General features: G+C 39.1%; 1 protein-coding gene and 2 long non-coding RNA genes across 10 annotated transcripts; 2 read left to right on the forward strand and 1 right to left on the reverse strand.

Annotated features, from left to right (window-relative positions):
- The first annotated feature begins 29,428 nt into the window (after positions 1-29,428).
- On the forward strand, positions 29,429-84,175 carry LOC116421863. Of its 7 annotated transcripts, none has more exons than XR_004232442.1 (8): positions 29,429-29,863; positions 42,883-43,143; positions 51,085-51,149; positions 52,354-52,608; positions 63,200-63,324; positions 66,486-66,589; positions 80,380-80,481; positions 83,742-84,175. It is a non-coding gene; the product is annotated as an uncharacterized LOC116421863 (long non-coding RNA). The 7 variants fall into 7 exon arrangements; XR_004232441.1 differs by lacking the exon at positions 29,429-29,863 and adding an exon at positions 36,818-40,717; XR_004232443.1 differs by lacking the exon at positions 42,883-43,143 and having other exon boundaries at positions 29,456-29,863.
- Positions 84,176-85,298: 1,123 nt separating this feature from the next.
- Positions 85,299-145,201, forward strand: LOC116421864. Of its 2 annotated transcripts, XR_004232448.1 has the most exons (3): positions 85,299-86,392; positions 130,101-130,198; positions 144,516-145,201. It is a non-coding gene; the product is annotated as an uncharacterized LOC116421864 (long non-coding RNA). The 2 variants fall into 2 exon arrangements; XR_004232447.1 differs by lacking the exon at positions 130,101-130,198 and having other exon boundaries at positions 85,320-86,392.
- Positions 145,202-196,495: 51,294 nt separating this feature from the next.
- Positions 196,496-225,014, reverse strand: RHCG (Rh family C glycoprotein). The gene is made up of 11 exons (XM_003755550.2): positions 224,731-225,014; positions 210,111-210,297; positions 207,981-208,131; positions 207,431-207,578; positions 206,851-207,017; positions 204,042-204,179; positions 203,723-203,859; positions 203,216-203,340; positions 200,896-200,969; positions 198,346-198,442; positions 196,496-197,066 (listed from the first exon to the last, which is right to left on the reverse strand). Exons 1-10 carry the CDS (start codon positions 224,915-224,917, stop codon positions 198,377-198,379), a joined length of 1,380 nt encoding a protein of 459 aa, XP_003755598.1. The 5' UTR covers positions 224,918-225,014; the 3' UTR covers positions 196,496-197,066; positions 198,346-198,376.
- Positions 225,015-273,804: the final 48,790 nt, after the last annotated feature.

Below are 273,804 nucleotides of genomic sequence, written 5' to 3' on the forward strand. Positions count from 1 at the left end.
AACACTGCAAAAGCGAGGGGTAAGGATGAGTCACATAAGAATGAAAGCTGTTTGTATTTTTTTCTTTGTTTCATGGATTGTCAAGACTAAGAATCCATTACCTTGTGTACAATCTGCAAGTGATCAACCGCTTTGGACTAAGCTCGGATGGTCTTTGGACAGTATGCAATCTGGCTGGGGAGGTCTTTCCAGCTTAGTAAACCTTCCTAAGAATAGCTTCTGTTAGCTCAGTCTTAGGCAATTCAGAGTTACTTTTATTTCACAGTAGACATCAAAGCAGGACTTTTGTGGAGTCCTCCCTACTATGGGGGAAATACTTTTTTTTCTATTTCTTTATATAATTTCCAAGTGACTCATCCCCACAAACTAATCTTTAGAAACAGAAAAACGAGTGTCAAAATGCTTCCTTTCCTTCAAAGCCCAACTTGAGTACTACCTCATCTTTCCAGATTTCTTCTTTATTGCCCAACTTGTTCCTACCTACAAAAGATTGCTCCCAGAAACCTCTGGCCAAGATAGTTCCTGGAACAAAGACAGATAGCTCAAGTCTCTTTCTCCTTCTCCTACTCCAGCAAAAACCTAAAAATAGCACAAAATTTAAAGATGATCAAAAAATACAAGGAGAAACTATAGTATGTAATTTAATCCAACCCCAGAACTATACAAAATCAGACAGAAGCCCACAAACAACAGGAAAGTAGTTCTAACAAAAAACCCAGTGCCAGGGTACACAAACAAGATGGAAGTCTCCTAATATGATTAGAATGGACTACAGATAGTTATAGCTTGCAACATTAATCCAAAGTCAGCAAGAGGAGAGAGCTCCCATGAGAAAGTCCCACAATAGTAAAAAAATAAATAACATGGACCTTGGAAGAAACTGGGAGTGACTACAAGTTATAGCACTCAGACCAGGAAATCTATGGCCTCTAATGGTCCTAGAAGATCCTAAAGATTAGTGCATTGAATGTCAGAGTTATAAGTGAGCCTAAATCCTACCTGTACCCTTTCAGGTTAAGGTCAGTAGGTCAAGAAAAAGCAAGGATAACTGCTCCAATCAAAAGGGCAGCAAGAGGTGGAACCAAGTCCTGGCACAAAGGTCCAAATCAGTTACTCAGAATAGAGATATAAGTTAAAAAAAAAAAAAGACAATGGCCACTATATAAAATTATTATAGATCCAAAGATACCTCAAAATCTAAGCTAAAAGAAGAGAGTATAATTCCATGGCAACTGTAAGAAAACACTCAAAAGGAAAAAATTAGCTTTTTTGACAAGCATTATATGAAGATCTAGGGGAAAAAATGAAGAAATTTTAAAAATAGAACAAAAACTCTAGAGGAAAGAATTAAAATAAAACAAATATCTTGGAAAACAAAGTGATAAACATTACTCAAGAATTCAGTTCCCTAAAAATTAGAATAAATCATGTAGAATAAAACATTAAAAAAAAGCATTCTTTTATCATGTGGTTAGTTCAGTGGAGTTATTTATAGAATGTCTACAAATTCTCCAACTAGGAACACAAAGCATTTTCATGAGACAAAAAATATTAGAATCAAATCAAAATATTGTTTACAAAAGAATAAAATGTAAGGTATCTGAAATCAAAAATAAATATCTTGGAAAACACAGTAAGGAGAGATAATTTAAGAATCCACTAAGCTCCCTAAAAGCCAAGATTCTTTTTTCTTTAACGCCTAGATACTACATTTCAAAATTTAATTTTAAAAATTACCCATATCTGTGTAACTGAAAAAAAGTAAAGATAAATATAGAAAAGACCCATAAATCACCTGCTAAAAGGAACCTCAAAAGGCAATGTCCTGGAAGAGTTAGAGCCACAATCCAGAATTTCCACATCAAAGAAAAATATTGCAATAATTGAATAAGGAACATTTCAAGTACCAGATACAATCAGTATCACATAAGATCCAGCAGCGTCTAGTATAAACAAGAAGAGATCTTGAAATATAATATGCCAAAAGGCAAAAAATTTAAACTAGTAACACAAATAATATCCTACAAAATTGAGTATATTCTTATGGGAGGGAAGATATATACAATGGAAGTGAGATGAAGATGAAAAGAGAAGCCTGGAACTGAATAGAAAGCTTAAAATGTAAACAAAAAGAATCAAGAGATTCAAACTTTAAAAAGGGAAATTTATTTAAACAATTGGAAAGGATTCTATAACTGTGAAATACCTTCATTCTAATAAAGAAGAAATGACTTCCCTTTAGAATCTTAATGTCTTCAAAGAATATTGAGACAAACAAAGAACTTGGGAGTGGATTGTTATTGCAATATAGGAGCCATCTGCCTGTGGCTGCTGGAGGTCTCACTCAGACCTGTAGAATGGATCTCTTCATGTGAGAGGATGATGATGATGATGATGATGATGATGATGATGATGATGATGATGATGATGATGATGATGATGATACAAGGAGACTGAGAGGCAGTTGCTTTGTCTGACTTCTCTCTTCTTCCCTCTGCCTCCAACTTATTTCATTCCCAATCCACAAGGAACACCTTCAAAGGCTGCTTTGCAACTCCTTCAAATGTTATGATTCACAGCTGTGGAGGTTCTTAGAGAATTGACCTGTCCCTTCACCTACATATAGTCCTTAACAGATTGTGTCTGTTCTGAAGATTTTAAAAGAGAAAGGGAAAAAAAGAGGAGCAGAACTCATTATTTCTCAGACTTGAGGTCCATGAGAAGACAATACAATCAGAGAGGAAGGGATAAGGAGAGTAAGCACAAGATGAATCCTACTCTAACTTGCAACCAACAAAGAAAGATTGAAAACACACAGAATTTGGCATAGAAATATATTAAACCAAAGAATTAATAGGCAGGAATTAATAGGAAAAGAAGTGAGGTCAAGAGAGAAATAACATGGGAAAGGAAATTGTCATAAGCAGGACAAATTTCACTTTCAGAGGTTGGAAAATTAAAAGGAAAAAAAAAGAAAAGATTGGAAACTAATAGGCTGTTGTTCATACCTTTGTTCTTGAAGAGGACCAATGACATTATGAGGGTGATACTGTGCCTTGCTTGTGAACTGGATTTAAGTGAGGCAGAGCTTCAAAAATTTATCAACCTCATTCTCTCCTCCAGAGTTATCAAGATCTAATGACAAGATAGTCATTAAGATAATTGTCCCTGGCTGAAATGGACGCCTTGACCTTTCTAAATTAAGATCTTTCCCAGGTCTCAGTTTGTTTGAAGCAATTCCATTAGAAAGGGCTAGATAAGAACTAAGACAAAAGATGGTGTAATTTATTTTCACAAAATTATCATTCTGGGCGGGGAAACATTTTAGAATTTCTGGCCAGAATAGAAAACAATTGCTATTTACTCTCATTTTTAGCTATCAAAATCTAAACAATCAACTAAGGGGGTGCCCATCAATTGAGAAATGGCTGAACAGATTGTACCACAGTACAAGAATATAATGTAATATCATTGCACATAAGAAATGACAAAAGAAATGACTTCAGAAAAGAATTCTAAAAAGTGATACAGAGTAAAGGGAAAAGAACCAGAAGAATAACTTATATAACAATAACAAAAATTGTAAAGAAAAACAACTTTGAAAAATTTTAAAACTATGATGAAAGCAGTAACTAAACACATTTCCAGAAGACCAATAATTAAATCAACTATCTCCTAAGAAGTGCATAAGGTATATTTTTAGGGATGATCATTGTGTGGAATACACATGTGATAAGAAATGGAGAGTAGTTCAGAAAAACCTGGGAAGACATGAATGGATGCAAAGTGAAATGAGCAGAGACCAAAAAACATTGTGCACAATAATAGCAATATTGGAATGATAATCATCAGTGAAAAATTTATTGTTTCTGATCAATACAATGATCTATGACAATTCCAAAAATCTTAAGATAAAAAATGCCACCCATCTCCAAGGGAAAACTGATGAATTCAGTGTAGATGGAAACATATTTTTTTATTTTTCTTGATTTTTTCCAATATTGCTAATATGGAAATACATTTTATATGACTTCTCATATAATAAATATTACATTGCTTACCTTCTTAATGAGTGAAGGGGGCACTGGAAGAAAAGAGAAAATTTAGACTCAAATTTTCTCTCTCTTTTTTTTTTATCAAATAGTATTTATTTTTTCCAATCACATGTAAAGGTAGTTGTCAGCATCCATTTTTGTTAAGATTTTGAGTTCCAGGTTTTTTTCTTTCTCTCTCCGGTCCCACCCTCCTTCCTAAGACAGCAAGCAATCTGATATAGCTTATACATGTACAATCATTTTAAATACATTTCCATATTAGTCATGTTGTGAAAGAAAAACCAAAACAAGCATCAGTTCATATAAGTCTTTCCAGATTTTTCTGAAATCAGCCTGTTCATCATTTCTTATAGAACAAAAATATTCCATATGATATTGAACTTGTGCTGTTGTTATACACATCCTTCTGTTAGCCCTCCTATTCGATAAGCTCCTTGAAGTTTTATATCTTTATATCTTCTTCAATGATTAACATTGCACAAAGTAGACACCTAGTAAATACTTGTTGCACAGAATTAAATGGTTACATCAGAAATCATTATTTGTGCTCTGGATTGATATTTAGCACCTGTTTACTTGAAATACTGTTTGGGGTGAGGGCAGGGTAAGGTGGGGTCGGGTAGGGGGTGATATTGCTTTGGGTTACTGTTTCTAATATTATATTCACGCTGCCTAATGGCTGCCAAAAGTTAAGAACATCTTTCAAGAGATTTCATATTTCTTCTTTTCCCAGTGGGATATTAGGGGGAAAACCACAGAAAATATTGTAATGAGAGATACAGTATATTTTTAACCAAAACATGAACTGCTTCCTCAGATCTTTGTGATGTATATCAGATCTACAAGAAAAAGCTGTGAATAATGTTATTGGTGCTTCCCAAGGATTTCTGCCCACTAGACACAAGAGTCACTGCAATGTGGACACATTTCTATTTCAGTAGTACGGTGCCTGATCAGTTATTTATTATCAAAACATGGCAAGTGAAAGAATATTTTAAAGAGGGTCAGCTCCTGTGTCTTTACCCCCTCTTCCAGTATGGATCTTTTCTGTTTATATCTCATCTAGTATTCCCCACCTTTGTTGTCTCTGGTGTACCTTTTGTTGCATGTGGAAGGGCCATTAATTTTAGACATCAAATGTAGTGGCTTTATTGTTATTGATGGTGAAAATCTATTTTCTAAGTAAAAATTTTGACAGATCTTTACTATTTGTTGTCCTCTAGTCAAGGTCATCCTTAATTTCTCCTCTGTGTTCTAGTAGCATCTCTTACTAAGCTTTTTTAAAAACTTGTTTGTCCCCTTATACTTTTGTTTCTTGTTTTATCAAATTATGCTTCCTGTAAGTTTCCACCATTTTTTGTTTTTTTTTTAAAAAAAAAGGGTTTAGGGCCAACTCCATCCAGAATAAAGACTATGGGACTGAACGTGGGATCACAACATAGTATTTGCATGGTTTTTGTGGTTGTTCCCTTGCTTTTTTTTTCTCTATCATTTATTTCCTTTTTGATGCAATTTTTTCTTGTGCAGCATGATAAATGTGGAAACAGGTTTAGAAGAATTGCATATGTTTAACATATATTGGATTGCTTGCAGTCTAAGGGAGGGATGGGGGGGGAAGAGAAGAAAAAAACTTAGAACACAGAGTTTTGCAAGGGTGAATGTTGAAAACTATTTTTACATGTATTTTAAAAATTAAAAGTTATTATTTTTTTTTAAAAAAAGGTTTATATTTTATACCAGTATTAATTCTGGATAACCTATCTCTGTGTTTAGCAATGAAATAGAGTATATATTTATTGACCATAACAGTCTCTAGGCTTTTTTTGCAATCGGTTTATAGGGCTTTAACTGCTTGAGAAAATGGTTATATTCAATATTGTGGTCCTTTCCCTCTATCCATTTCTCTTTTCTTAGCATCAATAATTTTATTAGTAAAAGAGGTAGCAGTTATTTAAAATTTCATTCCACATCTTTTTTATGGTTTTTATTCTTCTGGTTTTATATTGTTTTTAGTTGTTACCCTAACAAATAAATAGTTTGACTCTACAAATACCTGATTTAGGAGTGATTCCCAGATCATTACTCATTTCCTATTTGTAAAAATGTACAGAGTATTATTTTTGTATCTTGGTATTTGCCAAGTCCAATGTTTCCCATTTTTACTCTAGGACCAGAGCCTTCAATACTAGGACTTATAAACTTAGTCTCATATAAATCACAAACTCAGGTGGCAAATCTCTTGTTGCTAGGACCTCATCTACACTAATTCCATGTCCAATCTTTCTTCCTTGTTGGTATATGAAAGGGAACTGTTGCAGACCTCTGTCTTTTGGAGATCACTCTATGAGAATGGACACTACATTTTAAAAGTTCAATATCCAGGGGGCACCTAGATGGTGCAATGGATAGAGCACAAGCCCTGGCATCAGGAAGAACTGGGTTTAAATCTGACCTTAGACACAGACTAGCATACTTATTTCTTACTCTCACAATTAGTGTGTTTCTTTATCACTGATAAAGGAACTAGTTATGAGGCAGCTAGATGGTGTAGTGGATAGAGCACCAGCCCTGAAGTCAGGAGGACCTGAGTTTGAATCCAGCCTTAGACACTTAATGCTTCCTAGCTGTGTGACCCTGGGCAAGTCACTTAAAACCCCAATTGCCTCAGCAAAAGGAGAGAAAAAAAGACACCAATTAGCTAGAGCCAATCATTTGATCAGACTTATGCTGAGAGAAGAGGAAAAATGCTGTAAAGGGAGAGTCCTCATGTTCTCTCCATCCAAATTTGACATGGTTGTCAGGCAAAAACTGCCTTCTCCCTTGCCACCATTTTTACCTTTCATATTCATGCAATTCATCTCTACTCAAGTCCCAATCTCAGGGACCCTGAGCCTTCTGCTGTATTTTCTGAGGCCATTCGATTAACAAACTTTCCTTCTTACTCTGCCTACAGTCATGGAGACTTGGAGTCTCCTTGAAGATACTGTATGCTTATTGATCTTCTTAGCACTGAATGCGTGTATTTTCAAGCTCACTGGACTAGGAGGAGTAGAGGGCATAAAACTTGTGCTCAATAAACTCCTCCAGACCCTCCATGAGTTGCCATCACTCAAGATCCTCTTCTCTTCCAACATTCAATCCATTCAGATATTTCACTCTAACCAGAACTTCATGACAGCTATTTATCAGTGGCCAGGTCATTCTCCCTTCTTTCACAAAGAATCCATTACCCAGTTCTTCTTTTCCTCAACTTCTGCACTAATATAAATGGCTTTCTCCCCAAGAAAAGAGCTCTCTGGTCTTACTCACACAGAGCTAGGTTAGTGACTATTTTCTTCTCAGAGTTCTCAGGGCATCTCCTGGATGAGGTTAAGAAATGGCTTTCTACAGTGTTATCTTCCTAAACTTCATTCCTGTGTGCTTCTGTTCATCTCCAAGGATTAGCCCCCCACTTAGGTTTATCCAATCAACATTGATTAGCTTTTGTGGTTGATCAGTCATACCCAACACCTCATCACCCCATTTGGGGTTTTCCTAGCAAAGATATTAGAGTGGTTTAACATTCCCTTCTCCGGCTCATTTTACAAAGGAGGAAACTGAGCTAAACAGGATTAAGTGACTTGCTAAATCAGTGTCTGAGGTCAGAGTTAAACTCAGGATATCTTGACTTCAGGGTAGACACTCTATGCACTATCCATGTAACTGCCTGATTAGCTTTTATAAAGGGATATTAGATTTGCAATAAAGAAAGAAGCACAGCTCTCACATCTGAGAGTTTTCTGAGCATAAGGCTCAGATTTAACAGTCACTAAATAGAATTAGTCCCACAAAGTTTATGTCCAGATGCAGCTAGACAAGTGCACATCTCAACTGTGACTGAGGCTGGCTCCCAAAAATCATTCCTCAGGCCAATGGTACTAAACTGGTTTGCACTAAATCTGTCATAAACTCTGTTTCCTGACCGTTTTAAGATTATGGGGTCATAGTAATTTCCAGATAATAAATTCAGAGGCAAAGAATAGAACCATGTCAAATTTGGATGGAGAGAACATGAGGACTCTCCCTTTACAGCATTTTTCCTCTTCTCTCAGCATAAGTCTGACCAAATGATTGGCTCTAGCTAATTGGTGTCTTTTTTTCTCTCCTTTTGCTGAGGCAATTGGGTTTTAAGTGACTTGCCCAGGGTCACACAGCTAGGAAGCATTAAGCGTCTAAGGCTGGATTCAAACTCAGGTCCTCCTGACTTCAGGGCTGGTGTTCTATTCACTACACCATCTAGCTGCCCCATAACTAGTGTCTTTTGAATGCGCCTCAGTTCCAACTCTCCAGTCATTAAAAAGGCAGTCATAAAAAATGTGGTGAATAGTCTGGAACAATTCACAAAAGCATTCACAGAAGAATTGTACATTCTTCCACTACAGAAGCAAAGCACTTCCATAATAAGTTACCATGTCTTTCCAGAAAAAGGACCCTCCCCCAACTCTTTTCCACTTAAGCAGTTGCATTAATTAGTCTCCTGTACCCCAGTTATCCCTCAAATACCCTGACTTTCCACTTTAACAGCCTCCTTACTTTCCATGATCTATACCAGGGATTTCCAACCTAAGGTATGAATGTATACACCCAGGAAGTATAAAAAGCTCCTCAAGGAAGTACAAAGAATTTTTTTAAACAATGTAATTCCAATGATTTTGGTGTACCCTTAGAAAAATTAAATCATGTCAAGTCAAGCCAATAAGTCAACAATCATTTATTAAGTAGCTACTATGTACTGGTCATTCATTACTCAAGATGGAAAGCACAAGTGCTAGGAATGCAACAAAAAAAAAAAAAAAAAAAAGCAAAAATAATACCTGTCCTTAAGAACCTTATAATTTATTGGAGAAGAAAAGGTAATCTCTTTATTTTATTTCTTATGTGCATGGAAACTCCAGGATTAATTTCTTTTTCTAATTAATTAATTTCTGGAGGGCATTTAGTAACAGGACAGGGTAACAGAATGTTTTCTAAAAAGCCAAGAGATGCAAGGACCAAAACAAGGTGGGCATCCTGACCTATACCTTCTTTTATCTCAGTCTCACAGAGATGGTTACACTTTTGATCTCATCATCATCCACTATGTTCTATTTCCATGATCAATAATTACAATCTCAATTGGGCCTTTGTTGACATAAAACAATCCATTTGCTATTCCTTAATTGAATGTCAACTGAATTACCCTCAAAATTCTTTAATATTATCATTTATTCTCTTCTGATGAAGAGGTGACTTTTAACCTTGTCAAATCTAACCCTTCTACTTCTACCCCTAATCCCATCCCATTTCAATTCCCCAAGTAGATTGCTGCCTTAATTATCCTTCCTTTTCCCCCCCTAATTTCCAGTCTCTCCCCATCTCTTGGCTTCTTTCTTGCTGCCTATATGCGTATCTATGTCTCTGCTATCCTCAAAGAAATAAAAAGTCCAAATGCTTCCCTTGACCCTCCTATCCCTCCTATCCCCTCTCCTTTTCCCAGAGGAACAATTTTTCTCCATTCAATGCCTCCATTCCCTCTTCTTTTGTTTACTTCTTAAATGTTTGCTGCCTGGCTTCTGACCTCATCACTCAACTGAAACTGTTTTCCCCAAAGGTGACAGTGATCTCTTAATTATCAAATCCTTTGATCTTAAAATTACTGATCCTTTATGACTTTTCTGCAGAATTTGACATTGTTGATCACTCTCTCCTTTCTTGGTTTTCATAACACTATAATTATGCTTTCCACATTGAGACTTTCCCCATTGAGGTTTTGATATATCGCAGGGCAACATAAGAAATAGGAATTTGGGGGGAGTTTTTCAGAAACCATAGATGATACAAAGGTCAGTAGACAATAGAGAAAATACTTAGAAACTCTGAAATGCATAAAATATACGTATTGTATTGCCTGTTAACATATTTTATACCATAATATTGACCAATATATTAGCATCTTTTAATACCAAAATAATTCAGACTTCTCTGGTACAAAGGGAAAGCCAAAAAATTTTATGTGGATTTCCCATATGTTGAGAGTGCCTCAACCTAACCTCTGAGATGTGGAAGAGATAATTGTATTCTGTCTTGGTTTTCTACAATCTCTTTGACAGCTCCTCAGTATCCTTTGCTTGTCCTGTGATAAAGTTCATGAGGCTTTTCTTGATTCTCTCTATCTGTGCCTTCCACCATTAAATTATCTCATGTTAATTTGTATCTGGTTTATATATACATACATATTTGTATGTATATGTATATATGTATAAATATACACCCTTATATACATCCATGTATATATATATATGTGTATATATATATATATATATATATATATACACACATCTGTGTATGCATAGATATGTAGTTTCCCCTGGAAAGAACATTAGCTCCTGAAGAGCAGAAAATGTTTTGTTTGTTTCCCTCGTGCATGGCATTTAAGAATATAAGCTGACTGAATTCCTTAAAGAAAGCAATCCTGCTTTATAGGTATAAGACTTTCATATATTGTATAAGCTTTGGCTTATGTCATTCCTTACTCCTGAAGCCTATTTCTGAAAGATTTTAGTTGCCCCTTCCCTTTGCATTGGACTCCTTAAGGAAGGAGAAATTGATTTTATTTTAAATTTATAACACCAAAGTTAATCTGCCTCAACAAGTTGATTTTCAGTATCAATCAAGACATAAAACAGAGAGAACTGGGTTTGCCAAAAATATTTTCCATTATCATAGAGGAAGTTCAGAGCAGATTCCAAATTGAAGCATTCCCTAAGCTTGATGAGGTCCCTGTAAGTGCTCCTATTTATGGATGATCTTGCACTGACCAAGTCTTAAGGAGTACTGCAGAATTTTCTAAATGGGATCCAGAGTTGTTCAAAGGAATTCTGCCTAACTATAGACCCCAGAAAAATCAAATGGATAAAGAATAACTGTTGTCCAGAAAGTGACCTTGCATTTGGATGTCCAACCTATACAGTGCCTCCACTTGGTAGAGACACTATGCAAATATAAGATGAATTAGGCCTAAGCTTGATAATGGAAAGAGGAGAGGCTAAATTACTTTTAGATAATTTCCATTTCTTTTGATGACCCTTAAGTTTCTTTTGGGAGGCTTGGTGACATATACATAGCAATTGTTTCTTCCCCTCTCAGACTTTTTTGTAATAGCTTTTTATTTTTTCAAAATAAATGTAAAGATAGTTTTTAACATTTACCTTTGCAAAATCTTGTTTTCTAAAATTTTCTCTCTCCCTCCCCTATGCCTTTCTTAGACAGCAAGTAATTCAATATAGGTTAAACTTGTGCAATTCTCCTAAACATATTTCCACATTTATCATGCTGCACAAGAAAAATCAGATTAAAAAAGGGGGGGAGGAATGAAAAAGAAAAAAAGAAGCAAGCAAGCAACAACAACAAAGGTTATACTATGTTATGATCTACATCCAATCCCTATTGTCTTCTCTCTAGATGCAGATATCTCTCTCCATCACAAATCTATTGGAACTGGCCCAAATCACCTCATTGCAGAAAAAATCCAACAGACTACTTTTATTAGGTAAAAGAGGCCACTTTTTTGCCTTATTTCTTACCTAGCCTTAAACACTGACTGGATGTTTCCTCAGACAAAATGAGACTTGGGAAAGACAGTTTAAAAAGACCAAAGTCTCCCACTGCATCCAGGACCATTTCCACTTGTCCTAATCTTGTCCTGGCTAGTAGACTCAGATGACTCCAGAGGAGAAAGTGAGACTGGTGATTTGAATAGCCCTCCCTCACTTAAATCCAGTTGTTAAATCCAATTCACTTATCACTCCCTGAAGTCATGATCCTTTTTGAAAATAAAGTGTATAGAATACTGGACCTGGAGTCAGGAAGACTTATCTCTGAAAGTTCAAATATGGCTTTAGACAATTACTAGTTGTGTGGCCTTAGGCAAATTATTTAACCTTGTTTGTTTTCTCATCTATAAAATGAGCTGAAGAAAAAAATGTCAAACTATTCCAGTATCCAGAAAACCCCAATGGAGTCGTGAAAAGTTGGACATGATGAAAAAAATGGCCAAAAAATGTTTCTTCCTGAAACAGAGATTTATCTTTTTTATACCAACTTTTCTTTATATGATTTTGAATGACTATGAGTCATAGAATGTCATAGTATCTAAAGAATTGAATTTGAGGATCATACAAAGAAAAATGGAGAAGCACAAGACATAACTTTCCCGATTAAATGTTAATTGCTGACCGCCACTTTCTTAAATTTCTTTCCTTATCAGAAAGTTAAGTTCCTTGAGAAGAAGCTTTCTCATTTTTTATTTATATCCTCAACAGTCAGTACAATGTCTTATAATCACAGCTTAATAAATTATTTTTCCATTCATTTATCAGTATTTATTTTGAACTAAGTAAAATTGTATGTCTTACAGAAAAAAAGTTCAAAAGCTCTGACTGGCTACAGCAAAAATATTCAAATCTTTCCTATGGATATTAATGGTGCCATGAGAAATGATGAAATGGATCTTCTCAGAGGAAACCGAGAAGACTTTTATGAAGTGATATAGAATGAAGTGATCAAAACTAGGAGAATAATTCAGACAGTGACAACAACAGTATAAAGGAAAAAAAACAACTTTGAAAGACTCTAGAGCTCTGAACAATGTAATGATAAACCCTGGGTCCATAGGACTGAAAATGAAATATACTACCCATCTCCTAGCATAGAGGTAATAGATTTAAAAGGTAGAATGAGACAAACATTTTTGGGCATGGCTAACATGGGGATCCAGATTTTTGGATTATGCATGTTTGTTATAAGGATTTTATTTTTAATTTTGTAAAATGTTCATTGGAGCTGAAGCAATGAGAAAAAAATGCTCATAAAAATAAATGAAACATTTTTAGAAGGGGAAAAAACCTTGTCTAAGAAGTACAAATTGCTTTGTCTCATCTCTGCTTACCCCTGACAGCACAGGTGGACCCACAAGACACCATGTGATGAAGTAATCCTTCTCTGGTTGAAATGTAAATTGTCTGTGTTATTGCAGCATGCATAATTGTAGGGGGTTGAGCAGGGGATACTCATCAGCCTGATGTGGTTTCCTGGGGGTGAGCCTTTGTTTGGGACTTTGATTGCATTTCCCTATGAAGAGTGTGGGGATGCCCATTAAAACCTTGTTGAAATGGTTGAAGACATCTCCTGGGCTTGGGTGCTTGTCAACCTATTCATAACTCATTAAGGGTGAGTGATTAAGTGAGTCTCCGTGATTGTGGATAATTTGATCTATTATGGATTGGTACCACCCCCTTCGTCCTGGGCCTATAAAAGGGAGTCTTGGGGGTTCTCAGAGAGCGGAACACAGAGAGGAGGAGGATAGCAGAGCCAGAGCAGACCTGGATCCCAGAAATGGAGGGGGAGACTGTGCATCTGCACAGCCCAGAAATTGTGTAACTTTTCGTTCTGAGATGGCTGCTATGGAGAAGGAAGGAAGGAAACAAATATTTATCAAACACCTACTACGTGCCAGGCACGGTGCTAAGCACTTTATACGTATTTCATTTGATCATCACAATAATGCTGCAAAGTCGGTGCTAGTTTTATCACTATTTTACTAAATCAGAAAGAATTTAAGTTGTAAGTGACACAGCTACTAAGTGTCTGGGGCTGAATATGAAGTCTTTGAACTAAAGACACACATCCCAAAGTCCATAAAGGAACCTGAAATGAAACAGTTCAAAACACCAATTAAAAGCATTTATCATCTGAGAAAAGATGTTTAAGGGAGAGAAGATTCTGCAAAGGAGCAGAGCAAAAGAATTCTCAGCTTCTCAAAGAAAAGTGGAAAAAGGGTGAAATACTATAGTTTCCAGAGGCTTTCAGGCAGGGAGCAGGGGTTAAGGAAGGGGATATTTAAAAGGCAGAATGAGACAAACATTTTTGCACATAGCTATGTGGTGATCTGTTTTTCTGAATTACAGATGTTTGTTATGAGGATTTTGTTTTTTATTCTGTAAAATTTTCATTGAGAGTGGGACGGTGGGAGAGAGAAAATAAATGCTTGTAAAAATCAACATTTTTAAAAGAAAGAGAGAAACATCCTTATCTAAGAAGCACAAATTGTTTTGTAGGCACAATAAGCCAGACAACAGAGTTTTCTAAACATCCCCACTCTCAATGAAAGCTGAAATTTTAATGACTCCAGGTCCACTGCTCTACCCACTGTGCCACCTACCAACCTCTAGGAAGTGGAATATGTGTCTGAGTAATGGAATCTACTAAATCCCGGTCTTCTGAAGGAATTCTAAAGGTTCTTAGAATAAGGAACCAGTATGTGAGTCTGGGACAGCAAGAGATTGAGCCACAATATGAAAGAGCAAAAACTACTACTACTATTAGTTATTCATATATATAGGAGAGACCCATTAAATAAATGAATTAAAAAGCATTTATTAAACATTCGTTGATCTATTATGGACTGGGCCCACCTACTTTGTACTGGGCTATAAAAGGGAGTTTTGAGGATTCTCAAAGAGCCAAGCTCAGAAAAGAGGATGATAGCAGAGCTAAGAGAATCTTAGCTAAGTGCTGGAAATATGAGTAAAAGAGCAGAAAGTCCCTGTTCTTAAGGCACTTACATTCTAATGGGCAAGGCAACCCATATAAGAAGTGTCTTATCAAAAGGTCTTATGCTCCTCAGGGTGCAGCAGCAATGTATCTTCTTTAATATTGTTTCCATGGATAAAATCATATCTGTTTCTAGTTTTGAACTAGTTGACTTTACCAGCTTCTCTGGGTCTTCAGTAGCTGGGGCTGCTGTGAAGGTGAAGGCTCCAGTACCTGTAGGAAACAGTTGGCAGATCAGATTTCCAGAGACAGATTCCTGAGATGATGATTTGGGGGCTGAGCTGAAAGCAGAATTAGTCAGTGTTCAGCCCAGGGGAGGAAGGAAGAGCCTTGGTATTCTGTGGCTCTTGGGCTTCCTTGCCTTAAAGTAGCTGCTGGTTAGGCATTAGTAGCAGATCTCTTCACAAGAATGATAGTTCTCAATGATGACTATAAGAGCCAAACTGGATGCAGGGCTGGTATTCAGGGGGAACAGAGCAGTGACAGAACTGCTATTCCAAAGGACTTAGACTTCTGAGTCTTGAGCTATCTCCATTGGGATCTCAGGAGAATGGTTTGGCATGGCACTTCCTGTCTGTCAGAGTATCTGGCTGTTTCTAACAACTCCATGTTCATTTACTTTCTTGGAGGAGTCCAATCCCTTAGACTAGTATTATAAAATTAAGGAGAGACTTGTATGTCCTGGTGAAGAAATTAGGATTTACTGGAATGGGGAGAATTGCATCAATTGTCCATTATGAATGACATCTGTGGGATGAAATAAAAGCTGCCCTGTACCTCATGTATATGCTGCTATGTTGGGTTACATGGGAGCCAAGATCATTTTACTGACATCAGGATAGATCTATACAAGAGATATAATTTGAAGTTGCCAGAGGAAACTGAGTGGTGGAAAAATTAGTCAACAATGTGACTGGGAGTGAAGAAGACATCCAGGTTGAACTAAGTCTGGATAAATTCAGAATATGGGATTTCAGGTTAACCACTACATAAAGTATTGCATAAGTGTAACAATTCCATTCAAGAATTTGTTTCCCTTGTGGAGAAAGATTGAAAAGCAACTCAAAAATGAGTTATCAGTTAATAGCATAATGAAATAGGTGAAGTATTAACAACTAGACCAAAGCCAGATCTCAAATCTTAATTGGATCCATCAGTCTCATCAGCACAAAGTTCTGCCAGAAGCTCCCTATAGCTGTCACTTGATAGGAGGTAATAGAGGAATCCCATTTTTTTTCTTTTCTTAATTAATTTTTAATACAAATTGCTTTATGAATCATATTGGGAGATAAAAATCAGAACAAAAGGGAAAAACCCTGAGAAAGGAAAAAAACAAACAGAAAAAAGACGTGAACATAGCATATACTGATTTACATTCACTCTCCATAGCTCTTTTTCTGGATGCAGATAGCATTTTCTGTCCAAAGTCTATTGGGATTGCTTTGGATTATTGAACCACTGAGAAGAACCATGTCTTTCATAATTGATCATCACACATTCTTGCTGTTATTGTATACAATATATTCCTGGTTCTGCTTGTTTTATTCTGCATCAGTTCATATAAATCTTTCCAGGTTTTTCTAAAATCAGCTTTTTCCTCATTTTTTATAGAACAATATTATTCCTTTCATATAATACAACTTATTCAGTCATTCCCCAATTGATGAGCATTTACTCATTTTCCAATTCATTGCTACCACAGAAAAGAGCTGCTACAAATATTTTTGCAGATGTGGGGTTTTTTTTCTCCTTTATAATTTCCTTGGGATACAGATGCTTTAGGCATAGTTCAGGGACATCCATTTTCAAAAAGGAAACAGCCCCTAAAAGGACCTTAAAGATAGTATCAATAATACAGTCATTTAGACTCACAAAAAGTAGGCCTAGATTACATTATGATACCATTTAAAAAGCTGCAGAACTGAGCTTTACCTTAGAGAGAGAATCCTCCTTATCCACACTGAGACAGTGCTGGGCTTTAAGGAAAGGCAGATTAGAAAAAGAACATAACTCTAGAGACAATTAAATTGAAAAATATCAGTATGTCTTTGTAATTTGGAAATTGTAAACTTGTGATATTTATTTTGCTTCCTTTTGCTTTAATATATCAGTAAAGGAGTGTGGGAGTATGGGAGTGTGTGTGATGTGTGTGTGTGTGTGTGTGTGTGTGAAACCCTAACCTTGATTCAGGTGAATTAAGTGGAGAAAAGGATCAGCAGTATTCAATCCAGACTCACAACAAACAAGCACATTTCTTCAAAAGTAAAGTTTTGCTTGGCAGCTATGGGAAAGAGGAAGGGAAATAACCTCCAGGAGCAGACTAGTTTCAGTGGTGGGAAATATTTCTGACTTCTTCACAAATATGCTGTAGTATAGAAGAAGGAACACTGAATATGGAACTGGATGGTCTACATATAAATATCTAATATTTTCTATTTCTGTGATATTTTCTATCTCATTGACTAGGCAAATTATGTAGTTGATCTGAGTTTCAGTTTCTTCGTCTATAAATGGAGTCAATAATACTCGCAAGGTTGTCATGAGTTTTGTGACACATTAAAAAAAAAACACTTTACATCATAAATCATTGAGTACCCTGTTAAAAAAAAAAATCTGTTCTATGATCCAGTGATACTGGTCTCCTTGCTCTTTGTGGAATAAGACTCTCCATGTTCTGACTACAGGCATCTTCATTGGTTTCTCCCCTGCTTGGAATGCTTTCCCTCTATGTCTCTGCATGCTGGCTTCCTAGCTTCCTTCAAATCTTAAATAAAATTTCACCTTCTGCAAGAAGCCTTTCTTACTTCCCATTAATACTAATGCTTTCTCTCTGTGGTTATCCTGTACATATGTTGTTTTTGTATAGTTGATGGAATGTCATCTCCCCATTAGATTGTGAATTCCTTGATTGTAAAGATTGTTTTTGTCTTTTTTTAAGTCCCCAACAATTAGCACAATGCCTGGTATTTATTAAGCACTTAATAAATGCTTGTTGGCTTGATTTGAAATAGAAACATCTTGGCAGAATAGATAGTACACTATATTAGAAATGAATAAAAACTGAATTTAAATTCTAACTCACATTTTCACCAGCTGAGTAAGCCTTGGCAAGCTACTTACTTTTCTCAGCCTCACTTTTCTCATCTACAAAATGGGGATAATGATAACATCTACCTTATAGTGTTGTTGTGAGAATCAAATGAGATAACATTTATAAAGTGCTTTGTAAATCTTAGTGTTATATAAGTGCTAGATAGTATTAATATGAATATGATATATTATTATTATTAACTCAACTCATAATACTTCATCTGTCTAAGGAGATATGGACAAGACAACTCTATCTTTAACCACTGGCTGAAAATTGTGACTCCGAGTTAGATGCTCACACAATGAGCAGCAGGTCACCACAGCTAGCTGCAGGGTGTTCTTCATTATCTGTAGTCCTGGCAACCAAATTATAGTGCAAATGTAGACAGCCTCAGTAACAAAAAATGAGCTAATGACAATTTGCAAAGAATGGAATATTTTTTATTGATCCTTTTAGTATCTATTACCAGGTAAGCAGGCAGATGTTCTAAATTCTGCTAGGAGAGGGGAATCTCCTCGCCTCCAAGACAATACATGCCAGTAGCTATAGTAGGACTAGTGATTTCTCGCTCCTAAAATGACCAGATGCTGCTATTGTCACAAAAATCTAAAAAATTCTAATTCAATTTTTTCTAAACTTCCAACTCTCTCATATTCTCAGGGCTCCAAATATCTATGGATGGAGTTTTATAATTGCATACATTACAGGAATATTATCATATCATCAATCTCTCATTGGCATTTTGGGGCAACCCGAACCAGATGTTGAAGACAACATGCTCTCACTAAAGCATTGATGGGGATCTGGGTTGTACTTTGTGGATACAAGCCTGCCAATCCTCAATCCATTAAGACATTAATTTTTCCCAAATACCATTATTTTCATCATAAAGGGACAAAAATCTTTTCTCCCATATCATCCAAAAGACTGCCCAATCTAAAACTCAGAATCCAGGTCCCATTCTGAGATGTATTCATTTACAGGCTTCTCAGTGAAGAAAACACTAAATAAAATTTGAAGACAACCTAAAATGGATTTTGTCTCATAGGAAATGCACAAATTTTTCTTATTTAAAAAAATACAGCATAGCCTTTGTGTTAAAGACAGAGGAATAAACCAAGTCAAAATGAATTTTTAAAATGTAAGATTGGGGAAGAGGGCCTTTATTACATTCATTTTAAAAGTGAGATTAATCTTCATTGAATCAATCATGCAGAAGTCAATGTGAACAAGGACTGACCGCCTCTGAATATATCACAGACACTTTAATAGGGTGTGACTGAAAGCTTGCTTATTTACTTGAGGAATCTGACAATATACTAAGAAGCTAGTTCAGAACCCAAGAGATCTGAGTGGCTGAAATACAGCGAGAAGAAAGTGTTCAGCCAAACCACTGAAAAGGAACCACTTTGCAAGCAGAACAGCAATTAGGCTCCTTACCACCACTCTACCTTTAGACAAAAGAAGTCTCCAGATCTTGTTTGCACTTTGTTCTGAGTGATTTATTAATTCAAGTTCTCACTAGACAGTGGGGTGTAGCAATCAATGGCTTCTGTTGCAAAGAGATGTGCTTAACAAAATCTTGCCTGTTTTCCTGGATAAAACAATGTAATAAATTCATCTGCTAAAGTGCTTTCTCCCTTGTTGCTATAAGCAACTTTTTGATAAGCTGCTGCTATTAGTTGCTATTTCCCTGAATTGCAATTACTAGGTAGACTGTTTCTTACAAGGGAGTTTTAACAGCTCTTAAGTTACTGCATAGCCATAGGGTTATTTCAGTTCTTTTGTGAGTCAGATTCATAGCTACTTCCAGTCAGCACTGAAGTCATCCTTTGAGTCAAATATTTTTTGTCTCACTTTTCTTTCTCCACAGTAGGACTTTTCCCAAACTCATTTTAATTTGAGTGAGTATTTTTTATTCCTTTTGATTCCCATCTTGCCTCCAGAAGCCAGAATCAGAGCCATTCAGATTGTTCAGAAAATTTATTTAGCAATGCTCAGTGACTGAGGTAACACTAGAGAGCTTTATACAATATTCTTTCAATTGCACACAAGTGTCCTGCAATTACCTTTTTAATAATAATTTCTCTATACAATACACTTCGATAGCTTCAAACAATAAATAATCCCACTTTGTAGCCTTGTGCTCAATGTATTTAGTTCAAATATTCTAAATAGAAATCAAGCATTTTCCAAGGATTAGGAATACTGCCCTTTGTAGGCATCCTTATTATTCCTACTACACTGTTAGTAGGGCCATTTATTGATTCAATAATTCTGAGAAAGTTATAATTATGTGAAAAAAATCTAAATTTAATACCACTGTGAAGAATTTACACAAGGAGAGCAAAGACAGAGGGGAAGATTCCAAAATATTTATAGCAGAATTTTTTGCATGACATATAAAGACATGAAACACAAGATGCTTTGATATTGTATAATTTTTTTTTAATGTACACTTTTACCTTATTTAATTACGTATTTCATTTTATATCATTTTAATTTCTGAACATATCCCAAAGGATTCTTTTACATATCTTAAAAAGAGGGGAGGGGGAGTTTACAAAATCAAATAATACATATATATCAAGAAATATAGTCAGTCATTTCTGATAGTATATGCAATATTCTGTACTCCTAGACAACAATCTCATAAACACCTCTTTAAAGAAAAGGGGCAAGTCCATTATAAATTCACTTATTTTTCATGTCAGAAAACTCCATTTTTAGGACATATAAATATTTACCTTTTGTTAAGGTTATGGAGCAGTTAGTGGTGTAGTGAATAGAGACTAACTCTAAAGTCAGAAGGTTCTGAGTTCTAATCCAGCCTCAGACATCAATATTGTGTGACCCTAGGCAAGTCATTTAATCCTGTTTGTCTCAGTTTCCTCACTGGAGAAGGAAGTGGCAAACTACTTTAGTATCTTTGCCAAATTATCCTAGAACGGGTTACAGAGAATTGGACATAATGGAAAAAATGACTCTTCAACAAGTCAGGTTTTATAGGCTACTAAAAATTCTTACTGGGAAGAGTAACTTGTAGGGAGCACAATTTTTATATTTCACCTAGGGTTCACAGGAATCTTTTGGAGACTGTTTTTTTTTTTTTTTTTTTCTTCCAAAGGAAGTAGTTAGTGACTGAATAAAAACCAGACAATACAGTAGGAAAAGTCAGTGATAAGTGGAAGATGAATAGAAATAACTCTCATCTAGCCCATTAATTGGTGAAACAAGCAAAAGAAAGGCACTTGAAAGTTTGAGAAAGGAGAAAAGTTTTGCCTGCTTAGAAACAGTGGCTGCTACAGACAATTCCAATTCTTGACCCCCACATATGCAGACATTGTTCATTTGCCTCTGTCTTGTAACCTTCTCTTTACACCTTTCAACTACTATTTATGACAAAAACAGCTAATCTTGAAGTGAAGAAGATCTATTTTTAATATTTCTGAAGTCTTAAGAGCTAACTTGAAGCAGAGAAAGAATGACTGACTGTAAAGTCCCAAAAAGGAGAGAAGCAAAGCTGGTTCCATATTATGAAAACAATAATTAATCACATTAATTAATCATATTAAAAATTTCAAAACCCCAAATCACATGATTATATATCAAAAGATACAGAAAATGCTTAAGTAAAATCCAAAACTCATGTATGCTAAAAACATTACAAAGCATTAACACAGAAGGACAAATTTTAATATGATAAAAACATATTCAAAGCAAAACTATATTATTTACAATGAGGAAACACTAGAATCTTTCCTATTGAACAAAAGAATAAAATAAGCTTACCCTTCCCCCATGTTGCTATCTGACATAGTCTTAGAAATTCTAGTAATTGTAATAAGATTATAGAAAGAAATAAAATAGAAAGGAAGATATAAACAATAGTAAATAATCCCCCTTTACCGACTATATGATGATTTACTTAGAAAACCCCAAAGAATCTGCAAATGAACAATGCATAGCTTCAATAAAGTAAAAGTATACAAAACAAATTCACAAAAATTATCAGCATTTTAATGTAACAGGAGAAAATAATTAAGAAATTCCATAAAAATATAGCTTTAAAAATCCTTTTTAAATAAAGAAAGGCCTAAGTATTTAGAAAGTAATTTCTTATTGTGGGGCTGCTCCAATATAATAAGAGATTTACAGATTTAGTGTTATGTTGATCAAACCATCAAAAAATCACTTTACACAATAAAAAAATAGCAAAAATGATTTATGGAATAAAAATCCAGATTCTCAAGGGGAATAATGAAAAAATAGGAATGCAGAATAAAGAGATCTTAGAGACTTCAAATTATATTCTAAAACAGTAATCATCAAAATTACCTGCAATTGTTTAAAAATTGAAAGATATATAAAAGGTGACAAATTAGAAAGACAAAGAAATAGTTTCCTTTTCATTCTACAGATAGTGGAATAATTCATGACCAAACAAGAGCCAGAGAGAACAAAAGAAAATAAAATGAACAATTTTGATTACATAAAATCAAAGTTTTTGCACAAAAAACTAGAAAGAAATTAGATACCAAAGCAGGGGGAGAAGATATGTAGCAAATTTCTCTAATAAGTTACATTTCTAAAATGCACCAAGAAATTATTCAAATTTGTAAGAATAAGCGCCATTCCCCAACTGATAAATGCTCAAAGAGTACATAGGCAGACAGATGACTTCAAAGTTTCAATTCAAAGTCAGCAAAATTGGCAATGACAAAATATGGAAATGGTCATCATTGAAGTGGCTACAGGAACACAAGTGCACCAATACTTTGTTGATGATATTGTAAATTGGTCCAACAATGCCAAAAAACATTTTGCAACCAGACAAAAAAACTATTCGTAGCCTTTGACCCAAAGATCTTAGTGTCTTGCATATACTACAAGAAGATCAGAAACATAAAGTTCTCACACACTAAAATATTCATAGCAGCATTTTTTTTTTGTGATAACACAGAACTGCAAATCAAAAAAACACTCTTCTATTGGGAATAATTAACAAACAATAATTTCTGAATGTAATGGAATGTAATTTTACTCTAACAAATGGTAAATGCAAAAATTCAGGAAAATATGGGAAGATTTGTGTAAACTAATATAGAATGAAAGTTGCAGAACCTGAAAGAAAAACTGAACAATTACTATTACTATTAAACAAAATAATAATTTGAATAATTGAAAAATATGTGATTGTGACTAACTTTACTTCTGAGGGGGAAAACAATGAAGAAATGTCAGTCAGTTATTCAATTAACATTTATCAAATGCCAGGCTATGTACTAAACACTAAGAATACAAAAAAAGGTAAAAGATAGCCCTGCTCTCAGAGACTTCACTGTCTAATAAGGAGACAACATATAAACAGGTTCATATAAACAAGTTATATGTAAAATAAAGTGGAAATATTCAATAGAGAAAAAGAATCAAAATTAAGAAATTGAGATTTGAAGAAAATGAAGGAAAACATAAAGGTTTGATGGAGGCAGAGATGAAGAGGGAGAACATTCTAGGCATAAGATAAAGCTAGTAAAAATGCTTACAGTTAGCAGGAGAGTGTTTTGTTCCAGAAAGAGCCAAGGGAACAAACAATGTCATTGCATTGAAGAGTACTTGAGGGTGTGAAGATAGAAAAAAGACTAGGAAGGTAAATAGGGCAGGTTATTATGGGCTTGGAAGGCCAAACAGAGGATTTTATATTTGATCCTAGAGGTGATGTGAAGCCACTGAAGTCTCAGTTTCCTTATCTGCAAAATGTGGATAATACCGGTAATACCTAACAGTATAGATGTGAAAATCAAATATGTTAATGTATGTAAAGTTTTGTCACCTTTAAAGTGCCATAGAAATGCTAGATATCATGAAGGTTTGCAAATTCTCTTCAACAATAATCCTTAGGGATTGTAATTTTTCAAACCTTGCCTAAAATGCACAAATAGTTTAGCCTGACTCTATCCTTCTATATGGGATTGGAGTGACAGAGTTTAGTGGATAGTGGACTTTAATATTCCTTTGTGAAGAGTATTTTATTTTGCCCTAGTCCTCCATTTCTGCCCAGCCTAATTTCTTTCTGGAGCTGAGCTCATTTGTTTGGAAATCTTAGTCTTCTTCATTTTTTTTTTTTTTTCAGGAAATGCTTCTCAAGAAATTCTCCTGATAGTTTCCTGAGTTATGTTTCATTTCAGAATCACATCTATATTTGCTTCTATTCAGAAATAGTGAAAGCATAAATAAGAGATCACATTTACTTATAAGGCAGCATGTTTTATGGGGCTTCTAACTATTATTGGAACCCAAGTATTATGAATATTCTGTAAACAGTAGGGAAACTTTTAAGTAACTTTTTTCATTCATTTAATAAACTGGATTCCCAAAGTCTTTCATTTTTTGAAATTCCCAAGAACCTATTATAAAGTCTTTGGGTTGTGTTGAGGTGTTAGTGGAACAGTCACTGACCAGAACTGAGTTTCTTGTCTTAGCTGTGCCACTAATTAACTCTGATTTGTGGCAAATCATTTAATCTCTTTAACCTCATTCACTTCTAAAATAAGAGAGTCTTATGCAATCTACAAAATCCCCTCCAGGTCTACCATTCTTTGAATCTAATACTTGCTCCCTCATTCCTGCTCCTCCAATTAAGATACTGTTTTGGGATGAAGGACCTCTCTCTCCATTTGTTCCATGGGGCCTGAGTGGAAAATTCAACTGAAAATATTCTCATGATGCCAAACCATTCCTGCACAGATGAAGCTATTTCAGAGGTCAGGTAATAATAATAATAGCTAACATTTATATAACATTATTGGTACTGTTAGTTTCCCTATTTTACAAATGAAGAAATTGAGGCAGATGGAGTTAAATGACTTGTCCTGGGTCACAAAGCTACCAACTGAAAACATATTTAAACTTATATCTTCTTGATTCCAGGCTGGGCACTCTACCACACCACTTAGTTGTCTTAAATGGCCAATGACCAACAATTCTCTTAGGTCAATCTACTTTGCTTGCTGTTCTAGGAAGACAGACAAGATGGAGCTAGAAATAGCATTTAAACTTAGAGAGGAAGGTCGAACTGAAGAGACTTTAGTTAGTTGGTGGGAGAGGGTAATGGAAGTGGTATAGAAAAAAGGTGATTGAAATCAAAGGATCATTCAAGAAGCATAAAGGAAACCTTGGTGTTGAAGCTTCCTCTTCTAACTGGATCTCAATCTATTTGTTGTGATTCTCCAGTCTTATTTGAAAACCAGACTCCCCGCCTCACTCCATCCCCTTCTGCTAGCAACCTCTCTGCTCCTTTTATACTTAAGAAGTTATATGTTGCTGGCTAGTAATTTCTCCAGCCCTTCCTTCAGTCCAACACCTAGGAATCGCGTCCTATTGTAGAGTGTTTGGTGGTTAACTCTTGAGTCGCCCAGGGTTCTTCCAGGCTTAACCTTCAACCAAACCCCACCTATTTCCTCCACCTACCAAGGCAGGGAAGTTTTCCAAGCTCCACCTACCAAGGCAGGACTTGAAGGCTCGTTTGCAAGAAAAGGTGCTTGCTGGCTTGTTTTCCAAGAGTCTGATGTGTCCAGGACTAGAAAGTCCAAAAATAACAAGATTTGGAAGCTCAAATTTCTGATCTTGTCCCCAGTAAATAGGACACTCATCACCACTCTGTGAATCATTTCTTCCTGATGCTCCTAATTACTTAGCTTCCTAAAACACTTTCTGCCCTTTCAGCTCCCATTCCCCCCCCCACCCCGCCCCCAATCTCTAATTGTCTTGCCTGAGTTAAAACTGTGCTTTAATCATTTGTCAGGGAGGAGTGGGAAGTGGGGGGGGGGGGGGGAGGAGGCCAAGATTGGCTTTGATTTGGTTCAAAGGAATAGTTAGCTATTCCTAACATCTCCCCTCAGTATTTCCCCTAAATTTCCAGCAGTAGATTCAGTCCGAGGAGTAAAGGAAGTCACTTGCTGATGGGCACTGATGTCTCTGTGCCTGAAAAGGGGGACTCAGAGGTTTCTCCTGATCAAAAGTCAAGAAATTCAACTCAAATAGTCATCTGCTGGGGCAGAGAGGCCTTGGAATAAGTGGACTGACTAAACACAGTTCCCATACTCCTCTTTGGGAAGTGAGCTGCACTACACCAGGGAAGTAAGGCCCCAAAGGCCTTCTCAGGAAGAAGAAATGAAGGACTCTCCAAACAGCAGCTCTTGCTCCTTTAAGAATGAAATCTCTGACTAAAAGATGAAAATGCAGTTGCAGGGAGTAGACCTGACCATGTGAGCCTAGGCTAGATCTCCCCCTCCCCCCTGCCAAAAAAAATTCTTTGTTTTTAAAGCCATTGTCTCCAAATACTCTTTAATTCCAGGATCTTGGCCTTAAGTTCTATTTATTAACATCGGAGCTTATAAAGATAGAGAAAATATGAAGACCATGATGTTGTGTAAGTCCTAGAAATAGGGAGCCCTATATCTTGATTCTTCAGACATAACCTTTTCTAGCCAGGCCAAAAAAATTAAAAAGCCAATAACCAACGACAATGACAATAAATAAATAATTCAGCTGGCAAAAGCAGGAACCTCTAAGCTTGAATTTACTTAGAAGATGAGTTCACAATCATACGGCCCTTACCAGATCTCCCTCTCTTTCCCCAATCCTAGAGAAGATACTGTGGAATTGATGCCATTTCTGTTTTTCTCCCGCTTCTTCCACCACTATGCGCTACCAGATCTCTCCTGGGCTGTCCACTAGAGGTTGCTGTTTGCCAGCCTGATCTCAAAGGGGGGAAAAAAGGAAAGAAAGAAAAGAAAAATGTAGTCGGGTGGTGAATCTGCAGTTAGCAAGAGCAAAAGAAAGAAAAAAGAAATAGAGATAGAAACACAGAGAGATAGAGTGATTTAGAGAAAGAAAAAGACAGGATAGAAGGAAAAGACTTTAAAAACATGCTTTTGTGTTGTGACTATTATTGTCTTGGAAATATCTTAAGAAAATAACAAATTATTCTTTTACCCTACTCTAATCTTTCCTAAATTCTAGGATTGGGTCTTCTTCCACTTAAATTTCAGCGTTTACCCTTCTTTCTTACAGAAAAATATAATTGAAAGCAACTCAAATCCAGAGCACAAAGTACCAAGGGACTTATCTGAAATTTCTTCCCCATGTCTTCCTTCCCCGATTCAACTCAACCATGTCCTCAGAGCCAGGGATACCTAAGCTTCCCTATATCCTGACACCAGCCCAGGAATTAATCCCCGATACAGCTAAATTGAAAAATCTGATTTTTGTTTTTCCTTCTGGAAGCTGGATTGGATTTAGGAAGCTAAGAGGGAAGGGACAGTAAGAATAATAGTAAAAAATGGATCTGTCTTTCTGTAGTTTTCTGTTTTAGCTGAGACTTTTCTTTTTTCCGTGATCCCACTGGACTGGAGGCAACACAAAGATCTGGGGTCCTAGCGTACCGGTTTTCGCGGGTGGCAAACTGATTTCCATTTTGGTAATTTTGTTTGATAGGTAGTATTTACTTTTTCTTTTGAAACACATTATTTCCCAGCCTTCGATAGTCTTACTAAATCTTTGTGACACAAGAAAGAAGGGGGGGAGGAATCTATTCTTGGTCTTCTTTGATTGCAATGAGGTCGGAGAGGGGGCAGCGGGGAATGAGAAAGAAGCTGACTTTGGAAAGACGAAACCAGTCTGACCTTCCAAAGTAGCCTAGGCCCCGGGCCAGTTGGTCCCGAGGGACTGCTCTAGGTGGAGAAAAAAAAAATTAACAAGGTAACCGGAAATTCTAGATCCGTTTCATGAAAAAAGGGACATTAGCTCCCAGAACTTGTTGGCCTTCAAAGACTAGACGAGGGGGATCTTACTCGACTCCTACAGCCCTGATCTTGCCGCAGCCAGGGGAAGAAGGCACGCCCCAGCAGCCAGAGGGTCCGAAGCATTTCCTTTCACAGCTCTCTGATCCTGTCGGCTTTTCCCCTCAAAGGGTCAGGGATGGGTGTCCGTTGTCCTTTCCTGGACACGGGCAGGTGAAAGTTGTATGGTGCGGGGACTAGGAGAGGATGATTCAGACGAAGGAGGGGAGGAAGGAAAAGCTCACACTCCAAGTCCTCTCTTTCCCTTGCTGATCGAATCATAGCTGGAGGCAAAATGTCGTTGTTGTTAGGGCGGTCATATTTGGTCTAATTTTTCTGGGAGGGGGAGAGGATGCGGTTCACCCGAGATTGCCCGGGTTCCCGTGTCGGGAGGAAAGCAATCGGCCCGGGATTAGAAGCCAAAATGGCTTGATGGAAACAACAGTAAATTCCACTAATGGAAGGCTATTTTCTGACTCTTTCCTGCAAGACCCTTCTCAAGGACCCAGTGGTGGCAAGGACCGTGGAAACTAGCTCAAAGAGTCCAGCACCGCGCCACCAAGCACCATTTATTAATCCCGAGTTTATTTTAGCGTATGGCTGCTTGAACGGTTTAAGGGGGGCAGGGAGTCAAGAGAAAACGATAACACCCCCAAGTTGGCTCCTAGATTTTTCTTTGGGATAGAACTGGAAGGAGGGGAGGAGCTGGTATGAAGCGAGGGCAAAGATCTGGAGTTGCGGGTTCTGGAATGTAATACCACGAGCGGTTGAAGTACCCACTCAGAGCCGGCAAGGTGTAGGGCGCCGAAGTTCAGCAACCGCAGAGGAACCACTCGGTTCCAGCGGGTAGGAATGGACTTGGGAGAAGACTAGGGTTCGGACGGAGAGCACAGCTCAGGACTAGCTTAGGAAGAGCACGCGGAAATATCTCCAGGGCAAGGAAGAAGTTGGCAGCAGCCGGGTAGCTGGCCATGCCCTCCTACAGGAACAAAGGAGACTCTAAGCTCTGGGTACTGGCGCGCGCAAGCGGAAAACGGTCCCATATCAGCTATAGGCAGAAAACTCGAAGGAAAAGAGAATGTCAGCGGCCAGAGAGAACAGTCTACGCTTTGGTCGATTTGCCACAGCAGCTGGGGGTTAAGAGGGGGTGGGGAAGGATAAAAGAACGTAGATTGGGCAGGAAAGAGGCCAGCGGAACTAGAGAAGTCTGGGAGATTTGCTATCTGCCTTCCGTACACTGAACGGGCATCGCCGGCCCTGGCATTGGGAAGCATAGTCATCATTAACATTATTAGCATCATTAATGATGTATTCTTACTATAACGAATAATTACAATAGCTGGAAGGGGTGATGGGGTCGAGACTGGGCCTATATTCTGCAAAAAGAAATGGTGATACCTCTTTCCATGGAAGGAGCTGCCCTTGGCCTAAAAACCTTGAATAGGTTTTCCAATAGGTTGAATAAGAAAACGACCGGGAGAAGAGTGGGTGTTCGATTGGGGCCTAGGAAACTGGAGCTAGAAAAACTGGCTTCCCAGAGGAACCGGAACCCTCAGCCCTGTGGCAGCGGAGGGAGCTTAAATCGAAGAGATTCAAGGCTCTACTGTTACTATGTTGGGTAGATTTTCCAAACTTGCCACCATTCACAAGATTCATTCACTGCTTTTGGACCTTCCCTTAGTTTGGAAGAGGCCGAAGCTGCGGCACTAGAAGCAACAAACTAGATCTGAGGAGCTGGGGCCACCAGAGTTCCTATCTTTACCGTATTTAACAAGGAGTTACCCAAGAAGAACCCCCGCAAACCCAAAATCTCCACCTGAATTGCACTCAACACTCCAGCTCAGAAATTCCTCTGGAAAAGAGGCTAAAGGAAGGTCCCCAATTCACCCCCAACCTCAGATATTTTCTCCACTCTGCGGGAGCAGCCCCCAGGAGAGAGGCCCCAGCCCTTTTTATAGGTGACGTAGGGCGCTACGTGGCCAGCTCGGGCCCCAGCCCCACGTTCATAGGCTTCTACCCCTGAAGTGACACTTCGGCGCTTGCTCCCCCTTCCCCCGCCCCTGCCCTCGGGGGGACGCCGCCTTTTTCTAATCGGGACGCAGCTCTGCCTCGCCACAAACTCCCGCGCCCACCGAAGAGAGAGTGCTCTGGAGACCCAGGGACAGAGTACTTCAAATCCCACCCTAAGACTGGCCGGGGAAAAAAAGAACAGTCCTGCTTGGCTCCTCTCAGGTCAACTTTCAGAGGTGAGTGAGTCCCCGAGTTCCATTTGGAAACAACGGAGATTGTCGAGAGACTGTAGGAAAGACAGTGGAACTGTAAGAATGGGGATGGATTGAATGGATGAAAAGCAGAAGCGGGAGCTGTGGGGGAGCGGGTCGGAGAAGAAAGTCTCAACCCCGACTCTCTAGAGGAGATGAGGGTACTATGGAGGCCAACAACCTTAAAGCCTTCCTAGCTATAGTCACTACAGGTTTGAGGGAACTGTGAGCTGGTTTGGGTCTGCACCTGCATCGGGTGAAGCGCAAGAGGCCTCAGCGTAAGGGAAGCAGGGAAGGTGAGTGGAGCGAAATTCAGAGCAGAAATGGTGGTGGTGGTGGTGTGGTGGTGATGATTGTGGTAAATACTATCATTATAGTCAAGAGAAAGACAAACAATATTAATAACAGTACTGTGTGGTCATCACAACCCAAATAAATCCGAAGCTTTCTCAGTTTGGGGCCGATGGAAGAATAGTGAAAAAGATTTTTTTCACTGTTCTTCTCTCTCCACACTCCATCCCTAAGAGCCCTCGGCTAGAGGCGAATCAATGGTGCTCAGACCCGGGGACTTGGAGCGGTATGTCCCTAAATTGATTCAAGCTTCGCTTAGCAATAAAGCTCTCTCAATAGGGGCACAATGGAGTCCCAGTGTGACCCGAACAAAGAATTTGGAAGTAGTTAAACTGCAGGACACGTCCACAGCCTGGGTGCCTGAATTAAAAAGAAGGGGGGAGAACGAACTTTGGGAAGGGGGAGGTTTAGAGAACATGCACAGGGGAAAAGTTGATCGGTCGTCTTTGCTTCAGTGGCAATGGAGCAAATATAATTCAATAGGAAATGTAGGGATTTCGGTAATGAAAAGGTGGCCCGGGTTACACACAAGTTGAGCTCTTGGGAATCTAATGAAAATAAACTTCACAGGGAGAGGGCTTCTGGATTCCCAGCAGTGAAGGAGTCTTCTTGGTTTGGGACCAGGGAAACACACGATCACACTTCCAGAGCGAAGTGAGTAGAGATAATGAGATAGTATTGGGTTACAGACAAAAAAAAAAAAAAAAAAGAAGAAGAAGAAGAAGAAGAAGATAAAGAGGACTTTAATGTTGGATGGATCCAGGAATAGAAAGATAAAGATTTGTACAGGACCTGAGAAAACTGGGAACTTTATTTACCAAACAGGGGGAATTCTCAAAGGTCAAGTAACATATACAGATATTTTCCCTCTTTTTAAAAAATTCTATCTCCATAGTGAGATGATTATCATATTTTCCTCCATTTCTAGAAATGCTTTTAGCTATTCATTTCTCTCTTACCTTACACTATGTCTTCAACACCATGTAGTGAGGGTTGGTAATGTGCAACATATGTTTTTATGTGAAATTTTCTTTAAAGAAGACAGCAAAATTCTTGAAAAGAGAAAAATTTAAATTGTAGAGAAAATAGCCTAGATGTGGGGAGGCAAAGGTTCTTCTAGGGGAAAAAAGACAAACAAAGATTAATTATGATATGGAGAATGAGAAGAGGGAGTTAAAAGAAAGAAAAAAAGAAAAAGAAAACCTTCCCTAAAAATATCTAAAATGGGAAGCGCAAGGTGAGAATACTGGAAAAGAATCGGAAGAAAAAGAAGAAAAGGAGATTGGGGGGAAAGACTTTGACTTGTATCTGGACTGAAATTGAGACACTGCCTTAAGAATTAAAATGGGAAACAAGGTCCCTCTAATTAGGCAGCTGCCAGCTCCTACTGGGGGAGGCGGGCTGGAAAGGGTTAACCCTATTGCTCATGAACTTGGCCTGTCTGTCTGGGTTTTGATGGATGGTAAGACCCCGCTGACAAGTTCAGCTGGCGGGACCTCCCCTGCTGTTGCCGTTGAGAGAGACAGAGACATATACCCACAGACCTAGATATAGTGTACAGAGACAGAGACAAGGGGTGTGGAGGGGGAGAGAGAGGGAGAAAGGGAGAGCGGTCTTTCAGATGCTTTAACCCACAGTTCCCTCTCATTCCAAAAGAGACTAGCTCCTCCCTCTCCACTACCCCTCATCCACTACCCAGTACCCCTTTACAAAAATAATGAAAGATGATCCACGTTTCCAGGAGGTTCGGATTCCGTAGCTCTATTCCCATCTCCTCTTCTACTATATATGAGGGAAACCTCACCGGATAATCAAATAATAGGATCACAGAAAGGAATTCGCTCTGTGATTAGGGTCGGGACTGATTCCAGACACGAGGGCAAAAAGGTTTGTGAGGGGTTCAGCGGAGTCCTAGTTCAGCATTTGGACAGCAGCTTGGCAGGTGGAAAGAACTGGCGGGGCACTTAGTTTCCCCAGGTTCTCTAGAAAGGGAGCAAGGGTTAGTAATAATGGCAAAAAGTTGAGATCTGCCTTAAAGGAGGAAGGGAGGAATGTATCCACGAAGTCCTCAGCAACTATAAGACAAGGTTACTCAGTCGATGAAGCTTCGCTGAACTCATATTAGGGGTACCCATCCTCCCCCTTTCCCTGCATCCGCTACTTCCCCTGCATTCAAGCAAAAGATCGCTAGGCTACGGCTAGATCTATATGGAAGGCACTTTAGCTCCGCGTTGAGACGCCTGGGGAAATTTCAACCTCCCCATTCTCATGCTAAACCCATTTCTTCCTCATACCCCAAAGCTGTGAACAAGGCCTCCATCCTGGGTCACCCTGTGCTTCTTCACCGCCACTCCCCCTCCATTGCCCCCAGTGGTGTAGGGGGTTTTAAGTGAGAAGAGCAGCTCTCGAGGAGTGGGTGGCGGGTCTTAAGAATGGGGGAGCCTATAGTTGGAGTGACTATCGTCAGGCACTGCTGGTTTGGGAATGGCGCCGATATGGCACAAGCTATGCTGAGAACCCGGATTAAAGGGCAAAGGGCCGGAGGGCCGGGGCTCCTGAAGCCCCCTCTCTCCAAGCCTCCTCTCTGCTCTTGCCCTTTCTCCAGCTCTCCCCCCCTCTCCCCTCTGCAATGGTTGGAGTGAGGGGGGAGAGAGGGGAGGGGAGGGGGAGGAGGAGCTGACGTCACTGCGGGCCGAGCCTGCCCGAAGAGGCGGCGCTGGGAGCAGCTCCAGAGACAGGAGAAGCTGCGAGAGGCAAGGAGCCCCCAGAGCTGGCCGCCGCCCCCCTCCTCTTCCTTGGGCCGAGGAGAGGCAAGGACTGCCGAAAGGGCGGCAGCAAGGGGCAGGAATCTGCGCTCCCCATTACCACGGGGACTGAAGAGACCTTCCGTACCATTCCCAGTTCGCTGCCCAGCCCCCGCCGCTGCCTCCCCGGGCCCCTGAGCTCGGTCTCCGAGAACCCCCACCCCTTCCCCCGTCCGTAAGTGCTACTGTCTGGTGCGTCTAAGCTGAGCTTTGTGGGGAGAGGATGGGGGATTGCGACGCCCTGAGGAGCTGTGAGGGGGAGGGGGACTGGGGCAGATTGGGCAACTGAGCGGGAGGTGGGGGTGGTGAAGCTTTGGGAGTATGGGGTTTAACTTGTTTCCTGGAGCTTAGCTTATTCTGGGGGAGGCGTCCGGGTCATATTCTCCTTCACCCCTCTGTTTTTGAGGGTCATCAGTAGCTCTGCTTGGTGGGTAGCCCAGGGAAAGGGAGAAAGGGACTGGAGGAAGCCAGAGGTCTCTGCCCTGGCCCTAACCCACTGACCCTTGGAAATCTACAAGGCCAAGGTCAGGGGTCATATGGTAGAGGGAAACTGGAGGGTTAAGGCATTTGACTGGATCCCTTGGAGAAAGGGAGTGGAAGTTATATGACTTGGATTGAACAAGAGAGAATAAACGGTAAATCTTTCAGATGTTAAGATAGTAAGGAGCCCATATCCCAGGTCCCAATCTCCAACCCCAGCTTCTGAGTTCATTTTCTCTTCCTTCACAAACTACCCACATACATATCCATTCCTACAATACTTAACCATACCAGGATAGATGTTATCATGAGAGACATTTCAGGTGATAATTATACATTTGCATACAAGTAAAACCACCACTCCTTTAAAAATCCATAAAATATTTTTCTCATTTAAAACACAAGATTGTTGGAAAATATTTTCTGGGTATATTTTATTTTACATACATATCTGCACATAAGAACTTTAGGTCAATTAGTTGTGTTTCGGTTCTAGTCCTCCTTACCTACTTCTCCCACCTCCCAGAGAGCAGAAGGATGAGGATAGTTGGGTGAAGCTCTAATAGGAGGGGGAGGGGAAGAATATAGCTGAAAATGCTCAGGGTTTCTGGCTTCTCAGTACAGCCAGAGCTGAGACTCTGATGGAGGGCCAAGGCCGTCCAACCTGGAAGATTGGGCACAGCAAATAGGCATAGAAAAGGCCCTGCATCTAGGGTGAGGGCATTTTCGTTAGAGTTTCAGATTTAAAGAATAATCAGTGTTTATTAATTTGTGTGTGTTTTTGTGTGTCTCTGTGTGTATGTGTGTGCAGGTAGCTGTGTATTTCTATCGAGAAATATGAGTGGGGAAGAAATAATAGTGGGGGGTTGAAAGGGAGTTCTCTTTACCACACAACCCTCATTCTGATAGGAAGACTGGAACCTATTGAATCTTCTGACCTATAGAGCTAAGAAAAAGAGAAGGGATAAAGGACTGGGGGAGGCTCCCTTCAAAAGCTGAATCATATATAAGATACTTAGGGATAGAGAAAAAGCATTTATAGTTTGTGATTGGGGGTGGAATGAGGGAGGGATAGAGCACTGGTTTTTATCTCAAGTCAAATTTTGAAGGTAGGAGCAGCCAGCAGCCAGCTCAGTGAATAAGAAAGGGGTGCAAATAGCCTGATTCAGCCAGGGCTGTTGTTATGGCAGTTTATTTTTGTTCTCCACTGTATCTCTTTGCTGTATCTCTCCCCTTGCCCTTGTCCTCTCTTCATTCTGTTTCCACCCACCTCCCTAATTCCTTATACTTAGGGCAGTATAGGCCCAAGCTTCTTTGCCTGGAGCAAAGGGAGGAGAGCAGTAAGCCCAGGCATATCTACTACAGCATTGATAATGTCTGAGAACCAAGACCCCAAGTAACCTGACCAAGTGAGAGGGGAGAGCTTTTATGAAGGGGTATATCAAGAAGTCAATTCCTTATTCTTAAAGAGTAAAGAGATAAGAGTGGGGAATGACAATGCTAATTGTCTTTCCATCACATAAGAAAATGATGAGATCTGATTAATAAAGGTTTGGGAGATGAGAATAAAGGAACTGGAGGGAAAAAGAAAGGTGGGGATAATAGACAATTAAGAAGGGAGGCACTTGAGACCATGAGAAACTAGGGTTACTCCAGGTTATGACTAAAATACCCATGATGTAAAGATGAGAGATGAAGGAAGCAGTTAGGATTCCTACCTTGACCCCTTCTGGGCCTACTTTGATAAGAGCATCCACCCAAACTGATTAAAACTGTGTTCAAGAGAAGGTTGGGTTTATTTCTTTACAGGGTCTGATATCTTGACCTTCCCCCTACATTCACCAGCCACTCCCCAAAAGGATAGATCTAGAGAACTCTAGTTAATGATAAAGATTCCTTTCTGTTTCCAAAGTATCGGAGAGCAGAATATGGCACCTACATAAAAGCACCAGTGTTCAGTCTTTCTCTTCCTCTATCTTTCCCTTTCTTCTTCCACCAAAACACAGCCAAAGGCCTAGTTCTCCCATCTCTATCTTGACACAGATTTTGGTGCTCCTACATGTGACCATCAATATCCTCAATATCAGATCTGAAGTATGGCAATAACTAAAGTTCTTTGGGGTATTGAGGTGATTGTACTGGGTTTCTGAGGGCAGATGAAAGGAAAGAATCACAGAAAAAGCAAATTCAGAAAGAGATTTTCCTATGAATCTGTCTATAGGTGAATGTATGTTATCATTGTGCTTTATATGTGTGCAGTGTTTATATACATATACACATACATACATGCTGAACACATGTAACATGATCATTTTATACATAGGAGATTGTATTATTTTGTATGATTCTATGTACATGTGTGTGTACATTGTGTATGTGGGTGCATGCACACGTGTATGATGATGCCTAAGAAGCTTGCACATGGCATTCCTGTCCTGTTCTCCATGAAGAAACCTTATAAGGCCTGAGTTTCTAGGAGCCGAATACCAAACCTACTGGCTCTGTGCTCCATTCGGAAGGCCGTAAGCTGATTAAGCTGGCTTTCTGACTCTTAGCTGGTTCTGTGGTAGATGGAATGAAGGATGGGAGGGAAGAGGATAAAGGGAACAGCTTTCTAGGGCTTGAATCCTTAGGTTGTAGTGAAGAGGTTATGACTGCTTTTCAGGCCCAAGTGGAGAGGAACTCGGAAGGCGGGAGTCACGCTCAGCACCATGGTCAGGGACCCCGCTTATTACAGAGTTTGGGTTTTCTGCAGGATTTGGGGGCTAAAAAATCAAAGCAAGAAAAAGGAGGGAGAAATGCAGTGGGTGCCTGGACAGGGTGGAGTAATCGAGAGGCAAAATCTTTAGTGGTTCTTTAATATAAGGTTTATGGGAACAAGGTCTTAGGTCTAGTTCAGCAGAAGGAGCTAAATCTTCCAAGAGATTACTGTATTGGGATGAAGATGAACTGGAGGGTGGGGGTCAGTTTGAAATAGGAAATACTCAAAGAGGATACTAAACAGGAAAAGAAACAAACATTCATTCCATTGAGTGAAGTAAATGGATCCTAGGCCTATCAAGTTTCTGATCTTAAATTTGACCAGTTTTTAAAATCATCAGAATTCCATATCATCTACATGTATGTATTTACATTTGTTTTTAGAGAACATGCACATAATCACACATTTGTTCTGTTCATGTGTGTGTGCTTAATTATATGTAAGTGTCGCATATCTTTGATATATTGTCTCGTATTACCTTCTGAGGCACATGAAAAAAAAGTACAATATACTAGTCCATATCTTTTTTTTCAGCTTAAAAAAATAAAAGAAAAGAAGAGACACCGTCTTTCTTTGAAATACAGAATGAGAAAACTGAATTGCCAATAGAGACGATGGGTTGGGGTAGGAGACTAGGGTAATAGTTCATCTTGAATCATCTCCAGAACTGAATTCGAAATAAGCCTCCTCTGCCAGTTAAACCAACCCACCTTGGGAATTTGAGGTGTGCAGACTGGTACAGCCTGGCTCAGTCCAGGATTAGGGGCCTGGCGTGAGCTTGCATTCTCCCAGAACCAGGTCGACTCTGTGATAGCTCAAGGGGACTAAGGCTTTTACCTCGATTCTGTGAAGGGAGAGACCGCCCTAAGAAAGTCCTGGAGCCTGCAGATTGACGGGGCGGAGGAGGAAGGAAGACAGGGGCCAGGGCGGGGAAGAGGTCTCTGTTTTTAAGACTGTCTAATAGCTTGTTTGTTCTCTCAGGGGAAAGTGAGGGAGGGATTGGCCATTTTAGCTCCATCCCCAGTGGGTCTGTCCTGGGCTCAGTGCGTCCAACTTCTGGACCTGGGTTTCCCTAAAAGGGAAATCAAGGGTAGAGGATACTAATAAATAATCTCTGCCCGAATGGAATCCAAATTGGTGCTTTAATCATTTATTTTCTCATAGCAACAACTCGGTGCCTCCCCCACTCCTGGGGGCGCCTCATATACACCGTTAACATTAGCTTTGCCGAGAAGCCATTTTGTGCGCATCGTGCTTAAATTATACTAAAAGCGATTCTGTCTCTCTCTTTGTCTGTCTCCGTCTCTGGTTCTGTCTCTGAGTCTCTTTCTCTTGTGCTCTTGCCTTACTCTCTTTGCCTACCTTTTCACCGTCTCTCAGTCTCCCTCTCGCAATTGCTAAGACTTTGCTCTTAGGGAATGGTCTTTGAAGGACAATGATTCTGCCCCCACTCTCATCTCCCACCAAACACCCCAATAGTCCATCCGCTGCAAAGACTGTCTACTCCAGAAAACGGGAAAGGAGCCGGGGGCCGGGGCACTTGGGGCAAGCCGCCTCTAAGTGACTGAGAATTTCCTCCCAAATATTGCCATATTTTTTCATTTAAACACCTTGGATTCAAATCCAGGTGCTATTCTTTCATGAGACCTTTTCTGGTCCCTTTTCTTCCCCACTGTCTCCTTCCTCAGTTTCTTAGGTTCTTGCAGTGGGAAATTCTGAAGTAGGACTCAGAGAAAAATGTTTTAGGTTCTAGGCCTCTAGGGACAGGGGAAAGAACTAGATCTGCTAAGCTGCTTTCTTTTCTAGGAATCAGAAAAAGAAAGCAGACGATGTTTGAATGTGCTTTTGTTCTTTTAATTTTTTAGGTAGAGAGGGGAACACGGGGTGGTTATTTTTCAGTTGGCGTAGTGGAGGAAATTTACTGTTTTTAAAATAATTGTCCATACAGATAGAACTGTATTAGAAGGGAAAGTAGATTTCCCTTCTAATCTAGTGTTCTGGCAAAGAAATGTCCAAGTCTACCCATTCTTCAAAAATATTGCTGCTCTCACTAGTAGATCTCTCTAGATTTTCCTCTAGCCAACTGTGGTGTGGGCCTAGAAAACCATTGGAGAAGAGATTGGGGAAGAATAGAAGGGAGACTATGCAATCATCCATCTAGTCCAAACTCTACATCTAAATCTATAGACTAATTTGATGATATCTACAATAACTATGAACCTTTGGCTTCCCAAGCCATCAACCTTGGGTCAAAGAATCAGCAACAATAGGAGAGGGGAAGATACAGGAAATGTCTTTAAGAGTTGGCAGAGAAAAATTATTTTTTCCATACTAAAATCCTCTTCTTTGTAATATACCCACAGAGAACTAATAAAAAAAAAAAATTAAGGAGATATCTAGGTGTTCAAAGCAGCTGAGATGAAAATTCAGGGATATGGTTTCAAGATCCAAAACTCCTCTTCTTCAAACATCCTCCCAATTAAACTTTCAAATTTTAATGGGCTAAGTTCTGCCTAAGTAAGACTACCTTGAGAAAACAAGTCTAGCTATCCATATTATAGGAAAAAAGAAAGCACTGGAATAGAGGAGAAGCAATTCAAACTGGGAGTGACTGATGTGAAAAGACTGAGGAAGGGAGCAATCTTCCCCCACTACTGGAGTTTTCAATTCCTTAATTGAATTCAAGGGGCAATGACTGAATTGTCCCTGATTTTACCTATCATCTCTACAAAGATGACTTTAAAAAAAAAAAAAAAAAAAAGATGGGTTAGAGGAGGCACTGGGAAAAACCTATTAGAGCCCTAAAAGTCTTGAAATTCGTTTTCCATCAGTAATGAGATTTATGAAATAATTGATTTAGGTCACTGGATGTATAATTAGTCCTAGGGCCACACTTGCAAGGTTTAACGATTAAAAGTGGGAAAACCGAACTCTTGGAGAGGGAAGGGTGAACGTGCTTTAGTGTGTTTTTTTCTGGTCTAGGTACCTAAACAAAATCTACATTCCCTTCATTATTTTTGCCAAATGGAAAGGTACACTGATTGATGTGACAGGATGAGAAAATATTTACTTGATTGGAGCTTTAAAAATAGAGAACCCACGTACTGATGTTTTCTGTGAAACACTCTAGAGTGGGGTGAGACAGGAGTTTTAAACGTTTTTCCACTTACGACTCCCCAAGCCTGGGAAAAGTGAGAGAGGAAGGAGATAAACTGCATCAGCATTTTGTATTCTCTAGGGAGAAGCTTTCCATTCTGCAGCCTGACTCACAGACACACGTGCCAACCTGGGCAGATACATATATTTGCACACCTACAAGCCTCATGCAGTTGTTCTGACACACACATAAGCATTGGATGCATATATAAAAATCCTGACACATTCGTGCATATACATTCATAACCCACACTCCACCACCACCACCACCACCACACACAACACGCACACTCGCATTCATACTTTCCTGAGGCTTCTCGCTCCTTTTCTCGTGACTCCATATATCAAATTGGTTCTGTTGTATGGAAATCTCAGTCTGCATAGAGAAGAATGTGGATCCTGAGGGGAAGGGGAGCGAAATTAACTGGAATGGGACTTAGCATCATGTCCCTCACAAGAGACAAGCGTGAATCTTTCCTCTGCAGCTGAAGACCTCCTCTTACCCCGGGGGGCCAGTGAACGCCAAATCCATTGTAAAGTCTGGGTCCGGCTGAGCGCGGGAAGGGGACCTAGATTTGAATGCTGGGCCCCTGATTGGTCTGGGTCAGGTTGACGTCACTTCCCCGCGGGGTGATTACCATCAGAAAAGAGGGCTAGTTGGATAGTGGGCGGGGGTGGGGGGTGCTCCCTGTGTGCGCGGCGCCTCGGGACCTCAGAGCATGACCTGCATGCAAACCGACCGCTTCCTCCTAGTGGTCGGAGCCCCCCCACTGGGCAACTCGGGAGGCCCAGAAAGCAACTCCAGGCAGCCCCCCGGGAACTGCCCGGGCTCCAGGAGGGAGATGCAGGGCGCTCAACTGATGTCCTCTCTCTCTCTTTCTCTCTTTTTCTCCTTTTGCTCTTTTCCTTGCTTTCCTGGGGGCAGGAGCAGCCCAAGAGGTCGCCTTTCCTTACCAACCAGCCCTCTCCCAACCCAACACGTCGGGCGGGCTCCGGAGGCGGCGGCCAGGGGGCCTACGGGATCGAGGCCCGTTTCTCTCTTTGGTTATCTAGCTGTATGAGTGTTATTGAGCTATCATAAAGCTAGATAACCGAAAGTAGAAATGACTTTCACAACTTCTCCGAGCTGGGAGAGCCCCCCCTCCCAACCTACCACCATCGTCTTCACGTCCCCACAATCCCCGCCTTGTCCCAGGCGGAGAGGAGGCGGCGGTTGCAACGGAGCCTAAGGACCCAGGAACACGACTTACCAAGTAGAGGCCCCGGGCGGCCCCTACCCAGAACCAGGTACCCAAGCTCTCTATCTTTCTGTTCTCAGATTTCTGTGCCAGATCCCAGCTCCTCGACTAGGGGAAGGAAACTTTTCCCTTGCCTGGGACTTGGCTTCTTTCTTTGCTAGTCAATCCTTTGGTAAAGGAACCCGAGGAACTGGGTGGGAAAGGGGGGTGGGGGGAGTCTGGAAAGAGAAAGGGGAATGTAAGTGGGGAGGGAGGAGATGAGGTTGAAGAGGGGTCGCTGATGGGAGGGAGACAAACCCTTTTTCTTCACCCCATAAATCAGGTTGGAACAATCTGTTCCACATAGCTCAGGACTGGGATTTTCGGATGCAAATAGGGCGGGAGGGAGACGGCGGCCGAGGCTGGGCGGAGGGGGGTGGGGGAGGGCGGGGAGTGTGGAGGGGTGTGAAGGGGCGCCGAGGGCTCCACTCGGTTCTAACAATGCGGCCTTTATCGAATTATTCTGCGAGTCAAACCTGGAGCCGCATTAGCATGCGGCTTCGGTTTTTGATCGGGCTGGGGGCTCAGCCCTCCCTAAGCTTCGCCCCTCGGTGAGGTCAAGTTCTTGATAATTTGATCACTTTTCATGGGCTTTGGCAGCTGCCTTTGTGTGCGGTTGGGGGGTCTCTGTGCAGCGTGAACCGGAGCAGAAATGAAGGGGAGTCTGCTCAATAGAAAGGGACTGGGATCCTGGGGGCAGCCCTCACTGCGGAGACTTTCCCTGCATACAAACTATCTGTTTGAGCCGGACTCCGGACATCGCCCCGCGCCCCTCCCCTCCCCCTCCCCTGCTTCCCAAGTTGCCTGAATGGTTAACATGCATAAAGACTGCTTCGCTCGCCTCCCCCTGCAAAACCGAGAAGTCGCAACATAAGATGTATTACAATGTCTAGCAAATAAAAAAGCAATTGGGGGAAAATCTGCATTCCGTTCCCATGGTAACGCAAAGCAGCGAGCGTTCTGCCACGCAATCTCCTGGCACATTTTAGCAACACATTGGGAGAAAGGCGAGCTCCTGCCTGGACGGCTTTGGTCGAAACGACCCCCTGGCCCCCTATATCTCTCCCAGCTCAGGAGGGGTGTGGGGTAGCATTGTAGGTTGGGGGGGGGGGGCGGGCGGGAAGTTTTTTCAGGGCAAGGAAAAGAAATTCTAGTCCTGGTCTCTGAGTGCAGGATTGAAAAGACAGGTTGGGGGGCGGAGGAGGGCAGGGACTCCAAGCAGGTCAGGTCCGGAAGGTCCCACGATCCTCCTTCTCTTGGAGCTGAGGGTTTGAACTTTCCTCCAGGTCGCTTTCTAATATCCTTGGGCCGCAGGGAACTCCAGGTTTATTTTTGAAACTAAATGATTGAATTCTTACTGTAGCATACCTGGTTGTCTCGCTGGTAGAGAATAGTTTGTCCAAGTCCCTCTGGAAAGAAAAGATCTGGCTAGATACTCAACTCTGGACCCTGGAGTGTCCCCTAAGGTATATCTGACCTCTGGCAGACAGGCAGGCAGGCAATCGCATAGATAAGTCCAACCTAGATGTCTGCAGGTGTGTCTTATTAGTGGAGGAAAGAGGGGAGGGGGGAAGGGAGAAGATTCTGATGCTTTACATATCAGTGCTTCTGTATATTGGTGTATGATTTATATGGGTGTATTTACTCATTTGCTTGCAACTCACACCTTTTTAGTGGACCCCAAAACTTATTCACTCTTTCTTAGTAAAATATTTCCACTTCTCCCCTCCCCCCAAGCTTCCAAATCCAACTTCTTTTTTTTTTTAAAGACTACTGTCTTTTCCTGACCTTTCTCTTGTGAGAGGGATAAATAAAAAGAGTTACTACTCTTAAGTCCTTCATGTAGTCATAACTTTCTTTTCTACAGTTAAATGGAAAAGAGAAGAAATATCGGTAAAAAACTGATCTTTGTTTTTAATTTCACTTCTTTTCCCAAAGTATCTTGAAGTTAGGAGAGAACTGTTGACTCATTTTTCAAAAGAAAAACTGGATCACTTGCAAAAAGCTGATCTGGGATCATAGTCAGGCGTAGAGGGCATTGGATTCCCTGAGATGCCCTGACTTTCATTTTTCTCTTTTCCACCCATCCTTTATACACATATTTTTCAGGGTTTGATACCAAAGTAATTTAGTGCCTTCATTTGTCTACACTGCTCAAGTTTTTTTTTGTTACAGAAGCTGAAAAACAATTCTGAATGGCACGATTTGGGAGGACAATGGAAGGGATCCTGTGCAAATAAGAAAGTGGCTCAACGGCTTTCATTCAAAAAAGCTGTTGCTACCAAGATGCACTTGAGAAATGAACCCATCTTCAGGGCCAACAATATGGGCCACTTGGGTTGTTGAAAGCGCTTTGGAAAGATTTGCTGTGTAATCAGAGCATGCTTCTAATCGAATCTTCCGGTGTAGACCCTCTGCACGTTGTGATCATAAATGGTGAGGGAAGAGGAAAACAAAGCAACTTTTCATTCTAAAAAATCTTATCAGGAAGGGTGTGAGTGTATGTCTGTCTTCTTGTCTATATGTGTCTTTGTGTCCGTGTGTGTCTGTGTGCCCACGTGTACTAAGGACACTGATGTCCGGTACTTTTGGTAGTTGGGTACTTCTAATCAGGAATTGACAGCAATCCTCAGCCTGGTTCAACTTAAGTTATTTGCTCGATCTACATTTGTTAGGTCCAGATCCTTTTTAGTGACCCTCTCCCCATTATCATCCAGGAACTCTTTCCATACTGTCTTTGTAGAGGAAGTTTTGGATAGAATCTTGGAACTCCAACCTGTTTTAATCCTGAAACACTCTACGCGCCTGGAAGGAGCGAAGGATTGACTAATTAAATCTGAATTCAGCTCTAGAGTCGAGTCCCTTTACTCAGAGATTTTTTGGAGGGAGTATAACTCCCATAGGTTTCTGAACGCCATAGGTTGCAGGGCTCAAGAGAGTTTCCTGCCCAGCTATCCAAAGGTGAAGGGAGTTCACAATTGACAGGAGCCATTGAAAAGGTTGAAAGAAACTGAGGACCTGGATCTCGTACGGAATGGAGCCACCCCACGATTATCTCTAGGCTATGCCGCTTCTCTGTCCCTCTCCCCGCCCAGCAAAACACTTGCCTGGGCTCAGAGCGAGCTTTCGCACTAATTGCTAGGGCTCCTGGTTCCTGGTGGGTCAGCAAGTTACACCACTGAGCTTCCCCAGTGCCAGGGGGACACTACGGGAAAATGAAACCTGGGCCGCGGAGACGGTAGCTGCCTGAGCTAATGCCAGCGAGGCCTCCCAGGGCCAGGCCAGGACGCTGAAAAGCATGAAGGGTCGGAATTAGACTCTCATTTAGCGAGCGTTACTAATCCGAAGTTACAGCGCTAATTCCCTGATCCGCCAGGTCCCACACGCAGCGCCCGGATTAGAGGCGCAGAGCTCGCCCTCACACCTCCCCCTCCACCCCAAACGGAGCTCAACTGGGGCACCCGAGTCTGCAGGATCAGGGTTAATCCTTCTATCCGCACCGGGCGAGAACGTGCCACGGGGCTGTCCCCGAACCAGCTGGAGTTTACATGCTTGAGGCGCTCGGGGAAAATTCGGAAAGGAGGCGGAGGCGGAGGCCAGTTTTCACCCTGGAAGCACCGATTTCAAGTCCTCTATTACTGAAACTAAATCACCTTTCCTATATAGAGCCCAGTCGAGGAATACACTGCTGAATAATATGCAAAAGAATTACGCGGGGTTTTGATGTTGTTTTAAGTTTTTTCACTTCTCAGCCACCACGACCCGTGGCCTGGGCTAACACAAAATTCAGAAAGTTGGCAAGGATCCTGTGTGATTTCAGTTTTCTCTCCAGATATCTTCCTTTTCTATTTTGGGACTTGGTCTTGATCGTCTTAGCCCCTCTCCTCCATTCTTCCCCTAAAGTCTGTAGAAAGAATGACCAATCAGCTCAGGGGAACTGGGTGGGATGCTCGTTACTATGGTGATGATGAGGGGTCTAAATTCCATCCCAAGATTCGTGAATGGGAATCTCACCTATTCACAAAGCAATCCTTATTCTCCGCCTGGTTAGTGTGGCAGAGAGGTGCATAGAGGTGGAGAAAGCTAGGACTAAGTGACCTCATCATCGGAGCTGCTCAGGTTCCCGGAGGTATGGGATTCATTCTATGAGATTCCAAGTCAAATAGTTATGGGGCAGATCAGAGTCTTAATGACTTGGCAAAGGACAGGACCAAACTGGTTAACAAGGGAGAAGCTTAAGTTATTTCTACTCAGTGTAAACCATACATCTTACTCATAAAGAAAATAGTGTGGAGGGTTAGAGAAGAACTTTTGACTCATGTCATTTCTAAGGTTCCTCCATCCCACTTCTTACCCACTTCCTCTTTCCTGACATCTTCCCTCCCAAGAGCCAAATTCCTTCAAGTTCTGGAAATTAGTCTCTTGGATTCATCTTCAAATGAAACTTCCATTGTCATTTCAAACCCATTCCAAACACTACTCTTTCTTAGGGAGATAAGTAAGAGCAGGAAGTGTAGAGCTGTTGGGGATGCAAGAATATTCATACTGTGGAGACAGAAGAACCAAGTCCCAGAGGACTTTCTTGAACCCAGATTTTCATCTCTCCCACAGACAGCTGCAGTGTATAGAACTCCTCTCTCTGTGTCTGTGTCTCTTGTCTCTCTCTCTGTCTCTCTGTCTGTCTCCCTGACTCTCTGTCTCTCTCTCTCTCTCTCTCTCTCTCTCTCTCTCTCTCTCTCTCTCTCTCTTTCTCGGGATGGGGGTGGAATTTGAACAAAATCCTGGTCAGTTGTCTCTTAGAATGGGCGGTTGCCTGTTCCTATAGAGATTTACTCTTTCCCTCCACCCGGGTCCAGGCTTAAGCACCACTTTAAGTGGGCTCCGCTCATTCACTGCCAGGCCCCTCACAGCAATTGAGCCGGCAGGGGTTTGAAAAGAGGGCCAGGGCCTCAATGACAGGACCTTGGGCCAGGCTAATTGGTTTTGGTTCAAGGGGATATTGGATTTGTGAAAAGCCCCAACCTGCTTTTCCCACGCCAGAAACCAAGGCATTAAGGAAAGAGTCAAAGTGGGTGTGGCCAGAGGAGAGAAGGGATACCAATGTGGCTTCAGCAGGTGATATCCCAATGGAGACTTAAAGAACCTACCTATTTCTTATAGGTTAGTGGACCATGTTTGTGTGAGTGTGTGTATGTCTGTATGTACATACAGGATTAAAAACTACAGAGAATCAATTACACATATATAGTAATAACTAACCTGGATCTGAGACCTTCTAGAATTATTTTAGGAGAGAGCACTTTTATAGGGACCTTGACACAATATTCCTTGTTGAGACTGATCCCTCTGAATCAATGATGTTCAATATTGACCAGAATGTATAATGGGGAGATAACTCTATTCTCTTAATAGAAGAACCTTTATTCTAACAAGGCAATAAACACTAAGTTTCTCCTGTGGGATATGGGTAAATCCCTGACCTCCATACCAAGGTTGCTAGTAAAGCTCAATCATACGATTATCTGAAGATTCCCACACATAGATTTTCTGGGTTAAGGAAACAAAAGATTCATGTTGTCTCTTTGCTCAATTGTAATTGGTTATTACAATGGAATCCTCTATATGTTCATATTCTAAAGGGTAAAATGTTTTGGTATGGTTTTAAACCATCATTATTGCTAACAATAATAATAATCTAAACATGGTAGGGCATGCATCTGGAGTTACTGGGGCTATATAAGTGTCTACAAAATGAATGTGCATACATGTAGAATACCTATTCTCATAAAGACAGAATCTTAATAAAGAGCTGTGCTCTCATAATTAAAATCTGTGATTATGATGTTAGGCATGACAGTGGACCATTAGAAACTATTTCCATTTAAAGTCACCTATTGAATTAGATCTATTTTTCATGGTTCATATTGTGAATGTTGGTATCAGACTTTATATATAATTCTCAGCTTAAAAAAGTTTTTTAGTCCACAAATGCCATTATCTTCCCACTCCATGTATATGATAGCGAGAAGCATAAGTAGTCTTTTAAAAGGTATAGAACAAATTGTATACCAGAGCCACATATATACATGATTACAGCACTACATATGTGTGTCTAATCTGTGGAACCTGATTAATTCTCACTTCACCAATCCTCAAGTATATTAAGTTTCCTTTTTAAAAATGACAAGAACTATGGTATGCTAGTAGTCTCAACCCACTTCTCTAGCATCAAGATTTCCTAGCAGGGTGCTAGAGTGAAGTCTTCTATTAGGCAGACTTCATTAATGTTACCAAATATACTCCAGCACATTTACTAGTCTACTATGAAGTATTATCATAAATAATTAAAATTAAACTGCACTTGTCAAAATAAATGAACAAAGTACAGTTAGTGATGTCTTTGCCTTGATTTGATCGCCTTGGGTTTGCTTATTCTCTAATTTGCAAGGGGAAAAAAGAAAAGGCTGGGGAGGAAAAGGAAGAGTGTGATAGAGAGTAAAGAAAGAGATTCAATAATCTGCAATTGAGTTTCTAGTCATTAGTGTGACTTAGTGAGGTTGGAATGCATGCTCTAATGACAACTTATAATGAATATAGAGGTGTGGATGCTGAAGGAGGGATTTCTTTGTTTACTGAGAAATGGCCATGGAGAAGGAAAGAGTATTGCTTTGGGGGGATTAAGATTTGGGATTTTTTAATGGAAAACTGTTCTCCTTTTCTGAAGTTAGCTAATTTATTCAATTCATACAAGCCCTCCTTTACATCCACATAAGATTAACCAGGACTCTGTGATGGGATGGGATGTGTGTGTGTGTGTGTGTGTGTGTGTGTGTGAGAGAGAGAGAGAGAGACTTTCTTATAACCATTCCCACATGTGCCCTGGAAAATTATGCCCACCCAGCAATAAAGAATGCTCACATTCTTGATACAGTAGGCTAGTAAAAATATCATAATACATTAGTAGACAGTAGATTTTTGCATTTATCTATAAGGTTGTATTGTGATACCTTAAAATGTCATGTCTGAATGTGTATGTCTGCCTAAGCCAAGGGTATTTGTGTATATATGATGTGGTGGGGCTTGTGTTTAAATATTTTACCTTCCAATGGGTACAGAAGTCAGTTTGGTAATTAGATGGGAGAAAGGGCCTCAGCCTCTGTCTGGGCTACAGCTAAGAAAGGTCTGTTCTCACCCTGAGTTCTGTTAATGAGCTAGGGACAGGTAAGCATCACACATTCCAACTTTTCTGCCTTCAGCAACATCAAGGAAACAGTGATGAGCTATTAATGGAAGGTGATGGTCCTTGTGCTAATTAGTGCTCCCTTTCAGCTTTTACCTGCATATGCACAAGGTTGACTTGCTTTTCTAAATCTAGTCCAAATCCAATATCAGTCCAATTCTAAATCCAAAAAAGCCCAAATATTGTTTTCTTTAACCAGGATCATTTTGGGAGAAGGATGAATGAAATTATTTTCCCCATTTCAAAGTATTTGGGGTGGGATGCTTTTTTTTTTTTCACATGCCAAGTCCCTGGGCCAGGAAATAGTAGGAGAGGTGAGCTGCTTTGAAGGAGTGGGCCCCAAATAGCTTTCCTTGTCCTTCCCTAGCATCCTCTCTGGGTTAGGTTAGGTAAAAGTTCACAGTCCCTCACACCTTATGCTTTTAAAAAATGGTTTAAAGACCTACTCTATAGGGAAAAGGCAAAGAAGGAGATAACAGCCTTGGGTAGTGAATAAAAAGCTTAACTCTATTCCTGTCATTCTCTCTCTCTCTCTCTCTCTCTCTCTCTCTCTCTCTCTCTCTCTGTCTTTCTCTTTTTCTTTCTCTCTCTCTTTTTCTGCCTATCTCTCTCTTTCTCTCTCTCTGTCTCTCTGTCTGTCTCTCTGTCTTTCTCTCTTTTTCCGTCTCTATCTCTTTTTTTCTCTCTATCTCTGTTTCTCTGTCTCTGTCTCTATCTCTCTCTGCTTTTTTTTTTTTTTTTTTTGGTGGGGAAGTGTCAGCTGCTCTTTTTGGGGACCTAATACTTTCCCAGGTTCCTCACTTCCTTGGGGGTCTCAGACTTTCTGAACTTCAAGGAATTCCCAGACCTCAATCTTCCTCCTATTCTTTGTCACTGATTCCTAGAAATTCCTACCCTGATTTTTTCCCCATTTACATATGGCATTTTAAGGCTCTTGAGAAATTTTACATGAAGCTTATGCCTCCCCAGTGCCCAGATGAATCTAGGCAATATCCACTTAACCATCAGACAGACTTGAAGTTAAAACCTTTGTATTCTTTTGAGTTTGTTTGTTTCTAAAGAATTTTGTATTGTATGTTTTTTCTTCGATCTTGGACATTAAGGGTACTATCTAAAAAAGATCAAACTAACTTGCTTTGTATTCTTTGAAATAACATTTCACAAGCTTTCACTTCCTCTTCACTTCTCTTGGGATACTTAGTTTCCTTCAAGGCTCATCTCAGACACCACCTCTAAGAAGCCTTTCCTGATTGCCCTAGTCATTTGAGCTCTGTCTTTTCTCCAATTAATAGCATTTCATTATCTATGTAAGTATTGATTCTCTGGTAAAAGGAATACTATTTAAGGGTAGAGACTGTTTTTCCTTGTATATATAGTTCATACTTAATAAACATTTAATCATTTAGGCTGTTTAAACTCCAAAGAGAAATGGGAAGGATCATCATTTCCTTATGGAGATTATAATTGGTGTAGACAGTATTGGGGAAGTTGGAGTTTAGAAAGAGAGTAATTTCTTTACTCAATATCTCTTTCTTTGTAGTTGTTTTTCCATAAAAAATGTTTTCGGTTTTAATTCTGTTGTGTAAAGAGAGACAGAGTGAGGAAAGTTCTGAACTTCTCCCATTCACTTCTGCTTGAATTATTATAACTCTGAATTCCCCACTTAATTGTGCTGTGTGGATTTGGATTTTTAAAAGAGAGAGAGGTAGAGAGATTAATCTCTGCATTGGAACTCCACTGGGCCTGTCTTCTCTTCTCAAGGTCCTTGATTCCTCAAGCAGTTTGCTCTAGGGCATCCAGTGGGTGAAAATTAGACTGGCCCTGCTGGGAGATTGTTGGAAAAAAACACAGCAGATTCTAATGCTGACCTAGCATTTTCCCTGGCAGAGTGACTATATTCTCTGCTTCTGGGAAGCCTCCTGATTTCCAGATTTTTAAGCCCAGTCTCTGGTTAGACTTGTCCTATTATCTCATATTCTGCATCCTCATTGATTCCGACGGCTGGACCTCTGGACTGTTGTCATTTCTGTTCTTCCATGGGAATGATGATGGAGGTATGCTTGTTTCTATTGAATACTCTTTTAAACGATTAAAAATAATTGTTTGGAAATCCATCTAAGCTAGGGAAGGCAAGCTCTTTTATATCAGCTTAAAGAGGAAGGGCAAGCCTAGAAGTAGGAATGGTTCAAGACACCGGTTCTTCCCAAGCTCCCAACTTGATTTATAAACTATCCCGAACCCCAGATTGGATACTTACTGGTCTCCTGTTCCAGAATTCAGTAGGCTCTGCACCCTTGCCAAGTCACGTGGAAGCTAGTGAATGAAAACCATCCTCCCTGTGTTTGAGACTTTCCCAGCGGTGGCTTCCGACTAGAGATGGCAATCATAAAGGCATTGAAGTCCACCCTTTGGTGAGCTCTAGAAGGGCAGATTTTAGCCCTAGGAAAGATATTAAGTTATTCCCTCTATTAATCGCGCCGGGAATTCCCTTTAAAATGTCTCGGTCTTGCCTCCTGAGGTCGGAAGAGATCCGAGCAGAGGTGAAAAAGAGGTCGGCGCTGCTTTCTCGGCTCTGAAGAATCAATTCTGATTTCAACTCCTTTTCCCGCTGGTTCGGGCTGAGCTGGGAGAGGACTCGTTTATCTTTGCTTCTCTCGGTGGCTTATCCGTCATTTCTCCGGATAGCAGAAACTGTAGGAATGACGACCCCTGCATATATCTATCAAAAAGATCAAGCGCCTCAAGGAACCTTGGAAATCACCTAATCCAAGTCTCTCGTTTTACAAAGAAACTGAGGTCTGTCCAAGATCGCCAAGGTAAGAAGGAGCAGAATCAAGATTCAAACCCACGCCTCTTAAATTCAAAGCCGGTGCTCTTTCCATTAAACCAGGACAAAAGTGGAACTGAGTTTCTTAGGCAGAAGAGCCTTAGGGCGATATGTTTACGCACCATATTATACGTGTGTACAGATGTGTACGTGTTGTGCGTTTGGGGGTGAGGAGGGGGGAGGGGTGTGCCTCATTTCTCAGACATATTTTGCAGCTATTTCCTACGAAGGGCCCCGGGGTCATTATTAACTGTGTTCCCGCCTGCTGAGCGTCCCTTCATTCAGATAAATTCCCCTTCTCTCCAATCAGACATGGCTGAGAAGGCTCAGGACGGAACGTGGCTTGTACTCCCAGAAGATGGACCCTAGAGAGGGGTGAGTTGATGGCCCTAGGGCTAGGTGTCTGCCTCCATTGTCTTTCCGTACTCAGATTCAAGAGCGTGTGTTCTGGCAGATGTGGAATTGGGTGAGCCCCGTCCAGAATCTGCTCTTAAACCTTTTCCCGGAGCCCATAGGTAGGGATAGCCGGAAGAATTCTGCCTCTAGAATTCAGATTACTTATACTTTACACATGCTTGTGGAGAGTGATGGAGCAGGATTAAGGGGGTTGAAGATATATTCCTCCTTCCCCTCAGTTTTTCTGGTTTAAAAAAAAAAAAAGCTTTCCTTTTTAGTTCCTTTTCCCTTTGGCTCTCTCAAGTAGGGACTTTATTTCCAAAGGAGTTGTAGCTAGAACAGATGTTAAGAGAGGTGAGACAGGCCTAAACATATCTAGAGAAAAAGCAAATGTGTTCTTACATGCACTCCCCATACCCTCTGCTTCTTTATTCTAGCCTATGCCCCAATCCTTTCTGCCTTGTTCTCAAAGCACCCCATCTTTTCTTAGCTGCAGAGATGAACAGACTTTCTTTCTTTCTGAAATGTGGGGCTTGTTTAATGCTAGGAAAATCTTAATAGCTTTTGGCTCTTTCATAAGGTGAAAGTTGGTGCAAGGTTCACAACATTTTACAGATGCCAGAAGTGAACCTCTGATTTTAGGGGTCTGAAATAGACTCCTGGATCAATGATACATGTCATGTGATTTAGTCTAATTCAGAGAATCTCTGTTTTCTCACCTAAATATAATAACTCTCATTCATAAGCAATTATGTTATTCATATTTTAGGCTAGAGAAAGAAAAAAGAACACCTTTGAATTGAAATTCTTCTTGCCTATATGGCTTTTTGTGATTAGGCCGAGGCCCAAAGTTTCAGTAAGCCTATTGCCTTCTAATAGCAACCAAAGTTTGACCCCCTCCCCTCCAGATATCTGTGGGCCATCAAATATAGACTAAATCTGGCTGGAAAGAAGTCCCTTTTACTTGGGCTTGGTAGACGCCAAGATTGGTGGTTAGGGTTTAATAAGGGGTATCCTGAACTTAAAACACTACAGGAAAAAGGTTAGGAATCAAGGGGAAATGTTTGGTAGCTCTTATAGTGCCTGACACAGTACTTTCCACACAAGAAAGGCATACAATAAATGTTTACATGGAGACAGCTCTAAGACCAACATCTAGACACTTACTTCTCATTATTTCTAGCTCACTTCTGGGGAGGAAAGTCTCCCAGGTTAGAGGTCACGGGAAGAGAGGATGGTGAAGAAAAAATCCTGTCTTTTTGATACCCAGAAAGTGTTCAAGAAGAGCAGAAAGAAGGAAGACCTCGGAGAGTTCTGCTGCCCTACCCACCCTAGTAGTGCCACAGGCGCAGCAGCTCCCAAGCTGCTCGGTGCCAGGAGGCCATTTTGATGGAAGCAAAGAGCCTTCTGCAAGATAAGATGGCTGCATGGGCACGAGGTAGGTTGCAGCGCGCTAGGTCTGATGAGCCACCTCCTTCACGCCCCCTCTCCGCCGACCCTCCCCTCAGTGCCCACGGAAGCGTAACAATGAAATCGAGCTGGCACAGCCCAGTTTTGTCTCTGCCACCTCTTCCTCCTCAGGCTGCCTCTCCCTCCCCACCCCCATGCCCCATCCTCCCAACATCAGAAATTAATTGAATTAACACAGACCTTGCTAATTTTCCATATGCGCCTGCGTGGTCCCCTGCCTCCTGTTCCAAACCCATCCAAATGACTAGGGAAAGGGTTCGTGTGTCATGTTGGCTCCAGTAGGGACTTTTAAGATTACCTAATCCAACCCCAATCTTCACGAACCCTTACTCTACAAATTAAGAAATTCAGATGAAAAAAGAGGGGCCAAATTACCTTCCCAGGGTAATGTGGTAAATTTAGTGACTGAACTAGGATGAAAAGATAATTCCTCAGACTCTCGCTGGGTCCGAATTAGCTTTCTACTATAGCACGATGCCCTTTGAACTGCTTCTTGGCAGTGAACCTAATTACCCGTGGGCTCCTTCCCTCACAGGTTTGTTTTGGGAGACATTAAAGAACTTTATGAATGTGAATTTCTTCTCTTACCAAACATCTTTAGCTCTATCTTTCCCAACTCGGGGAGCTGGCATAGAGACCATGGAGAGTATTCTTTTCAATTGAAGACCAAATTGAACCATTCTTTTCCATGATCCATATCTCTCAACATCTATTCTTCTGCTTTTTGGAAGACTTGACTAGAGACCCAGGAAACATTCTAAAGCACATATTTGCACTTTGTGGGTTGGTTGTGTGTGTGTGTGTGTGAGTGTGTGTGTGTGTATTTTACCATAATCGTTTAGTAATCATTCCTTCCTAGATAGATGTGGGTACCCCTTTTTAAAAAAGAGAGAAGAAGAGAGAAGGAAGGGGGAGATGGAGGCAGAGACACAGAGATAGCAACAGAAAGAGACAGAGAAGAGGAAGAGACAGTTAAACCTTCTTGAATGTAAAATGTTTGATTTGGGTAGAGGTCCTCTGAAAGAAGCTTGAGTTTATTGGGTGCGAAGTCCTTCCCATCCTCAGTCCAGTTCGCTGGAGTCAAAGTGCACGAAGTAAATATGTAGGGTTAAAACAATTGACCCCTTTGTTTCGTATACAATTGGGACTTAAACAGTCTCCTTTCTTTCGGAGTAATAGAATCTTGTATCCCTTTGCCCTAGGGGTAGTAGTTTGGAGGGAAAAAAATTCTTGCCTTCTTCTAAATCCAGGAAACTTGAATCTCAAAATTAAGCTCTCTGTCTTCCTCCATCCAGCCAAAGGCAGTGGCTGTGCCCTGAGCTTGGTTGGAGGATGTAGTGGGGAGTGGGGAGGATGGGGAGAGAACTGGGAGACAAATGCCTGGTTTCCTCCCACCCTCTAGACTAGTGCATTTGCATATACGTGTGTGAGTTTTGTGGATGAGGAGGATGGGTTTGGAACGAATGGGGGAAAGATTTGGGTAGAAGGGATCCGACCTAGCGTTAAGATCAAGGTGTCTAAACCCAAGAGCTTCTTCTGCCATCACGTCCTAGGTGCCCAAAGGTGGAAATCTTTGCTTTCTTCCCCTCTGGGCCTTGTGGTTTGTCTTCCAACTCTGGCTGTCTGAGTCTGAAGCCAGCCAGCCCTCAGGCTCTTGGGGGGTCTTCTCCCCACTCTGCACCACAGACCCGCCAGCGGCGCCCATTATGTCTGGAGCCAGGAGGCCTGAGCAGATGGTGAGCCGTTGTGCAAGGTCGTAGTCTACGGGCTACTCCAGCAAAGAGTGTCGAGACACGGTTCAGGACCAGACCAACCATATCCTTAGCTCCTTGTTCGACCTTTGGAAGCCTGGTCTACACAGCATCTGAATTGCCAAAATATTTAATCCCACACCCACACTCTTACATTTCCCAGTTTATCAATGCAATTAAGATATGAGTAATGTGGCAGTTTGGTTTCCTGAATGATCAGTCTTATTATTCCAGCTTTCCCTTAAATTTGACCCAGAGATGTGTGGCTAATGAAAAATTTACAGCTGGCAACTTTTCCCTTTAACTGTGTTTCCATGATTTTACTGGGTAATATATAGGATATAAACCTTATAGAGATAGAGATAAGGATTGTATCTATGATTTCAATGATTTAGGGACCTCCCAGATGAAGAAACTCCTACCAGTGCTGATCAGCACCTTCACTTGGAATTTATAGTCTTAGAGAGCTGGCTAAAACTTTGTGATGGTAAACCTTAGTTCAAATCCTACCTCTGACCTAAATATCCTATGCTATATCTAGATAGCCATTTATATTAGTGTATACAAGCCCTCTACAGGATATGTTTGTATATGTTTTTATGCTTTTGTGTGTGTGTGTGTGTGTGTGATTTTCTCAGAGAATCTGAGAATTGGAAAGACTCTTGGAGATGATCTAGTCCAGAATCTCCTTTTGCAACCGAGGAAACTGATACCCAGAAAAGTGAAGTTTCTGGGCCACGGCACCACAGTTATGAATTCAGTTATTACTAGAACTTAGATCTTCTGACTCCTATACCTTTTCTATTACACAATATCTCTCTTAATGTGAAGAACATCTATGATGTACCCAGGTTAATGCAAAAATTTGCCACTATGCTAGAAAAGGGCTCATCCCCAGCCTCGATCTTAGGTCTCATAGATTCTTTCACTTAGTTTGGCATAGGAATACACTCCTGGAAGAGTGCTGTACCTGAAATGGAGACTTTGGGTTCAAATCCCAGCTTCACCACTTACTATCTGCATGACCTTAGGAAAGTTATCTCATTTTTCTGGGCCTCAGTTTCCTTTTATGAAAAAAAGAAGGTGGGGGGTAGTGAACTAGATAACCCTTGAGATCCCTTCAGCTGTAAGTCTTTGATCCTAAGATTCTAAGGCAGTTGGTTGGAGTATGGTTTGAATGTTGTTCTCCTTAGTGTGGAATAATTAACAAAGGAAATACTATTGAAACTTTGTGCTGAGCACCTCCTACAAAGCTCAGGAGTGCTTCCAGATTCTGACTTCAGGACCTTGGACACCATTAAAAGCTAAGCCAAACAGCAGAGTATTAATGAACAACTAAATAGAGATAGGAACTCTGGCAAGATAACAAGACCATTGAGGAAAGGAGGGCTGGGCTGCAAAGCCAAACGAGCTTTTCTGCAGACCACAAAGTGTAGCCAGACAGAGTTTGAGACCAACTCCAAAAAGAATGTTGGGGAGCAGTGTTATCCACAGCTTCATGGCTAGCAAGTTAGGACTAGCTGAGGTAGGGTAAGGATCAAGACAGGGACTGGGGTCTTTGAGCTCTCTTTTTCCTCTCTCTTCAGGTCCAGTGAGCAAGCCTCCTGCTGGCATGGAGTGTGGAACTTAGTGGGCACTGAGGTGCAAACTGAGCTAGAAATGGATGAAAGATGCTCTCTTAGAAATGCATTTTATGTACCAGTTTGCACATGGGTATTTGGTTTCCCTAAAATGACAAAATAGGTGGTACATTAGCTTCACTCTCTTCCCCAAGTACCATTTTCTCTTTTTTTCTTTTGTTGCTAAGAAAGAAAGATTTGTCTTTCAGACCACTCTTTGCTAAAGCTTCTCTATCTCCTCTTCATTCTTACAACAGAAATCCTCTGTTCATTGCTTAGTTAGGGAATTTCTTGGTTATAGTCAAAGCCATCCTAGGAAGAAGGAAGAGTACACGAGTTATTTAACAGAAGGCTAAGAATTTGGACCTTCTGAGGGCATCAAATTATCTATAAGAAAGAGGTGGTGGAAAATTGCAGAAATAGGACAATAGGTTTTAGAGAATTCTTCTGATTATCATCTGGGGAATAACTTATAACTGCTATGAAGACAAGGATCATTTTAAAATTTTTAAATGTTTTCTCTACATTTAAAAAGCTTAGTAAAATGCTATGCACCTAGTATGTGTTTTAAAATGATAGACTAAACTGAACATGGTATAGTGGAAGACAGTTGAGCTCTGGAGTCAGAGGACAAGAGTTCAAATCCTGAATTATCTTGGAGAAGTTACTGAACTTTCCTAGACCTCAGTTTCTTCATTTGGAAAATGAGGAGGTTTGACTAGATGACCTCTAAGACCCTTTCCAGCTCTAGAGGTATGATTCTATGAGCTAACCAAGAGGAGAATCACAGAAAGCATTGGTAACTACATTCTTCAGATTCTTATCTGAGCGATTTGCTTCTTGTGATACTAATCGCATTTTGTCAATTGTTCTAGCTCAAACTACAGAGCAAAGAGCGTCCACATGCTTTTTTGTGGTTTTCTGCATCTGAATTTCCCCTAATACTCTCTGTTGGATCTGTCACATTGTTTGACCTGGTGGAGAATGGATCATTTCTCTCTTCTGATGACCATGTTACTAATTATTTTCAAACCACATTAGGTGAATTAATGAGGAATATCTGACCTGGCACAGTCATCATTTGATAAAATTGACCAGTTCTCTGGGGCTCTTTGGGTAGATAGCTTGAGTTTCCTTTCCTGTGAGGTTGATTTCTCAATATATCAGTTTTAAAGCATGTCACCTTCACAGAGTGTGACTCTGGTTAGAATTAATAGCTCTTATGGTCAAAAGACCATGTCTTTTGAAGCCCTACCAAGATTCTAGTAAGTGCTTAAGGAATTATCAGATCACCTTATCATCTGATCACCTCAAAATTTGCTTTGAAATGCACCCATCTTCAGGATTAGGGGTAGACCTACCAGCTACTTAAAAGTTAGTGGTTATGCTCATTTGCAGAACAGAAAGAAAAGAAAATTAAAGGGTACAGCTGATCTGGTAGTTTGAAAAGTAGTTGTATAAATTTATAAGTTGTATGAGTTTAGCTAAAGCTTCTTCAGTGGTTAGTCCATGTGCTAGATGGAAGAAAATAAATAATAAGCTGGGTGCAGCTAAACTTGAAACAAATAAAAGAGATTTGCGGTGGAACTCCTTTGGGTAACCTAGATATCCAAATTCTCTCCACATCCCAAGAAGGGCAAATCTTGCCTTTCATAGCTGAGGGCAGAGTGAGATATGACACCTCGTAGCATAGCAAGAATAACATCTGTTATATTGTGTCCCAATCCCCTTAAATAAAAAATTAACCCCAGACTTGACTATAACTGGCTGCTTTTAGGTAGTGCCTACACTGACAAAAAGAAGAGGAGAATTAGTAGTAGTTATTGAGATAATTCATGGAAAATCCTGAAGTAGAAGAAGATTTAGTGACCCAGATTAGATTTCTTTAAAGACTGAAGTCACCTACTAAGAACTGACCTTTTCATTTCATTTTGCCAGAGTAATGCATGTAAATAGAGCTACATATTCTCTTCATGCAGTGGTTTATGTTCCTGAAAAGTAGCATGTAAATCAAATTTAGTAAATTAAATCATAATTTAAACTACTTAAAGGAAATTTGCCATGATTCCTTTTTATAAAACATTTGTTTTGTATGTTAATAACCAGCCTTTAATTTATTTAGTGGGTTCTGATTTTTACATGTTGGATTTTCTTAAATCAAGCTACATCTGTGCAACATTCATTTTTGGCTTCTTTTACGGCTTCATTTTTTTAGTTACTTTGCAGCTGGCCATAAGGTCTAGCTCAGAGAATTGTACCTTGCCCTAAACCAAAGAATCTATTTACAACTTATTTTCTGTTTCCCACTAAAGGCTGAATTCAGTCTAGTTATCTCTTCTACTGTAATAGTTCTATACTAGTTCACCCATACTTCCCTGTCTCCTTCTTTAATGTTCTGTAATATGTCAATATTCCAACCTATTGTTCCTTTGACTTCAGAGTCCTAGACATCTCTTGACAGTGACTGGGAATGGCTTTTCTGTTACTGGGATTTTTACATCAGAAAATACCTTTTGTTCCAGAAAACTAATGAAGGTCTGATATATATGGGATTAATAATTCAGAAGAGATTAGGACTTTAACATCTATCATACTCTGAATTTGAAGGGAAAATTAAAGGTAAGCACCCAATTATTAAAAAGGCAACTCCAGAGAATAGTTCTCTCACTAAAATTTGCTATTGTGTTGCAAAAATCTGAAGCAGAGGACCACTATTCAAAGACCCTAAGATTTATTGTCATGAAAAGTTATTTTAGCTGCTTCACTATAGTTAAGTCCCAGCTAAAATCTTACATTCCATAGTGTTGGAATCCTAGTGTCAACTCAACTTGAAACAAGGTGAAAACTCAAGGGTGATGTCAGAATCTGGGCAACTGTCATCAGATTGTCTATTAGGGGTATGTAGTAGTAAGCCTGACACTACTACTTCCCCTGGTTGATAAATCACAAGTTGTCTACCTGTATTAGTGAATGGGATATTAGCTACAGATTCCCCAGTTTCCCACATCAGTGTGTGGATGGCCACTGGTTTGTAAGCACTCTCTGGAGGTGAAATGGTCAAGCCTAATGTGCCTGGAGGCAAGGGATCCATAGGCTGGACAGGAACAGATTTCACTTCTCCAGGGGATATCTCAGTAGTCTCTACTGCATACAACTCTGTTTTTCCTAATTGCAATCCTCTTTTACCCTTCGATTGTCTTTTTGCGGATTGATTGTGTAATCTCCTTCTTCCATCCGATTGCTTTTTGACTGATTGATCATATCTCACTATCGAATCTCATACTAGATCTCATACTAGCCCTGAACTCTCCCAAAGGTGTGAACCCCATTGAGTACTTAGATATTTATGAGCTCTCTAGAGGTGTGAACACAAGCATTGTTCTATCAGTATTAGCAACTTATCACCTTGTAAGGATTCACTCTAAGGTGTGAACCAATAGGCACTGTATCAATTCTATTGAGTTAACACCAGGATTCTGACATCACCCTAGAGTTTTCACCTTGTTTCAAGTTGAGTTGACACTAGGATTCCAACACCATAGGAAGTCTTTCCCAATCCTTCTTAATTCTTGTGCTTTCTCTCTGTTGATTTTTTCCAATCTATTTCATATATACCTTATTTGCCCATAGGTTTTTACTTGTTCTCTCTCCCATTCAACTGTAAGCTCCTTGAGAACAGGAGCTGTCCTTTGCCTCTTTTTGTAGTCCCAGAATCTAGCTTAGTGCAATGCACATAGTAAGCACTTAAAAGTGTTGATTGGTTGATTGAAAGGATAAGCTTTAGCTGAATATGGGAAGTGGATAAGAAAATCAAAGATTAGATATTTACTTCAAAGATTAGTAGCAAAGTATTGCTATCTTGACAACAAGGTAGTAGACAACAAGTTCTGAAAGAAGCATATTACTTAACAAGATGAACATGTTGGTTTGTTTTAATTAACTACACATCTTTGTTACAAGGGAAAAATCTATTGAGGGTATTTCACTGTGATATTTTAAAAATAAATGACAGGAATATTTCTTTAAATAAACATTTGCTTGTTTGTTTAAGCTGGGACAATTAGAAGCCTGTCCTTGCTCAGCTCACAGACCATGATGCCTCCTTTGTTAATGCAGCAACTCTTGACTAGTTCCTTAGTAATTATGATAGTGTGTTGGCATGGAGACTCCAAAGTAAGTAGAATATAAAGGCACTTTTCATTCCTCCCATCTAAAGCTTAGATGAGCTTGTATGGTTAATCTTCATAGGATGTACAAGGGGAGAATCACCAGAAATAGGTAATATGGTACAGGCATTAATAAACTGCAAAAATCAGGTGATCCAATCAAGAATTTCTCCTTAAAAATATAGATACGCCTCATATGCTAAGGACTTCTAGCTTCTTCCACCTGACTCCTAATATTTTCCTTTGTTCCTTCCACCCTTTCTATGGCAAGTCCTAGTCATTTTCACTTTCTGGTAACCATTACAAATGGTTCGTGTGATCATACCTCTGTGTATGGTTTATTGTGAAAAATATTTTTCACAATATTTTTATTGTGAAATAAATAAATAAAATATTAATAATATTTTGTTTCCTAAATCAAGTGAGTCAGCTTTGGGGAAAAAAGGGCAAGAAGCTCAGATGAAAGCGAAATATAGTTAGGGACATTTCCTGGTGCCCCACATTCCTGCTATACCTCTGTCTAACCGATGAGCAGCTATTACTAAGTCTGCAAATGTATATGCTAATTAATAAGTCTAAAACCAACCAGATCCATTGGCCTTGTGAGCAAAGTGGGGATTTAGCTTTCATAGTCTTGGGATGAACTGGGTTTCCAATCTTCTGGGGTTGGCATTTGGTAAGTGGGATAAAAGAAGAGCTAACCCTCCACACTTAGATCCTAAGAGTCTCTCAAGGCAGTGTGGAAGCAGTTCACCAGAAGCTTAATACAACTTTCATGTTCCTACTTGTAATGAATTAGATGGACAGGAAGAGGGACATAAAGGAAGAGAGGAAAGTCCCAGATAATTTACTAATCATTTGCTTTGATAGGATCATCTAACAGGAAACAGATAAAATGGACTTGTCATATCCAAGTTGTTCTACAATGTCAGGATAAGTCCCTTAATTTGCTTCACTTTGCTATTATAGAATACAGATTTCCTTAATAGTATAATAACCATTATTGTCATTCAATTATTTTTCTCAAAGTGTTTGGCACTGGGTGTTTTGTACCTGGTTTCCTTGGGCTTTGGAGAGTTTCTCTCAAATTTCCCCATGAGTTTGATGTGGGGAATTCCATTCTATCTAAATCATCATCTCCCTTATCACCCAATATCTAATATTGAGGATAAATATGTAACTTCTGAAACCTCATTCTTTAGTCAGTGTTGATATTCCCAGACAGGTGAATATATAGGGACCCAAAGTAATGATAGCAATGAACCTCTCATCTCTGAGGGCCCCAGGCTTGTTTCTGAAGCTGAAACGAAATTTCTACCAAGTAGGTTTGTTTCCATCAAAAAATTTTACATGTTTTTTCCTTCTTCTTTCTTCTCCAGTCCCCCAACTTCAGTTACCAAGATTTTTGTATGTGTGTAAAAAGCTTCTGAAATGTACCTTGGCTCAAAGCCAGTTTCTTCTTGGATAGTCCTTTTGCTCTGGCTTCCATCCAAGTATTCATATCTTCCAGAAAGATTCTTTGGTGAGGAATGGGCTTATCGTGTCCTGAAGTGTCAGATTTGTTCTTCTTAGACAGGGAATCCAGCTTTTCATCCAAGGAGAACTGGTCTCTAGTTTTAGCTCTGCTGCTAACTAGCTATGTGACCGAGCACAGAGTCACATCACCTCTTTGGGGCTCAATTTCTTTTTCTGTAAAAAGAAAGGTTGGACGAGATAATCTCACAAATATTTTTAAATTTAATATTCTAAAATATAATCTATAAAACATTCTTTTTTTGTGTTTTATGGAGGGAGGAAGTGTTCAATAGGGAAATGACTCTCTCTTAGGAACAGGTAAGAATGAAAATTTTGGTCTAAGTCTCTTTTTAAGGACAGGAATCTTGAGGATTTTAGCCTTGGGATTGGACACCAGACTTTATTCTCTCTGGTCATCAAATTCAAGAGTTCCTGGACTGTTCTTCCACTCCTATCCAATACTTCAACAAATATTTGTAAGAATTTATTATTTGTCTACCAGGGACAACTCGGTGATGCAATGTATATAACATCAGTCAGGTAGAGTCAGAAAGACTTAAGTTCCAATATAACCTCAGACTCCCACTAGCTTTGTAACACTGGAATAATCTGACTCCTTGTACAATGATTGCTTACATTTATATCATTCCTTATGTACATTTTAATACTTTTGATAACTCTATGAAACAGGTAATGCAAATAGTCTACCACCACTTTAGAGATGAAGAAACTCAAGCTTGGGGGATTTAAGTGATCTGCTCAGAGATCCACAACTAATAAATGGCAAAATCCAAGACTTGACCCCAAGTCTTATGACTCATCTTTGGTATTCTTTGCACTTCTGTTGTTCAATTCTTTAGTCATGTCTGACTTTTTTTGACCCCATGGAACAGAGCACATCAAGCCCTTCCATCTTCCATTGTCTCCTGAAATCTGTCCAAGATCATCTTAATTGTCTCCATGGAGTTTTCTTGGCAAAGACCCTGGAATGGTTCGCCATTTCCTTCCCTCTGACCTTTTTTCAGAACTCTCTACTATGATCTGTCCATTTTGCGTAACCCTGCAAGGCATAACTCATAATTTCATTAAGTTATGAAAGTCTCTCCACCAAGACAAGGCTGTGATTCAGGACTGGATTTTCTATACTATATCACACTAAATCATAAGTAGATCTATTCTTTTCCGTATTTCACTGTCCCATGATGTTGTCCTTTAATCCAACCATTTTTTACTTGGTATAGAACATTTTAATGAGACAATTTGTTTTCTCCTTAGGCAGATAGTGGAAAATGGGAAAGATATTTGCCTTTTAGATGGATTCACTTGGTGCTTTGGTGTTACTAATTCAATTAGTGGCAGAGATGGTTTGGGTGGGGGAGGTGGTGAAGAAAAAATATATAGTTCTACCATAGGCCCAAGAAAATGAGCAAAGATTAAGTCTACCTAAGTTGCATTTGAATGATTTCTAGCTCCCTAGAGTAAAATGAGGATGTTTTACCTTTTCCCAGCAGTATATTACCCATGAGGCAGAGCTGCCCTTCTTTGAAGCCCTTCAATTGGTTCTCAAATTCCCACACAGGGACTCCACTTTACAAAGGAATCAAGAAGAAGAAACTTCAGGATAGAAGTTTAAGTGAGTATTAAGGATACTATGTGTGGGATTGTGAGCTTTAGCTCAGGTGGGGTGGATGGGAGGGGAGACTATTTTGTATGAGAGGGAGAGACAGACAGAGAAGGGAATGTTAGCAGTCATGATTACACCTCAGTTTTTATCAACCTTCTTTAATCTCATTGTTTTCTCTTCTTTCTTCTCTCAGACTTCTCTTTGTGTGAGACCTAAGAACTTAGTGTGATATCTGACATTTCATGGAAATACCTTCCCTTTCCTATACTGGATTTATACTCCATGAGCTGATTCTAGAATTAGCAGGCTCAAGGAAGACATGCTTTCATCAGTTCTCTGATCACTCAATAAATACTGTATTTATTGAACAGCTACTATAGACACAAAAGAAGTTTGACATGGAGTTATTTAGTTGGGAAGGCAGGATGAATATATATACAATATTTAGAGCATAATGTGATCTTGTATAGAATTAGGCATAAACTTGTGTTGCACACAAGGGTAACAAGTAAGAAGGGAGAGAATAATATGATTTGAAGTAGTCGGGGAAGATTTCATAGAGGAAAAGTCTTTAAAACTGGGCCTTGTTTAAATGGATTTGCTAAACTAGACAGAGAGGTGAGGGAAAGACTGAGCAAACATTGGGTGGTGAGAATTAGTATGTAGACTGGCTTACTAGAGTAGAAAGGATGTACAAGGGAGTATGAGAAATAAGGTTGAATAGGTAGAGTTGGGTCAAATAATGAAAGATCTTGAAAGACAAATAGAGTTAAACTATATGTAGTAAATGAAATGGAATCATTGTACATTCTTAAGCAGGGGATGGATGTGAAACAAGATTAATCTGATAAAGATGTGCTGGATGGATGGGAGAGAGGGAAGAAAGAAAGGAGAGACAGATAGAGATAGAGATAACTAGACAAAAAGAGAAAATAGAGTCAGAATTGCTTCTATGATGACCAGCCTATTCCACAAACAAGACTAGAACATAGTCTCTTTATGCTTTATGCTCCTACAAATCCCAAGTGTTATAAATATCCCCATAAATAGCTCTATTTTTATGAGGTTTGTTTTTCCCTTGTCCACTTTTTACATAGTGAATTTTCTTATTCAGCATATGTAATGATGGGTTTCTATGGATTTTCTATATCCCAATTAGAATGAAAAGTATTATCAAGTTTGGGAATAGCTAGACCTTTAAGATGCAGTGGCTTATATAATAAATGATGGGCACAAAATAAAAGTGGTTGGTATCCACCTGTGGTTTCATGCTTTACCCAGTTCCTCTATAATTTTCTTATATACCTAACTGATTACCTTTAGTTATAATTTAGACATCCTATATCTTAACAGAGTTCTTAGTTCAAACTGCCTGAAACAAATAGAATTACAAACCTTGATTTTCATATTGTCTAGACACCTCTCCCATAAATTAAAAGCCAAAATAAAAACAACTGATTTTATAGTTTATGGTGTCCTATGAAGTTTAATTAGTTTAATAAATTACATATTATGAATGTCTTTGTAGAAGATTCCCTTCATCTTCTGAAGTAAATTAAAAAGTATTTGGCTCAAAATGCTTAAAATTCTATTTAGTGATTAATGCCATACTACCAAAGAATCCTAAATTCAATAGGTTAGTGAAGAAAGCACTGACTTGGACTAGTTCAGAACATGTATTCATGTACACACCTGTGCACCCATACACCCACGCCACATCCACTCTGAAAATAACCTAGCACCTATATATAAACCAATGGTGGTAGATTATGCACTGGCTTTAAAAAAAATACAAATATTAAATTTTAAAATATTAATCATGTACTTTTGAAGTCTGTAGCCCAAACCTGGAAATACCTTTCTCTCATTTACCCAGAAGAGGGTAACAACTATGTGCTGAAATTAAGAGCATTGGCTTTTTTTAAGTTTCTTTTTACCTCTCATGTGATACCTTATTACAATGTAAAAAAAAAAAAAGGTAGACTACTGAATTTTCTGTATTTCTTAGTCAGGGGATTCTAACTCCTCCTCTTCTACCTTCCCAAGGTGTTAAGAGTTTTATAAGAAGTTCCTTAAAATAATCCTGTGAGGTGTAGGGGATAGATAAGCCCATGCTCCCTTCACAGATGTTCCCTGTAAAGCATAGAAAAAAGTGGGGGGGGGAGGGGAAGGTTGAATACAGTTTGTACAGGGTCCTACAGAAAGTAACAGTTGGTATCCTGACTATGGCCATTGCTTGAGCATGTTTAGTCATTTTCAGTCATGACTGACTCTTTGAGACACCATTTGGGGTTTTCTTGGCAAAGATATTGGAGTGATTTACCATTTCTTTCTCCAGTTGATTTTTACAGATGAGGAAACTGAGGCAAAAGGGAATAAGTGATTTGCTTGGGGTCACACAGCTAGCGTCTGAGGGCAGATTTGAACTCAGAAATAAAAGTCTTCCTGAATCTAGGCCTAGAGTTCTCTGGAGGAAAGCAAAAAGCTTCAGTAAGCCAGCAATAGTTGATTCCGAGGATAGGTACTGGAAGTTTTTCTCTTCACACAAATGGGAAGCAAGAAGTAGCATGATTAGGGAAGGAATTCTCTAGAGTTTCCCTCCATATCTTGATGACCTCTCTTCCCCGGAGAAACTCTACTGGGACATGTACTAGGGTGATTTTTTCAAAGCAATCTGTGAGTTCTGTATTTTCTAATAAGTGTGCCATAACCAGTGCCCTATATAATAAATGTATGTCCTTGATACCTTATCCTGAAGTTGAGTTCTGACTTTATCAAGCTTCCCAGGAGAGGTTTTGGTTAACATTTTTTTGGTAGGCTGGATTAAGTCTTTTTGTATGTCTAAGCAAAGCTGCTTCAATTCTTATAATTTCTGACATTTTCCTTTTCTTTGGTGATTATCAGCTTTCTTTTCTACACAGTTTGATTCCTCCTATTGAATCTTATTGTTGTTTACTGGGTTTTCTACTACATATACAGCCTTGCTTTGAGTATAAATAAGTAATTAATTGACAACATCCATCAATTATAAGAAAAACAATGTAAATATTACTTTTAGGCTTAAAAGTAAACACACAAAGATCAGACTGTGTCCTCCCCTTTACCTAAGGCCCTGTTGTAATTTTCTTATTCTGTTCTACTCTTTTATTTTCATCTCTTTCATCTTCTAGGGCCCTTTGAAGTCTGAAGGATGGTGAAGAAAAAAAGGAGAATCTGGTCCACTGAGTCAAAAGGCAGACTGATTTTAGGTCTGGTTCAGAAGCCCAAGTGCTAAGTGAGTTAATGCTTCAGTGAGAAGTTAAATACTTCACTACAGGTTGCTATTCTGACCTCTCTATATTTATTGTGTTTGTGATTTTTAATGGTTTAAATTTGGTTCTTGATTATCCCAGAGATTTTTTTCCCTTACTGGAAAAAAAAATGTCTTTTCAACTTAGGTACATATAAAATTATTTTTTCCCATGGTACATCTATATACATTAATGTACATATACATATATGTATGTCTGAAAAGATAATATATATGTATATATTATTTCTCCTACCCCATTCTACTATTAGCCAGCTTCCTAACCATTTCTGTTCCTCTGCAGATTAGAAGGTAGACCCTTTCTTATTTAAAATGCCCTTTATTTTAACCCTTTATGTTCTTTATTTAAACTTTTTCATCACATGATCTTTCATCTCATCAGAATTTTCAGGTTTGTCTGTTTCTGTTTCTTCTAAAGAGGAGAGGAGGTGGTCTATATCTAAATTATTCTCATAGTTAAAACCCACCCCAACACATTAAGCTCTATTGTTCTTTATTGGGAGAGACTAGTGGATTCAGCCCTGAGGGAAAACACTCTTCACCTCTAAATTACAGTTTTCCTTAACTAGGATGACCCCTTTTAAAACATTCAAAACGTGGTAGAATGAAGGCTATTTTTAAAGAAGAAAATATAGAAAGTGTACCCTACTCCTTCCCCCTTTTCATATACAATAACTTCCAAATAACTCTGACTTTTCATTTTGGTCCTAGCCTGAGTCTAGAGGGGAGACTTTTCAGTCACGTTTTATTATTATTATTATTATTATTTTGCTTCGGTTTTAGCCAGATCTGAGGGGAGGTTACCCATGGAAATTGTCTCGCAGCCTTTAACCTTTCAACTCTCAGGTCGTGGGCAAGCCTGGATGTGATCTGGGCTGAATGAATATACAGTCCTGCATTCATCACACCATTGTCCGCGTGTGTGTGTGTCTGGTTCGGCCTCTATGTGTATGTGTTTCTTTTTGTGTCTGCGTGTCAGTGTCAGTCTCTGTGTGTGTCTGTTTATGTCTGCTTGTCTAGGAGCTTGTAGCCCAGAAAAGGGGGGGGGGGGGGTTTTAAAGGCCCAGATTTTCCTCTCTGTGCTCTCGGGAGATTTATAATTTTTGTACTCTCATTGTCTGGGTAACGTGCGACTCTCCGGCCAGGTGTGGTCTGACTAGAGCCCGGGCGAAACCCATCTGCTGCGAGCTCGCAGGCTCGACTCGTCCGTGGGGAACCGGGTCCCTTCGCTCTCAGTCTCTTCTCTAATTTATTAGCTGGGAAGGAGGAGAAAATGAAACGATGCCAGAAGACAATGGCAGGGATTGTGCTCGCCTCACGGCGGCTGCGGAGTGAGTCACAGCCGCGCGCACCTCATCCTCGCAGCCAGTCGCCCCCCTCTCCTCCTCCTCCTCCTCCTCCTCTTCCTCCTCCCTCTTCTCCTCTCCTCCTCCTCCTCCTGCTTCTTCTCCTCCTCCTCCTCCTTCCTCTTCTCTCGTCCTCCTCTTCCTCCTCCTCTTCCTCCTCTCCTCCTCCTCTTTCTCCTTTTCCTGGTTGCAGATTACACATCAAAGCAGGAGTTTAAAATGAAGACCCACCCCACCTTAGTGGTGTTTATTGGGATTTGGGAGGCGGGGATTGGCCAAGATTGGGTTAAGTCAGTGTTTTTATCTGAGCGATTCTCCATCCCGCCGCCTGAATCTGCAGCCCTCCGGTGCCTCCTACCTACTCATCCAGAAACCCTTTTCGTCCCAGTCCCTAGCCTCGTCCCTCCTTCCATGTCCCACTCCCTGAACCTGAAGCCTTCCTTGCCTCCTACCTACCCATCCAGACACCCCTTTCGCCCCAGTCTCTGGCCTCCTCCCTCCTAGCGCCTTTGATTCCCACCCCCCCAACCAAGTGGAGGAGGGGGAAGGGAGCTCAAGGCAGCTGCAAAGATCGTGTTAGTAAACACTTTGCTAGGTTCCCATTTTCTTTCTCCTTCGTTCCCCTTCCCCCTCTTACCCACCCCGGCTGGGTCCCCCCTCCCTCCCCTCCTAGCCCCTTTTCTGTAGGCGGCACAATGAGGCCATTGTCCAGGGTGTGATTTGAATAAGGGATCGGCGGGCATGTTCCCAGCATTGTCGGAGGGGCTGGGAAAAAAAACCGAGCCCAGGCAGGAGGACCAGACCAGACAGAGACAGATGCCTAAATTAGCAACAAAGCCTTTTGAATGTCCCCTCTAGACAAGGGGTTGCCTTGTTTGCGTGTGTGTTTGAGGGTGTGTAGCTGGACGGCTGCTCGCATGTCTCCCCATGTTAATTAGTTTTGCATGCATGTCTGATAAGGTGCCAGTGTATATGTTTGTCTTTCCTCTGGTGAGGGCTGCTTCAATAGTGGTGGGAGGGCGAAGGAGGGAGGAGGCGGTCAGGCAATTCCTGAGAATGGAGCCCAGCCTGGAGAGGGGGATGGGGGCTGGAAGGCCAAGGGAGTCAGTCTCTGTTTGAGTTGGGGGTTGGGGGGATAGGGTTGGAACTAGGGGTGGGAAAGGAGAACCTAAATTCAGAAATCCGGTAAGATTTCTCAAACAATTGAAAATAAAAAGGAGTGGGGATGGGACAATTTTCTAATTCCTAAATACTCTTCCTCTCCTTTCCCTTTCTTTTTCTTCGCTGTCACTTTCCTCCCTTCTCTCCATTACTTATTTCCCCTTTTCGTCTGCACTAGTATCTTTTGTATTTCTCCCTCTTTTTTCACTCTCTTTCTTCCTCTTTTTCTCCCCTCCTCCCCTCCCTTGCTACTGCAATATTAGGAATTGATTAGTGTTCCACCAGGGGAATGCTGTTCTGTCCATCTGTCCAAATTCTCTTTTCTCAGGGCCACTGGATTCCTCTTTCTCCTAAGTGCATGTCCTTTTGCCCCGAGGGGCGATGGGAGCCTTGACCTCTCTTCTCCTTTCAGTCCCTGTTGACTAGTGGGGTCACAGTGACTTCCCAGATAAAGCATCACATCCATGAACTGTGAGGAATTCTTTGCTTTGGGGAGGAGACACTTTGCAGCAAAGGGACCAGAGAGGCCCTCTCTGATCTCTGATGACAATGGAGCAATCCACTGGTGAAACCTGGCAGTGACTGGTGGTTCTGCTTGGGGTTTTGAGGCTTCAGACTTCATGGAACTGGCTAGACTTGGAACAATGGTGGTTGGTCCTTTTTGGGTGGAGGCAGGTCCCAATAATGAAAAGTCAGGGGCCTTACATTTGGGGATAAGGGAGGGCAAGTACTGGCAGGTAAATTCAGTCAATGAGAATTTGGTTTGCTGGCCTCCATAGTCCTGCTGGATAACTAGTGGTAGGGTTCCTCACTTTGCCCGAGGATCATTTTTAATGACTATTGCTGCAAAGGCCGCTGCCTTTGGCATGCATATAGCCCCAATTTCTCTTGTCTGTGATGAAAAAAAATAGACTTTTAGGGTTGGAGGGGAGGTCATTTTTTTTTTTTTTTAATGCTTCAAAATATAAATGAATTTTTGAAGAACTATGTAGAGGAGATTTTAGTTGAAATCCAAGTGGGCTGGAGAAGTGGGGACATCGAAGTCAGATCCCCTCTATTTCAGGATCTGGCCTAGATTCTATTTCCCATTAAGACCTATCTAGTTCTCCTTGTAGTATCTGTGTGACCTTGGTTTGAGATTCCATATCTGTAAAATAGAGATGGTAATACTTGCACAGGATTTCTGACAGGGTCAAATAAGATAATGTATGTAAAACACTTCATGAATGCTATATAAATGAATTGTTGTTATTTTTTACTTTTCCTCCGAATGGACTCAGAAGGTGTAAGCCTTCAGAGATAAAGTGAGATTGTAGTATGGGTCAAACCTGATGTTTTGGGACCCAAGGCTTCAGCAACAAGGTAAATGTCTCTCAAGTAAGCATTGAGAGACTAAGTAGGAGAACACTCCTATTTTTTGGCAACCCTTCCATAGGTAGCCCTACTTGCCCCTCAACAACGGTTTTTTATGTTCTCCTCATTCCAGTCCCCCTCAGAGCTGCTGGAAGCTTGACCCACTCTTATACTCAAAAAGACCAGAATCCCCAGGAAACCTCTAAATTGGGGACTGGGGGATGGGAGGAGTCTAGCCAGAAATGTGGCTCAGAAGGAGTCATAACCTCAAGAAGGGGGGAAGGGAGAAGGAGGAAAGATGGATGAAAGTATTGAGGAACCCAGATATTGTAGGTGACAGGGATAGTGGCCCAAAGAAGTGAAAAGGCTTTAGATGGGTTTGGCAGTGTGAGAGTATGGAAAGGTAATGTAACCAGACTCAAGAGTTGGTAATCTTGGATTGAAGTTCTCTGAGAGGTTTCCCTCCAGGCCATCAGTACCTCAACTGGATGCTACTCCTTGGTTTTGATATCCCCAGGAAAGTGAACCCACCAGTCCAATGTTTATGCACTTGCCCTGAAAGAAAAAGAATCGATTAATTTCTAGGTAGAAATGGATCTTGTAAGTCCAAATTAACCCAGCTAAGCCTTCTTCTGGGGAAGATTTTGTCCATTCGTTTTGCCATTCTGTCTTTGAACAGCCTGAGATATCAGATGCCCTGCCCTCCCTATTCCACCACCACCTCTGCACACGTGTTCGCATTCCCTGCAGAACACCAGGCTTTTCTTTGTATTTCCTTTCCCTTCCCTATGTTTTCTTTCATTTCCCACTGCTCTTCGATCTCTTCTCTGGAGCTTCCAGCTCTTGGTTCCACCGGTGTGTCACCACGTCAGGCCGCTTTTGGGAATCCTAGCTAGGCCACCCTAGCCTCTCAATGCCCTAGCGCAGGGGTTGGGATTCGAGCCAGGCCCTCCCGAGAAAGGCAGCTGGGCTCGGAGGAGTCACAGGGAAAGCGCCCCCGGGAGCCTCCTGAGCTGCTAGAGTTAACACTGGAGGCTTGTTTCAATCCGGGCCTCGGAAACTCAGCGCATCTCTCCATCTTGCTTGTCTCCCTGCCTCGGCTTTCACCTCTTCAGGCTTGTCTCTTCACTCTCTAGCTCTACCTCCATCCCATTACCTGTCCCTCCCTCTGCTCCCCAATTCAGTGATCTTCAATTAGTCACTTATTCCCTCCTTTCTTTTTCTTTTTCTCTCCTTCCTCTCCCCTCCCTCCCTCCCTCCTTCCCTTCCTCCCTCCCTCCATCCCTCCCTTCCTCCCTTCCTTCCTTCCTTCCTTCCTTCCTTCCTTCCTTCCTTCCTTCTTTCCTTCCTTCCTTCCTTCCTTCCTTTTTTTTCCTCTTCTGTTATCCACCCGCTCCCGATCTCTCAGCCTTTATTTTTAGATATTTCTCACTTTCAGTCTCTTCTCCCCCACCCCCGCCCCCATATTCTCCTTTGGCCAGAAATTCTCATAGCCAACTGAAGCGTAGGAAAGTGGGAGGCTAGGAGGGGGAAGGGGAGGCAGAGGGTTGCTTATAGATGGAAGACTCGGGGAGGCGCTAAGAGTGGGAGGCTAGAGGGGGCGCTGAGAATTGGAGGCTGGGGGGTTGAGTGCAGAGTGATGAGGCTGTTGGGGATTGAAGGGTTGAGTAGTTAGGCGAGAAGAGTTCGTGGGAGGGGCTACGGGCCGAATCTTAGGAGACTTTCCCCTCCTGGGTGAGCCGTCTCAGCTGCCGCTTTGGGTTCCTTAATCTAGAGATCAGCGCGGTTATCCGGGGGCGGGCCGGTAGCAGCTTGACTGAGGGTGACAGGGGAGCTTTAGAGTCGCACTCGGCTGGCGGAGCAGCGCGCAAAGCCGGGGAATCATATTCCGAGCGCGGTTCCCCCACCTCCCTGGGCGGCCGGGTCGGACCAGCAGCCGAGGCTCAGTGCTAGAGCCGGAGCCAAAGCGCTGGGGCATAGGCTGATGGGGTGCAGCCTCTCATCCCCTCGTTCTTTGTGTGATTTGGACCCGGATGGGGGAAGGCAGGGAAAGGGGAGAATTACCGAGATTAGGGATCTAGTGTCAAGTCTCTTTCTGCTTCGCTGAGGTTTCTTGCTTGACAGCTGAGACTTGGAGGACTAAAGCAGTTCCTCCCCGTCGCTAGCCCACAATCTGCTGAGCTCATGGCCCGAGTTATAATAAGCCTGAGTTATGAAGCTTCCAGATTATCCTGAATTTAGCTATTTTCACAAGGAACCGATGAAAGACCTAGTAGCCACTGCCTGGATCTGGGAGGTTGGTTACCTGACTTCTGCACTTTGTTTCTGATAATGGGCTACTTCTCCCAGCCTCAGTTTTCCCAATGTAAGAGGGGAAATACTTCTGACAGGATCTGGGTTCCAGAACAACAAATATAATTTGGTGAGAACTGACAGAAACTGAGGGTACTGGGATATGATGAGCTATGTTGCAGATGATGAGCTATGTTGCAGATCCAGGTGCTTTTAAGGAACCAGGAAACAGGGAAGAATTTAAGAGTGGGATGGATCACAAAGCTAGACTAAAATACATAATTAGAAGATTAAAAACTGGGACCAGAGTTCAAGAGAAGGATGTTGAAAAGAGCTTGGACTCAATACCCTGGGAGGGTAGGAGAAAGAAGAGAGGCTAGAAATTTTTCAGAAGGATTTTCAGAGGGGCCAGGTGGCTGATTTGTTTGCAGAATGATAACTACCCAATAGAGGAGGCCTCGGGGAGTTAAAGGGGGGAGGGAGAAGAGGGGAAAATCATTCCCAAAGTCAAATGTGGAGCCTTTGGGCATGGTGCAGATGGTTCTTCCGTGGGCTATGACAGCAGGCATTTAAGAGACCACAGCTCTTACAATTCTGACCCATAAGCTGCCTCTGTTACCACCCTATTGCCATCCATGGATCTACTATTCAGGTTCTGAAAAAGAGGTGAAGATACAATAGAGTGTATTTCTTTCTTTACAAAGAAGTATTCCTCAACTTGTTTCCCCTCTCCTTCCCTCCTCTCTTCACTACCACCCCCAAGTCTATCCTCCCTACAACAGTCCTGTGGGGAAGTAATCCAGAGAAACTCAGAAACTTAAGGTCATAGTGGGATGCAGTTTGAAACTCACAGTCTCACCATTTCCTCATGTTTTACACACTGTATGGCCCAGCTGTCTCTTTTGTCTTTTTATTTCTAAGCATCTTCTCCAGAAAACCACACTTCAAGTAGCTCTTTGTAGAGCTACAGAGTAGAGATACAGAATTATGAGAAACTCTGCTACTGATGCTCTGTCATTGAGTTGCTCAAAGGAGATATTAAACTGGTCTCTTTGGCCTGCTATAGATCAACTATCAGGATTCCACAAGTTTGTCCCTAAAAAGGGGGAGCATAGGATCGTTTTCAATCCAATCATTTAGAAAATGAGTTTGTCGGTTTGGATTACCTCAAAGGTCCCTTCAAACTTGAACTCTTTAATGATCCTACTGTGGCAGAGATACAGAGACGTTAGGACATAGGTGGGAGAAGATGTTTTAGGGTTACTTGGAAAGATATAGCTTAGGGGAAAGTGTGTCCTCAGAGCAGTAAAGCTCTGGTTTAAAGGTCAAATGATATAGGTTAAAACTGTCAAAGCCTGAGAGGATTCACAATATTTTTCAAAAGTAAAAGCAAACAATTTGAGAAACTCCAAAAGTCTTTGTATAGAATTCAAGTGTGTGTGTGTGTGTGTGTGTGTGTGTGGTGAGGGGTTGGAGGAGGTGGAGACAGAGAAACAGAGACAAAGACAAAGAGAGCAGGGTTTGAAGTTACAATTATTCTGTTATTTAATTTTTGGGGGCTTATTAGAGATCATTCATTTTCACCAACATATGACTTTCTTAACAGACTTATAGAATTCGAGAGCTGGAGGTATAGAAAGTATTTAGTCCAAACTTGTTTAGTCAAAGAAGATAAAGTGGTAATGTTGCTTCAGTGTATACCAAGTGCCAGTGGTATCTAGAAGCATCCCTTACATATGCCTTCCACAGGGGTTCTTAATCTGGGATCTGTGAACTTGTTTAAAGATGATAGACAGACACATAGATAATTGTATTTCATTATAATTGATTTCTTCTTCAGTCCTATATACTTTATTTTATGTGTTAAAAAAGAAAATGATTCTGAGAAGAAACTTATATCCTTCACAGACTGCCAAAGGGATTCAATGCACAAAAGCTGAGAACTCCTGTTGTAGATAGCCAGTTGGCCCTGACTGTGACTATCCTAACTGTCAGACAGGCTCCTTCTTGTCTGAGGGAAACCCCTGATCTGGAGTATTCAGCCCTTTTTCTCTCTTTGTCTATCACTAGTGGCTTTTAAATTCTTACCCTAATAAATAATGCTAATGACAAAGGGAATGAACCAGGCATTGAGGAACTCTCTTCTTCATCCATCTCCCATCTTTGGATTATTATTATATGCTTAAATTACTTTGCTTTTTCACTGTCTTAGTTTATTAGCAAAATGAACTTAATGATATCTATACTCTATTAGAGATAGCAGGTGAATGAATAGAATACTATAATTTGTGAGAAGGGCTTTGAGATCCTAAGGAATAACACTTTTCTATTACAACCTTGCTTGACAAGTAAGATGTTAGTTCCTCCTCAGTCATTATTATTCTCTCAGAAGCATTTTCTCTATCCAGAGTTATCTATAGTTGTAGTTGTTTCATTTAGCTTGATTTTCTCATTCAATGGTATGAGATATTCCTTCCCTTTGTGACTAAAGCAATAGAACATAGACATAGTTGAAAAATAAAACTAAAATGGACATCTGGAGTCTTGGATTCTAGTTTCAGCTATATCAATAATTTCCCATATGACTTCAAAAAAAATTACTTGTTTCTCTGGACTTCTGTTGCTTCATGTGTTAAATAAGAGTTAGATTTCTAAAATTCTAAAATGATCTGAGAGCCACATCTATTCCTTTTTCCCTATGTATCCTTCTTCTAGCCTCCTTGAAATTGGATATTGGTAAAGAGTCTTTTCCCAAAGCCTTCTGACTCATTTAAATCACTTTTATCTTTGTCATCTTTTTTTTTTCTTTCCTAAAAAGGCCCATGTAGACACTTGACTGGTAGCTCAACAGATACAGGTCTCCATTTTTCCTTGCTCCTGGATAAAGCTATGATCTTTGATCAGGCAAAGAGTAGAGATTCCCCAGAGTCTTGAATAATGTTTTAGCCAAGTTCAGCTTCTTTGACCTTTTTGGGTCAAAGTCTTTCTGGATTATAAATATCCTATAAAAATGCTGAATAGATTAAGCCCTGGGAGAGATCATGGTTTAGTAAAACAAACTATTTTACAAGGAGTACCTCACATCCAGATGCCTTCCTTTCTTCTTTTGGCTGAGATGGTGTTTGCCCTTTGTCCCTCCATTTGTAGTTTTAGGATAAGCCCAATAGCTCTTTTCCAAACCACTTTTTTTTTTTTAATGGGAGTTGTGCCACACTCTGGGAAAGGGTAATTGCTGGCCATAATCTCTTGGCTTTTTAGAGCTGGAGCAGACCTTTATTCCAGGGATTCAAAGCTTTACACTCAGAATACTAAACTCTGTTATAAACATAGGGGAATAATTCTTACTTCCCAACAAGGATATGAAAAACTTACTATGTTTCACACATTCAGAAGAGTTTAAGTATTGGGCTTTGATTCTCAATTGGTGAAGGTCAACCTGGGAAGTTGATTCAACAGAACATAGAATACATTATTACTGATTTTTCTGAAGGTGGAAAACATTATTTAGGTGTATGTGATGGGGGGGGGGAGGATTAAACCACTTCTGGAGAATTTGGGGCTACCTAGATTTCAATGCTATTTTGCTAGAGAGGTCACAGTACAATCTGAGAAGAGTTGTCAGGTCCTTTCTCTACCTCCCTCCCCCCTCCATTCTCCAGAGAGCAGTAATACTTAGTTTTAGCCCTGATAACACCTGAATCGGATTTATAGGACATCTTTCTTCCCAAGAGCTCAAAGCTCTTTCACATATATTATTTCTGTTTCTTCAAATTGTCCCCATGAAGTATTATGGAACAGCTTTCTTCTCCCCCCCCCCCCCATTTTACTGGGGGAAAAATGAAGCAGAAAGGTATGAAGTGGCTTGCCAAGGTCACAATTTGTGACTATAACAAAGCCAAGCTAGAAGCTAAGTGCTTTCCCCTGTTAGAGCCACCAGACCATGATGTATTGAAAGGGGAATAATGATAATTAGTAAATAAAATACAGGTCCTTATCATTATGAAATGCCTTCCATGCAAAGTCTTGTTGGATCCTCACAGCAAATACTGTAAACTAAGGGAAACATTCCCTGCTTTAAAGGTGAGGAAACTGAGGCTATTTAGAGACCAAATTCCCTGATCAAAGTCACATATTCAGCTAATAAGTGTTTTGGATGGGATTTGGAATATGAATTTCCTTATTTGGAGGCTAGTATTCTTTCCATTGCTGCAGAAACCTCCTCTGCCAGTGTGTGTGCCCATGGTCAGTGCCCAGATTGCTATACTTGGTTTGGGACCAAAGTGTTATTATTTCCTAGTTATTTGTCCTAGTGCATCAGACTGGGAATCCCTGGTCTAATTATGGCCCAAGTCCTGATGGGATCAGGGAATATGACCAGGGATTCATTTCCCAGAATATATCATAATTCAGCAAAAGGCACCATGAAGAAGGAATGTTGAACTCATGCCAGAGCTAAAGATGAAAACAAAAACAAAAGAAAGTCACCAAGGGCTTAAGTTGCCATCAATAAATGATGAAAATGTTAACCATCTTTGATCAGGATCATCTTGAATATAAAACACCTAGAAATAATATGGATGCATAATTCGCATAGAGGGGTATACAAATGACATTTCTTACAACCCATCATTCACACCTATTTTTTTAGTGTTTTCTAAGAGACAAGCACCTGACTGGGGAAGTTACCCTAAGGTTCAATTCCACAAAATCTTCAGGTGTCCACTCAGCCTCTGACCTGAGGTTGACTTTTATTTCTTCTCTCCATGTTTCTGGCCATGTCTGTATGTTTGTTCCTGAATTACTCAGAAGCACAAGGCTATGCTTTGGCTAAGTCTGTGTCTTAGGGATGCAAAACTAAAGAGATCTCTGGAGAACTGACTGACTGACTGACTGCTCACAGAAGCATCAGCAGAAAAACCCTGGGAGGTCTCTAACGAAAAGGACTCTGGATTTCAAGGGTTCATAGCCTCTAGTTCATGTATAGCACCTCCTCCCCAGCTGTCCTCCTCTTCTTCCTCTTCTTCTTCTGCCTCCTCCCCCTCCTCACTTCTGTATGCAGCAGGCAAGGCTTGGACCCTAGCTGCACCACTGTGCTGTTGCCAGGGGAGCCGTTAGGCAGATCTGAGCTATGCAGGGAAAAGACCCAGCCTGTCAAAGTGTCTGAGATGAACCATAGCCCAGTCCCCCTGCAGCTGGGCTCAGACACGTCTCGGCTCTTGTTCTGAGCCTGGGAATGGCAAAGCCCAGTGAGGTTCAAGGGCAAACTCGCTATTCATTAGTCAGGGGTCCTTGACGTCCTGTCTCTCCTGTATTTTTTTTTTCTTTCTCTCCCCCTTGTGACACATTCCTGGGTGCCTTTGGTGAAAGCTGCCCACCCCCTCTCCACATCCCTCTGCATAAACTCCCCCACACCCTCCTAAGAAGACAAGGCAGTTGGGAAACAATGGCTGCAGGGATTTATTCAACCAAGAGACCCAGCCAGGCTGACCACTGTCTCCCTCAGATCCCAAGACCCTCTTCAGCCTCTTGATTGACTCCAGCCCTCAGGATATCATCCTCTCAGGACATCCCAGTGCCATCTGCCTACAGAGACCCTCAGAAAAAAAAAAAAAACTCCCAGGGATAATTCCCTGGAAAGTCACCCAGTCTCAAATCCTCTCCAGGAAGAGTACTTTTTGCAAGATGTGATTATTTCCTGGGATGTCTTTGTGTCTATTCCTTAAATATTTATCTTTTCCTCTATTGTTTATCTAGGATGATAAATCTTTAAAGGTGTGCTAACCCTTTTCATCTAGCATCATAACAAAGAGCATCCAAACACTCTCTGATGATCATTTATTCAATAACCGAATCTATTGTTAGGAAGACCCAAAATGCTGAATATAAGGCCACCTACACTAAAGTTCCCCACATCCCCCATGGCAACATGAAGATCACCTTATGTTCTCTAAGGCCACACCAGTGGAAGATGAGCACTGACAAGTCCTACCAAATGACTGTGGGTCTCTGTCCCAGAACAGCCTAACTCCAGGGGGTTGGAGGTGGGAGTGGGGTCATCATCAGGAGGATTTTTTAATATTGTTTTAGAGGAAGGTAGATGGCACAGTTGATGGAATGAGTTGAAGTTCAATAAACTAGCTGTGTCACTCTGGACAAGTCACTTAACCTCTTTCAGCCTCCCTTTCCTTATCTGTAAAATGGGGATAAAAATAGCATCTGCTTTACAGGGTGTTGTGAGAATTAAATGAGATGATAATATATGTAAAGTGCTTTGGAAACCTTGAAGAACTGTATAAATGCTACCTATTATTATTATTCCTAGAGGGATCCATAGCAACTCATAAAACTGTCTTATAAAACTTGTGATCTTCATTGGTGGAGTGAATATTCACAGCCACAAACTTGTACCTTTTCAAGTATTGTGTAGTAATTTAAAGACCCGGTGTTAGCCTTTGTGGTGGTGGTAAAGGTCAGCAAAGCACGATCGATGCCCTCAAGCAGAAAACAATTCGGCATTTACTTAGTGGTCTATGGGATGAGCTGTGCATTTTGAAATTTCCCTAAGTACTTATGGGCTGAGTAGACTACACAGCGAACATTGGAAATTCCCTAGTGAGGGGACATTATAAGCAATGGCCTCGACATAATTTGCAGGGGTTCTCACTTTGCCAGGTCCAAGTTTTCCAGGTTCATTGAGTTCTTTTTTCTTTCTTATTAGACGTTTATCTGGGGAGATCCAATTCCTCCATGTACAGAGTCCCCAGAGTCCAAATGAAGCCCCACTAACTTGCAGGGGAATGTCGTGCTCTTTGGGTACAGATAGGCGAATCCTGCTCCCATTGCCAACAGCACGTACATTTAAAATCTCCACTCCCTCCGACCCAATTGAGGTGTCCCTATTGGGGAGGGGGGAAAAGTGTGTGAGAGAGCCCAGCTTTGGGGCCGAATTCGAGGCCGAATAGGAAACTGTGAAAGCCGTTATTTGCATAAGCAGCATGTGTCTAATCTGAGAAAAAGAGAGATATCAGAGAATTCAAAGGAGACTGTCTAGGAGAAAGGGTGGAAAGGAAAGGAGGGGAGAACGAAGGCGGCCACGCATGGCCCTGTAACACCCCAGAGGGATTAAATTGTCCAGAAAGTTGCTCCCGGGGCCTGGCGTTGTGCTGGGATGCTCGGCGTAGCGAGAGGGCAGGACTTGGCCACTCCCCTGCCCCCTCACCCCCAAGAGCATGAATAGGCGCAGGCCGGCAGAGCTCTCTATTAGGCTGGACCGCCCCCCCGGTGAAAGCCCAGTCCGTCCGCCGCTGGACCCGCGGGCAGTGCGCTGTGCTGTCAGATTCCAGGCCCGGGACCGCTCAATGTGCATCGAAGAAAGACTAGGGGAGAGGGAAGGAAGAAGGCGAGAAGGTGGGCTCTAGGTGCGCAGGGTCTCACTTAACCCTGGTACTTCTGGAAGCCGCCAGGGGGAGTCGCGAGGAGGTGGTTGTCTTTAGCCTTCAGAACCCAGATAGCAGAGCTAGTGATGTTTGAACAGCATGGGTTTTTCAGTTAAAGCTGAAAGGAAGGTTAGTAATCAGTCCTTCTAACTTCTTTCTTTTACAGATAAGAAAACTGAGGTTTCAGAGATTCCCGAAAGATCTTGTCCATCCAGAAAAGAGCTAGGAGTAAGAAGAACTGAATCCTTCCAATTCTGTTATTAACCAAGTAAGTTAACTAGATTGTAAACTGCTTAAAAGGAAATTCCTTTACCTAACTAAACTTTGGATCTTTTCTAGTGTCTAAAGACAGTTTTTTTTCTTTGCAGTAAGACAAAATTAAAATTGGAGTTGGGACATTATATTGTACTTAACCTTATCTGGAACTCTGTTTCCTCCGCTGCAGAATAAGAGAGTTGGATTAGATCGTCTATAATGTCTCTTCCAAGTTCTAAAACGATGACCCTGTGACAAGGACTCAAGTTTAGATCAGTGCTGCTTTTATAACTGGGTGTCTATTACTACTTTAATGGGTAACTTAACCTACATTTTTTGGTTTGATTATCTAAGAAAACGTCCAAGGGTTGTAGAAATGAGGAAACTGGAAAAACAGGAAATGTTGAAAAAGTACCTCAGTTCTAATTGCAGCCCTATCCAGCAGAGATGGTCCTCTTGCCTGTCAATCCCAATTTTCTACAATTGCTCTCTGAAGGGAATGATGTAACTCCCCAAATCCAAAGGATTATTGGGTATGAGGGGGAGAGATGGGAAAATTTAGGATTTATTCCCAGTTTGGCAATTAACTAGCTATATGACCATGGAAAACTCATTTTATCTCTCTAGGCCTTTTCCCTTATCTGCAAAATTAGGAAGATTGGATGATTTCTCTGAGATAATCACTCAGGTTCTTTCCAGCTGTGCGAGTCTGATTATTTAGAATCATGGAGTTTGGGAGCTAAGTAATCCTGAAGAATTGTCTAATCCAACACCCTTATTCTTTACATGAGGAAACTAAAGCCCAGAGCAGAAATGAATTTGCCCAAGAAGACACAGTTAAGAATTGAAACTAGTTCCCAAGGAGGACTTACCTGATCCTAGTCCCAAATTCTTTTTCAGTGCCTCAGTTTCTCATCTTTCTTGCATACACATGAAATCTTAAAATTCTACTCTTTTCTTTATTATTTGCATTTTATTTGCTAAGACCCACATATAAGCCACAATGACCAGCAAGAGGAAAGAAAGTCTTGATTTGAAACACACACACACACACACACACACACACACACATATGAAACAAAATTGTTGACTTCCAAAAAATTTAAGAGCTAATTTTTAAAAAGCCATTATAAGAATCCCATTCCAAGGTCACATTCTTAACTATTTTACACTTTCAAACTATTATGATAGCTTTTTAACATCAAATTTTATTCTTTCAATTATCAAGTCTTTTTTTCTTTCTTATACCTTTGCCCCCATTGAAGAAAACTCCAAATCTATGTAACACATAAGCTTAAGTGAGTAATAATATTCCCATATTTGCCATGTCCAAAAATGTGTATTTAATTCTATATATTGGTTAGTTTATTTTTTACAATTTAAGATTCTTTCTACCCTTCATATCATATGCAGTTTAATTCTTCTGTTCTAAATGAACTACTGCAAAATTCACTCGAATTGGAGACTGATGGGGCAGTGAAGATAGGGCCATCACCTTTTTGTCGGAACAACAAAGTGAGCCCATAACAATAGATGGACATTCCAAGGCCTTTATTGATATCCCCAAGAAATTAAAAGACCCAAAAGAAGGTCCCCAGCATATTAGATGGATTCCCTAAGGAGAATTTTTGTTGAAAATGATATTAGTCCACTGGACTTACACTTTAATTCAATTATATCTAGTAAGTCTTCAATGAGTACCTACTATTCACCCTATACTGGGCTGGATGTTGGAGGTGATTAAAAAGAAAGCATAAGACTGATTCCCTGGCTGAGTCATTTGAAGTCTTTTATAGGAAAATTCCAGTAGAGCAGAAAGAGTGCTGGCTTTGGAATCCAAGGATCTGGGTTAAATGCTTTATCACTTATGTGACTTTGAGCAAATCACTTAGCTTCTCTAGCCTTCAGTTTCCTCAGTTTTAAATTGAGAGGTCCTCAATGACCTCATTGGTCCCTGCTAAACCTAGGCTTTTAAGTCTAGTTGACATTTTAAAAAAGCTTATAAAAGTGCACTAAATTGAACCAATCCAAATGATAAGGGAAGATGATTCAGGAAATACTACTATGGGTGGGTAAGAAAAGAATTCCAAAATATTGTCTAGAGTTATGAGAAGGCACCATGAAGGGAGTTAAACTTGAGATGTACCCTAAAGGAATGTGGAGAAGTATTGGGAGAGGCAGATGAATTAAGATGGAACCAAGCTTTAGAAGACTTGGCAAGGATGATTAGGTAGATTTTGGCTTCATAGGTTTTGGGGAAGTTCTGCAAATAGAAAAGTATTTATCTGATATTTCTTCCCTCAGGTGGGAAAGAAGATTGGATAGTTCAAGATTTCTTATCAGACCAGTGATTCATAAAAACACACTGTTCAACACATATTTTTCACACAGACACACACCCAAACTAAATTAGCAGTATCCTGTGAACTCATAAGTTGGGACTTGGCTTTCCCAAAGTCACATTCAAGGATCCATTCCAATGGAAGAAAATCTGTTCCAAAATTGTATTATTTCACTCTGGCTTTAACTCTCTCACTAATAGATTGAATCATGACTAATCTAAAGCTCAGTGTTCTATCCTGCTCTCTCTTAATTATTCTTGCATTTTAAAGCTTCTGAAACTATATTAGATGTTCTGACACTAGCCCTATCTTCCCTGCCCCATCAGTCCCTAATTCAAATGAATTTTGCAATGGTTCTTTTGGAACAGAAGAATTAAACTGCATATGATATGAAGGGTAGAAGGAATCTTAAATTGTAAAAAACTAATCTGACCAATAGAGTCACTGGCTAACTTTAAAATTCCTGATCTAATTTATCTAGTTCTTTTCAGAGGTTAGCTGACACATCTCAAGGTGTGCCATCATCTTGAGCATGGATCCATACTAATTTCCTGCCAAAATGGCTATTTCTTTTTTCCCTCAATGCTTCAATGATTCTGTATTTGAATCTCTCCTATTGATATTTCCTTCCCCTCTTCTCAATGGTCTTACTCGATCAGGCTGCCACTCAGATACTGATCTGGTTCTTGGTGCATGCATTTTTGTATACACATACACACATTCACTCACTCACTAACTACTTATTTAAATTATGTGTCACTCAGTGGTTGATATACCTATCCTATTACCTACTTCACTAAGAATCCCATTTCTTCACAATTCCTGATGCTAAGTTGAGGTGGAAGTCAGAATTTCATATAGAAGGATTTATATAGGGGCTTGAAGCTACTCATGTGGTTAATGTAACTCACTTGATGGCCCTTCTTCACAGATTTTTAAAGGAGCAAGTCCCCAGCAATGGAACAAAGAATTAACTTTCACTGAGCAACTGATACTGGGAAGAAGACAAGATCTTGGGAGTAATTCCCATTGGAGCTACACACGTGCATTTTCTGAAGTTGCCCAGAATATGAAAGCCAGTAAAGTTTGGAAAAGGAAGAGAATGAGGAAGTCAAGATTACCCAGAAATGCCACTGAAGTTTGCACAAGAGCTGAGACCTTAGAGCTGTTTTGGGACATTGAGGACCCTCTGTGAAAACTATTCTTTTTCAGCCTTTGAGATACTCCTATCCCTAGTTAGGGAAAAGGATGCAGTCAGAGTAGCTTTCACGCTAGTTTTGCTTCTTCCAATACTAATTTTCACTCCCTCCCATCTTCTTTCAAATATATCCTCTGATTTAAATAAACATTTATTTGCCAAATAAATATTCCTGGTGTTTCTGGTCAGCTCTATCAAAAAATGGATAAATACTCATTTGAACAAGAAATGGGAAATTGGTTATAAATGGGAGGATGTAGCTGTAGGTAGATAACTAAAATGTCTACAGTAGGGATTTGAAAGATTTAATGAGGAAGAAGAAGAGGTGGGGGGAGGGTGGTATAGGACCACCCCAGATGCCATCATGAATCTTTCTGAGACCTTGGAGGAATGCTATGAAGAACCATTGGCATTCAGCTACCCGTGGTAGAAGGAAAAGGAACGAAAGATCCAAGAAAGCACAAAGGAAATACTGTTTTTATTTTATAGGCCTTCTGGGGCAGATGATCCAAGGGATGAAGATGGGTTGGAGGTGGGTTGGGATGGCATCAGACAAGATTCCAGAGGAGACCAAATGGGCACATGGAGGCTGTTAAATGTTTTTTTTTTTCCTATATAAGGGCTCCCTGAACCCCCTCCTTCATAAAGCGTTCTCAGACAAGGAGGAAAGTCAAAGAAGAAAAATTTGAATTCTGGCAGATACTCAAACCACATGCACTCTTAAGCTAGGCTCCCTACTTCCTACAGTTTGGAGAATAGGGAGAATTTGTGGAGTTTTATTCTCTGTAAGGGGAGGCGGCGGATAGGCGACAAAGGGGAGATAGATATAGGGGGAAAACTGTAGCAAAGTAAAACTCGTCTCTCCTGCCACAAATTCCCAGTGGCCTGTATCTTCAGCTCTTAGCTTTCTCTGCAATTAGAGATCCGGGATGGACAGCGGTCCCATTCCCAGACGACGTAGGAACGGGGGCCACTGGAGCCTCAGGCATTGTTCCAGAACAAGATCTGGGCTGATAAAACTGTCATGGTTTCAAGGGACGCGGTGACCGAGGGAAGGGAGACAGCAAGGGAAAAAAAACCCGCCAGACTAGCGGAGGCTGTAGGGGTCGGGGAGAATCCCTCTCCGCCAGAGGTAACCTACTCCGCCCCGTCAGCTTCGGTGCACTTCCCCCCTTCCCCGACCCACACCCGCCTGCAGGGCCCGGGGCTAGGGCTCCAGACCCTGAGCCCGCCGGGCCCCATCTCTCAGGAAGAAAGAGACAGAAACTCCGGCGGGAGAGGGATTGGAGGTGGGGGCGGATGGCACAAAGGGGTTTTTATTCAAATTTGTTTAGAGTTTCGTGGATTTGCATGAAAAATGTGTGAGAAAAGCCAGCTCCAGTGACCTCATCTGCACCTGCCATTAACGTTCAATTAGCGGCTGAATAGCGTCGAGCCAGGCGCAGACGCGACGTGCGGAGAATCTGGCCGGGAGCGAGCTTCGGCAGAAGCCGGTGCACCCGGAGGGGCGGTCGGTCTGCGAACTGCCTTCGCGGCCCCTCCCCCCCGTACCTCTACCCTCGCACCGCCACTACCCAGTCCTCCCAACGGGCCCAACCTTTCCTCCTATTTACCAACCCCGACAATCCCCTCCCCATCTAATTGCCAAAGCCTCCCTTCCAGTTCCTAACTCCGTAACCCACACACACAAACATACGCCCCTAGCCACACACACACATGCCATCAGAGAGATAGAACCGTGACCTCCGAAAATCCCGGGCTCCAGTGCCGGGGGTTCCAGGGAAAGGGGAGGGGGAGGAACTGAAAAGTGAAAAGGGACAGCACTGGACTTCTGATAGTGGACAAGGGAGGACCCAGTGCCGTTTTGAGATCCTCAACTCCACTGGGAAGGGGAGGGGCAGAATCTTTCGTCCAACCCTGAATCAAATCCCTCTTGGAGAGAGATCTGGGACCTACAGCTCCTTAGCCCTAGTCCCTAGACCGAGCTCCGGAGTCAGTCCGCCCCTCGCCGCCTCCCGGACAAAATGTCAAGTACAAGTTCAAGTTCAGGGCCGTGCCCCGGGGGGCGCAACTCTTCCGTCACCGCCTTTTGTTCTTCCTCTGACAATCGCTCTTTATTCCCCCTCCAGGGCTGGGCCCGGCTTCTAGCAGCCGCCGGCAAATTCTCTCTGCCCCACAGGGGCTAGTGTTGAGATGTGCTTGCAGTCTGGGCTCCTCAGTCGCAGGGGAACCCAGACTTTGCGGGACTAGGCGTGGCTATCCGAAGCCCCTGGGAGAGTTTTATTCTCTTTTCCCTTTTCCTCCTCCCAGTTCAATTCGGGGCAAACTTTCTATTCAGTCTTCGAGTTGCTTCCAACAAACTGGCTGCTTGAGTTCGTTTTCAGGTAAGTTCAGTTTTCAGTGAATTCTTGTTTATAGGATTCCTTCTCAATTCTTCTTCCTCGAAACATAGGGATCTGGAATTTCTTCCTTGGAGGGGCTGCTGCTGCTGCTGCTGCTGCTGGTGGTAGTGGTGTGTGTGTGTGTGTGTGTGTAGGAGGGGGAGAGGATTCTTTAGAAGGGGACGTGTCTTCTAATCTCTCAGAGGTGGAAGGCTACCATCTCCCTTTGGAGTTTTCAGGTAGGACTGAGCCTTGGATATTATCACTTGATAATATCATGCTAAGGAGAGGGACAAAGAAAGAAAGGTCAGGCAATTGGAGCCCTAATCCAGATGCCTAGGGTGTAAGGATAATGGGAAGGGGCAGGGGGTAAGACACTTTTGCATGCTTTTACCCACTCTTTCTCCTCCCTTGCAGCACTTTTCATTCACTCTCTATTCCTTTCACCAGCTTCCCACTCCAGGTTACTTCCTAAGAAACTTTATTGGGGTGGCAAACCCTGAGGCAGCCCTAAGGAACTGCAGCCATGTGGGGTTGAGGTTGGCTGACTGAAGGCCTGCTGTATCTGAACCCGAAGCCTTTTGGTGGAGGGGGAGTGAGCTAAGGCTTCTTAACAATCGGTGCCCTTTTATTCACAGCCCTTGGGGAGGGGGGGAGCGTTTAACCTAGCAAACCAGGACCAATGTGTCAGTATGATTAGTGTGGTGGAGCAGGGAGAAAACTAGCTTGGCCTAAGAATCCAGGGAGGATAGGCTATAAAGGGAAATGGCATTATATTGAGAATCAGGATTCTAAGAAGAATCGGGTTCAAGATCATTTGTCTACAATATGAGAATTTGGCACAAGGTCAGCCAGAAGTTCAAGAATCTAACAACTACGGTCCCTTTTCACCTTGCTGGGACTCCGTTTCTTTATCTGGAAAAAGAAGGCTTTCTCCTAGCTACTATTGGAAGTTCTTTTCAGTTCTTAGAGTTCCAAAAATCTTCTCCTTGTTCCTCCCTACTCCATAGACATTTAAGAATCATAATCAGTTGTGGGATTAGCTTTTAGAGAATCTTAGTCTACCCATCCCCCTCTGCTCCTAACCATCCTGAGTCCTTGGAGAATAAAGCCTCTTGGAGAAGTAGGATTTATTTAAGCCAGGTTTCAGAAGATTTCCAAGTACATTCCGCAGCTCAAATCATTTATCACTGGGGATCATTTAGAGCTGAGGATGTGCCCTACCTGACTAGGGGCAAAGATAACTGACTTCATCTCCTGGGCAGGATAGTGCCTAAGGCTCTAGGATTTTATATCTTGTTGTGATTTAGTTTTGGAGAGGTCAGTGCTGAACACTAAACTTGAGAGTGAACAAATCTGGGTCTTAATCCTACTTTGTCACTAACCAGTCAGTGACTTTGGGGATGTTCTTGACCTCTCTGTACAAAAAGAAGGTTTAATCTTTGTTTTCTTGTAACTCTAAAGTTGTGTGATTCTATCCCCATCTCCTCCTCTGCCCCCTCCCCAATTTAATGCTTCAAGGATCAGAATTTTGTCAATAACCAAAAGATGCAATATATCAGAAATCAATATTCCCCACAAACTCTTTCCCTTCATTCTTCAGGATTAAGTGAATTTTATCCAACCAGGAAAAAAAAAATACTAATTTAAATCTAATTAGGTTTTTCTATGAAGAATAAATACCCTTACAAGTAGGAGCCCCTTAGTGTACATCAGCTGTTCTAATGTTTAAAATAGAATGGATAGCTTCAAAATATGATGGGAAGAAACTTTATCCCTTTAATAAAAAAGTCCAGTTTCTCTGTTTTGTTTTTTTTAATTAAAGTTTTTTATTTTCAAAATATATGCATGAATAATTTTCAACATTCACCCTTACAAAACCTTGTGTTCCAATCCCCTCTTTCCCTCCCCCCTCCCCTATATGGCAAGTAATTCAATACATGTTAAACATGTGCACTTATTCTATACATATTTCCACGATTGTTGTGCTGCACAAGAAATATCAGATAAAAAAAGAAAAAATGAAAAAAGAAAACAAAATGCAAGCACACAACAAAAACAAAAAATGAAAATATGTTATGCTCCACACTCAATCTCCACAGTCCTCACTCTGGGTGCAAATGGTTCTCTTCATCATAAGATCATTGGAACTGGCATGAATCATCTCCTTGTTGAGAAGAGCCATGTTTATGAGAATTGATCATCCTATAATCTTCTTGTTGTGTACAATGATCTCCTGGTTCTGCTCACTTCACTTAGCACAGTCTCTATATTTTGGAGGTAGAACTTTAAAGTTGGAAGTTATCTCTAATCCCTTTGTTTTATAAGTGAAGACATTTATTCTGAGACAAGTGACATAACCAAAGTCATACAGCTAACAAATGAAAAGATTTGAACCCAGGTCTTCTGACTTGCCTTTCTTATAGTCTATGAAGTTAGATATAAAAACTTGGGCTTTTTTTTTTCTTGTTGGGCACCAAAGCAAGAGGGTGATCAAAAAGACAGCTTTGTCAGACCTAACTTGCTCAGGATGTAGTTTGATCTTTACTCTCTGGGTTGATAGGATTTCCTTTCCTAGTTATTAACACAGCTAGATCTACTTTATGTAACTTAAGAGGCTTGAACTTCAAACTATCCTTGTGCCAAGTTCTCGTATTGCAGCAAATGACCCTGTATCTGAGTCTTCTCAGAATTCTGATTGGATAGAATAATTTTTTCCCTTTATCATGTCTTCCCTAAATCTTCAATGGTTCTGATTAAGTTGAATCAATTTATTAAAAAATTTATCAAGTTCTAATCCTGAGCCCACTATTAGGAGTTGTGGAAGACTGAGGAAAGAGGGGCAAAGGATGGTATTTGTTCTCAAGGAATTTACAGTGGAGTTGGGAAGACAAGAATGGAAATAGTTCACAAACATGAAGGCAGCTCATAATCTAGTGCTGAAATCCATGGTGCAATTAATTTTAAATATTTTGCTTAGTAGGAAAATGGAGAAAAGGAAAACCATTGTGGATTGTAATTGTTAGAAAAGACTTTGTGGATGAAGTATGGTATGATACAAATCTTGAAGGAAGTGTAGTATTTGGATTGCTGACAAGGGGGAGACTACAATGATGTCCAGAGCAACATGAACAGGAGGAATAATAACCCTACATTTATATTGAAATGTAGGGTTTATAAAATACTTTCCTTATAAGTAGCTAGTACAACTTTTAATATTCCTACTGTACAGATGAGGAAATTGAAGGTGAGAAGCTAAGAGATCTATGTTACCATAGATAATTTAGCCAAAATAAGCAAATCTGTCACGTATTTCAGACTGGGTCTGTTTGGACCTTGACAAATTTGTCCCTCTCCAAATCTGAACCCCTAGGGCTTATCAGAATTAGATTGTCTCTGCTTATGAGAATTCAAAAGACAAAGCATGGAGGAAATTGGAACCATAAACACTGTTCTAGCAAACCCAACTAGTAAGTGTTAGAGCACAAGTTGATGTCTTTCTGAAACTAAACCCAATGTACTTTCCAGTCCCCCTTCTTCCCAGTAGAATTGCACATAATATATGTGTGATATTTGATGTCACATTTAGGAAATAGGCCTTCATTGGGTTGAGGTTTTGGTAGGTAGGGAAAGGTCAGGGAAAGGGAAAGGAACACTCTTTTACCAAACGTCTGTGTGTTTAACAGTGATCCTAACCCTGTAAGATAAATAGTATTATCTCTTTTTTACAGTTGAGGAAACTGAGGCACAGAGATGTTGAGTGACTTGTAGGGATATAGTTTGGATGGGATGAGCTGTATAAAACCACAATGAGATAATTTGACTTGATAAACAATCGAATCATAAAATTATTTGAGTTGAAAGGGACCTTAGTTCAGCACTCTCAACAGAGAACCATTTTCTAAGTAAAGATTTCTCCAAAGTTTGAACCTGGGAGACCAGAATGAGTACCATTGATAGAAACGGAACACATCCAGGAGTATTAGAAAAAAATTAGAGAAGACTCAGTGTTAGAAGGTGTGGCAGGGATGGAATTCTATTTAGTCCCAGAATGGCCTTGAAAACTTTGGTCAGTCTAATGCACAAATGACTTCAAGTTTATTATACTTGTCGAGAATAACTCATTGATACTGAACTTGAGCCAAAATAAGTAAGTTTGTCTTAAGTATTTCAGAGTGGGCCTGTTTGGATCCTGATAACTATTGGCACTTTCTCCCCTCTCCAAATCTGAATCCTTAGGACTTATTAGAATTAGATTGTCTTCTGCTTATGAGGAGACAAAAGGCAAGATGTGGAGGAAATTTGAGCCATAAATACTGTTTATATCAATTCACAAATATTTACTGAGCTACCACTACTTTGTGCTCAGCACTGTGCTGGATGCTATAGGGAATACAAAGCAAAGCATCAGACATGTTTTCTATTCTCTTTTCTTTTGTGTAAAATGATATGTCTCCGTTTATTCAAGAAAGTATTTAGAATTTTTAGAATCTTGTGTGTATAAGTCAAGAGTAATATGGAATCAAGGATTTGGCACTTGGAAAGAGCATTAAAGATAATTCTATTCAACTTATTCATTTTACAAATGTTGGTGGTACAGAACTATTGTTCCCCCATGTGTAGATGAGAGAATTGACGCTTACGGAGGCTAGTGACGTGCCATGGCTACAGAGCAAGCTTAATGTCAGGACCAAGACTAGAATTCAAGTCTCTGATATATAGTGCAGTGCACTTTCCACCATGCCTCACTGCTTTATTACCATAATTGGGTAATACCTACTAATAGGTAATGCCATTCTGATAGAGATAGAGAGATGGGCAAGTCATTTAACCTCTCTGTCTTCTAGGCAACTTCCTCAGATTATAGGTTGAAATAAAGATGCCATCCAGTATTGACAGGAGTAATTTTCTCACCTGGGAATTCCCTAAACCCAATGAACTCTCAGGTTTAGTCCCTATCCAACAAAATAGAGTAGTGGATAGATCTCTGAGCCTGGAGTCAGAAAAACCTGAATTCAAATATTATTTCAGTCATTTACTAGCTGTGTGACCTGTTCAAGTGACCATCTCTGCCTGCCTCAGTTTCCTCAACTTTAAAATGGGGGTTGTTGTAAGGATTAAAATGAGATCATATTTGTAAAGCTTCCAACACATAGTACAGTCTTAAAAATTGCTTATTTTCTTCCTTCCTTCCTATACCTATTCTATGGTTATTGTCATAGTATGCTGACAGATAATAGAGCTTTTGATGATCTCTTTTTTATGGCATCAGTCATCAACTTTTGATAAATTATACAGTAATAATTATGAATGACATATAAGCCTATAAAGCTTATAAATCATTTTATATACATTATTTCATCTGAATCTCATACAAATACTGTAAAATAAGCATCACAGAAATTATCTCCATTTTAGAGATTAGGAAACTGAAGCTCAGAGAGATTAAATAAATTGCTCATACTCACACAGCTGGGACAACTAGATGGGGAAATGGATAGAGCGCTGGGTCTGGAGTCAGGAAGGTTCATCTTAATTCAAATTCAAATCTAACCTCAGACACTTAATGGCTGGTTGACCCTGGACAGGTCACTTCATTCTGTTTGCCTCAATTTCTTCACTTGTAAAATGGGCTGGAGAGGGAAATGGCAAATCTCTCCAGTATCTTTGCCAACAAAATTCCAAAAACAAAACTCCAAATGGGATTACCAAGAGTCCATTGTGACTGAAAACTGAAAACGAAACATCACGAAGCTAAAGTGTCAGAGGCACAGCATTCCTTTTCAGTTCCTCCTCCCTTTCCACTACATCACACTGCTTCTTGATGGCTAAATGATTATGAAATCATAAAAATGAAGACAAATGTCAGTCGAATGGGATGGAAATATGATCTAGCTACCACCATCTGTAACTAAGTATAAATATAATGTAGAGTAACAACTCATTCGTCTGGAACTAAGTAATCTGTAACACAGCTGGGAACTAAGGAGTAAGGAAAGGGGGCCTGTGAGCAGCCAAATAGTTGTCACAAAGTCCATGCATTAAAGCTCATGAATCTTAGTTATAGGAGAGCTCTTAGGGCCCTCATTCAGAGTCTATTTATTTTTAATTTACAAATAGTTCCAGTTGTCCTGGTTATCTGATTTCTAAGCTTCCAGTAGATTTGGAACAGTTGATCAGAATGAGGGAGGATCAGGGTTACTAGAGGAAGAACAGCTGACAAGAGGAAACAGGAAGGGAAACTGTATAAAGAAGATGAGAACTAAAGAGGTCCAGCAATCTTGGGGCTTTTTAATGTTATAGTAAATAGACCAATATATTTAAATAGCCCCTGAAGACTTTCCGATTTCACAGCATAATAAAACAATTGATGTTCATAGTGATGACCCTAAATCGTCAAGCAAAGGATAAGTTATATTCAGTATTCTCTGTTTTAAAAGATGGGGAGATATATAGTACATTTTAGGAAGATTAAAATCCAAGATAGTTAAATTAAAAATAAAAAATGTGTTTAAGGAGGGGGGAACAAATCCTTAGCTGTCCCGAAAATTCAATGAATTCCAATGATGTTCACTGAGGTTAAAGAGAGCTAGTTCTATTGTAATTGTTTCAAATCCTTGACCCTTTCTCCAAAGAAACTAGATACTAAAGAAGTAAGAATATTAATCAAGATTGAAAACATGGTCCACAAGTATGAATGAAGTATTTCTATTATTGAGAACAAATCCCTAATTAGCTCATGTTTACATAATGTTTTTAATTTTGCAAAGCATCCTCTTACAATAACCTTTCGAGATAAGTTGTAACAAGTGTATTATCCATATTTTACAGATGAGGAAATAAAGGTTTAGGGATGTGGTGACTTGCCAAACATCACTTTGTTATTGTTATTGGCTGTGATTATCAGTCATGATTTGAATTCAGGTCTTTTGACTCCAAATTCAGAATTTTTACCACTCTACTACATTGTCTTTCTTGCAATAGATAGGTCATCACTTTGATAAGATCTTGGGAAAGCATTATTGTTGAAAGCAATAATAGTGTAGTCATCAAGTTGGAAAGTTCTGAGTCAAGGCTAGCGAGGCTAGATCTCTTCTTTCCAAAGCTCTTCAGATAAGGTCCAAAGCTTCAGTATACCCTTCAGTACCTGAGTGATCCTGAATCTCAGTTTCCTCATTCATTAAATGGAAAGAAAATTTACAATTAAGCTCAGGAGGTCTTGATGATTTTATCTCCATTTATTTATCTCCATTTATCAAGGAATGAGCTTTGTGGACAAAGATTAAAGCTAAGGAAAGAGTTATCTGTGTGGTGTGAATACAACAAGATTCAGTGGAGCTTTCAAAAAAAATTTTTTTTTAATTGGGTTGTTTGATTTTTAGTTTACAAATAGTTCCAACCGTCCTGGTTATCTGATTTCTAAGCTTCTAAGTTGGGTGGTTGAATGGTTGTTACATGTGGTTGATGTGATTTCATTGTAGGAGGGAATTTCCAGAAAGAAAAGACAATTGACTTTCATGGTAGATAATGGCTAACTTCGAAGATGGCTCTGAAATTAACTGGCTTAAAAAATTGGGGATGGGAGACCTTAAGAGGTTAAGTGACTTTCTCAGGGTAACAGTCAATATGTTTCCACCGTAGGATTTGAATCCATGCCTTCTTGCCTCTGAGGCTTGTCTCTCTTCATGGCCTTCTTTATTATATAGCTTCTTTCTAGCCATAATTATAATTTATAGTCATAGAATTACCTGAGACTTAGAGAAATTACATAAAGTTGCTCATTGTCACAAAGCTAGTGTCAGAAACAGGATTTGAAATGAGCTCTTCTAGCACTAGCCACAATGCCACATTACTTTTCTATCTGGTATTATGGTGCCATCACTCAAAAAAAAAAAAAAAAAGGCATCCTTTCTAGCCTAGTCTATGAAAGCCCCTCAGGAAGGCACATTTCCGCCTCCTTCAGTAATTACCCAAGGAAGGAAATGAGGACAATTATTATAATGATCACTGGATCACTGTTATTAATAACAATGACAATGTCACTGATACTTTGTATTTTCAAAATATATCAAACGAGAACAGTTCTACCAATGATCGTCGAGTTCTTTAACCATGTTGATGTGGTGGCATGTTGGTGGGTGCTGTAGTAGGATAGCATCTCCAGACTGTAAATAGATCAATTAGAAGCACATTTTAAAGCCCAAAGAGTCCCAGAGATCCATTCCTTCAGCCTTTGAGAGAAAAAGCTGATTACTGAACCCAGAACCCATCAGGTACCTCTGCTGGGGATTCATTATGAACAAATTGCATTAGCATTAGTATATAGTCTGTGACATCTATTTTGGTTGCATATGGAGCCTCTTTTTTTTTTTTTTTTTTAATTGTTTTCTGGTTCTCAGTTGTGTTCTGGATTACAGAAGTTCAAATACATAAGATGTTCCTTTTTGTTCTTAGTTATGGAAGGGTAACTGAGTATTATTTCCATCCCATCCAATTGATATTTACCTCCATTTTTATGATTACATACACATTTAGATACCACTAGGTAATCTGGCAGAATAGAAGGAGTGCTGGGGTTGGAGATAGCAGAGACCTGCCTCTGATATTTAGTAGTTGTTTAACCCAGAAAGAAGACTGAGACATATGCTGATAGGTGGTCAAAACCATATTACTGTGAGAAACTGAAAGTAAGTTCTCATCTCTCAAATATTACAATCATCTATTGATTGGGGGAAAAACAATTAAGTGCGAAGAGAGAAACCAAATGGCTTCTTGGGGCCCAAGAGAGAAAAAAAACGATGATTCAAAGGGAGATTTCATCTCAAATGAACCTAACCCCCTAATTTGTGGATGGGCAATGTCACTCCCTTTGTTGCCTCTACAAGTTACAGAGCACCTTAGATATTCTTAACGGTTCTCATTCCATTTCCTGAGCAATACTAAATATTGGCAGGATTTCTCAGTACATCAACCATAAAGGAGGAAAGAGGAAGAGAAATTTCTCCCCTCTTTAGGGGGAATGAAAAGGGAGCATGTGGAGGAGATGGGAAAGAAAACAGAAAAATTCGCTGGGAAAAGAAAAATGGGTGAAACCAGATAACACCAGGATCCCAGTAACAAGCCATTTCCCAATTTCAAAGTTGAGTTTCTTTTTTGTCTCAGTAGTTAAACTCATTCCTCAAACAGCACCAGCAAGAATTTCATTCCCTCCATCTTCCTTCAATAATGCTTCCTCAGGGACTTTCCTCAAGAAAGCAATCTGAGTATTCCCATTGAACCAGAGACTTAAAACTCCAATGCTGTGTGTTCATATTCAGCTCCTCTACTCCTATTTATTGCTTTGGAGAATTCATGTATCCTCTCTATGTAAGAACACAAAGGACTTTGCTAACATAAACAGGGAGGAGGGAGTAAGAGAAAGTCCTTTCATATCTAATGCACATGGCACACCCAATCCCCGGATTTAAGATTCAGGATAAGAGGATGCATAGACATCAATGGAAATGATCATTAAATGATCTCTTCCATCCTCTCTTCTTTCCTACCCTAGGGTCACAGAGCTTATACTACATCTGGACTTGTAGGATGTTTCTCAACACCCAGCCCCTACTTAAGGTACTTCCTTCAGGAGTACAGTAGATTCCAAAGGAGTCCCAAGTTACTTTTATCTCTGTATACACATCTCTCCTTGAGACAAGACTATTCTGCTCTGAAAGAAACTGGATTTTTCCACTCTTGAGAAGAACCTGGTCCTTCAAAAATAGAAAAATATGATCTCTTTTTTTCTCAGATCCTCTTGGCTGGACTAGGGACAGGAACAGGAAGGGACAGAAATTAATTGATTTCTTTTAAGGGAACAACAGTGTTTCTCAGTGTCTTGATCTGTACAAAATCAATAACTATTTAGTAAATGTCCATGATCTGCTTGGGCAGTGTAATGTAGTTAGGAGGATATTTCTTATACTCCCCAAAGGCCTTTCATTGTCAACTCCCTTGCTCCTTCTGGATCACTGAAATTTATCTATCCTGTTTCAGGGCACTTTAGGGGTATGGTCTCCGTGCCTTCCAGGCTGACACCTGAGAAAACAATCCATATTGGGGTGCTAATGGAAGAGGTGGTAGAAGGCCTCCCCTGCCTTCCTACCTCCATCAGCTATCATAGTTTCATATTTACAGACAATCCCCCCTTCACTCCTTGGTAACTTAACCTAGTGGCAGCTTTCATAGCGTGAATTTTGAGTCATGTAAGAGGGGACGGAGGCACCTAGGTGTGATCTCTTTGGGGCAGGTGGAAAAGTCTTGCAGTATGTGACCCTCAAAGCTTATGGTTGCTTCGGATACACTTAAAGTTGGCTTTGAGGAAAGTGATAGAAAGTTGCTGCTGAAGCTTTCCTGTGATAGTACTGAGAAGATTGGTTGAGGGAAGGGAACCTCCATCTCTTTTGAGTGTCTCAACCTTTTCCTCTCCAGAACTTTAAAAAGGAAGGATTACCCGACAAGGCGTTGTTCCAGGGAGGTGGACCGAGAGAAGGAGCTCTCTTCCTCCCCTCCTTGAGAAACGGTCCCTCTCTTTTCACGAGCAGCCAGCCATCTTGTGACACGGTTTTGCACTGGGTGCTGAGGAGGAGGCTCAAAGTTAAGCGCTCGTACCGCACAATTCTGCCTCCGGGAGGTGCGGCATCAGTCTGGGAGCGCTGTTCTCGGGGAAGAAGTCCGAGCGCCCGCCCCAGTAGCAACCACCAATCTTTCTCTCACTCCCTAACATCCCTTTAACATTTACTCAAGATCAACATGCAAATGAGGCTATTTGCATGACATTAGCATCCTGGAGGCTCAGGCTCGGCGTGGGGACCTACAGGGCCCCGGGGTATCCCTGCTGCCAGGGAAAGCGCAAAAGGATCTTTGCAAGCGCTCAATGTATCCTTCTTTACTTTTTTTTTTTTTTTTTTAAACAAAACAAAACAAAACAAAAAAACCAAAACAAAAAACTTCTCTTTAAAAAACCACAACTGTCGTTATTTTAAAAGAGTCCTTGACTCAGAGCTTCACCCTAAAAAGATGACAAATAATAAAAACAGCAATAATAATAGCTGATATTTATATAGTCCTTGAAGTTTGTTTCTATAACCTAGGATCAAGCGAAAGAATGCGCACACCCCGCTATTTTCGCCCCAGTCAGCCACCTCTAAGCTGATCTCTGGCGCTTCAAACTAAGGGGTTTCTTGACTTCCAAGTTTACGGGACTAATATAGCACGCGTTCCCAAAAAGCACTCTCTGGGGAACGGTCCACAGGGGCTTCGGAACTAACCAGGTCAGAGTCTGGCAGTCTCCACAAGCTCCTGGCCCCAGTCTGTCTCCCTCGCTTTAGACTACTGTCTAACCTCTTCTGCTCTCACTGTAAACTTCCCATCCCCTCAATCTAAAAGGGCGCACATCTTTAAATTGTTCTTTAAATCCGGATATTTCAGATTTGCTTCCAAGTTAGATAAGCTAATTTTATAGTTTATTTCATCTCAGTGGCTGCAAGTAAAATCGATGACGGACATTGATTTTTTTTTTTAATCATCTCTTCTGGGCGTCAGTTTTGTCTTATATATGGAAAAAGGTCTTGTTAAACAAATACTGGCGTGGCTCGAAGAAACATTTCCATTATCTTTCTCTATTAAACTTCTTCCTCTCTTCTCCCTTAACCTCACCCCCTCCTTTTTTTTTTTTTCTTTTTCTTTTTAATGTATTCGAAAGGATATTCCTCTTCCTATAGACAATCCGATCTGTCTGGACTCCTAGGCACGACTCTTTGCATACTGAACAAGAGACATTACTCGGATATATATGGTTCGAAAGGATTAAGAACAGGAAAATCTGTGGAGATTGGAGTGAGTGGCCAACCAATCAGCCCTGGAGATTAAGAGGATGGAATACTGTGCATGGCATGGTTCCTTCGGAGAATTTTTCTGGGCCTGGGAAATCCTTGGTAGGGCAGGACCAAGGTCAGAGAACCTCTGATGCCGGGAAAAGCCGGGCCTGACGAGAGGGAACCAACTGTATCCACATAATATTCCAAATAACAAAATGGGTGAACAAGGCACCAAAATAAGATTAGATTGTGTATGCCTAAAATCCTCAATAGCCGAAGGACACAAATCAAATTAATTAATCGCCTCACCTATTCAGCTCATATTGACTCATAGTCAAAATCCACAAGTTAATACACAGTGAAAAGACAAAGCAAGATCCTAAAATCAAGAATGCAGAGTCCAGGTAATGCTCAGTTACAGCCCTCACTGCACATGGTAGGTGAGAAAGGCTGCAACTCCGGAGTCAGACCAATAGCTTTTAGCCCTACTTTAAAAGGCCCGTCCAACTTGGGACCACTAGACCCTTTGCCTCCCTATACTTTTGGTTTCCCCAAGCACCTTGAAGTCTTTCTGAGAAGCAGGTAATAATTCTCTTGTCCTAAAGTCTGGTTTGCCAGTGGAGCCAAAGGAGGTGCTATCAACGAGCACCAAGGGAACCTCTTAGTCTCTTTCTTCTTGTTCTCGATTGTATTTATTTCTTTAGCCAATTACATAGTTAGGAGTGTTTGTCTAAAAGCCTGAATCTAAGCTCAAGGGAAGTCCCCTTTTTCTAGCCAAGTGGAAGTAGACTAGGAGTGGGTAGATGGGGGAGGGGGTGATTCTTGGTAATTAACAGCGAGGTTTTCGTGACCTGGGCCTCTCGGTTAAGTAGGTTTGGACCCTGGCGAAGAACAAAGGGCCGAGGTATCTAAGCGCCTGGAGCCCCCCCAGTGCTCCCTCCCTTCCCTCTCATTCACACCCCCTCCCCGCGCAGCCTCGGGCTTTGTGCTTTCGCTTGCTGCACCTGCCGAGGTTTAAGTACCTTGGCGAGGCGGAGCGGGCCGGCTATTTTAAACGCCATCTCCAAAGTACCTGCTCATGAATAAACACCAGCCCTATTTATCAGGTACTTAGCGCTCATTGTGCGGGGGAAATTGGTCCTTTTCTGAAAGTCTCTTTTCCTCAACCCATCTGCACAATTCTGGTTGGAGAATCTCCCTAACTAGAGTAGTCGCCCCCCCCCCCCATCCCACCCTCTACACACATACATATACACACACTGCTTCAGGGGTAAGATAAACTCGCTTTTCTTCGCGTAAGTGTGTGATTGAGCTGCGACAATAGAAGGAGAATGGAAGGGCGCTGGGTCAATAGTTATCGTTTATTTATCAGACAGGACTTAGAAAAACAGAGCAGGTTCAGGAAATCGAAGTGTCCGTTTCATCTTTATCTGAGCATTCGCTCCTCTCCCCCCACCCCCATTGATTCACAGAAACACAGAATCAAGCACATGTGTAGAAATACACAAATAAACTCACTGGCACAGTGATTTAACCCAAGTGGGTCTCGCCACAGACTAGCTAGGGAGATTCCCCAACCAAGAGCTTTTCAGAAATGGCGATCCACTTCTCCCTGGCGAACTCAGTCCTTCTCTCGTCTTACCAGCCCAAATGGCCCTTACTGTTTGCCTTTTCCTTACTTCCACCAACATCGGATTCTCTCTCATCCTCATTGACATTTCGAGGCGGGAAATCCTATATCTCAGGCTCCTATTAGTCAACTTACTGTTCCCATCTAAAGCTCCTCTGACTTTACCCAGATCACTGCAGGATTCAAGGATCAGGTAAAAATCAATTAACAACAGTCCCTGGGACAAGTCCGTGGTGGTGGAGGAAAGCTTGGGTTATCTCTGACACCTGGTTGTCCGAATCCCATTTTCCAAGTGAGTGCAATTAATGCGAAATTAATGCAAGCAGGGCATTTATTCAAGGCACACGGGAAAAAAGCAGTCAGCTTGTTGATATAAAAACATAATGATAAACATATATAAATGTGTAAATATTCACGAGGGCACATATGTGCCCATATAAATGCACATGCATAGATTTCTTTATACACTTATATTTTCCTCCTACTACATACACCATGTGGGCGATATAGATATAGATATATAAATACATTTCATCGAGATTTTCTTGCTACATGTGTCTAATTCAATAATGAATACAATCGATTTCGGAGAACTATTGGTATTCAAATATATGCAGATGTGTAAATGGAAGCCATACTATGAATGCCTGAATTTCTGAAATCAGACATTTAAAAATGTCTTTTATTCCCCGCTTTCTCCCATGTCTTTATTTTGAAAAAGAAAACTAAGAGCTGTTCCTGAGAGCTAGCTGAACATATCTCCGCTCCCCTTTTCCTTCTCTCCTCACCAAAAAAGAAAGCCAGACAGTCATCCAGTATTCTCTTCTCTCAATGGACCCTACACAGAGAGAGCACAAGGACTTAGAGTGAAATTCTTTTAAAATTATTTTTAGGATCTTGTCATCAAGAGGGTTTATTCTGGTTCCCCCCCCCCCCCCAATTATGTCTTCTCCTGGGGTCTAGAAGCCGTAGCAGTAACCCGGCCGAGCAAGATCGCAGTCTAATCGTTTCCAAACGACTTCGTAGGATGCCTCTAGGCCACTACATTCGGCAGTGATTCCGCTCAGCCTAGGGGAAGGGAGGGGTGAGAACTGGTGGGTTTGTTTGTTTAAAAAGAAGGGCCAAGGGCAATGAGGGGCCACCGAGGAGTCGGCTGTGGTGAGTTCAGAGAAGACAAAACAATAACAATTGCCCCTCTGGTAGTAACGGCTTGTGGCAGAAGAAGACTGAGATTTGCCGAGGCTTCTCTGGAGAACCCACTTGTGACAACTGGGAGAGAAAATATAGGATGCATGCAGAGGAAACTCATTGGGTCTGAGTCCGAGGGAAGTCCCAGGTCCTGGGATCTCTAGACCCTGACTCACAAACTAACGTTTGAGAGCAATTATCCAGACCGACGCCCAACACATACGAAAGCGTCTTATGTATACGGAAGCCATCAGCGCGTTATTGCAATTTTGACAAAAAATGGACTCTGTTTTCTCGTACTTAGCTTAAAATATAGCCCCCCTCCCATTCTTCTAAGAACAGACTAGTAATTAGACTAGTAATTAAGTTCCTCTTTTAGAACAAAGAGATGTGAGGAAGCAGAAATTAGAGATGTTGGTGTGGAACTTTTGCTTTTCCGCAAAGCTAGGGAAGGATAGCCGTGTCGCTGACCTATGAGGCTGATTGCGAATTCATGAGTTTTTAGGTGGTTTAAAGAAATAGTTACTAAAATGTAACGCATCCACGACCTTTATACCATCGTTTCTTTGGAGTGAATTTTATTTCTTGAGCCTATGACCTTTCCTGGTCTAGAATTCTCGGACCCCTTCACACATTTTTTTTTTTTCTGGGTAGCAAAAAACCTAGCCTTCGTCTCTCGAAACCTTCCGTTTAGGGAACAATAGGGAGAAGAAACTCGGACACAGCACTCCTGGGCAACTGGGTGGGTGACTGACCGAACGGAAAAAAATATTCCGATTGATCACCCTTTAGGAGATAAATTCTCCGGCTTTGGCTTCCTTTTCTGGACCTTTCCCTCTTTCCAAATCAACATTTTATGGCTGAGAATCACCACGTGCAGGCTGCTTTATATTTCTGGAGAAAATACTGAAAACCATTTTTTCCCCCTCTTTGGAATAACTGTAATTAAATTTATACACACGCGTTATGTATATAGAGTCACTTATTTGGGAATGTATGTAACACGTTTTTGCTTGGCTCTGTGTATGTGTGTGTGTATCTGTGCTCTCTCACATGCACGCTTCAGATTTCACATTCTGTGGGTTTGTGTCCGCCCCCCCCATCCCCCGCCCCCACATAAAACTGTCCTATCCTTCACATCACGATTTCCCTGCGTCTTAGCCAACACCTCGTGCCTATTTTTAGTGGTGACTGCTCCTGCTGCAGGCTGTTCCCTTCTCCTGTCTCTGGCTCTAGGCCCCTCCCGATGGAAAGCTCTGGGGACCCTGCAACTAAGGGCTCAGGACCCTTCAAGGGCAATGTGCCCACTTCTGCACTTCCTGCTTTGCTGCTCTCTTTACTCCCCAGGTCCTACACTTTTTATAGGGACCCGAGGTTCAAGTGCCAGCTTTACCAGCAAAGCTCAGGTACAAGAAAATATCCCAACTTCAGGTGTGCAGTAAAACCAACTATACTGTGAGGAAATTGATTTTACTAGGGAAAATTGAGATGTCCACAGAGGAATGTGAGGTTATTTACCCTTCATCTTTTTCCACTAACATTGCCCCAACTATTTTTGTCTCAATAAAGATTTTTCCTATTAGTCCAAATAATAATGACCTAATATTTAACACTTATATAGTGCTTTAAGGTTATCAAAGTTCTTTGCATACACTAATTCATTTGAATCCTCCCAATGGACTTAAACTACATCCACATCCCCAGTCTTCCATGGTGTCCTCAGGTCTTAGTTCTGGCCCTGAAGGGTGAATTGAAGTGTTGCTACAGTTAGACAGCCTATTTACAACTGAGCAGCCAATGAAGGCCTAACCCTTCTGGGGCACTGTTAATGCCAGAGCAGATGTGACAAAGATAGATAAATGTGCTAATCATCCCCTCCCCTTATTATCAGTTGCAAAAAAGAAGAAAGTGAGTACTGGCCTTCCTTCAGTAGGTGCAGGAGAAGGTCTTAATGACTAGGGAGATAGAAGAGTAGACCTGACTAAAAACCCTAGGGAGCATCTGTAGATTCAGGAGATGTCAGCTCCCTAAAATTCACCTTGATAAAAATACAAAATTCAATGCCACCAATGATTATCAGTTTGGAGATACCTGCTAGAGGGCAGGTTAAATCTGGAAGTATCTCACCTGATTCACTACTTTGAGTAGTAAGAAAGCTTCTCTCTACGGAAGCTTTCCTCTCTTTGTGTAAATAAGGAAAAAATTGAGGGGAGATCAGTCAATGGTGCTATTATTTTATTTACTCTAAAGCCACATTTGTTGGGAAGGTCTGTCTTCCAGCAGGAGATATGACCAGAATCATAAAATGTTAGAACTGAAAAAGGTTCTTGAAAGTATCTTGCCTAATTCCCTCTCCATTTTATGGATGAGAAAACAGAAATTAAGAGCTGAAGAAACATGTCTAAAGTGGGTTAAAAAGCTAACTAATCACTTCTTTCTTATCCTTTTATTTCTCTATCTGCCTTACCTTTTGTTGATAGGGAACAATCTCACTAAAACTCATTTTTGCCAGTAACCTCACCATGGACTTAGCTGGGATAGATTTTCCTGTGTTGAGTCTTGGTGGGGTGAGAAGGGAGTCAGGGGAAGAGAACTGTATTATAAATCAATGGATCTCAGAGAGAGGCCAGGGTTTCTGTAACCCCAAACACCATCAGCCCTTTTAGGTAAGTCATTTCCTGTTGAATCTTTTGCCTTTTTACAAGGTGAGGAAATATATCACCTATGGTTGGGCAGACCCTGGAACTAGGACCCAGGAGTCCTCTCTTCCAGTTCCCTCTCCCAGGTCACTGTTTACTTCCCAGGGAAAGCTCTATCAGGTCTGAAATTCTGTTACTTGGGAGGGGGGTGAACTGGGGGAGTCATCTGGCGATAAAACACAAAGAAAAGAACTTTGTCTTATTCGCGGTTGCAGAATTAGGGCTGTCAATACTCTGAAATTGTTTGATATACTTCTTTGCTGAACAACCTCTGCTCTTCCTGCCCCTCTTGGGAATGTTTAAAAAAATCATTTTGATCTTGATTCATCATAAGGGTCTCCATTTTCTGCTATACCCTGATTAAGGAAGGAAATTGAGGAGAAGAAACTGTATCAAATTGGGATATATTGATAAAAGGAACTCTTTGGGGGTCTACTTCCTCTACTAGAACAAGTCTACATTGTCTTGGAGATCTATAATTTTAGAGAATTGCCAAGAATACTGGCAAGGATTGCTCTGGGTGAGTGAGCTGTGTCAGAAGCCAGACTTGAACCCAGTATCCCTGACTTTGAGGTGGATTTCTAAAATGACGCCTTCAGTCTCGGGAAAAGAATAATGAAATGGATGGCAGATTCTTGAGATAAAATTGAGAGCCTAGAGCTTAGGCTCAGTTTGCCTTCTTCCCAATTTGAAGTAATATACAAACAGTAACACTCTAACCCAGAACTTGAACCAGGGATAGGTGAGGTACACATCCTTCTAGTGTTAATGGAGGTTGAGGATCATATAAAAAAGTGTACCTAGCCAGGAAATTATGTTCTCCATGACTCATAGCTATCGGTGAGTCACATCACAGGCGTCAAAGTGAAGGCAGGAGGTTTCCTATAGACATAAGGAACAGCTTTCAAATGCAGGGAGTGCAATTTTCCAGCCTTGCTTAGGGAACGTAAATGCTTTATCTGGGCTTCTCCCTGCTCTCTTTCTTCCTGACACCAAGGATGGGAAGCTAGTTTCCTCAAAGGTAGAAAACATGTGTCTGACCACTGGAAGGAGACCGGTTTTCTATACTCTCTCTGCCTCTTTTGTTCTGATGATCACCCCTCACTCGTTTCTTGCAGTTCTCTGTCACTGGTTGTTTTTCCTCTCAGTATTCTGACTCTGAAGACCAAGAGCGGGTCATAGATGTATCAGGCCCCCAGATGTGTGAGTGTGACCTTGAGGGTGGAGGATAGGGGAGAAAGCTGATAGGACTGAGTGGAGTCTCCTCTGTCTCTAAGTCGTAGCTTTTTCTCCCAGCAGAGGGTGGCCTTGTCCTTGGTGAAGTGGGTGTTTTCTCCGTTTAGATGCTGGTTTGTTGGCCTTTGTTGTTCAAATCCACTGCTGTGTGGGAGAGGTTTCATTTGCCCCCACTCCAGGCATAATTGTATAGACATGGTCTCGGTGCTGCAGAGAGGGGCGGGAGTGACAGCCTGAAATATTTGTCAACTGTGCTTGGTTTGCAGAGAAATCGATTGTAAACTGAGCAGCCCAAGGAGGATGGAGCGGCTAATTATACAGACACAAGAATTTGAGCCAGAGAGCCAGCGAGACCTTGCCGAGGCACCCCAGACCGGAGAGGGGAGGGGCTTACATTTATATGCTGTATTGGGGCACGTGTGTTGTATGTCTGGGTTCACTTGTGTCTATTTTGTATGTGTGTGTGTGGAGAGTATAAGTAGCTAGTATCTGGATAGGGTTCATTTGTCCATTATTATATGTACCTTGTACGTATAGGGAGGTGTTGAGAATATGTTTTTTTAAATGCATATGTTATATGTGTTTAGGGGAGAACATTTGTACATTCGTATGCATGTGGATCAAGGCAGCCATGGGAAACCTGGCTCTGTTCTTTGTGACTGGCTATGTGGTCCTGAGCAAATCAGTCTCGGAACCTCAGTTTCCTCACCTGTAAAATGAGGAAGGGAATATTGACTAGAAGGCTCCTCATGTCCTTTTCAGGCCTAACATTCCAGGTGTCCTGGTGGGGTGTGTTTATGAATACACAGAAACTAGCCAGCTCTGAAGTCTCGTGTCTAGTTTACACATTGAAGCTTATTTGAAAAGCCTAGGCTTTTTTAGGGGCTGCTTCACCCCTATAACCCATTTCTCTTAGATAAGGCAGGAGAGAAGGGAATGGAGGCCCCCTACCAGCCTCTAGGCCCAGCCCCATTCTCCCAGCCTCCTAGACTCAAGTTTCCCCGCCCAACCCCCTGTTCTATTCTCCCAGCCAGGCTCTAACTGGCTGCAATTAGCCAGAGCTAACTCACCCTGCGACAGAGGAGCAAGGATTATGACGAATTCATTTCTATTTTCCAGCCCACTAAGCCTCGAGTTTGTGCCCAGTGTTAGCATGAGAATGGGACGGGGTTCTGTGAACCCCCCCGACCCGCTGACCCTTCTCCCCCGAAATGAATAGCAGGACTCTCAGTCTCCCCAGCCTCTCCAACCAACCCCAGCAAGGCCAGGATTCCTAATCAGGGTAATTTAATATATCTTAAGCCCCCGGCGGCTTTATTTTCTCTCCTTTTGGAGTTTGTTTTAGGCATTCACGGCTCTCACCCCGTCATTAGAGCGCCTTATTTGACTGATGTAAGGAGCTGCTATGAGACTAGCAGGCCCATTGTATCCCCCACATAAGCCGGGCTTCCCCGTAATTAGAGTGGTATTCCCAGCTATTGAGGCCTTTCATGCAGGCAGAACAAAAACTCCCAGGAGATGAATATTCCTCAACTATCAGCTCCCAGCCTAGAGCAAATATCTGGGAGTTAGAGGGACTTCTTGGCCAAAGCTGCCGGGGAATCACAAGAAAACATAATTCTGACTTGGTCAAGCACTTTACAGGGTAAAAGAACAGGGAGATGAAGATAAAGAGCCAGATGGGGGTCTATAAGCCCATACCTTCCCAGGTCATCCATATACACTCTTTCCAAGTCTATATACACATCCAGACACTCACAACTTCACTGATACACTGGACCAAAGAATGGAATTTCTGATCATTAATTTAAACACCTACAAGCACTGTGTTAGTCTCTGGGGATTCAATCATCTCAGCCTCTGTCCTCAGCAAGCTTATAATCTAGCAGGTGAATAAAACAGAGGACTTTGGAGTTAGAAAAGATCTTATCAGTCATAGAGTCTTCCCCTCTCATTATAAGATGTTGAAACGGAGTCCCAGAGATGTAAAATGCCTAAAGCCAAACAGGCAACCCGGGACAGAATAGAAATTTGATCCCGGGTCCTTGGACTCCAAGAAGCAGGTAGGTGGCTGTGAATGGAGTGCTTAACCTGCAGTCAGCCTCAGACACTTGCGGTGTGACCCTAGGCAAATCACTTCACTTGTGTTTCCCTTAATCCATCAGAGAAGCAAATGGCAAGCAACTCCAGTATCTTTGCCAAGAATACTCCATGAATAGTATTGGCATGCTATGGTCTATGAGGTCAGGAAGCATTAGATGCATCAAACAACTTGTGACTCCAAAAGCAAGCACTCTATCCAAGTAGTCTCTACCTTCAAAAAACAACATTTTAACAAATAACTAAAATTCAAATTATAAACTGAACCTTTTAAGTCAATGTGTATTTATTAAGTGCTTAGTATGTTCGTGGCACTGAGAATACAAAAACAAAAATGCTCCTTTTCTTCAAGGAGCATATATTCTACTTGTTGGAAGGGATGGAGAAGAAGATATAACATTAAAAATTAATTAAATTTTTTTCAAAATAATACAAAGAAAAATGATCAAGAGTACAAGAGGATATTCTATACTCTGAGAGAAGTATAGTTAATGAATTTTAGATTCAGATAGGGGTACCTGAATATGTACTTTTGACTTTCCCTGACATTAATAGGGGGTGCAGACATTAAAACTTTAACTCAAAAGTCTGATTTCTACTAGCAAAAATAAAAATAGAGAATAGAAGTAATTATCTAATTAAGACCAAATCTTCGTCTGAATTAGTGAGGTTCCCAGTTTTCCACTGGCTATAGATGAAATGCAGGATTATACACATTCTGAATAACCTTCTACATAAGAACATTCCAAAAACTTCCTGAAGCTATTTGGAGCACAGGTGGAAGCAGGTACACAAAAATCCTGGTTAACACATACAGGTGGATTGATACATCCATCCTTGCTCATGATTCTGAATGAATATTCCAGTACATGCTTACCATTTCATGCATGAAACTGAAGGCACATAGTCTCACACAAGAATCCATGTTACTTCTATGGTTTGTGTTGAATCTAACACATTCTCCCCAAGTGCTGGAATAGATTTGGCTCACTTGAAATTCAGAAAGGCATAAGAAATATTACTGATTCTAACTCCGAAGAATTAGACAAACATCTACTCTCTTGGACCCAGAACATCCAAGGAAAGAAAGACAAAGTGAATGCAAACTGAACCTTCTCACAATGTAGGAAAGCTGCAGGAGGAGGGAATAGAGGAAGAGATTAGTCTTGTTTTGTGTGTCTTAAAAAGCAATGGGTGGAAGTACAAAGGACTAGGAATGAGACTAGGACTAGAAATGACTAGTACCAAGCTGCCTATTATATTTGTTAACTTTCTCATTTGACTTCTGGAGATCTCAGTTTCCTCCTCTGTTAAATAATTACACTTTCCCTAAAGACTCTGTAAGGCTATTGTGTTAATCATATGAGATAAGAGATAAAAGATTTCTAAATGGAAATGTATTTTATAAGTGTGAAAGGGTTGTTAACATAATCATTCTAACCATTAAAGCTGTCAAACAATGGAATGAGTTGCACTGGAGGGTAGTGAGGTCCCTATCATTGGAAATGTCCAGCTGAGGCTGAATCTCTAAGTGTTCTTGTAAAGATGTTCTTGTATAGGTTAGGGAGCTCAACTAAGAACTCAATTGCCTTCCATTTTCTAAGATTTTGTGATTTGGTGATTGTTTTGTTGTTTAGTCATTTCGATCCTATATCAGAGTCTTCCTGATTGCATTTAGGGTTTTCTTAGCAGAGCTACTGAAGTTTTTGCCATTTCCTTCTCCAGTCCATTTTACAGATAAGGTTAAGGGATATTCCCAGGGTCACCAAGCTAGGAAGTATCTGAGGACAGATTTGCCATGAAGGTGAGCCTTCCTGACCCCAGAACCGGCACTCTATACACTGTACCACATAGCTATCCCAATTTGATGACTAATAATAAAAAGAATTCTATTCTCATCTCCATCCCAGGCACGGTCCATTTTTAGAATCATGTGGCTAAGTCTTAATCTTCAGTAAGAAGTCCTAGTCAGCCATAGACTCATAGACTCAAGAGATGAAGTGACCCTTCACAAGTAGCAGAGATGGGAGTTGAGCCCTGATCCTCTGAATCCAATCCCGCACCCTTTTCCACTGGGCAATAAATACCCAGAAAAGGATGAGGCAAATAACCAGAATATAAGATAGCCTTTGAACTCAGTGTGATTGAATATCGGGAAATCTAGAAAAAAGCTTATAGCACATGGATAGAACCCCTTTGGCAGCACATAGGCAAGAGTAAAAGGGGGTGTATGAGAAGGCATATTTGGGTTGCAATATACAACAATGTAGGGATCACCCACATTGAAGAAATCACAAAACTATTGAAGTAAATATTCAGATGGGTAGGCACTGCAGTCACTTAGCTACCTGAACAGAAGATCGATGTCTCCAAAGCTTCCTCTTTCTAGTTTTAGTAAAGCTCCCAGAGTCCCTAGGACATTTCTTGATAAGCATCTCCAGGACTTTCAAAGAAACTCTAGAGAAGTTTCTTGTGCCTTCTGATTTTCCTTTTTTTGTCCAATATTCTGTTCATTTAGAAAATTTATGGAGAACAAAGACTTTCAGCCTGGTAGCTGGACCATCCTGTCTTCTTACTAATTGGGACTTGATTAAAGTCCTTTCTTTTGAACATGTTGAAATGAAGAAATTGTTCTCTAGTTTAACCATTTAATTCTTGGGAAGAGTGACAGTTGGAGATGAAAAGGACTCATTTTGTTTTTCTGAGATTACATGATCTAATTCTGTAATATTGAATATATTGCCACCAGAGGGAGCAAGAGACACCTCAGTAACATAGTTTGGGATGAAGTGGGGATGAATCTGGAGGTCCAGTGTAAAATTTCCCACTTCAACTCCCTAATCCCAAACATTTTATAAGTAAGGGAAACATTAAAGTCCAGAATGGGCTCAGATAACTTAACTGCAAACCTGACATCCTCAAGTGGAAGTAATTTCTTCTGTCCTGTGAGATATGTTCTCTATCCATTTTCATAGTTTTCAAAACTCTGAGTTTTCTAGTTTGGTTACACATTCTGCAGGATTGGAAAGGTGACATAATTGGAGACATTTAGAAGGGGGAGTGACATAAGAAATCATTAATAGTCCAGGAAAAATGGAGAAATCTTAATTATTATTTATTCTGTATTGTGTCAACTGATTACAAACATAGTTATGTTATAATTATGATTTACTCTACTTCTCTAACCTCATTGTGTAGTGGAGGTAACCCCTGGATTCAGGAAGGCACAAATTATAAAAGACCTGGTCAAACTGGAAGAGATTTGACTATACGAGGTTCAAAAACAGATGATTGGCCATCAGATGATGAGTCTTTTTCTTCCCATGAAAACTCATGGTGGAGACCCTGTCTTAAGGCACTGAGATGTTTTACTTTGCATTACAGGCTTTTTGAGAGATTGATGTAATGAATCCATAAAAACAGAACATGGAGGATATGCTACACTTTCTATATCTCAATGCAGATGCCAAGACCATTAGGCATTCATAGGAAGGTTCTGTCTGCCCATATTGGGGCGGGGGTGGGGTGGGGTGGTGTCTATTCCTTATCTCCAAAACTTAGCATTTGATATCAAAATTTTGCTTTCTTCAAACCTATTCTCAGCTTTGCAACTATAGAGAGACCAACTAGCTCCGGATAGAGTTTCAGCAGCTGAGAAGAGGAGCTAATTTGAGAATATTTGGTTTTAAAATAGATTTTATTTTAAATATCCAAGCTACAAACAACTCTTCTTTAGGTTAATTAAAACGCAGCACCATGTTTCTTTTTTTAAAAATACCAGAATCAGAAGAATATTAAAAGGAGTTTAGTCTTTTCCCCCCCTCTCTAGCCAACCCAGCTGCTTTTGAAGGGAAAAGTAGAGCTAGGGTGTCGAAAGGGGGAGATGGAGGGAAGAAAATAGGAAGGACAAAAAGAAAGCGAAATCAGAGAAGAGGGAAAGAAGAAATAATGTGGGATAACCTGCTGACTCTAAAAGAGGAGTTCTGGATTTCAGGGGGCAGCGAATTTGTATGAGAAAAATGTAATTTTATTTTCATCAACGTTTGTTACCTTTTACAATCCTTTGTATTTTATTTTATGCATTTAAAAACATTATTCTGAGCAGTGCATAGGCTTCATCAAACTATCTCAGGGGTTAAAGGCAAAAAAAAAAAAAAAAAAAAAAAAATGATAGTCTCCTGGCTTTAGAAGTAGAAATATTGAGGTGGTGGTGCAAGAATACCGGGAGATGACGACTTCCCTGGATCACGAAATACAGTCCCAAAAGGATATTCAGAAATTAGATAGCAAATGACCACGGTCGAGTTACCAGCCCTCTTCTGGACCCCAGTGTCCTAATCTGTTTAATGAGGGGATTGGATTAGAAGATCCGTCAAAAATTCTTTTGATCTTTTCAGCTATAATTCTATGAAAGTCTTGTAAATTTCTAGGGGAAAAGTCACTGAATAGAGAGAAAAAGCAGCCCATTAAGGGGAAGCTCTCCCGGGAAGCACCAGACAGCACATTTTCAGCAGAGAAGGTTGTGCCGAATTGGGCGGGGCAGGCCCAGAAAATGTTCTAGCTGTGGCCATAGGTTAGAATTTGAATTCATTTTCCTCCTTTCAAGAGTTTCAAACTAAAGTTATCTCCAAATCTACATCACCCTCCCCATTTTACCCCACAGATGTACTAGCCAAGGCAATGCAGATTAGGAAAACAACACGTTGTGAAACCCCACCCCAGGATCAAGTAGCCCAGGAGCCCAGGAAGCAAAATTATTAGCCTCATTTGATGAGCCCTTTACTGAAATTTCCAGCTTACGACCTCGGAATTCTGGCCAAGATCTAAGAAGTCAGTTTTTTTGCATGAAAACTCAAAAGTTTGGAAATATATTCACTTATCTTCCTGTCCTCCATCCCATTGTAAACCTTGACTTGTGGAAGTATTTCATTTCGGGTGTGTCTTAATTGCCTTCAAGGAGGGGAATTAGTGGAATCACAAACCCCTGAAGATTTGGTAGGCGACACGTCTTTCGTTCTGAATGGTTTCTGGTTCTTGTTCAGTCTCTGCGGCTAAGCAGAAACGTAACCTCTTCACTTCCTGGGCTGCAGATTTCTCATCTGTAAAACATGAAGATTGGACTTTAGAGATCAATACCTCGCTCAGCATGGTAATGTAGGCACGCTACAGGGGTCTGAATTCCGAAGAAGACTCTGATCTCAGCCCCACTTCCCATCCCCTTCAACTTAAAACTAGAATTGATTAAGCTAGACGCGCAGCCTTATGCAAGGTTTTGGGGTGCGAAAGAAAAAAAAGGGTAAGAAATAAGTCTCTGATTTATCTTAGGTCTCTTCTCTAATGGAACTCTTTAATTTCCTTGACTGAGTGAAGTGAGGGAGGGATTGATTCATGGATACAGGGTTCCTCGAAAAATAAGTCCCGACTGGGACACATACTGGCTATGTATGTGACCTTAATCTTTCCATGCTCTACGCAACTCTTTAAGAATGTAATCGACCGATTAGATGCTGACCTGAATTGGTTGAGGAAGTTTCAATCAATAAGTGTTTATTAAACACCTACTCTGTGCCAGATACTGGGGCTAAAAATAAACTGAATTAAGCAATCCTTACTGGCAAGAAGCTCATATTCTAATTTGGGACACACACACACACACACACACACACACATATATATGAATGTTTGAGACACATATGTACATACACTTGTATCCCAAATATACACATATAGATACAGACATACACATATATACATATATATGGATGTGTGTGTGTTTAGACAGAATAAAGAGAATAAATACAAAATAGTTTGAGGAGAGCATTAGCACCCAGAAAGGCTTTAGGTATACCTTAGCTGCACTTTGTCAGGAAATTCTATGAGGTGAAGTTAAGGAGGGAATACATTGCACGGAAGACTGCTAGGGCAAAAGCCTGCAAATAGTCTTTTGTGAACAACAGAAAGGCCAGTTTAACTGTATCGGAAAGTATGGGGGAGGTGGGGAGAGGTGAGAGGCTATAGAGAGAAATTGGGGTAAGATGTGAAGGGATTTAAAAGCTAATCAGAGGAATTTTTATTTGATCCGGAGACAATAAGAATTCACAGAAATTTATTAATTAGGGGGATTATATAGTCAGATCTTCATTTAAGGAAAATCATTGGTAGCAATATGGACTGGAGGGGGGAGAAACGAGGCAGGGAGACCAATTGGGAGGCAATTGCAAGAATTCTAGAACTTCCTCTCGAGGAAATGTTTAATAGGAGTGAAGTCATAGGCCCAATCTTTATCTTTATTCTCTTTTAGGGTTTTTCCTAGTTGTCTCCAGTCCTTCTTTCAGAAGCTGGGTCCATATGGCAGAAAGCAAAGCAGCGAGTTTGGCCAGGTATACACAGGACTGATTCAATGCAGTAATTAAACCAACAACAGGATTCTTTCTTCTTCCTCCCGGTTCTGCCTCTAAGATTCCGTATTCCCCTGACAGTCACTGTTCGTAGAATTGGGGGGGTGGGGATGGAGAGGGAAAAACTTGATCAGATCAGAACTTGCAACAAAAAAGTTCGATTTTGCACTAAAGAAAATTAGATTATAAAATACAATCCAGCTGAAACCCAAAGACAGACACATATCGATGGCATTGAGATAGATTCTAATCATAAGATAAAATAGACCGAGGATAAATGTTTGTCATTTCCTTGGCTTTCTGAGAATCGCTGGAAATTCCCATTTCTACCAGATCTCAAGGGAAAGATAGATCGACAGCCGCCGATACGCGGTTAAAAGTCGGGCAGAAAAGCTTGCTTCTGAATTCTCTTGTTCCAGTTGACCACAGTGCATTTCATTTACAGCTGGAAGGAGAAGAGCTAGCTTTCGGGACTCTGAAGGACAAAAATCTTTGAGTAGAGGAGGGATAAGGTAGAGCGCAAGCTCCTTTTGTCCATCCCTACCCCCTAACCTAGCTTATCCAGCTCTGGAGCCGATGCTTTCAAAGCAACTAGTAGCATTGATGAATTCTCCGGAGCCACATGCTCATTCGCGTAGCGTTGGGTGAAATCTTCCCTCTTAATATGGCTTCTCAAATCCTTACGAGTGAGAGGGAAAATATAGCATTTTATAACTGATTCGGAGCTGGATAGTGGTTACAATAAATAGCATGCTAGGATGTAGCTGTATTTAAGTTATTACATCATTCTTATTATCAATGACAATAAAATATCATTTAAGTGATATTCTTGTGACTTCGCCTCAGCTTCACAATTATCCAGACATTAATATAGTGTTTGGGTCCTCACTTCTACGCCATTTTCTCCAGTCCAGCTAACACAGAGCCCCAATGTACTAGGGTCCAAGTTAATTCTCCAACCCGGCTAAAGAGGCTTCGTTTTTAGTGGAGAGGATACAGCTTGCATATAATGGTTCTGTTGCTTTCTGTACTAATGAGGCCTAAGGAACAAGGGACCAATCAAATTAAGGGACCCAGAAAGTCTTTGGGAACTTGTGGACAAACCCAGATAGCAGAAACCAGAAGTCTAACGTCAAATTGCCACGGGAATCATCCGCTTTTCCCCCGTGACGGGTGGGAAGGGAATACGAGCTGGAAAGAGAGGACAGGATGAGAAAGGAAAGGACGAAATTGGAGTTGGCCGAGGTTCATGGGCTAACTGCAGTAGGGGACCTGGGCTCTCCAATTCATAGCGCTCAGGCGCCTGGAAAAGTCAATTGTGTTGTTTTCTCCTATAGTGTTTGGATGTTCGCCACCAAAATTAGCTGGAAATTTAAAATAAAATCTGCTTTGGTTCAAAAATGACTTTGATAATTGAAAAGAATGAGTTTTGTCTTTGCTCTTGCCAGAATTATTCTAAGTTGCTTCGGGAAATTAGTCTCCATTCCTTTGCCATAACGCCTCACTTATGTTCCGAGCTTCCTAAGCTTGAAGGTTCTTGTCTCCCCAAGCCCACTTCCCATCACTTGCTCCAACTATACACATACATCTTTTTCAGCACAAGGATTGGGTCTCAGCTTAGAGCCGGCGCGGATGCGTTTGGTTCACAGGCGGTACTTTCTGCTTTCGCAAAAAGGATTCTTGTATGCTCCGGGTCAGGACAGGAGAAGGAATGGCCTCCCTACCCTTAAGACTGGCAAAGACGCAGTGTTCGGGAGTGACTGGGTCTTGCTTGGGCAAGCTTGTGTTTCTTTCAGGAAGCGTCAAGTGCTGTAGGACCATATCCCAGTTTCGACTGTCGGACCAGAGGCCTTGATCTGAGTCATTTCCCCCTCTGCAATGAGCCCTATCATAGAGAAAAAGTTACAGTGAAGCCAATCACCGTCTTTTCACCGCAATGAGACTTGGAGCCCCAAGCGATTCTAGACATTCTGGCCAGAAGCAATACTGGGTCTATGATCTCTGGCTTCTCGTCGGGTCTCTGGGTCTTTGGCTTTTGTTTACCCAGTAACCCGCAGGAGCTAAGAGAAGTAACTACAAGAAGGAAGGACGCTTTGAAAAAGGAATAATCTTCATTTCTTTCCTTTTGCCACACCCCATCCAGCCTCATTCAAAAGAACTTTATCCATCTTTCCTTTATTGGTCATTTCTTGCATATTAAAAATTTGTCTCCGGGTGTTAAGGGTGAGGGACTGGTAATCTCCACGTCAATAGACATTTCATTTATTACCGTCTACTAAATGCTAGGCACTATACTAAGTGACCAAGATAGAAAGGGGAAAAACGTTCCTGCCCTCAAGAAACTCAAAATCTAATGATGAAAGAGACAATGTACAAATAATTATGTACGACAAGAAACATACAGAATAAATTGGAGATGATCTAACTGGGAAGTATTAACATTAAGGAATCAAGGAGTTACTGACAGGTAGAAGTAAAAGATTTCCTTTCAAAAGAGGAGATGGGGGCATTCAGAGATTAAAGGACTTGCTTGAGGCCATACAATATTTCAGTGGGGAGGTCAATACTAGAATCCAAACCCATCTCTAAATCGTTCTCTTCTCTCCTTCAAATCAAAAATTGTCTTGCTTTTCTTTGTATTCTAATTAAGCCCCGTGCCCATTGCAGGCATAAATCTTATTGACCGAACACAAGGAAGTTTTAAATTTATTGAAAAAGCATCCTTTCCTTTCTCTCTCTGTTAGACCACTTGAGGCGCTTCAGCCTGGAGAGAGGGTGGGGCTCTGGGAAAAAAAAAAGGAAATTAATCTCTTTATTCTTCTCAGGAAAGGAAAGGCCTGAAGATACACTGGGGAGGATAGGATAGCTGGATAGGGGAAAAAAAAAAAGTTGATGGGATCCTAAAAACCATCCTATTTTACAATCTCTTTTAGGAAAGGACTTCGACTTTAGGAGAGGGCAAAAAGTCAAAACCAGTGACCACAAAGGAACCCCGGCCCAATCGAGAAGCAATAGTCTATTTGTAGCAACATACCTGGCTTTTAATCTGACTCAGGAGTCAAGCAAGATTAAAATATCTTCTTTATGAAGTATCCTTTACTCAAGAGCCCATTTTTCCTTTTTTTTTTTTTTTCATGTAATGAAACTGGTTTGGACATAGGAATTGGTTTGTGATTATTTCAGCATATGGAAACAAAAAAAGAAAAATACAACTGACTCCCATTCTCCATTTCCTTCTCCTAGTAGTTGATTCCAAAAACCTGACTTAGAAGCTAGTCCTGTTTGCTTCACTTCACCTCTCAATGCAATATCAAACCTGAAGTCCTTTCCCTCTGAGATTTTTGGAATTCACGTATCACCCCGCACTCTTTGGCCAGACTCAAGGAAAAGGAATCCCTGTTTAGTCGAATTTTTGTCTATCAAATCCGATCAGAGATAGTGTCTAGAGGGCAAATGGAACAAAGTGTGCGGATAAGCTGGGGGAGGGGTGGTCCTGAATAACTCAGATTTGCGGTAAAATTTAACAAATAATTGCTCGTTTCTTAGTTTTACTTTGCCACGGTAGATTTATTCTAGACACAATAGCCTCAGAGACTAGGACTGAACTTACTCATAAATATGAAACTTTTGAAAGAACCTTTCCAGAAAGAACTTTGCCACTACTGGTTTGGTTTTAAATTCTCTTACAACCCGGAATAAATACTTAGAGAAAGTTAGCGACTCACTCTTGGAAACACCGTTCTTGGAGGACCAAGTAAATTGATCACTTTGTAGGCAGAAAACCCAGGAGTTGGAAGGATCCTTCTAAACTAGGGGTTCTTAACTTGAGACTCCTGGACCCCCAAGAGTGAAATGATTGCAGAGAGAAACTGCGGAAATGGCATCTTTTCCACTAAGTTTTAGGGTTTTTGTCGTTCTATGTCTTACACATTTTTTTTTTATCTTACGCACTTAAAGAAGAAAAAAAAACTGTTCTTGAAAGGGATCCATAAGTTTCAATTGACAAGAACCCTCGTTCTAAATAATATTCGCATTCCAAATCCTTCGTTTTACTGATGTCGCTCAGAGAAGTGACTTTTCCAAGGCCACACAGATACTAAGAATCCGCTTCTGTTTCATGCTTTCTTTCTACATTTTTATGCTCTTCAGGGAAGAAAACAGCCCAGTTGAGATCCCGCTAAGAGGCAGAGACAAGGGCGCTGTCCAAAGCCCGGTGCTGAAACTCGTTGAAATGCCACAGCTCCTAGAGGTCAAGTCCAAATCTATTCACACAGGATCATATATTTAGAGGTGAAAGACCCTTCATTCCAAGTCTCTCAAAAGGAACTTGGAATGTCAAGTTATCCCTTCTTTGGGAAATAGTGCTTCTCACGGGGCTGAAAATTGTGATTACATAAGGTTAGGTTAGATAAGAAGTTAGGTAGTTAGAAGTTAGAAGAGATTGTCTCTATCCTAGATGAGCTACATCTAACGGATTTGATATTTAATCTTTCCTAGGAGAAAAGTTTATGAAATTGTTTGGAGAAAGAAAAACAATCTTTGTAAGGTGGGATATATAAGAAGGGAAAGTGAAAATGCTTTTTAGGAGATACTTTGCTGGGATATTTAAAATTCACAACAAAACCCTCGGCTTAAAAACCATTGATTCATCTACCCAGATCTTCTAAATCTGAGTTAGAATTCAACTGAATAATGGTAAAACATTGAGTGACTCCTTGAGGTGCCTTCTAATTTAAGGACTCTAAAAATATTCTTGTAACCCTGTTTGGAGTTTTAAATTCTTCTTCTCACAACCTCTCCCTAAACTTAGGCTGCTGAGTTAGTGGAAAGATCCAAAATTATTAGTTCAGGCAGGGATTTCTGAGAGATTTTCTCTCATAATAGTAGAGGAGTTAGTCCAGTGGTCAGCTTGGGCGCATTCACAGCCACTGGAGTGTACAAAAATGTTCTATAAATGTAAATAGCTGCATATTTCGATGGAAGAAAACCCAATTTTGTGTAGAAGAAAGCTAATTGTTTCTCAGAACAGAAATTAAATACTCTTGACCCTTGTCCACTTAAATATAGAACCCATCTCACACTTTGGCTGGATATTCCTCCCTTTCTCCTTACAGACTTAGCAGATGATAGCAGTATCAATTCTGGGAAACTAGGAAAGGTGTTTCATTATTTGAAGTTGGGAAAATTCAAAAATCTTAGAGGTTTCTACCTTTTCTATCTGGTCAACAAAAAACGCCAGAGAAACAGTGGAGAGGATTCTCCATTTCTCAGTAAAATTGGTGCCTCCCATTCCAGAAAGCCTAAAGCCTACCCTTCCTCCTCTCCCTTCCTCGTTGGGCGTAATGTTTCTCTGTCCTACAATGAGGGGAGAAGCAGACAGCCTAGCCCTACAACAATTTGGAGTGGAGCCAACATTTATTTGTTCAACAATTCATACCAAGGCCCCTAGAGTCTTGGGTTTGTCTTTGTGGTCTGCACAACTCATCTAACGTGTGAAAAGCGCCAGAGCCTAACAGTCCACCAAGGTTAAACTCTGCAGAATAATTGGCGAGTGAGGGTGAGGAGAATGGGGGGCGGAGGCGTGAGTGGGGAGGTTAATTCATTTCTAAGTCATTTGGATTCAGCGCAGTTTTATTTCCTCCGGAGTAGTCTTAGCCTAAGTCTTTCCTTCCCACGGCCTCTGGTAGACCATTCCAGACGCTTCCTCACCCTCTCAGCATCGCGCTAGGAGCCAGCCATAAGGGCATTCTGGGTAGTGACATGTGAATGAGAGACGCCCGTCAGCTGGCAAATGAGAAATTGCTTAGCCGATTTCCGCTGCGTGTGGAATCCTGGCGGCGGTCGCGGGAAAGCCCCTCCTTCCCTCCCACCAGCTCCGGGGGGAAAGGGAGTCGTGACGCTCCTTTTGTGAAGATAGGGCTGTGGTGGGAGGGGTCCCGAGAAGTGGGAGCTACTTCGGAGAGACTTTCTGGGCAGAAGTCTTGTGTCTTCCCAGCTCCTTCGTCTGTTCTCTATTTTCCGCCAAGACCTAGTTCTCAAAGAGAAACATCTCCAGCATCCTTCCTAGGGAGACGGGAGCTAGTAGCGCTATCCCCTCTACCATCACCATAACCAACAATTATCACAACTACCACTATTCTGAGCAAAAAATAAAATAAAATCCATTTTTATATCTATGACGGAAGTTTAAAAGAAATTCAAGGTCTGTCTCCAAGGAAGAATAGATTCACTCTAATCACTGGGGACTAAATAATTAGCATAGAATAGTTATACTGTATATTTTTTCACTTTTTCAATCATTTTCACCACAGCACTATCATTTTTTATGATTATCCACCCAGGACTGTTCAGAACATCACGAAGACCCCAGAATGAGGGAGTTATATTTATCCCTTTAGATAGAAAAGGGAACCATTTCTCAAGTCAATGGAATTCTTAGGATCTGAGCCCAAGTCCTGGCCTCTCTGGGAAGGGAATAAATGCTGAAACAAGGACTTCATCGCATTGATAGAATTCAAGCCAACAGAGTTCAGCCTCCATTCCAAGATCTCTCTGTTTCAGGCCAATGATCTGACTTCTTTCCCATGGTCCTTGAAAAAGGAAATCTTGGGAAAAATAATGATGAATTTTGAGGGGATGCGGGAAAACTGGGACACTGATGCATTGTTGATGGAGTTGTGAATGAATCTAACCATTCTGGAGAGCAATCTGGAATTATGCCCAAAAGTTATCCAACTGTGCATACCCTTTGACGCAGCAGTGCTACCACTGGGCTTATACCCCAAAGAAATACTAAAGAAGGGAAAGGGACCCGCATGTGCCAAAATGTTTGTGGCAGCCCTTTTTGTAGTGGCTAGAAACTGGAAATTGAATGGATGCCCATCAATTGGAGAATGGTTGGGTAAATTGTGGTATATGAATGTTATGGAATATTATTGTTGTGTAAGAAATGACCAGCAGGATGAATACAGAGAGGCTTGGAAAGACTTAAGTGAACTGATGCTGAGTGAAATGAGCAGATCCAGGTGATCATTATATACTTTAACAACAATACTGTATGAGGATGTATTCTGATGGAAGTGGATATCTTCTACAAAGAGAAGATCCAATTCAGTTCCAATTGATCAATGATGGACAAAATCAGCTACACCCAGAGAAGGAATACTGGGGAATGAGTGTAAACTGTTGGCATTTTTGTTTTTCTTCCCAGGTTATTTTTACCTTCTGGATCCAATTATTCCTGTGCAACAATGCATACATATATTGTATCTAGGATATACTATAACATATTTAACATGTATAAGACTGCTTACCATCTAGGGGAGGGAGTGGAGGAAGGGAAGGGAAAAGTCAGAACAGAAGTGAGTGCAAGGGATAATGTTGTAAAAAAAATTACCCATGCATATGTACTGTCAATAAAAAGTTATAATAAAAAAACGGAAAAAAAGAAAAAGGAAATCTTTCTTACTACCTCTACCAGATCAGCCAATCCCAGCTGAACCAAGGCTATGGAATTTGCCTATTTCTAACAATGTTCTGCCTTCCTCATGGACATATAAGCAATTATTTGCTATTGTTTGTGGGGAGCTATATGCTATGTAGGTGGCAACAATAAAGTCAAAAAGAACCCTAGATATGATTTAGTCCAGTTTCTTTATTTTATAGATGAAGAAACTTGAACTCAAATAGATGAAATAATTTGTGTGAAGATGGGTCCCAGACTCTGGACTCAGGATTAAAAACAACAACATAATATTTATTAAGTGCCTAATATATTCCAGGTAAGTGCTAACACTAAGCCCAATGCTTTTCCTTACCTTCCCCCCCACCCACTTAAACACATTGTTTCCCTATTAAAACATGATATTTATCCCTATAATAACAGGAATGAAAATGGAAAGAGCAAAGGGCATTTCATGACTTGATGGATGTGTTTCCCATCCTAACTTGGTTTATCCCATAATTATGTAACTATTTTTGACACACTTTTTTCATCTCTGATTCATAGCCAAGATAATTCCAATTTGCCCCTTCATAATTCTAGAGACAACTCATATCCTATTAGGACACAATTTTTTCTTATTGGTTATAGAATGCACTTGCCCTGCAATCATGTCATTTGCCATTTCATGGTCCCTCTCCTCTGTCACTTCTAATCTTTGAAGGAAAAAAGAAGGTTCCTTTTCTGGCACCCAAATTTATTTCATTGTTTCTAGGCCACTCTTTCTCCTACCATTCATATTCTCTTATTCCTGTCATAAAGAAATACTGTCCTCATAGCAGTTTTCTCTATAATCTAAATATAAACTCTTTATTAATATTAGTGTATTTTAGATTTTTTTTTTGTTTTGAGTGAGCTATTTTAACTGGCCCTAGCCAGTTCTCAAAGTTTATTCTAATCTCTAGGTTGGGTTCAATTGGTGTTCTAATTTCAGTGTCCTAGTGAAAAGAAGATTGTCTTGGAGTCAGAAGATCTGGATTTGAATCCCAATCTAATAAATGTGTAGCACTGAGCAAATCACTTAGCTTTTCCTAGCTTCAATTTCCTCATCTGCAGAGTGAGAATAATAACATTATTACATCCCTCGTAGGAATATTATGTGGTGTACAAATAAATGTAAGCACTTATTATTGATTGTTGTGGTCTACAGAACAATAGGAAAATGTGCAGTAGACATAATTAATTTGCAGGATATTACCAGTGATGATTTGAACACAAAGAGTGATGTAAATCATTTTAGTAGTTTCAGAACTGCAGACTACTTCCTGATCTTTTCCCACCCCCACTCAGACCTCCACTGCCTCCCTTTTTCATCCAAGCTATCTTCCTTGTATGTATCTGGTTCTATTTCTAAACTTCCTTTTCTCCCCTCTTTTAAGTTTTAAAAGGTTTCATTGATGTCCATTTCTTTCTGTTCTTTTATGAGTGTTATTTCACTATCCACAAACTTCTCTCCATTATTCAATGTTAGGAGATCTATTCAAAGAGCTGCAGAATGTTTGGGTGGAGCCCCAGTGGAAGATTTGTGAAAGAACATAATTAAGAAGCCAGAATGAGAAAGTATGTATAGATATTAGTGTACACTATTGGAAGGAGTACCCACACTAAAGTGATCACAAATCCAATAATAATAGGAATAATACCAAAGCCAAGATGGTAATTTATCAAATGAGACTGTGTATATACCATATTTTTTAAAACTTTAAAGGTTTTTTCTTTATTGCCTATATCAAGAAGACTGACCTTTCTTTGTGTTCTCAAACTGGCACATTCCCATTTTTTCTTTCAGTCTTATCCTATTCCTTTCTTTTCCTTGGGGAAATTTTGTTTCAAAGTTTTGTGACACCTTATTACCAGACTAAAATTCTTAATAATAATATAAATTATGGCAGGTGTGATGTCTACTACTCTTCATATTATGGTCATTAGCCTAGTATATCCACTAGCCTGGAAATATCTAAAGTTCTCTCATCATCCAAACTTCTTATGCAGCACTTATACCTCTACCTTCCTTTTTATTCCTTCTATATATTTTATTCCAAAGGGTGGATTTATCATTTTCTTGATTTGGTTACTCCCTCCAGTGATATAGATTAGAATCCTTAAATGCTTTCTCATGATGAGAAATTCTGCCCATGCATGTCCCTAAATTGTCCATAGAGGACCTATCCAATTCAATGATGACCTTTCTATTCATTTAACATATTAGGGATTCCAATACAGCATTTTTGCTGTCCATTTGTTTTCTCGAATAAAAAAAAATTATGTAACCAGTTTATACATTTCTTAAGTCATAAGTAATGTTGATATCTTTATTTTCATGAAATCATCCCTCCCCCCAACAAAAACCCCCACCTCTATTTAGAATTTTCCTATTACTCTTTAAGGCACCACTATTTTTCCAATCACAAAGATTTGCAACCTTGGTGTCATCCTTGATTCCTCATTTACCTCACAAATCCAATCTAATGACAATTCTTTATCACCACAACATCTTTTATATGCATCCTTTTTTTCTTCACATTCATAGCAACCTAGTTCAAATTGTTGTCACCTCTTGTCTGAATTATTGCAATAGCTTTCTAGATTCCCTGAATTCCCTAAGTCTCTTTCAATTGCAATCCATTCTTCATACAGCTGCCAAAACGATATTCTTAAAGCATAGATCATAGAATCACAGAATGTGAGAGCTAGAATCTCAGCAGCTATCTAGTCCAATATGTATACCAAAAAAAAAAAAACCCTTTTCTATAACAGCAGTCATCCAGTCTTTTTGTTAAGATCTCCAAGGAAGAGGAAGCCATCACCCCTTGAGAAAAATCATTCCATTTTTGTACAGTTCAAATTGTTAGAAAGTGTTTTTCTGACATTGAACCAAAATCTACCTCTTTGTGACTTTCACCTATTATTCCTGGTTTCGTCCTCTGAGTTTAAAATCCCTTCCCCACATGAAAGTCCTTCAAATTACCGGAGAAGTCTATCGTGTCCCCTTGGAGCTTTTTTTCTTCAGGCTAAAACATGCTCAACTTCTTCAACCAATCTTCATATGTCATAAATCCTCCAAGGCCCTTCATCATCCTAGTTGGGTTTGACCATGTTATATCTCTTCTTTCTCTTCCTCTCCCTCCCTCTTTCTATCTCTCTGTCTCTCTCTGTCTCTCTCTCCCCCTCCCTCCTCTTTTTCTGTCTCTTCCTTCCTTCCTTCCTTCCTCCCTCCCTCCCTCCCCCTTCTCCCTCTCCCTCTTTATTACCTAGAGGGTCAAATATAAACTCTCCTGTTTTAAATGTCTTCACAAACTGGTCCCTTCTTATCTTTTCAGTCTTCTTATACATTCCTCCCCATCTCTTAACAATCTTGACATATTGATCTACTTGCAATTCCTCACACACAGTGTTGCATCTACTTTTTTGTACTTGAAATGTACTTGAATTGACTATTCCTGCCTTTCATTATCATTGTTAAATTTTGGGCATATTCTTATAGCATAATAGAAAGCCATCATATTAATGTACCATAACTTGTACATTTCAGTAATTGATGGGAATCCCCTTTGTTTCTTTATCTCTACAGAGTTTCTTTAATTGTTTTTATCCATGTATTTTTTCCCATTCTTTGATTTCTTTGGGGTATAGAGCTACTAGTGGCATCTTTGGATTAAAGAATCTTTCAGATCTTTGGGTCATAATTTAATTACTTTGGGGGCATATTTTCAAATTACTTTCCAGAATGACAACACCATCTCATACCCACAGTTCTGCTTATTTTCCAATAGCCCTCCAAATTTGTGATTCTCCCTTTTTTGGTAAGGGGTGTAAACTTTAAAAATTTGATGAGTGAAATGTAGATTCCCCAAAACAGTTTTAATTTGCATTTCTCTAATCAATAGTGATCAAAAGCATTTTTCATACAGTTATTTATAGCTTGTATTCTTTCTTCTGAAAACCAAAAGCAGGATTGTCAATTAAGGAATGTCTCTTATTCAGATAAATTTGAAACAATTCCCTACATAGCTTAGAAATGAGATTTTTGTCAGAGAGACTTACTGAAAAGTTTTTTTCCCATTTACTTGTTTTCTTCTAATTTATCTACATTGGTTTTATTTGTATATTCAAAGTTATTCCTTTAATTTTTGTGTTTCTCTTGATCTCTTGTCTTATCATGAACTCCATATCTATAAATATGACAAGTAATTTCTTTCTTCATCCCCTAATTTGTTTATGAAATCATCTCTTATCTCTAAGCCATATATCCATTTGAAGCTCATCTTGGATCATGGTTTGAAATGTTAGTCTACAATGATTGTTTTTAACTAGGCTGCTTTCCCGTTTTCCCAACATATTTTATTGAATAAATAATACTCTAATACTTGGGATGTTTAGATTTATCAAAAACTATGCTTGTTTGCTTCCATGCCTTGTGTACCTAATCTGTCCCATCAATCAGTCTCTCTATTTCTTAACTAGTATTCAATTGTTTTGATGATTACTACTTTATAACATAGTAGTTTGAAACTTGCACTGTTAAGACCCCTTCATTCCCACTTTTCTTATTTCCCTTGAAATTCTCAACTTTTTGTTCCTCCAAATTGATTATTATTTTTTCACAGTTCTAGAAAGTAAAGTTTTGTTAATTTAATTATTATGGCAATGGATAAGTGAATTATCTAAAGATAGTATTGTCATTTTAATTATATTGGTTCAATCTATTCATGAATAATCAATGTCTCTCCAGTTATTAAGATCTGTATTTGTATTTTGTAATTGTGGTCATATAGTTTGTGTATGTGTTGGCAGGTAAACTCCCAAGTATTTTACACTTTTTCTATCTAGTTAATTGCTTTATTTAGTTTTTTAGTTGAGTTTCTAAGATTCTCTAAATCTGATGATTTTGTTTCCTCTTTGTCCATAACTATCCCCTAAATTATTTTTTTTCTTATATGGTTGCTATAATTAGCATTTCTGTCACTATATTGAATAATGATAGTGATAATGGACATCCTTGCTTTGCCCCTGTTCTTGTTGAAAAGGCTTCTAGTTTATTCCTATTATGAGTAATGCTGACTCTTATTTTTACACTAAAATCTCTTATCATATTAAGGAAAGATTGAGTGTGCTTTTTATTACTTAAAAAATCAGGAATGAGTATTTTATCCTGTCAAAAGCCTTTTCTATGTTGATGGAATTATGTTATTTTTATTAATATTGTCAATTATGTTTATAGTTTTTGTAATATTGAGTCAACCCTACATTCATAATATAAGTTCAACTTGGTAATAGCATATAATTTTTGTGATATGTTGTTTTAGCCTCATTGCTAAAATATAACTTTTTTGCATTTATATTTATTAAGAATATTGGTCAGTAGATTTCCTTTTCCATTTTTACCCTGCCTATTTTAAATATCAAAACTATATGTGTATGATAGAAATAATTTGATAGGATCCCTTATCTTCCTGTTTTTCAAAGAATTTATGTAATGTTAAAATTAATTGTTCTTTGAATGTTTGATAAAATTATTCTGGTTTTTTATTAGGAATTTATTTATAGCTTATTCAATTTCTTTTTATGAGATTTCTTATTCTGTTAATCTCAACATTATATATATATTTGCAAATATGTATTCCTTTCATTTAGATTGTCAGTTTGGTTGATACATACAGGGTAAAACAGGTCCTGATAATGTCTTTGATTTCTCTTCATTGATTGTGAATTTGCCTCTTTTAATTGTTATCTTAGATAATTGGCTTTCTTTTTGAAAAAATCAAATTAGTTAATGGTTTATCTACTTTATTATTTTTAAACAAGTTCCTAATTTTTTTTACAAATTCAATGTGTGTTTTTGTTTTGTTTTGTTTTTTGCTTTCTACTTTTTTTAATCTCTTAGAATTTTAGTGTTTAATCGAGAGTTTTGAATTTTTGATTGTTTGGAGAATTTTTTTTTAATTGTATAATCAATTTGCTGATCTGATTTTTTTTAAATTGATAAAAGTGTTTGGGGATATAGATTTCCCTCTAAGTACTTCTTTGGCTTCATCCCCTCAATTTTTGTATGTTGTTTTATTGTCAGCATTATCTTTAATGAAATGATCATTTTATGTTTTGTTCTTTGATAAACCTATTCTTTTGGATTAAAATTATTTGATCTCTAATTTTTAATTACTTCTGTTTTTACTGTTGATTGAATGTAATTTTATTGCATTGTGTTCCATTAAATATGCATTTAATATTTCTGTTTTTATGTATCTGTTTCTGCATCTGTCAAATTTTTATGTTCTAATACATGGTCAATTTTTGTAAAAGTGACATGCACAGTCAAGGAATATATATAATCCATTATACTTCCATTAGAAGCTTATCATATATAACATTATCTTCAGAAACTTATCATATATAATTTTTCTCAAATTCTATTCCTATCCTTTACTTTCTTTTTATTTTATTTTTTGGTTAGTTTATCTAAGTCTGAGAGGAGGTTAAATTGAAGTCCTCCACTACTATTGTTTTATTTCTACCTACAATTCATTTAACTTTTCTATTTAAATATTTAACTATTATGTTATTTAGTTCATATATGCCTGATATTCATATTAATTAATTATATTTAGTACTTTTCAGCAAATTGAAGTTTCCCTGTTTTGCTCTTTTAATTAAGTTTATTTTTGCTATTGTTTTATCTTAGATCAAATTATCCCTGACTTTTTTTTTACTTCAGCTGAAGCTTAAATTTTTCCACTCCCTTATTTTAACTCTTTGTGCATCTTTCTATTTCAAATGTGTTCTTATAAACAATATATCATGAATTCTACTTTCTAATCCATTCTGTTCTCTTCTTCCATTATATGAGTGAATTTATCCCATTCACATTCATAGCTATAATTGTTAATTGTGTATCTATAAGAGGATGGCCTCTTCTCCTGTATATTTCCTTTTTTTTTTTTTTTTTTTTTTTGCTTTTTGCCCCTTCTTTATAAAAGAGAAGACAGTGAAAGAAAATAATAATAATAATAATAATCATCGCATTTATATAGGGCTTTAAGGTTTACAAAACACTTTATAAATATTATTTCACTTTATTCTCACAACAACCTTGAGAGATAGGTACTGTTATTATCCCTATTTTATAAATAAGAAAACTGAGTCAGACAGAGGTGTGACTTTCCCAGGTAGGTAGAAAGTGCCTGAGACAGGGTGCGAGTAACTTCAACAGGGCTTCTTGACCCCAAGATTATTACTCCTTCCACTGCACCAGGTAGATAACTAGAGAGGGAGTAAGTCTAGCACTAGTGCTCTCAATTTGGTTTAATTTGTTTCTGTTTTCTTACCTCTCTTCCTTTTCTACCACCTGGAATTCTGTAACAAGTTTTTATCATTTTAAAATGTCTCTTTCAAGCCCCTATTTTAAGTTTACCTTCATTAGTTAGGGTTTGTTTTGCTTAAGATTAATTCCTTCCTTGACCTAACCTTCTTGTTGTTATCTTTTCTATTCTTCTATTTTTGTCCTGGTTGCCTGCTGAAATATATTTTCATCTCCAAAGGTATATATGTGCACATATTTTTGTCCTTTTATTAGTTAGGATGAGACTAAGGTTCAAGTATTAGTCACTCTTTTCTTTTTCTCCTTATTTATATAGTCTCTATTTGTATACTGCAATTACTTGAGAAACTTTTTCTCCTCCTACCCATGGTATTCATTTTACCCTCTCTTACCACTTCTCATTCCTAGACTCTTTGTCTAATCAAAGACTTTCTAGAATCCCTTAAAAAGAGAGAGCTCTGAAAGGATATGTATATCATCATTTTCTCATAATAAAATCTAAATTATTTGTTTGAATTTAGTCCCTTAAGATTGCTTGTTCATGTGTACCTGTTTATGTTTCTCTTGACTCTTTGACTTTCAAAGGTTTGATTCAGCTCTGGTCTTTTCATCAGGAATACTTAAAAGTCCTTTATTACATTAAAGATTTATTTTTTGCCCTTGTAGGATTATACTCGGTTTTGCTAGGTCATGCTTTGCTACATAGTACATTGTTCTCTTTTAGTCCCTATGCACTTGAAAACTCTATGTCACACTGCTGGCAAGAACCATCACACTGCTGGCAAGAACCATTTTTAATATCCAAATACCTCTGTGTCTCCATATATGGGTCTGGTTAGAAATATGACTCTTTCTGATTTTTCCCCTGAAGTTCCCAATCAGTACTCAGGCTGTTTTCTAGACGTTTGTCCGAAAGTTATTCTGGGGAGGTCAACTATCCTTTGTCTGCTATCCTACCATTTTTACTCCATTGCTTTCATTTTATAGATGTAGAAATCAAGGGCCAAGAAAACTAAGAATTGTGACCAAGGTCATATAGGGAATAAGAGTCAGAAATGTGATTTGAACTCAGGCCATCTGAATTCAAAGCCATACTGACTCCACTAGTTAAGCTAAGAAATCATACACAGGGGAATCATTCACAATCAGGTTTATGGTTTCTTGTATCCTCATAGAAACTGGTATATGATTTCATATTGATGGACAATTCATATACTCATCCTATCATCTATAGGAAATTCTTATGAGCAAAAATTACCTCTGTAATCTTCTGAATCTTTTTTCCCAATGGGGTCAGATGTGATTCCAGGCCCTTGGTCTCCTAGTTGTCAATTATTCTCTAAATAGTGCCATGAAACTGATTTTATGACCATTCCCAATAACCTCTTCCCCTCCATCTCTTCTCAGTCAGAATAGCCTTCTTACTTCCATCACTTTTTATGTCACATTAGCTATATATCTAGCTTCCTATTAACCAGACATTAGTTTGTTGGAAATGAAAAATGACAGCACACTTTCAATCAATCAGAAATGGTCACCAGTATATAACTGAACTACTTAGTATTTCACCATACAGGTGGTCACTGTCTTCTTTTTTCTCCTTTTCTCGTCAAAGCATAAGTAATGCCCATTATAGAAGTCAGAACTTTACCGTAATTGAAATAAATACCCAGACTTAAAAAACTACCATATTTCTTACAGAATCAGGCTTTGAACCCTTTCAAGAATGTGGTCAGACTTACCATCTATGAAGTTGAACTCCAATTCTCTCTCTTTTCCTACCCAGACCCTTATCACACCTGAAGTCTAATTTGATTAGCAAGACACTTGACCAAGATTCTTGTCTTACATTCTTCTAAACAATCCAGAGAAAGGGAAGGACAGGTAAGTATCTGTAGAAAGAAGGGAGATGAATATTGGAAGGGGAAGGATGAATACTAGTGTCCATCCACCTGTAAACATAACCACCAGTGAACACAGAAGAAAAGGAAGGGACTAACAGGAGGGAGCTGCGTGACTACAAGGGCTGGTGAGCAATTTACTGGAGGAACTCATTTGGTGAGATCTATTCTGAGTTAATTAAAGATGGCTGACAGAGGTCATCGCCATGGTAACAATTAAAGCCAGGAAGGAGGCCTCATTAGGCTTCATTTTAACAACACCCGTTATTTTTAACACAGAGATCTGAGTGAAGGAAGGAATTTCTAGGCCATTTCCTTTTTCTTTTTCCTTTTCTATATGTCTGACCAAGTCCTAGAAATGCCCTTGTTAGATAGGTGAAAAAGAGAGTAAGAAGGAAGTAGTCAGAGGAGTTCCTGTGTCTTACAGAGAAAAAGATAAGCAACAGGTCTTTTTTCTAGTCTTTTGCTTTCCTCACTTCCTCTAACTCCATCTCATATCTCCTATCAGGCTGCAAAAATCTATCTATACTAGATTGATATCAAAGAGAAACTCCACTGTGAGAGTCTGGTTGAGGAAGAACTCTGAAATGCAGTGTCAGTTTACTCTTTTAAAAAATTTAAAAATTATTTTTATTGATATATTTTTATATAACATTCATCTCTGAAAAATCTGTCCCTGTTTCCACTTAGCCACCTATTTTTATAATAAGTGATTTTAAAAAAAGAAAAATACTTTAGTATAACTAATCAATATTTCAACTATCTGGTAGTATATGCAACAGTTTATATCCATTTTCTCACACCACTGCAAAAAACTTTTCTTCAGGATTAAGGATAGTCATTTAAAAAATATAGTTTTGGTTTCTTTCTTTTATTATTTCTATTTACATTGCTATAGTCATTGTGTACATAATTTTACTGGTTCTGCTTGCTTCATGATATATCTATTCATATAATCTTCTCACATTTCTTTTAATTCATAATATTGATTATGCAATTATATGCCATAGCATCTATGTACCAAAACTTGTTTTGCCTTTTCCCAACCAATGGGCATCCACTTTGTTCCCACTCCTTTGTTACTACAAAAAAGGAAGTTATAAATATTCTAATTTACATGGAACCTATCTTTTTGCCCTGACAGTTTATTTTAAAAATAAATCTTTTGTTTTTACATTGCCTGTATTTCCCCAGTATCTTTTCCTCATCCTATTCTTAAAGAACCATCCATTTAATAAAGAATTTGGAAGTTTATAATTTTTAAAAAATCAATAGATTTTGTTTTGATATAATAAACACTTCTGAAATCTTTCCCCTACAAAATGCATTGTCCCTCAAATAGTATTGGTAAACAGAAAGAAGAAATAATTCTTTATTTTGACAATCAGGAACTACTGTTAGCTATTTTATATGATCAGTGTTTTATTCCTTTTTAGTATTAGTTCTTTCTCATCGCTTCATTCAAGTCTTAGCTTATTTCTACGAATCCTTCATTTTCATCATTTCTTTTAAATACCAGCTTATCTTTGACTTGAACAACAGCATAGGGCAATGGGCTGAGAGTGGGGATTCCTGTGTTCTATTCCCAGGCCCACCAAATAATTGAATAGTTGTAGCATTATAACTTCTTTGGAGAAGCAGAATGATACTATGAAAACACATTGGATTTTAAGAGTTAGGAGTCTTGAGATCTAATCCTGGCACTGCCTTTAGCAACTCTGTTACCTTAAAGATAAGATACTTGCCCTCTGTTGACTTGTTTTTTTTTTTTCCAACTGAAGTGTGCATTAATTGAACTAGATCATGTTCTTAATCTTTTTTATGCCATGTACTCTTTTGATAATGTAATAAAACCCATGAGTCCCTTCTCTGAGGAAAGAAAGGAAATGCAGTCATCAGGAATGGGACAGGACTCTGTATTGAGGAAAGATGAACTGTGCAACACTCCACTAAATCTGAGGGAAAGAGCATCAACCCAGACCCAGTCCTGACCACTCAGAAGTCACTTGGGGCAGGGACAAGGCTGCACCAAATTGCCCAACATGGGAGCCAGTCTCCAAGGAACCTACAGCCATAGACAAGAGAATCAGAAAGTGAGCAATAGGGAACAATAAATGGGAAAGAGTCTAAGATTACCAAAAAATTTCAGGAAGAAGGTAATTCAAAGATAAATTAATGAAATACAGTTATCAAAATGTTTTTATAAGCAAGTTCATGGACCCCAGGTTCACTAATCCCTAGTCAGGTGATCTACTCTTTTCTAAATCTGACAGTTAAAAAACCAAAGATCTAGAATTTTAGAGATTAACCAATCCAACTCCTTCATTTAAAAAAATAATAGTTTATTATTTTCAAAATATATGCAAAGATAGTGTTCAACATTCACCCTTACAAAACCTTGTGTTCCAATTTTTTTCCTCCCTTCTCTCACCCTCTCCCCTAGACAGCATGTAATCCAATATATGTTAAACATGTATCATTCTTCTATACATATCTCCACATTTATAATGCTACACACAAAAAAAATCAGATCAAAAAGGGAAAAAAAATGAGAAAGAAAAAAAAACCAAGCAACAACAACAAAAAAGGGAAAAAACATTATGTTGTGATCCACATTCAGTCCCAACAGTCCTCTCTCTGGGTGTAGATGACTCTCTTCATCACAAGATCACTGGAACTGGCATCAGTCATCTCATTGTGGAAAGAGTCATGTCCATCAGAATTGAGAATCATATAATATTGATGTTGTCATGTATAATGATCTCCTGGTTCTGCTCATTTCACTTAGCATCAGTTCATGTAAATCTCTTCAAGCCTTTCTGAAATCATCCTGCTGATTGTTTCTTATAGAACAATAATATTCCATAACATTCATATACCATAATTTATTCAGCCATTCTCCAATTGATGGACATCCATTCAATTTCCAGTTCCTTGCCACTACAAAAAGGGCTGCTACAAATATTTTTGCACATGAGTCCTTTTCCTTCCTTTAAGATCTCTTTGGTATGTAAGCCCAGTAGAGACACTGTTGGATCAAAGGGTATGCACAGTTTGATAGCCCTTTGAACATAGTTCCAAATTGCATGGAAATAGTTGAATCAGTTCACAACTCCACCAACAAAGTAATAGTGTTCCAGTTTTCCCATATCCCCTTCAACATTTATCATTATCTTTTCCTGTAACCTTAGCCAATCTGAGAGGTAATTTGTGTACCTCAGAGTTGTCTTAATTTGCATTTCTCTAACCAATAGTAATTTAGAGCATTTTCTCATATGACTAAAAATAGCTTTAATTTTTTTTACCTGAAAATTGTTCATTTCCTATGGCCATTTATCAGTTGGAGAATAGCTGGTCCCTCATTTTTTCAATTGAGGAAATTGTTGTTAAGCAAGTGACATATCGAAGGTCATTCAAGTTTTTGATGACAAAGTTGGGATTTAAACCCAGCTCTCCTAATTCTTGGCTCAGCTTATTGAAATTTCTTATCGTTTTAGTAATCTACAATTTTTACTCTGTTAAGAACTTCCAAATAGATAAAATCAATGAGAAAATCAAGATATCTTTTTATGGGGTGGTGAGGGGTGAATAAAAGAAAGAAGAATGATAATTATTTTAAATTTAATTTAAAATTTAATTTAAAAACATTTTAATTAAAAAATTTAACTGGTTCCAAATCCCTATCATCCTCCTTAAGCAGTCCAATATTATAGCCATGTAGAGTCTGAGATAGAATACTCACAGTCTATAGGTTATTCTTTTATTTTTCCATTAATATTTGTTGACAGAATCAAAAACTTAGGTTTGAGCTCTGATTTAGCCAGAAGGCAAAATCAGCTTAGGACTTTAGCAGGTAACTTAACCTCTCTGATATTTTGCTTTCTTATTGTAAAATAAAATTGGTGGTTCTGAAATAACTTTCCAGTTCTAACAGGCTATGAGTAATTTCACAAGCAATGAGATATAATCTTCACCATGCTGTGAGGAGTGAGCTATGCATCCATCCTTACGATACTATACATGTTCAAGTATATATGGGAGTGGGACAGTAGGAGAGGGAACTACCTTATTGAATGCAGTGCAATGAAATTGCTAAGTGATGTTGGTTCCATAGAACCAACATTTTTTGCAGCTGAGGACCAGATAGGGAATATAGTTTCAGTCAACAGATTTTATAGAATGAATTATCTGATATACAAACTTTAGTTCTCCTAAGGAGTAATCTACAATCAGCTATGCTACCAGTTATTCAGAGATGGTGTCAATGAAGTCAAGGGTATCAACACTATCTGTTACTACTATTCCACTTTAAAGCCATACACTGTATATCTAGTTGTAGAAATGGTCACAAGAGCTACCAGGTAAAAATGGGTGGGAATATGGCTGAACCACTGCAAATTCATCCCCATTGCCTTTTCTTCTCAGACCAAGGCTAACCAGGACAGTAGATTGTTCAAGATTGTGCAACCACAAACCCAGAATATTAAAAAAAACTCCAAAACCAAATAAAATGGGCATTTATACACATACACATATATATATACATACATATGTGTGCACACATATAAATATATGTATGTATACATATGTGTGTAATATATATAAACAACAAAGAGAATATTACATGAAATTACAGCTCTATTAAATCATAGGATTTAGAACTGGAAAAGCTTTTAGAGATTATTTAGCCAAACATCTTCATTTATAAATGAATAAACAGATGAGATCCCAGAGATGGCAAGAATTAGAAGCATCATAGGAGCACTGAAGACTTCATGGAACAAACATGAACTATAGGAACTAGAGCAGATAGTGGGAAAGTGATAGAGGAATCACATATGCTTCTTTTATTTATTTATTTGTTTGTTTGTTTATTTATTTTTGCGGAGGCAATTGGGGTTAAGTGACTTGCCCAGGGTCACACAGCTAGAATGTTAAGTGTATGAGGCTAGATTTGAACTCAGATTCTCCTGACTTCAGGGTGCTCTATCCACTGCACCCTCTAGCTGCCCCTGGAATCATATATACTTAAGGGACTTCTTGGAACTAGAGGGGCCTGGTACCAAGTAGCCACAAAGCAGAAAGGACATAGGATGTCCTTCACTGGTACCCTAAGATGTATGTGAATTGTTCAGGTTTGAAGAAGGCTGTTGATTCTCTAAGGACCCTTGGTTAAGGGTCAATCCAACCAAGTATAATCTCAGGATAATATTCTAAGCCTAGAACAAGAGATCTTTCCTTGAGGTCTTTGATCTTTAAAAAAAAAAAACATTTTTATAATTGTATTTCAATGTAATGGGTTTATTTTGTAAGAGTATGTATATATATGCATATATGTATGTGTATACATATATATGTTGTATATACATACATACAAATATCTATTTGCATAAATTGTCAAAGAAATCCATGGTACAAAAAAGGATGGAAAAAACCATGATCTGGAGAACTGTGTAAATTTCTGGAAGAAAGCTGATTGTAGATCATGTATGTGGGAGGTTGCATATTTGTCTGGCAACTTGTAGTGCTTTTTCCTTGTGGCACTGGGGAATGGAGTATCCAGGGCAGTTTTTTTAAGTGTAAAGGATTTATAAAGTCTCTGGGGAGAAGGACTCAGCAGAGAGGAATAGAAAATTACCTTGAATTTTTATAGACTCAGTTGTGCATCCTTTGTGTTTTGAGTTTTCTGTCAAGTTAAATAAAATCTGTCTAATATTTGAAATCATTTTAGCCTGAGTTTTTGCATGAAAGCTGAAGCCCTTTTTATATAGACCTAGACAGAAACCAGATTCTGATATTTCCATAGTAAGGTACAAGGCCAAAAAAAGGAGATGTGTCATAAGAAATCCCCAAGATTGAACTCAGACTATTTATAGTCAGCCCTTCAGGTCTAGGTAACAGGTTACATTTGGCTCCATGTAGGTGGAAGGAGACTATGTAGCTGTCAAACCTGACATGATGGAATCTGGCTTGAGGTTTGTTGTTTTCTTAAAGTCTTAACTGTTGAAATAAAACAGAGAGCTAGGCAACTAAGAAGGCCTGGGTTTGTTCTCCAATGGCAAATGGAAAGAAAAGAAAGCAAGTCTTCTCATGAATTAGGTTAAGTATTCTTGCATTGATTAGTTCCACTTGAACTGTAATAAACAGAACCAGCTATACCCAGAGAACAAACACTGAGAAATGAGTATGGACCACAACATAGCATTCATATTCTTTCTGTTATTATTTGCTTGCATTTTTGTTTTTCTTCTCAGATTATTTTTACCTTCTTTCTAAATCCAATCTTTCTTGTACAATAAGATAACTGTATAAATATGTATATATATATATATATGTATTTAACATATACTTTAACATATTTAACATGTATGGGACTACCTGCCATCTAGGGGAGGGGTGGAGGAAAAAGTATCCTTGCATTGGAATAGCTAGTCAGGGCAGGAGATAGAATGGCAGGGCTACAGTCCATAAGACTCATCCTCTAAGTTCAAATGTGGCCTCAGAAACTCACTAATTAGATAATTCTGAGGAAGTCACTTAATCTTTGTTCTCTTCAGTTTCTTTAATTATAAAATGGGGAATATGAATTATGATAATTTTTGTAAAGATCCTGGCATATAATAGCTACCTAATAAATTCATGTTTCCTTTCTTCTATAAATAGTAGCTGTTATTATTTATTGGCATCTAGTTGGCCCAGTGAATAGAGTGCTGGATCTGGCATTAGGAGCTCCTGAGTTCAAATCAGGTTTCATATATTTACTAATTAGCTATGTGATTCTGGGCAAGTCACTTAACACTGTTTGCCTCAGTTTCCTCATCTGTAACATGAGTTGGAGAATGAAACAGCAAAGCATTCCAGTATCTTTGTCCAGAAAATCCCAAATGAGGTCAATGAAGGGTTGTCATGACAACAACAAAAAATCCAATAATATGGATTCCATATTTCTTTAAGGTTTTCAAATTATTTTCCTTCTAATAACTCCATGAGAAAAGTATTAAAAGTATCATGGACTTCTCTTTATAATTGACTTAACTAAGCCTAAGAAATGCAAAGTGATTAGGCCATAGTTACATACCAATAAGTGCAGGAGCTAAGATATGAAGGCAATTCTGAATCTTCTAAATGCAGTGTATTTCTTGCCATTCCATGATGCCATTTTCTCAACCGCCCAGAGAAGCAGGCCACAGGGAGTGAAAATAGTGGCTGTTGGCTGGAGGAAAAAAGGGCTACTTATGTAATTTAGCAGCCTAGAACCAACATTGTATGTAGTAGAAAAGTTACTGAGTTGGGTTCCTTTTGTGGCTTCAATAGTATGGAGCATATATTCTAAGAGGACAGACAAAATGTAAATATGTAAGTACATAGATGGCATAAATAGAGAAGATGGCAGTAATTTAAAGGGGGAAGGTATTAGCAGCTAGCCAGACCAGGAAAAACCTTCTGCAAAAAGTGGACTCTAAATTGAGTCTTAAGTTTATTTATCTATTCATTTATTTGTTTATTTATGGAAGTATTTGGAGTTAAGTGACTTGCCCAGGATCACATAGCTAGTAAGTGTCTGAGGTCAAATTTGAATATTCTTCATTCCAGGGCCAGAGTGCTCTATCCACTATCACCCATCTGCTTGAGGTATTAAAAAGGAACCAGGGATACTAAGAGACAGAAGCGAAGTTACAAAATACTTCAGATGTGGGGGGAAGCAAAAACAAGGAGATGAGAGATGGAGAATTATCTTTCAGAAACAAAAAGGGATCAATGTCCTTGGATAGTTAGTAGAAAGGAATAATTATAAGAAGATTGGAAAAGTAGGAAGAGAACAGGTCAGGAAGAGCTTTAAAAGTTAGACAGAATATTATGTATTTTATTGTGAAGGTAATAGGGAGAACCTGGGTCTTATAGAGCAGGAGAATAACATAATCACACCTATACTTTAGAAGAACATCTTAGTAGCTGAGTGAAGAAGGATGGATCAGAGTAGAAAGAGATTTGAGAAAACAAAGTCAATTAGAAGGCTATTGCAATGATCTAATGAAAGGTGATGAAGGTTTGAACTAGGGTTATAATTATGAGAATGGAAAGAAGGCAATGTATATGAATGTATAAGATTTCGGCAATAGCTTTGATATGTTAGATGAATAGTTAAGGATTTAAATCCTGGGTGACTAAGAGGGTAGTGGATCAATAATCTGGAATGCTGCAGAAAGGGAAGGATCAGAATGGAGAAAAAGCTATTAGATCTGGCAAGTAAAAATCATTGATAATTTTAGAAAAGACAGCTTCAGAGGTCAGTGGGTTTAGAAGCCAATGAAAAGAGAAGGCACTCTCCAGCTTCCCTCTAGCTTTGAGATCTATGATTTGAGCACCTTTGACTAACTCACATCACACCTCTCATTTCCCCCATCAAAATAGGAACAAATCAGACTAGATGGATTTTAAGGGCCCCTTCATCTTTAGATTCTATATTTTAGTGCTCTTTTTTTACTTGTAGAGATGACCACATTTGCACACATGGATGGGCATTTAAGGTTTATGGAAATACCGAGGAGAGGGACTTCAAAAAGCTTATTTGGGCCTCTTAATCCCATGTGGTCATCTCTAGAAGTGAAAAAAAAAAAAAACCCTGAAATATGGAATCTAAAGCTGAAAGGGCCCTTAAAATCCATCTAGTTTACTTCCTCCTGTTTTGATGGGGGAATATTTGGTATATTCTTGGCAAAGGTACTTGCCATTTTCTCTCACAGTTCATTTTTCAGATGAGGAAACAGGATTAAGTTACTTGTCCACAACTAGTAGGTGTCTAGATTTGAACTCGGGCTAGTATTCTGTCCACTGCACTACCTCACTGTCTTGACTTTAAAAGAGGAAACAAAGGTATTGAGAGCCTTCTGTCTAAGGAAGTGAGTGCCTTGCAGGTCCTTACAGGACAGAATTGTTCATCCTCAATATTCCCTCCATCACTCAGTCAGTCAATAAGCATTTATTAGTCACTTGCCATAAAACTGACAGAGAAGGACAAAAGATAATCATTGTTCTCAAAGAATTCCAGAGACAGCATGAAAACATCTATGTACAAATAAGATATATACAGAATAAATTAGAGATATTCAACAGAAGGAAAGCAAACAGCTGATTCTTAGGCCAATCACATTCTTAATTGTCTCCTGAAGCTCGGAAAAGGTTTTTTTTTAGCTTAGTCATTTAAAAGAGCATTATATGTGTCTCCTAGGACCCTTCATAGGAGTTCAAAGCCCTGGATGATTTAAAGAGAGATCCCATTGTCCTAGAGAGAAAAGATACTGCTATATTTCCTGAGTCTAAGGAGAACTTTCGGGGTGGGGGAAAGAATACCTCAGTGACTCCAACTTGTATGGGAAATGTTGGTGTGTTTCTGGGCAGAATTTGAGATTGTGTCATTTATGAGACTAAATAGACAAAAGTTCTCTTCAAATCCATTCATTGTTGGCTGAAGAGGCAATAGAAACTTTCAATTTACAAGGGAGAACTGGTTTCCTTGAATATAATGCAAGGAGGTAGATGAGTAAGAGCCTGAACTACCATCCCCACTATGAAAGCTGTTATCTGCTCACATTGAACCTGAGTTGGGGGAGGGATGGTCTGTATACATGGTTTGAGAAATGGAGCAGGCTTAGTTATAGGTCAAAGGTGGTACTAATTGAAAGCTATGCTCCAAACTCCCCAAACACAAGTCTGGAATAGGGATCTTAGTTTCCAGAAGCATCTTACTCAGGTTGGAGCAACTGTTAAGGGACTTTTGGATCAGGTCTCCAGATCAGAAAGGTCATTCATGCCATAAAACTTTGCTCACCTGCTCTGTCCTAACTCCTAAATATCTAAAAGAAAGGAGCGACTATGTTGCAATCCAGTTACTAGTTGGACATGAAGTGAGTTGACAGGAAACTTGTGCATATCAAAGAAAAGTACTGAAGTTGGAGTCAAAGGGGAATGCCTTCAAACTCTATTCTGCTAATTTCTTGCTATAGGTCGTTGGGAGAAACACTCTTCTAGGTCTGTTTCCATTTTTAAAAAAATAAACTTGTTTAACTTAATGGTTTCTAATGTTTCTTTCATCCCTAGATCTCTAGTATTAATTATGAGGACCCTAATTTCTGTTTGAGACCCACAAGGGTAAACTAATTCCACTTCGTGGGACTCAATTTGCCCACAGGTATCACTCAGGATCTTTCTGTCATTGATACTTTCTCTGGGTCATGTGGGAAGGGGTGCAAGGCAAGAAATCTAGCATGAGGAGGTGAATTTGGTCTTTGGCAGGGGACCTTGGAGAATGGGCTTTTAAGTCTCAAGCCCTTTCTATTTCTCAACTTCTAGGTATACAGTTAAAACTGTGGTAACTGCTTTTCATGGAGACCACTATTAGAAACCCCTAAATTACATCTCAGCCCTGCTGACCACCCCAGCTCTCAGATCAAGGTCAGGGTAGGGGAGGCTTCTATAATCTGACCATCCCTAAATTTCCTTGAACCCCTAAATCCTATGATTATCCATTTCACAGAATCCATCTCTTCTCTTTGTGAGAGAACTGATCAGATCAAAAGACCTCACAAAGCGCTTTGTCCCAGCGGCACCTAGTGGTAGAATAAGGAACTGTCATTCTTCCAAGTAGAATTTAGTTAGGAGCAGGGAATGGGAAGAATACCCATAGGCAAGAATACTCTCTTAGTCTAAGTTTTTCCCCAAAAGGAGACTAACTTCTGTATTACTCTTCCTTCTTCCCCATTCACCGGAACATCCCACCTCTCTGAGTGAGGATTGAGTCACCGGTGTCCTGCCACAGTCCACCTGCTTCTGTGGGCACTGGCTCATTGGAAACACTGTGGTCTTGACTGTGACAGAGTGGGGATGGGCATCTGAACATGGCTGCCTGTATGTGGTTACACAGGAGACCTAGTGTTGCTGTTTGCAAGAGAGTGCAATATTGCTTCCCACAAACAGAATCAGCTGTTTGCTTTCCTTCACACCCTCTCCTCATTCTCCTATCCCACAAACACTCCATGTTGGGTATTTGGGTGTGTGTGTGTGTGTGTGTATGTGTGTGTGTGTGTGTGTGTGTGTGTGTGTGAGAGAGAGAGAGAGAGAGAGAGAGAGAGAGAGAGAGCGTACACCATGCCTTCTCACTCCCCCAGAACTGACAGCAGCCCTGATACAGCAGGTTCTTTGTCTCCTGCCTGCCTGCCTGCCTATCACAGCTCTCTCTCTCTCTCTCTCTCTCTCTCTGTGTGTGTGTGTGTATGTGTGAGAGAGAGAGAGAGAGAGAGAGACACAGACACAGAGACAGAGAGATGAGAAGAGAAACAGAGAGAGAGACAAAGAGAAAGAGAAACACAGAAAGAGAGAGAGAAGGAAAGACAAAGAGACAGAGAGAAGAGAAATAGAGAGGAGAGACAGAGACAGAGACAGAGAAAGAAAGACAGAGAGAGAAGAGAAACAGAGAGAAGAGAGATAAAGACAGAGAGAGACAGAAACAGAGACAAAGAAAGAGAGACAGAGACAGAGACAGGCAGAGACACACAGAGAGAAGAGAGACAGAGACAGAGAAAGAGACAGAGAACCAGACAAAAAGAGACAGAGACAGTCAGAGACAGAGAGACAGAGAGAGAAGAGGAACACAGAGAGACAAAGACAAGAGAAAGAGAGAAAGAGACAGGGAGAGAGACAGAGACAGAGAGAGAAGAAACACAGAGACAGAGACAGACAGTAGAGAGAAACACATAGAGAAAGATGAGAAAGGGGAGAAAGAGAGAAGAGAAAGGGGGGAGGGAGGGAGGAAGAGAGAGAGAGAGGGAGGGAGAGAGAGATTTAGTCAGAATGTTCTTTGGAATTTTAATATTCCCAGTGTTAAGGCCAGAGCTGCTGAGCTGGGCCATCTCCCTTGATGCAAACAGTAAAGCCATTTTTTAAAGACAAGGCAGTTCCAGTGTATGGAGAAGGATCTCAGAGAACATGAGGACTCCATTCCTCCTGACATTTCCTGGCAGCCTATTTCACAGAACCACAGAATCCTAGCCTTGGAAGGGAACTTAGAAATCATCTTCTCCTGCCCAGTGGAGGAATCTCTTCATCAGCATCCCTGACTGGTTGCCATTTAGCCTCTAATTGGACAGTGATTCTCACGAGCAAGGAAGCTCTCTCCTTTGTAGATAGCCAGAAAGTTCTCATAGGATCATATAATCCTAAGTTTAGACCCAAAGGGGACTTTGAAGGCACCTTGTCCAAGCCCATCTCCATTTTGCAGAGGAGGAACACTGTTTTAAAAGAAGTTATAAGACTTCCCCAACGTCAGGCAGGTAGGTAGTAATCAGCAGAACTGAGATCTGAGTAGATCTCCTCTTTAGGCAAATCCAGTGTGTTTTCCATTCTTCTGTGCTATCTGAACCAAAATTTGCCTCCATGAAATACTATATGAAGAAGTCCCTGGAAGCAGGAATATACAGAGCTGTGAGGGCCCTTCCTGGACAGTTCTTTCTACTTCTACTTGGTATGGCACTTTATATTTAACCTCCTTAGGGAGACATGGTGGCACAGATAAAAGTGTAGTATTGCTGGAGTCAGGGGAACTTAGTTCAAATGCCATCTCTGATACTTATGAGCTGTCTGATTTGGGGCAAATCATTTTTGTCATTCCTGGGTCTCTAATCTTACTTTTCAACTGTAAAATTAAGGGATTTGATTAGACTGCCTTTGAGACACCTTCCAATGTTATATCTTTTTAGTTCAGGTTCTTCCCTTTTGAGCTACAAATAATAAAAACTTTGAAATATCTATCCTGAAGAAAAGATAATGATAAGAGTTAGAGAGGATGTGGGAAAACTGGGATACTAAGTTTCCAGCCAGGCCTGGAGAACAATTTGGAATTATGCTTAAAGTGTTATAAAACTGTGCATGCACCTTGATCCAGCAGTGCTACTACTAAGTTTATAGAAATCATAGAAGAGAATAAAGGATCCATGTACAAAAATGTTTGTAGCAGCTCTTTTTGTGGAGGCAAAGAATTGGAAAATGAGTAAATGGTTAAAAAGTGTTTATGAACACTTGGTGTATGAAATTAATGGAATATTATTGTTCTACAAAAAATTAATGAACAGGCTGATTTTAGAAAGGCTTGGAAAGATTTACATGAACTGATGCTAAGTGAGACAAGCAGAATCAGGAAAACATTGTACACAGCAACAGCAAGACTGTGCGATGATAAACTGTGATAGACTTGGTTCTTTTTAGAACTACTTAGAACCAAAGTAATTCTAATAAACTTTAGATGGAAAACGTTATCCACTTCCAGAGAGAGAGAGAACTACAGAGACAGAATGTAAATCAACACATACTATGTTTTTTTCTTCTGTTTTTTTTTTCCTTGTGGCTTTTTCCTTTACTTCTGATTTTTCTCTCCCAACATGATTCATATGGAAATATGAAAAAATGAATGTACATGTATAAATGTATAAATGTTGTTTTACATATTTACATATTGGGGGGGAAACCTCTCATGTCTTTAGTAAGTCACCTCTTTTTGAAGTTAGAAGTCTCCAGGTCCTTCAACCACTTTATTACATTACAAATTCCTCATTATCAAATCACCTTCCTCTGAATATCATTTTGCTTTCTCAATAACTCTATGAAAATGTGGCATCTAGAATTGAATATGATACCCAAGTTACAAATGTGCCTAAAACAAGGCAAAATACAGTGGAACTCCTTGGTTCTGGACACTGCTTCACAGAACTACAGAATCCCAGCAATAATTCCATGAATACAGTTGAGTCAGAAGTAGTTCCACAGAATTCGTATCAGCATACCATAATGGAAAGAGCTCTAACCTCAGAGGATTTGGGTTCACATCCCATCTCTAACATTTAATATCTATATCCTTTGCCTCCATGTGACTCGATTTTCTATTCTGAAAATGTCAGAGTTGGATAAGAGCATTTCTGAGGTTCCTTCCAGCTCTATATCTATGTGACTGCCCAGGGCAGAAATATCCCTTTCACTTAAGTAGTCATTGTCTTAGAAGCTAGAAGCCAAATTCAGGACTACTTTCTGGATATCAGACAAGAACTACAGTATTAAATGAAATCTATATCAGGACAGTCAAATTCAGAAATGTTGAAAGGTGGAAATTTGGGAGCATCTGGACTGCCGTCAGCTTTTCTTTACATTCTTGAGAAAAAGTCGCATTCAGAGAGTAGGCGAAATAGAACAGTGGGAATGGGGTATAATAAAGAAACTTCCTTCATGATGACCTTTTTTTTTTTTTCCTTTTTCAGCTTTTCTGCCTTCACCTTGGACCTTCATCAAAGCCTGAGTCCTCAGACCAAGAATTTCAGATTCATTGGCAGAGCTTAACATTGTGTATCTGACTAGTCCTCTTTGCAGAAACCAAAAATATCCAAAGGCTCCAGGAGTACAGGCAATGAAGAGAAAATGTCTATTTAAGGAAGTGCCGGGGAATTCACTAGTCACTAGTCATCCAGATAAATAAAGATAGATATCAAGTGCAAAAGAAATGAAATTTGTTTTGTTTCATTACAGAAATTAAAACTAGGACCAAATAGCCAAAATTCTTAAAGCTAAAATTCATTTGGGGGGACGTCAGGAGTAAAAAAATGAGACAGTCACAACAGGGAATCATCTTCATAACTGTTGTGTCAGCATCCTCAGGAGATAGAGAGATATGTACACATGGAGCTCCAGTCTGGTGTGGTAAGAAACAGGAGAATCTAGGATTTGTGATTACAAGGAATTTGGATTAGATGTTCTCTAAATTGCTTTCCTGCATTGAATCTTATGAAAAAAATTTTTAAATTTATTTTTATTTTGAACTTAAATACCAAAGAAAGTAGTCACATTTATATACATAGTAGAACAAAAAGGGATGATTGTATATCAAACTAGATCTCTGTTACATACAGCTTGCTTTTTAATGTAAATAATAAATTCAACTTGTAGCTTTTAAGATTAGCCCACTTGTCTGGCCTTCCTTTTGCTCTCTTCTCTGCATTAAAAAAATCCTCAATGATCCTCTTTTTCTTTATATTCTGGTACCATAGCCCTATCTCTCCTCACCCTGGTAACCCACCCAATAGGAAAAAAAGGATAGAAAAACCAAACTCTTGTAACAAATGCTCATAGTCAAATGAGAAAAATTCTCACATGGTTTGTGTCCAAAACTGTATGATTTTATGAAACTTTTCTATGAACTCTCATTAAGAGGTTAATCAGGCAGGAACCAGGAAGTAAACTGAAATAAGAAATTGTGAGTCGTGCCCAGTAATGCAAACAAGACAACCATTTAATTCAAGGATGAACAGTGCAATAAATGTCCACATTATATAACTGAGATTTTCTAGGATGGCATAATTCCTCCACAAAACTTTAACTAAAAATGTATTCATGGTAAAGAAGATAAGATCATTGAAATAAGAGGAAGGAGTCCTCAGTGATAATTAAATAAATAAATGTTTGCTAACTGATTAATTGATTTATAGTCTGGAAAGCCATTCTGACAAGATAAAATAGACTATCAATCTAAGAGCCTGGAATAGGAGGCGAAAAAGCACAGTGGTCTTTAACCTGGAGTCCATTAACTTGTTTTCAAAAAAATATATTGATAATTTTATTTCAACTGTTGGATATTTTTGCTATTTCTTCTATATTATTTTATAAATTGAAAAGTTTTATCCTGTTCTCTGGTTGACAATTGGCCAAAGGATAAGCATAGACAATTTTCAAAGAAAGAATTCCAAGCTAATCAAAAAATGCTCCACCTCACCAGTAATCAAAGAAATGTAAATTAAATCTAATTCACACATCAGATTGGCAAAGTTGACCCCCCAAAAAAGAAAGAAAGAAATGACAAAAATTGGAAAGGTTATGGGGAAATGGTTATATGAATGCATGATTATGGAATTGTAAATTGGTTCTGCCATTCTGGAAAGCAATTTGAAATTATGCTTAAAAAATTATTAGGCTATGCAATTTTTTGTGATGACAGAACTAGAAACTGAGGATACTCTCAGTTGGGGGTTGGCTGGGCAAATCATGGCATGGGAATATAATAGAATAATATTGTGCTATAAGAAATTATGAGGGGGATAGTTTCAGAGAAATCTTGGAAGATTTTTATGAACTAATATGATTGATGAATAAAGTGAGCAGAACCAGAACAATTTATACAAGAACAATATCATAAAGACAAGTAATTTTGAAGAATTTAAGAATTCTGATCAATGCAATGATGGTCCATGATTCAAGAGGATCCATGATATAGCATGCTATCTATTGCCTTACAGAGAAGTGATGAATTTATGAAACAGATTGAAACATATATTTTTGAAACATGGCCAATGAAAGAATTAGTTTTGCTTGACTCTTAATATTTGTTACACGGGTTTTGCTTTTCTTTATTGTTTTCAATTGAGGGATGGGAATAGGATTGAAAATACTCCTTATGCACTGAAAAAGATAAAAATAAAATTTTAAAAATCTGTTTCCATAGTGTTTAGCATATTGCCTGGAGCATAGCATGCACTTAATAAACATTTTTAATTCATCCATTATAGAGCACTTGATGAAAAGATGCTATGTGCTGGACTAGAGCATAAGAGCAAAAGAAAGGGGATAATCCAGAGGGTTGACTGGAAACCCTGAAAGTGAAAATATACTTCAGGCCCATATTGGAATATTTCACAATCAGAAAAAGGTTCTGTCAGAAAAAGACAGAAATGAAAGAACAAAACTTCTCTAAGACCAGGAAGGAGTGTAAACATTTACCTGAGTGACCCAGAGGAGCTGAGTAAGGGAGAGAGAGGTTGATTCTTTCTATGACAAGTTGTAGTTACAGACAGAAATTTCACGATAAAGGAAAAAGTCCTAGATCTTTAAGGGGAAACTTATGGCCATGCAACAGAGATATGGAATCCATGACCCTGTCATTATTTAGTTAAGTATGTTAACTAGCAATCTCTACCTGACTCCATAAATTGCCTCTTTCCAGCCCAATATTTATCTAAAAATATCCTTTTACTCTGAGCCCCCAATGAAAATAATCCAACGTGGTGAATTGCCAGATGGCATGGGAAGAGGACCAGATTTACACTCAAATTGTCAGTCAAAGTTCTCTGTGACTAGGTCCCAATTTCCCTTTCCAGCCTTGTTGCCCACTGCATCTTTACACATACTTTATACTCTAGCTGAAACAAACTACCCACAGTCCTTAGAATACAATTTGTGTTTTCCCACTTTGTTCATGATATTCCCTATGCCTGGAATACCTACTTTCTATTAGAGGTATCTATTATTTACATATATGTATACATGTGTGGCTTACAGCCCAGAATCACAAGTTCTGTGTTTAAACAGACCAGGTTCAATTTGAGGGACTTTATAGTCTTTCTCATGTCCCTGCCTCCCAAGAGTATCAGAACATAGCTCATGTCTAGGTCTCCATAGGTATTCATTTTTTAAAAGGCCCTTAACTCCTGTGTAAAACATTCAATCTGACTAACGACATACAGGATGTTCCAAAAGTCTTAGTGCCATCTTAAGCTTTATTGGCTTCATTACCTTGAGATTGTCCCAAGACTTTTGGGACATCCTGTATACACACTCTTATCTCCCATCCCCTAACAACCTTTCAGAGATTCCTCCAGAGCAGAGCTCCTTAAACTTTCCCTACTTGTGATTCCTTTCCCAGTGATTTTTTTACACAATCATAGATATATAATTATATAAAAGAAATACACAAATCAAACATTTACTAATAATAAAACATAAAGAAATTTATTCTAAAACAATTCTTTGGTATACACATAATTTTACCATTTATTAAAGACAAAAGTAAATTTGTATATCAATAAGATGGATATGCTTATTAATTTTTACATAAATAATGCCAGAATAAAGATATTTTTATTTATTTAAAGAATAAAGATTTATATAAACAGTGCGGGAATATTTAAAATCTTTTATTGTTGTCAGATTTTTTGAGACCCTTACATTCAATTACATGACTCTAAATGGGATTGTGAACCATTTTTAAGAAACTTTGCTCTAGAATATCTTTTTGGAGAAGATGTAGTTGGAGGCCTTTGGGGATCCAATTCATCAGTACTAGTTTGAGTTGGGTTAAGGAGCCCCAGAGTGTATAAAAGTTACACCAAACTATCTCTGACATAGTCCTCAAAAATCTGTTCAAGGTTAACAAGGTGAGTACCTTGGACTGGGAGAAAGATCTGTTTACAGAATTCTGGTTCTGCCACTGACACCAATTCACACACAACTCAAGAGAACACCTTCCTGAGGGCAGTGGAACTTTTTGAGAATTAAAGATTACAACCACTATCATCACTGCCACCACTGGTAGCAACAACAGTACAACTTTGTGACTCTGGACAAACTAACTTCTCTTGGGACCTTAGTTTTCTCCTAGGTAAAGAAAGGAGTTAATGTCCAAATGCTTTCATTCATTTATTCCTTCTATACACTAAGTGCCTTCCAGTTCTAAGAACTTATTTTGTAGAAGAGACATATGAAGGACCTTAAACAGAAAGAGAGCCTATAAATGTATGATTTAATTATTATTTCTCCTTTAACATGGATTCTTATAAAGCCTGATAGAAGCAAAAGCAAAGCCTGAAGTGAAGACTCCAAATAAGCCTTTGGTTTTAAAAGCAAGAAAGAACTGTGTTGGTAAAAGAAGTCCCTTAGAGGGGGGAAAAAAGTCTCTCTTCCTAGTTCAAGTTCCCATGAGGTGGGTGAACTGGGGTCCTGGTGGAGGGAAAGAAGGGGAAGTGTCTCAGCTTCCTGAACAAAGGTCAGTTTTTCTTACTGCTGATGTTCTTTTGGGGACTTTGTCTTTGGCAAAGAGGGAAATAAAACCTTTTCTTTGGGAGGGGGTGGAGTGCTGGCACTAGGGCTGGCTCTGAGAGAGGGAGCTTAGTGTCTGCTTTTCGATTGGGCATTGTTGAGACCAAGGACCCACAGGACACTGCCAGCTGCCTGAGAAAGGGGGCATTGTTCCACCCCCATCCCCCTCAGATCCATGTCACTGGGAGAGCCAAGGAGGGGGTCTGTCAGTGCATTCCCTTCCTCTGCTTCCCTTTAGTGCCTCTTGCTCCAGTGCCAGAATGTGAGTGGAAAAGGGCAGCAAGGGGCCTATGATGGTCTTCTTTTAGCCAGGGCAGCTGGAGGGTGACATAAGCCTCAGAGACATGGCAGTTGAGCTAACTAAAGATAGTTCACTGATCAAGGATTTGCACCCTGTGAAGTTTGGGGTCTCTGTTGTGTTAAGAAATGATTAATATTAAGTCTCATAAGATGAATATAGTTTAAATTTAAGCTCAGGAACAGTTTCCCCTGGTCCATTTGGTAATAGGACTTAATGTTGGTCAGGGGCTAAGGATAAAAGTGAGGAGTGAGATTGTACAAATTGGCTCTCAGATGCCTCTGCTGTCCCAGGTCACATTAGTGATGTTCAATGAAACGTTGGAAAGTTCTTCTTCCCTTTTGGACCCGTAGGTAAGTGATGACCTAGAGACCTGGGAAAATCCATAAGTTCCATGCAAGTATGAACTGCTATGATAAATTTCTAAAATCTATTTGTAAATGGAAGAGACTATAAACTCAAATAAAAGCTATTGAGCTGGGGGGCATAGTGGATGAAGTGCTGAGTTTGGAATCATAATAACCTTGGGTTCAAATCCTACCTTTGATTCTTGGCCAAATCACTTAATCTCTACATAGCTTATGTGATGAAAACTCTAGGAGTGATTTTCTAAATCAAGTGTAGATTATGGTCACATTGTTCTAGAGTATCCTGAGTTAATGAAATCAAATCATTGAACTTAAAAGCAGTGAGCCAGTATGGTCTATAACAGTGGGGTCACACACTAAATAAGATGGCTATAGCCCTCCAGAAATAGATGAAAATGTAACTGAGAAATGTTTAACAAATTTTTTTAAAAATACAATAGAACATAAATGGTTTTCTAAGTCAATATAATATGGCAGTTTAGTGGCCCCTGCTTCCATTTAGGTGATGGAGATTTAATCCCACCTACCAGAGGCTTTTCTTGGTTTCCTCCTCAGCCTGCTTTGCCTGTACTCTGAGACAGCTTTCCATTTGCATGTCATCTATCTTGTAAGCATATGATTATTTACATGTTATCTTCTGTATTAAAATGTGGTGCCCTTGAAGTTGGAGACTGGGTTATTTTGTTCATTAGTGGATTGGAGGCAACCAGGATTAGGTGACTTGCCAAGTCACACAGGTAGTAAGTATCTGAGGTCAGTTTTGAATTCAGGTCCTCCTGACTCCAGAGCTGGTCTATCCACTGTTCCACCTAGTTACCCCCAAATCATGTTTTTACCTTTCTTTGTGTCCCCACCTCTTAGCACTGTGATTGACACATAATAAGTACTAAATAAATGTTTGTTCACTAGCTGAGAGTTGGACTCAGGCCTCTGACACACATGCTAATTGTGAATTCTTGGCTAAATCATTTAACCCCTTATTGAGACAGATTGCTTTATTTGAAGGATCTGGATCTTTATGGGTAAAGATCAGGAATTCTCTATATCAAGGAAATCAGGGACCTGATTTATTGATCCCCAAATCATTGCTCTTCTTTATTCTACCATGTTGCCTCTCACTTATTAAAGTTGAATTTGTTTAGGTCTTGAATTTTGTTCACTTTCATTATTTTATTCACTAGGGGAGGGGAGGCAAAAAAAGGAACATTCTCAGGTTTTGAGAGAGATTAGAAACCCTAATCATAATTGTATCTAACTGATCATTTTGGTCAATAAAATGTAGTCATATGAAACAGAATACTTTCTCTTCTGTCCATTTACAGAATGAACAATAGCTCTATGGTAGCATCATAATATAGTGAAAAGTGCTCTTTAATTGGAACCCAGATAATTCTGGCTTTGCCACTTGATAGCTATGTGTCCTAAAATAGATCATTTAATCTGGGCCTCTGCTGCTGTGAATTTACAATTTGGGCCAATTGACTCAGATTAAATGTAAACAGCATCATTTCTGCTTTGGCCAGAAATCCTAAAAATCTTCCTCTCCAAAATTTATTTATTTAGATTTTTTTCTTTTCTTTTTTGGAATAGGTGAAAGAGGAGATTCTTTGTCTCATTTGCTTAATGTGTGGTCTCATCAAATTGAGACCTGTTGAAGATTTTAGTATAAAAAGGCCAAGGTCTCCCCTTGCATCCAGGGTCATGTCCAGTCCTGATCTCTGTCTGGCCACTGGACCCAAACGGCTCTGGAGAGGAAAGTGAAGCAGGTGACCTTGCCCTGCCCTCCCTTACTTCAGTCCAACTCACTTGCATGTCATCTCCATGATTCTCTTCAAGAACAAAGGACAGACAACAGTTTGGACACAATGGAGCTTCCATTCCATTTGAATCAGCATAATAAGTGCAATGCACTGCTTTAAGACTTTGGGGCTACAAAACCAACATCCCAAAAGTCACCTGCCTCAGGATGCTTCTAGTCTATTGAGGGCTTATAACATGAACACAAGTACAGGAAAACACAAGCATATGCAAAGAACACAAAGGGAAAGAGTGGTAATACCTGGGGGATCAGGAAAGATCTCCAGTAGGATGAAAATAATAATTCAAGGCTGTTGTGAGGATTAAATGAGATAATGCTTCTACAATGTTTGGGGATTACAGTGCTAAATAAATGTCATTTGTGTCCTAGATATGTGACCATCAGCAAATCACTTCCAATGAGCTCTAATTTCTTGTTCTTAAAAATGAGGAACAATACTTGGAGTACCTATCTCAAAAGGGCTTGAGCCTAAAATGAGATAATCTACATAACACAAATATAAATACCTATTTTATTATTATTACTGGAATTATTACTATTACTATTACTTTTATTAGACTGGAATCTTACCAATTTGGATTCCATTAAATCAGAATTTGTGGTGATAGGAGCAGAGACTAGAATAAGATTCACTTCTGTACTGTCTTTGAAGAAAGGGGTTATTAAGGAAATCAAGAATATAAACAAGATCACTGGTCATGAGAATGATTGATTTAAGATAACAATTTTTTCTTTAAAAAAAAAAAAAAAAAAAAGGGTCCATAAGAGAAAGCTAGTTGGTGCAGTGGATAGAGCACCAGCCCTGAAGTCAAGAGGATCTGAGTTCAAATTTGACCTCAGACACTTAATACTTCCTAGCTGTGTGACCCTGGGCAAGTCTTTTTTTTTTTTTTCTGGGCAAGTCACTTAACCCCAATTGCCTCAGTGGGGAAAAAAGTTTGTATTATTATCTTTAGTTTTTTATAACATCTATGTTTCCAAATGAAAATCCCTGGGCTTCTCCTCTCAGAGAGCCATCCCTTATGGCAAAAAATTTTAAAAGAGGAGGAGGAGATACAATTTAGCAAAATTATCCTACACATCCAAAAAGTTTGATATCTTTAGTTATCCTCAGCCATGATCTCCCACTTCTTCAAAAAAGAGATGGAAGTATCTTCTTATATCTCTTCCTTGAGCTCAATCTTGGTTATTATAATTTCATACCATCTAGTTTTAATGGCAAAAAACAACTTTTTCAAGGACTGATTTTCCTTTACTAACATCCTGTTTTCATGTAAAGCTTGTAGTAAAATACCAATTACAAGTCATTCTTATCTATTTGTTATTGCAGGTATCCAAAGACTTCTACTTGAAAATACTTTTAAAATCTTTACATTTGATTCTTGTAATTGAAAGCAATAAATTATTTTTTAGCCTTTTACTAATTCCAATATACACCTTCCAATACTCCTTTATTCCCAATAAATTTGGTGTTAGAGTAGATATCCTGATTCTTTTGGGTTATACCCAGAGCAGTAGGGAAGGACTGATCAGCATTCAGCTGGTCCAAGTAGGAATATGGGAGAAATCTTCTGGTTCTAGTAATATAATCAGCCAAAGTGACAAGAGTCGCCTTTTCTTTGAGTAGCCAAAATTTATAATGTACTTTTACATATATATGCACTTTATATATACTTTTCTCTTTTCTTTTTATCCAGAAAAGTAGCATTGCAATTGTCCAAAGTACAATGTATCTTTCTACCTCCCCTGACATTCTACCCCTTGTGTTGAGTCTGAGCATAATTTCTCAGCCTTTCCTGAGAAGAAAAGACAACCTTCTTCCTCTTCTGCCTTTCACTTCCCATTCCCCCAAGAGGAGTCAGGATTCAATTACAAGAGAACCTCACAAATTCCTCTCTTCTTATTGAGTAGAATATAAGCTACTAAATTACTTAACATTTCGATCTATCTCACAGTTCTGGACATTCACACAGACCCATATCCTTAACCACTGGTCATATCTGGATATAAAAAACCTGTTTCTTTCATCATTTGAAAGGACTATTAGTATTAAAAAGAAATTCACTTCAGATCTGCAAATATATTAGCATTTATTAGAACCAGATTAGCTTAACATAATTTAATTCTATTTCTTTAATATTAATAATTTATATTTAATAAATAAATTAATATTTAATGAAATAGTGATAACAATTAATTTAACATCAACAATATTTAATATTTATTAAAATATAAATTTATATTTATTTAATAATAAAATTTATTTAATATATATTTTGTGTGCATAAAAAATAGTCAATCCACAGTACCTATTACATGCCTAGCACTCTGCTATAGGCACTGGGGGTTCAAGCTCAAAATATTAAATAATTTCTACTCTAAGTTTATATTGTCATGGAAGAGGCAGCATAAACATAAGAACAACAAATCTAAATTTATAAAAGTATTTAAATACAAAGCAATTTGGGAAATAAGGTCCTAGCTGTTAGGGGGATCAGGAAAAGTTTCATGCAGAAGTTGGTGCCTGACCTGCATCTTAAAGGAGGTGTAATAAGACCAGTCACCTTACTTGAATATTGGTTAGCAGAGTAAGGGCTCACAGCATGTGTTCCTAGTTTAAATCCATACAGACTGGTGTCCCTTTCATGTATCTACCAAAGCAAGCATTGATTGAGTCCCAGAATGCACAGTGGCTACTTCATTTGCAGGTGGGGCAGGATGCATTTGAATGGCTACTCCCATACAGATAATTACCAAACACATAAGCATCAGAGTGCTTATTAGAGCTAACTCAGGCCTTTGGGGGGTGTTTTGGGCTGCCAGCTGCTTGAATATAGGTCTCTCCTTGTTCACAAAGGACTTGCCCGACTGTTGACCTTTGCTCAGAGCAAAAGCTGGGATCAAGGCAACGAAGTAAAAAATGGTGCAAAGGAATTATAGAATGTTATGGCTGGAAAGGTCTGAGGGATCATCTAGTTCAACCCTCTTGTTTTACAAATGAGAAATTACACAACTTCTGCAAGGTCAGAGATGGAGCCAGTAGAGACTGGGGATAAGAAGGCCTTGCAGTGTACTAGGAAAAGAACAGAGTTGGATTTTAATAAGCAACCTTAGGGCAATCTCTTAACCTATTTGTGCCTCAGTATAAAATGAGCTTACTAAGATCTCTTCTCAGCTCTACCATTCTATGAATACAGAAGCCAAATGCTCTAATATAAATTTTGTTGCTTCCATGAAATAAAGGGGAAAACTAGCATCATCATTCATGAGAACAGTGATATTGGGACTGAGCTTTGAAGAGAAGTATTCCAAGAGTCAAGCTTTTATTTTTCCATTAATTGTGCAAATGATCAATGATTTAATTAGATTTCATGCCCTCTCCTGATGCAAATCTCAATGAGTTACTATAATCTCTCAAATTCTTCACTGTTTTCTGAGATGGGTTTTTTGTTTGTTTGTTGTTTGGTCTGTATTTTTTCACACAAATGCATAGTTTCTTACTGGTTTTCATGGTTTTTTAAACTTGAGAGTAACCCTATCTGTAGCCAGCCTTTCATTGAGGAATCTCTTTAAACTCAATTGGACTGATTCATGGTAACAAATATGCAAAGTCCATCTCCAGACCCGTGCCTGAAGGCTTTCCAATTTGGCAGGATTTACTTGAAACTATGATTTGCTCTTATGGCTTTTGGGAACCCAGAGTCACCTCTCTACATGATGAGGCATTAAAGAAAGACTGTAGTGAAAGATTAACTTGCTATTTCTTCAGAGTTAGATGGAATGTGGGAGAAAAAAATGTGGCTCTTCAAATCACTCAGTGTGTTGGGGACCAAAGACCAACATGAAACTAACCACAATGATCATGGTCCAGTTTTATCTCTCCCCTGCCTCCACTTCCTGTTTCTGGAACCATAATTAAATCACTATTATTACTGAAAAGAATATGTTCCCTATTGTTCCATTCAGCACACCTATAATCTAACCAAAATACAACTCCCTCAACACTAGCCTGCATTTTGTTGTTTCTCTTTATTATAATATAAGCTCAATGAGGGCAAAGACTGTTTTAGTTTTAGTTTTTAGTTTTTGTCTTTTTATCCCCAGAGCTTGGCAAGTGATTGGTACATAGTAAGAACTAAGTAAATGCTTCTTCAGTCATTGATTCATTCATGTTACCTGAAGAGGAGCTCTCATTTTGGAGGTGGGGAAAGAGGGATTTATATGACTGAAGATTCTCTCATGAGAAATTAATTGTATACATGTAATTGTTTATTGACAGCACAGATAAGAGAAAGAGGTCTAAAGTTCAGTTCTCATGAGCTGATTCAAATTCTTTTCACAGTCTACCCCTAGACAACCCAGGAAAAGAACTCATTAAAAAAAATCATTTAGCAAACAGTTCTCTACTATACTCCAGAGAGGTTTTCAAGCTGATGCTGGATGAAAAAAGTTCTAATTCTTTCCTTATTCCTCTTCCTCTTTTAAGGGGCTTTGATTCAATCTACTTCAAGGGACTTGGCCTTCAAATTCATACTTTGAAGTAGGTCATTCACATTGGGTAGTATAACCCACAGTTTGTTGAATGCCTTAGAGGCAGAAAGCAAAACTAACCCCAGAATATGAACTCTAGAAAGGATGTCAGAGATCATTTAGTCCAATATCCTCTTTTGACAACTATGGAAACTGAAGCCATGAGATATTAAATGATTTGCCCAAGTTCCTGTGATGTTTGGCTTCTGTACCTGATAAGGCAAGAGTGATATAATTTGTCAGCAAGCATTTCAAGGGATAATTTTTTGCTTAGCAATGTACTGTATACTGTGGGTTACAGAGAAAGGCAAAGAAACCCAAATATATGCTCAAGGGATGGACATTATAATGGAGGAAAAGACATAGCAATAATTAGGCATAGACAAGACAGAATATTTTAAGTGGAGAGAACTTTCAGAGAAGAAGCATCAATAGTTGGAAGAATTAAGAAAGATGTTCTGGGGGCAGCAGTGGATAGATCACCAGCCCTGAAGTCAGCAGAACCTGAGTTCAAAAGTGACCTCAGACATTTAACACTTCCTAGCTGTGTGACCCTGGGCAAGTCACTTAACCCCTATTGCCTCAGAAGAAGAAAGAAAGAAAAAAAGAAAGAAAGAAAGAAAGAAAGAAAGAAAGAAAGAAAGAAAGAAAGAAAGAAAGAAAGAAAGAGAAATGTTCTGTAGAAGGTGGGCTTTGAGTTGAATCTTAAAGAATCCAGGGAAACCGAAAGGCAGGGGTGAGGGAAGGGAGCATCACAGTTAGGGGAGATAGCCTAAGCAAAGGCAAGGAGATGGTGATGGAGTATTATACTGCAGGAACTGCAAATAGAGCAATGTCATGGCGGCATACTCATGGAGAAGAGTAAGTGTAAGAAAATAGGAAAAGCTTCAAATGTTAACTTATATTTGGTCCTAGAAGTAAAAGGGAGTGGATGGAGCCCACTTAATAAAAGGGTGATATAGTGGCTGAGTGAAGGAAGGATTAGAATAAAGAGAGATTTAAAGTAGGGAAAGTAGTTAGAAAATTATTTCAGTAGTCTAGATGAGGGTCTGAATTAGGATTGTAGTTATATGAGTAGAGAAAAAGATAGATGCTAAAAATTTTAGGAAGGTAGGAATAACAATTTTGTAACAGACCGGATATGTGAGATGAGTGAAGATGAAGAATTGAAGTTGATATTGAGGTTTTGGAGTAAGGTGATTAAAACCATGATGATGCCCTCACCAGTAATAGGAAAGTCTAGAATGAGGAAGGGGGGGGGAGAGAAGAAAATAAGCATTAATTAAGTGCCAGGTACTATTCAAAGTTCTTTACAATTATTATCTCCTTTGATCCTCACATCAATCCTGGAATGGGTGCTATTATTATCTCCTTATTACAGCTGAGGAAAAGGAGGCAGATGGAAGTTAAGCAATTTATCCAGGATCCCACAGACAGTGTCTGGCTTGATTTGAACTCAGCTCTTCCTGATTGCAGACCCAAGACTTGATCCACTTCATGTTGCTGTCCCAAAAGATAAGTTTTGCTTCAGATATGTTAAATTTGAAATACCTTCAGGACATGGAGTTTGACATGTCTAAGAGGAAGTTGGAGATTTGGGACCAGTGCTTAGCAGAGACTAGGATTAATGACATAGAGATCTGGGATTTATCTGCATACAGATAATCATTTAATTCATCTAAACTGAGGAACAAGTGCTAGATATGGAGACACATTCCTGGCATTTCCACTTACTAGCTGTGTGATGTTGACCATGTAAACTACTTTGAGTATCAGATTTCTCATCTGTAAAATACAGGAGATAAACTAAGTGATCTCAGGTCCCTTCCAGATTAAGTTATTATGACTCTATTATTTCTTTTCAGGGATTCATGGTCTCCATTCTTCGAATGATCTTGATGGCTCCTGCACATGTCTTCAGATCTCAGCTTAGTGATTGTAGAGATGGCTCTTAGCATCACTGGAAATTGTCTCACCCATCTCCCTCATTTTATAGATGAGGAAATAAGGTTAAGATAAGTTAAATGACTTGTCCAAGGTCCTACAATCAGTAAGGAGCACAGCCAGGATTTAAATCCATTTACTGTGCCTCCAAATCCAGGATTCTTTCCTTTCTATGAAGTTACTTCATTATATTTGGTCTTGCTATCCTGTTGGAAGTTGGTTCTCCTGAACCTACATTGCCTCCTCTAAAAATAAAAGTATCAGAACATCCTGTCCTCCAAACTACTGGGGCAGCTAGATAAAAGTAAGGTAGGTTTAGATAGGACTGGGCTGTTAGGCAACATCTTAGATTCTATAATAACAGAACAGATGGCCTAAAAGACATACAGCCTGATAGCCAGTTGGCTGCACTAAGGCTAAAAAAAAAAAAAGAGACACAGGCTCAGAATGGAGGAGCTCCTACTACAGTTCAGAGTGTGACCTTTCTTTCAGGAGATAGAAGCTATGTTGCCTATAGGTGGCCTGGAGGAGTAGAAGGGAGAGAGAAGGGAAAGGTGAAAGTCCAATGGTGGCTGAAACTGCTCACTCCTTTCTTTACCCTCACTCCCCCACCCCCACCCCCACCCCCAAGAAAAAGGGAAGATAGAGTACATAAATTTAGAGATGATCTAATCTAACTTCCTCCTCTCAAACTACGTTCTATTTAACTGCTTTGCATTTATTTTCTTTGTATTTATTCTATGTGTATTTACATGGCACATGCTTTCTCTCCCAGTCAAATACTAGCTCCTATTTATTAGTAATGTTTTTTATATTAAATGTGTATCCCTAACACCTAGCATAGTCTCTGACTCAAAGTACACATTCAATAAATGCTTGTTGATTGATTTTATAGATTTAAAAAAATGAGAAGGCATTTGAAAAATTCAAGTCCCTTGCCCAATGTCCAAAGGAAAAAGGTAGGTTTCATCCACCCTGTCTCTCAAACTACAGGAGCAGTTGGGAATACAGAAAAGATAATAGATTTCCATCCCTGCTAGGCCAACAGTAAGATATTATATGTTCCCTTGTCTGTCATGTTACTTCCTCACAAATAATGAGCCTTAACCTAAGGTAAAAGGTTACAGATTTGTGAGGTCCTATGATTCTGGAGCAAACCTCAATTGCTCTCTCAACTCTCCCCACCCCCTTCTCTATGCAGCTCAGCTGCTGGGAGAGGGAGGACGTGATGCTGTTTCTGTCGCTCTCTCCTATTCCCATGATGCTCCTGGAACACTCAGCCCCATTCTCCCACCACCCGAGTTCTCCGGACTTCTTTGACTGTGTCTGAAAGCAACTGGCACAGACTTTCCCAGCAGATCCTTCGGGTTCCCACGGCTGCCTCTGCATTATGCAATAACCCCACTCCCCACCATTTGCAACCCTCTTCACCCCTCCCCACCCCTCCACCCCCATCTCCTGAAGCCTGACCCTGTGGGTCCGCCCCCCGTCCCCCCCCTAGTGCAGCAGTGATGTCATCATCAGTCTGGCCCTGGGAACCTGCATTGTTAGCTCGGCAAATAGAGAAATCCCTACTCAAGCATCGCAAATGAGGGCAGGAGAGCCCCGGATGGGGACTGTTGGCTCCCTCCCTCTCTTTGAGTTGTCAGCAGATGAATTCAGCAGGGAACAAAAGGAGCTGCAGCTGGTGGGAGAGAGGGAAGGGAGAGAAACCCGAATTCTGATGGGAGATGGGAAGCAGTGGGGGAGCTGAAGAGCCCCTTAGAGGAGGGAAATGTTTCACCATAGAGAGCAGGGAAAGACCCCAACACTGTAACCAGACTAGGAGGCAGTCCAAGGGTGAAGTGAGCTCCAAAGTGAACCAGCTTCCATCCTTCCTATTCTCTTCCCTCCGCTCGGGTTACAAATAGCCCCTGGCCAGCCTGCTACAGGCACAAGGAGCCCATGACTATCTAGTAGCTACCTTTTTAGCTGTGGCTGTCCAGTGAGGAACTCCAGCAGTCTCAGTGGAGACCCCCCACCTCTCACAGCCTGCATGGTGGTTAAGCCATGTGAAGAATGGAGTTGATGTTGTAATCAACTGCCTCAGATTCAGGCCTAGTACTTTGAAATGAGCTGTCACCAGCACTGGTTCACCTTGATTTCTGTGGATCCTGGGGCTACCTTCAGGGTTCTCACCAAATACCCTATCGGTTGCTCAGACAATCATAAAACAGTAGGTCTAAAAGGGAGGCTCTCTTTCTGTTCCCAGGCATTTATTTTCCAAAGAGATCTATAAGAAGGGTAGTAGCACTGACATAGTTATCCCTTTGTATCATAGTTGTAGTTTCATATAAAGCAACTAAACTTGGAACAATAATTTTTATTACATATTAGTCTTTCATACCACCCACACTTTGCACACTCATACATAGACCCTAACACCAAGAAGGTTTGTGTGGGTGAAACAGTGTCAAGAAGGTACAGCTCTAATCTCTGTCCTAGAATATCTTCTCAGAGGAGAGTATGACATTCTACCAAGGCTACTTATTTACAAACCACACAGAAACATTTTGAAGACAGGATCAACAGTCAACAGATCCTATTTCTCTTCTGTGTCTTACAGATTCCTTCCCCCAAAACTTTAATCTTCTTATCTCACATTTTCCTGTATTTGGTTAAAAACATAGATGTCACATTTACAAAATTTCCAAGATACAAAGCCAGCATGGTAGAAGGAAGAAGTCAGGGCATAAAGTACATTATATTGTGGCAGTAGAGGATTTTATTTCCTAATAAGAAATGTTAAGAATGTTTCTAGATTTATTTCTCCCCAGATATCTCAAAACAGGCAACAATTTTTTGAAATTTGGCACAGCCGGAGCTCCATAAAGAAGCTTTGTAGTCTACTCTCCAGGCAGTAGAAGACACTCCCTAGAACAATCTACTGGAGAAGTTCTTGGAGTTGGGTGGTCGAGGGAGTGTTGCTTGTATCCCAGTCTCCCTTCTGGAGCTGGGAGGACTGTGAAGGGAAGCATCGGGGCCTAGCCTGAGACAGCCCCAAGCCACATACCAGATGTTTGCTGCTGAAAGGCTGCCCTCTCATTGAGCTAAGAGGAGGGAATAAGATCAGTAGCAGGGCATTGAAGAAGGCTGTGAAAGGCACTCCCACCTGAACTGATGGGGTTGGGGCTGTCCCAGGGATGCTGCCAACTTGCCAAGGAGAGAAGGAGAGGCTCCCCAGCTGAGAGTCTCCTGACATGGAGACAATATCTTTTCTCATGGTGGAAAGGCACAGTCAGTAACCCTGACTGAATTGCCTTTTTCTCAAACACAGGCCTGGCTCAGCATGCCTCTGGGGTGAGGGGGCAAACTATAGAGGCCAAGATAGAATCCAGGGCCACAGCTGTAAAGATCAACACAGTTGGGCTAAGGAACAATTTGTGTGGAGGCCAGAGAGCTAAAAAGAAAGAAGAGAACCTCCCATGTCTGCTCGCTCTCTCTCTCGCTCTCTCTCTCTCTCTCTCTCTCTCTCTCTTTCTCTCTCTCTCTCTCTCTTCCCCCTTCCTCATCCTCCTTCTTCTTCTTTTTCCTTCTTTTTCTGATCTTCCTCCCACTTTCTCTGTTTCTCCCTCCCTCCCTCTTCATTCCTCTCTCCCTTCCTCCCTCTCTCTCTCCCTCCCTTCCTCTCCTTCTTCCCTCTCTTTCCCTCCCTCCCTCTCTCTTTCCTCTCTCCTTTTCTCCCTCTCCTCTCTCTCCTCCTCATTCTCCTTCTTTTTCTTATTCTCCTCCTTCTTTTTCGGTCTCTCTCTCCCTCTTCATCCCTCTCTCTTTTTCTCTTTATCTCTATCTCCTCCTTTCCTTCCTCCCCTCAGTGTCTCTTTTCTCTTTCTCTTTCTCTTTATGTCTATCTCTCTATATCTCCATCCCTTTTAGAGTCCACCTTGGTCCATGCCATGCTTTCATGTAAGTTGGTTATAATGAATCTTGAAGTGGAATTTGGGGACTGAAAAATCAATCTGAAGCCTCTTGTCAGTCACCCTGGAACCTCTGAAGAGAAAGTCAGAAAAGGGGGACTGGCTTATTGAGTGATCAAAAATAATAGGACCATAACACTTAGACCAGGGAGAGATAAGAGAATATTTAGGTGACAAACATGAATCCACATCCACAAGTGTGGCCCAAATCAGATTAAAATATAATTGTCAAATGTTGAGCAAAATAAATAAAAACACAATAAAATGGTTAATATTACATTAAGACTTAGTTCACATGTGGCCCACAGAGATTCTTATATATGACATAGTAGTTGATTGATTGATTGTGTTTTATCCACAATCCTTAATGACAGAAATAAGATTTGGCTCCAGATGTCCTGAATCCAAGTGCAAAATTCTTTCAATCACAGGATATGCTTAATACATTTTTGTGGACTTGAATTTAATTATTACAATTTTTTTGAAATTATGGAACAGGAAAAGTATAGTAGAAAGTTAAAAGAACTTTAGCCTGGGAATCAGGCTTCTAGGACTTTCTCTGATACTTACTGTTGATGTGCTTTTGGTTAAGTTAAATAACATATTTGGGCCATAGTTTTTAAAATGAGGTAGGACTCATTTTAGAGGTAAACTCAAAATCTCTATTTTATCTTCCTTGCTCAGAATGTGCCTTTGTGCTCAGGCCCTAGTTCCTTACCTATCAAGTTCTTTCCTGAAACCTCCAGACTCTGGAGGCAGAATGGGGCTGGATCTGTCCAATAGGTCAAGCCTGTGGATTGAATCTCAGAAGGAAGGGGGAGGTTCAGAGCTCAGAAAATGATGTACATTCAAGGTGACATCCCACGAGTATAATGAAAGAGATTGGGTAGGGAGGGACAAAGCAGAGGTGGAATCTTATAACTTTAAGTTGTTATGCCTGCCTTTCCCTGCTAAAAATATTGTAGACCCTGAACATTTGCCTGATTTCCCACTGGACTAGTCTGACAGTGCATCAGGCTGTCATTTCTGAAAAGGATAGGAGGACTAGCCTTCATAAACAGAATTAAATAAACAAATGCTGCCTGCCCCTCCTCCTCCCATTCTCTTCTCCCCTCAGCAACTGGCCCTAGAATTACAGAATGTCAATGGATAAAGAACACAGAAACACTGGTGGGGGAAGGGGATTTAATTTTTCTAAATAGGACTGTAGGCCATCTTGGAACAGGTTTTTGTATAGTTTAGAGAAGAAAAAGGAATGTCATTTTCCAGACCAAAGTTGTTACTTTGGATGACCCATCCCAACAAATCTTTACATCTGGGTAGTGGAAAGAGAGCAGCCGGTATACAGCTCCCATCAAAATCCCAGGGGGAGCCAAGAGGCAGCCTCCCTCCCCCATTCTCCCTCTTTAGGAAAGAAAGAAATGGATAATAAAGTTCTTATTTCCACCACATTTGCCATTTCCTGGTCTAAGTAGAGAGTGTCAGAAGAGTGACAAGCTAAAAGCTGCTGATTACTGTGGATTCATGGCATTTACTCCCCCAGTGAAAAGAGCAAACATCAGAAATAATGCGGTCCAGCCTGCTTTGGGAGCCTAACCCTGCAATTAATCAGCATTCAAGGGAGGAAGGTGGAAGAGCATCAGATATGCACAGAGAGAAGAAAGCACGTGGCAATTAAAGGGACATACATTCATTCTTTCTCCCCCCAACACTGAAAGATGTGTGTGTGTATGTGTGTATGTGTGTGTGTGTGTGTGTATGTGTGTGTGTGTATGTGTGTATAAGAATCAGTAGTTGCTTTGCAGTTGATGATCTGATTCTACACAAGTTAATTTGGGGATTTGAATTCTGTTTTCTCTGTCTGTGTTGGCACTCCTTTCCATCTCCATTCTGGTTCATCTGTCTCTATGCAACCATTTATCCACAGCATCATCAAATTCTACCATATTGTCCTGACCTGCACTTTTCCCCCCTCAAATCTTTCTTGTATAGATCTTGAGTACAGCCTAAAACTGGCTTTTTCAATGTATATCTATATATTTTTTCTAAAAATAGTTTCATTTTAGGGAAATTACCTATATTCAGATTAATAGAATATTAAACTGAACTGAGCTTTGTAGATAGTTAAATGAATATGATCTTTGATCTTTTGGAATCAACATGGTACAAAAAACTTATGACCAAAATATGACATTAATATGAACATAAAAATGAAAGAGTGTCTTGCAAATAATTCTTGTCCCAATGACCTGGAATGGAAGTAGGATAGGGGAAAGGGTGGGAGGAGTCAGTATTTGTACAGTTTTACTTCTTCTTAAAAGAGATAGCATGGCATAAAGATTAGAGTGTTCCTCTCAGAGCCGGCAAGATTTGAGTTCAAGTATTACCTCACACATATTGGATGTGACTGGTGAAGTCACTGGAATTCTTAGGGTTCTAGGGCAACTCTCTAAAATTACAAATTTCAGAGAAGATGCTAATCTGCACAGGTAAAAGGAGTTTTTTCGTCAAGTGAAATCATAGATTCAATCCCTATCTCTTTCCCCTTTTTCTTCATTATTCATATGTGTTTGTTTTGGGGGAGGGCAAACATGTAAAATAAAAAGTTTTTTTTCATGAGCAGGCTGGTAAACTTTGATATATATTTGCAAGATTATTTTAAGCATATACATTTTATCATAGCAACCAGGAAGGCTTCAGGCACAACTCAGTCCAAGTTTAAATTTAAATTAATGGTTCACCCGAGTTATGTATTTTTATATGACATATTTTACAAAATCCTAAGCAAACTACCACATTCTATAATCTGGATATGGATTTCTGGAATTCTTGCAACTTGCAGAGGAAAAGTCGGATAGAAATAGTAAGTCAAAAGAAAGATTAAAAATGAATTGAGATGGTACCAATAAGGTGAAAAAATGAGGGCCTCTATGAAGAACAAAGATGCCTCTAGTCTAATTCATAAAGACAAAAGAATTTGCCTGATGAAGAATGAATGAGGACAAAGTAATAAATTATCAAATTTCAACAACCAGTCATAGATATGAGGCACTTGGCTCTATCTAGGGAGGCTACTTTTGTGTAAGTATGAATGAAGAAATCCAAAAACCCCTTCTGTTTCCAGGTCTCCTGGACACTCCTGTGTCCTATGTAGGTTAGTACAAGTCTAATATGGTAGAGAAGAAAGAATCCTATCCTGGCGCCAGAGCTATATGATTCTTTAGATATCCTGAAATCCACATATAGATTTTAGGACTCTGTAAGCTTGAATAGTTAAAAAAAATACATCTTTATTTCACTAACCTTTGGTTTCCTTTAAAATCCTATATATTTTATTTTATGCATTTAAAAACATTCTGAAGAGGGATCAGAGGCTTTACCCAGATTGTAATAAGGATCCATAGCCAAAAAATAAAAGGATTAAGAATCTCTTACCTATTCCAATAACTCAAATTTAACAATTGAACAAACTGAGACCTAGAAATATGAACTGGCTTACTTCATGTTCCAAAGTCTGTTAGAGGGAGAACAGGAACTTGAACCCAGATTTCAACTTGCAGCCCACTGTTCCACAGTATCATATGCCCTTCCTGAATCAAGGTTTTCCTGTTGGCCTAAATCAGCCCAGATCCCTTGCTGTGGGGGGCTCTCTGAGGCTATGTGGTGCTTGATCTTGGTGACCTCTAATCCCCAGGGGATCAGTAAATTAATCCACTACAGCATGAAGGGCCTGGGCTCTGTTTAATCTCCCCCTTTTGTATAATGTGATGGCTAAATGACCAGACAAGAGGGAAAACCCACAGGGGGGTCAGAGGGGAGGGATGTGGCAATTAACCCCTCATCCTGATGCAGGGAAGGGGTCAAGGGTTAGGAAGGGTCTGGCTGCCAGCTGCCAAACCTTGGGAGGGCAAGATTCTCAGGGGCTACCAACAGGTGGAATTCCAACCCTAGTTTCCAGGCCAGGCCCATAGAGAGCAAGAGGTTCTGCCAGACTCTGGGGGCTTTGTCAGGATGAGGTGGGGACCAGGAAGGTTTTACCCTCCCAGGGGCTTCAGAAATAATAAATTAATCCTATATGAAATCCCCTCTGCTGCCTCTTCCCTTCAGTAGCCTTCCTATTCAGCAGAATATGCATCACCAAAATGGTATTTCTTGCTTACTTCACACAAACAAGTACCTAATATCTCACTTTCTACCAGACACCTCCAAACAAGGTTTGATCCCCCAAGCCCCCTCCCTGCTAAAAGAAGCAGCTGATTCTACTAACACCCCTACCCCCACTCCCCTCTCTTCCCTATTCCACTTTACTTTAGAAGAATAACCTGTGATAATTTTATTTCTTCTTCTTTCTGGCAACTAATGGACTCCTTAAATAGCAAAAATTGCGGCCTGTAATTAAGATCTTGCTTTTTAAATGATTAATCATTCTAACCCCTTTGAGCAGCATCCTACTTATGGGTCCTCTCACATTGAAATGCAGATCTGAGACAGGGGAGGGAGCGAGGCCTACCAACCAAGGAGCAATTAAACCATCCCAGCTGTCACTCGGCCTGTCTGTCTTGCCAGCCATCCAGTCATCACAGAGAAAGAGGTGAGGTCCTACTCCCCTGAACAGAGGTAGGCACAGAGATTGGATCAGGTAAGACAGAAATAGAAGCCAATTCTGCCCCTTTCTCATCCAGGTAAAATAATCCCCCAGGAATAAGCTGGGGGTGGGGGTGGGGCAATTCTATATCTATATCTCTTTACACAGTCCCCTGGGAGCATTTTTAGAACCTTTAGAAAGGGCCACTGTCAACTTTTAGAAAGAAACTAACCCAAGGGAGCCTTTAGGAAATGTTCCTGCATATCAGGTTGTTTGTTGGACGCCTACAGAGAACATTCAGTTCACTAGGTGTTAAGATAAATATCAGGTATGACTAATTCCAAAAACATAGGAATACACTTAAGGTTTAGCATCCAAATGAATATTGTTCCCTCCAAAGTAGTCCCCTTTGGACTTACTTGAAAAATGATGCCAGTGAAGACAATTTGGATAATTTCTTTTTGGGAATTGCCATCAAAGCTGGTTATGTCACATTTTTTAAAAAATCTAATTTCTTTACTCTGTCATTTCTTAAACAAAAAACAGCATTATTCCAAACTCCAGAACAAAACTGTTTAGATTCTCTTCAGAATGTGCCTAGGTCACGACTGCTCAGTAATATTCCCTTCAAAGTAAATTTAGCTGCTGAGGAAGCCAGCAGCTAATGGAGTAGAATGGAGTGGCAAGAAAGAGATGAACCAGTGTGCCCAGAGGATAGTATAAAGAGCTTATTCCCTTGGCTTATTCCTGGGGGATTATTTTACCTGCATGAGAAAGGGGCAGAATTGGCTTCTGTTTTTGTCTTACATGTCCAATCTCTGTGCCTACTTCTGTTCAAGGGAACAGGCCCTCACCTCATTTTAGCCCCCTAAAAAGGTGTATTTAGGATCTTGGCTAAGTCAGGACTTTGATTGATTTTAGAGGCCATATATCAATTAATCAACCAACAAGCATATTTAAGGACTAAGGATAACTGTCCTGAAGACTAAGGTAACAAATACAATGAGTGAAACAGTTGCTCCTCCAAATTAGTGAAGGACACAAGTATAAATAGATAGACTAACAGAACCAGAGTCAGGAAGAGCAGAATTCAAATTTTACCCTTAGATACTTGCTAGCCTAGGCAAGTCTCTTAACCTCTGTGTGCCTTGATTTCCTCATCTGTTAAACAAGGATAGTGATAGCATCTGGTTTCCAGGGTTGTTGGGAGGATAAGATGAGGTGATATTTGCCCACCTTAAAGCACAACACAAATGCATGCCATTAATAAATGAATACAGATTAAATACAAAGTAATTGTATTAAGTAGTTTGAGAGGAGCCAGGGTATTAGTAGATGAGGAAAATAGGACACAAGATTTGCCACATTGAGGATATTCAGAAAAATGTGCCATAAGCCACAGGAGCAATGCCCAAAGTGTTTTGAGCACTGGCAGAATTTTCAAAATAATTGTTTGCCTTTCCATAGTGACTAACTGTGTGATCTGAGAAGTGACAATCTTTTTGAGCCCTTGTTTTCTCAGTTGTGAAAAATGGACTGAACAACTTATCTCTATAATCCTTTTCCATTCTAGAGAGTTAAGTTTAAGTTAAATTCTGGAATATCATGGAAGGAGGAAAGGACACCCAATCAATCTCACTTTTATAATTATCTAATTGTTTCAAAGAAGGTGTCTGGTCAATAGCCTCAAAAATCTTAGTTTCCATTATCCCACTCCTAATACTCAAAATACCAGTTTCCTCTTGCTATTTGGTGGGATATAGAATTAAACCTCCAAAAATTCCCAATGGGTACCTTTGGCACCATTTCCAGGGTTTGCTACTTTTTGGATTCTATTTTACTTTCTATCATAGTAATATGATATAGTTGGGAAAGTATAGTCTAAAAATCAGGAAATCTGAGTTCTACCCCCTATTATTATCTAGTTATGTGACTGATTGAAATCACTTTACACTCCAAGATTCTCATGTCTTCAGCTAGAAAATTAGAAATAGGCCTAGATAATTTCTTAAGTTCCTCCCAGTATGAAAATTTTGTTATTCTGTTATTCTATTTTCTCAAGTTACCATTTTGATTTCTCTCTTGGATGGTCAGTCACGGTAGGGCTGGATGTTTGTATGACAGAAGCCTTCCTTCTTTTTACTTCCACCTAGGAGCAGTACCTCTATGCAGGTATCTTTTCCCTTAAGTGACCTTTTCCATATTTTCCTACAAAAAGAATAGACCCATGAAAAAAATAAGGAAGAAGATAAGGTTAGAACACTGAAGTGATAATCATAGTGAATTGGTCCCAGAATTCTCTATTTTTTTACATTTCTTAACTTCTGGAGCTGGTCCTAAAAGACAATGAGTAAAAAGGGAACTGTTTTACTATATATAATAAGACTTTTAAATGCTGTGATAATAAGTAGTTCTTTAGTAGAACCAGTTATAAGCCTAATATCTCACAAATCAAGAAATTGAGTTTTCTTCCCTCTAGCTTAGAAAATTTCATTTCTAAATCCTGACAATAGATATGTCATTAGATCCTGTTAGGTCTCAATTTCCTCATCTGTAAAATGAGTGAGGTGGATAGGCTGAGGTTGATTAAGAACTTAGAGAATATTTAAAGTGCGTTATTAAATCAATGATCCTATAATCCCTACTAGCTATACCAGACTACATAAATAACATCTGGACAGACCTAAGTTTAAATTAAAAAAAAAAAAACCTATATGAGATAAAATTGTAAATTGCTATGCTTTGGGCTTCCTTGTATCTCTCCTAAGATCTTTAGCAAAACTTCTTAATAAAAGTTTCTTTTGAAAAACTCACCTTATTTTAAGCAAACTAGTAAACAAAGAATTATTATTACTATTTCTAACTTTCCTAAACCTTTGTCAGCATAGGTAGAAGGATCAGAATTCTTCTAGAAATAGGTGGAAAGTCATGATAGCAAGATAAGACCCGCTTCAGAACTCAGGAAAAACTTCAAGAGCTAGAGTAGTTAAAGTGAGAATGCAGAAGGTAACAGATACCTAGAAGGTACACAATAGAGTATAATGGATGTCTGGAATATGCTCATAGCCAGTACTTTTCAGAGGATGACATCATCCACATAGAAGGCATTAAGGTGCTGCTTCTGGGAGAATTGTAAGGACTAGAGCTGTGTAGAGATTCTGGAATTGCTTCCTATATGAATAGGAGTCTGTTGGGGTATTTTTTAAAACATTGCTTACATAGCTAGAACTGTCTGTGTTTTCAAAAAGGTCTGAGTAAGCACCAACTATGGCTTTGGGGGTACTCCTGTCTGAGAGAACAAGATAACAGATTTTAGTGAGAGAATCATACTGGAAATGGAAGGGTCCATGTGGGCTTCCCTCTTTCCCAACTCAGGCCATATTCCTCCTAAGATACAGACCAAGATCCTTGACCTTTTTGTTCACTCTTTTCCTTTCTGAGTGCATCTCCATTTTATGAGTTGGGGTCAGGAAACTTGAGTTCAAATCCAACTTCAGACATTTACTAGCTTTTGACCCTGGACAAGTCATTTATCTCAGTTTCTTCAAACTATAAAATGGGGATAATAATACTTACCTCATAGGATTGTTGTGAGAATCAAATGAGATTTTTGTAAAACCCTTAGTACAGTGTATGTACTAGTATAGTATATGTATAATAGGAGACCACCAAAAGATCAAATGTCTAATTGATCAGACAAAGCCAAATGAATATAGTTTGGATATCAGCTTCCCAGCTTACCATTCTGATAATAATAAGTTAAGTTCTTGAATTCCATTTTAACTATTCTGTGATGTGTGCTATCATTCCCTGAAACTTAACATTCCTGTCTCTTTATAAGAATAAACCACCTGTCCCATACTTGATTTTTATGTGTATAAATTGACTGCCTTTTTTTACTCTCCTCCCCAAATCCTTTCTTAAAGATAGTCTTTATATTTTTTAAAATATATAACTATTTCTATAATTAGCAACTCTATAAACAGCATATTTCCTATGGAAGAGGCAATAAGCTGAGAATTAGGGATAATTATTCCCTTATTGAGAAGTCAGGAATTCTTAGCAATATCCAAGAATATGGAAATGTCAACTTAGTAAAAATAGGAAGAAGTACAGATTACTCACCTTGGGCTTTACATAAGTGTATCGATAACTGCTATGTTAGATATGCTTTTCATTTTCTTATCACTATCTTGTATTCTAATATCTGTCCCACCCCCCTCCATAAAGTCTTACTTTGTAGCAAAAACAGTTGAACAAACCAAATTGTCACAGTAACTACATCCAATAGTGAATGTAACATTTTATACCAATATTCTACCCACTCTCAGCTGATGTGGGGAAAGTACATATCAGCTTCATTTCTCCAGAGCCAAGATTGATTTTTTTATTTCAGCTGAATGCTAATGTCTTTCATTGTTGTTTTCATTTACATTATTGAGGTCATTGTGTATAGTATTCTCTTGGTTCTGTTTTTTTTTTTAATTTAATGTCATGTTTTTCATGGATGATTTTTTATATATTTTCCATATTTTTCAGTATTTTTCATAGACATTTTTTATAAAGTTTGATAGTTCATTACATCAATCTACTTTTTTCCAGTTTTTTTTCCCTACAGAACCACAAAAAGCTGTTTTAGATTTTTTGTTGTATGAGGAATTTTTTTAAACATTTCATCTCCTTGGGGATTTATGAACAGTAATGGGATCACTGGATCAAAGAATATGAAAAAATGATAAATTTTCTTATTATAGGATCATAGATTTTTTAGCTAGAAGGGTCTTCAGAGGCTACTGAATCCAACCCCCTCATTTTACAGATGAGGAATATAAAACACAAAGAAGATAAGTGATTTACTTATGGTCTCACAGTTGGTAAGTATCAGAGGAGGAATGTGAATGTAGGTCTTTCTGATTTTAAGTCACTAGATTATTATTCCCACTAGCTCATGAGCTCCTCAAGGAAAGAGACCTTTAGCTTTTTTATATCCCTAGCAGTTAGCACAGGGCTTGGCACATAGTAAACACTTGATGTTTATTGACAGATTGACTCTAAATCTAGCAAGACATTGCCTTTTTTTCATTACAGTTTTCTGGAATGGTTAGAACATTTCCCAGTCCTACCAATGCATGCCTGTGCCTAATGTTTTATATTTCTATATTTTCTAATTTGCTGGGTACAAGATGAAACATCAGGATTTTATTAATTTGCATTTATCTTTTCATTAGCAATTGGGAGCATTTTTTCCCAAGTGATTACTCATCATTTGCATTTGTTCTTTGAAAACTGCTTGTCCGTATACTTTGGCCTATCTACTGAACAATGGTTATTTCTCATATTTTTGTGTCATTTTGTAAGAGTTTGGGGAAGAAAAGGTGGTATTGATAACTAAGTTACAGTTCATGCTTCATCACTTCCAGAACCCAAATGACATTTCATTAGAGGCTTAGGGTTCTGAGTCAAGGAGAACTACACAGAAAACTACCCAAGCTCAGGAAGTTTGAAAAAAAAAAACTGGTTTCAATCAGATTGCCTTTCTCCTTAGGCCTTCATATGGCAAGACCTTAATATCTTCCTAGCAGTAGAATTAAGCATCAGGCCTCAAACCTTGCTGCTTTTACTCTACTATAAAAATATAAATTATTACTATTATAAAATATGTTATAAAGTATTAAAAAAGGAATGATAGCTGGAACTTACATAGCACTTGGGGCTTAATAATAATAATAATACCTAGCATTTATATACAGCTTTAAGATTTGCAAAGCACTTTATATTTATTATCTCATTTGATAAAGTCTATCTTAAAAAAGTCTCTATGAACAAATCTAAAGCCCTGTGAAAGTACTGACCCTGCCACTGACCTTGAACTTCTAATATCTAGAACTTGCCCCTGTGTTTGCCTATTGATAACCAAGTTTGCTGTATGTATATAACCAAAGAATTCTGCATGAGGTAGATTGAGGTAAATTAGAAGGGTCACTAATGAGATGGACATGCAGAACTATAGTCTGCTAGAGCTAAAAGGAGCCTCAGAGATCAACTAATCCAAGGCCCTCATTATACAGATGGGGAAATTGAAGCCAGGAAAAGTGAAACCTCTTCTTACCAAATGGTTCATGGAAGATCTGAAATTAGAACTCAAGTCTCTTGACTCCCTCATCAGTTTTGTTGTGATTTTGATTTCTGTGTAGGGTTACCTCCTTTGTAGTTATGCCTCCTACATAAACATATATGCACTAATACTCAAAGTAGTTATGTGTCTTGGTTCATATTGACTCCCAAGTATTTATATTACATCTAGGATACATCTCCATGTGCATGACCTAGGATATATATTCCCAGAAGAACAATGGCAATGTGGGATTAAATCTAGTTAGTGGGAATGGAGAACAACAATCTAGGACAATTGTCATCAATTCAGGACCTTGGCTAATTCCAGCAAAGAGATGAAACATAGTTAATTGAGCATATTAAATAAGGAAATTTGCAAAAGATAATCTTCTTCCTCTCAGCTTCCAATATCTCACTCTAGGTCCTTTCAGGACAGAAAATTAAATTCCCATCCTTAATGCCATCTAAATTCAATTCCATACACAACTGCCCTAGACCTTACTCTAAACTTCCTTTTTTTTGGGGGGGAGGGGAGGAATTTCAAATGGCAAATCCCTGATAATATCTTGCTTTTCTGACATTCTATTCTATTGTTCCCTCAAACTGTCTCTGAGGAGTCAACTCCTTTTGACTTCCTCCGTGTTTAAGGACCAAAGGACATATTGGAGGAAAGAGGAATTTAGTATCATTAGAACTAAAAAGTTCTAGGGTTTTGAAAAGAAAATTTAAGATAGAAGTGAGAAATGTAATCAAACTTGAAACTATGAAGAATTAAGCTTTTTGCAACTAGACTTTGCATCTAAGACTATATTGGGTAAAAAACAAAGCCAGGATAATTTAGGAAGGTTAGCACATCCTTCAACTAAAGACTGATCTGGTCTATCTTTAGTCTTTCTAAGGATCACAGAAATAAGGATATTTTCCTCAGTGTTCCATGGGTCATTCAATACCTTCCACCTTTAGTTGGGGGAGGGAGTTAGAGAGTAAAAGATAGTCCCTTTCACTCTCTATATGATTCAAGGAACATAGCTTGCAATACATAAGAAACATTTCTAAGCTTGGCCTATAAGCCATATAATAGCTCTCCTTGCATTTTCTTCCTACTCCAGCATCCCCTACTTAAGGAAAAATTGGTTCAAATCAGTAGATTAACCCTACTTCTCCTGGGAAAAGTTTGTAGTCTTCCTAAAGGAAACATCATTGATATCCAATTCAGAACAGGTAGTTCCCAAGGGAAGGTGGAACATCATGGAGTCTCCCAGAGACTAGACATGTCTCAAGTCAGAAAGGACACAAAAAGAGGTCTGTGTGACTCCCAGATCCCCTCTGTCCCCAAGCCCCCTGCCTGTCTCAGGGGAGGGGAGGAATGCCTCCTCCTTTTCTCTTTCCCACTTTCTCATCCCACATTCCAAGACACCAGGCTGAGCCGGAGCCAGAGTGGGAGCCTCTGTACTGATTTAGCATTCTCCCCAGCTTTGATTAATGCCAGCGTCTGTTTATAGAGTTACAATCTCCAAATTAGGTTGCCAAAGGCATCCCAGATCTGGACTGGAAACACCTCCTGGGCTGAAAGGAGCCAAAGCTAAGCCCAAAGCAGACGTCTTTATTCAGCCATAATTGACGTTTAACAGAGTCTGTAACTTCGTCTGGATGGATAAAAAAAAAAAAGTCCTCCACTCTCCCCCCTCCTTTCTTTATGTTCCCCCCTTTCATCTGGCAGTCAAAAGTATAAGAGACCAACTTCAGGGCCCCACTCCATCACTGTGCAGAGGGGACTGGGACAATAGTGTCCAGGACAAAGCCCATTCCTGGCACTGCACACAGTGTCTTCTAGTAGGTCTATTTACCTCCTAGAGTGTTTTATGCTAATCCAGCATCCAGCATCGACCCCTTCTGCATACTGATGGAGCTATCCTCCCCTCCCCGCCTTCCCCCCTCCTCCCCCCAGCTCAACCTGTTGTCTGGAGCAAGGACCATGTAGTGCTTGACTCACTCTAAAAAGAAGGTATAGGGGTGTGGCGATGATAGAAGCGCTTAGAAGAAGGCTAAATTTTCTCCTTATTTCCCCTTCTCCCAATTAAGGCACTTCTATTCCAAGTCCATTACCTACTGATTTCTTCCCCAGGCTGATGGGAGCAGGTTTCTCCTTCATGTACCATGAACATTAATAGAGAAGGGATTGTTCTGATCTCTGTTCTGTAAATAGAAGGGGATAGAGTGAGGAAAGGATAAGGGGGGAAATTCTACAAATAGATTTGAAATTTAAAAGACCAAACGAAGAGATGGCATAGATCAAACCGTAGAGATGTTATAATAGAAAGAGAGAATCAGCAGACCTGCATTCTGACTGTATTATCGAGCATATCACTTACTTCTCAGGGATCAGTTTTCTCATCAGTAAATCATGAGGGGGTGAAGGGAGATAGAATTAGATCTCTCAGATCCTTTTTATATCTAGTGTTTTGGCTAGAAATTCATGTCTTCACATCATAGTATGATATTTTAAAGGGGAAAGAGACCAAAGGTAATTTGATCAGGCCTATATACACTTATGTCTGCACGTATGTTTATTTGTATACAGATATGGTCTGTGTATACATGCATGTGCATGTGTGTATATATCATATATATGTCATATACGTTATATAAATGTCATATATGACATTCGGAAGATAGATAGATGAATGGATGGATGGGTGGATAGCTAGTTCTGCTAGAAGAGTAAAATAACTTGCAGAAGGACAAATAGTGAATAAATGGCAGAATCAAGGCTAGAGCAAGGATTCTCTCCCTCTCTCCTTGTCCATGCCCTCTCTTTCTTCACTTTCTTCCCCTTTCTCTCCCCACTTCTCTCTGTCTGTCTGTCTCTCTCTGTCACACACACACACACACACACACACACACACACGACACCAGTGCCAGAAGGGTAAAAAATAACTTGACCCAGATCAAGCAGAGAATGAGTCACAGAGTCAGGACTAGAATAATGGTTTCTTTGGTCACAATTGGGGTTTATACCCCTATACCCTTCATGTCCCTTGGACAGCAAGAGAGGCCTTTTGGAGGTGGGATGGGGCAAGGAGACTATAATTTCTATATTAATGAGCCCCAGGTCATAATCTTCTCTCAGGGAATGATATCCAGCTTTGTTTCCAAACCCCCCCTTCCTTTTTTTTTTTTCCTGAGGCAACTGGGGTTAAGTGACCTAGGGTCACACGGCTAAGAAGCATTAAATGAGATCAGATTTGAACTCAGGTCCTCCTGACTTCAGGGTTGGTGCTCTATCCACTGCCATACCCAGCTGTCCCTCCCCTCTTCTTTCCATATATATATATATATTTAAGGTAGTATGTCACCCTATGAAACTCAAGTCTCTTCTCCCAACTCCAAAGAATCTATTGAAGGGAGTAGCCTGGAAGTACCATTGCTTAGCCTACTGAATACCCCAAAATCCCTCTGTTGGGATGAAGGATGCCACTGAATCCCACTGACCCCAGTGAATAGCATTACTTCTGTTTCCAGTTGTCCATCCTGTTCACTGAGAAATCTAATTTCCAATTACCATATTTCCTGTCCTTTCATTTGTACTGCTGTTTATCCGACTAGAAGGAGAAATGACAGGTTAATGGCAGCCTGTACAGGTCCCAGCATGGATCCCTGACCTTCCCTCCCAGGCTTGGTATGATCCGACAACACCCCTTGCAGGAGGAGGACAGGAACAAGAAATCAAAAGCCCGAGAGAGAGAAAAGCACCATGTGCAAGGATGGCCCACAGCCATGTGCCACTGTATTGAGAATATCCCAGGGGATAAGAGAAAGGTGTGGGGGGAGGGGAGGGGATTTGAGAGAGGCTAGGAAACTAGGGAGAGAGAAAAAGGGAGTAGGGGAGTTAGAATTTTAAAAGTAAAAATGTCCCTCTGAATTAATTTGGTCTTAACTTTAAGTCCTTCCCATCTCAGATTAAAGGTCTTGGATAAGCACATTGTTAGGCACACAGAAGATGCTCATATAATATTTATTAAATTCATTTGAATAGAATTGGGACTCCTATGAGAGACAGAATTAAGGGGAGGGAGATTACTTTCCTTGGGGCCGTAGGGTACAGTTCTGGTAAAGAGCCTCTTTTCTAAGTATAAATAACATTGAACCTGCCAAAAAAAAATTCAAAACAAACCTCCTAAGATTTTTTTTTTTTTTTGCATTAAAAACACATCAGATTTCCAGTGGAGAGTTATTGCAATGTGGTATCAATATAATTGGTGGGCTCACATACCTGCCAAAAGGAGCCCCTTCTGAACAATATATGAAATTCTCTGAGCAAGGTCAATTATTCAAGAGGCCAAGTTCTTATACTCCAATAATGAATTCTTTTGTTTTTGACACTGAGGATATCTACTTGAAAAATATGAACTTTCTTTGTCCAAGGTCTTGATTGCTCTACTGATATGTCAATACCTAGATGAAGAAGGGCATAGATAATTCAATATACCCTTTTAATATACTTTTTTTTTTTTAAGGAGAATTCCCATGGACTCCAAGCAGAAGAGAAGAAAGATAGAAATCAGAAATAAAGATTTCTACTGGAGAAGGAAGAACTGTCGACCTTGCCGTTTATGGGCTCAGACATGAGTCCTTTGCATTTTTCATCAGAGAAAATAAAATCTGTCCTATATCTAATATCTTGTTAGCCTAAATGCTTGCATAGGTAATGAGTCCTTTTCATTTTTCTGTGCGGACCTATATATGAACCAAATTCTGATTTTCATAAAGGAAATCCTGGGTTAGAGAATGGGAGTTAAATAGATGTTAGAGAAAAGCCCCCAAACTGAACTAGATCTGGATGAACCACATAGTCCAATTCTGTGCCACAGGTTGTATATGTTTATGCCTTCTCACAATGTTATTAGAACCCTTTCCCTCCAAGTTCTATGTAGTCTTCTTGGTATGACACAGGAAAAGCAGGACAATGGTATTATGAATTAGATGATAGAACATTAGGATTGGAAAGTATTATAAAGATTATGTAAGTCCACTTCCCTCATTTTGTAGGTGAGGAAATTGAGATCCAGAGACATTAAAAACTTTGTTAAAAGCCACCCAGGTAATCCATGAAAAAAAAAGCCGAGTAGAACTCAGATATCTTCTTTTTTGAGTCTAGTAGTGTCTAGGGTTACACCAAAGCACAGAATCATTTCAGCTGAATGGTAGGTACCCTATAATCTACCTTCCTTCCTGAACCTCAAATGGGATCAGGAATCAGAGAAAAAGCAATTTCAGGTAAGTCAGGTATCAGATCACTTATTCACCATGAGACTAAAGTAAGCTGCCATATGGTTATAGTTCTGAGGCATGATGACACCAGAATCCCTCTCTTATAACAGTGCTTCTGTGCTCTTATACCTCTAATAACCATTAGTCATTGGATGGATCCATTACCTCCTTCTATATTACTATTCTTTTTAACCTCAGTAGATCCTTTTAGATCAGTTCATTGATTCAACAAATACCGACTAAACACCCAATACATGCATTTCATTATTCAAGAGGGTGGCAAAGGAGTTCCTTTTTACCAACCTGCTCAGAGAGGCCTTGAAAAGAATGATACTCTATCTAGGGGAGGGAGTGAGGGAAATGGAGGGAGAAAAAATTTAGAATACAAGGTTTTACAAAGATGAATGTTGAAAACTATTTTTGCATACATTTTGAAAATAAAAAATTTTTATTAAAAACAACAAGAGGAAAAAAAACAACAAGAGACAGTTTTAGAATTTAAAAAAAAATGATGCTTATAATCTCAATGAGCTAACTCCATAGGCAAGAGAAGTCTTAGGAATTTGTGAAGGCAAAATATATATTCAATATCCCATTTTCACTTTCAAAATTACTAGTCTGAAGATTATCTACTCTTTCTGCCATAAGCCCTTCTTTTGTTAGACTTCTAAGTTTCCTTAAGTTTGAAACTTCCCCATCCAATTTTCACCTCCTCAGAGCCCAAAATACTTTCTAGTTAATATCATACATCTAAGATGTTAACTAATCTGACTTTTTAAAAAAATTCTACATGAATATGCTAATAGGCCAAAACATAAGTGTGTTCATTTTGAAAGGGACCTTCTGGATTCCCTACACTGCACCTTTGCTGTCTATGCCTTCTTTAATGTTAGGGATTTCATGAACACTATTAGAAAGAGACATATAAAAAGAATTGATGAGACCTGATAAATTAAGTTTTCTGGTGTTAAAGACAAGGAGGTATCTAGTGACAAAGTCCATGCACCAGGCTATTTGTGTCAGGATGGTTTTGATCTAGCTCCCGATAGCTGGGGGAAAGAGGTGAACTGATACTAAGATGAAGGACAACATTTGAAGAAAAGTGCTTTATTTGACATTGTGGGAGAAGAGGCATAGAAGATGTGAATCTTGCCTACCATCCCACCAACTTTCATAGAATCATGACTCTCAGAGTCATGGAATAAATCGAAGAGAACATGTCATTTGCTCTATTGGCCAATATAGTTAAATAAGGAAATAGCATTGTTATAAAGAAGAAAGCTGGCACCTTGTGTCATAAAGATGGGCCATGGGGCATCACATCTGAAGGAAGAGCAAGAGCCTCCAAGAAAGAAAGTGAACCCATGCATTGAATACTTTCTTATCCTCAACAACAACAAAAAAAAATCTGTGAAGGTCAAACAAGGACAGAGAAAAAGAATATCAAAGAAGAAAGAAAAATAATAATTAATATTTATATAACATTTGCTATGTGCCAGATATATTATAGCTAAAAGCTATAATCATAACATTATTATACAATAGAAATATAATTAATATAATCATATATTTATCACATATTACTATATAGTAATATAATTATATAATCATTCTATAATAATAACAATAATTAACATTTACATAGCACTCACTATGTGTCAGGTACTGTGCTAAGCAGTTTACAATTATTTTATTTGATCCTCACAACAATTTAGGGAGGTTAGTATTATTCCCACTTCATAGATGAAGAAACTGAGGCAAGTAGAAATCAAATTATTTGCTCAGGTTCACATAGTTTGTAAATGATTGAAACCAAATTTGAACTCTGGTTTTCATTCCAGGTCCATGCTCTATCTACTACATTATCTGGTTGCCCTAGAAGAAAAGAGGAACCAAGAAAAGAAAAAAAAAAAAAAAAAAAAAAAAAAAAAACATCAAAAAGAACACCACTGGGAGGGTTTGTGTTGGTCAAATACCAGAAGTTTCTCAGTTCTCATCATGGTAAACTCATCAGCCTGACCCAAGAGTTGGTGGGACTCAGGATGGGGCAAGGGGCTTCAAAGAAATATAAAACATCTCTGAGTTATAAGATAGCTTAGCCAAGGGCACCTCATGCTGGCAGTTCTAGGAATCATCATATTTGACTTCCTTTCCTCTTCCTTTTCAGTTGTTTGATTATGTGCTATTCTTAATGATCCCATTTGAGATTTTCTTAGCAAAGACACTGAAGTGGTTTTTGCCATTTCCTTCTTCAGCTCATTTATAGATGAGGAACTGAGGCAAACAGAATTAAGTTGCTTGCTCAGTGTCACATAACTATATGAGACTAGATTTGGACTCAGAAAGACGAATCTCAGGCCCACTGCTCTATCCACTGCACCACCTTTTTGCCTTATTTTACCAGGTTCCAAGTTTCCACAACACTTCCCACTTCCCTTTGCTTTCCAACACTTATTTACTTGTTGTATTGCTTTTATTAGAATATAAGCTCCTTGAGGGCAGGGACTGTTTTTATTGCTTATATTTGTATCTCCAGGGCTTGACACAGTGCCTGGCACATAGTGAGTGAATAGACCTAAGGTCCACCTAATTGTTAGTGTATGATGGGTGGTAGAAGCTTCTTTCTCTTAGATTTAATGATGACTATACAAGGAACGGTGTGGTATAATGGGAAAGATGCTGGATTTGGAATCAAGGATTTAAATTCCAGCCTATCTCCTGCTTGCTGACTCTGTAACCTTGGATCCCTTCACATTGGGTCTTTGTTCTTTCATATATAAAGTGTCACATATGACACTACTAGGACATTCAACTAGGTAGCCTTGGGGTCTCTTCCAACTATCATCCTATATCTGTAAGGTGAAGGAGCTAAATAAACTCCAGTTCTTCTTCTCCTATGTCCATGAATTTGTTTTTTAAAAATATAATGTATTTGTGTTTCAGTATAATTGATTTCTTTTTGTAATCTAACAAATTTTGTTATATATATTTAAAGACATGATTCTAAGAAGTGGTTTACAGATTTCTAAGTCCTTTAGGTTTTATCAGACTATATATGGAGGTTCATGATATACACATAAAACTAAGACTTTGGATTAGATGATTTCCAAGTTTTCTTCCAGTAGGCCTCTTGAACCTTTTAAATTTATCTAGAAAGAAACCATTAGCAGATCTGAGGAAGTAACCTTTTTCTAGGACTTATTGGCTTCAGGAAAAAGGATTTTGATAAAGAGAAAGGAAAACAGACACTAAAAAGATTACTAGAATGGCTTCTTAACTTCCTGCCTCTTCTCTGGAACCAAAGGCCACTGGGTCCAAGGACTGTAAGACTTTTGACCCTTTCAGGTAAAAGTATCAAGTCCCTGGTAAAAATAAAGGAAATAATTAGCTACTAGCTTCTCATCACCCTTACCTCCCAGCCCCTTGAGGCCACAGAATTGTGAGAACATATTAACCTAAAGACCAGAATTCCACTAAAGCTCTGTATATATGATGGGTGGGTGGGTGGGGGGTGAGCTGTAAGGAAAGAGAATAGGAAGGGGCCTTCTTTGCATAACAAATGGAAAGCCAGGGCTGCTATGGAGAGGGAAGGCATGTGTGGGAAAAGAGCAGGGAGGTGTTTATAAATCTTAGCCAAGAATATGAAGCCATATGACCCAGCCCTAAACTAGGGATCTCTTGGGAAAAAGCTCTATGACTTTCCTTTCAGATGCCTAAAGAAGACACAACAGTGACATATTCCTGTGTCCATTTCTTTACTGCACATTCGCTGCTGCTGATAGAAGGAAGTGTCTCTTTCATCCCACTCCACTTTTCTCAGCATTTGGCTCCCATAATATCACTAAGAAGGGCTAGGGTAGCTGCTGCTGGGATTATCCAGGAAGGCTTGGCCCCTGAGCCAATCTGCCAAACACTTCAGAGGAAAGCTATTTCTCCACATGGGTATCTTCTCAGAGCTTGGTACCCTTTAATCTAGTGCTATATTAAATGAAGCCTGGCATTTACTAAGTGGCTCACTGAGCCTAACTGGCATGAGGATAGAACAACCAGGACTTTGTTTCAGAGCCCTGAAATTTAAAAGTTGTTGGTAGTACTGCTCTTTGAACAGGTAAAAATAGCAGTTGGCATGTAATAGATGTTTAAAAAATCCTTGTTTTCTTTAGCATCTAATTAACAAGAATAATCAAAATAGGAAACTTCCAGATAGAGTATAACCCAATGGAGCTCCTCCCTAGCCAGGACCATCCCTCCTTTATGTTTCCTCAGAAACAATATCACAGTGTCCCAGAGTCTCTATCCCCATAATGCCTTTTTAAAAGTATTGAATTTTATTTTTATATACATACTTAACAGTTACCCACAAACACAAATATTCCTTCCCAAGGTTTTGCCATGTTCTTATTCTCTTACCATCTCCACATCACTCTTCCCAGAAACTTAGATTCTCGTCATGTTCCCTAAGATCTCATGCCTTTTACCTTATTTTGCTAAGTTCCAACCCTCCAGGAAACTAGGTCAGTGGAAAGAACACTCCACTTAAAATCAGGAACTCTCATCTTCATGAATTCAAATTTGTCTTCAGCCACTTAGTTGTATGACTCTGGGCAAGTCACTTAATACTGCTTGCCTCAGTTTCTTCATCTGTAAAATGAGGGGGAGAAGAAAATGGCAAACCTTTTCAGTATCTTTGCCAAGAAAATCTAAAGAGGGTCATAAAGAGTTAAATACCTGAATAACACTTCCCACAATCTCTGCCAAATCTCTGCTTTTCCAACTCTCCTTTTCCTTTTGACTTCATTAGAATATGAACCCCTTGAGGGAAGGACTGTTTTGATTGTTTATTTTTTATCTCCGGGGATTAATACTGTGTAAGTACTTAAATAAATGCTTTAGCTAGATCAAAATAATTCATTTTATCCTTACCTGTAGCACAGAATCTCTCTCTTTTAAGATATGGCTCAAATGTCATCTTCTGCATGAAGCTTTCCTGTTTTCCCCAACTAACCAGTGCTCTCCTCCCAACTAGTTTATATTTATCTGTTATTAACAAAATTTAATAATTTTGTATCTATAACAAAATTTTATAATTTTGTATCTAGTTACATTTATTTATTTACTTTATATTTACATTGTATGTAATTATATATACACTTTCCTCCTTCCCCATTAAAATGTAAGATCCTTACTCATTGAATTACTTCATTCTCTGGACTTGTGTTTCCAGTGCTTGGTACACAATAGATACATAATAAATATTTGTTGATGGAGGAGTCAATTCACCATCCAAAGGAGAACAAGAAAGAGGACTGTGTAAAAAACCTCACAGAGTCTTATAGCCCAACACCTCAGGGATGTTCTCAAGGTCTCTCCTCCCTCAACAAAATTTATCTTAAACATGTATTTTGTCTTGCCCCTAGCACAAGAATTACCAGTAATTATAATTTTATCTTTGAATCTCATCCATCAACTAGCAATCAGGATGACCTGTCCTCCTTTCCCCCCTCAAATAAGCCTTCTCTTTTCTCTATGTTGAAGGTAAGGGAATGAGAGAATTGTCCCTATTCTGCTCTTCTTTTGCAAGCAAAAAAGGTACTAGTCACATTGTTAGATCATTGTCCAACAGAGATTTCTGGCAGGTCAATTGCACCACACACCATAAAATTGTGGAAGAGAGATAAAGAATAGGATGGCAAATATGAGGAAGGGGCAACTCAGCTCCTGGCCCTATTTCACTCAGGACCACCTAGTTTTTCCCAAGCAAAACTATTGAAGATCAGCCCACTATCTACTTACTCAAAACTTAACTCCACTAATACAAATTTCAAGATGAATGGATAGCATTATATACCTTAGCTAAAAAACGTCTAGATAAATTAGTTTAGAGAAGTGAGAGTAGGTTAAGGTTTTTTCCTTGACCAGATTAGAAAGAGTATTTCAATTGGCAATCCTGTATCTAGAGAGTCCCAGGCAAGGGACAGGAAGAAAAGTTGGTGCAGCCTTTTGGGCAAGGACAGCTTTGCCTGAGGTGTTTCCTCTGTGAGACTGTTCTAAGGGGTCAAGAGAAACTGGATGAAAAGGAGGAACCCTGAAGCCTTTTTCCACTTAGGAAATCTTTGTCCCCAAATCTGACCAAAGAAGGTCAGGAAGGAACAACTATATATATATATACATCTTAACATGCTGTATTATATCTATTATTGTCTATTGCTTTTATTTTCTAAAATATCTCTCCTGCTCTTCTGCATAGCCAAACATCTTTTATAATAAAAAATTTTAAAATAAAGACATAAAAGCACTACAACAAAATCAATAAACACATCCTTGTGACCAGCAGTATCTGCAATATTACATACTCATAATTTCCAACCTCTGAAAAGAAGGGAAGGGGAATTCACATTTTCAGAGGGACTTGTATTTTTTGATGATGTTTTATCATCACGGCTTCTCTTTTAACTCTTTAATCAGTCTCTCATTCTACCTATACCCTCTCAATCTGTCTCTCAGGATCCATTCTTTAAAGAATAAGAAATAAACCAGGACTCCTAGAACCAGGAGCCTGTATGGGCTCTATGCTATGGCCTAAATTATTTTTTGGACTGACTTGTATTGGGGTTGATCCTGTCCCCTACTCACTGCTCCCCCCCTTCCCTCACAGCCCATCACCCTCAGAGAGATGAGGCCAGATTCCAGAGCAGCAGAGGAGTTACCAGGGAAATAAGAGTTAATGGAAAGGGCACAGCAAAAGACTCGCTTAGAATGACCTATAAACTTGAGGTACAGACTTAACTAGAATGAGGCACAGGTCAAGCCCCTAATAAATCCTTAACTCAGAGCCCTTCAATCCCCTCATCCTAGAGTTGCCAGGGCCTGAACTCTGAGTGGGTAAAGATGAAACCAGGAAAGAAAGGGCACAGCAATGAGGGCACAATGAACTCTGTTTTCTTCATTTTTTTTAAGGCATTCTTTTCACTGTCCCTTCTTTCCAGGGTTTTGTTTATTAGTTCTCCTTAAACCTCCTCTGAATATACCTTGAAAATAGGATAAATCCCATGAAGGCAGGAATCATAGATTTTCTCACTCCCTAGTTATCCAGTGATTTACCCAGGTATCCCCTAGTTTCCTAAACAATATGTGCTTAATAAATGTAAATGAATGAATGAATGAATGAAAGGGATGAATGGAATGGGCCAGATAGAGTTAAAAAAAAAAAAAGTCAGTGAATCTTTCAGAGAGTTAAATTACCTCCCATTTTCTATAAATCTTTCAAATCAACAATCAATCTTTTTTCACTTAGTAACAAGCTCTCAATCTTGAATACTTGTAACCTTCCTACATCTTCTTTTCTAGGCCCAGAACCACTATGCTTCAGTTGTCATGGCAGCAAAAGTGGAATTCCCACTGGCACCAACCACAGAGTTCTGCTTAGGTATGGGCATCTTTTTCTGTTGGCTTCCAGGGTCATCCGGGTGTGGGGCAGGCAGAAACAGGCTGGCTTATGTGCAAAGTGGGAGAGACAATGTGGGACAGTGAAAAGAACCCTGGACTTGGAGCCTGAAATGCCTTGATTCAAGTTCCAGCTCTTTCATTTATCAGCTATGTGGCTGAGAAAATTGTTGTATCTCTAAGTCTCAGTTTCCTTTGCTGAAAAACGGCCTCCCGACTCCCGACTCTAACCCTAAATTTGTGCAATCTTCCATATAGGGTTGTTGGGAGTATAAAATACTAAATTAAGTCCTTTTTTTTGGTAAACAAGAGGAGTCAGTGATATTTAAAACAAAAGCCATCAATAACTAGCTTTATACCTAATTCCAAGAACTATTCTCCAATTCAGTCCCATTCATAATTTCCTACTCCCTGCTAGCTTGGCTCCATTATACCAAACCCACATTTCCTCAATCTTGTAGCATTACTGCTATTCTCTGAGGTAATATGCACACACACATACACATACACATATGCCATAGAGACATTTTTTATTTAACTTTTTTTCAATTATTAAAAGTCTATTTTCTCTCTCTCCCTTAGCCCATCTACCTATTTCCCTCCTAGATGTGCTTCTGACTCTTGAGCCTGTTGCTATGATTCAGCTGTCTTCTCATCCTGGAACTTCCACCAGAGCCTGCAGCCTTCTCACTCAAAAACAGCCCTCCCTCCACCTTGCTAGCTCGCCTTCAACCATTGACAGGTTCTTCCAGGGACCTTCATCTTGGCGGATAGGCTGAGGGAGACCATGGTTCATTCTTCTGACTGTGCTCTTTTAGACTTTGCTAATATGACTTATCTACCTTCTTACTCTGGAACTTCCCTCAGAACAATTATTTTTATTCCTCTCCTTCCTTTTCAATTCCCTTTTATGTTTTATCTTCTTCCATTAAAACAAGGCAGGGCAGGGCAGAGAATGTTTCTCTTTTTGCTTTTATTTAAAACCCCAATACTTAGCATAGTACCTGACGCATAACAAGCATTTAAAAAATGCTTATTGCCTGCTGGCCCCCCATCCAATAAAAAGAAGGCAAAACCCTTGTAAGAAATATGCATAGTCAAATAAAACTAATTACTATATTGGTCATATAAAAAAATACTTGTCTTAGTTTGCACTCTGAGTCCATTATCTCTCTGTCAAAAGTTGATAAGTATTTTTTTATCATGGGTCCATTGAAGTCATGGTTAGTCATTGCATTGATCAAAGTTCTTAAGGCTTTCAAAGCTGATTTTCTTTATAATGTCCATGATTCATTTTGACTCCAGTCATTAGCAGTACAGTTATTCCTTCCACATTACAACTTTTCCCAATGCAGTTTTGCTGTTATCGAAGGTTGAGATAAGAAATCAAATGGGAATTTGAGGGGAGTTTTATGGAAATTTATAGATAACAGGTGAAGGCCAATACATGGCACAGAGCCTATGACCAAATATTAACCCCAATTTAATAATAAGGTCCGTAAATCTCTTTAAAAAAGAAAAGGAAAATTCAAACTTCCTTTTTGATTCAAAGGGAGAGACAAAAAATGTATGTGGATTTTCCAGATCATAGGGGCAATGTGCCCCTAATCACCACAATGTGGAAGGGATAACTATATTATATTGATAACTTTTAAGATATATATTAATCTTGCTTTCCCAGTAAGACTGCTTGAGGACAGAGACTACATGTAGGCTTCTTTTATACCTTTCTCCTTTCTCCAGGCCCTCTCTATTCCAGGACTTAGCATAATTAAGATCAGTGAGCTTCCCAGGTCAGGTTTGAGTCCAAAAGCAACTGGTTCTAACATCAGAAAAATTCAAGGCAGAAGGCCAGATGTCATCAGTTACTTGGAAGAGTAACAAGGCACATACTATGGCAAGGTGGGAAGCACCAGCCTACAGCTCTTTGAGAAGGGTAAGAATTGTGCTGGGAGTATACAAATGGATCTCTGATCTCACCGATCTGGAAAGTGCCCCCAAGGGTGTCAATTGTTTCCTATCCAAGGTGGGTGCCCCTCTTAATTCAATTCTTGTCAAACCAGTGGTTGCCTCAGGGGTCACCCAACAAGCTGAAAGCTTTCCTTAATTTTTCTCCCTATCTTAAGGAAAGCAGAGGGCAGTGCTCTGATTGTCTACCTGACACTTCTCATTCTCACCAATCCATCACCTCTTTCTATTTTATAATTTCTTGATAAAAAGAATTTCCTGAGCTGGAAATATCTCTGTGAAATTGACAGCTAGCTCCGTGATTTCTAAACAACACTCCCTCTGGCTTATGCTATCTTTTTCTTTTTCAAAGAATCGTAGGACTTAAAGCTAGAAGGGACATTAAGACTTCATTTTACAAAGGAGGAAACAGGCCCAAAGTAGTTATGTCACTTGCCTAGATCTCACAAATAGAAGGTAGGAGAGACAGACTTCAATCTTCCTTTTGTTGATTCTTAACCCAGTGCTCTCTCTACTACTCCAAAGGGTCTCATGTTCCTTTAATACAAATAATGCTTTTATTGGACATGGTCAATGTGGGATTTTGTTTGACTGTACTGATTATGAGGGTTTTTTTTTTTTTTTTATTGCTCATTTAGGATAGAGGAGAGAGAGGGAGGGAAAATAAATGTTTATTAATCAGAAAAGTACACTTGAATTAAATTTGAAAAAAAAAAAAAGATATAATGCTTTAGTTTCCTTAGCTCAAAAGTCCTCCGAGTTGGAAGACAGAAGACATGTTGGAGTAATTGGCAATCTAAGCAACAGGGGCATGATCTCCTGCATCTTTGGGGCCCCTTTAGGTATTGAATTGATATCCCTATCAGAAGGAAATTTTAAAAGTGGCTTGGAGAGGAAGCACACTCCAAAAGCTTTAGGGGGCTGAAGTTGTCTGAATGGATTGATCTTCAAATCTTATTTTGCTCAGTTCACATCTATCTAATTCAATAAGGCTCACCCCTGTATTTGTAGGCCTACCAACATTTCTGCTTCCTCTGCCACTCTCACCTTTTTCTTCTCTCTTCTCTTCTTTATTCTACTCCAATGCCCTAGACTCATTGAGTCTTTAAAAGGTATTTAAAAATTATCTGGTCTAATTTCCTATTCAGCATAGGAACCCCCCATTACACTTCCATAGGATAGTTATCTAAGTTCTCCTTGATTCCATATAATAGACTAGAAAGATTTCAAGTTGGAACTCTCTCAGTGTTTGTCCCCTCATTTGTTATACAATGGGGTGGGCTTGGTGGCATTTAAGATGCATTTCTGCTTCAAAACCCCTATCAGTTATGAGCCTATGACTACAATAGGCTTCTCTGATGCACTCAGCCAATTCATTTGAGTTCATCTCAAACAGATGCCCAATACTGCATTTTTGGGAGTCTAAGGTCTTGGAATTGTACCCCCTGTGTGTCACTTGTTCATGGTAACATTTTTTTGCATTATGGAATCTTTTGACATTTTGGTGAGGCTTATGAATCCCTTCTCAGAATAATGTTTTTTGAATGAATAAAATTAAATAGATAGGATTACAAGGAAAACTAAGTATATTAAGCAAAGGAAAAGCAAGTTCACACACCCAAGGTTAAGAACCACTAGTTTGGATCATTCACTATACTGCCCAATCCTTGACTATCCATATTGATATCTTTCTGCCAAGAAGAGCAAAAGTTTTATTACATTAAAAATATGTGCACTTACAAAAAGTAATGCTGACCACTATCTTTTGTTGTGTCCCCACCTTATGAGTTGTCCTCTGTTTGTGTCTTACTGTAGACAGCATCCCCAAATACACTGCTAGGTTTAAAGGAATTATGGGAAAAGAATTTTTAGGGATCTGGGGGATTATTTAAAATCCAGCCTCAGAAAGCGGATTATTAATAGTCAAGGCATGCTAAAATCAAAACTAAAACTCAGTTTATCATATACTGCTATGAGGCAGCTAGGCGGTACAATGGATAGAGCATCAGCCCTGGAGTCAGTAGAATATGAGTTCAAATTTGACCTCAGATATTTGACATTTATTATCTGTGTGACCCTGGGCCCTTCTCCCCCCCAAATTGCCATAATGTAAAAAGCTCCTTTAAAAAAAAAAGCAAACAAAAAATGCTCAATAAAGCACTCTGGAGGACACTCTGCCCCAGGGTCATACAGCTAGCATCAGCAATATGTTTTCCCTCCTGACTTTGAGCTAGGTGTCCTAGTGGCCAGGATCAGGAAAATCTGAGTTTGAATCTGATTTCAGATACTTACCAGTTATATGACCCTGAGAAAGTCATTTAAGCTCTTTGATACTCAGTTTCCTCATCTGTAAAATGAGGGGGTTCGACTGGCTGACCTTTCTAGCTCTAAATTTATGATTCAATAATCTATTAGAGCACAATGGGTATTTTAGTATGCATGGGACAGTGACCCTGGAAGCCTATCCTCCTCTCACAAAAGCCTTCAGAGTATAAGCCAAGGGCCAGAAGATCATTGGTTTTATCCTTGAATGGGACATCTGTTCAAGGACGTTCACTGAGATTGAAAAAGGCAGCCACCTGTGAAATGTCATATTCAGTGGAGGAAAAACCATTTCTGTGCCAGAGGGTGGGGACAATTCCCATCCTTAAATGCTGTCATTCTTGTCCTGTGTCATGCACAGCTACGTGCTTGTGTAAAATATGTGCATATATGTTTGTATATGTGCAGTATGCATATTACACATAGGAAAAGCTCAGTCGAGGGAGAGAGAGTTGCCTATCCCATATTGAGCCCTGCCTTCTCTGCTCAGCTCTGTTCTCTCTGCTTCTTTTCCACTGCTCCTCCCTTTGCCCCAATCCCTACCCCTCTCCACCCAGTGGTTCTGCCATAGTCCCAAGGAGGGATTGCCTCTGGCTTTCAATCTAAGTTCTAAGTCCTGGAAGGTGGTCCAAGAAGATCAGGAGTCTCAAAGCCTGAAGTTTTTTGAATTCCTGAAGGAAGAGTCAATCCTGTGTGGGGATAAGGGGGTATGAGTATTAGAGTTTTCCCTGATGGGAAAGTCTAGGAGATAAAGGCCCATGATCCTGGGTCCCTCTCTCCTGGAACCTCACCAGAGAATACGGGGACTTTTCACTCCTGGCCTGGAGGCGGCTTCCACCCTGACTGAGAAGGTCAGGGACATCTCCAGGTCCCAGTCAGGAGGCCAGGCTTGTTCCCACATTACCACATGAATAGGGGCACAAGCCCCCACTGTCCACTCAAGCAAACAATTTGGCTAGCAAATTGACATAATTACAAGAGACAGAGAGAAAAGAAAGGCAGTCCCCTCCCCCGCCCTCCAGAGGGCCTGGCTCCTGCTGAGTTCCTTAGAGCCTTTGTGAGCCTCAGTGCTCAGGACTGATTAGAAATCGTGTGCCCTTTTCAAGAGCCTTAAGTGATTGGCTGCCTTAATCTGATTACAATTTACAGAACTCCTTCAGAAGGCTCTGAAGGGCCGTTCACACACATGCACACATGCACACACACACACACACACACACACCAGCTCGAGCACATGTATTCTCAGCACCCACCCTCCTCCTATTTACCAGAGCCACACTATCTCTCATTCTCTCCCTCATCCTGTCCAGGTGCACGCCAACTGAGTCCCCTTACCCCCTGACACCCTTCTTGCAAGTCTCACTGCTGTGGTGAACACGGACTCAGTCACCAAGAGAGTTTCTGACTCAGACTTACATACATATGCATACACAAAGAATTGTTCCCACTTCCATCACACTAGGTCCCCCAATTTTCCTAAAGAGAGATGTGTCCAAGTCCTATGCCATCACCAGAACACCCACTGTATATCCAAACCAATAGGTGTATGGAAGAGGTAGCCTTCCCTCACACTTCTCAACTTTCCAGCTTGTGTTATTTTCTTTCTTTTTAGAATATGAATTCCAGCAGGACTTTTTGCCTTTTTTGTGTGTATTCCTGGCACATAGCAAGTGTTTAATAAATGCTGTATCCTTCTATTTATCTATCAATGAATAGAACGTTGATCTGAGAATCAGGAAGGCCTGAGTTCAAATCCAGTCTCAAAAGCTTACTAGCCTTGTGACCTTGGGCAGGTCATTTAATTGTTAACTGCCTCAGTTTCCTCACCTGTAAACTGGAAATAATAATAGCACTTACCTTCCAGAGGTGTTGTGAGATTCAAATGAAATAATATTTGTAAAGAGCTTAGTACAGTACCTGGAATTTATATAGGGCCACTATACAAATGTTAGCTATTATTATTATTGCCACCATCATTTCTCTACCTACCTATCTACCCATCTATATTTTTGCCAAATCATCTGGCTCAGAGCAAATGATTTCTCTGGAATTCTCTAAACCGGACTGATAAAGATAATGCCCTCAGCTCTCCTAATGGTGCAGAGTGAGCTACCCTTTGGAGGATCAGACCTGTGATTTAAGGCCACCTGCCTGCCTATTAACCATGGGATTAAGAGACTTTCTTTCTCTTGCCACCTCCTCAGACCCACTATCAGCTCCACCTCACACTCCCGAGGAGTTGGTCATATTTACATGAGTATTTTTTTCCTGCTCCTTGGGCCAAAAGCTCCCAGGAGATTATCCATGGGGCCAGCAGGGCCCTGGAGACCACTTGAACACAGGCTGTTCCAATCTCTCCCCCCTTGGGAACTTGACTCAAGGGAGCTTTGGTCAATGGTTTCAGCCCTCCCCATCCAATTTGTACCTCTTAATCCCCTGGGCCTGAGGCCTACAATGGCATCTTTTCCCACACTTCCTTCTGGTTCACAATGACACCAAACCAGCCTCTCAACTCATGCTCCCCCTTCCCTCCACCTCCTCTTTCCCCCACCATAGTATTTTACCTAACGGGGAATGCAGTGATGGTGAAGGAAAGGAAAGATGAATGAGAAAGTCAGATTAGAGATGAGAGAGGATGAAAAAATGGTGAAAGTATCTATCACAATAACTTAAGATGCAATAAATGAAGTAAATTAATGAATAAACTGATGGGGAATTAGAGATTGGGAAGAAAGGAGGTAAAGGGATAAGAAGAAGGGAAGAATCAAGGAGCAGAAGGAGGACCCAACTATGTCCATGATCCTATCTCCCGGGGCCAAGTGTTTAAGAATATTGTAATTATAATATGGCACCTCATTACAACACTCCCAATACTGGTCTCATTGACACCAGAAGATGGAAGGTGCTATCTGGGTTTGTTAGTCCCAGTGTAGTGTGTATGGTGAGGAACTCTGAGGGACTGTGTAGCGGTTCCTCCAATGCTGGATTATTACTATAGTTCCCTTAGGTCTCTCCATAATAATTCTCTATTTTTTCAACTGCATACATTTTAGGAAAGCAGTTCAGAATTCTGGGAGACTGCTTCTGTTCCTTGGTCCCCATTAGCCTCCCAAGAGCTCTGGTCAAACTAGAGACTAGCTCTTTGCCCTTTTGATCCTCAATCTTTTGTTGCCTCCCTACATAAAGTAGGTGAATAGTATCTCAAGGCACCAGCTTTCTTACTATATACTGAAATGATAATTTGTAAGGTCTTTTCAACTCTCAACTCTATGTACAGTGGGCAGATACAGAAAAACAGCAAAAATCTAATTTGCTTATAAACCTTAAACCCCCAAAGTGATCAATAGACAAGACATAAATACAGAATATTGTCTTCTTTTCCAGCAGTTTTAGATCCTCCCAGAAATCTCTGAATGCCCTTCCCACCCCAAATCTCCCAAAGGCAGGCTCCTTTGGGATGAGGGATACCTCGATCAAAGTTCATCTAAGAGAACTGCTTTCAGGGACCTTCCCTTCCTTTCTATTTCTGAAAGGAAGTGCGGTGAAGTGGCGAACATCAGACTAGGTAGGAATCAAACAATTTCGTTTCTAGGACAGATTTTGCCCCATACTTATCTTTAAGCCCTGGTCAGATGGCTATAATGTCTCTGAACTTTTCAGTCTCTTTAATTTGGGTGTTGTCATGGCATAAGGCCCGGACTTTAGATCAAATAGACTTGGTTTGAATCCTCTCATTTATTAGCTCTGTGACATTGCACAATTTACTTTAAAGATAAGTGATGTTGGGTTGGGGGTAGCTAGGTGGTAGAATGGATAAAGTGCTGGGCCTGGAGTCAGGAAAACTCATCTTCCCGAGTCCAAATCTGTCCTCAAACACTTAATAGCTGTGTGACTTTGGGCAAGTCATGTAACCTGCGTGTCTCAGTTTCCTCATCTGTAAAAATAAGCTGGAGAAGGAAGTGGCAAACCACTCTAGTATCTTTGCCAAGAAAACCCCAGATGGGATCATGGCAAATTGGACATGAGTGAAATAATGACTGAACAACAAAAAGGGCAAAAGTCAAACACACCTCCAGCAGCTTCATGAGCCTCCCCATGCTCGGTTGTACATCGGAAACCAGATTAAAATGTAATTAGGAAATATTCAGCAAAATAAAAATACAATAATATCTAAATAACATTCCATTTTAAAACTATGGAGTTTTAAATATGGAGTCAGCAAGGATCCTTGTGTATAATGAGTGGCCCCATTTCTATTTGAATTTGATACCATTAGAATAAGGGATAAAAGGCTGCATTTGGAGTCAGGAAGATCTCTCTAAATCCTCCTCCTTATTCCTGATAGCTGTGTGACCCCGAACAGGTCATTTAATCTCTCTCAGCCTCCATTTTTCTCATCAGTAAAACTGGAGATAATAACAGCACCTACCTCACCCGCTTGTTACCACAGGTGAGATGAATTCGAAGCACTTTGCAAACCTCTAATGAGAACCAAGGACGAACGACAACCACCTCAGACTCAGTTTCTTTGTTTGCAAAATGAAAATAAGTAATCCTGACACTGCTGACCTCAAAGAGACGGCAGTGAAGAAAGCCTCATTTAAAACTTAAGGCGCTACATGAATGTGCATTCTCATTATTGCAACTAACGATAAGAAGACTATGGATGTTTGCCCCGCCTACTTCACTGGGCTATGGTGAGGATCAAGTGAAACTGCGCGTGTGAAAGGGCTTTGAAAATGGTAAATTACTCTAAGGAAGAAATTATCTGTGGGTGATTATTAAAAAAAAACAAAAAACAAAAAAATCCCTGGACTCCGGCCCGTCTCCCCTTCCCCAGAAGCCTGGGGGCAGCGGGGCAGTGAGCTGGGGAGGATGGGGGTGGGGACCAGCCCCTCACAGCCCCCTGGAAGGGGCTTTCCCAGCCCTCCCCAGCCGGGGAGCTCCGGGGGCCTGAATCAGCTGAAATCAAAGCCGTCACCCCGCCCGCCGCCCTGCCGGATCCCTCCGCGGCACCCCTTTGTGAGCCGCCCCGCACCTCCTCCTTTGTCACAATGTTTTTCAATTCCGAGAAGCAAACTGTCCAATTAGAGCCGAGGCCTCTTGCTTCCATCTTTGCCGACGTTTAATTAACATGCCCCTCCTGGCAGCTGCTGACAAGTTCCAGAAACATGTTGTAAAGGGTTTTTGTCTTTACCCAGCATGGAAAATGAGGGGTGTTACATCTCCAGGAACATGAATAGGTTACGTTTCAAATCCCTCCTCAGGTGCAAGGAATAAAGTGCTTTTTTTGAGGAGAAGGGGGTCTTTTGCTCGTCCCGCCCTTAACATCCCCTATTTTTTAGGCTCCCCTCCCCTAAGGCAGATTTAGGCAATTGAGATCTTGATCTGCTCCAACTGACAATGGCCTTGAGAATAGTAGACTCATGCGATTTATGAGCAGGAGATAAACAAGGTTGGGCTGAGGGTGTGGGGATTAGGAGATCTTTGAAGAAATTGACCTGGGGATGCTGTCCCCGATACCCATCCCTGCAGAGAATTTCAGAAACGGGCTATGATTGGTATGACCTTTCTTCTGAAAGGGAACAGGCTGGGTTCTCTAGGATGAGGACAGCTGAGAATTAGTGGCTCAAGCAGTTTAGAGTGATGTTTGGGGTGAGCATGGGAGAGAGGGAATATATGCTTGAGGTTTGGGAGTGGTGAAGATGATGGATAAGGGAAAGTAAACAGTTCAGCCACATCCTCAAATAATACCCAGGGGCTACATTTCAGTTTTTCCCCAGACTTTAAACTCTCCACTAAATTGCCTTCTCTTGGTAGTCCAATTTTATTATAAAGCCCACACCAAGATGAGTAGCAGAAGAGTATAGAGGAGGAGGGTTCAGGTTCAGAATCCTTAGGAAGGAGACTGGGTTATTCTCAGAGGGTCAATTAACACTTAAAAGTTTCAATTCCGATGGGGGAAGAGGGCCTAAGTGTAGGGGACAAGAACTTAGGAGGGAGGGAAGGAAGAGGCTGTTCTTTGAATAAGGTGTGGATGAATCTCATGGAAAAGGCTGGAGAGAATTGGAAGTGAACTTAACAAAGAGAATGTTATACAAGAGCTGGAGCTGATCAATTGCAAACAAACCCCCAAATTTATGTGATTCTTCTCCAGAGGGAGGTGTCATATTAGAATCTTCCCAAAGCTCATTTACTAGAATTATGCCATTTAGAGACAAGGGTGAGGAGAGTGAGACCCTTGTGTTCCTAAGACCAAAAGCTGAGATGGCAACTAGCCAGAAAAGATCTGTGAGAAAGGATGATTCTGATCTATCAATACCCTACCCTCTCCATCCCCAGGACAACCAAGTATATGTCCTTTGCTAAATAGAACCATTTCGTGAACTAAATCAAAGACTCTTCTCTGCTTCTATCTTCTGTTGCTGCAAATAAGAGATAAAAAGGAATACTGCCCTGACTTATCTCCCCTTTCTTCCACATAGCACCTTCTGCAGTTTTTAAAGACCAGGAAAGAGGCTGTATTTGTAGCATCCCAAATCCTTAAAAGCATTCAGACTAGAGGCAGGAAGGGGTAAGCCTGGAGTTTCATTCTAAATGCACCTAATGAACCAACCTTTTCTGAGCTGAATGTTTTCTTTGTGTCAGGTAGTCTGTGGGAAGGTTTTAATTGTAGGACTAAAAGGGCAAGATTCTTGGTTCTATGCCTGGTACCATCATGAAGCCCTTTAAATCTACAAGCATTCACACTCTTTACAATGGATGTCATGGCCATTTTATTTGCTCAGGCTGGCATCAACAGCAATACAAGATGAAGTAGGGTAGCAGGGAGCAGGGAGACTAAGGAAGTGGAGTCTAAGGCATGAGCTACCAAGGTACAGAGGCTTCAGTATCTGCTGGTCTTAGGGAATAATTCTCGCAGCAGAACCCATCCTCTCTCAAGATCCAGATGATCAGCTCCGAAAAGTCCTGAGTCCAAATGGACCTTGCCTGTTCTCCTCCCCTCCCTTACAAAAACAAGACCTTAGGACCTAGCCTCCTACTCCCATGGATCCCATAACCTAAGCATAGACTTCTTGGTTCCCATCCCTCTGGAACCCAATTTCAGGCCGTCTCTTTTATCTGTTCTCTTCCTCAGTACTCAGATTTCCCCCAGGCAGCCTGTCACTTTCTGCCTTGGAGATACTTTGGAAAGAGAAAAATCTTTTGCTTGGAGGTAGGAAGTTGAAGTTAGAGAATCCAGAGGGTGGAGATCAGTGCATCAAGTCTGGCTCCAGGAAAAAACAAACTCTCATTCCCGAAGTCACGGAGGCTGAGATGTTCCAAAGGAGGCCTGGAGTTGGGAAAGTCCAAGAATACTTTATCACCTGGCCTCTGCCCTACGGAGCCCAGGGGGCTAGGAAAGCTAGGGAGCCTAACTCAGACCCTGCTGACTTTATTCTTTTTCTATAAAGGGGATTAAGGAGGCAGCTGCACATCTTTCCCTTTACCCTCTGACCCCCTAACCTTGCTGGATGCCCCAAATCTTTTATCTATTAAGCATCAGAACAGCCCTGGTGTCTGCTGCAGGCCTTGTCACCTTCAAGGTCTACAGATAAATTTCTCAGAGTCTTGGCAGGATTCAATAACAATGTCATACATTTATATAGAACATGTCCCTCTCTTAGCTTATGTGTTCCTCACAAGCCTCTTGGGAGGGAGGCAGGGCAGATATTGGTACCCTCTATTTTATAAATGAGGGAGAGTGAAGTGGTCTGCTTAGCATGACATAACTAGAAAGTGATAAAAGGCCAGAATAGAACCCTAGTTCCGAGCTTCCTAATCCAGTGCTTTTCTTCCCACATTTATCAGATGCCCAATGTGAGTGAAGCTCATTACTAAATGTATCATACCACAAGAGAATTAAGGATTAACAGATCCCTGCTTCCTTTAAGACTCAGCATTAATCCTGTCTTCTGTAGGAAGCCTTTCAAAGTTTTCCTATACAAGGATTTGTGATTGTCTTTCATTTATACTACACACATATACATGAATATATATAAATATCCACATGTAAATATATAATTTTACATATATATGGATAGACAGATATGCACACACAGCTAGTGGCATATTGTCTCTACTATTAGAATGTGAGCTGCTTAAGGTCAGAGAACAGATTTTGTCTTTTTATTTTTTAAATTTCTGGTACAGTGTCTGGCACAAAGCAAGGCAGGAAGTGCTTATTGACAGATTGACCATCACCTAGTTAGAGCGGTAAAAGAGAGTGGTAAAAGATTACACTCCTTCTACCCCAACAGAACACCCATATTTTCCTCTGACTTGCTGCCCAAGGGATCCCAAATTCCAAGCGATAATGTCAAGTGGATTTTAGCAAGACAAAGAACCCATTTCTCCACCTCAGTTCTAGGCTGATTCTGGGGCTGTGGACCTTGAGCTAGAGAGGCTGGGGGATGGGGCTTGTTCTGCTGATGTGATTTGTTTGGACCTCTTGCAAGTTTATATCTTCTCTTTTGTGGGGTCCAGGCTGTCCTTTGCTTTGTCCTAGAATGGACTTGCTTTCGTGGGCCTTCTCAGAACCAGGGAAATCCCCTTTCTGGGCCCGCCCCCACCTGCTTCTCTCCCAGGGAGTCGGTCTCTGCCTTAGGAAGCCACAGGCTTGAGCGTAGTATCCTCATGATGGTAGTTACTCTTCTCAGCTTCAGGAACCTGTACAAATAAAATGTCACTGGCTCGCCCCACGCACTCTCTCCTAATCCTTTCCTATTGCTCTGTGGTGGCTGCAGGGATGCTCCTGATTAGTCAGTCAAGCTAATGGAAGGGGGGAAAGATGCTGCAATAGGTATACGGCATGTCACAAGTGCCACCTTGTGGTCACTTAGCATATTACGATCTCCAAATTGACATCTTCCCATCAAATAAATCCATCTCATGCTCAGGATCAAAACGCGGCTCAGTCTAGGAGTCCGCTGGGAAAAACTTCACTTTTAGGACTTTTGTTAGATCAAGATTTTATGTCTTATTGCTTTTGGCCATAGGCCATTGAAAGACTTACATGGTAAAGATAGGTGTAATATGATTTTTAAAATAAATTATGAAGGTCAAAACAGAACAAAATTAGAATGAGTTTCTGAGGGTAAGAAGAGGTAACATATTAGAGCTAGTTACATAAAAGGACTCGTGAGACTAATACATTCCCTTCTCGTTTTAACTGTAATCTAAAATAGCTTCAGCTCTGAATTTTTAAGCAGCTGGTAAAACTAGAGAGACTAATAGTTACATAGGTGTCCATGGTGAAGATTGAATATCCCATTTTTCCTGGAGGTGTCGAAGTACAGACGCTAGTTAAGATGACTCCCAAGAGCCAGATTTCAGTTACTCAGGGCAGAATTAAATGTAATGTGGAAGTTCTTTTTTACTGAAATCCTCCACAGGTAACAGTTCAGATTTTTGCTAAGTGAGAGAAAGAACAGAGCAGTATTCCATATTTGTGAGTTCACAGATCTGGAGCTGGGAAGGATCTGAAAGGTCATCTCGTCCCTTCCCTTAACAGATGATAAAATTAGGCTCATAGAAATTAAAGTGACTATCCACCCACCCATCTATTCTAGTGAGTAAATGGCAGAGCTTGGATTTAACCCTAGGGGCTCTTATCCCAAATTCATAGATCTTTCTGTAGTGCTATACTTCCAGAGAGGAACTTTTTGATAAAGGTAATGATACCCATCTTGTGCTCAGGATAAACCATACTAATGTGGACTGATTGGGAGGAAATAGCAGAGATTTTGAATAGTAATGTATTTTTGAAATAATGCAGGCTAATACACTGGGTACAGAGAACTTAAATAAACGAGTTCTTTATGGGATTTTATTTCATCTCTTGGAAAGAATGACTTGTAATTTGTACTAGCTTTTTAAGTCTTTCTCTCCCTTACTATAGCTTCTATCAGTTTCCCAATTCCTCATTCAGCTATAGCTACTCTACCACTCCAACTTGTAGACAAAGGTCCATAATATATCCTAACTCTAGTTCCTGTCCAAAGAGTTTGACCTCTTACACAGATACCCCTTGCTTACAAATCAGTTTAAACCACCTTTAATTTGATCACTGGTACCATGAATCTCTTGGCTAATTCCCTAGTTTACTGATTCTTCATCAATTTATGGCCTATTTCAAGGTCTTTGTCTTGATCTCCTGGATTCTTATCTCTTGAGTTTGTTCCTGGTGACTATTAGCTGAAAAGTCCTTACCTTTTGTCTGGACCACCTGAATTCCTACCCTCTTACCTTGCTTATTACTGTTTAATCTTAAGGCAAGCCTTCATGACCTATGCCTTGTGTTGACTGACTATTATATACTATATAGTAGGTACATGGATGAGTATTTAGCTAAGATGGTAATTATATATATATTATATATATAATTTATAATAATATAGTTAGTATACAGATATATTGGCCCATCTGAGTTCATAGTCAGGGTCAAAACATTAATTCTAGGTAGGCTTTCCCCTACCCATAGTCAATAGATAGATCCCTTGCTCTCCTCCTCCCAAGAGATTCCTTGGTCATGCTGTAATGACAAGAGATGGTTGTATATATAGTTACAATTATAGTTATACTAAGTTATAGGGAAGTTATGATCTTTCTGAAAAGAGATTAAAGTAGACAGATATTAAAGTTTTATGCCTAGGAGAAACTCAATAAAAGTTTTTTGAATCCAATGAAATTAACTAACTTAGGAAAATCTTTTTGAAAATAGATAAGGATAAGAAAAATTCCAAAACTGATTATCCCTGATTAATTTCAAATTATCTAACTTCAAATTCCAGATTAATAAAGTCTGAAATAATGAGGTTTTATTCCATATTTTACTTATAATTCTACCCTGAATATCTAGAACCATGCCAGATGTGTCTTGGGAGTCATATTAATTAGCAACCACTTTGAGTTATACTGGATGTATTAAAAGGCCCCAAACTTTCTTCTTGCCCCTGAGATTCTGAGAAAAGAGCATTTTTACTTCCATGATCCCTAACAGCTTAAAAAAAAATGTCACCTGGAGACCAAGTCTCTGTCCATTATCCTAAACCACAATCAATTATTTCCTGGTTTTAGAAAATGAAAAACCAGGATAAGATTACTTATCCTTTGGCACTCACCTCCCAATAGATCTCATCCTCAAAGCAGTTTTCATCTGCAGCTTGTCCCCAAAATGGAAGTTTCAAAATGGTACCTTAAAATAAAACCACCCAAGATAGGATCAAATGAAAGGAATAAACAAATCTTCCTTCTCTCCTTTCTAAGAATGCCCTTATTCTTGGGCTCCCAGTCTAGGCTGGACTCTGTATACTTAGATATATGAGGAGCTCGGGAATAGCCACATGTTCAATGCTTGAACATAAGCTACAATTCAGTCCTTCCATGTGCACTAAGTTCTAGTAAATCTGTGCATTTCCATGAAATTCTACTTCAGATTTGGATTCTTGTTCAACCCCTAGTCTAGGAGCCCATCTCCACTTTCTTCTCATCTTCCATCTATTTTAATCCTACCCCTCCTACTCAGTAGACAGCTAGGTAGTACAATGGATAGAATGCTGGGCCTGGAGTCACGAGGACCTGAGTTCAAATGTGACCTCAGATACTTAAGAGTTATGTGATCCTGGGCAATTCACTTTAGCCCTGAGGGCCTCAGTTCCTCATCTGTAAAATGGGATGGAAACTCCAAATGGGACCACAAAGAGTTGGACCTGACAGAAAGGAATCAATGACAACAAAACCAAAAAATTTTACTCAACTCGAAATGCTACTTCCTCCAGGAAGTCTTCCCTGAACCTTTGAAATCAGTAATCATTCCCAACCTCTGAACCCTAACAAACAAAATTTGCATAGCAATTACCTTCTTAGGCAATTCTCATTGTTATTTAGTAGTTATGATTAATTGGGGGATGAGGATAGAGACCAGACCATGATTTCATTGGCATAGGGAACTCCCAGAAGAGGAAATTCCCTCTAAGGTGCAGGTTAGCATCTTGTGTATAATATATGTCAGAAGTAGAATTTGAACTCACCTCTTCCTCACCATTAGACTTGGTCTCTCTCTATAAGGACTCAAAAATTCTCTTTCTCTGTCTGTCTGTCTCTCTCCCCTCCTTCTTTCCTCTTCCTCTCTCTCCCCACTCCTTCTTTCCTCTTCTTCTCTCTCCCTCCTTCCTTCTTTTCTCTCCCTCTCTCTCCCCCTCTCCTTCTTTCCTCTCTCTCTCTTTCCCTCCCCCTTCTTTCCTCTCCCTCTCTCTTCCTCCTACTTTTTTCCTCTTCCTCTCTTTTGGCTGAGGTAATTGGGGTTAAGTGACTTGCCCAGAGTCACACAGCTGAAAGCATTAAATGTCTGAGGTCATATTTGAACTGGGGTCCTCCTGACTTCAGGGTTGGTGCTCTATCCACTGTACCACCTAGCTGCCCCTACCTAACAATTTTGTATGCATATTTTTTATTTGTTCCTAAATTTATATCTCCAGAAGATAAAGACCTTGATTTATTTAATATCTGTATGTTCCCTAGCTTCTTGCATATAATAGGTGCTTAATAAATGTGTGGAAATTGGAGCAGAGGATAAGAGAGGGGTTTACTCCGTTAATAGGCACCTTCTATCTTGGTCTATCCTGTCTGGTTCTTGGGCAGATAGTGAAATGATTTTTTTCAAGCCTAGCGGGAAAGTTCACTAGACTTGAGAGTCAGTAGACTTTGGTCCCAGAGTTGGCTCTATCACTAATAAATTGTGTGCCCTTGAATAACTCCCCTCCTTTAAATTTAAAAATTAAAATTTTAAATAAAAAACCTGGATTAGAGGAGTAAATGAATATACCTCTCAATATTCACATTCTATCAACTATAATGGTCAGGAATTGATTGCTTATCCCACAGAGACAGAAGTGGTAGTAGATGCCATTGTAATACCAAAGTGAGCCACAGAGTGGCAACAGCAAAATACAGAATGGAAAAAGTGAGGCCAGATTTCCCCAAAGAGGAAAAAATAATAATTGATATTTACATAATACTTTAGGGCCTGCAAAGCTTTTTGGCATATATTCTTTCAACTTGAGTCTCCAACAAAACCTGTGGAGCAGTTACCACAGGTGATATTACCCTCAGTGTCCTGCATATAGTAGGTATTTAAAAAAAAATAATTCCCTTTTTGCAGGAAGAAAACTCAGGCTTATAGAGTTGTCATTTGTTCCTGGTTTCACAGTTATTATCTGAGGGAAGATTTTAACCCAGTTCTTCCTCATTCTAAGTCCAGTATCCTATTCCTATGTTTAGTTGCCACTCTAACAGGTAAAGAATGCTTTTTATATTATGTAATTCTTCTCTGAATCAACATCTTATTGCTCCCATTTCTTCCCAAATGCAACTTACACCCACTTCAAATGTCCTCTTAGGTGCCAAAGCCTTCCCTTCCCAAATGCACCCCCAATAACTCACCTACTATGGCACCTCCCACAAAGGCCATGGCCAGAGACACAAAGATGCCTGCCGCCTGATATTGGCCCTGCGTTCGAGAGTTCCAACTACTTTTGGAGCCTTCAAAGTCAAAAGCTTTCTTGAGCCTGGAGGGAAAAAGGGGGACCCCAAGTAAGTTAAGACATGGGTGGAGATTGATCCTAAGCGGAGTAGGAACTCAACAATATTTAATATAGAGGGTAACCTGATTCCAAGGATTAAATGGTCAGCAAGACATTAGACTCCAATACTTGGAATTCAATTTCTTCAACTGATTGAGGGGATTGAGCTAAGTAATCTCCTAACTCCTGGTTTTGCTACTGTAAAGGTCTTTGACAGAGATTCAAACTGGGATGTAAGATGCTAGCAGAATCATTTTTACCTTTGTATTTCCACCCATCAGTGCCAGAAGTTGGAACCAACGGCATAGAAACAAAAGTCCAGGGGAGCCCGAGCATCCCCAATCCCTGTATCCCCTCCCAACCTCACCCTTCTTCTCCATATACAGCTATGCTAGCTTCATTGGCAGTGACAGCGCCTACAATGCCCCCAATGATGCCTGGTATGCCGTGCAGATTGTGGATTCCGCAGGTGTCTTGGATGTGCAGCCGAGACTCCAGGAATGGCTAAGAAGAAAAAAGTATGGGCCGTGTGTCCGGCAGTGGAGGGACCAACCAAGGCAGGACTGGGGGGTCCAGAATAATCCCGTCCCTGTCTGGAAATGGTTCTTTCACCATGACACCCCCCCCCAGTCCTTGTTTTTGTTCCTTTATCCCCTTCCTCTCCACCATCAATAGGCAATCCTTACTGTCAAGTAGACAAAGCCCACGGTTGATACAATGCCACAGATGAAGCCGACAATAAGAGAGCCATAAGGCATGAGCATCATCTCAGCCGCAGTCCCCACAGCCACGCCACCAGCTAGTGTTGCGTTCTGGATGTGAACCTGATGGGGAAGGGGAACAGAATCATTGCTATAGACAGGAACGCTCATCCCTGCATGGAGCAGTCCTGGGGCCTAGGGCCCTGGCAACCTGGGAATGTCCATTTAGAAAGGTGAAAACACACATTCAGTCAAGAAATCCAAACACATAAGTTTATATATATGTGTGTGTGTCTATGTATAAACTTATATATGTATATGTGTGTGTGTGTGTATGTGTGTATGTGTATACACTATTACTACAAGGCAGTGAAGTTGACTGCAGACTCATGTTCTGATTCTTTTATCTTGCATGTGCTTACATATCCACTCCAATGAACCTGTGGACTCGACATGCATGTATGACCATATCAATCCTTTGGTATATCTGTATAGTAGAGTAAATTCTAAAGGACTGGATTATCTCAATATGATTTTATTTACACAAAGGTTAGCAGGAATGAAAGCATATATAGGTGTATAAACACCTATTTCATGTGATCCAAGGAAAACTAAAGAGTCCTACCTGCCCCAAAGTTGCATAGTTCCCAACTTAGCCTGAGTTCTCCCTCCCCTCTTCTTTGAACTGAAATGTTACTGTTATCAGCAATAATGGAATTAATCAAGCTTTCTCAAAAAATTAGCCATGGACATGCTGGTAAATGTTTGTTGACTAGCTCTCTGGGAGGTGAATGATGTACATAACACACTTTTAGGTTTATTTTATATTATTAAACATGTTTATTTATATTATTTATTTGTGATTATATATTATATAGTATGTTATATATATAATATTATGTTATTTATTTATATCATTAACATTTTCTTCATCACTTTCTAGGCAGCCAACAAAACAATAACTTCAGCTTTGTTGTTGTTCAGTCATTTCAGTCAAATCCCACTCAAAACCTATTTGGAATTTTTTTTTTTTTGTTAAAGATACTGGAGTGGTTTGCCCTTTCCTTCTCCAATTCATTTTATAGATGAGGAAACTGAGGCAAACAGAGTATACAGGGTCACACAGCTAGTAAGTGTCTAAGGCCAGATGTGAACACAGGAAGTGTTTCTAGCACTATATTTGCTGTGCTGCAAATCAAGCCAGCATTTGCCAATTTCCAAGGTGCAAATTCTCATACTAAGAATTAATGATTAGTAAGCTTTGGCTTCAGCAAAGCCCTGGCCATAAAAGACTTTGGTGTAGGAAGTATATTGATGTAGTTCACAAATAATGGTCTGGAGCATCCTCTAGAAGTATTACTCTCAGTTCTGGGCACTACATTTTAGAAAGGAACTGTATATCATGACTTACAGTTCAATTCTTTCTACTACATCATTGTGTACTTTAATTTAGTTGGATGGTGTTCAGAGGATGGTGACAGGTTTCAGTGAGCATCAAGCAAAGATGCTTAGTTTGGAGAAAGGAAAACAGAGGGAAAAAGAATAGCTGAGTTGAAATATTTGAAGTGCTATCAGATGAAAGAGTAAACTTGGTCTGCTTGAATCCAGAGGACACAGTTAAGAACAATAGAGTCAAAACTTTAGAAGCAAATTTAGACTGGATGGGTGGTGGGGGGAGAACTACTACCAAAAGAACCATCCAGAAGTGGAATTGGGTTGTTTTATAATCTCCCTCCTGAGATATTTTTAAGCAGAAAATGAATGACCATTTCTTAGTTATGTTGTAGATAGGATTCTTATTTAGGAATATATTAGATTAAATGAACTCTAATGTATTGGATTAGATGGACTTTCAACTCTGTTGGGAAACAGACCTAAAATAGGTTGAGTCAGGGAAATTTTAGAACAAAATAGAGAAAAATTTGGCCTATCTTATAACATCACATTTAATATTATTTTGTTTTGTATTATATATTTATATATAATTTATCATAGAATAATTAATGTCTAATATTTGAGGGAAAAAATTTTGTGCTATTAAAATTTATTGGTGAAACCCTTATTCACATCATGCAAAAGAACTGGGGTCCATGAAACATAATATATGAAAAGCGTAGTATATTGTCTCCAGAAGGCTTATGTTAAACTGTCCAAATACACATTTGAGGTAGAAGGTAGAAGAACCTTAAGAGTCTCCGTTAGCATATTAACAGAGAAGCATGTATCAGTCAAGCTGTTACCTTGGACACCATAGGGATCCAGAGAGTCTGGCCTGAATAAGAGGTAAACTTTAGGAAAGAAGAATACAATGGGTAGCCAAGAGAGCAATAGGGAATATCATGATGTTCCAAAGTCACAATTCACAATTGTGTTTAGAGCTACTCTTGAGTATTTCTCATTTTTTCCTCTCTCTCTATGGCTTAGAATTAGGAATTAGAATTCCCACTGTACATGGAATGTCAGTCCTCTGCTTATCCATCTGGTTTCTACTCAGAAGCTCACACAGTCTGAGATTATCACCTAATTCTGATTTTGACTCAAAAAAAAAAAAAAAAAAACCAAAAACCACCATTTACTGAGTACGTGTTGAAGCCCCATGCTAGAGCCTATTCTCAGTAAAATGGTAGGAATAAGACAAGTTCCTTGATAGCAGCATTGATAACTTGCGGTATCTGGAGAAGTTTCTTGAGTTGCCACTTGGGGCTACATCATCCTAAGCCTCCAGATATCACAGGGGCATCTATCTGAGTTTCCCGAACACCAGCAGCCCCCCCACATCTTGCCTCCCATTCACCATGTCAAGCTTGCCCTTCCGTTGTAGGGCACTGGAAAGGGCCACACTGGTGAGCACACAGGCAGCCAGGGAGCAGTAGGTATTGATGGCTGCCCGGTGCTGGGCATCTCCATGGTTGGAAACAGCTGAGTTAAAACTTGGCCAATACATCCACAGGTACAGGGTACCTAGTAAAAAGGAAGTTAGATAGGTCTGAAACATTTTATGCTATAAGGAATAATTTAAATAAAATGGAAAAAAATTACACAGGATAATGAGCCCTTCCCACCAGTCCTGATGCTGAATTTTTGCCTACTGCTGTGTTTGCCAGGGGGACACACTGGGGACAACAAGCTAAGGGACAGAGCTTTGAGAATCAGGGAGAGAATGAATAATCCCAGAATCCCTCTCTTTTCACTTCCCCATCAGGGACATCTCTGGGATTCCATGACCTTCTGAAAGGTTACTGAGTTTCAGACTGGAGGGCAGAAGTGTGGGATGGAGACTGCTTAGTCTCACCAGCTTGTTAGATAAACCGAGATTTCAAAAGTCAAATAAAGTCCATCCCTGGTCCTGCCAATGTCAGCGCTAAATTTCTCACCAATCATAGCAAAGAGATCCGAGGTATACACAGAGCTCTGCCTCTCCTTGCTCTGCTCCAGGTTGGGTCGGTAAAGGATCCAGGTCACTGTAAGTCCAAAGTAGGCCCCAAATGTGTGGATGGTCATAGAGCCACCAGCATCCTTTACCTTGTTCGTAAAAATAGAGAGTCAATCCTTGCTTGTCCAGATTGTATTTCCCCCACAGACAGAGATGGAGGCCCTAGGAGGGCTCTCAGTGTCAATCCACAAAATTCACAAATTCTCTAAAGGCTTAGCTGATATGGAACATAGGCTTGGGACCACCGAGGTTCCCTGCTTCTCAGGCTTTCTTCCCTCCCCATTCTTCCCTGTGGGCCCCTTCTGTCATTTTGTCCACTCAAAAACAATCTCTGATTTCATCTGAAGTTGAACTCACCAGACAAGGGAAGGGGAATGATTCTCTTGGACTGAAGGTCCAAGGACTAAATAGATTTTTGCTTTTGCCAGGATCATGCTGATCTACTTTGGCTCATTTAATTTAAAATCACATCAAGGCCATAGTGACCTCACCTGGAGAAGGTTGAGAAGGATGAACTCATTCACTGAAAAGAGGGTCACTTGGAACAGAGTCATGATGAGCAGCTGGATGGGGCTGACCTTGCCAAGGATAGCTCCGAAGGCCACGCAGACAGAGCCTACACAGAAATCGGCATTGATGAGGCTGTAAAGAAACAGTTTGAGAGGAATATATGAGTTGCCTTGGACTCTGAGATAGCATGGGATCCCAGAAGTCAGAGTCTGGGCACTCTAGATGGAATAGAAATCCCTTCAAGACAGGGACTGTACCCTCAAATTTTTCTCAAATGGAGAATTTGAGAAATATCCAACATTCAAGACCTCTGCGATCTGGCCAACAATCTACCTTATCCAACCTTATTGCTCACTCCTCTTCTACACATACCCAACATTCCAGCCAGAAGGTATCAGTTATTGACTTTAAGTTCTTATGTGCTAAGCCTGGAGTGAGGAAATCAAGTTCAAAAACTGCCTCTGAGAAGTCATGCTTAGCCTGTTTCCTTATCTATAAATGAGGGAGCTAAACCAGATGGACTACTGCACTTTCTTGTTCTAAGTCTTTTTCTTTCCTTATGCCCTTTACCATGCTGAAATGTCTTTCCACCATTCCCTATTGCTTCTTTCCCTTCAAGGACCTGCTTGAAGGAGACCTCCTTCTTTGACTTCCCCAATCAGATGTGGTCTCTTCCTCTTTTGAGCTCCCATCACAATTGTTTTTAACTCTTATGGGACTGATTGCATCCTACCTTATATCACTATTGAGATAGACATCTCATCTCTTCTGCTTGGACTCTCAGCTCTTTAAGTACAGGGTCTAAGCCTGATTCAGCCTAACATTCCACACAGGCATCTCTCTGAACACAGAAGGCACTCATTTAATGGAACCTCAAAATAAAGGCAGAGAGGAGATTCTCCTATGATCTCATTTGATCATCTCAACAATATTGGCTCATAGACAAGGAAGATATTGCTAATTCCTTTTCATATATGAAGAAATTGAGGCTCAATGAGAGGATAAATTACACATTTCCTGACTCCTAGACCAGTGTTCTTTCCACTACTAGATTTTGAGATTGTTATCACAGGCAACCATGCTTTAGCACCATACAATCCAAGGTGCAACTATTAAAACAAAATACTGGGCTGGAGGGATGTTTTAATTTTTCATGTTGTTACAGCAATTGTCAATTCTACACAAAGGCTAGAGAATCCAGCACCCAAATACAGAAAGAATGTGGGATAAGTAGCCCTCTAACTTCCTCTACGGAAGGGCCAGACCTTCTTGCAGCATCCAGATCTCACGGATGTTTCTCCACCTCTAAACAAATCCCAATTCCTAGTACAATCATTTGCACATAGTATTTGTTTAATAAATATTAGTTGAATAGAATTAAATGTACTAGTTGATCATGTAAAGAAGATTATATGTGCATTTGTTGAGTACTAGAAGTATGTGTAAAATATGTGTATAGGGCAGTTGGGCTAGACATTGTCACAATATATAATTTTGAGTAAGTTATCTTGCATTTACATGTATGTCTGGACCTCAGTTGATTACTGTTTTTTTGTGTATGATATTTCATTCCTCTTGCCTTCCTCCAGTGCCTTTGTTCAAACTGCCCATCCTCTCCATGCTTCTTTCTTTCTTTTTTTTCCTGCTTCTTTTCTTTATTCAATTCAATAAATATTTTTAAATGCCTACTATGTGCCAGGCACTGTGCCAAGCTTCCTTCCTCAATTCTTGCTCAGAGCTTTTCCTGATTCCTCTAGCTGTCAGTGCCCTTGATCCTAAAGAATTAAATTGTGTTTACTTTAAGTATATTTTACTTGGATTTTATTTGGGTTCATGTTGCTTCTTCTAGTAGAATGTAAACTCCTTAAGTGCAAATACCAGTTCACTTTTTTTGTGGGTAGTCTCAAGGACACAATGCCTGGCACATACTAGATCATTAATAAATACTTGAAGAATGAATAAATTAATAGTATTAGCAAGATAAGGGAATGATACACTTTTACTTTGGTTTCAGATTTTGTGATTGTAAAATGTGACAGAAATTTTCATTCATTCCTCCAAAGCTTTTCCAGAACCCATGCCTTCCACCCCAATTACCCAGTCTCTCTTACTTCTCCACACTGATGAAGATGTATCCATCATGGAAGGAATGGAACCAGCCTTGCATCAGCAGTGCCCACTGGATTCCAAAAGCCGCAAGGAGAAAATTGAAACCAACAGAACCAAAACCATAGCGCTGCAGAAAGGTCATGAGGAAGCCAAAACCCACAAAGATCATAACATGGACGTCCTGGAAGCCTGAAGAAGAAAAAGCCAGGAACCCTTATTATAAAGGCAGCATAGCTTTTTAGTGTTTTTAGTCTCTCCCCCAACCCTTTATTATAAATGAATGGCTCTTCTGAATTGCCTTTGACAAGAGTTCCATGTTCATAGTTCATCATCTTTTAGGCCATTGGAAATCAGACTTAGGACCATGTTTCCCTAAAGCAGATCCTTAGACAAACACAAGAAGCAAAATCTGGAACTGAAAGTGGGGGAATCACAGGTTTAGAAATCAACAGTTAATTGTGCTATAAGAAATGACTAGTAGTGTGCTCTCAGAAAAACTCAGAAAGTGTTATATGAATTTATGCAAAGTGAAATGAGCAGATCAAGAAGAACATTGACCACAGTTAACAGTACTGTAAAGATGATCAACTATGCTTTTCTGATCAAGACAATGACTCAAGATCATTCCAAAGCACCCATGATGAAAACTGTTATCCACCTCCAGAGAAAGAACTGATGTTCTGAATGCAGATTGAAGCATACTTTTTTTTCCTGTGTCACTATTTATTAATTTATTCAATTTTAGTAAAATATCTGAAAATACTTAAAAAGGTATATTCATTAACTAAGAGAGTTCTTGCATTATTTGTGAGTTTTAGAATTTAGAAGTCAAAATTTTAAAAAATGAATATTTTTAAAATCACATGTAATTGGGAAATATTTAGTGAAATAAATTTTAATTTTTTTTAAAAAAACCAAGTATTAGTCTTTTAGTAAAAAAAAAAAAAAAAAAAAGTCCTGTCCTGGATCCTGCCTTAATCTCTTTATAAGATGGAGGTTGAAAGTGTGTGTGGGGGGGGGACTGACAAGGGGAGCACAAGTTCTAGAGAAAGATGAGAGGAGACCCTATGGTTACATCAAGTTGAAGGAGTGAGAGCTCAGAGTAAAGGATTCAATTTCTTGGAGTCTTGGATGTCTGATTTCTCCTCAAGAGAAAACTACACATTACTGGTGGAAAAATCCATAACTTTGAATATACCCTCTCTTTGGTGACTTGTCACAATTTGTGATGATCCACAGTCAAAGGTTTAGTGTACTCAATGAAGGAGGAGTAGATGTTTTTTCAGAAACTTCCTTGCTTTCTTCATAATCCAATGAATGTTGGCAATTTGGTCTCTAGTTCCTCTACCTCTTTGAAAACCATCCTGCACTCCTGGAGATTCTCAGTTCACATATTGCTGAAGCTTAGCTTGCAGAATCTTTATAGACTTGCTAGTGTGTGAAATGAGCACAACTGTTCGCTAATTTGAGCATTCTTTAGCATTGTCCATCTTTAAGACTGAGACATAAACTGGTATTTTTCTGCTGAGTTTTCCTAATTTGCTGGCATATTGAATACAACCGTTTAACAGTATCATCTTTTAGGATTTGAATAGCTCAGCTGCAAATTTGTTACTTCCACTAGCCTTATTGTCAGCCATGCTTCTCAAGGTCTACTTGACTCTATTTTCCAGAATATATAGCTCTAGATCAGTAACCACACTGAAGTAGTTATCAGTGATGTTAAGATCTTTCTTATATAGTTCTTTGTATTCTTACCAACGTTTCTTTATCTCACCTACTTCTGTTAAATATCTCCATTAGCTATAATCTGTAAAAATTCCCATATTCATGCTTTAGGGGTACTGAGAAGGCTATAACTAGATTACTCAAGGTTAAGTCCTCTTGCTTTCTCATGCTCCAATAATGTTTAGTATGAAAAAAAAGGATCAATGATCTGGTACTAAATGATCTTTCCCCCCAAACCAACTATTTAACTATTATCTGAACATTGTGATATTAACCTGGATTGGAGAAGGAAGATAGACCTGGGTTCTTGTTAATTATATTTTTATATGTCCCTTGTCTCACCAACTCTCCATGCCCTAAGTTTCCTGAGGGCATGGAATGTGTATTAGACATCTTTGTAGCACTTTTTTTTAGAACACTTTCAGAACAGAATAGACAGTAATTAAATATTTATTCATATTGATGAAGATTATAATTGCTTTTATACTACTTAGGAATGGGAAAGCCTCTGGTTTTGGCTAAATACCAGTTTTCTAAAACAAACAAACAAAAAACTACTACATGCTTCTATAGTTTTGCTATTAAATTGACAAATAAAATTTGTAAAAACCTGATCCTTCCAGGTTAAGTCTATCCTTCCATCTTTACCTGTGTGAATCATTCTGAGCTGACACTCTCAGAAACAGGAGTAGATACTAGACAGTGTGGCACAGCCAAGTTTCCAATGGTAGTTTTGGCTTCTCTCCTCCTGGCTCTCTCTTCTCAACTTAATTTCAAAAGCTTTCATTTAATACCTGTTATTTACTGAGAGGCAGCATGGGTTAAGGGAAAACACTGGATTTGAGTCCGAGGAGCTGGGCTCAAACATGGATTTTTTATCTAGTCTGACTTCAGGCAAGCTACTGAGCTCTTAACAACAGTTTCTTTAACAATGAAATGAAGATGTTGGACTACCTCTAAATTCTATTATCCAATGCAGTGTGGATGGTATAACCAACTTGCTATGTAGATATAGACCCAAGATGTAAGAGTAACTGTAATTTGTAGAAAATTTTAAAACTTCATTCTATAATATCTCTTATTGATTTTTAAATTTATGGAATAAAACAAGCATTTCCATAGCATACACAATATAATAAACAGCTGATTGCACATGAAACTACAAATCTCTTATGTACAAATTGCTATTCCTTTTAAATATATAACAAAATCATTACATAATTTTTTAAACTTTCCTCCCCCAAGTCCATCCTAGAGATATCTAACATTAGACACAAATAGGTATGTATTGTGTGTGTGTCTATATATATATATATACGGAAGGAGTTATTCTATCCATCTACTTATCTTTTTTTCTGGATGCAGATAGCTTCTTTCTTCATATGTCCTTTATAGTACCTCTTAGTTAAAATATTTGCACACTGGAATTTTGAGGCAGTGTGATAGACAGGAAAAAGCTCTGCACTGGGAGCCAGCCAAGACCTAAATTCAAATCTCATCTCTGACATTTTTTATCTTTGTCACCAAAGTAAAGTCATAACTTTTCTGAGCTTCAAATTCCTGATTTATTAAAAAAAAAAAAAAAAAGAAAGGAGGGGTAAAGGAGACTAATAGCAGTTGCAGTACCTACCTCACAGAGTTTTTATTAGGATCAAATTAGTCTAAGTTATTACCTTTTAAGTTTTAGAATATTATACAAGTTGTCCTAAATGTCTTAGTTCCATTTTAAGCTTTTAAAAAAATAGCTTGACAGTAATGAATTGAACCAGCTACACCCAGGGAAAGAACTCTGGGAGATGACTATGAACCACTACATAGAATTCCCAATCCCTCTATTTTTGTCCGCCTACATTTTTGATTTCCTTCACAGGCTAATTGTACACTATTTCAAAGTCCGATTCTTTTTGTACAGCAAAATAACTGTTTGGACAGGTATACTAATATTGTATTTAATTTATAATTTAACATACTGAGCATGTATTGGTCAACCTGCCATCTGGAGGAGAGGATGGGGAGAAGGAGGGGAAAAATTGAAACAAAAGGTTTGGCAATTGTCAATGCTGAAAAATTATCCATGCATATAACTTGTAAATAAAAAGCTATAATAAAAAAAAATAGCTTGAGCAATTAAAGCTTATTTTTATTATCAACAATTATTTTCACTTTTATATAATATAAATATAAAAAATTTATTTAATACATTTAATAAAAAGCTTATGATTAGTTATTAAAATAGTTTTAAACTCCACTAAGATTTTTGAGACATATTATTATCCATTATTATGATGATCAGTTATTATTACGCATTATATAAAAGTTATTATAATGATGCTGATCATCACTCAGCATTTCAGTAGGCACAGACCTGGTTAGGGATGGGATCTCTGACTAAAGAAATGCAAAAGATGCATAGTTAACAACTGAAAAATAATATGAAGTTATATATTATTAGGTACAAAAATCAGTGGCTTGTACAGGAGGTGCCTCAAAGATTCAGAGAAAGAAGTGGATGTGGTCTAGAGAAGACTTCAATAAAGAAAACTTTGAGATAAGTCTTAAAGGATGGGTAGGATTCAAATAGGTGGGGAAAAGTGGGATGATATTTTGGGAAAGGGAGAAACAATGAGTAAAAGTGGGTAAGGCAATATGGGAGGGGTGGCCCACACAAGACAAAGAAGACTCCCTAGTCCTTAGTCCCTAGTCCTGAGGCAGTTCATAATGCTAACAGGCTACCTCTGCTTGTTCCTAGACGGCAAACATTAAGGTTACTCAGGGAGATTATTGGTCCTCATTTTACAAATGAAGAAACTGAGATTTGCTGGAGTAATTGACAGCTAGAATTGAGGCAGGATTTGAACTTGGATTTTCCTAATTACAAGTCCAACTTTCTAGCCACCTACAAATGAGGAAATGGATGCTCAGAGGTGGAAAATGATTTGCTCAAAATCACTTATTTAAAAAGTAGCAGATTATATCTATAAATACTAAAGAAGGGAAAGGGGACCTGTATGTGCCAAAATGTTTGTGGCAGCCCTGTTTGTAGTGGCTAGAAACTGGAAATTGAATGGATGTCCATCAATTGGAGAATGGTTGGGTAAATTGTGGTATATGAATGATATGGAATATTATTGTTCTATAAGAAATGACCAGCAGGATGAATACCGAGAGGCCTGGAGAGACTTATATGAACTAATGCTGAGTGAAATGAGCAGAACCAGGAGATCAACAATACTGTATGAGGATGTATTCTAATGGAAGTGGATTTCTTTGACAAAGAGACCTAACTCAGTTTCAATTGATCAATGATGGACAGAAGCAGCTACACCCAGAGAAGGAACACTGGGAAATGAGTGTAAACTGTTTGCATTTTTGTTTTTCTTCCAAGGCTATTTTTACCATCTGAATCCAATTCTTCCTGTGCAACAAGAGAACTGTTCGGTTCTGTACACATATATTGTATCTAGGATATACTGTGACATATTTAACATGTATAAGACTGCTTGCCATCTGGGGGAGGGGGTGGAGGGAGGGAAGGGAAAAGTTGAACAGAAGTGAGTGCAAGGGACAATGTTATAAAAATTACCCAGGCATATGTACTGTCAATAAAAAGTTATAATTAAAAAAAAAAGAAGCTACTAAAAAATGAAATAAAATAAAAATTAAAAGCAACAGAACTGGAAGGCACCAGGCAAATAGTACATCTACTTTTTCTGAATCTTAAAGGCACCTATTCTACATGTTACTGATTTTTGCCCCTAATAATACCTCAGGAGGTAATCAGAACTTTCCCTAACTTCCCCAAGTCAATATTAAGGACAGCCAATATGTCAGTATTCTGATTCAAATAATAGAATCTCATCTCGTCCCTATTCCCTTCTTAGTGTATGTGTCCCCTACTTCAAAACTGAGGTGTAAGAAAGAGCTTCAGGCAAGCAGCCTACCTAACTGTATCAATCATCAAGAATTGAGATAATAAGCCCAGGGACCAGGGCCCCTGCTATGAGACTGCATCAGGGAAGAGGGGAAGAAAGGAATCTAAAGCAGGGGAGTGAAACACAGGACTGCTCAGGGACATACAGCCTGGTCTGCCATTTTAGATCATCATTCTGGCCATTCTGGCTTTCCCAAAGATGTATTGTTTTGATTTTGCTAAAACACCAAGTATAATGGACACCCTCCAAATCTGGCATTTGAGCACAACCCAGTTTAATTACAGTTCTGGGTTATGGTTCAGGTTCAGAGCCCCTCATGGGCTCAGAATTGCAGATTTGGAAGGCCCTTTCTAGAGGACATCTTTTCATGTCTAGTTCAGAAAGACACTCTAATATTCTTGTTAAAGTGACATCCCACTTCTACTTATATGCTTTTTGTGACAAGGAGACTCTCACAGCCCTTTCCATTGATGGTTAGCTCTGTTAGAATTGCTCAGTTAAGCCAGAATTCATCTCCCTATAACTTTTACTTGTTGGCACCAGATCTGGCTTCTAGGGAAACACAGAGTAAGTTTAATAACCCCAATATCATATATTCAGAGGTTAGTTAGTCCCCGGGTTCTGAAGCTGGGTCTTGTAAGTGAATGTTGCAGGGTTGAGAAATTATGATTTAGTATCAGTAAATTTAATTTTATATCACTATATACTTGGGTCATGCAAAAATTTCTCAGGTGAAAAGAGTTCACAAGTGGAAAAGGTTTAAGAAGCTTTGCTCTAGTCTAACCCCATCATTTTACACATGAGAAAATTGAGCCCCAAAGAGCAGAAATGATTTGGCCAAAGTAATGCAACTATTGATTTAATAGCAAGCTCAGAGTCCTATGACTAACTCCAGGGCTTATTCTCCTGTGCCATTTTGCCTCTCAATATGTCTATAAATATTTAAAAACAATTACCATGTCTTTGAGGCAGCTGGATAGCACAATTCCTAGAGCACTGGACTGGGAATCAGGCCCACTTATCTTCCCGAGTTCAAATTCAGCCTCAAATATCAGCTGTTTGGCCTTGTGTAGATCACTTAACCCTATTTGCCTCAGTTTCCTCATTTGTAAAATGAACTGGAGAAGGAAATGTCAAACTACTTTAGTATCTTTACCAAGAAAACCACAAATGACCACTCTTTGTAGATGATATGGTGGTATACTTAGAGAATCCCAGAAAGTCAACTAAAAAATTACCAGAAATAATTAACAACTTTAGCAAAGTTGCTAGATATAAACTAAATTCACACAAATTATCAGCATTTCTATATGTTGTCAACAAAGTCCAGCAGCAAGACATAGAAAGAGAAATCCCATTTAAAATAATTGTAGTTAATATAAAATATTTGGAAGTCTACTTGTAAAGACAAAGCCAGGAACACAATCACAAAACACTCTTCACACAAATAAAGTTAGATCTAAACAATTGGAAGAATACCAAGTGTTCATGGGTAGGCCAAGTTAATATAATAAAAATGACAATTCTACTTAAAGTAATCTACTTAGTGCCATATCAATCAAACTGCCAAGAAATTACTTTATAAAGCTAGGGGGGAAAAACAACTAAAATTCATCTGAAGAAACAAAAAGTCAATATTTTTTAATAGCTTTTTGTTTACAAGATATATGCATAGGCAATTTTTCAGCATTGACAGTTGCAAATCCTTTTGTTCCAACTTTTTCCCTCCTTTCCCCCACCCCTTCCCCCAGATGGCAGGTTGACCAATACATGTTAAATATGTTAAAGTATAAATTAAATACAATATATGTATATATGTCCAAACAGCTATTTTGCTGTATAAAAAGAGTCGGACTTAGTGTACAATTAGCCTGTGAAGGAAATCAAAAATGCAGGTGGACAAAAATATAGGAATTGGGAATTCTGTGTAGTGATTGTTCATAGTCATCTCCCAGAGTTCTTTCGCTGGGTGTAGCTGGTTCAATTCTATTGGAACTGATTTGGTTCATCTCATTGCTGAGGATGGCCACATCCATCAGAACTGATCATCATATAGTATTGTTGTTGAAGTATATAATGATCTCCTGGTCCTGCTCATTTCACTCAGCATCAGTTCATGTAAGTCTCTCCAGGCCTTTCTGCGATCATCCTGCTGGTCATTTCTTACAGAACAATAATATTCCATAATATTCATATAAAAGGTCAATATTTTCAAGGGAATTAATGGGAAAAAAATGTAAAGGAAGGTGATTTAGCTGTACCAGACCTAAAACTATATTATAAAGTGTCAATCATCAGAACACAAGTCAATAATTATAGTAATCTAGTGTTTGATAAACCCAAAAACTCCAACTTCTGGGATAAGAACTCATTTTCTGACAAAGATTGCTGAAAAAATTGGAAAATAGTATGGCAGAAACTAGGCATTGACCAAAATCTAATACTCTATACCAAGATAAGGTCATAATGGGTTCATGATTTAGACATAAAGGATGATCCTATAAGTAAATTAGAAAAACAAGGGATAGTCTGATGCTTAGATCTGTGGAGAAGGGAGGAATTTATGGCCAAAGAAAAACTAGAGAGCATTATGAAATGCAAAATGGTTAAATAAAAAAAGTTTTGTACAAATAAAACCAAGATTAAAAGGGGGGCAGAAAGCTGGGGAGAGGGAGAAATTTTATATCCAGTGTTTCCGATAAAGGCCTAGTTTCTAAAATACACAGAGAATTGACTCAAATTTATAAGAATACAAGCCATTCCCCAAGTGATAAATGGTTAAAGGATGTGAACAGATAATTTTCAGACAATGAAATTAAAGCCATTTCTAGTCATACAAAAATATGTCCTAAATCACTATTGATTAGAGAAATACAAATTAAGATAACTCTGAGGTACCATTTCACACCTCTCAGACTGGCTAAAAGGACAAGAAAAGATAATAATTGTTGGAGTGTATGGGAGAAAACTGGAACCTAATGCATTGTTGATGGAGTGTAGAAGGCCACAGATAGTGGGGGACTCTGGGTAAGGTATAACAGCCCAGAGGGAACCTGCTTTCAATGTCTGGTTTGCCTCCCCACCTCCCTTTGATGCTCTCACTCTTCCTGAGAACTCAAGGAGGGCATGACCACCTGTGTTCTACTTGAAATGAGGGATACTTACAGTAAGGATTCATTTACATATCAATAGCAGGATGCTTACATGTCAATAGCAAGTTAACACTTGCACAGTGTGCTGTAGTGAAGTAATCCCATCTTTGACCATCCTTGTGGCTCTCCTGCCTTCTTCACTCCTCCACTAAGACCAAGGACTGGCTGGTCCCAAGATCCTCCAGAGAGCTAGTCTGGATGCTATATTTTGGGACCCCAGTGTGGGGGCTCTAGAAAGCACACTGCAGAGGAGTTAGGGATCCAACCATTCTGGAGAACAATTTAGAACTATGCCCAAAAAGCTATCAAATTGTGCATGTCCTTTCTACTGAGTCTATATTTCAAAGAAATCATAAAATAGAAAAAAGGACCCATGTACAAAAATATTTGTGGCACTTCTTTTCATGTGGCAAGAAATTGGAAATTTCACATCAATTGGGGAATGGCTGAATAAGTTATGATTTATAAATGTAATGGAATATTATTGTTCTGTAAAAATGATGAATAGACTGATTTCAGAAAAGCCTGGAAAGATTTACATTAACTGATGCTAAGTGAAGTGAGTAGAACCAGGAGAATATTGTATACAACTATAGCAAGATTATATAATGATATATTATATATAATATTTTATAATTATCACTATAATATATATTTTATATATAATTGTAATTTTATATATATATATATATAAGATTATATAATGATCAACTTTTTTTTTTTCAACAATGAGGTGATTCAAGACAATTCCAATAAACTCGTGATGGAAAGTACAATTTGGAATTATGCCACAGAATTGTGGAGACTGACTGTGAAATAGCAAAAAGCATGGTGTTTTTGATGGTGAGTGAATAAATGAGATCCCTTCTACTGAGAGACCCAGGTTCAGAATTCACTAACCCCAAAGTCTGTGGCAAAAAAAAAGGTTTTATTTTTCACTAAGAGGCTTTCCCTTAGTGGGCATATTTTTTAATGAAGAAAATTTGCAAAGAATGATTGGCAAAGACCTATTTTATGAGCAAATTTGGGGGCAGTTTGGATTGACAATCCAACTAGGATTTCTCAATTGAATAAAAATTACCTTGGAGGTTTTAGAATTTCCTGAATGAAGATGTGACTCCCCAAAAGATCAATGGGAGTTGATTTGCCCTTGGATAATGCTGCTTATCTCACCCTGGGAAGATATCTTTCTAGACTCTGGAGCCTGGGAAACCCTGATCTCTCTTCTTTTGCAGATCAAAGGGCACATGGTTTCAGTGATTATCTTACACAGTTTTTACAGCGTTCACCCACATCATTTTCATCATTTTTTGTTGTTGTTTACTTGGTATTTTTTCCTTGTTTTTTTCTTTCTTCTTTTCATCTTGCACAGCATGACAATACAGAAATGTTTAGAAGAATTGCACATATTTAATCCATATTGGATTGCTTGCTGGGAGGAGGTGAAAGGAAGGGGGGGAAGAAAAATTTGAAACACAAGATTTTGCAAAAGTGAGTGGTGAAAATTATCTTCTGCATGTATTTGGAAAAATAAAAAGCTATTTAGGAAAACCATAAATGGTATCACAGAATCTGAAATTACTCAACAGCAAAACCATACACACCATCCCTTTCCCTTTCCACCAAGTCTTTTCTTTTCTAGATTGCTTTGCTTTTATTCTAGGATCTGATTCTTTTAACTCTTCTTTTAATGTCTTTATATCCTTAAACTATCCTGGTTCTCAACCTCTACTACAAACTACTTTGTTATCAAATTCAGTTCTTATTGGATTACTGCCCTCAGCTGACCCAGACTTCACTAGAGATCATTGATTATAAGAGCTTTGAAGCAAATCCCCTCAAATTAGCTATGGGGATTAAGGTTAAATTCTCAAGAGGTATTCCCTAGCTGGCTGCTCTGACTACTAGTATACCATAGGTAAGCCTACCTTTTCACCACCCCTTCTTTATATGACCTGATCCTGCTTAAACTGATCTCTCCAGGGAAAATAAATGAGAAAAACTGGCCCCACTAATGGGGATTGGGGGTGGGCACTAATGGGGAACTGAATGAAGATGAAACTCCTGCACAGGTGTTAGAAATCTCTTGCCAAGAACTGAGAATGTTTAAAACAAAACAAAAACAAAAAAAATCTTTGCCTCACCCAACTTATTAAAATGGTTATATTCCCCCTCCCTCACTAAAAGGAGTAGAAAGCTGAAATTTAAAAAAAAAAAAAAAAAAAAAAAAAGATTGGTAGAAAAGATCAATGCATTCCTTCTTTCATTTCCACAGCCTTCCTGAACCTCCAGCACTGTTTGGTTCCGCTGATTCAAGCATTTAAGATAAGAGATGCCCAATCATACATTAACTCTTAGATTTGGCAGAATTAGTATTAGAAGGGGGAGAGGGGTTTTGGTCCCTATGTTGAAAATATCTGAAATTCCATAATTAGAGATTCATTCCTTTGGCATTTTTTCTTCAAGGATCCTTCATTAAAATGCAAATATCCACTGGTGGAATTAAGATCTTACACTTTAGATACTATAAGCAAATTAGAAGAACAAAAGATGGTCTACCTCTCATATCTGTGGAGAAGGAAGGAATTTGTGGCCAAAAAAGAACTAGAGTACATAATGGAATGAAAATTATTTTATTTTATTTTATTTTAATTATTTTAATTTTATTATTTTAATTATGTTAAGTTAAAAAGGTTTTGTACAAACAAAACCAATGCAGCCAAGATTAGAAGGGAAGAAGTAAACTGGAAAAAAAAATTTTACATCCAGTGTTTCTGATAAAAGCCTACTTTCTAAAATACATAGAGAATTGACTCAGATTTATAAGAATACAAATCATTCTCCAAATGATAAATAGTCCAAGGATATAAACAAACAATTTTCAGATGAAACTAAAACCATTTCTAGTCATATGAAAAAATACTCTAAATGACTATTAATCAGAGAAATGAAAATTAAGACAACTCTTAGATACCAGTACATATCTCTCAGATTGGCTAAGATGACAGAAAAAGATAATGATGAATGTTGGAGGGGAAAACTAGAACACTAATGCTTTGTTGGTGGAATTGTGAACTATCCAACCATTCTGGAGAACAATCTGAAACTATTCTCAAAGAGCAATCAAACTGTGCATACCCTTTGATCCAGCAGTATCTCTACTGAGTCTATATCCCAAAGAAATCTTAAAGGAGGGAAAAGACTCATATGTGCAAAAATGTTTGTAGCAGTCTTTTTTTTTTTTTTGTAGCAGCAAGAAACTGGAAATTGAGGGGATGTTCATCAGTTGGAGAATGGCTGAATAAGTTATTGTATATGAGTGTTATGGGATATTATTGTTCTGTAAAAAACAATCAGCAGGACAATTTCAGAAAGGCCTGAAGAGACTTATATGAATTGATGATAAGTGAAGTGAGTAGAACTAGGAGAACATTGTACATAGCTACAGCAAAATTATATGATAATCTATTCTGATGGATGTGGCTCTTTTCAACAATGAGATGATTCAGGCCAGTTCAAATGGTCTTGTGATGAACAGAGCCATCTGCACCCAGAGAGAGGACTGTGTGGGAACTGAGTGTGGATTACAAAATAGTATTTTCACTTTTTTTGTTGTTGTTTGCTTGCATTTTATTTTCTTCCTCATTTTTTCCCTTTTTGGTTTGATTTTTCTTGTGCAACTCTGGACATTTAACATATACTGGATGACTTGTGTCTGGGGTAGGAGGTAGAAGGAAGGGAGGAAGGGAGAAAAAAAATTTGGAACACAAAGTTTTTCAAGGGTGAATGTTGAAAACTATCTATGCATGTATTTTGAAAATAAAAAGCTTTATATATATATAAAGACCTTATACTTAATCTGCTTCTGTTGGAGTAAAAGTGAGGGCACATTGGGGTGAGAGGATTTGAGGAAAGATAACATTGAAAAGAAATCTTAATTTTACATTTTCCCTAAAGTCTGTGTAGATATAATATATGTATCTTCATGTTCCATGGATTATTTGTATCCAAGTAAATAATGAATATACAGTTCTTTCTCTATAGACTTTACCACCCCCCTACTTCCTATCCTCACTCACATCCTGGTATCTTTTTAAAAACCTAATCTCTTTTTTTCCTTATTCATTCTTGGAGTTAGCAGAGAAAGCTTTCCTACTCACCAAACTTAAGTCAAAAATCTGACAAAAAAAATTTTCTTTTCGGTCCTTATGTCCTCCTACCATTAGATGGTTGGGAGAATGTGGTCTCCACTTCCTCTTGATCCCACTACTTGCCATGATTCAGATCCATTCCATGGAATTCTCACAAATCAGATATTGGTAGCCTTTGTTTTTTTGTTTTTTTTTTTTTTGGCCAGTGTTCTCCTGGTGTTTTCCAAGCATCAGAATGTCAACCTGCTAAGACCACCCTCATAAACACTTTGCAGGTGTACAAACCAAAAATCATAGAATGGGGTAGGGTCCTTAAGATACCCTAATGTCAAATACTATGGCTATTCCTTGGGCTGCTTTCTATCTTTCATTTTTTGTGTTTGTGGAGTTAAAAGAAAAACATAGAGGAGATCAAATCAAGAAGTTTTCCTTGTTATATTCAGTCTAGGACAGAATAAAAAACTGTTTATTTTTCTTTTTTAGCTCATCAGATCATAGATTTTGAGTTGGAAAACACCAAGAGATCCACTAGTTAATGTTATAAACCCCTGGGGCAGTCTGGTAAAGCCTTCTCAGAGTAATGTTGTTAATACATAAAATAAAATCTATAGCATTGCATACAAAACTAATTATGGTAAAAAGGTGTTATTTTCAAGTTCATGGATCTCCTGAAATCTATCTACAGACTCTTTGCCCATGGACTCTAATCCTGACTTAGTCAAATCAGAGATCACCTAGTCCAAGTCAATTATTTTGGCCCAGATATATGAAGTAACTTGGCATGAGTGATTCAAAGTAGCAGAGCCAGGAATCCTTTGGATCCAAAATTTACTGCCTTCTCTCTCTCTCTTCCCCCATTACTTGAACTACTGTTGTATCCTAAAGTTTCAGACTATGCAAATTCTTCCTTTCCTTAGGAATTTTTCCAGGTATGGTAGGTCAGTATTTTGATCATACCAGACATGAGACAAGGTTTGCTGTCAAAGAAAGAACATTCTTTCCCCCCCTCCCCCCATTTAATATTATTTTATTTTTTTCCAGGTACATGTAAAGATAGTTTTAAACATTCATTTTTGTATGATTTTGATTTCCAAATTTTTCTTCCTCACTCCTTCCCCTATCCCCTTCCCAACAAGCAAACTGCTATAGGTTACACATGTACAGTTGTGAAAAGAATATTCTTAAGGGGCAGTAAGAAATTAGAAATTAGCTCAACACTGTTTTCTCCTTAAACCTTTTTCCTTTGAAGAAAAAAGTCCCATGTAGACTTACACACACACATATCCCTTCTGCCTCTGCTCTTATTTAGCCAACCAATTTCTACTATCATTCCTTCACAATGATGCCAGACTCTGGAACTAAGATCCCAATGAAATCCCACCCAATTTAAACCTCAAAAGTGTATATAATGTGGATTATGGGAATGAGTGGGCCAGAGTTGGGCATCTTGAACTTTATGAATCTCCTTCTGAGTCCAGGATATTTGCTGAAAATATTGTGCTGAAAGCAAAAGGGTGTTACCTGGATCAAATGTGGAGGTGGAGGGGTTGTCCAAAATCAGGAAGGGAGTTTTGCCAAGTACAGTCAGAGATTTCAATAGGATGCCAGAGAAGGGTGTTTGCCAGTTACCTTGAAGGCAAATCCTGTATTTTTACTTACTTGGGTACCGGTAGTAGAAATCATTCTCTACATCACTGGAAATATTGCGGAGTCTCTTCTCTTCAATCCAGTGTGCATCAGCCTCGGGATTATAACGCACAAACACCCCAAAAAGGATTATCATGACCACCTGTAAGATGAAGCAGGTGAGTGGCAGTCGCCACCTGAGGTTAGTGTTCCAAGCCATTTGGAAGACTTCCTTAGCTTTCCTGGCAGCCCAGCCACCGGCCCTCAGAGGAGGATGAGGAGCTGAGAAGTCTTGGTGCTCTATGGTGGCTTTGAGGGAAAAGGAGATCTTATAATTCAGGGCCAGGAGGTGTGGTCAAGGAGGGCAGGGATCACATTGCAGAGCAACTCAGCAAGGTTATGAGCCGACCTGTTCTGCCTCCTGCCCAGAAAGATGGAACTGCTGGGGACCAGTTCTTGCACTATTCTCAGTAGGAGACTGAGGTCACAGTAGCAGTCCTGAAGAGCTGACCTTGTGTGCAAACAGAAGATAGAGGTGTTTCAAAGATTGCATCTGTCCTTGGAAGGGAAAAGTCATCTACATTTGGTCACTTTTCCCAGCTGATAGTAAAGATGAAGAAAAAAGATTAAAAGGTACCAATTTAAAAATTGTTAATACTGGGAATGGGAAGATGAGCAAGAGAAATTACCACCTTTATTACTCATCAGATTTCCAGTGGCAACCAGGTAAGGGGAAGATTTGAGATTAATTCAGATGTTAAGGTTTCTTTGAATCTCATATCTTTTCTTTTTTCTTCTTTTGCAGGTCGAAATGTAAAAAGTGTTATGTGCCAAACACTAGGACAGAGAGAAGGGGAAATCCTACTTTTTTTTTCTCCAGCATCAGTGCCTTGGGTAAACTATGAGTCTCAGCAATTCATCAGGGTTTGGGTCCAAAAAACCCTATATTCACTTCTCTAATCCAATGCTACAATCATATATCTATGCTGTCTGAAGTGCTTCATGAGTTCCTGCTTCAGGACAAAGTGGGTAATACAAGGATAATGGGCCATTTGAGGAAAAATTTGAGCCAGCCCATGACTCTTTTCTCCTCATTTATGCTTTTGGTTTTGTTTTATTGTTTCGTGCTTTCTTACAGTCATTAGCTTCTATTCCTCTCCTTGTTTATGCTAGATTTGTCTGACTCCCTCCTACCCAGCCTTTTCTACTTCTCCACAATCACCACAGGTTGCCTGTCAGGCTTTTGTCCCAGCTATTCCTGCCAAGGTTTTGATTTGGGAGGGGTTGGGGAAGTAGCCCTTAGAAGGGCACAGCCTCACAAGGAGGGAAATATAACTTTAGGAGGACCTACCCACTCATCAAATTCAGATAATTAATAAACAATCCCCAATCCCAAAACTTAACCTGAGGAGTTACCCAACCAAAAATAGCTGACTGCTGCTGCCTCTTTTATTACTAGGAACCAACCATCTTAAACTAATAGAAATAATCTTATTCATTTTCATTACTGAACAGCACCAATCAACAACTTCTTCCTAATAATGAGTTCAAATCCACCTCCTATAATTTCTACCCATTGAACCTCATGGCATTAAAGACACAGAAGATGTTTACTTCCTTTCAAATTCAAAAGATTCTAAGCTAGAATCTCTGTATCAACTAGTCTTGTGATCCTGGACAAACCTCTGGGTCTCAGCTTCCTTCTCTGTAAAATGTCAAAGTAGGACTGAATGATCTCTAAAGTCCCTAACTATCCCAAGACTCCAGGGAATCTGATCTCTGAATACCTTCCTCATCTTTACCCTTTGCAGGGGTCCTTAAACTTTTTAAATGAGGGGCCAGTTCACTGTCCCTCAGACTGTTGGAGGGCTGGACTATAGTAAAAACAAAAACTTTGTTTTGTGGGCCTTTAAATAAAGAAACTTCATAGCCCTGGGTGAGGGGGATAAATGTCCTCAGGTGCTACATCTGGCCCACGGGCAGTAGTTGAGGACCCCTACTAGAGTTTCACTTCAATTCAGATCACTTCCACAGTGCCTCTAATCTTCCCTCTCCCAGGACTTAGATTGTTCTTAAACTAACCTGAAATAAGTTTAGATAATATTTATGAAGTACCTAATGTGGGGAGAGGTCTGTATGAAACCCTGGAAGAAAGTGAAAAATTTAGCCAAGATAAAATCTTCATCTTATGAAGCTTACAATATAGTAGAAAAACATGGCTGACATTTGTATCATCCATTATAGTTTTTGTTTCATTTTCAGACAATCAGTGATTTCATTGACACAGGAAACTCCTGATAAAAAATCTCCCTACCCAATGCAGAGGCAGCTGCTCCTCAAACTATGAGCTTGGAGAGTTGGCTAGGGATACTGAAAGTTCAGTGATTTGCCCAGAGTTACAGTGTGAATTTGAATAGGTTTCAAACCCAGGTCTTCCAGATTCTGAAACCAGATCTCCATGCGCAATGATCCTATAAGAGTGCTTTATATGCATCATTTCATTTGATATCCTTCTCCTAGTGATGCTATATAGTTGTAAGTCATGGAACCCCATGATATTAGGAGAAGCATGATTGCAGATAAAGCAACATGCAATGGAATGAGCCTAGTGGATACAAATGGGACAGTCAAAGGCATCATGGTGGGGACAGGAAAACTGGAAAAAGAAAGATCTGGTTATATACAGAGGCAGCAGACACCCTCAATATAACATTCATACCCTCAAAACAGTAAAACAACTAGAGAAAGGCCTCAGTTATGTGGGGAAAGTCCACCACATAATGTGGGAAATTTACAGAAAGACAGGGGCAAGAATTTCTTATTAGGAATTAGGTTCTCTGGGAGTCATCATCTTATCTGAACACATTCATCCAATCCTGAGGATCAGATGAAAGAAGTAATTATTTGGTAGGATGTTGGTTCTCAGCATAGAATGCCATTTATAGGATTCTGGCCCTTAGCCTATGAAAAATAATATGTATTTCCTAGAGGGCTTTCATTCCATAAACACTCTCCTAGGTCTTTCAAGCCACATAATGTTTAAATTTTCCTTTTGCTTTTAAAACTTTTCCATTCCAGATTCCCGATTACATTTTTGTGACTCTTGGTAACCTAGACCTTCAACACCAATTATTTAAACTAAGCTCTTAGTTATCCTTTCCCCTAAGAAGCAATCAACTAGATAATTTATTAAGAATCTACTAAGTGTCTACCACTATTCTAGGACCTGTGGGAAATATAAAGGAGTATAAGACACGGTCCCTACTGTGAAAAGGATTTATATTCTATTAGAGACCACTGTCTTGTTTCAAATCCTTATCATCTGTCACCTGGACTATTATAAGAGCCTCCACATTGACCTTTCTGCCCTGAGTCTCTCCAGACAATTACATGTTAAGTGTCTTCTAAAGTCTTTAAGTGCTTGCACAAGACTGCAGAAGATGCTGGTTCTTTAGCAAACTGCTGCTGATTTGTTTAGTTAATTAAAGATTTGCTGGAAAAGTCTGTGGCTTGCACTTCCTGCTCATTTGCCTGAAGTCTATGTGTTAACACTATGGCTTGCTGAATAATTGGACCGGATGACTATTCACAGCAAGAAGAGAAACAGGGCAGGGCTTATGATTTGGCACAAGCTTAACCGGGAATGTGACTGGGGAGGAAAACTGATCCACAGTTAAATCAAAACAGGAATTGTTTACCTTCCCTACCAGCACAGCAGCCGTAAGACTGGGCTTCTCCTCAAATCAGCAATCCTTGCACTATTTATCCTGAGACAATCACTAATTTCATTTTAGACTCCTTGTCTACTTCATGTGACCCATATATAGTCAGAGCTAGTATAGTGTGGTAAAGAGAAATGTCACTTGACAAAGGATCCCTAGTACCTTTGGTCTAGGTTCCAAGTTATTAGGGTCCTCAGTGTCTATTTTGGCTCCATTTTTTTTTTAATTCCATCAGTTTAAATGTAAGTATATATGGGGATACCAATCAGATATTTCACCTTTTCTAGGACAATCAAAATTTCAAGAAAAGAGTGTGCATTTAATGAAGTTCTACAAAAGGATGTCCTTTAGCATTTTAAATCTGGTAACTATAGACATCATAATTATGGAATCAAGATTTCATTCTGGGAGACTTTTTCTTCTCCCTATATAGATAGATCACCTGGCAGAATAAGATACCAGACATTGAGGTCCTTTTTTGAATTAAACTTCCCAGCATTACCATTCTACTGCAGAGAACACAACTCCATTGGGCTGGCCACATTGTTTTCAAATGCCAAATATACACTTTTCAAAAAAGATTATTTTATGGAGAACTCACACATGGCAAGCACTCACAAGGTGGTCATTAAAATCAATAGAAGGACACTCCCAAGTCCTTAAGAACTTTAGAACTGATCGTATGACATGGGAGACACTGGCACTCCCAGCATGATCTGCCCTCGTCAGAGAAGGTGCTCTATGAGCAAAGCAAATTGAATTAGCTCAGAAGAAATTCAATATGTGAAAAGTTAGAGAAGCCATCCCAAATGTTCATAGGAACTATTTGTGTCTGACTTGTGGCAGAGTATTCCAAGCATGTATTGGTCTGATCAGCCACAGTTGGATGCACTGGAACTATATAGTGGTGCCATTTTGGTCTTCTTCAAGAATGAAGGACAACAACCAATCCCTTAGTAAGTAATTTCATCACTTTCTGTGGATTCAATTAGCATCACTATTCTGATGATTATCAGATCTATTCAACCCTGACCTCTTTGCTAATTTTCAGACTCCTATCTCCAACTGGATGTTTCATAGACATCTTAAACTCAAAATATCTGAAACTGAACTCATTTTCTTTTCTCCAAATTCTCCCATCCTCCTAATTTTCTATTGCTTTTAAGGCTACCATCATCCTTCCAGTCACCCAGGTTTATAATCTAGTTGTATTCTTGCCTCTTCACTTTCACTCCCCATATTCAATCTGTTGCCAAATCTTAATGATTCTACTTGTAATCCTTTATAATCTAGCCTCCTCCTTTCTTTCCAGTCTTTATATACCTCATTCATTCCCCAATGTGGGATCCAATGGCACCTTTCCATTCTTCAAACTATACACTCCATCTCCCCTAGTCAGTGTATTTCCTCTGGAGGTCTACCATGTCAGGAATTCTCCTTCATCACTTTTACCTCCTGGCTTCCCTCAAGTTCCAGCTGAAGTCCTACCTTCTACAAGGCTTTTCTGATTCCTCTTAATACTACTATCTTCTCTCTGACATCATCTCCAATTTAACCTGTATATATCTGGTTTATATCTAATTGTTTGCATGTTGTCTTTCCCATTAGACTGTAAGTTCCTAGAGAACAAGGACTGTCTTTTGGTTTTCCTTATATCACTATCATTTAGCACAATGTTTTGCACATATCAGGTGCTTAATAAATGCTTACTGACTGACTAGAGTGCCTGAAAACCGTCTAGATACCTTGGTGTATTTCCCATAATTCTAGTGTTTACCTTCCTCTTCTCCCCACAGCTGATCTTTCTAGTACTGTAGAGTTTAGCACCCAGCTTTGCTTCAGACTGCTGGGGACTCATAAAGGACATAATAGAGACAAAGGAATAGGACTAGAATAATCCTACAGCTCCTTCTCCCCAAAGTGGACTTTGGGGTGTTCTAAGTTGGAGTTTTCCAATAATGACTTGGGACAGAGGCTAGAGATATGCTGACTCCTATCTAACACATAGATACTGTAGGCAATAATACAATATGTTTGGCAAGATGGTGCTATATAATAAATTTTGAATTAGATTGACAAGTGAGGAAGCAAAATATGCATGATCATTAAAATATACATAAAAGCAGAGGATTTAGCATTAGAAAGGATCTTAGAAATCCTCTCTCACTTACATGAGTGCTTACTCAGCACTCACTGATGCTAAATGAAATGAGCAGAACCAGGAGATCATTATATCCGTCAATAACCATACTGTATGAGGATGTATTCTGACGGAAGTGGATTTCTTCAACAAAGAGAAGATCTAATTCAGTTCTAATTAATCTATGATGGACAGAAGCAGCTACACCCAGAGAAAGAACACTGGGAAATGAGTGTAAACTTTGCATTTTTGTTTTTCTTCCCAGGTTATTTTTACCTTCTGAATCCAATTCTCCCTCTGCAACAAGAGAACTGTTTGGTTCTGCACACATATATTGTATCTAGGATATACTGTAACATATTTAACATGTATAAGACTGCCTGCCATCTAGGGGAGGGGGTGGAGGGAAGTAAGGGAAAAGTCGGAACAGAAGTGAGTGCAAGAGATAATGCTGTAAAAAATTACCCAGGCATATTTTCTGTCAATAAAAAGTTATTAAAAAAATAAACAATATTTGCCAAAAAAATAAATTCCTCTCTCTCTCTCTCTCTCTCTCTCTCTCTCTCTCTCTCTCTCTCTCTCTTTCTGTCTTTGTCTCTGTTTCTGTCTCTCCCCCTTCTCTCTCTTATTCTCTCTGTCTCTCTGTCTCTCTCTGTATTTCTGCCTCTGCCTCTGTCTCTGTCTCTATTTTTCTCTCTCTCTCTCAGAAACTGAGGTCAAGAGGAAAAAAGTGAGTTACTAAGGGAGGAAGAGAACCAGGATCTGCACTTAACTCTTATGACTCCCAAGTTAGAGTTTTTTCTACTACATCTCTACAATCAGATTTCATCATCCTCCATTTCTACTCTATCTTCCTTTTAGCACCAAGTTATCTGCTGATTGTACCAAAGAAAAGAAGGACAAAGAGTCAAAAGATGTGAATTCTTGGTTCTACCCAGCCATTGTGGGACTCCTAGCAAATCAATCATTTTTCCAGTCTATGAATAGGAAAGATCATAACTACTGTCAAGAAATCCCAAAAGAATTCACCAGCATTGCTATTTCCTTTTTTTTTTAAGTCCCTTGAGATCTTTGATAACAAAGAAATTTAAGTTCTACCTACTTTTCTTCCTCCTAACCTTGTTTTAAAGCTTTTCCCCACCTTGATTTATGAGTTCTTGAATCAATGCTTTGGAAACACACAACCAGCACACCATTTGTACACATTGAAATAAATGGGAGGATTTGGGTAGAGGTGTCCTAAAATTAGCAGTCCTGTCTAGTTCTGGATACCTCCCCCTAGGAAAAAGAACCTGAAGAAATGACTTCAGGGACTCAGGATTTCTCTGGGATGTCAGAGTCTTCCCCTGGTGAAAAGTCAAGGGAGTTCAAGCAAATGAAAAATGGGAACTACAGCCAGAGGAGAGAAAAGCAAGCTGTGCTTTGGGCTTAGGAAAGGATTATTATATTCAGATCCAACTCTACTAGTTTAATTCCTCCAGTTCCAGAAGACAAAGGTGTACCCATTTAACACGAATCTAGCTCAGAAAGAATTAGACATTATAATTGCCACACCCCTTTCTGAAAGGAAGAACATAAATTTGCCATAAGGGTTAAAAATAACAAGCTAAGGATACTTTGGGTTTTGCAAGTTTCTCTTCATTCTTTATACAATAATCATTTAATAAATATTCGATGATTTGCTGACTCATCTCCCTTCCACCAGAACCTGAGATTCTACCCTGGGAACCACCCTAATAGTTGAACTTTTCCTTGACCTTGGACAGAATCAGGCTTTCATATCTCTTGAGCCATTTCCAGCCAAGCCTCTTAGACAGTATCATTGTAGCTCTAGGATGCCCAGCTCTGATTCAATGTGTTTGCCTTCCTCAAAATAGTAAAGAATGAGTTCTAAAAAGGCATTACTCAGTGATATATCTCCAAACTCAGTTTAATATAACTTTTCCTTATATAATAAACTTGAGCAAACTATTTCAATGTCCAACATATCACACACACACACATCCTGTCACTTCACTTTTCTGCTTCCCCTGGCTTCAAGTGAGGAGTTTTAGGATTAGAGAGACAGAGGCAAGATTGATCTCTATCAGGAATTCATAACTTAAGAGTCAGATAGGAAAAAAAATTACATCTTTATTTTTACTAATTCTTAACTGAATTTGAGTATTTCCTTCGATTATGACTATAAATAACACAATATTTTGAAGTCTCTAGATCTCATCAAACTGCCAAAGGTGTCCATGACAAAAAAGGTTAAAAATTTGGATCCAGATTATGTAGGTCTCAAAGGCCACAGCAAACAAGGGTCAAGACTAAACAAACAAACATGAGTATAGGAAAAGAGTCTCAGAAAAGAAGAAAAAAGAAGGGAAAGAGAAAAAGCAAACGATTACACTTCAACAATCACCAAAGCCAAAGAAAGTTGTCAAGCAGAATATAGAGTTGTTAAGGGAGTCACTACCCTCATGACCCAGGAAGTAGGCAACTGGGAAAGCTGAGCCGCTTTGCTTAATTTTCACGTATAGGTGTATATGTATAAATAGAGGCCCCATTGGGGTCAAAAGCACCTTGGGGTGGAGAAAGGAGGGGGACAAGAAATCTGCTTCCAGTTGTAGCAGGCTCCCCTCTGGGTTATACTTGTTGACCCAAACCTCTTCCCCTTGACCAGCTTTGAGCATGGGATATACTCCAGGGACACTGGGACTAGGAAGGAGAACAATATTCCCTGGGCTGGCAACCTCTTCAGCACTGGCTAGACGGGTGTCACTGGTGTGGGAGGGGCTCACGCTCTAATAACGTGTAAAAAGTTTCTTTATTTTTTCATCCTGCAGGGTACCACTTCTTTCAATCTGATGTGCCATCAACTTCTGGATCTCACTTCTTATAGTTCGGGGATCCTGAATTCTGTCTTTAAGCTACCATTAGAGCCATCTCATACCTCTCTCCCTTCAGTTCCTGAAGGGCAGGAAAACAAAATGTGAGTGCTAGTCTCCTTACCCTATCTCCAAGAAGTCCTGAGTTTTCTAAGAAATGGTTGCATTGCTATACTTCCATATGCCTCAGGAACCAAATTTTCATTGGTCTAGAAAGGAATCTCTCTTCAGACCCTGAGAGGATAAAAAGAGAAGGAAAGAAGTACATGGCTCATTATGGGAGGTAGAGGCTATTATTATCATGTTACAGTTGAGGAAACTGAGGTAGCTTACTCAGAGTCACAACAGCTAGTAAGAGAAAAAAATGTTTGAAACTGAACTTGAACTCAGATCTTCCTGACTCAATGGCATCATCTGGCAGCACCTTAGTATAAGGTTAATTATTCTGCCTCAGTTAACCAACTGAGGTTATTTATTTATTTATTTATTAAATGCTTGCTATTTGTCTTGCACTGTGCTTCTGAACTCTAAGTCTAGGGAAAGTCAAGATTGATAATGAAGTATGCTTTTTGCTGACAAAGAGATGATAGACTCAAGGTTCAGAATGAGACATATTTTTGGACATGGCCATCATAGTTATTTAAAAATTTTTTCCTTAACAATGTATGTTTGTTACAAGGTTCCCACCCACTCTCACCCCTATCTACCAGGGTGGGAGGAGACAACATCAGAGAGAGAAAGAAAAACTTTTTTTTTCCTTTCTTGAGAAAAATAAATTAAATTTAAAAGAAGGGCAAATATATGATCCATGATCCCAAGGAGCTCACATTCTAATGAGAGAGACAAGATGCAAATCACTCTATATGCACATGACATAGTCCAGTGTAAATGGGAGGTTATCTCCAAGAGACGTCTAGCTAGTGCTCTCATAGGTACTTGCCCCTTCCACAGCAACCTGCCTCACCAATCCACAATGGGGCCTCCAACAAGGGACTGAGAACAAGGTTCATATTTTTTCTTCTGGGTTGATAGTCTCAGCTCATTGCACTTGCCACCCCCTAACCTGTTCCAACTTTATCTTGGGATGATCAGAATCTCTCCTGCCAGATTTTCTGCATAAGGTCACCGACACGTTACAGTGGTTTCCCTTAATCTTGGCCCTTGTCTTCCCCTGTCCAGGAATGGAAAAAAACATTTTAAAGAGCCAGTCTTACCTGTTTTCCACCTTCCATAGCTAAGAACAGAACAGGAAAATCAAAGAATCAGAAAATACCAAAACTGGAAGTTACCCAGACACAATTGGATCTACCCCATACCTGAACAAGAATTCCCTCTACCATATATTCAACAAATTGTCATTCAAACTCCACTTGAAGACTTCCAGTGAAGTTACTTTGCTATAGTTGTCATTATTAGAATGAGATTCCCTTATATGGAGCCTAAATTTGTCTCTCTACCTCTCGTTAGTCAGACAACAAGCATTTATAATGCAAGTTACTAATCCCTATACTAAGTACTGGAAATACAAAAAAAGTCAAAAACATGAGTCCTAACTTGGAAGAATATATGTTCTGAAGTGTGTGAGTTATGGTTCATAGTTTGAAAAAATTCAAAGAGATTCTCTTAAAGTCACAAAGGAGTTTATTTAAGCCATAGCTGACAGGCTAGCCTCTAAAGGAAGTCTAGCAAATTAAAAATAGTTTGGTAGACCTTTATATACTAAAAATTTGGGGCTTAGCTAGCAGGCTAACAGCTTACAAGGTTGTAAATTATAAAAGCTATAAGAAGGGACTAGGATGTCTATTCATCCAAGGAAGGAGATAGGATGTCTTTTAAGAAGGTACTATGAATGAGACAGGATGGGTTTTTTGAAGAGGACAAATAAGGAGCAATAATATTACTCCACGTTTCTTAGCTAACTAAGTATGCAGTTTTCAGAAGACCCTTGATTCTGACCCATCATCTCCCCCTTGTCTTTTGAGAAAGGAAATTCTAGGGATAAGATCTGGGGACCCATCAGTACTAACAGTAGTTATAGGGAAATGACACCTGCAAAAGATAAAATTTAAGTTAAGATATGAAGAAGCCAGGAGCAAAAGTGAGGAAGGAAAGTAACCCATGGGTGGGCAACAGCCAGTGCAAAGGCAGATTCAGAAAATGGACTATTGTATGTGAGGAAATCACAGCTGAGCTCAGTGTAGGGGCTAGATCAGACAATGTGAAAGGGACTACAGTGTAAGAAGGCTGGAAAGGTAGGAGGGGGTCAGATTGTAAAGGACTTTAAATGCCAAACAAAGTATTTTCTATTTAACCCTGGAGATAAAAGGAAGCCACCAAATTTTATTGAATATGAGATAGATGAAAGGTTTGATGTGGTAAGACCTAAGCTTTAGGAAAATCTCTTTGGCAACTGAATAAAGAACTCTAATAAAGAATTAGAGTGGGGAGAGACTTGAAGCAGAAAGATCAATCAGAAGGATATTGAATTGTCTTAGGTAGGAGGTGTTGAGGGCCTGAATCAGGGTGGTGGTGATGTGAATGAAGAAAAAAGAATATGTACAGAAGGAATTGTGGAGGTTGAAACTTAAAAACTTGACAATGTATTAGATTTGTGAGGAGTCAAAAATGACCCATAAGATTTTGAGACTAGCTGACTAGAGGAGTGGTGATGTCCTTGACAATAAAGTCAGAAATAGAGAAGGATCTGAGGGGAAAGTTATTTTTGTTTTGGACATGTTGAGAGATATCTACAATACATCCACTTCAAGATGTTCAAAAGGCAATAGATTATGAGGAACTGGAGCTCAGGAAAGAGATAGCAGGGCTAGATGCACAGATCCTGTAGTCATCTAAGTAGAGATGATAATTGAAAACATGGTAGCTGATGAGATCACCTATTGAGATAGTCTATAAAAAGAAAAAAGAAGGGTCCAGGATAAATTCTTAGGGGATTAGCTACAGTTAATGGAGGTCCTGGATAGAGACCCAGTAAATAAGAATGATAAGGAAGAGTCATATAGGTAGGAGAACCAGGAAAGAGCAATGTCAAGAAAACCTAGAGAGGAAACAGAATCCAGGTGAAGATAAAGCTTCTTCTTTCCAAGGTATCAAGAAAATGTTTCCTTATTAATATTTTTGGCCACAAAATCAAATAAGAGATCATCAAAAAATCTATCAAATAATCTGTCAGAATATAGATGGTTGTGGGGGTTTTCCTTCAAGAAAAACAAGGTAGTAATTGTCTTGACAAACTAGTCGTATTCTATTTTTATATATATTATAGGAAAAATTATGGATTTTATAGGAAAATTATAGGAAAGATTATAAGGAAAAATATGAATATGTCTGTGGCCACATTACTATGAAATGTTGCCGCATCACAAGGAGAACTCTCCAAAATTATACACAGTGATGTGAACACTAAACCAGCTTATTCTCAGGAATTGCTAAAAAACAAATAAAATCAAGCCCATCCTGTGCCTATTATCAATCAAAATCAGGTCAGTTTACCAGACAGTCTTGTTAGCAAAGAGTGATATTCCTTCACCTTATTCCCTAATCCCTTTTCCCAAACCTATTTTGTTTCTTTTTCTTCCTTTCTTTCAGCAACTGGGGTTAAGTGACTTGCCCAGGGTCACACAGCTAGGAAATGTTAAGTATCTGAGATCATATTTGAACTCAGGTCCTCCTGACTTCAGGGCTGGTGCTCTAGCCACTGCCCCACCTATTTAATTTCTAATCACTTCACATGGTGCCTAATATCACTTCACACACTAAGCTAGAAAATATAACCTGGTTTTTCTGTACATGTCCAGATTTGCCTAACTTGGAGGCTTCTTCATCTCCTACCACCTGGGTTAGAGTAGCCTCCTTTGGTTAGCTACCAGCATCTTTAAAACTGGCAAAATTCTTTTTCCACCTCTCTTTCTACTGCTCTCTTTTCTAATACTTTTATCTGTTGTGTGTAGCAGGTGAAGATCTCTATGAAATGAGTCTCTGAAAGGGAAAGGATTTCCTTTCATTGAACTCTCTCTTTCATCCTGGCTCTGAAAAATGAGCCTGGGGGTGTTTGTTTTTATTCTGTTATTTGTCCTCCTTAGTTTAAGATAGGAGAAATGTTCCCGAAAGGACTTGAAGATTAGAGCCATGGTGACTTTGGAGACAGGTTGGCAAGCAGGATTTTGCAACTTGCCTGTCTAGTTTGGAAGCCCTAAGAAGCCAGGGTGCTTGGGATTCAAGCTTGAGGAGGATTTTGGATTTGGAATGGGATTGTGCTTTATAGAAATTGAGCTAAAATATAAAACTAGTCCTCTTTCCTTGCCTAGAGACTGAAGTAGTACAAAAGGGAGAAGATTATGCCTTCCATAGGCTAAGAGAGTAAGTTTATATATTTTTTAAATTTTATATATATTTTTAATAATTTCTGTATTTGTGATCTTTATTTATATAATTATTTTGATTATATACCTTCTGAAGCAAATATTTTTGTTTAAAAGCTAATATGACTGTTAGTGGCTAAACGGATCTAGGGTACAGGGGCCCAACCCTACAACTGGGGAAACGTCATTGGTGGTGTGGTAGAGTCATTTTCAGGGAGCCTATACACTCCCCAAATCCTCTTAAAGATACTGGATGACCCTGAAGGAGAAATGAAATATGACATATCTGGCCTTAATGCAGGAGGTACTAAGGGGGTTTGGTGTTACAAAAGATTTAATTGAAAGTGCTTCCCTTTGATATCTGGAGTACAATTTAAAAGGACTTTTGGAGTACTACTATAATTATAGAGTAGATGCTTAGGGAGGGAAGTTTCATCAAAAGAATTCCCTATCATCTCCAAGTGCTTTCTCTCTTTATTGATAGGGAGGAACCTCAAAAGTTAGTATAGTAAATTGTGTCACCTAGCAAGCTGGACTAGAGAAGGTGAAGGTTCACTAGAGAGGAAGAATTAATCCCGACTCCCGACTCTAACCCTTTTTGTTATTTTGTTGTGTAAAATAAAATCTGTCTTTTTATGTGATGTCTTGTTTGCTTTAAAGTTTGCATGGAAGCTGAGAGATCTTATACATTCCTTTTTGATAGAGGTTTAGATGTAACCAAGTCCCAATGCTCTTTGGTAAAGGATTTTCTCCAAATTGATAGAGATCAATGTCCTATGCCTATGTGAGAGGCAGGGTGCAGTTGGTGAGAGTGGAAGAGAGGAGAGCCCTGGGACTCGCTTGATTTTTCTTCAAATTTCTTCAAGTTTCTTGAGTCTCTTTGAGTTCTGCAATCACTTTGGGCATATTTGGCTTCCATTTTTGAGAGAGATAATGTCCAACCTCATTTCAGGTTGCTGAAAGGAAAATAAAACTCTAGGAAGACATCAACATGAGAAGAGCTGTCAGTCGTCATCAGCTTCCTACCCCCAGCTTGTTATACTAGAGACTTCAGGGAATTTCCCTTGGGTAAGATCTGGGACGCTACTGGTTGAGCTGAGTGACCTCACTCCCAATGAGAAAACTCCTTCATTGAATATTGTCCAGTATATATTCTCCAATGTGTGTTTTCTCTGAGTTCTATTTTATATCTAATTGGATAAATGCATTTCTTTGTTAAGTGCTATCAATGAGATAAAGGTAGCTGTTCCTAGTTCAAAATACACATATGACAAATTCACAATGGCCATTCTCTTTAGTAAAAATTGGGTTTATTTAGAGGAAGAAGTTACAGACAAAAATAAGAGATAAAATAGGCAAGGGGAGTGGCGAATATGAGTTGGGAAACAGTGAGTTACCAAGGAAGAATCCATTACTGGAATATGTGATGAGAGGTAAGCCATTGACTGGTAGGTGAGATCCATGGAGGAGCTTAACAGACTAACCAGAGCTAGCTGTAGTAAGGAGAAAGACATCAGTAAAGGGAAGGCGAGAGAATAATCTCATAGTAGGCTTAGTCCTTAGCAAAGATCATCATAAACAGATCCTTTTTAGAGGAAATACAACATTGGGAATTTCTCAGGAAAACCAGAGAAGTAGAGGCAGGAACTTGGAAGAAAGGATCAAGGAGGAGAGGAAGTACCAGGGAGCTCAGAGGGGGGAGCAAAGAAGAACCTGATGGAATACTTGGCAGATCAAGTCCCAGATCTGTCCACAGATATGCTAATCAATATCTCAAAAGTTGTCTAAAAATGCTCAGAGGTTGGGGGATAGACAATGGAGGTTGATTAAAGAGTTCCTTCTTCACAATCATGCTATACAAACAGGTTAGTCTGGGAATTGATTATATCTGATAGTAATTGGTTGGGCTTCTTCCTGAAAATGGAAGTCAGTCCATATCACTGTGATTGTTTACTGTGGAACTGGCATATTGAGGGAAGGAAGTCAAGCTTTGGATGTTAAATTTGGAGTTCTCCTTTCTCATCAATGAATAGAAATCAGGAGTTTAGATTGAATCTAAAAACTATATTCCTAGACTACATTAACAAAATTTAAGGAAGCAGATATTTATAATTCCAACATGGTACCCCTTTCTCTGAGAACAAAATGGTTAAGCTTCTGACCTTAATCTGCTGCTTTCCCTCCTGACAGGAAATAAAGCCTTCCTTAGAAAAGGAGATAGGGAGAAGGAAGGGGAAGCTAGAGATATCAATTATGACTCCCTTCAAGCCACAGAACATCCCCATGATACATGGGTAGGACAACCCTCCTTACGGGCCCCAATTGGATATCCTTATGTACTAAGGGAATCATTGTAAGAATTTCTAACCAGAATAGTCTTCTCATTTGAAAAAAAGGGTAAGGGTATCAAGTTTACTTGAGGTCACAAATCCCTATAGGGAGAACTCCACGTAGTTTGGAAATCTCAGTGTGAACCATGGTTTTGTTCAAAGTAGAAACCAGTTTTTTCAGTGCTCCAAATCACTATTGATTAGAGAAATACAAATTAAGACAGCTCTAAGGTACCACTAAACACCTCTCAGATTGGCTAAGATGACGGAAAAAATAATGATGAATGTTGGAGGGGATATGACAAAACTGGGATACTTTTACATTGTTGGTGGAATTGTGAATACATCCAACCACTCTGGAGAGCAATTTGGAACTATGCTCAAAAAGTTATCAAACTGTATATTCTTTGATCTAACAGTGTTTCTACCGGGTCTGTCTCTGTAAGAGATCTTAAAGGAGGGAAAGGGACCCACATGTACAAAAATGTAGTAGCCCTTTTTGTAGTGGCCAGAAACTGGAAACTGAGTGGATGCCCATCAACTGGAGAATGGCTGAATAAATTATGGTATATGAATGTTATGGAATATTATTTTTCTAAAAGAAACAATCGGCAGGATGATTTTCAGAGAAGATTGAAGAGACTTACATGAACTGATGCTAAGTAAAGTGAGTAGAGCTAGGAATACATAGCTACAGCAAGATTATATAATGATCAATACTGATGGATTTGGCTTTTTTCAACAATGAGATGATTGAGGCCAGTTCCAATGATCTTGTGATGAAGAGAGCCATCTATACCTAGAGAGAGAACTGTGGGGACTGAGTATGGATTACAATATGGTATTTTCACTTTTTGTTGTTGTTGTTGTTGCTTGCTTACATTTTGTTTTCTTTCTCATTTTTTTTCCCTTTTTGATCTGATTTTTCTTGTGCAGCATGATAACTGTGGAAATATGTATAGAAGAATTATATACATTTAACATATATTGGATTACTTGTCATCTAGGGGAGGAGGTGGAGGGAAGGGAAGAAAAAATTTGGAACACAAGATTTTGCAAGGGTGAATGTGGAAAATTATCCATGCATATATATTATAAATATATATATAAATAATATAATATATATATAAATAATATAATAAATATAAATATAAATATAAAATAAAGATCAAAGACAAAACTAGCTTCTTTTTTTTGTGGAATGAGAAAAGCCTTATAAGACTAAGGCTAAGCAAGCAGAGATATTTGGTAAATTTTGGTAAATTTATAAAAAGCTTCTTTTTTGTTGAATTTAAGAAATTATGTGAAATGTTCCTTGATCTGCAAAACTTTGTATTTAGAGATAAATATTGTTTTTAATCTGTACATGGAGGATTGCGTATGATTATGTAACATTAGTTGTTTTGAGCCTTTACTATAAGGCCCTGAGAAAATAAATGAAGGGATATTGCTTATGCCTCCTTAGGGACCATACAGAACTGTTCTGAATTTGGGGTGAAGACTGGGCTAAACACACACACACACACACACACACAGTTATTTTCTTAAAACACAACTCTGATATATGTCATACTCATATTTAGAAACTTACCAATAAAAGTCCAAATTCCTTAGTCTGGTATTTAAGACCCTCAGTAATCTGACTTCAACCTACCTTTTCTCCCATTATTCCCCTTCCTATACTGTATCAAAACTGGATTAATCACAGTTTCCCCATACTTTCCTAATTCTATTCCACTCCCTACATTAGCTCCTCTTCCTGGAATGCACTACCCCCATTCCCACCTCTTTATCCCCAACACATCTGTGGATATTTTTTAAAAGCTTTTTGTTCTCAAAATATATGCACAGATGTATTGGATTTAACATATATTTTAACATATTTAACATGTATTGGACTACCTGCCATCTAGGAGAAGAGGTGGGAAGAAGAAGGGAAAAATTTGGAACAGAAAGTTTTGCAAGAACCAATGTTGAAAAATTACCCATGCATATGTTTTGTAAATAAAAAGCTTTAATAATATATATGTGTATGTATGTGTGTGTAGATAGTTTTCAACATTTACCCTTGCAAAACCTTGTGTTTCAAATTTTTTTCTCCCTCTCCCAGACAGCAAATAATCCGATATATGTTAAACATGCAATTCTTCTAAACATATATCCACATTTATCATCCTGCACAAGAAAAACTAAATCAAAAAGAAAAAATGAGAAAGAAAACCAAAAACAAGTAAAAAATAACAAAAAGAGTGAAAAATGCTATGTTGTGTTCCACACTCAGTTCCCACAGTCCTCTCTCTGGGTGCAGATGGCTCTCTTCATCACAATGCTGAATCACCACACTGCTGAAAAGAGTAACATCCATCAGAATTGATCATTATATAATCTTCTTGTTATCATGTACAATGATCTCCTGGTTCTGCTCATTTCACTCAGCATCAGTTCATGTAAGTCTCTCCAAGCCTCTCTGAAATCATCCTGCTGGTCATTTCTTACAGAACAATAATATTCCATAACATTCATATACCATAATTTACCCAACCATTTTCCAATTGATGGGCATCCACTCAGTTTCCAGGTTCTTGCCACTACAAAAAGGACTGACACAAACATTTTTGCACATGTGGGTCCTTTTCCCTTTTTTATGATCTCTTTGAAATACAGGCTTAGTAGAGACACTGCTGGATCAAAGGCCATGCACCGTTTGAAAGCCCTTTGGGTTTCTAAATTGCTCTCCAGAATGGTTGGTTCCGTTCACAATTCCATCAACAATGTATTAGTGTTGTCTGTGGGTATTCTTGATATCCCTCAGGCCTCGGTTCAAATGTTCCTATCTCCTCCATGAAGCCTTTCTTGTTCTTTACTTCTCCAGCTGGAAGAAATCTCCCCCTCCTCTAAATTCCCATAATACTTCTCTAACTTTTCATATGGAACTTATTGCAGCTTACCTTACAGTCATTAGTGCTTTATTTATCTCTATCATTAGGCTGCTAGCTATTTAAGATCACCAAATGTGTGTGATCAATATGATGTGGGTGATGTAGACACCAGATGATGGCAGGCACCAAAAACTGGGGTTCGGTTGTGTGAAGAATTCACAGTGGCCATTTTCTTTGGCAAAAGGAAGATTTATTTAGGGGAAGAGGTTACAGATAGACAAAATGAAGGGATAGAGTAGACTCTGGGAATGGTAAATATGAAATAAAGTGGGAAAGCATATAAAAGATTAATTCCTTAGTGGAACTTACAATTACCCAGTAGAAAGGGAGCACCCCATGAGGCTGGGGCCTGCCCTTAGCTGGCAGGCTAAACCCTGAAAGGGACTTAGCCCCCTAAAAGAGCAGTTAGCTGTAAGGAGGAGAAGTGGGGTTGGGAAGCAGAGTGGAATTAGGAGGGATACCATGTGGCAGAGAGGAGGGGTAAGGGGGAAAGTCATGAGGCAGAGTGCCATGGCAGACTGACCCAAAGGAGGGCAGCAGCCATGGGGGCCCATAAGTAGATTTTACAGGGAAAATTTAACCTCAGAGACATGAGTAGAATTTCTGACAGGTATTGGCAAAGTGAAATTACCCAAGATCCCTACAAGTGAGTCTCAGAGGTTTGACATAATTTAGATTTCTGATTGGATGACCTTCCCAGAGAGTGGGATTAAACTGATCTCTATCAGAGCCTTCTCCCTGCCTGCCTCAGGGATTAATTTTTATCAGTTTTTCTGCTAACCATAGGTAACATTGAAGACCTCATCAAATGTTTTCTTCTTTCTCTCTCCTAGAACCGCATATCTATAGCAGATGCTTAAATGAATAAATTAAATGAATGAATAAATAAGTTTTGATGGAGAAGAGTATATAAATGAGCCCAAGGTGTGGGTTGTTGACTAGCAAAGGTATATTTGGATGTGACACTGCAGGAGACGACTCTAAAAAAGCATTGGATTTACATGAAGTCTTTGAATTCCTGGAGTAGAAATCAGTGTAATGTTGATGGGTATGAGACCAAAGAAGGCACTGAATGAAGTGCTTTGTATGTGGGGAAAATTTATCCAAATGACAATTTTATTTTGGGCCCACCCTAATAATAATGTTCACTGGGTACTAACTAGAATCACTTGCTCATGACTCAGAATGGTTATGTCCACAGGATGTTCTTTTAGAATTAGGCCTGGTAAGACCAATGATGAAAAATACCAGCCATTAAAATTTTAAACAGTCATTGTACATAAAAAAATAATAATCAGAGACTAGACTGCCTGTATCATCTGAAAGTTTCCACCCCAAATCAAAATATGTTCAATTAAGATGTTAGTAAGCAGAATGACTTATAAGCACAATATTGTGATTTATTATACTCATCTAGCTGGTTGATGTTGTAATATGAAGGAACCAGGAACAAAGCTCTTGCTACCTTACCTTGGGAAAATACAAATTATTACATGTGCTCAAGAGGAATTCAGAGGAACAGAGTATGCTGGTTAACTGAATGTTGTATAGAGTGGGAAATCTTTTTTAATCATCCTTTGTTGTTAAAATATTCTTTGTTGAGCCATTCTCCAATTGATAAATGGTCAACGGATATGAACAGACAATTCTCAGATGAAGAAATTGAAACTATTTCTAGGCATATGAAAAGATGCTCCAAGTCAGTGGTCCTCAAAGTGTAGTCCAAAGAATTGTTGGGATCTCTGGAACCCTTTCAGAGGGTCTACAAATTCAAAATTATTTTTTATTTCTAATAAATAGCTATAAATATAACCCATGTGAACAAAAACTCTTTGAAGAGATCCTCAATAGTTTTTTTTAACAACATGAAGATACTGAGAACAAAAGTTTGAGAACCACTGCTCCAAGTCATTATTAATCAGAGAAATGCAAATTAAGACAACTCTGAGATAGCACTACACACCTGTCAGATTAGCTAGAATGATAGGGAAAGATAATGTGGAATGCTGGAGGGGATGTGGGAAAACTGGGACACTGATAAATTGTTGGTGGAACTGTGAATACATCCAGCCATTCTGGAGAGCAATTTGGAACTATGCTCAAAAAGTTATCAAATCATGCATACCCTTTGATGCAGCAGTGTTACTACTTGGCTTATATCCCAAAGAAATCTTAAAGAAGGGAAAGGGACCTGTATGTGCACGAATGTTTGTGGCAGGTCTGAAACTGGAAACTGAATGGATGCCCATCAATTGGAGAATGATTGGGTAAATTATGGTATATGAATGTTATTGAATATTATTGTTCTGTAAGAAATGACCAGCAGGATGATTTCAGAAAGGCCTGGAGAGACTTACATGAACTGATGCCGAGTGAAATGAGCAGGACCAGGAGATCCTTATATACTTCAACAACAATACTATATGATGATCAATTCTGATGGACGTGGCTCTTTTTAACAATGAGATGAACCAAATCAGTTCCAACAGAGCAGTAATAAACTGAACCAGCTACACCCAGCAAAAGAGCTCTGGGAGATGACTATGAACCATTACATAGAATTTCCAATCCCTCTATTTTTGTCTGCTTGCATTTTTGATTTCCTTCACAGGCTAATAGTACACTATTTCAAAGTCCGATTCTTTTTGTACAGCAAAATAACTGTTAGGACATGTATGCTTATATTGTATTTAATTTATACTTTAACATATTTAACATGTATTGGTCAACCTGCCATTGGGGGGAGGGGATGAGAGGAAGGAGGGGAAAAATTGGAACAAAAGGTTTGGCAATTGTTAATGCTATAAAATTACCCATGCATATATAACTTGTAAATAAAAAGCTATAATAAAGAAAGAAAGAAAGAAAGAAAGAAAGAAAGAAAGAAAGAAAGAAAGAAAGAAAGAAAGAAAGAAAAAAGAAAAAAATTCTTTGTTGAAATGACAAAAGAAAAAAAAAAGGAAGTTGGTTGAGTAGTTAAATTTTGCACAATCATCACCCTTCCATTTTTTCTTTGATTTTCCCTCTTGCCCTCAATATAGCTTTAAAAACCTTTTGTTGTTTGTTTTGGTTTTTACAGTCAAATCCCTATCCATGAATATACCTGAGTAAGTTTTCTCTTCAGCTACAATCAAGTTAAATCACAGGATTAAGAGCTAAAAGAGACCTTAAAGGCCATCTAATTCAATTCCTTCATTTCATATAGATCAGAGAGATTGAGTAACCCAGGAGCAGAGCCACTATTCAATACCAGAATCTCTGTTTCCAAATCTAGCACTCTTCCTACTATGCCATGGTGATCTGTTGATTCCCATGTCAAAGGAAGGAAGAAAGAAGGCAGCTACATGACTCAATGGATAGGGCTCTGGATCTTGAGTCAGGAAGACCAAAGTTCAGATTTGAATTCAGGTACTTACTACTTGAGCAAATCACTTAATCTCTGCCAGCCTTAGTTTTCTCATCTATTAAAAAATACCTATTTCTTGGGGTTGCAACAAGAATAAAGCACTTGGTTAAAAAAAAAAAAAAAACTTTTTGAATCTTAAAATACTGTATAAATGCTAGCTATAAGATCTAAGGTATCAAATGGGCCAGCTTTGGAATATCTCTAAACCAAGAGAAAGTTCCCAGGGATTCAGTTAAGCAAAGGGTTTCACCTTCAAACTGTCATGGCTTGAAAGCAATTGCTGGGAATCATTGTTTCAAATTTTTATACTGTGGAAACCAAATAAACTTCATTTCTCACAATTCCCCCCCCCTTTTTTTTAAACATGGTCTCCACATCCTTTTCTAATTCCTCAAATTTGGCTATTGCTTTTTACATCCCACTTCTGAAAATAAAATGAACAGATCTTTTCTTTTATAATTCAGCTGACACAAACACAAACTGCTTTTAAGTTCCTTTTCTTTCTGTCTAGGACAGAGTTGTTCCTTCCTTACTGCTTAGAAGAGAACCTCTTCTCTTCCAGAACCCCACTTCTTTACTGCTTCTCCCTTAGAGTTGTTTGTTTGTTTAATATTTCTTGGGTGGGCCCCTCCTGCACTCTAGTGTGGAAATCACCAGTGATCCCAGATCACTAACATTTACTCAACTCTAGATTTCTTGACATTCCCTCTCTTCTAGGACTATAAGAGGTATTTTGTGGGAAAGGGGTCAGACTATTCAATGATGACTGAAACTTCCATCTCAATTCCCAATCCTGCCCACAGGCGAAGAGCAAATGTAATCCACTTTTTCTCTTGAAAAGATGAACTTTGAGCCCATCAGCCCAATTCTGTCTTGGCTACAAAGCTTATGCCAATTACCCTGCATCTTGTCCTAGATATCTTGGTGCCAAGACTCAGGATGGGGACTCTTGTCAAGGGCTCTCATCAGAGTCTTCCCACCATCCTCCACCTCCCGGTCCCCTCAGCCTAGTAGTGTTGAGAGATGAAAGAGATACCTTAACAGTGATAGGGATCCCCAGGCTGGTGTTGTAGGTTTTTGCAAAAGAATTCATGGTATCAATCTCCAAGTGAAGTATTTTTTGGCAAAAATGGGTTTGTTTTCACTGAGAAACTCTTTCCCTCAGCGGACTGCTTCCTGATAAGGAAGATAGCAAAGGTTTGAGTTCAGAATCATGTTTTTTAATTAGCCTTCTATGGTTGGGGCTAGGGAACAATTAGAGGCTAATTTCCAAATCAATAAAGGGTAGTGATTATTTCCCAGACCAAAGTGATTCCCAGATCAATTGAGAAGTGGGAGTTTCCAGTGGGGATCAGGTACCTTTCTCAGAGCTTGGAGATTCAGGTGGGTGGGGATCATTTTTAGGAATTTCCCCAATCCAGGTGGCTCACCCTCCACAAAGAGGGTGACACAGGGAGACACAGAGCCCTTATTATGGGACTTAACAAAAACCAACCTATGCAGTCACCCAGGCTCCTTACCTGGGATCTGTGCGCAGATTTACTTGACTGCTAAGATTACTTTCACTTACAATGGAGCTCCAATTTCCCTTTTACTTTTTCCTACTCTACTTGGTCCTCTCCTCAGGCTTAGGCTCATATGAGAATAAGAGTTCCTCCACCAGACTGAGAGTCATTCAAAAACAATTAATGGGATCTCCTTCCAGTCACTGGGGGTCAGGAGACCCCCTGACTTAGTAAAGCCTTTATCCTGGACAACCCCCCATCTGTGTGGAACAGTAGAGACCACTAAAACAATCAGAAGTTCGAATATGAGTGTAGGAAAAAGTTTATTTCTTTCTCACGATAAAGGATGTGCAATTTCTGACACGCAAAGTATGATTCTGACAAACACACAGACAAAAGGGCATTCCCTTTTTTATTCCCCAAACCCCTTGATGTAGTGCTAGTGGTAGTGAAGAGGTGTGAGAATTGAGGTGGGGAATCTCCTCTGGCTGATGCAGGTCCAATGCAAAAGAATTTGAAAACCCGAAAATCTGAGCCAAAAGGGAATTTAATTGACACTGAGAAGCCAGCTTTGCTAGGAAGACAGACCTCAGTGAGTGAGGTCCTGTTAGGGAAAAAACAAAGTTTAACACTGAGAAGAAAATATTTTCACAGTGGGCAAGAGTCCAGGCAGGTAGCTTTGCAAAAAAAAAAAAAAAAAAAAAAAAGAACTTCCTTGGCAAAGCATAATCTTGTTTTGGACTTCTGCAAAGATTTGAGGTTCAGAGTTGTCTTTTATTAGTAGTCTGAGGCTCGGGGCTTCCATTCAAAATTGAATAAGAATCCCTCAATTGTTGACAATTCCCAGGGCTTAGATCTCTAACAGAAAAGAGATCACTTGGAAGTTTGAGTTACTGGGAATGGTCCCAGACCAATCTTCAACTCAATAAAGGGTGTGACCACATCTCTGGCCAGTTCTCCAACTGAATGAGACCATTTAACTGCCCTGAAGGGTGGGTCTCTGTCGGAGGAGACTTTCAGGGTTCACCCCCATCATTTGGACAGTTTTAGGGTTCACCCCATCACCCTAATTCCTTTCCCCACTGACTGAGGTTTCTAAAAAAAAAAAATAAGGCAAGAAAGCCTGAGACTATCAAATGCTTAAGAGTAGAGTGCTTCCCACTCAATTCAAACCCTGCCTACAAGAACTTCCATTCTAAAAGGGTAAGAACATTGGGAAACTAGGGACAAAGAACAAAAGATTGTTTTCAAATCTCAGGCCATCAGCCTATTTCATAACCCAGTCCCTGCCCCTAAGGAACTTACATTTTTACATTCTTTTGGGTGAGAAAACCTTTACCCAACCAGCCTGTGGGTTTCAATTTAATTTATTTCATTTCTCTAAAATTTAATTTTTATACTGTGGAAACCAAACAAAATTCATTTCTCACATCCCCAACACTTTAAGGGGTAAAATCTCCTCCTTACAATGCTTAACTCAATCTCTTGGGAGTAAAAGGGATTAAGTTTACAATTTAGTTCAGTTCCTACATAGCATTAGTCCCACCAAGATCAAATCAAAAGTGTTGATTCCTGCTCTTTCAAGCCTCACTCTTAGGTTGGTGGCAACCTAGACTTCTAGATTTCCATGGTTTGATTCCTGGATCAAACTCCCTATCACATATAAAATTCTCTGTCTAGTTTTTGAAGGCCTTGTTGACTTGTCTATTTAGTAATTTACAGAAAATCTCTCAAGTGTTAAATGGCAGAAACTGAACATAAATCCTTCATAAAACCTATGAAAGGAATTAATTTCCTGGAAAGCACCCAAGCCAAGACCTTCCTTCCCCTAAGGTTAGATCACAGAGCTTCACAAGGAAGGGAGAAGAGAAGCAGTTGGCCAATAGCTTAAAATCCAACATAATTCAAATCTTGGTCACACCCAGCTATTATACAGCTAGATTTTAGTATTAGTTTAAGCCTCAGGATACCACTCCCTTTCATACAGAAATTAAGGAAACCACATCTTTCTATTCACATCATTTTTAGATCTCTCTCCAGCTCTTTCAAGATTTTAAGCAGAACCATATCTCCAGAGTCAGGAAAAGAAGAATAAATATTTATCAGTTCCTACCTCTAAGTAGGAGAGCTTTTACAAAGTGGAATCTTTATTTCATTAGACATAATCACAAATTTACAAAGAGAAAATTCTTTCTCTCAACACAGGAGAGGCATAAACTCTCTTTCCCTTGTACTCATCTTGTCTCTGGGGAGGGAAAAGTATTTTCTAGCTTAACTAATTCATAGCTTAACTTCATTCCCACGGAGCCCCAAGTCCAAGCCCCAAACCCTTCTTGAGCTCGGTCTCAAGTATCCTGACTGCTCAGGTCATTTATGATGCACTGACTTCTGAAGTTGTGGCTTCAAGTCACCAAGGCTCAAACTTCCTGGTCCCTCAAAGATCATTTCCACCACCTGAAACCAAGAAAATAAATACGTTTATGTTACCTTTACAAAGCATTTCCTATATGTTATCTCATTTGATCTTCACAAGCCTCTGAAATAGAGCACAGACATTATTATTTCCATTTTACAGATGTAATGGGACTTTATTTGAGACTAAATGAGGCTATCCATGTGAAAGATACAAGGAGACTTGCTTCTGGAAAACTACAGAATATTCTGCATGGGACTGTAGCTACCACTAAAACAATCAGAAGTCAGAGAATGAGTGTAGGAAAGTTTATTTCTTTCTCATGAGAAAAAATGCTCAGTCTCTCACACAAAAAGCATGGTTTTAGAGGGAGACAAACACCAGGCAAAGGACATTCCATTTTTTATTCCTCAACATGAGTTCCCCTCCCCAATCCTCTGGCTCCTTTCCCCATTGGTTGGGGTTTCTAAAGCACAGGTTCTAAAAATGAGGTAAGAAAATCTAAGGCTATCATATGCTTAACAGAGTAGGTGTTTCCCACTCAATGCAGTCCCTGTCCCCAAGGATCTTTCCTTCCAGAAGGGGAAGATAACAGTGGAAAGCAAACAACAAAAGATTTTTTTCAAATCTCAGCCTTCCACTCCTGATTACAAAACCCAGTCCTCCCCACTAGGGAACTTACATTCTTACTTTCTTTGGGGGGAGAAAACCTCCACTTAATCACCCTGTGGGTTTCAGTTTTCTAACTTAAATTTCATTTCTCCCAAAATTAATTTTTATATTGTAGAAACCAAAATAAATCCATTTCTTACAACTTCCCCCTTTTTTGTTAATTTGATTTCCACATCCTTTTCTAATCCCTCAAATTTGGCTAATACTTTTTACATTCCACTTCATAAAAGTCTTATTCACTTATGCACAGATCTCCTTACATAAGATGGATAATTAACCCCTGAATGTTAATTCTTTTGATTACTTATTGGGATGTACTGGGAGTATCTAAAGGGGATAGTACTCTCTGGACATGGGGTAACCCATAACACAGACATAGAAATTGCTTTTCATTCAGACTCTTTACAGAGGACTTCACCAATTCTACCAGGCTTTGGTGTCTATCGTTTGCCTTGAGTCCTTGACTCCATGATTCCATATCTTCCTGAACAAGATGGAGTGAGATCTGTCAAGACAGTTGTGAAAATTGAGTAACGCTTCATCTTCCCCAGAGTTGGAGTAGGTCTGAAGGTAGTCCCTGGGCATTGACTCAAGGACATACCCAAGTGCCCTTCCTGCTATCCTCCCATGACATCATTTTCTTCCTACCTCGATCAAATACGGGCAGCTATGTACCTATTGGCCAAAATTCAATTTCCTGGATAGTTCCGGCATTTAGAATGTAAGACCCTCAGCCAATGAGGATGAGGATCAGTGGTGGGAGGGGTATTTGCATTAGGGACTATTTAAAGTGTCAAACCTGTCCCAAAAGGTACCTCTTTGTAAAGGGCTGAAACCCTCGAGTTAATGCACTGAGGTGGGAAAACCGAGCACCCGAGGCCAATTACCAATTGGACAATACTCTATAAGCACATGCTTAGAAAATGGCCCTTCCCACAATCCTGTGCTGGCTCAATAACGTGTATACAGAGAATTGTAGGAGGGACTAGAGGGTGGAGTAAGACTAGCTAGGATCACTTCTGGGCAGGAGAAAAAGAGAGAGGTCATGGAGATTCTGCATCTATCCAATTCACTCCTACCTCTAAAGACCAAGAATAAAGACCAAGGACTTTTGCTTATCCTGACTCTGGCTGATTGTAAGGTATCCAGGGTGCTAACTCGGTCTTCACACCTCCTCATTCCAATTTCTTATTCTACTGGAGGGATGCCCACTTCTGGCAAGAACACATAATAAACCTTTGTTTTGCTCCTAGAGATATCTCCAGCCTTTTTGTATTAAATGGTGATCATTCACCATTCTGAGCCATTCATTTCTAAGAGAGCTATACCTATTCTTTTGATTCCTAGCTTACCCTTTTGATCTGCATTTTCTAAATGTCCAACCTTTGTAGCAAACCAAACATTATTCCAAATTGGAGAGACAGACAGACAGCTCCATAAAATCCTTTCTCTATCAGGACAGAAATACTTATTATAACTATTTGTGTACAGTTAGTCAAGCCTCTATAATTCTATAATTGGACAAGCATCAAACTGAATTATTAGTGGGATATCTTTTTGTTTTCTCAGTAATATTAACTCAAATAATTTTTTTTCTTTTTCTTTTTTCTTTTTTGCTGAGGCAATTGGGGTTAAGTGACTTGCCCAGGATCACACAGCCAGAAAGTGCTAAGTGTCTGAGGCCAGATTTGAACTCAGGTCCTTCTGACTTTAGGGCTGCACTACACCACTAGTTGCCCCTATTAAATCAAATCTTAACCCAATACTCCCATCCTAATCCCAAATACTAATGCAGCAGGGAAATATCATTGATACTTTATAAAGTCCCCCACTTTGTGGGGTCAATAAACTCCTTACTGGGGTCTCACTCAGACACTGGGTACTTTGGGATCCATTCACCAACCAGTTCCAGTTCATTTCAAAGCCAATGGGGTCCAAAGTCTTTTAGGGTATGGGGTCATGATCCCATCTTCTGAAACTACTTCCTGCTGAGAATGGCGTTGAGGTGGGTCATCCTACAAGGTCCCATTTGGAAGGGTTTGACCTGTTTGAAGATCCAATGGGTTGAGTCAGATCACTGTAGCTGGTCAGTACAGCTGTCTAATGCTGATCATTTGGAAGTGAATTGCTCAAAGCATGGAGGAAAACAAACCTAAGAGAACTAGAGAGAGAGTATGAACACTTAAGAGCAGAACCCTCATTTTTGAGAGGTGTGCTTATATCTTCCCTGAAAATTCTGTAAATAGCTAGTTAAACATCATCTCTTTTAATAGAGACTACATTATAATCCAAAAGCAATTTTGAGAAGAGAGGAATCTCATCAGAATAAGAGGTATTCATAAAATTCTTCCTTCACATGTCTCTTTTGCCTGTCCAAAGCCAGATATTGAGATAAGAGATTAATTCAAACTTCTTACATGAGGCATATGTGAATCCCTTCTGCCTATATATTTATATTTTCTTTTTTTTCCCCCTAGACAATTATTCCTCTTCTGAACAGGTTTTAGGAGAATATTTGTTTGGCTGAATGTTTAAAATTGTCCTAGCTTTAAAACTGTGACAGAGCATTGGCTGGGCTTTTTGCCTTTCACTGACAAATTATAATACCATGTAGTAAAGGGGAGGGCCTGAGAGCCACCTCATGTCCCCACTTCCAGCCCCACCTCCCATATGTCCCTGAGAAAGACTTTGGCCCTTTTGTTTGTGCTTTTGCAGCATAAGTATAGGCAGCAGAGTACAAGCTATGGACAAATCCTGGAACTCAGGAATCCAGCCTGAGGTGGCACTTAGCCCAGCATCAAGGCACAATCCTAAACTGGGCTGGACTTTAGAACTGAAAGTAAAGATACTTATCTCCCTACAGATTGAGATTGTATGAAGGAGGATTATTCTAGCAATTTTGCTAGAATAGGAGAAATTTTGTTTGTGCTGTTATCTTTAAAGTAAATATCTCTTTATAAAAACTAATATGATGCTAAGGGTTTGAATCGAAATGAGATGCTAATTACTGTGTCCCTAAAATGGGAAGGTGGGAAACAATGGGTGGAGGCTTAAGCCAATGCCATAGAAGAAAGATTCCCCAACCCTTTCAGAGTACTGCCAAAGACAGAAAGATGTAATAAGTGCCACCTTAGGAGATTTGGGCCAGAACAACCATGTTACACAAGCTTCAAGAAGTAAGTTTATTTATGAGCTTGAACCCAGGTCTTCTGCCTCTCAAACCAGTGTTTATTTGAGTCTCTACCTTTACTAATAAGGGCAAAAGTCTGGCAAGCAGTCATTACATCTGGCCAACAATTTGTTCTATTTTTAAAGATCACCAACAAGAGCAATTTTTGTTGTTGCAGGCTATTACGTGCAAATCCAAGCCATCTGCAGACCTCAGTGCCTGTCCCCATGTTCCAAGGGAATAGCACAGATAAGCACATTGCTTACTTGATCTAACAACAACACTGTGTTATCTTATTGAGATATCCTTTTGTCTTCTTCAGGGAAAGCATACTGGTTAAAATCCAGCTCTCAGCAGATCAATTGTTACATCAGTCCAATCTAACTGACATTTTTTATGACAAGCATCCTTGCCCTATTGTCTCTCTAGATCATTCACAAGAGTTGCTGCCATATTGGGAAGTTGTCCAATTTCCTAAGTTGGTTCTTCAAGTATCTGAAGGGCTGTTACAGGGAAGAGGGATTGTGAAAGTTGTTTGCTCCCTTATCTAGAGGCAATGAATAGAAATTGCAGAGACAAAACTGGGACTTGAAGTCAGGGAAAACTCCCTACTCAGAGCCATTCTAAAATTGGAATGATCTGTCTGTTTTAGGAGGTAGTAGGTCTTATTTGGAGGTCCTCAATGTTGCATGACTACTTTCAGGTACTTTGTAATGAAGATTCTTTTCTTTTTCTTTCTTTTTGGTGAGGCAATTGGGGTTAAGTGACTTGCCCAGGGTCACCCAGCTAGGAAGTGTTGTTAAGATTCTTTTCTCAGGAATAGGTTGGACTAAATGATTTTTGATATCTTTTGCAATTCTACCATTCTCACCTAAACTACTGTAATAGTCTCTTAATCAGTCTTCCTGTTTTCAGTCTATGCCCTTTCCAAATCTATCCCCTTCTCCAACACATCCTCCAATCACCTAAGTTTGCTTTCCCATGGATCATATCATACCTCTTTTCAACGATCTTCAGAAGCTCCTGATTGCTTACTGAAACGTGCCCAAACTCCATCGTTGTCATTTATATCACTTTGTTTTGTACCATGCTGTGTCTGTACATATGAACACATACATATCTCTCTTTTTTATTTTCCTCCCATCAGAATGTAAGTTCCTTGAAAGCAAGTTCTTCATCAATACATCTTTGTATTCTCAGAATCTGCCCCAACTTGGGGCACACCTGATGTTTGCTGAGTGAATGAACGAAGCAGTGGTTTGGTATTACTTGGTGTTCAAACTCATAGCTATTAAAGGATAATGCTGCTCTATATCTCATAATTTCCTTGCTTAAAGCATCTCTGAACCACTCTGCTTCTTTCTATACACCCTTACTTATTCCAGGCCAGGAGAAGGACAACATGCATACATACACACACACACATTTACATACATATGTGTAGATGTGTATATACATATACATATGTTTGTGTGTGTATGTAGGTATGGTATGTATGCATCTGAGACTCTAAGAAGTCTGAATTAATAGGTGTTAATAGGAAAGAGCTTACCAAAGAGTAATTGTCAGCCAGTTTAGACCTACTCATTATTTCTGACTCCTTTAGTAATTCATTAGCATCATCAAATAGTAATTATTAAGTATTAAATGAGAGAGGTTAGGATGACCACACTTATTATCATAAGTAATAACAGGAATAGTAACATTCATCATGAAGGTGATGATGGGCCAAACCTGCCTACTAGCTAACCACGTAGCCCAGACATTCTGCTCAAAGGGCCAAATACTATTTGTAAACCTCTTGTTTGATTTAGTATGTCTCTGAAGATAGCCTGCAATTTCACAAGTTTTGTCCAGGACCTTGGCACTGAGTCAGCCTCCTCCCCCACCATTCCTTTCATTACGGAGCAGCCTGAGCTAGATTTGGGCAGTTAGTTCTTTCTTTCTCTCTCAGAGGTCAGCCAATCAGCCCACGTCATAAAATCCAGTATGGTCAGGAGTCCAGGCTGTGCTTTCAATTAACTATGAGGCTCCTACTTTGTCTTTTTTCCTTGGGTGGAGTTCAGTAATCCCAGTGATGTCCAAGAACCAGACAAATAGACTATATCTTCCCAAATCCTTTTTTCTTCCCATAATCTAATAGATGAATTATAATGTAGCATTTCCTCCTTGCAAGTTGCCTTTTGTGGGGGAGAACTGTTCTCACCCTGTTTGCTTGAGCAATTTTTCTGCTGCTACCCCTTGAGAATAAAGATATAGTTCTCCCCCAAGGATTGTGCCCATGAAATTTCACCTTTTTCCTTCTCTTGCCAGTTCCCTTCACGCTTCTCCACAATATCCACTTTTGAAAACTAAGTCATTTTCAGTGGTGTCTGACTGCTTATGATCGTATTTGGGGTTTTCTTGGCAAAAATATTGGAGTGGTTTACCATTTCCTTCTCCAGCTCATTTTACAAATAAGGAAACTGAGGTAAACAGTATAAAGTATTTTGCTCCAGATTACACAGCTAGTAAGTATCTGAGGACATAGCTGAACTTGGGAAGATGAGTCTTCCTTAGACCAGACTTTGCACTCTACTTGTACTACCGACATGCTCACAACAGGATAACAAACTATGATTGAAAGTGTACAATAAAAACAAATTGCATTTATATTGTATGTCCTCCCAACAGATCTGTAAGATAGGAAGTACAAATATCACCAATTTATAGATGAAAAAACTAATGCTCAAAGAGGTTGGACCCATGTCTAAGGTCACCTAGCTATTAAGTGAAGTGACCAGAATTTAAACATGGATCTTCATAAGTGCTCTTTTCATCTCACTACACACTGTGGGAGACTTGTTTGAACTCCTGTTTGACCATGGTCTTTCTGGCCTCTCCCCACATTGACTCTAATCAGTGCTAATCACTGGTGATCACCAATTCCTTTATAATGATGTTTATGATGATGACTACAATGATAAAAGCTAGCATTTTAATAGCTTTTCAACATTTGCAAATTGTAGTATATATGTGTACGTACACAAATATATGTGTAGATACACATATATAAATATATGTATGTATATATATATATCTCATTTGATTTTTAAAATATTTTAAAATTTGACATAGAATCAAAACCATCAGTAATATCTGAATTGAGTCTATAACTTAAGTCAAGAACTGAGTGAAAGGTTGCATACAAACACAAATATTTATAGTAACACTTTTTCTGTTGGGAAAAAAACTGGGGAAAAGTGGGCAGCCATCAATTGGGAAATGACTGAACAATATCAGTATATTACTATAATGGAATCTGATTGTACCACAAGAAATCAGAAATATAAAGAATTCAGAGAAATGTGGTGATTTGTATCAAATGAAGCCAAGCAAGTAGAATTTACAAAATACTATAATGATGTAAAGGAAAATAACTTGAAAAACATCAGAATTGTGATCAATTCAGTGATTAATTTCAATTTCAGAGAACCTTTACTCTTTTGATAAAGAGAAATATAGGTTCATAAGGAATCATATGTTGTCAGTTGCAACTAAAGTGTTTCACTTAACTCTCTTGTTTTGCTAATGTAACAGTGTTAAAGAATAAACATTTCTCCTCCATTCTGAGAAATACTATCAAAAAATATAAATTCTCTTTATTTTTTTGATAAAGTACCAAGAACCCAGTCACACACTTCTGGCAAAATACTTAGTACCTTTCTGTCCCTTCTCTTCAATTTATAATCTCAGTTAAAATAACCTCAACTAGAAATTGTTAGGGATTATCATTGTTTTAAAGAGAAATTGTTAATTAAAATATATAAGGGTAAACAAATTTCCCTCCCTTCCCTCCCTCCATGCCTAGAGGAAAAGCATAAGGCCCTTTTTAAGGAATTTAAGAGTGTAAAGGAGAAACAGAATTACAACCTTGGACTCTACAGTTTACAAGTTTCCACAACACAGCTTCTGTTCCAACAGATCTCATGCCTGATTGAATTAAGCAGCCTTGTTTCCAGGGTCTTGGTTCCTTTTTCCATGATGGTGGCTCCCACCTACTAGGCTTCAGCTATTTAAGATCTTTGGCAAACTGTCACAGCTTCCCTTTCTCCAGCTTATTCTGTTTAACTTGTAAGGAGTTGGATTCCTCTTCAAATGTGACTTCTGGATTCAATGAATTGACTTCTTAAAGTCTAATGTTATGGCCTAATCAGTTCATCTCTAAAGGCAGTTAGGGTGATTGAGTGATTGCGTAATTGGGGAAGATGAGTTCAGATCCTGACTCAGATAGTCACTAGCTGTGTGACCTTAAGCAAACCACCTCACCTCCATCTGCTTCAATTTCCTTGACTGTAAAATGGGGATAATAATTCTCAAGGTTGTTATGAGGATCAAATGAAAAAATATTTATAAAGCATTTAGGCACATAGGCTGTCTTGTTTTTTTCTTTCATTTATAATTTAATCATTTGACTCATTCTGCCTTATAAAGGGATCACCCAGTATTATCACATTTTACAATTACATTATTCTTTCTGTGCAGAGATCAGTGAAAAAGTAAATCTGTCATTCAATTATATTTCTTTATAAGGTAGAGAATTTGATTAAGAGGAAAGAAGAGTTATAGAGAAGTAATAGCAACATAAGAGAAAAGGTCTTCAATAAAACACATTTTTTAAAAATAAAGGAGCTGAAGCTCCATAGCCTAGAATTTGCAGATTTTACTCTTTCTTTTTTGATAATCAGAATAATATTTGTCTATCTCTACTCCTATGGGATTTCTCCTGTTCTTCAGCATCTCTTAGAGATTACATCCCTCAAGTCTTTTTTGGTATTCTGGGATGTAGATTTTCTTGGCCCAGTGAGTTGAGCTCATCAACAACAGCTTTTTTACTATTTCTCTCCTTATCTCTCATTTTGATACTCTATCAGTCATTTTTCTTCAGTCTTTTCCAGTCCAAATGTCATTCTCCCTGACAGAGAAAAGAAAAAATAATTGAGCAAATTTGCCTTCTCTTTATTGTTTTTTAATCATTATTCCATCTATCTTAAACAGTGGTTTTAACCATTCTTCTCTTTTTCCTTAATATAGCTAATAACAAAGCAAAACAAAAAACAAAATAACACCATTTGGGTTTGTCTTTTCCTGTCAAGTTCAGCTCTTCTGAGTCTTAGTACTCCTAACTATGACCCACCCCAATCCTCTAGTTGGTACAGTAAATACATTTATAAGTGGCCAGTATAAAAGAGCAAAAATAAGATTGCCTAGAAGAATTTGCAAGGCTTGTACATAGTGTCTCAAAGACCAAAGGAACATAATTTACAAATAACCAAAATTCACACCCCGAGAATATGTCATGAATCAGCAGAAACTATTCAGGTATTGCTGTCAGGATCCCATGATATGTACATTTCAGACAAATTTCCAGACCTCCACAGTTCTAAACCAGAAGAATATATAAAAGGTGCTGATAACTTTGACATGATAATTTTAAAGTTTTGCCAATAACTTTGAGATGATTTGGATATATATATATCCCGATATAATTGTATATATTCAATTTATCCAAGGTTTGAATTTTTGAGGTTTGAACTAACCTCAAAGTATCTGTTTCATTTTTATAGTTAAAGGTTGTGATAAAGACCTCATTTCCAAAATATATAGAGAATTGACTCTAATTTATAAGAAATCAAGTCATTCTCCAATTGATAAATGGTCAAAGGATATGAACAGACAATTTTCAGATGATGAAATTGAAACTATTTCTACTCATATGAAAGAGTGCTCCAAATCATTATTGATCAGAGAAATGCAAATTAAGACAACTCTGAGATACCACTACACACCTGTCAGATTGGCTAATCTGAAAGATAATGACGAATGTTGAAGGGGATGTGGGAAAACTGGGAATCTGATGCATTGTTGGTAGAGTTGTGAATAAATCCAACCATTCTGGAGAACAATTTGGAACTATGCTCAAAAAGTTATCAAACCATGCATACCCTTTGATGCAGCAGTGTTTCTACTGGGCTTATACCCCAAAGAGATCTTAAAGGATGTAAAGGGACACATGTGTGCAACAATGTTTGTGGCAGTCCTCTTTGTAGTGGCCAGAAACTGGAAACGGAGTGGATGCCCATCAATTGGAGAATGGCTGAATAAATTGTGGTATATGAGTGTTATGGAATATTATTGTTCTGCAAGAAATGACCAGCAGGATGAATACAGAGAGGCCTGGAGAGACTTACATGAACTGATGCTGAGTGAAATGAGCAGAACTAGGAGATCACTGTACACTTCAACAACAATCCTGTATGAGGATCAATTCTGATGGAAGTGGCTATCTTCAGCAATGAGAGGATTCCAATCAGTTCCAATTGATCAGTGATGGACAGAAGCAGCTACACCCAGTGAAAGAACACTGGGAAATGAGTGTGGACCACAACATAGCATTTATACTCTTTCTGTTATTGTTCGCTTGCTTTTTGTTTTTCTTCCCAGGTTATTTTTACCTTCGTTCTAAATGTGATTTTTCTTGTGCAACAAGATAACTACACAAATATGTATACATATATTGTATTTAACATATACTGTAACATATTTAACATGTATTGGTCAACCTGCCATCTAGGGGAGGGAGTGGGGGGGAGGAGAGGAAAGTTGGAACAGAAGTTTTTGCAAGAGTTAATGTTGAAAAATTACCCATGCATATGTTTTGTATATAAAAAGTTATAATTTTTAAAATGTGTCTGTTTCTTCCCCACCCCAAACCCTACCAAGTAGTTAGTTACAGAGACTTCACACTCCTGCCTCCCCCTCAGCAGTCTTCCATCTCCATTAGATTCCAACTCTAATCCATGGTTACATACTTCTTTCCTCCTCCTCCTCTTCCTCATATTGCCTTTCTTCATCATCCTATACCCTCATCCCCAAGCTGTGCCAAATGTACTCCTTTTGCCACTTGTTTCTGTACTCTGTCTTTTAAAAGTGTGATTGCAACTCCATTTGCCACTTCCATCATGAACTTTCCCAGAGAGTGCCCAGAGAACCTGGTGTGCTTGCCCCCATTTCACAATCTCACGAATTAATTAAAAACTCATTTTTGTAGTTGTTTTTATACCTAGATAGTCTCTTTTTTTTCTTCTCTTTTGGGAAAAAAAAACCGGCAAATGTCCTATGTGTTTTATTAGCTTTGTGAAGACTCAACCATGTTAAACAAGAATGGATACTTGAGGAAGAGCATGGTCTCCCAGAATTTTCCAGAGAATACTGACCCCAGAGTATGGTACAACTATTTTAGAGGACCCCAGGCTCAAAAGGCTGGCCAGGTCTGAGGCAATTCATAAGATCTCTCCAATTCTCTACCTTCAAACTACAATTCCATTGAGAAGAATGGATTTGGACTTATTTTTTGTCTTTCGGTCATTTTTTCAGTTGATTCTTCTGTATGACCCCCTTTTGAGGTTTTCTTGACAAAGATACTGGAATGGTTTGCCATTCCTTCTCCAGCTCATTTTCCAGATGAGGAAACCAAGGCAAACTGTTGGCCAGAGTCACACAAATGTGTGAGGCCAGATTTGAACTCATGAACATGAGTCTTCCTGATTCCCAGCCCCACACTCTATCCACTGCATCACCTAGCTATCTACATTTGCATTACCCATCCCAATTTAGGATTTTTGACCAGACAACTCCATTTCTACCCCTCCCCATGGAACCTAAAAACAAATGTTTTATAGAGATGTCTCTTAGGAACAGAATGCCATAGGGAAAGTTTAGATCTTATGATACAACTAAATACCTCTAGGATCAAATGTAAATTCCTCTCATTAGTCTTTATAGTCCTCCACAAAAGGGCTCTCACTTATCTCTCCCCCATTATACATCAACCAACATCCTTCCCAAATCTATGATCCAGTTGAACTAATCTTGCCTCCTCACCTATGACAGTTTCTTTTCTACTTCTTTGCACTGGTTGCCCAGAATATCTGGAATATGTCGATACTTCACCTTTCTTTCTCTAGAAATCCTTGTTTTCTTCAAAACTCTGTTTTGCTGCCAATACTTTGTACTTTTTTTGTATATACATGTTTTCTCCCTAGATATATTGTAAGCTTGAAGGGAAGGACTGCTTCATTTTTGTCTATATACCTAGTACAATTCCTGGCACATCAGAGGTCTATAATAATAAGTGTTTATTGATTGAATGACATAAGGATAGATGCAAGAATTATCCAAGCCAGATTTAAACCTTTCTAGAAGCTGGTAGTGTCCATCTCAGGTTTTCTAAAATCTAGGGACTCTGCTGCCCAGATATTTCTAGGAAAGAAATTTGATCTTATTAGAAAGATACCACACTCCACTGCTTCATACTCCCCCAGCCTGCTTGATCTCTTCATCTTGTGTGTATGGATCACAGCCAACCCAAACAGATAGAACCTGAATGTGTATTTGGGAAAGAAGCATATCTCCTCTGGCCCGATAGCTCTCTGTTGTAGCCCACTATAGATTTTCTTTCATTCCTAATAACATATCAGAGCTCAGAAGCCAGTATCCTAGGACATTTCCATGGGAACAGAGGTGAGCCTGGTTCAGTCTTGCATTTCTGACTCTCCCTGTTCTTGATAAGGCAGGCCTTTGCCATGCCTCATTGAGTTCAGGAAAGGTGAAGTTTTCTCAGCACAGAAAAGGAAGAGTAAATGAAAGGAGGCTGGGGATTGTACACAGAACCATAGGGCAACTTTCATCAAGCAAGTAGCACTATGGACATCATAGAACAGTAGAAAAAAAAGTAGGAATTTTTGACCTCTTTATGTCTTGGAGCACTTTGGCAGACTGGTTAAATCTATAAGAGAAAATTTTTAAATAATTTTTTTTGCTTACATCTATAATTAAAGAAAGTGCTAAATTTCAGTTATAAGTCAGTGAAAATAAAAATGTAATTCTTCTCCCTGAAATCTATCTTATTGAAAATCTGTGGACCTGTAGTTAAGCATCCCTAATCTAGAGGGAAAGAAATTTAAGTTCAATTTCCAAGTGAGTCATAGTTTACTCCTCTGTAAAATGACAGGACTAAATGACATAACCTTATAGTTCTATATGACTCTGGATCCACAGCTTTGTCTCAGCATGTAATTTATCTTGGAGAGGAAGTACTAATGAAACTTGAAAATGGTTGTGGACTCCACCCTTCTGACACAGCTTTACTATCAATTCAGGAAAGAAAACTGAAAATAGCCATAGTTTCTGAAATACAGGTAAGATGAAAACTTCCATTCAGGTTTTCAGTTTTCTCTGATGATTTTTGTTCAGTTCTACCCTTGCTGTACTCTATTACCTACTCTCTCTGCACTCCTTTTCCTAACTAAATCATGGATTTAGTACTGAAAGTGATCTCAGAAGTAATTTTAATTCAGCCCTCCAAGTTACCATATGAGGAAGCAGAGATCTAGAGGTTTAAGTGGTTAGTCCAAGATCATATAGTAAAGAAGTGGGGATTCAAACTACATCTTCTGATTCTGAATAAACTGATATTTTCATGTCTCACATTACCCTCTCTATGCCTCTGGTATACTCTTCCACCTACCTCCTTTCTACCTACTTTTTTCCCTCTAGGTTTTAATTGATGCCTTGTTTTTTATACCAGTCATTTCTTGATACACACTCCCTTGCAAAAAATTTAAGCAAAACTTGTAAAAAATAAAAAGGTTATTATACAACTAAATAAAACTAATTGGCATAGTGACTGTATATAACAGTATATATAGCAATCTATATGAGATAGTTCTTCATATCTCTTCTGAGAAGAAGGAAGTTTCCCTTCTTTTATATCACTGTTGTATCAATGCCACAAATGAGTGTGTGACATTGAACAAGTCACTTCCATCTCTGAACCTCATTCCTCACCTACAAAATGAAGCAGATTTTATACACACATATGTATATATGTATATATGTATGTTATATGTATATAACATTTTACATGTTATATGTATATATGTAGTTATTTCACAAAATACCTAATACTCTCCACATATGTGTGTGTATATATATGCAAATAGTAAAGTACTAAACATTATAATATAATATCTAGCTTTGATATATCATATGCAGAAGAAAGTTTGAGCTTGTATTTACTATTTATGTTCATTCTTTATTAATCTAGTGAAAGGAAAGGGGAATCATCTATGACACATTTAATTTAGTAGTTCTATTTATTTATTTGTTGTTCCTTGTAATTCATGCTTCATTTTAAAATTTTTTATTGAATATTATTTTGTTTTGAGTTCCAAATTCTTTCCTTTCTCCCACCCCCTGCCTCCACATATTGGGAAGGCAAGAAAAACAAAACTATTATGATATGTATAGTCATGTAAAACAAATTCCTGTATTGGCCATGTCCAAAAGAAAATAAAATAAAAGAAAGAAAAAAGAGAAGAAAATATGCTCCATTCTGTACCCTGAATCCATTGTTCTCTTATCTGAAAACGGATAACATTTTTTGTCATGTGATTAAGAAATCACATGGATTAGAAAATGTGATTAGTCATTGTGTTGATCAGTATTACCAAGTCTTTCAAAGTTGATTATTTTTACAATATTGATATTATTGCCTTGATTGTTCTCCTGGTTCTGCTCACTTCACTTCGCATGAGTTCATAAAAGTTTGCCTAAGTTTTTCTAAAAACAAGTTCTACATCATTTCTCACAGTAAAACCATGTTCCATCACATTAATATACCATAACTTATTCAACCATTCCCTAATTGATGGACATCTTCTCAATTTCTATTTCTTTGAATGGTCCAATTTAAAATATACATATTTAACTGAATTTCAGACCAAACTTGGGTCATTTTACATGTTGTCATGTTTGCAGAGGAAGATGTGACTTCAGATCATTAGAGATTATTGAAATTATGCTACATACTTGTGTAAGGGATAAAGATGGGGTCAGAACTTCTTAGAATTTAGACATATGGTTCTAGAGACCTTCAAAAGAGAAATGTGTAGACAGAATATACTCAAGGGAGGAAAGAGAGATAGGCAGAGAGAGAAATACTTTGGAAGCTACTAACCCCAATGGAATTAATTTGCCCTATGTCCCTGATTTTCTAGCTTGCCTCCCTAGAGGAGTTAAAGAGGAAATTTCTCTTTGGGTGAGGTCAGACTTTCCTCTTTCTTAGTTTGAGCCTATATTTTATTTTAGTTCCAGCAAAAAAATTTCTTCATTCTTGTGTATTTTCTGATATATTCTAAGCTGTACAACTTTTTCTCATTTGTTTGCTGTTTTTGCTTGGATACATGGGTTTGCTTACTATTTTCTATTTCTTATCATCTTTTTAAAAGAAAATTTTCTCCACTACATGTAAAGACAATTTTTAACATTCATTTTTCAAAATTTTGCATTATAAATTCTCTACTTACCTTCCTTTCCTCCCTGCTCTCTGAGACAGTAAGCAGTTTGATATAAAATAGATATGTTTGTTCAATCACACAAAACATATTTCCATATTAGTGATGTTGTAAAAGAAAGCATAGACAAAAAACCCCATAAAAACAATAAAGCAAAAAATAATATGTTTCAACTTGCATTCAAATAGTATTTTCCATCATGAGTCCCTTGGAATTATCTTGGATGTTTGTGTTACTGGAAATTACTAAGTCATTCATAACTGATCACTGTATAGTGTTGCTATTAGTGTGAACAATGTTCTGGTTCTGCACACTTCACTTTGCATCAGTTCAAGTAAATCCAAGTTTTTCTAAAATTATCCCACTACTCATTTCTTATAGCACAATAGTATTCCATTATGTTCATATATCACCACTTTTTCAGCCATTCCCAATTCGACATCCCCTCAATTTCCAATTCTTTGTGATAGGTTTTTTTTTTGTTTTTGTTTTTGTTTTTTCTGTAATCAGCATTTGGTGGAAAGGAATTAAGCTAGCAAATGTAAGCTAAGTGCAGCTAGGTGGCTCAGTGGATAGAGCACCAGCCCTGAAGTCAGGAGGACCTGAATTCAGATCTACCCTCAGACATTTAATACTTCCTAACTGTGTGACCCTGGGCAAGTCACTTAACCCCACTTGCCTCAGCAAAAAATAAAGAAATAAAAATATAAACTAAGTGCTACTATCTGCATTAAGAATAACCAGGGAAGCAATTTTTGTTTGGAACCTATCATACTCACAGACCAGCAATAATTGTAAAAGGACATAGATATAATTTTAGCCCAATACACTCTTGAAATAGATAAGGAAAAAAACAGATGCCCAGCTATGACCCTTTTCCTAGTCCTTGTAATATGGAAATTGCAGATCTACAGAGATATAACCATGTAACCCAAAGCCACATATATACATTAAGACAACACATGTGAGTATAAATATTTTATATCAAACATATATTCTATGCATATGCCAAGGCACCTATGGTACCAAGAAACTTCATGATGAGGTAGGCGAGAGCCCATTACATTTCGTTCAAAAATTACATACCAGAAGATTGGTGCCTATTTAAAAATTCATTTATTTCAATCTGGCACTTGAAAGTGCTGCACTTTTAAGAAAAAAAAAAAAAACTGGTGGTAAAGATAGGGATAGTGATTCTTTGGTGCATGATGTTCACAAAGAAAAAAGCAAACTCATTTACTGGCTTGCTCAGAGTGTCTGGCTAACTTAAGCTTTCTTCTCTTACCTAGGTAGTTTCATTTGAACGTTACATTTTCTCTCCCTCAATGTCTTTCTTCTGCATGCTTGCCTACATATTCCAAAAGGCCCAGAGATAGGATTTCATCTAAATAATGAATCTTTCCCAAGGTTTTGAGGAGTGTTTGGCACACAACAAGAAATTCATTAATATTTGTTCAGTTGAAATGGATGAGCTCTAGAGTCTCCTCCTGTTCTAATATTTATGTTTTTTAACAAAGCAACATTGCTATAGTCTTGACCTGTGCTTTCTGCAGTCCTGCTGAGTCATGTTCCTATTTACTAGTGGCATCCATACCACTGATGCAGACTACTAAATGGCTTCTATAAAGGCAGGCTACTGTTCTCCACCATCCACTATAAAAGTGCAAAAAAAAAAAAAAAAAAGCAGTTTAGTCCTAGACACCACCCGAGTAACGTCTAATTATCATTTATCATATTCTGGCCAGGATGGAGACATGGTACAAAGCTAATGCGTGGCTACTTTAATAGGGAAAAAAATTAATCCACTAGATCTTTTCTTTACCTATATATGTCAACCAAAAACATAACTCACCTGTTTCTGCTACAAAGAAGTTCAATAATCTGAAATTTTATGAGAGCCTTTATCACTTAAGAATATGTTCTAATTTATCTTCTTTATTCTTTATAAAAGGGAAAGATCTTTTTTTTATTATCATGATAAAAGAATAAAAGTCAAAGAATATTGGTACTAGAAGGGATCAAAAGTTAATGCAGCTTAACTCCTCATTGCACAGATAAGGAAAATAAAGTCTTGAAGTGATTAGCCCCATTTACATAGCCTGAAAACAGTGTGTAGAAGATAGATAACTATATTCCTAGTTATCACTTGGTAAATTGGGATTCTCCAAATCATGTTTGCTGCCTTTACAACAAAAATACCTGAAAAACAAACAACCTAATTAACTGTAGTTGACCTTTTAGGCAATGTAAGGATCCTGTAACATACTGTTCCTACATTTAGCGTGTTCTTTCATAATTTTAAGGCTTGGTTCATTCTGTTCCCTGCATCTGCTATGTCCTTACATCTCCTTTCTAACTCATCTAATTATTTCAGTGCCTTGCCCAAGTCTCACCTATTCCAGGAAACCTGCTTTAAATATCCCATGGCTTTCTCTTCTTATATGGATGTATCTTTCCACCCCCACCCCCACTCCCCCAGTCCTTCCCCAATTTCTCCTACAGTGGAAAAGAGCATTGGATTTCAAATCAAAAGATTCTAATTCAATGTCCAGATCTATTGACCATGGGTAAGCAACAATCACTGAGATCCTCGTTTTCCTCACAAGTTGGGGATAATAATGCAAAGGAAAGGCATCCTGAATTTACAGCATTTTAATGAATCAAACTATTCATAAATGTACATACTTAAGGGTTCCTCATTTGGAAAGAGGCTCATCCTATACAAATGCAAAGGATTCTGGGGAGTAGGGCTGTGGTATTTCTTTAAGTCTGGTCTTCCTTTTAGCTCATCCCAAACCCTGATAAAGCCTAGGACCCTAAGTTCAATAGCCCTGGTAACACAAATAGTTCTCCAAACCACTACCCTGCTTCAAATCCAATCTCTGTAGCCATCAACAAGGAAATCAATCCTTCTGAAGGTATCTGTCCTTATCCTCCTTAATGCTAATGTCTTTCCTCTGTTAATAATCTCCAGTTTTCCAGTATATGTCATGTTGGTACATAGTTGTTTGCATGTTGCCTCCCCATTTGATTGTGATAGTGTCTGGTACGTAGTAGGTATTTAATAAATAAATGCTTGCTGACTTGACTTGACATGTAACATGGTAAATATTTCTCTGGGTAATAAAGAACCTATTTCCTCAGTATCTACAACTACTGAAGACCTGAAAAAGGAAGCTTTCATCTTCAAAGTTCTTGGCACTGTCAGAGGGTTCAACAACAGAAATTAATATTTTTTATTAGTGAAAATAACATTAAAGAAGATGTATTACTATTTGCTTTGCCATCGCACCCTAAAGACCATAGGACCTTTCCATCTGACTTGGAGTTAAAACTTCTTACATATATTGGTTACCACTCCTAAATTATGAGATTCTTGAGAGGACAGACCACCTTTTTTCTCTATTTGTATCCCCTGTGCTTTGAACATAGAAAACACTTAATAAATGCTTTTTTATCCATTTCCTTTTTTTAAAATGGACTTTAGCCTATATTAAGTCTTCTGTTGTCCATCCTGTTTTCCATAGTTTCATAGTTCCAGTGAAATTCCATAATTATATAAACAGATTCTATCAATTCCCTGGTATTTAATTTTTCTAGTCCTTCAGTTCATATAGAATATACATAGAATAGCTTTTACTATCTCCTTAATCTATCTTGGCCTTCAGTTCTCTCTTAATCATGTTCATTATGCCCTTTGTAATCTGAAGATCCTTCTTAGTAGAGAAAATGAAACAATATTGGAATTGGATAGCTTCCTGTTTCCTTTCTGTATTTGTTTACTACCTACGTACAATTTTGGGTAAATCACTTAAACTTTCTAGCTCAAGTTTTCACATTTATAAAAAGGGAGTGTTGACCTAGAATGATCTCTAATGTTCCCTTCCAGCTATTATTCCTATGATTAATATGATTAGATGATCTCTCAGAATCTTTTGAACTTGAATTTTATTTTAGTATGATCTATTAACCCTAATTCATCAGCTCCAATAGTATTGTTGAATATATCAATTCTTCTTGTTCCAAGTATACCTAAAAAATATTTTCTTCTTACCATTTCTTAAAAGCCTTACTTCATTCTGGCTTCAGCGTTAGTGGCAACATCTTAGGTTTGTATTAGTCCCTTTTTCAAACTAAGGTTACTAACATATCCTTTCATATTTAAATGGATGTCTTTAAAAATTGGAATTAAAGGACTCCCCTGTGCTATATTAGGTGTCCTCCTTTGTTCCCTCCACCTTTTCTTATTTCTCAAAATAATTTACTTTCCTCTTTTCTTCCTCGTCAGGGTTATTTGCTATATTATGTCAAAGTGCCTGCTTTGTAATTCCTAGTCATCTTGAGCTGGCTAACCTATTAGAGTTTTTGTCTATAGGATCAATATCTCTTTCTCCTCTTTCTTTTACACAACACCCCCCTCTATATCATCTCACATCTCCTCAGATGCTAAACTATATTACATTAGGAAGCACACATACACAGAGTAAAGAACCCTCTAATAACTATCCTGGCTTTCAACTAATATAACCATGTGGAATGTAAAATTCTTTGTCTATTTCTATATATGTACATTAAAATGTCAGCTGAGTCTGACAACTCATTTTCTCTGTTAATATTCTCTAAGTCCTTGAGTGCCAAAAACATCTGACTAGAAGTGTCTTGATAGAAATAATAACTGACCAGTTAATTCCCAAGTAATCATTGGTCTTTGGGTCTTGGAAAAGGGTGATGTTTGTGCCCTCTAGTGACCATTGCAAGTATCTACAGCATTTCCTTAAAAAAAATTTTAAACTAAGTACCAACAATATTGTGTACCTACTAGATTCAGTACTGAGCTTTGGAAATATAAAAAGATTGAAGAAAGCCTGTAAAGGGTGCGCATTTTTAAGGGAGAAAGCATGCTTAATGACTAGCAGCCATGGGCAAGTCATTTAGCCCCAAAGCTTATTTTCTTTCAATTGTAATGCTAGTGATAATTTTCCTAGTACTTATCCCACTTATCCTATTATGAAAATAGTAGTCCTGAAAAAGATAAATCACAGGTCATGGTGACACTGCTTCTTTGGAAATGGCAATAATAATTAAATCCATAATTTTGTGTAGTTCGTGACCCTCTAAGAGTTCAAAAATCTAAAGACAAGTTTGAGGAAAATATAAGATGGGATTATGATAAAAGGAAATAAGTGATTAAAAAAACAGGGATGAAAACAGATTATAATGGAAAGGGTAGAGAATGATTAGCAAAATGAAAGTGGGTGATAAAACTACAAGACCAATATCCCAAAGACAAGAATAAAGAGACAAAGGGCTCATGTGGTAGCAAAAACTGGAAACTAAAGTGGTTCTTATCATTTTGGGGAATGGTTAAACAAATTGTGGTATACAAATGTAATAGAATAATTTTGCATCATAAGAAATGATGCAATAGTTTCAGAGAAACCTGAAAAGATTTATATAAACTGATGCAAAGTAAAGTGATCAGAACCAAGAGACATTTTTTTCTTCATTTCAATATTATTTTATTTTTCCAATTATATGTAAAGATAGTTTTCAACATACATTTTTATAAGATTTTGAGTTGCAAATTTTCCCCTCTCCTTTACTTTCGTCCTCCCCAACATAGTAAGCAATATGGTATAGGTTATACATGTACAATCATTGGAAACATTACAATATACATGGTAATGTGACCTAAGAAACATGCTCTCACAGTTCATTGGTCTATTATGATATCCTATAATGTATACATAAATAAGACTGGCTACATCACTCTTCTATCAAGGAGGACAATTTATATAATATCAAAAACATTTTTAAAATAAACAATTTTGAAAAACTAAGAACTTTGATCACTAAAATGATTAACCATCATTCCAGAGGACTAATGATAAAGAAAGCTCTCCTCTTCCTGACAGAAGTGATGGACAGAGAAGTGATGGACTAAATATGAAGAATGAGACACTCATTTTTTCAGACATGGTCAACATGGGAATTTGGCTATATATGCATGTATGTATATGTATCAGTGTATGTGTGTGTGTGTGTGTGTGTGTGTGTGTGTGTGTGTAATTGGATATACAGGGACAAGCGATGCAGTGGCTGGAGCACCAGATCTGCAGTCAGGAAGACCTAGTTAAAATTTAATTTCAGACACTTCCTAGCTATGTGATTCCAGTCACTTCTGTTTCTTCATCTGTAAAATGAGCTGGAGAAGGAATGGCAAACTACTATCTTTGGCAAGAAAATTCCAAAGGGGGTCATGAAGACTTGGACACAACTAAAATAACTAAATGACAACAACAATATACTTTATATACTAAATAAAATAGTGTATAATCTACTATACTACATAGGTACATATACCTATGTAGTATTATGTACTATATATTATATAGTATTGATTCTACATGCATTACTCCAAGTGTTTTTGTTTTCTTCCCCACCCCACCCCAAGGTGGCAGATGGTAAAGTATATTGGGAAAAAAGAGAGAAAATAAATGCTTGGGGAAAATAAGTTTTGTTTTGTTTTGTTTTATATATGAATGATAGTAGGAGAAGAGATAGAGGACAGAGTAGAAAAAGGGAATTAGAGAATAGGGACAAGGCAGAGAATAAGGTTTTCTTATCCCTTCCATTAAAGATGATCCATTTCCGTTGGATAGAGGGTCCTACAAAAAGACAGTATAAAGAATATTCATACAATCAGAAGACCTGGCTTATTCTGGCTTAACTGACTCTCTTGGAACATTGAACAAACCACATCTCTAATCAAGGCTTCAATTTCCTCACTTACAAAATGAGGGAATTGGATAAATGTCCTCTATGGTCCTTTCCAGATAGAAATTTATAATTCAACTCCTCTCACCTTGAGTCCAAGTCTTTTTACCTGATTCTTGTTTCCAGGACATCATTAATAATTTGGATGACTAATCCAAGTACCCTTTGGAATCAATGAGGAAAATAAAGCCGAGTGACTTGCCCAAGATCATATAGGTAGTAATGAGCAAAACTTGGATTTGAACCTAGACCGTGCAATACAAATCCTTTATATTTCAAAACTGTTTAGTCTTAAGAATCAATCATATAATTGCTCCTAAGCTACTGACTTATTTTTTGAGAAAGGAAATTATTTTGTGACATATTAGGATTTGATAAAGAAGCTCATCAATCAGCTAGAATACAGAAAATAATGCATATATGTATGTATATAAGTATATGTGTGTATATATATGTATATATACACACATATATTACATAGTTATTTACATGTTTCCCCTTTTAGTCTATGAGCTTCTTGAGAGTAGGAACTATTCTTTGCCTTTTTATCTTTCATATTTTAGCACAGATTTTTTTTATTAAAGTTTTTATTTTCAACATATATGCATAGATAATTTTCAACATTCACCTTTGCAAAACCTTGTGTTTCAATTTTTTTTTCCTTCCCTTCCCCTAGACAGCAAGTAATCCAATATGTTAAACATGTTAGCACAGCTCCTAATGCACAGTAGGCACTTAATAAATGCTAGTTGGTTGACTTGACTCACTTCCATCTAAAAAAGTAATGGATTTTCTAGTATAGTCTAATATATATAACTGCTACGATTTCTGTTTGCTTAGATAAATAACTATTCATTGTTCATAATTGCCTTTTTATTTTTTTTACAATTTTTTACAATGTTTAGTGGGACAAACCAGTGGGTATAAGTTTAGGACTACCCTCTCCCTTAAGAGCAACCAGGGTTTTGTTCTGAATCAGACTGGCACTCCAAGATGAAGATATATGGTCAGATAGATATAATTCTTGTCTAATGCCCTTCCCTGAGATAGTTGAGGGAAGGAGCCATCATTCAACCAATGGCCCTTTTCTTGCTCTTTTCAGGACAGAAATCTCAGTCCTTTGAAGAGGGGTAAAACAAAAGATGTCTATCCATGTCATGAAAAAAACCTGACATGATCAGGAGAGAAAATTAAGACTACTTAGACAGCAATGTGGAAGATGAATTGGAGAAGGGTAGCTTGAGGAAGAAAAATTAATTAGGCTATCATAAGATAACAAGGGGATAATGAAGATATGATGAACAGTGGTGGCTATAGGAGAAAGAAAAGAAGAGATTGGAGTAATATTGCATTGGTGAAGTATAATGATCAGAATTTTTGTGATAC

This window comes from Sarcophilus harrisii, chromosome 2 (genome assembly GCF_902635505.1).
Source record: "Sarcophilus harrisii chromosome 2, mSarHar1.11, whole genome shotgun sequence".
Taxonomy (NCBI): Eukaryota; Metazoa; Chordata; class Mammalia; order Dasyuromorphia; family Dasyuridae; genus Sarcophilus; species Sarcophilus harrisii.

Coding starts and splice junctions, on each gene's coding strand:
- RHCG (XM_003755550.2), bottom strand. CDS start 224,917: ATGGCTTGGAACACTAACCTCAGGTGGCGACTGCCACTCACCTGCTTC. Junction 207,579..207,980: donor TCCTTCTCAACCTTCTCCAG/GTGAGGTCACTA, acceptor TTTACGAACAAG/GTAAAGGATGCTGGTGGCTC. Junction 200,970..203,215: donor TGTGGGAGGTGCCATAGTAG/GTGAGTTATTGG, acceptor TTTTATTTTAAG/GTACCATTTTGAAACTTCCA.